General features: G+C 43.1%; 15 protein-coding genes, 4 long non-coding RNA genes, 2 other non-coding genes and 1 pseudogene across 33 annotated transcripts in view; 8 read left to right on the top strand and 14 right to left on the bottom strand.

Moving 5' to 3' along the window:
• flvcr1 (FLVCR choline and heme transporter 1) overlaps positions 1-7,935 on the top strand; it is a 9,827-nt gene extending 1,892 nt beyond the window's left edge. The window contains exons 3-10 of the mRNA XM_028397013.1: positions 26-166; positions 1,408-1,475; positions 2,635-2,738; positions 3,219-3,329; positions 4,456-4,561; positions 4,679-4,790; positions 5,028-5,095; positions 6,136-7,935. Of these exons, the coding sequence (XP_028252814.1) occupies positions 26-166; positions 1,408-1,475; positions 2,635-2,738; positions 3,219-3,329; positions 4,456-4,561; positions 4,679-4,790; positions 5,028-5,095; positions 6,136-6,222 (797 nt within the window). The 3' untranslated portion in view covers positions 6,223-7,935. The remainder of the gene's footprint in view (positions 1-25; positions 167-1,407; positions 1,476-2,634; positions 2,739-3,218; positions 3,330-4,455; positions 4,562-4,678; positions 4,791-5,027; positions 5,096-6,135) is intronic.
• Positions 7,936-8,408: 473 nt separating this feature from the next.
• LOC114428906 (uncharacterized) lies at positions 8,409-11,987 on the top strand. Of its 2 annotated transcripts, none has more exons than XM_028397686.1 (6): positions 8,409-8,516; positions 8,841-9,155; positions 9,232-9,525; positions 9,676-9,774; positions 9,853-9,881; positions 11,369-11,987. In XM_028397686.1, exons 1-6 carry the CDS (start codon positions 8,474-8,476, stop codon positions 11,474-11,476), a joined length of 888 nt encoding a protein of 295 aa, XP_028253487.1. In that variant the 5' UTR covers positions 8,409-8,473; the 3' UTR covers positions 11,477-11,987. The 2 variants fall into 2 exon arrangements, with proteins under 2 accessions (XP_028253487.1, XP_028253485.1); XM_028397684.1 differs by having other exon boundaries at positions 9,232-9,531; positions 11,369-11,986.
• Positions 11,988-14,148: 2,161 nt separating this feature from the next.
• Positions 14,149-63,232, top strand: LOC114428309 (uncharacterized). Of its 3 annotated transcripts, XM_028396608.1 has the most exons (10): positions 53,972-54,050; positions 54,145-54,277; positions 54,602-54,916; positions 54,993-55,292; positions 60,514-60,828; positions 60,905-61,186; positions 61,270-61,398; positions 62,347-62,372; positions 62,572-62,643; positions 62,896-63,232. In XM_028396608.1, the coding sequence occupies exons 2-10, from the start codon at positions 54,235-54,237 to the stop codon at positions 62,992-62,994; spliced, it is 1,581 nt and encodes a 526-aa protein (XP_028252409.1). In that variant the 5' UTR covers positions 53,972-54,050; positions 54,145-54,234; the 3' UTR covers positions 62,995-63,232. The 3 variants fall into 3 exon arrangements, with proteins under 3 accessions (XP_028252410.1, XP_028252408.1, XP_028252409.1); XM_028396609.1 differs by lacking the exons at positions 53,972-54,050; positions 54,145-54,277 and adding an exon at positions 14,149-14,246 and having other exon boundaries at positions 62,575-62,643; XM_028396607.1 differs by lacking the exons at positions 53,972-54,050; positions 54,145-54,277 and adding an exon at positions 14,149-14,246.
• Positions 20,275-20,639, top strand: LOC114428319 (uncharacterized). Its single transcript, XR_003669572.1, has 3 exons — positions 20,275-20,358; positions 20,445-20,470; positions 20,553-20,639. It is a non-coding gene; the product is annotated as an uncharacterized LOC114428319 (long non-coding RNA).
• Positions 25,219-27,779, top strand: LOC114428316 (endochitinase A-like). The gene is made up of 7 exons (XM_028396616.1): positions 25,219-25,445; positions 25,545-25,868; positions 26,146-26,373; positions 26,531-26,608; positions 26,706-26,734; positions 26,895-26,990; positions 27,067-27,779. Exons 1-7 carry the CDS (start codon positions 25,385-25,387, stop codon positions 27,199-27,201), a joined length of 951 nt encoding a protein of 316 aa, XP_028252417.1. The 5' UTR covers positions 25,219-25,384; the 3' UTR covers positions 27,202-27,779.
• LOC114428318 (uncharacterized) lies at positions 30,748-31,112 on the bottom strand. The gene is made up of 3 exons (XR_003669571.1): positions 31,029-31,112; positions 30,917-30,942; positions 30,748-30,834 (listed from the first exon to the last, which is right to left on the bottom strand). It is a non-coding gene; the product is annotated as an uncharacterized LOC114428318 (long non-coding RNA).
• LOC114428317 (uncharacterized) lies at positions 38,056-38,546 on the bottom strand. The gene is made up of 3 exons (XR_003669570.1): positions 38,481-38,546; positions 38,241-38,382; positions 38,056-38,157 (listed from the first exon to the last, which is right to left on the bottom strand). It is a non-coding gene; the product is annotated as an uncharacterized LOC114428317 (long non-coding RNA).
• Positions 41,781-46,039, bottom strand: LOC114428313 (cytochrome P450 2K1-like). Its single transcript, XM_028396614.1, has 9 exons — positions 45,734-46,039; positions 45,485-45,647; positions 45,241-45,390; positions 44,989-45,149; positions 44,672-44,839; positions 43,415-43,556; positions 43,145-43,329; positions 42,785-42,926; positions 41,781-42,706 (listed from the first exon to the last, which is right to left on the bottom strand). Exons 1-9 carry the CDS (start codon positions 45,935-45,937, stop codon positions 42,519-42,521), a joined length of 1,503 nt encoding a protein of 500 aa, XP_028252415.1. The 5' UTR covers positions 45,938-46,039; the 3' UTR covers positions 41,781-42,518.
• Positions 63,233-68,448: 5,216 nt separating the features above from the next.
• Positions 68,449-72,973, bottom strand: LOC114428312 (cytochrome P450 2K4-like). The gene is made up of 9 exons (XM_028396613.1): positions 72,646-72,973; positions 72,390-72,552; positions 72,145-72,294; positions 71,897-72,057; positions 71,554-71,721; positions 69,901-70,042; positions 69,633-69,817; positions 68,926-69,067; positions 68,449-68,847 (listed from the first exon to the last, which is right to left on the bottom strand). The coding sequence occupies exons 1-9, from the start codon at positions 72,847-72,849 to the stop codon at positions 68,660-68,662; spliced, it is 1,503 nt and encodes a 500-aa protein (XP_028252414.1). The 5' UTR covers positions 72,850-72,973; the 3' UTR covers positions 68,449-68,659.
• Positions 72,974-73,603: 630 nt separating this feature from the next.
• LOC114428310 (cytochrome P450 2K4-like) lies at positions 73,604-82,909 on the bottom strand. The gene is made up of 9 exons (XM_028396610.1): positions 82,661-82,909; positions 82,396-82,558; positions 82,165-82,314; positions 81,928-82,088; positions 81,640-81,819; positions 77,674-77,815; positions 77,413-77,597; positions 74,648-74,789; positions 73,604-74,568 (listed from the first exon to the last, which is right to left on the bottom strand). Exons 1-9 carry the CDS (start codon positions 82,862-82,864, stop codon positions 74,381-74,383), a joined length of 1,515 nt encoding a protein of 504 aa, XP_028252411.1. The 5' UTR covers positions 82,865-82,909; the 3' UTR covers positions 73,604-74,380.
• Positions 82,910-84,078: 1,169 nt separating this feature from the next.
• LOC114428311 (cytochrome P450 2K1-like) lies at positions 84,079-86,767 on the bottom strand. Its single transcript, XM_028396612.1, has 9 exons — positions 86,550-86,767; positions 86,285-86,447; positions 86,035-86,184; positions 85,804-85,964; positions 85,522-85,701; positions 85,076-85,217; positions 84,821-85,005; positions 84,459-84,600; positions 84,079-84,380 (listed from the first exon to the last, which is right to left on the bottom strand). Exons 1-9 carry the CDS (start codon positions 86,751-86,753, stop codon positions 84,193-84,195), a joined length of 1,515 nt encoding a protein of 504 aa, XP_028252413.1. The 5' UTR covers positions 86,754-86,767; the 3' UTR covers positions 84,079-84,192.
• Positions 86,768-88,694: 1,927 nt separating this feature from the next.
• LOC114428315 (cytochrome P450 2K4-like) lies at positions 88,695-91,717 on the bottom strand. Its single transcript, XM_028396615.1, has 7 exons — positions 91,492-91,717; positions 91,240-91,400; positions 90,893-91,060; positions 89,669-89,810; positions 89,399-89,583; positions 89,037-89,178; positions 88,695-88,958 (listed from the first exon to the last, which is right to left on the bottom strand). Exons 1-7 carry the CDS (start codon positions 91,565-91,567, stop codon positions 88,771-88,773), a joined length of 1,062 nt encoding a protein of 353 aa, XP_028252416.1. The 5' UTR covers positions 91,568-91,717; the 3' UTR covers positions 88,695-88,770.
• A 2,210-nt stretch (positions 91,718-93,927) lies between these two features.
• Positions 93,928-97,306, bottom strand: LOC114428314 (cytochrome P450 2K4-like; annotated as a pseudogene).
• Positions 97,307-105,684: 8,378 nt separating this feature from the next.
• Positions 105,685-110,440, bottom strand: LOC114428399 (cytochrome P450 2K1-like). Its single transcript, XM_028396759.1, has 9 exons — positions 110,176-110,440; positions 109,933-110,095; positions 109,710-109,859; positions 109,458-109,618; positions 109,180-109,359; positions 107,080-107,221; positions 106,815-106,999; positions 106,125-106,266; positions 105,685-106,044 (listed from the first exon to the last, which is right to left on the bottom strand). Exons 1-9 carry the CDS (start codon positions 110,377-110,379, stop codon positions 105,857-105,859), a joined length of 1,515 nt encoding a protein of 504 aa, XP_028252560.1. The 5' UTR covers positions 110,380-110,440; the 3' UTR covers positions 105,685-105,856.
• On the top strand, positions 110,441-113,438 carry LOC114428401 (uncharacterized). Of its 3 annotated transcripts, XM_028396765.1 has the most exons (8): positions 110,441-110,570; positions 111,520-111,676; positions 111,814-112,124; positions 112,197-112,448; positions 112,565-112,648; positions 112,741-112,827; positions 112,916-112,944; positions 113,064-113,438. In XM_028396765.1, exons 2-8 carry the CDS (start codon positions 111,630-111,632, stop codon positions 113,133-113,135), a joined length of 882 nt encoding a protein of 293 aa, XP_028252566.1. In that variant the 5' UTR covers positions 110,441-110,570; positions 111,520-111,629; the 3' UTR covers positions 113,136-113,438. The 3 variants fall into 3 exon arrangements, with proteins under 3 accessions (XP_028252566.1, XP_028252567.1, XP_028252564.1); XM_028396766.1 differs by lacking the exon at positions 110,441-110,570 and having other exon boundaries at positions 111,281-111,676; positions 111,817-112,124; XM_028396763.1 differs by lacking the exon at positions 110,441-110,570 and having other exon boundaries at positions 111,281-111,676.
• A 129-nt stretch (positions 113,439-113,567) lies between these two features.
• Positions 113,568-116,858, top strand: LOC114428400 (uncharacterized). 5 transcript variants are annotated; one of them, XR_003669579.1, is made up of 9 exons: positions 113,568-113,729; positions 113,817-114,116; positions 114,192-114,443; positions 114,519-114,587; positions 114,673-114,768; positions 114,843-115,043; positions 115,212-115,259; positions 115,474-115,536; positions 115,910-115,934. XR_003669579.1 is itself a non-coding variant. In XM_028396761.1 (9 exons), the coding sequence occupies exons 1-9, from the start codon at positions 113,669-113,671 to the stop codon at positions 116,048-116,050; spliced, it is 1,053 nt and encodes a 350-aa protein (XP_028252562.1). In that variant the 5' UTR covers positions 113,568-113,668; the 3' UTR covers positions 116,051-116,858. The 5 variants fall into 5 exon arrangements, 3 of the variants coding, with proteins under 3 accessions (XP_028252562.1, XP_028252561.1, XP_028252563.1); XM_028396761.1 differs by having other exon boundaries at positions 114,843-114,871; positions 115,916-116,858; XM_028396760.1 differs by having other exon boundaries at positions 114,843-114,871; positions 115,910-116,858.
• Positions 116,859-117,036: 178 nt separating this feature from the next.
• vash2 (vasohibin 2) lies at positions 117,037-140,114 on the top strand. Of its 3 annotated transcripts, none has more exons than XM_028397737.1 (9): positions 117,037-117,207; positions 118,057-118,485; positions 123,668-123,756; positions 124,193-124,249; positions 124,382-124,456; positions 130,495-130,732; positions 130,806-130,949; positions 134,591-134,709; positions 136,586-140,114. In XM_028397737.1, exons 2-9 carry the CDS (start codon positions 118,165-118,167, stop codon positions 136,653-136,655), a joined length of 1,113 nt encoding a protein of 370 aa, XP_028253538.1. In that variant the 5' UTR covers positions 117,037-117,207; positions 118,057-118,164; the 3' UTR covers positions 136,656-140,114. The 3 variants fall into 3 exon arrangements, with proteins under 3 accessions (XP_028253538.1, XP_028253540.1, XP_028253539.1); XM_028397738.1 differs by lacking the exon at positions 117,037-117,207 and adding an exon at positions 117,307-117,722; XM_028397739.1 differs by lacking the exon at positions 136,586-140,114 and having other exon boundaries at positions 134,591-134,713.
• Positions 125,176-125,244, bottom strand: trnat-ugu (transfer RNA threonine (anticodon UGU)). The gene has a single exon. It is a non-coding gene; the product is annotated as a tRNA-Thr (tRNA).
• LOC114428932 (uncharacterized) lies at positions 136,591-164,324 on the bottom strand. The gene is made up of 3 exons (XR_003669621.1): positions 164,180-164,324; positions 136,806-136,883; positions 136,591-136,731 (listed from the first exon to the last, which is right to left on the bottom strand). It is a non-coding gene; the product is annotated as an uncharacterized LOC114428932 (long non-coding RNA).
• A 791-nt stretch (positions 164,325-165,115) lies between these two features.
• Positions 165,116-170,218, bottom strand: angel2 (angel homolog 2 (Drosophila)). Of its 2 annotated transcripts, none has more exons than XM_028398171.1 (9): positions 170,020-170,218; positions 167,957-168,753; positions 167,620-167,831; positions 167,450-167,519; positions 166,901-167,331; positions 166,688-166,823; positions 166,510-166,582; positions 166,259-166,389; positions 165,116-166,011 (listed from the first exon to the last, which is right to left on the bottom strand). In XM_028398171.1, the coding sequence occupies exons 2-9, from the start codon at positions 168,744-168,746 to the stop codon at positions 165,851-165,853; spliced, it is 2,004 nt and encodes a 667-aa protein (XP_028253972.1). In that variant the 5' UTR covers positions 168,747-168,753; positions 170,020-170,218; the 3' UTR covers positions 165,116-165,850. The 2 variants fall into 2 exon arrangements, with proteins under 2 accessions (XP_028253972.1, XP_028253971.1); XM_028398170.1 differs by lacking the exon at positions 170,020-170,218 and adding an exon at positions 169,147-169,293.
• Positions 170,219-172,028: 1,810 nt separating this feature from the next.
• galnt14 (UDP-N-acetyl-alpha-D-galactosamine:polypeptide N-acetylgalactosaminyltransferase 14 (GalNAc-T14)) lies at positions 172,029-283,298 on the bottom strand. Its single transcript, XM_028397789.1, has 15 exons — positions 282,857-283,298; positions 261,024-261,193; positions 209,923-210,021; positions 200,692-200,759; positions 199,608-199,673; positions 194,740-194,861; positions 190,611-190,698; positions 189,698-189,782; positions 185,848-185,951; positions 184,014-184,140; positions 180,575-180,667; positions 180,382-180,465; positions 179,486-179,630; positions 175,925-176,044; positions 172,029-172,475 (listed from the first exon to the last, which is right to left on the bottom strand). The coding sequence occupies exons 1-15, from the start codon at positions 283,013-283,015 to the stop codon at positions 172,317-172,319; spliced, it is 1,689 nt and encodes a 562-aa protein (XP_028253590.1). The 5' UTR covers positions 283,016-283,298; the 3' UTR covers positions 172,029-172,316.
• trnac-gca (transfer RNA cysteine (anticodon GCA)) lies at positions 192,686-192,757 on the bottom strand. The gene has a single exon. It is a non-coding gene; the product is annotated as a tRNA-Cys (tRNA).
• Positions 283,299-285,351: the final 2,053 nt, after the last annotated feature.

Raw genomic sequence — 285,351 nt, 5'->3', positions numbered from 1 at the left:
ATCTTGTTTCTGGTTTTGTCCACAGTCGTTAAAGACCGGCCTCCTCTTCCTCCCAGTCAAGCCCAGGCCGTCCTTCCAGACTCTCCACCTGAGGACTACTCCTACAAACAGTCCATCATCAACCTGATCAAGAATAAAGCCTTCGTCCTGCTGCTCGTCACCTATGGTGAGTGTGGCACGCCTCATTTAGCTGTGAGAGAAAATGATCATCTATCTTCCAGATTACCATCAGTACTAGGATAAGAGGTCAAAGGTCAGCTGTCAATGACCTTGAAGAGTAGAAAAATGACCGATAAATGTTGTGAAACCACCAGTCAGTCACTGCTGCTGTGACCCGAGCTGCACCACCAGCAACAGGACGGACAGAGGTCCCTGGTTGTCTCCCAAGACCTGGTACCACTGCAGGGGGAGGAGCCAGAGGGCGGTCCAGTCGACCTCACCCCCTCCTGCACCTCAGGAGGGATGGTCTGTCAGGATCTGTTAAACCCAGCAGCAGAAGCCGCTCAAACCCGGGGCTGTGTTCGGTTAGCCGTGCAGAGGGCTCGCCTCGTGTCTCCAGTGTGACTCTTTGTCACATGTGACGTCTGTCACGCTGTCTGACAGCCAGGAAGCAAGAATCCAAAGATGGCATAGAGTTCAAATATAACATAAATTAACAAAAAAAGTCTCAATCCCTGAGTTGTATCTAAAGAAACATTTTTACCTTTAACATGGTGAAGAGTGTGATGCAAGAACAAGTATGAGTGACAGTTCAGAGTTCAGTAGTTTGATGGAGACAGGCAGGAATGACTTCCTGTGTCTCTCAGTGGTGCATCGTGGGAGTCGGAGTCTGTTGCTGAACGAGCTCCTGTAGCTGGTCAGCACAGTGTGGAGCGGGTGAGAGGGACAGTCCAGTATGGTCTTTATTTTGGACCACGTCCTCCTCTGACACACCTCAGTCAGAGAGTCCAGGTCCTCTCCCACAACATGGCCGCCCTTCCTGATGGTTCTGTTGAGTCTGTTGATGTCCCTCACCCTCAGACTGCTGCCCCAGCAGACACCAGCACACATGATGGCTCCACAGACTCAGAGGACATCCTCAGCATCGTCCTGCAGATGTTGAAGGACCTCAGCTGCCTCAGAGAGCAGAGGCCGCTCTGACCCTTCCTGTACACAGTGTCCACGCTCCTGCATCAGACCAGTACACCCCTAAGTACTTGTAGTCCTCCACCACCCCCACACTGACCCCCTTTGATGCTGTTAAGTGACAGTGAACAGACAAACTGAGCTGGACATTCAGTGGATTTCCCACAATAATAATATTAACAATGATAACAATCATGTGCAGTAAGTACAGAAACATCAGGCTTGAAGAAGTGTGATTCTAAGCTTATTGTGTAACTGCTGCCTCTGTGTGTGTCTGTGCAGGTATAATGACCGGCTCCTTCTACTCTGTGTCAACACTTCTCAACCAGATGATCATGGCCTGCTATGAGGTACACCTAAAACTTACTGTGTGACCCTCAGTAAGCTAACATGCTAAATGTTGTGCTGTGTGTGAGTTAGCCTGTCGATGTGTTCGCCTGCGCCTCACAGGCTGAACGCTGCAGCGTGCTGACCGCATGTTCAGTGGCTTTGGAGCAGCAGTTAATAAAAGTAGATGACTGTTGTTGTTGTTGTTATGTTGCCACAGCTGCAGTTTTAATGTTGTATTGAAGAACAAAGGCTGCTCTTCATCACTGTTCTTCCAGTCACAACACACAGAGAAGGTCAAACAACAACATCCTCAGAGCGGGAAAACAATCCACTCAGACATCTTTGACTGTTAAATGTAGATAAATGGATGCAAACCTGTCAGAGGAGAGAGGGAGGGAGAGAGAGGCAGAGAGGGAGAGAGAGAGAGAGAGAGAGGGAGGGAGGGAGGGAGAGAGAGAGAGAGAGAGAGAGAGGGGGGGAACAGGGAAACTTCTGATGGCTTTGATGAGACGTGAGTTTATTGTCTGTGGCTCCGAGTTCATTAGCTGCTTTCACGCATGCCTGCTGCCCACCATAACACTGTCAGTACACACACACACAGACACACACACACACACACACAAGCAGCACAAACAAAAGCTCAGTCCGTGTAAAACACTTCTGTCTCTCTAAGATACTTTTCACACTGACCGACAGAAAGGCTGATGTTCATTCTGCTTCTGCCTAGCAACACACACACACACACACACACACACACATGCACACACACACACACACACACATGCACACACACTCTTATCAGATGACTTAACAGTAGTTGTAAATTCCTGTCCACCACCCCTCGCCTCTATCTCCCATATTTGCATATGTGCAGAACATGTGACTCCACCTGTGAGGACACACCTGAGGAGACACTAACAGCTTAATGCTGTCCTCCCTCCTCCCCCTCTCTCCTCCCTCCTCTCTCCTTTCCTCCTCCCTCCTCTCTCCTCCCCCCTCTCTCCTCCCTCATCTCTCCTCTCTCCTCCCTCCTACCTCCTCTCTCCTTTCCTCCTCTCTCCTCCCTCCTCCCCCCTCTCTCCTCTCTCCTACCCCCTCTTTCCTCCCTCCTCCCTCCTCCCTCCTCCCTCCTCTCTCCTCCTCCCTCCTCCCCCCTCTCTCCTTCCCTCCCCTCATCAGAACCAGGAGCTGAATGCTGGGAGAATTGGTCTGACTCTGGTGGTTGCTGGAATGGTCGGCTCCATCCTCTGTGGCCTGTGGCTGGACCACACGAAGACATACAAGTATGACACACACACACACACACACACACACTTGATTTCAGTCTGTAATTGTTATATCTGCTAACTGTCTCATGTGTTATGTGGACTCACATGAACAACTGCAAGTGCTACAATCATATAAAAATGCAATATCACAAACTAAACAACAATAAATCACAGAATATGAGATTTTAATAAAAGTGTCTTTTCTGTGTCAGTTAAACCAAACAGATGCCTTTATTCTCTCTTAGTCATGTGCTTGTTTCTGACAGGAAATACAGTATAATATGGTGTCTGTCATTGATCTGTTTTTAAGCATTGAATTAGTCAGAAAAAGGCAACAATCCCTTCATGAAGCAGCCAACGGTGGACTGAACTAAGGGGACTGTGATTAAAAGCAGACATAAAACCCTGATGTTTAGGTTGAAGTATATTCATTATCTATTTGGCCTGTTTGGTAGAAATCAAAGCTGATATTCTGATCAGTGCCTTCTTTTACAGGATGACCACTCTGATCGTGTACAGCCTGTCGTTTCTGGGCATGGTGGTCTTCACCTTCACTCTGGACCTGGACAACATCTACCTGGTCTTCCTCACCGCTGGAGCCCTGGGGTACGGTCGCTGTGGACATGTAGCACAGATCTTCTGACCTAGAAGGCCGTGGGTGGGGTAGTCACATGATGACGCTTACATCAGAGGCTCCATAAAGACCACTGAGCCCTCCCTCACACTTTACTGTCCATTAAAGCCTCTGATCTCTGACAGTAAAGAAGCACGTGTGTCTGGAAATGATCAGTGAAGTGCTCGACAGGCCTTTGACTTCATGGATAAGGGACAACGTGCTGCCGATGTTGCATCACCATCAACTCGCTTCATACACAGCTGATTACTAATGAGATAAAAAACAATGTAACAATTTATAAAAAATGAATTTATCCTATAATATTGATCAGTATTATTACACAGTTAATCAATATTTTGCATTTATAGCAGGTAGGAGGCGCTCTTCCCTATTATTTATCACAGCGTCCATAGCAACCATCTGTTCCTCAGAAATATCAGAACACAAGATTCGACCAATCAGAAAGGAGTATGTGCAAGTTGCTGAAGGGGATCAATTACTTTTTTTTTGGTGGATTTTTTCTGCGATCAGAACAGTATCCGTAGCAACAGTCTTGCCCAATCACAATGGAGTATTCATCACTGAAAGGGTTACATTTCCTCCATAGCAATCAGAATCACATCCATAGCAACCGCTTGTTCTTCAAACAATAACAGACATCAGGTCGCTGTGATTGGCCAATCAGAATAGAGTATTTATTACTGAAGAAATTGTGGACGTGATCCTCCACAGAGATCGCAACAGCCCTCATGGTAACAGTCTGTTGTACATAGCAACAGTCGGAGGGATAATGTGCCACAAGCTGCTGCTTAAAGGTCAAGACGTTCACAGACGTATCGTTTTCTACAGAGAGAGACAGGGAGTCTGATGTTGATCATAATAACATTTGACTTGGTGGTAAAATCATAAAATGACGTTTGAACAGACTGAAGGCCGACGTGACCTCCAGGCTGCTCTTTTTATTTTGACGACTCGGTTCGTTGTTTCGGGTTCAAACACAGCAGCAGCCTGTTCACACATCAATAGACTCAGAGTGTAGATCTCAGAAATACAGATCTACACTGTAAAAGGCTTTTTTTTTATGAAATGGATGTTGTTTTGTCTCCATGACAACAGGTTCTTCATGACGGGTTACCTCCCTCTGGGCTTTGAGTTCGGGGTGGAGATCACCTACCCCGAGTCTGAGGGGACGTCCTCAGGACTGCTGAATGCGTTCGCTCAGGTACTGTGAGCTTCTAGAGCTGTCATCACACCTGGAGGTCAAACTGTCCATGTCCACAGGACTGCAGAGACTTTGTCAAACTCTCACTTTTATCTGTGTGTGTGTGTGTTTTCGCAGATTTTTGGGATCATTTTCACTCTGATACAGGGAAAACTGACGACAGACTACAAACCACTGGCTGGAAACCTGTTTCTGTGCGCCTGGATGTTCCTGGGAATCCTTCTCACTGGTAACACCAGTGTGTGTGTGTGTGTGTGTGTGTGTGTGTGTGTGTGTGTGTGTGTGTGTGTGTGTGTGTGTGTGTGTGTGTGTGTGTGTGTGTGTGTGTGTGTGTGTGTGTGTGTGTGTGTGTGTGTGTGTGTGTGTGTGTGTGTGTGTGTGTGTGTGTGTGTGTGTGTGTGTGTGTGTGTGCGCGCGCGTGTGCGCTCAAACAAAGTCCTGACGTGTTTCTCTCCTCATGTTTCAGCCTTAATAAAGTCAGAACTGAAGAGACACAATGTGAACGTGGCAGCAGACGGCAAGCACCTGTCGACGGTGAGTACTCACAGCGAGGTTTACCGTGATGACAGAGAGACTGTGGAAAGACGCTCAGTAGCGCCCCCAACAGCCCTCCTCACAGTGACGGCTAACGTCTTTGTAGCGACATGCTGTCTTTGCACTCCGGATGATGAAAGACTGTGATTTCAGCCTGAGGAGAGGAAATGTTCTGTAGCTGTCATAGCGCCACCTACTGGGAACAGGAAGTCAGCTTTATGATGCGTTATGCATGTGGTTTGAAAGTTATGACACAGCTATCGGCTACATTTAGCATGTATTAGCACATATATAGCATTAAAACAGTAGAAAGGGGATGGCTGGACCCAGGCGAGTCTCTGAGGGGGCTTCATCCACCCTTCATCCACCCTTCATCCACCCTTCATCCACCCTTCATCCTGCTCTAATAAGACTGTAACTGCTCTTTGTGGCTCCATCAGAGCTGGAGGGAAAGAAAACCACCCCCCCACCCGTCCCCTCTGTTTTCTTTGCTCCTGTGGAGTTGCCCTTTAACCACGTCAGCGCTCAGACTGAGCGTCCTCGGCGCCCTCATGCTGACAGATTCTTGAACCTTCCTCTGCTCTCCCATGTCAGTTTGGAGCTTAAGCTGCTGTTCCTGACATTTCTCTGTACAAACAGACAAATCCTCTCCTGTTTAGTATAACCTGGCCGTCAGCTGATCGCCTCTAATGAGCTCTGATGATGCGGCCTGTCTGATTGTTTTCTTTGTGAAGAACCCTTCAGACCTGCCAGGCCATTAAATCAGCCTCAAGACTCTTCAGTCGGTCTGTAAGCCCCCTTCCCACCGAGTCAGAGCTCAGCCTGTTGCTGAGGAGAGCAGGAACACGTAAAGGAGGTTTAAGAACAGATAAAATGAGTTTAAGCTCATATGATGCATTCAAGGACAATTAGAAAGTTCTGAATTGAGATGCTTCTTCCTGTTTTACTGTTTCTGGTGTAATTGTGATGCAGCCGTCTCCGTTCGGGTGAAACATCTCGTGCATAAATCCTCTGAAGCATAACGACCTTCTCTCCTGCAGCTTCCGACTGACTGCCCCCCGGACCAGAAAACCAACGGAGTCAAGCTGGCGCCCTCCGTCAGCTTCTCCCGAGAAACCTCGCTGTGACCCATGCTGCCCCCATGTGGACGAAAGGTGCACCTGATTCTTTTTTTTTTTAATGATCTCCTCAGTAACTCTGATCCAGTTCAGGCACAATCTGCAGCAGGTTGAGGGGGGACCCTGTGAGGGTCTCTGTAACATCTGCAGACAGGAAACAGACCTTTTGAGGAAAAGTATGCACACAAAGACAGACGGAAGAAGCTCGGCTGCACTTCATTCGCATTTCTGTGGACTTAATAGGAACAAGCTCGCCCTGGAACCACAAACGGAGCCGGTGAAGACAGACGTCTGTTGTCTGCTGCCGCCGCCCTCCGTTTCCTGAGTTTACTTGAATTATCCTTCGATGCTCGAGGCTGCGGCACACTGTAAATACTGTTGGTGTTTTTATTTCATGTCTGAGACTCGACGCGAATGGGCGAAGGAAATTATTTTTCTAGAAGGCTGCGTGCATGTCAGCTGAGCCCAGAGCCAGCTGCAGCTCAGTTAGCATGACTAGCTGTGGAGAGCATCATCATAATAATCACACAAATATTGTACTGTAGATGTCCTTCACTCACAGGGCCACAGTTAAAAGGTCCCTACAGGTGCCCATAATTTAAAATTATGAGTATAATCTCAGAATCCTGGTCCTAATCCTGTTCAGTGCTAAAATGATCCACAGATTATTGTTTGCTGCTTCTTTGTTGGTTTTGCTGGGATGTATTATCAGCACAAACAAACAAACACAAAGGATAGCAGTGTACTGAAAATGGCTGCAGTTCATCTAGAGGGCGCCGATGAGACAGGCCTCAATAAAACAGTGATTCACACCCGTTTGAAGAGAACGAAGCACAAACTATTTTAGTTATGGCTAAAATAATTAGCATTAAACAGGGATGAAGTATTTTGGCTACAAGTTAGCATCTCACGTGTTTCAACAGCGCCCCGTATGAAACAGGAAGTTCACTGAGACATTAGGGTGTGCTGACTCTTTAATGAAGCACTTAGTACAAACGTCTTTGTGTGTCCGACTTGTTACAGCAGAAACTGCTGCGGTGTTTTCCCACACAGTCCACTGTGCACAAGAAGAAACACATGCGCACAAACACTGTGTTTACAGATGGTGAGAGTCTGAGAGTCACAGCTGCCGTCAGGGAGAGGCCAGACGGCGCCATCTTGTGGCAGTTTAAAAACAAACAGGACGAGCACAAAAGAATCATTTTATTTATTTATTTCAGCTTTTTGTTTTTCACCAGATGAATGATGCTGTTTCATCACAGCAGTGTTTAAAATGTTTTAACTGTAACTGTAGATGAAGTTCTACGTTAAAGGATCATTCCAGGGTTTTTTAAACCCGTTCCCAAACTTTGCAAACATTTTTTTGACCGAATCCAAACACACTTCATGTCAGCTAAAGTTAGTTTTCTCCACATGCTGTAAAATAGGTTGTAACAGCAGCAGAATGAGCTGAATAAGAAGATCTTTCACTTTTAACATCGTGGCAAATATTCAAATGTTTATTTATTTTCCAATAGTTCACTTTAGTATGTTGATTTTATTTTTTATTTTTTTGTCTAACTTTTGTAAGGACGGTTTTTACAGAGCACCGACATCTCATTAATGTAACTTAATTTTTATTTAGAGTATTTATTTACCTGTCGATAGCAAGTGAGACATTTTTTTTTCATGTTTGGAAAAAACTGATGATTTGAAAATAAACATGTCTCATGTCATATTTCACACCGTCTCCGTGCTGTTGCCAACTTTCTTCCAAACCGCCAAAATAAAAGTCCTGAAATCAGGAAAGGCTTTAATTTTGACATCAGCCCTGTTTGAGGATATAATTAACAATGAACAGATGCTAACAATAAAATGCTAATGTTAGCATGGTTGGTATGGTTTTTACACATTTCTGTGGAAAATGCCCACAGCAGGTTATTTTTAAAGTAGGGAACTAGTTTTTGCTGCGGATGAACACACATTTGATGATGATGATGATGATGATGATGGAGACTGATGCATGGGGCACATCAGCTGGCAGGATTTACTGCAGCTGACAGCTGTGTGTTCAGCTAAGGAAGTTCAACACTACAAGTGTGTAAACGGTACCTTCACCACTTACTGTGTGTTATTTTAATACATCCATGATCGTGACGATTCCTTTGTTGTGAAATCTGCTCTTACACAGTTTTTAGACAGAAACTTTAAGAGGAAGTTTCATAACGTCGACAGTTCTGTACCAGAGAAGCCGCGTCTGTTTCAGCAGGACCGCCGGAGAATGTCTTCACTCATCATCCTCGTCTTTCTGCTTCAGTTTGCAGGTAATCGCTCCGATTCTCCTTTCTGTTCGTGTTTGTCTTTGGTCCTGAACATGTTCTGTAATGTAAACATTCAAAAAGCAGCCATGGATACATAATGTGTTCATTAAACGTGCACGAACACAAACAGCACAGTGGGGGCATGGACACCCTGCAGAGGTCACCGGTCTTCTACATTATATATAAATATTTATTTATGAGAAGAGTAGTGGGATGACTGGGGGGCGGGGCTAAAGTGCTCTCTGTCTCTATAGGCCTCACAGTCACAGTTAATGAGATGAACTTCGTGTGTGTGTGCAGTGTTCAGAGTCCTTTTCTCTGCTGCAGGTGTCAGTGGGGAGCGTGTGTTTCTCTACTTCAGACCTGGACAGGACGCCACATTGCCCTGTGACAGGGTATCCCCAGAAGAAACACAATGCTCCCACATTTCCTGGTATCACCAAAGTGATCAGACTAAGGCTGTATTTGAGGGTAACCAGGGAAAGGTTTGCCAGACCTCAGCTCGAGCTGCCAGGCTGCGTCTGGTCACTGGATGCTCTCTGATCATCAACAACATCACTGCTGAGGACGTTGGTCGTTACGGCTGTCTGTCTGAGAACACTGCTGATGATGACTCATATGTGTTTCTAAGTGTTTTGACCAGTGAGTACTTTTCCATCTTCAGCAGATGCTCCACATGTTTGTCTTCTTAACAGCCGTTTCTTTTGTTTTCTGTCAGTTTCATCATCTGCAGCAGACGCTGATGCTCAGACGGACGACCGCATCACACTGACCTGCTCTCTGCTCAGATACCTGCAGGTGCCTCTCTGTCCAGAGAACAGCCTCCAGTGGGTGAACGAGACAGGAGCTGTTCTGTCTGGTGAAGGTGTCGGGTATGAGCTCAATGGAAAGAAGGGCTGTGGTTCTTCTCTGACTGTGACACGTCAGAGCGGCCAGAACAGAAGACACACCTGCCGCTTTGTTGAGAGAGGCAGCGTGAAGATAGATGCTGAGTACACAGCTGTCTTTACAGGTACAGGTACGTCAAAGGCTGATGGAACTAGAAGGCAGTGAAGCCGATGAGGAAGTGTTAGAAACTGCAGTTCTCTCTGACGCCTCTGGGGGGGGGCTGCCTCCAATAATCCTTATATGCTCCACACACCTCTCCACCTGTTCTCCACAGATGGGTCTCTGAGCTACGTCATGTTGGCTCTTCGGATTGCAGGACTGATTCTGATGATGGTCGCCACTGTCGCCGCCGTCATGATCATCAGAGACAGAAGTGAGACCTAACAGATCAGCAGCACGCATCAGAAATATAAATGACTTCATCCCCTTTTTCTCTTTTTTTCTCCTGCAGGAAACAAAAAGCAGCTCGAGGACTCCAACGTGAGTTAAAAAAATAAATGTAAAAACATTTGCTCCATGCTGCAGAGGGTTTGTCCCTAATGGCTGTTAACAGTTAAACGCAGGAGCTGATTGGATGGACCACCTGTCAGTCATCTTCTATCACAAGCTGGCCTCAGTCAGGATCATTAAAATCTAGCTGGTAGCACCTGACTGTTTGAATGAGGACTTCTTGTATTTAAGTTGCTTCATGAGCTATCAGGGGGGTCTCACAGTTAGGTTCAACCCTCCATCCATTTTCAACCACTTATCCAGGGCCAGGTTGCGGGAGCAGCAGTCTAAGCAGGGACACCCAGACTTCCCTCTCACAGGACACTTTTATTTGTGTCACTCACCGGCTTGTATTTGCGATCTCCTTCTTTCGGTCACTACCCAAAGCTTGTGACCATATGTAGGGGTAGATTGAAGTGTAAATCGAATCCTTCTTCACCACGACAGTCCGGTACAGCGACCGCATTACTGCAGAAGCTGCACCGATCCACCTGTCAATCTCCCGCTCCATGTTTTCCTCACTCGTGAACGAGACCCTGAGATACAAACTGCTCCACTTGGGGCAGGAGTTCTCCTCCCGCCCAGAGAGGACAAGCCATGTTTTTCCGGTCGAGAACCATGGCCTCAGATTTGGAGGTGCTGATTCTCATCCCAGCCACTTCACACTCAGCTGCAAACCATCCCAGTGCACACTGGAGGTGTGAGATCTGCAAAAAGCAGAGATGAGATCCTGTGGTTCCCAATCCAGACCCCCTCCGGCCCCTCGCTGTGCCTAGGCCTAGAAACCGGTGACAAAGGGCAGCCCTGCCGGAGTCCAACATGCACCGGGAAAAGGTCTGACTTACTGCCGGCAATGCCAACCAAACTCCTGCTCCGGTCATACAGTGACCTGACAGCCCTCAAAAGAGGGCCTTGGACCCCGTACTCCCAGAGCACGTCCCACAAAATGCCATGAGGGAAACGGTCGAACACCTCCAAATCCACAAAACAACCAGCCAGGCTCGATAGGAGTCCTTCTTCAGCTTGATGACGTCCAAACGTCAAACGTTCCCAACAGACCTGCACAATATGTTTAGGCCTGCCAGGTCTGTCCAGCTTCCTCCTCCGCCAATGGATCCAATTCACCACCAGATGGGGATCAGTTGACAGTGACCACAGGTGTTCATTATGGACAGACTGTGCCCAGTAGAGAAGTCCAATAACAAAACACCACTCGGGATCAAATCAGGGAGGCCGTTCCTCCCAATAACGCCTGTTACAGTCGTTGCCCACGTGGACATTGTAGTCCCACAACCCTTTCATAACAATAAACACATTTCATGAGGAACACCTGCAACAAGCTTCTCTGCCATTTTTAGCATGTCAGCATGCACTAAACTTCAGTCCTGTTAGGTGTCTGGTTCAGAATGAAGTGTTCAGTATGTCTGTTGTGTACGCTGCTTCTTTGAAGCTTTATCTTGTTATGTTGTGTTTCACAGGTTCATACTGGTACTATCAGCGCCGCCAACACTGTCACCACCTCCAACGCCGCCTCCACGGAGATCTATGAGAACGTGAATCCTTCTGCTGCTCCGATGCTGAACTGAACTGCAGGAGGAAGAAACTTGTTTTTAACTGCTGTGTTATGATATATCAGGAGGCAGGAACCACCTCCATCTTTAAGACCAGACAAAAAACCTTTCTCTCCTCTCTGTCCTCTCTCCCTCTTCTCCTCTCTCTCTCTCCTTCATCCTCTCTGTACTGTCTCCCTCTTCTTCTCCTCCTCTACCTGGCTGACTGTCAGCAGGAATGTTCTCCTTATGAGTCGGGTCCTGCTCAAGGTTTCTTCCTGTTAAAGGGAGTTTGTCCTGATACTGTTGCTCTGAAGGGGGTTCAGGCTCTGGGTCTCTGAAGAGCTTTGAGACAATTCTGATTGTAAAATGTGCTAAATTAATTAAACAGAATTGACTAAGAAAATGGAGGAAGTAGTTTGTCAGAATTGCTGTTTCATTGTGTGTTTCATAGTGCAGGAGGTTGTGTAATGATGGTTTGACAACAAGCTGTTACGATATATTTCCAGTTAGGAGGTGGTTACTGTTACATATTGATTAAAAAAAACATCTACTCTTGAGGGATCATGTTTGTATTAAGTACGTGTCATAATACAATCATAACATCTTAAAAAACATAAGTTGTTGCTTTTGTGTTTGTGCAGATATAAATAACCCTGAAAGCTGCACTTCCTGTCTTTGTTCTTATATCACAGTAATGTTGACATGTTTTTTTTACCGAGTCAGACGTTCTCACAGAACTCTCAGTACCATCCATCAGACGTCTCTCCAGCTGACACATGAAACAACCAAAACTGCAGTTCTTCAAATGTCCACTTGGAGGGGGGGGGGGGGGGGGGGGGGGGGGGGTTCCAATCAGTGTTAATTTTGGCAGCAATTTCGGATTTAGTTTTTATTTTAGTCTTGTGACTAAAATGTCATTTGATTTTAGTCACGTTTTAGTCATCAACATTTTTAAAGTTTTAGTCTAGTTTTAGTCGACTAAATATCAAATAATTTTAGTCGACTAAATCTGCCGTGGATTTAGTCGACTAAAATTCTATGATATATATTTTTCATGAAATATTTAAGGTTTGATTGTGCAATAAAAACAGGCACAGCTATAACTTGTGTTATTTGAAACAAACATCTCTTTATTTAATTGCTATGACCTTTTCACAAAAGCAGCAGTGAACAGTGAGCTGCTCTCCCTGAATACACTGTTCAGTCATGACCTTCTTCATGAATCCTCCATAACTACAGCAAAACACTTCAGTGACAACTTAGAAACAGTCGCATGCTGTAAAACCATCAGCAGCGGTGTCTTCATTTATAGATTTTGTCACGTGTATCTTTGAACGGAAGTTAAGATGACTCGTCTGCAAATGTCGCTTCAGGTTTATTGTTTTTACCGCTGATAGTCGCTCCGCACGGTTTGAACCGTCTTGATTGTCTTGAAATTAAACGTGTCCGTGTGTCTGTTCTCCTGTTTTGTGTGACCATGCATGAGGACGCCTTCTTCCAGCATCGCGGCGCAACGTCCTTACACAGAGAGATCACTTCTGATTGGCTCTCTGCCGCCGTCTCCTGATTCGTCCCTCCCTTTCCACAAACAAAATTTGCTCTGATTGGATCTCGTCTCCATCAATAATTTCGTCTCGTTTTTATTCGTTGACGAAAGTGTCAGTACATTTCGTCTTCGTTTTTGGCACCGTGCGTTAGTTTTTATTTAGTTATCGTCTCGTTTTTATCAGCAAAAAAAGGTCGTTAACGAAAACTATGACGAAAATGATTCGTCAACAAAATTAACACTGGTTCCAATGTTAGGTCAGTACCCTCAGACCTCCACCTTAACCTCAGAACAACAGAGGTCAGTAGATTCCTTCAGGCTCCAGAACTGAATAGAACTCCTGGACTGTGCATACATGTAAAAGAAGCACTGATATGGACACTTCATGGTGACTTTGTGTCTCAGCCTCAGAGGTCAACATGTTACTCAAACCTTTATCTACCTTTATCTATCAGACCTGACACAAAGCCCTGCCACAGACTGGCCAGCTGTGCAGGGTCTAACCCCGCCTGCACAATATTTAGTGTCTGTCCAAACACTTTGACTTCTTTTACTTACTTTTGGTGATTTTCTATTTGAATGGAATATCAGGGTTCTAGCTTTGATTTAGGTGTATTTACTGATGCTGTCTGGTCAGTTTGGGGCGTCTGAGTTAAATTAAAGTCAGTTCTGACAACATTTGTCCATTTAAATCCAAATTATTCTAAAGTTCCTCATTTCTGAGTGGGCGCCCCACTCAGCCACAATATGACTTATTTTTAGTTACACCGCCCGTCAGAGTGATCACGTCATCTGGACTGTCACACACACAGTCACACACACAGTCACACACATTCATTCTGTGATTCTGCGTGGGAGAAAGTCCTTCTGACCATTAGCTTAGCATTAGCAAGATGTCAGATTTGAACACTTCCTGTCTTGTGTTGCACCATCAACTCGACAGAATGGAAACATTTTGTTTCTTCACCTTTAAACAAGAAAAACAAAGTCTAGAGGAAATTCTTTGAAATGTCGACTCTGACACAACAGAGGTTTGTGAAACGAGTTTCTTTGGACTGCAGCTCTTGTGTGAAGTGAAGTGATGAAACTCAGAGCTTGTTGTGTGAAGGCGGTCATGTATGACCACAAAGAGGAAGTGGGGGCATCGTCTGACTGATCAGTGAAGCCTGACAGCTGACAGAAAGTGACAGAGTGAGGCGGAGTGGGACAGAATGGCTGTGCTGGGACAGATCCTGAAGTTTGTGCTTCTGTTCGAAGGTAAAACTCTGTTTGGTTTTTACAGGACTTTACAGGAGATGAAGGTTTGAACCAGTCAAACATGACTGATGCTGTGAAGGTGAAGAAGGTCATTTCTGGGTGTTACAGATTGAAACAGGTCATTTTTCTGTCGGTGGATTATGTTGAAAACATCTGGCTTCATGTTAGCAGTGTTAGCACATCACTGTAGTTTATTAGAACACACAAACCTCACATCCCACTGTAACACAATGTAAAGTGTGAAAATGCTTTAGCTTAGCATATGGACATACAGCAGCCTAAAACTGACTCAGTTAGCGGAGGCTAAATGCTAACTGCTAACATTTTAGGATTACTGACATGATTACACTGACATAAACCAGCTTTGACTGTAAGCTTTATTTCTGTTTTTATTTGTTTTGAATGTACAGACTGATGACTGGGGGGCGGGGCTAAAGTGCTCTCTGTCTCTATAGGCCTCACAGTCACAGTTAATGAGATGAACTTCGTGTGTGTGTGCAGTGTTCAGAGTCCTTTTCTCTGCTGCAGGTGTCAGTGGGGAGCGTCTGCTTTACTTCAGACCTGGACAGGACACCATATTGCCCTGTGACAGGGCATCCCCAGAAGAAACACAATGCTCCCACATTTCCTGGTATCACAACAGTGTTCAGATTAAGTCTGTATTTGAGGTTAACCAGGGAAAGGTTAGCCAGAACTCAACTCGAGCTGCCAGGCTGCGTCTGGTCACTGGATGCTCTCTGATCATCAACAACATCACTGCTGAGGACGCTGGTCGTTACGGCTGTCGGTCTGGGAACACTGCTGATGATGACTCTGTTGTGTTTCTGAGTGTTTTGACCAGTGAGTACTTTTCCATCTTCAGCAGATGCTCCACATGTTTGTCTTCTTAACAGCCGTTTTCTGTCAGTTTCATCATCTGCAGCAGACGCTGATGCTCAGACGGACGACCGCATCACACTGACCTGCTCTCTGCTCAGATACCTGATGCCTCTCTGTCCAGAGAACAGCCTCCAGTGGGTGAACGAGACAGGAGCTGTTCTGTCTGGTGAAGGTGTCGGGTATGAGCTCAATGGACAGAAGGGCTGTGGTTCTTCTCTGACTGTGACACGTCAGAGCGGCCAGAACAGAACATACACCTGCCGCTTTGTTGAGAGAGGCAGCGTGAAGATAGATGCTGAGTACACAGCTGTCTTTACATGTAGGGTCATAAAATGAAGCAGCTCTCTTGGAGTCAGATAACAACCCATCAGATATCTTTAAAATGTTTTCTTCTGACCTCAGTTCCCCGTCAGAGTGAGACCTTCATCATCGTTGGTGCAGTGGGCGGGGCGTTGCTGGTGGTGCTGGTCGTCATCACAGCCGTCCTCCTCCTCAAATACAGGAAGAGAGCCAAAACACCGAACACAGACGGTAATTACTTCCATTCAGAGTTCAGCTGCCTCACGGAACACCAACAAACAAGGCCTGATACTCATTCTGACCACTAGAGGCTGATATCAGGACACATTCTGAGATGACTGTCAGAAAGACGAGGGTCTGAAATTAATGTCTGAGGAATGAATTTTGGCATGATCTGAATTCTAATTAATCTCTCTATTCCAGCCAGAATTATGAGATTTCTTCTCAAAATTCTGAAGAAATAAAAAGTTAAAATTCTAACTTTAATCTCCTAAATCTGAAAGAAAATGTCAAGTTTGAAATGAGATGAGACAATAACAGAATTCTAATTCTAAACGTCAAAATTACCATGACGACAGCCACGCGGTGTGACGACCCCTGTGGTCTGTCACTGTTCTGCTAGTGCCACATATAAAGGGGTGCTGTTAAAGGTAGGGTAGGAGGTTTTAAAAACTCAGTGAGAGTCAGCCAGATTTAAAGTAAAGCCACGCCCCTTTCTCTCGGAGCTCACCCCGAAGCCACGCCTCCAATCACATGGACGCCATCACCTGAAGACGAGCTGCGGTCTGTGACTTCGGCCATCATGCACGTACCTCTCTGGTGCACAGAGCAGGAAGAGAGTGACAACCAGCCAATACTCCTACAGGGTCCACCCGGAGGATTGATGATGTTTTTATGTTTTATAGCTTCAGATGATTCATATTCTTCGTTTTAATGAGAAACTGCCGAACTAATCGGTTGCTATCGGATTGTAAAGAGAAGTTACACTAATTTAACAAAAAGTGCATCAGAAGGAAATCTCCTACCAGACCTTTAAAGCAGAGCTGTTGCTATGGTTACCTCTATATGATTAACCCAGCACAGTATCAGTGTTTTTAAAATGTCATCCTGAAGGGCTATAAATCAATTTCTTGCTCACAGAATTGTACTGATATGTTCAAATTGATCCTTTTTTTTCAGGTGCTCAAAAACAATCCCACCATGTAGTAAGTATTTTTTAACATATACATCATTTACTAATTTATAATCAATAAAACACCACAGGAATACTCAAAGAGTAAAGCCAATTCTGAAATTGATTGATTTATTTGTTACATGGATATAAATTGAATCTGCGCTCTCTGCTGCCACCGCTGGCAGGCAGCTGAACTGCAGCGTTACTGAGCACTGTGTTTGCACTCAGGAGGAGCCGGAGGGGGGTCTGACCTACGTCACTGTTGACCACAACAACAAAAACACCTCCCCTGAGGAGAAAGTAAGCCACGCCTCTTAATCCACTGATATAATCCAGGCTGTAATTTATCATCTGTCTGTTATAATGTTGTATTTCTACCCTTAGCTTCTCTCGTGTTTCCTGTTTTATTTTGGCAGTTCTCCTGTGACTTCCTGTCGTCGTGTTTTTTTCCCGCCTGTCTGTCTGCTTGCTCCGCCCTGATTGACTCCACCAGTTTTTTTTGTCAGCTCCACCTCTAGCTCATACTAACGTGTGGTTGATTGTGTGTACTGCAGGTTGAAGAGAAGGAGAGGGTGACCTACTCCACCCTCAGAGCTCCAGGGGAGGCGGAGGCAGACGATGACCCTGCTAACGTTTACAGCTTCATCAGATGAACACACTTTAAATAAATCAGAGGAAGCGCCGTGAACGTCAGCCGGGTATTTTTGTCTTTTCTGTGGTCGGAGCGTCGTGTCATTAAGCTTCAGCAGCACGCTGACGTCCAGCAGGAGGTGGAGGTGCTGAGCTCATCCATGATGGAAAAACATGATTCATGCGTCTGTTTTCTTTCCTTCAAACACTCACACTTAAACTGCCATTATTGATTATGTGTATATATAAAGCTCAAAATTGAACTGTTTCCTGGGTGCTCTGGCCCTGCTGGCTGCTGATTGGTCCGTTCAGATTCTGCAGCCGGAGTCCTCTGTGGTCTGCCTGTTCCTCGGTTCAGCTTGTTTTCAGTTGCCTTCTCTTTACTCTTTATTTGTACTTTGGCTTTTTATTTATTAAACTTGACTTTTGTTTGGAGTTCGCCTTTTTGTCTGCATTTGGGTCTTTTTGACAATCACTCAACAATTCTCCTCCGTTCATGGAGGAGTTAGCGCCCTCTGGGTCATGAACAGGAAGTGGACAGACTCTTCTGACACTGCTCTGCTTTGGACTGATGTTATTGATCTATGGCTCCCCCTGCTGGACAAAGTCTTTGTTACAACAATCAATAAAATGCTGATGAACTAATAATAACAGAAAAATATCAACACATCATGGTCAATGTATACAACACTGCAGCAGAGCTCTTGTCTCCACTTTACACCACAAATATCTGCTTATTAATATAAACCATCAGCTGTGAGGCCTCTCGTCTTATTGATGGAGGCGTACAGGTGGGCGGGGTCCACAGAGGCTTCAGCGGAGCTGACAGGTGTAGATCAGGTTTAAAGAAACAAGTAAAACATCACATCACTGACAGTTTGAGGAAGATGAGAAGATGCTGTGAGAGCTGTGGGGTCCTCTTCCTCAGAGTTATTTGTTAAGAGCTGAAGAGGAAGTGTTTCCGTGAGAATGTGGCTGCAGCAGAGCTACTGAAGAACGTGAGGTTTAGTGACGAAACCACCACGTCTGAGCGGACTGAGCGCCACACATGCAGTTCCTCTTGATTCTGTTTTTTAATAAATGTTAAAAAGATGAAATTCACAGGTTGAGTTCTAATCAGCCAATCATGTCACTGCTGCCATGCAGCCCTCCTCCATCCTCTGCAGTAGATAGAATCTGATGTTAACGTCATCTTCACACCTCCAGAGCTTCCAGAACTTCCCTCTCTGCTGCTGCCACAAAGATGCAGAGAGGAACCAGTGGGTGTGAAACCTCGTATCTGATGAAATGACCTGAGGACACTGCAGCTGAAACCACATTCTCACCAAACTAACTTCCTGCTCACTTCTTAAAATATCTGACTCTGAGGAGGAAGAGCAGCAGCTCTCAGAGCACTGCAGCATCACCGTGTTCCTCCACCTGTCTGTCACATGATGTTTCATCCATGTTTCAACCTGATTATTGGATTAAGATCTTTTTAAATGTGGTATGTTTCCTGTGCTTGTCCTGGATCAGCAGGTCAGCCCCTCATGATGAGGTCATTGTCAGTTTGGAGGATGTGGTGAATCTTTTCACAGAGAGGAGGAGGAGCTGCTGACAGGAAGCGGATATTTGTCTATATGAGGTCCGAGCAGAGACCGTGAGAGTCAGAGAGCGTCAGAGCAAGAGGAAGAAGAACGATGGCTGCATTCAGATGGACTGAGATGTCTCTGTTTGTGATGATGATGCTGCCATTTACAGGTAAGAACACATGGAATGTAAAAGAAACGATCAAACATCTGGACTGTACTGATTATTGATACTGTACTTTGTCTAAGTTTATTTTTATTTTCTCAACAGAAACTCGACAAACCGTCACTGTCAGAGAGCAGCAGGACGTCACTTTACCTTGTAGAGACAGAAAAGATTTGAATGATCAGTGTCACAGTATTACCTGGCTGTTCAATAAACTAGGAACAGCAGTAACACTGTGGGAACATGGGAAGATTCACAAAGACTCTGCAGATAAATCAGACAGACTGACACTGACAGCAGACTGTTCTCTGGTTATAAAGAAGGTCAGAGCTGAGGATGCTGGTCGTTACGCCTGCAGACAGTTTAACACATCAGGACATGAAGTGGGTCAGGGCTCTCTGATTAATCTGTCTGTCTCTCACAGTGAGTATTCACATCATCATGTTCAGTTTGATCTGTCTCATTAGAACACAGTGAAACATGAATTATAGCTGCAGTGAGGAAGCTGAATGTAAAACCACTGAGACAGTTACATCATGTTGCTCTGTGTCGACACATGGAGGGAGTGAATGTGTAACACAGCACGTCTGACTGATCGATGATCAATAATAATGTGATGACATCATCAGGAAGCTGTATCTGATTCAGTGTATTCAACCATGACCATTTATTGTTACACGTTCACGTTTTTTTTGGAAGGTGCAAAACCACCTCCACCGCCTCCACCACCAACAACAATAACCACGACAACGGCTGCAACATCAAAACCTCCACCACCGGCAACAACAGTGAGACAAACAACAACAACCATGATGATGACAACGAGAACAGCAGCAACAACTGACTCAAGCCTGGAACCACCTGAAGAATCTAATCCAGGTATGTAAACAACACAACAACAAAGTAAGAACAGCAACATATAAATGTAAATAGGAAATATTTCATGTAGAAACAAACTCATGAACATTAACTCATAAACAACAAATAGAGCTCTATCTATCTATCTATCTATCTATCTATCTATCTATCTATCTATCTATCTATCTACATAACATAATGTACAAGCAGTTCCTCCACCTCCTCAACACCACCACCATCTCTATTCCCATCTCCTCTCCTCTTCTTCTTCTTCTCCTGTCCTCTCCCCTCATCAGGCCGATGTATGATCCATTGTTTCATGGTACTAACTGTACGTCCAGTTTTCCTGGTAGTTCAAGACAGTTTTGATTGTAAGAGGTTCTATATGAATAAAGTTGAATTCCTATCGGTCAGTGTAGACTGAGCTGCATCGTGTCGTTCTCTGTTCAGGTGGGCTGAGGTTGGTCTTGGGTCTTGTGGGTGTAGCAGCGCTCTCAGCCGCCGTTGTGTCCGTCAACATGTGGATCAGAAGAAAAGGTGACGACACTTACAGACTAAAACCAGACGCTCTGATGAATGTTCTCCATGAAGGCTGAAGCTGAACTCCTCTTTTGTCTTTTCAGGTCACAGAGCTGATCGTGGCCGCACTGTGAGTTTAACACAACGAAACACAAACACACACACTGACGCAGTGAAGAGCTGTGAAGGTCTGATGTTTTGTGTTTCCACAGGCGCACAGTGATGGAGATGATGTGGTGGTGACCTATGAAAACCTTTCAGCTTCTGTTAGAATCCACACACCAACACATCAGAGGTGAAGATGTTTCTGAGCTGCAGCTGGACTCCAGCTCAGAGAACTCCAGAAACCATCGACACAGTGAACTAAAGTGTGACGACATGTGACGTCACCGCCTGCTCCAATCCCATAAACCCTTATGTGTCATATAAAGGCCTTACTGTTATTTACATATGCACAGACCTGTTTTATTTTGTATTGCTGAGAGTAATAAAGTTTGTAAATAAACATTCACTCAGACTCAGTCACACTTTGAGCTTTATGACTCTCTGCTGTACCAACAGTGCACACAGGGGGTGCTGTATGAGAGTGTCAGATGTTGTTAGTGTGTTCTGCTGCCCCCCAGTGGTCAAACTAAAGTGTTACAACGGTTTGACTTCAGAAAGTAAACAGCAGAGAGCAGCCATGATGTTTCCTGCTGTCTTTATGACTCTTTGCAGACATGTTTAGCCTACATACCACACCATGAGGCAGTAGGTGAGGACAGTCTTAATAGTGGCCTGATAGAAGGACACCAGCAGTTTCCTGTTCATGTTGTTCCTCTGGAGCACTCTGAGTGTAGCCTCTGTGACCATGACAGGTCCTCAGAGATGTGAACACCCAGGAGTTTGAAGTTTTGACTTGCTCCACACAGACACCATTTATACAGAGGGGGCGGATCCATGTCCCTCCTCCCCCGGGGTTTGAGGCAGGCGGTTTAGCTCATCAGCCAGTGCCATCCTTAAACACAGAGCTGTCAGCATCATGTGCAGTGCAGATATAGGACCCAGTGCAGATATATGAGACCAGCGCTGGAGCAGAGGACCAACCAGGGTCGGGACTGGAGACCAGAGGCGAAGGACCACCGGCATCGGGACTGGAGACCAGAGGTGACAGACCACCGGCGTAGGGCCCACCAGGACCGGAGCAGAGGCTCGGGAGCGGTGGACCACTAAGGTCAGGACTGGAACTCGGGGGCGGAACCCCACCAGGAATCAGACAGGAAACTGGGGACGGAGTCCCACTAGGATTAGGAGAGGAGACTGGGGACAGAACCCCACCAGGGTCGGAACTAGAGTCAGGAGACGAAAGCCCTCCAGGGCCAAAACTGGAACCCAGAACTGAGGACCCTACAGTGTCAGGCCCAGTCACTATGGTTAAAGGTCCTTCTGGGTCAGAACGGGAAACCAATTCTGCAGGGTCAGGGCTGGAACCCGGAGCCAGAGATTCTCCAGTGACTGAGCTGGTCACTAGAGCTGAGGGTCTATCTGGGTCAGGACTGGAACCCAGAACAGAAGACCCTCCATAGTCCAAACAGGCCTCCCCCAAAGTCTCAGTCTGTGTTATTTTGGTCCCAACAGATATTAAATCCTCTGACATGGCTGATAATCCATTAGGAGCAACACAGGCAGGCCCTGGAACAGGTGGTGTAGTCTGGGGCGTGTCCTCCGGAGACAAAAGGGATGACGTCATCTGGAGCCCGCCCTCTGATGGAGCGGGGAGGAGCAACACCTGGAGTCCGCCCTCTGACGGCAGCGAGAAACCTGCCTCCCTGGGTGGAACAGAGCCCTCAGCCAATGCAGGAACACCCAGGGAGAGATGAGCTGGTGGAGGCGACGTCAGCAATCCACCAGCCGGAGCAGGAACAGGCGAGGAGGGAGCAGCTGGAGAGATAGCAGGGGCTGAGCGAACGGCCCAGGTGGGGAGCGCCGGAACCACCGGAGGGGGGAACTCGTCCATCTCCTGGAACACAGGGTGGTAGGTCGACAGCATCCTCGGCTCTGTGTCCAGGACCTCCTCCATCTCAGCCCGCAGCTCCTGCATCTCCCCGTGGAGGTCCCCTAAGTGCAACAGCAGGGACATTCGGTAGGCACACCACTGCCGAATCTCCCTTTCATCTGAAGGGGGAGATGGCATGTGGTCCACCCAGTTCACTGCATCCTGGAGGTTTACCATGTGCTCATTTAAGGCCTCCTAATCGAAAAAAAAAAGCTCAATAGAGTCATCTGCTGCCTCAAATAAGTCTGCTGGGTCCATAACTGGTCAGTTCATTCTGTCATGTGCAGTGCAGATATAGGACCCAAATGCAGAGAAAAGTAAGTTAAACAAAGGTGAGCTTTAATGAAAGCCAAAAAACAGTCCAGAGCACAAGAATAACTAAACTAAACTAAGTCCTGAACAACTAAAAGTACAAGACCAAAAACCAACAAACCAAGGAGATCTAATCCAGGGGAGGACGGAGGACGACAGGATGGAAGAAAACCAGGAAGACGAAGAGCACGGCACGGGGAGTGACAAACAATGAACTGACGAAGACAAAGGGGAGCACGAGACTTAAATATGGGCTGAGACGAGACACAGGTGAGAACAATCAGGGAGGAGGAAGAAACTAGGAGGACACTAGAGGAGGAGAGAAGGAAGGACCGAGGATCAGAGAACAGGAGGGAGGAGGAACAGAAGGGAAGACAGGAGGAGAAAGAGGAAGAAGAGCACACACAGGAAGAACAGAGAAGAAATAAACTGATAACCTATAACTAAATAACAAAATAAACAATATGAAAACAGGACAAGGATCAAACCCAGGATCATGACAGTCAGTCCTGACCCTGCAGTTCTTTAAGTGCTGTAGCCTTTGCCAGACCCTCTGAGGATTATTGTGTGTCAGCTGGTCCTGGATTGTCTGTAGGCCTCCTTTGCTTTACACCTCTCTTCATTCAGGCCGTCATTCAAAGGAAACTACAGGTGGGACAGCAGACCAACAGGCTCAGAAGTGCAGGACTGGAAATATATCTTTTAGTTGTTTGCCCACCAGAGGGCAGCAAAACACACTAAAAACAGACTGAAGACTCTCAGAGCTGGTGTGATGACAGTGAGCAGGAAGTGGGCGTCAGAGACACACAGAGAGATTTACTGTGAAACAGCTGAGCTCTGATCGGAGGTTTAATGTCAGATGTCATTACTACTACTACATTACTACTGAGACCAGAATTACTGGGGTCCTATGGAGCTTAAACATGTAAAGAACGAGGAGTTAACACAATAATTCTGACATTTATCAGCATGTTTGGAATAAATGAGGTGAAAACAGTAGATGTAGTTCAAGTTTTTAATTTTTGCAGTTTTAAAATCTATAATCTATAATTTATCATCTATATTACAGGTTTGTGTCTCTCCTCTCTCTCTCTCTCTCTCTCTCCTTCATCCTCTCTGTCCTGTCTACCTCTTCTCCTCCTCCTCCTCTACCCTGCAGACCATCACCCCTGTTTTGGGGTCCTCTTCTAAAGTCTTTGTTCAGGGGTCAGACTCTGGGTCTCTGTAAAGGAGCTCCTGTCACCATCAGTCCTAATCTGAACTGACCAATCAGCAGCTGTTAGCATGATGCTAACATGTCATTGTCAAAATGACCTCAGCTGTAACAGAGATTAAACGACAGTTTGCTGGTTTCAGTTAAGTTCTGATATTTAATCAATACTGTGTAAATGAGTCAAACATGAAAAAAATCTGATGTTTAGTCCAGAAGCAGGTGAAAATAATGATTTTATCTCCGTTCATGGAGGAGTTAGCGCCCTCTGGGTCATGAACAGGAAGTGGACAGACTCTTCTGACACTGCTCTACTTTGGACTGATGTTATTGATCTATGGCTCCCCCTGCTGGACATAGTGGATAGTCTTTGTTACAACAATCAATAAAATGCTGATGAACTAATCATAACAGAAAAATATCAACACATCATGGTCAATGTATACAACACTGCAGCAGAGCTCTTGTCTCCACTTTACAAATATCTGCTTATTAATATAAACCATCAGCTGTGAGGCCTCTCGTCTTATTGAGGGAGGCGTACAGGTGGGCGGGGTCCACAGAGGCTGCAGCGGAGCTGACAGGTGTAGATCAGGTTTAAAGAAACAAGTAAAACATCACATCACTGACAGTTTGAGGAAGATGAGAAGATGCTGTGAGAGCTGTGGGGTCCTCTTCCTCAGAGTTATTTGTTAAGAGCTGAAGAGGAAGTGTTTCCGTGAGAATGTGGCTGCAGCAGAGCTACTGAAGAACGTGAGGTTTAGTGACGAAACCACCACGTCTGAGCGGACTGAGCGCCACACATGCAGTTCCTCTTGATTCTGTTTTTTAATAAATGTTAAAAAGATGAAATTCACAGGTTGAGTTCTAATCAGCCAATCATGTCACTGCTGCCATGCAGCCCTCCTCCATCCTCTGCAGTAGATAGAATCTGATGTTAACGTCATCTTCACACCTCCAGAGCTCTGCTGCTGCCACAAAGATGCAGAGAGGAACCAGAGGGTGTGAAACCTCGTATCTGATGAAATGACCTGAAGACACTGCAGCTGAAACCACATTCTCACCAAACTAACTTCCTGCTCACTTCTTAATTATCTGACTCTGAGGAGGAAGAGCAGCAGCTCTCAGAGCACTGCAGCATCACTGTGTTCCTCCACCTGTCTGTCACATGATGTTTCATCCATGTTTCAACCTGATTATTGGATTAAGATCTTTTTAAATGTGGTATGTTTCCTGTGCTTGTCCTGGATCAGCAGGTCAGCCCCTCATGATGAGGTCATTGTCAGTTTGGAGGATGTGGTGAATCTTTTTCTGTTCTCTCTATAAAAGGTGAGACAGACAGAGCAGATGTGATCTGGCCTCTTAAAAACCACAACACGGCACAGAGAGGAGGAGGAGCTGCTGACAGGAAGCGGATATTTGTCTATATGAGGTCCGAGCAGAGACCGTGAGAGTCAGAGAGCGTCAGAGCAAGAGGAAGAAGAACGATGGCTGCATTCAGATGGACTGAGATGTCTCTGTTTGTGATGATGATGCTGCCATTTACAGGTAAGAACACATGGAATGTAAAAGAAACGATCAAACATCTGGACTGTACTGATTATTGATACTGTACTTTGTCTAAGTTTATTTTTATTTTCTCATCAGAAACTCGACAAACCGTCACTGTCAGAGAGCAGCAGGACGTCACTTTACCTTGTAGAGACAGAAAAGATTTGAATGATCAGTGTCACAATATTACCTGGCTGTTCAATAAACTAGGAACAGGCCCAGCAGTAACACTGTGGGAACATGGGAAGATTCACAAAGACTCTGCAGATAAATCAGACAGACTGACACTGACAGCAGACTGTTCTCTGGTTATAAAGAAGGTCAGAGCTGAGGATGCTGGTCTTTACGCCTGCAGACAGTTTAACACATCAGGACATGAAGTGGGTCAGGGCTCTCTGATTAATCTGTCTGTCTCTCACAGTGAGTATTCACATCATCATGTTCAGTTTGATCTGTCTCATTAGAACACAGTGAAACATGAATTATAGCTGCAGTGAGGAAGCTGAATGTAAAACCACTGAGACAGTTACATCATGTTGCTCTGTGTCGACACATGGAGGGAGTGAATGTGTAACACAGCACGTCTGACTGATCGATGATCAATAATAATGTGATGACATCATCAGGAAGCTGTATCTGATTCAGTGTATTCAACCATGACCATTTATTGTTACACGTTCACGTTTTTTTTTGGAAGGTACAAAACCACCTCCACCGCCTCCACCACCACCACCACCAACAACAACAACAACAATAACCACGACAACGGCTGCAACATCAAAACCTCCACCACCGGCAACAACAGTGAGACAAACAACAACAACCATGATGATGACAACGAGAACAGCAGCAACAACAACACAAACAATGTCAGCATCAGCAACAACTGACTCAAGCCTGGAACCACCTGAAAAATCTAATCCAGGTATGTAAACAACACAACAACAAAGTAAACAATCATCATTTGTCACATGTGCTCAGTGAGTCTCACGTCTCCGTCAGATCAGACAAACACAGTTTATGCTGCAGACTTCGTATTTCTATGATAAATGAATGTTTTGATCTTCGGTCGGGTAAAACAGCCCTGATCATCACAGCTGTTGGTTTGGCAGCGCTCGTCATAGCTGCTGTGGCCGTCATCATGTGGAGGAGAGCCAAAGGTCAGAACATTTACTTTGATGTTTTTATAAATAAAGTTTTATTCAATCCAGATGTTCAGTGCAGAATCCTACATTTGATTTTATTTGAACTTTTCAGGGACCAGAACACGGAGTGGAGACGATGTTGTGAGTGTTTATTGATTCATTACTTTAACAGATCGTCTGATATGAGCTGCTTTAAGTCGGCTGTGTGCAGGAGCTGAGCTTTAACCCTGCAGAGGCCGGTCAGAACAGGCCGACTCTAAACTCACACTCGTCCTTGTTCCTCTGGCTGTCCTCGCTGCAGGCCGGAGCTGCAGATGCTGAAGCTGCAGATGCTGAAGCTGCAGATGCTGTTTACTACGCCTCCATCAGCCACGCCACCGACAGCAGCTCGGCCCGGGTAAGCCGCCTCATCACATCCAGCACGTGCTACGACACACTGAGCATCATGTGTTTGTGTGTCTGTCGTCTCCCAGCTTCCTGAACGTGACGCCGTGATCTACAGCACCGTCCAGGCCCCCGTCAGCTCCGCTGCAGCCTCTGTGGACCCCGCCCACCTGTACGCCTCCGTGAATAAGACGAGAGGCCTCACAGCTGATGGTTTATATTAATAAGCAGATATTTGTAGTGTGAACTGGAGACAAGAGCTCTGCTGCAGTGTTGTATACATTGACCATGATGTGTTGATATATTTCTGTTATTATTAGTTCATCAGCATTTTATTGATTGTTGTAAAAAAGACTTTGTCCAGCAGGGGGAGCCATAGATCAATAACATCAGTCCAAAGCAGAGCAGTGTCAGAAGAGTCTGTCCACTTCCTGTTCATGACCCAGAGGGCGCTAACTCCTCCATGAACGGAGATAAAATCATTATTTTCACCTGCTTCTGGACTAAACATCAGATTTTTTCATGTTTGACTCATTTACACAGTATTGATTAAATATCAGAACTTAACTGAAACCAGCAAACTGTCGTTTAATCTCTGTTACAGCTGAGGTCATTTTGACAATAACATGTTAGCATCATGCTAACAGCTGCTGATTGGTCAGTTCAGATTAGGACTGATGGTGACAGGAGCTCCTTTACAGAGACCCAGAGTCTGACCCCTGAACAAAGACTTTAGAAGAGGACCCGGATCAAAACAGGGGTGATGGTCTGCAGGGTAGAGGAGGAGGAGGAGAAGAGGTAGACAGGACAGAGAGGATGAAGGAGAGAGAGAGAGAGAGAGAGAGAGGAGAGACACAAACCTGTAATATAGATTATAAATTATAGATTATAGATTTTAAAACTGTAAAAATCAAAAACTGGGACTACATCTACTGTTTTCACCTCATTTATTCCAAACATGCTGATAAATGTCAGAATTATTGTGTTAACTCCTCGTTCTTTACATGTTTAAGCTCCATAGGACCCCAGTAATTCTGGTCTCAGTAGTAATGTAGTAGTAGTAATGACATCTGACATTAAACCTCCGATCAGAGCTCAGCTGTTTCACAGTAAATCTCTCTGTGTGTCTCTGACGCCCACTTCCTGCTCACTGTCATCACACCAGCTCTGAGAGTCTTCAGTCTGTTTTTAGTGTTTTGCTGCCCTCTGGTGGGCAAACAACTAAAAGATGTATTTCCAGTCCTGCACTTCTGAGCCTGTTGGTCTGCTGTCCCACCTGTGGTTTCCTTTGAATGACGGCCTGAATGAAGAGAGGTGTAAAGCAAAGGAGGCCTACAGACAATCCAGGACCAGCTGACACACAATAATCCTCAGAGGGTCTGGCAAAGGCTACAGCACTTAAAGAACTGCAGGGTCAGGACTGACTGTCATGATCCTGGGTTTTGATCTTTGTCCTGTTTTCATATTGTTTATTTTGTTATTTAGTTATAGGTTATCAGTTTATTTCTTCTCTGTTCTTCCTGTGTGTGCTCTTCTTCCTCTTTCTCCTCCTGTCTTCCCTTCTGTTCCTCCTCCCTCCTGTTCTCTGATCCTCGGTCCTTCCCTCTCTCCTCCTCTAGTCTCCTCCTAGTTTCTTCCTCCTCCCTGATTGTTCTCACCTGTGTCTCGTCTCAGCCCATATTTAAGTCTCGTGCTCCCCTTTGTCTTCGTCAGTTCATTGTTTGTCACTCCCCGTGCCGTGCTCTTCGTCTTCCTGGTTTTCTTCCGTCCTGTCGTCCTCCGTCCTCCCCTGGATTAGATCTCCTTGGTTTGTTGGTTTTTGGTCTTGTACTTTTTAGTTGTTCAGGACTTAGTTTAGTTTAGTTATTCTTGTGATCTGGACTGTTTTTTGGCTTTCATTAAAGCTCACCTTTGTTTAACTTACTTTTCTCTGCATTTGGGTCCTATATCTGCACTGCACATGACAGAATGAACTGACCAGTTATGGACCCAGCAGACTTTTTTGAGGCAGCAGATGACTCTATTGAGCTTTTTTTTTCGATTGGGAGGCCTTAAATGAGCACATGGTAAACCTCCAGGATGCAGTGAACTGGGTGGACCACATGCCATCTCCCCCTTCAGATGAAAGGGAGATTCGGCAGTGGTGTGCCTACCGAATGTCCCTGCTGTTGCACTTAGGGGACCTCCACGGGGAGATGCAGGAGCTGCGGGCTGAGATGGAGGAGGTCCTGGACACAGAGCCGAGGATGCTCTCGACCTACCACCCTGTGTTCCAGGAGATGGACGAGTTCCCCCCCTCCGGGTGTCTCCGGCGCTCCCAGCCTGGGCCGTTCGCTCAGCCCCTGCTATCTCTCCAGCTGCTCCCTCCTCGCCTGTTCCTGCTCCAGCTGGTGCGTTGCTGACGTCGCCTCCACCAGCTCATCTCTCCCTGGGTGTTCCTGCATTGGCTGAGGGCTCCGTTCCACCCAGGGAGGCAGGTTTCTCGCTGCCGTCAGAGGGCGGACTCTAGATGTTGCTCCTCCCCGCTCCGTCAGAGGGCGGACTCCAGACGACGTCGCTCCTCCCCGTTCCAGTTTTGGCCCTGGTGGGCTTCCATCTCCTGTTTCGAGTTTTGGCCCTGGAGGGCTTTCGTCTCCTGACTCTAGTTCCGTCCCCAGTCTCCTGTCCTAATCCTAGTGGGTCCCCGTCCCCAGTTTCCTGTCTGAGTCCTGGTGGGGTTCCGACCCCGAGTTCCAGTCCTGAGCCTGGTGGGGTTCCACCCCCGGCTTCCTGTCCTGAACTTAGTGGTCCACCGCTCCTGAGCCTCTGTTCCGGTCCTGATGGGCCTCCTCTTTTGAGTCCTCGCCCAGACCCTGTTGGCCCCTACGCCTGTGGTCCTTCGCCTCTGGTCCTTCGCCTCTGGTCCCCAGTCCCGACGCCTCTGGTCCTTCGCCTCTGGTCCCCAGTCCCGACGCCGGTGGTCCTTCGCCTCTGGTTCCCAGTCCCGACCCCGGTGGGTCTCCAGATGGAGGGTGTCTGCATTTGGGTCCTATATCTGCACTGCACATGATGCTGACAGCTCTGTGTTTAAGGATGGCACTGGCTGACGAGCTAAACCGCCTGCCTCAAACCCCGGGGGGAGGAGGGACATGGATCCGCCCCCTCTGTATAAATGGTGTCTGTGTGGAGCAAGTCAATGCTTCAAACTCCTGGGTGTTCACATCTCTGAGGACCTGTCATGGTCACAGAGGCTACACTCAGAGTGCTCCAGAGGAACAACACTAACAGGAAACTGCTGGTGTCCTTCTATCAGGCCACTATTAAGACTGTCCTCACCTACTGCCTCATGGTGTGGTATGTAGGCTAAACATGTCTGCAAAGAGTCATAAAGACAGCAGGAAACATCATGGCTGCTCTCTGCTGTTTACTTTCTGAAGTCAAACCGTTGTAACACTTTAGTTTGACCACTGGGGGGCAGCAGAACACACTAAGAACATCTGACACTCTCATAAAGCACCCCCTGTGTGCACTGTTGGTACAGCAGAGAGTCATAAAGCTCAAAGTGTGACTGAGTCTGAGTGAATGTTGATTTACAAACTTTATTACTCTCAGCAATACAAAATAAAACAGGTCTGTGCATATGTAAATAACAGTAAGGCCTTTATATGACACATAAGGGTTTATGGGATTGGAGCAGGCGGTGACATCACATGTCGTCACACTTTAGTTCACTGTGTCGATGGTTTCTGGAGTTCTCTGAGCTGGAGTCCAGCTGCAGCTCAGAAACATCTTCACCTCTGATGTGTTGGTGTGTGGATTCTAACAGAAGCTGAAAGGTTTTCATAGGTCACCACCACATCATCTCCATCACTGTGCGCCTGTGGAAACACAAAACATCAGACCTTCACAGCTCTTCACTGCGTCAGTGTGTGTGTTTGTGTTTCGTTGTGTTAAACTCACAGTGCGGCCACGATCAGCTCTGTGACCTGAAAAGACAAAAGAGGAGTTCAGCTTCAGCCTTCATGGAGAACATTCATCAGAGCGTCTGGTTTTAGTCTGCAAGTGTCGTCACCTTTTCTTCTGATCCACATGTTGACGGACACAACGGCGGCTGAGAGCGCTGCTACACCCACAAGACCCAAGACCAACCTCAGCCCACCTGAACAGAGAACGACACGATGCAGCTCAGTCTACACTGACCCATAGGAATTCAACTTTATTCATATAGAACCTCTTACAATCAAAACTGTCTTGAACTACCAGGAAAACTGGACGTACAGTTAGTACCATGAAACAATGGATCATACATCGGCCTGATGAGGGGAGAGGACAGGAGAAGAAGAAGAAGAGGAGAGGAGATGGGAATAGAGATGGTGGTGGTGTTGAGGAGGTGGAGGAACTGGTTGTACATTATGTTATGTAGAGAGATAGATAGATAGATAGATAGATAGATAGATAGATAGATAGATAGATAGATAGATAGATAGATAGATAGATAGACAGGGCGGTCGGTCGGTCGGTCAGTCGGTCATACCTGACATACCTGGATTAGATTCTTCAGGTGTTTCCAGGCTTGAGTCAGTTGTTGCTGATGCTGCTGCTGTTCTCGTTGTCATCATCATGGTTGTTTGTCTCACTGTTGTTGCCCGAGGTGGAGGTGGACGTAGAGGTGGTGGTTTTATACCTTCCCAAAAAAAACGTGACCGTGTAACAATAAATGGTCATGGTTGAATACACTGAATCAGATACAGCTTCCTGATGATGTCATCACATTATTATTGATCATCGATCAGTCAGACGTGCTGTGTTACACATTCACTCCCTCCATGTGTCGACACAGAGCAACATGATGTAACTGTCTCAGTGGTTTTACATTCAGCTTCCTCACTGCAGCTATAATTCATGTTTCACTGTGTTCTAATGAGACAGATCAAACTGAACATGATGATGTGAATACTCACTGTGAGAGACAGACAGATTAATCGGAGAGTCCTGACCCATTTCATGTCCTGATGTGTTAAACTGTCTGCAGGTGTAAAGACCAGCATCCTCAGCTCTGACCTTCTTTATAACCAGAGAACAGTCTGCTGTCAGTGTCAGTCTGTCTGATTTATCTGCAGAGTCTTTGTGAATCTTCCCATGTTCCCACAGTGTTACTGCTGTCTTTTTTCCTGGTTCATCGAACAGCCAGGTAATACTGTGACACTGATCATTCAAATCTTTTCTGTCTCTACAAGGTAAAGTGACGTCCTGCTGCTCTCTGACAGTGACGGTTTGTCGAGTTTCTGATGAGGAAATAAAAATAAACTTAGACAAAGTACAGTATCAATAATCAGTACAGTCCAGATGTTTGATCGTTTCTTTTACATTCCATGTGTTCTTACCTGTAAATGGCAGCATCATCATCACAAACAGAGACATCTCAGTCCATCTGAATGCAGCCATCGTTCTTCTTCCTCTTGCTCTGACGCTCTCTGACTCTCACGGTCTCTGCTCGGACCTCATATAGACAAATATCCGCTTCCTGTCAGCAGCACCTCCTCCTCTCTGTGCCCGTGTTGTGGTTTTCAAGAGGCCAGGTCACATCTGCTCTGTCTGTCTCACCTTTTATAGAAAGAACAAAAAAAGATTCACCACATCCTCCAAACTGACAATGACCTCATCATTTTGGTGCCAATGTGATATTAGCTACTGATGGGTGTGAGGTGTGATTAATGCACCACATCTGAATGGACTGAGCCTCACACATCAGCAGGTCCTCTTTTATTTATTCTGTTATTTTCAAGTATTAAACCTGAAATTGCACATGTAATGGATGTTATCCAACATGGAAGAAGGTCTGCAGCGGAGGAGGAGCTGCAGTGCCAACAGCAGCAGAGCTCTGGAGGTGTGAAGATGACGTTAACATCAGATTATATCTACTGAAGACGGTGGAGGAGGGCTGCATGGCAGCAGTGACATGATTGGCTGACAGAATGAGGAACGCCCTCAGAGAGCTGACGTGGTGACAGACGGCAGGAAGTGAGCGTCAGAGACACACCAAGAGATTTATTATTAAACAGCTGAGCTCTGATTGGATGTTTAATGTCAGACGTCATTTTATTTGAACATCATGTGACCTTGTTTCTTCCTGTTGTTCCTGACAGTGAGTTTAGTTTTTGAAGTCAAACTGATGAACATGTAACACTTTACTTTGACCACACGGGGGCAGCAGAACACACTAAAAACACATCAGGCACTCAGCATCAGCATTTGAGCCTTCTACAATGAACCTGCAGGGGGCAGGTTGGGGCAGTATTTTATGTTATATATTCCAATCTTGCTATAATATTATTTTGTCTTTTTAATTTTATTTTGTTTCTTTAATCTTACTTTAATATTTGTGTTCATGTATTTGCATCATTGTGTATTCTTTATTGTGATGTATAGTTTTTCATTTGACCTTTATCTAAATGTATGTTATCATTATGTTTTATTTCTCTTTTCTTTTTTATTTTAAATCATAATTAATTTTTCTTATTTTTCTGCGTATTTCACCTGATAATGGGATCAATAGGTAATGATTATCTATCATTTTATTTTATTTCCGTGTTGTATTTTCAATCTCGGAAGTTGTGCGTATTAATGCAGTGACGTCACTGCGCTGTCAATTAGCGGCAGCTGCGCTCTCTTTTTCTCGGGAGTTGCGCGCTGTTCGCGGCGTTTTGAAGTGGACCCGGAAGCGTCTCTCATGTTCACCGAAGACTCACGGACATTGTCTAGCTGGCGGGACCAAGTGTTGGTTTTCATGAGCTTCATGTTCATCTTTGCGGGTTTTTACTCAAGCTCAGGGGAGGACATCAGAAGCCGGAGCTCCGCGGTGCGTGGGGAGTTCGGACACGGCGGAGTGTGTTGGTCCAAACTCCAGAAGGAAGCTAGGTCAGTGATGTTCTGCTAGCTAGCTACGTTAGCCGCTAATGCTAATTATTGTTGTTTAATTGTTTTTAGGGGTGTTTAGGCTAATTCTAGCCTTGTGCTGTAAATGTTGGCTTGTTTTTGAGTTTTGTTCTGTTATATAATGCCACGTTTTACTTAATTAAGCTGCCAAATTAACCTGTGTGGAGCTACTGAATCAGGTTTTGTGGTTATGGCTTAAAATCTGTTTGTTAATGAACAAACTTCAAACTAAAGCAACAACACTGAAGGTCTGATTCACTAGTTACAAAGGATAAAGAAGGTCACATTGCTAAATGACTGATCCTGTTTATATATATTTCAATCATGAGAGACTCAGCGAACTGAATGAGAAAGAATTTATTTATACAATAATTGTAAATGTGCATTGGCGTCCTAGACCCAGTCGTGAGGACCACATCCGAAAGGGGGGAAAGCTCGAGCGGAGAGGCCGCTGATCAGAAGACCCCCCCCCCCCCCCCCCCCGGCCGGGTGGTCTAGACCTGGTGGTGGTGTAGAAGCAGGAGAGCAGGAGAGGGGAGACCTTGAACTGCATGGATCGGGAGGTGCTTGGGGTGGAGGAGGGTTGCCGGATTCGATCAGGAGACAGCTGGAGAAGAGACAGAGGCTTTTAAATTTCTTGCTACGCTATGATTGGGCAGGAGAGGGACGGATCGACAGCTGATTGGTGAGGGAGGTACCTCTTATTGTTTAAAAGCAGTTTTAGGTAAATCGTCCACACACTGAAACACCTATTCCAGTTTATGACTCTTTATTTTTATTTGTAATAATATAAAAATAATGTGCACCCTCAAATAGACTAAATAATACATTACTATACTGAGACAGGTCAAAGGCATGCTACAATATGGTACATAGGTGAAAAAATATACTTATGAAGCAGTTTTCAATTTGTGGAACCACTGACAGGATCAATAGCAGACCAGACTGACCCCTAATAACAGTCTATGGGGCTAAAACCAAGTGGTAAAAGTATGAATCTTTACTCTTGGTGTCACCTGACTCCTTGTGCTGTTGTGATCAACAACTAAAGGTTGCAGATCAGTCAATCATGATGATTTTTTTCAGTTTAGAACAGCTTCAATCTGAGATGCTCACATTTCAGGTGGTTCCACAACATTTCAGTTGAAATGAGGTCAGAGCTTGAACATTCAGAACATTAACTGTTTTTCTTTAATCATTCTTTTGTAAACATCTTGTTTGTCTGTTGTTGTCTTGCTTCCTGACCCACTGTGTGTTGAGCTGACAGACGGATGTCCAACATATTCCAGATATGATGTGAGTAATCATCCTGGTTCAGATGCAGCAACACAGGTCCAAACTGTCCACTGAATGTAGCTCTCAGCGTAAGTTCAATCATGAAGACTCTATTCCTCATCATTCACCTCTTATCTCTATCCCCTTCCCTCTTCGCCATCCTAGCACTCTCCTTCACTGCACTGCACTCTGTCTAGTGACCTCCCACATAGTCAGGTGTTTAATAGATGGCACCTCCCTCACCAATCAGCTGTCGATCTGTCCCTCTCCTGCCCAATCATAACGTAGCAAGAGATTTAAAAGTCTCTGTCTCTTCTCCAGCTGTCTCCCGATCGAATCCGGCAACCCTCCTCCACCCCAAGCACCTCCCCATCCTCGCAGTTCAAGGTCTCCCCTCTCCTGCTCTCCTGCTTCTACACCACCACCAGGTCTAGACCCGGGGGGTCTTCGGATCAGCGGCCTCTCCGCTCGAGCTTTCCCCCCTTTCGGACGTGGTCCTCACGACGGGGTCTAGGACGCCAATGCACATTCACAATTATTGTATTAATAAATTCTTTCTCATTCAGTTTGCTGAGTCTCTCATGATTGAAATATTTTCCCTGTAGCCCTCTGGTTTGTCTACATGATCTCTACCAGACCACAGACAGGCAGCAGTGTTCTTTTAGGAGTGCAACATTAATGTAGAGAGAGGCCTTTAGCTGCTTAGAGGTCACTGTGTATCCCTTTGTGACCTCAGATGAAACAGATGGATTCTAATCTAACCCCTTAAATAAACAGATAATCCTCCAGGTTCACGTACGTTTGCCACTCACAGGTGTAATATTGGATCATTTTCCTAAATCCTGTTTGATTAGCTTCTCTTCTGGTTCATTTTTATGCAGAATATAGAAAGTCTAGTAATGCATCCAAATAAAAGAGCTGTATATTCAGATTGTTACTAATTTATTTAAACCAAAGTTACAAAGGCTTTTCTTACATCTTAAGTTTTGTTTTTCTGCATCGGAGAGTTTGAATTTAATTTCATCCAGATGCTGTGTGTGATTTCTGTAGATATTAGAAGCTTGAGATTTGACTTGGACTTGTTTTTGTTTGATCTACAAAGAAGCAAATCAACAAACGGTAAGACAGAAATATTATTATTTTACTCTTGGGTTGTTCTCAGCTGCCGCACTGATCCTTTTATTTCCAACTTCTTTTTCTCTCTCTCGTATTTGTATTTTAAAAATGTGAATTAAATGTATCAAAATATCTTTTGCCATTAATCCATCAAACCAAAATTTGTCACAAAGCAGAAATTATCATTTGGATCTGCACCAGGTGAGGTGTGGGTGTTAACATGGCCACAGTGCCTTAACTGTGTCAGCTGTAACCAAAAACTGTCGCATTTGTTCGTCTTCATGCGCAGCCTTACCTGCACTAAATTTAACCCCATTGTAGTTCATATCATCAGTGTTTTTAAAGGTCTGAGATAAATGTTGATTGTTAAGGAGTAACCAGGGCTTGTTGCATAAAGCAGGTTCAGTGGAAACTGAGTATGTATTAGCCTGAGTTCCTAAAAATTGAAACTGAGTTTGTTGAACCTCCTTAATGAAATGGGTCCCTGATCTCCTTTGTTTTTATCTCATACCCACTGTGCCCGTTTCTGACTTCCTGTCTTTCCCTCTGTTTGTCTGCAGACACCTTAAAACATACACAAACCCTGTACAGCTATCTTTGTGAGCACTTTCATTGACACAATGCATTTTTAACCTTATATCCCTACAGGGATTAATAAGGTTATACTTAAACTTTTTCTATTTAGATTGACCTGAACCTTGGCTGAGTGCCTGAACCTCAAGTAGCCACTGACAGGATCTAAAAGTGAGGGCCAGGCAAAATGTCCTCACTCAAGTTGTTTAAAATTCAAATAGTTTCCCATTGATAGCTGGACTCGACCCACCCTGTCTCTCTTACAGTTCCTCCCTCTTTTTTGCACACATCCTTTCTCACATCCACAGTGACTCAATCATACATCGACACATTGATCAGCTTTGATTAGTGTTGATACAATAACATGTTTTCCTTGTAGAAAAGACAAAGTTTTATTTATTTTTTTTATTTTTACATGGCTGGCGTGCCATTCGTTTGCTCTTTAATTCTTTTTCGAGAAACTTCATTTGGAAATTTACTTTGAAGACCGAGCATCGTTTGGAAATTTATTTTGAAGACCGAGCATCATTTGGAGATTTTCTGCCTTCATCCATCCAGTGTGGCCACCAACCACCGTCAGTCAAATGCCTATTGGATGAAGATCAAAGATGTTTTGAAGTTAAGAACCTTTTTTATTCTACGTGATTGGGTCATCACACATTGATACACATCAATTTGAATCAGTATTGATGTAATATCATGTTTTTCTCCTAGAGGAAATCTACAGTCTAAACTGTATGTTTAGGCCCCTTAGCCAGTGTTGTATGATTGAGGAGCCCTATGAATGTAAATCGCATAACATGATCAGGACCCTTTATTTTCACTTTGGATAACACAGTAGTGCACAGGCTCTATCCCTGGTGTGTCTCTTAGTTTCTATCTTTGTATGTCTGTGACCAGTAAGGAGCAGAAGATGTATTTGTGTCACAATTTCAGGTTTATTTTTGAGATATTGATCAAACTGTTACATTTGCATGAGTGAGCGTGAGGTTGAGTTATAAACTGGTTTAACCACTAGCTATACCAGCAACGGAATGTCAAGTGGGAAGAAACTAAGCAGACAATCACTTACTTTAAGTTTCCACTAAAATTACATAACAGCATGATTTAGACTTTTCATGCTTCTTCCTCACATCTGATTGTGATGTCTCTGGTGGTATTGTGAGGATCTGCAGTAGGCAGGATGTTGGCCAGTCACTGTGTCTCATGAATGACGGCGTCAGTGAAGGGTAGATTCTTCCTGTCAGCAACCCGCACCTGCCGATCTCCGATTACACTCCTCAGCTCTACTTGTACTTGGTCTGGAGGTGAAACAGGATGACTTTAAATCACAATTTAATGACTAATGAAATTCATCCTGGGGTGGATCACTTGGCCTCATCACCTTGGATCTTTGGATACCTGGCCATAAACAGAAGGCCCCATCTCAGTGTAGTTGCAGTTGTTTCAGTGCCAGCAGCAAACAGGTTCATGACTGTTATCAGAAGGTTAGTGTCGTTGAAGTGACTGTTGGTAATCCCAGATTCCTGAACAGAAACACATTTTAAGGCATTTGTATGCCACTGTGTGTCTCCACATAAGTATCTTGTACTGCTCACTGTTTGTTGTAGCCATGGGGCTACACCTTCAGTTCTTCAGTTCTTTCTTGTTTCTGGGGACTCTGGCTTTTAGTTTTAAATAACCTTAAAGGGTGTTAACCCTTCATACTTCATCTCAGGAGTTATATGGTCCAATGGTGATTTGTGGAAAGAAACAAGGGTTTTTGCATTGGCTACACTGAGAGACTTTAGAAAGGGGAAGAGGGCATGTGAGGACAAAACCATTGATGAATGTCAAAACCTCAGTGACGTTCTCAAGAACTTTCAACTTGTTGCAGGAGAAGCTTTTGATACCAGACAACCACTGAACTATGCAGTTTCTAATATCTGCTCCATGGTTTAAGGCAGCAGATTTGAATATGATGATCCAGAGTTTACTTCCATGATAGATCAAAAAAACGCTCAGTCAACTTGCAGGTTCAGCTTCAATACAGGCATGTTTACAGTGTTAAGTTTGTTATTAAACCTTCAAAGTACACTGATCATTAATTAACTATTGTGAACTTGATGAGACAGTATCTGTTTATTTTAATCATAAATGTGTAAACTTTAACAGGTGTACAACATGTTCCCAAGGCTCTTGAAGTTGATCGCTAACATGAGAGAACTCTGTCAACAAAACCAGAAGGTATGGACCTGATACTATTTATCAAGAGTAAAGTTATTGTGAGTCACGTGACCGTTGCAAGGAATGCAGTATTTTCTCACCACAGCTCTGCAGTTCCACTCTAAAATGTTTATATTTTTACCGCATATCTGAACTTTTGGTCGAAGTTCTTACTAGATAAACAATGATAACAGCATCATCGAAAAAACAATCTGCCAAACAAGCTCAGGAGCAGACAAATAATCGTTCTGTTTACAGTGAGGAACTCTCTGAGCTAGTTAAGCTAACCCCAAGTTTGTGGATGATGCGGTGGCCCAACTTTCAGCTAAAATACAGGCCAGGCAAGATGTTAGTCATTCAGCATATCAAGTCAGAATGTACATACTTTCCCGTTTAAAGTTTTATTCTTCAATGATTCCTCTTGCTTATTATCATTGGATTATTGGGGAAAAACCTCATTCTCTCAGATTTAAATTCATATGGAATGGGAAAGAGACCACATTTGAAATCCTTCAGTGAGATAAGACACAGGGTGGATTGACTCTGCTATGCTTTTCGTCTTTTGGGCTTAGACCTTCATCTGTGGTTCAACTCTGATGCCTCTGTCTCCTGGAAATTACATGAGAATAATTTTAACATACCACCTACAGCACCTGCGGGAGAAACCGTAAGGGGCCGGTGCATAGAGAATCGGGTGGTGGTTGAAGGTGGGGGCCTCTGCAACCTGATCACTGGACACAGAGACTGGCTCTGGGGACAAGGAATGTCACCTCGCTGGGGGGGAAGGAGCCTAAACTTGTGTGTGAGGCTGAGTGGTACTGACTAGATATAGTCTGGCTTGCCTCCACCACAGCTTGGACTCGAGTCGAACTCCTTGAGAGTGGTTGGACTCTTCTTCTTTCTGAAGTTTAAAAGATTTAAGATACTTATGTGGAGACACACAGTGACTGCATGTTTTTAAGTAAAGAAGATGGGTTGGTCAAGGTGCAGCACATTGGCTGGGAAGAAACTGGAAGGCTCACCAAAACAAAGTAAAGCATTACTGTTGGAGTTGGTACTTTAGACTCTCTCACTCTGTGTGAAGGGGCATGTGATAGATTCAAAGCAGTTATTGTCATATGCACAGTAAGGAAATTGGTTTCCTTGGATAAATGAAATTCTTAATTTGCTGCTCACACTGAATGCCATAAAGGTTTGAGAGAGACAAAAAATAATAAAATAATTTACAAAAGAGGAATTTGAAGAGCAAATAAGTACAGTATAGAAATATAACCTATGGAAGTAAGTGGAGCTACATACATATAAGTGTGCATGTGTGCTACACTTATATGTAAGTGTACCACGTGGTGACGCAGCTGACAGTGAGCCACAAAGAGACCAAACCCCACCACTTCCAACGGGCCCCATTAATTGACTTTTATCTACCTAATTCCATATAGAGACTTCTAAATATAAAGCAGAGCCAGTGACCCCTAAATGAACATCAGCAAAACAAAGTTGGGGAGCGGACTGTGGATTGTTTAGGGGTTTGCACATTGGTATGGATGCTTCCTTTAAAGGGTTACCATGCTTGACTGGCAGGATTTAAATCTCTTTCCTTATATTTGAGGCGACATTGACATTGAAGCTAGAGTAAAGTTTAGGTGTAGCTGTATCGTATCAGTGAATTATTTGTACCTTGCCACAGACTAGTGTGGATTTAGGAAAAACATTTCTGAATCTTTTCAATTACCAAACACAACACAGAACCCTGTTACAGGATGGCTTAACTACAGCATTTGTACTTTTACAAATCATTCACAAACCAGTTATCCTTCTCTCTCTAACACCACTGCCCTTTTATTAAACCAAGATGTCATGTGAAGGGATGTAATTTTTAATAAAGACAAAGTCAAATTTTGTGGGGCCAGTCTGGACCTTGTCTTCCTATGATTGGGCCACTGTTTTGTTTTGTACAACAATTAAAACCCCTGAGCTGAACTCTCATCAACAACAGTCTGAGTGGGAGCCATGGACGTTTGCTGTTATTTGTTCTGCACAAAATAAATCATTTGTGTTAGTATGATGTGGTTTTATTCAGTGGAGTGTTGTGGGTAGTTTAAATATATATTAAAAATGAAAAATCTTACATTTACATAAAAGATCTATGTTTTGGACATCGGGGTGTGGGCCAGATAGAACGTTGCAGCAGGCCGGATTTGGCCCGCGGGCCTTTGAGTTTAATGGCATCTTTATGGGACCTTATTTCCTAGTTTTCTTTAATCTTGTATAATTGTTGCAGAGCCAATGACCCTCAAATGAACATCATCAAAAACAAACCCGAGCAGGTGGCTGTGGATTGTTCGGTTTGCACACACGGTACAAATGCTCCCTTTAAGAGTTTACCAAGGATAACCAGCTGGAAGGAAGGCCCCTTCTCTAATCAACACAGTGATTGTGGTTTTGTTAGAAAGTAGGATCCACCAACTTCACAAAATGACGTACTCTATAAATGTCTCTGCTCTAGTAGCAACACCATGATCTTGATGTACAAAGTGTTTTTTTTAATGTGTCAATATTGTTAGATTTACAGGATCGTGAGTACTTCTACTGTTGTGGATCCTAGCAGAAGGGATCACCAACTCGTCAGTGAACGACACTGGTCAGTGAGTATCTTGAGGTACTTGCTGACTTGATGACTGACACTGTCAATGACTCAATAGGAGATGTATTTGTGCAGCATCTTAAGGTTTATTGTGTAGATATTGATCAACATGTTACATCTGCATGAGAGAGGATGAGGTTGATTTTCAAGGTGCAACAGCTATACAGAAAAAAGGTCTAGAGACAGAAAACCTGCACACAAATTCACTTAATGTGGCACAAACATGTGAGTGCTGGGCTCCAGCAACTGTATAAGTTTGAAATGTGCTATCAAGAACCTGTGGGAAGCAACCATTGATAGTAAAAACTGTGGACAGAGCTTCTGTGACGTCACCCGTTTGTTTCTGTTGTCTGTTTTGAGGCTCGGTGGAAGGTTCTGGGACACGCTGACCGCCACCATGTTGGCAGCATCACGTCCGCCAAAACTCCGAATATGGACAAAGAGTGGGAGCACGAGCAGAGTTTAGGAGGGCGGGCAATTGTGGAAGCAGGAAACTCGCGCTGTGATACAGCAACCGTCGGGATTTTATGTTGAGAACAGTGGGTTATCTCTGCTATTCTTGTGTCTGACTCCTGTCTTCTCAATCTGGTTGGCACATACTTATGCAGTTCAGCTGCATCTTTACTGTTTATAGGCGGGGCAGATCAAATGTTGCATGAGTCTTTGTGAAACAGGTTGGTGCAGCAGGCTAAAGAAATGTCAGTTTTAGGAAACTAAAGAAGTAGCTAACTTGATTTGACACTAGATCATCATAACATAGGGATATGCTGTTATATGCTACAGGGGAAGGGCTTTTTGAAGAATGTGTTTTCTTCACATTCTGGAAACAGCACACAGTTTATGAGGTGAAGGAACAAGGGTAAGGCCCATACGTGGAGTCAGATCTAACTCTTCCTCTGTAACCCCCGGTGCAGGAGTGAAACGAAAGCGCTGTAGGAGGGTGGAAAAGAAGATGAACAGCTCCATCCTGGCCAGACTCTCTCCAGGACAAATCCTTTGACCTGCGAGAGACACATTAAGAAAACATTAAGGTGTGCTGTCACTACATGTAACCTAATGTAATGGCTGAACATGCAAACCTGCAGAAAAAGGCATGAAGGCGTCTCGCTTGACGAACTTGTTGTCTTTGTCCAGGAAGTGAGCAGGATGAAAGGTGTGCGGCTTCTCCCACTCACTGGCATCATGTAGGACGGACGTTAAGAGAGGATACACCGTGGTTCCCTGCAGAGATTACAGTACAGATTCAGAGAGGGTGGGAAGTCATGGAAAGTAAACGTATGTAATAATCCAGTGCCTCTTAAATACTTTAAGTTTAGGTAGTGCAAATGCATGAAAAGAAGATTCCTTCACAGGTAACAGAAAAACTGCAGCTTTTTAAGTAGTCACTTGAGGCTGACCTCCAGAATTAGTCAAATTTGGTTTCCCATATGTGTTCTAACCTTTTTGATGAAATGACCCTGAAAAGTGATGTCTCTGGTGGTTCTGTGAGGAACTGCAATAGGCAGGATGCTGGCCAGTCGCTGTGTCTCATGAATGACGGCGTCAGTGAAGGGTAGATTCTTCCTGTCAGCAACCCGCACCTGCCGATCTCCGATTACATTCCTCAGCTCTACTTGTACTTGGTCTGGAGATGAAATAGGATGACTTTAAATCACAATTTAATTATGATAATCAAATTCATCCTGGGGTGGATCACTTGGCCTCATCACCTTGGATCTTTGGATACCTGGCCATAAACAGAAGGCCCCATCTCAGTGTGGTTGCAGTTGTTTCAGTGCCAGCAGCAAACAGGTTCATGACTGTTATCAGAAGGTTAGTGTCGTTGAAGTGACTGTTGGTAATCCCAGATTCCTGAACAGAGAAATAGCAGATACAAATATTATCTCGTGGGTGGTTAAATTCTCCTACAGCTTAGTCGGATGTGGGCATAATTTAACCCTTAAGGTGTTGGTGTAGAATGTATCAGAATCAGAAATACTTCATTAATCCCAGGGGGAAATTGCTTACATTCCAGGTGCCCCATGCATACCCAGAAACTACCCAGAGATATAAAATAAGGTAAAATGCCATGTAATGTCACCATGTGACAAAGCTGTCCACCACAGTCCTGTACTCAGACTCATCACCCTTGCTGATACACCCAACTATAGCTGAGTCATCAGGAAACTTCTGGAGGTGACATGACCTGAAGAAGTCAAAAAACATGACCAGGTGGGTGTAGACACGATTCAGAAGGTAGATGATGGCATCCTCAACTCCCAGCTGGGGCTGGTAAGCAAACTGGAGAGGGTCCAGGTGAGGCCTAACAGTAGGCCAGAGCTGTTCCAGAATGAGTCTTTCCAAGGTTTTCATGATGTGTGACGTAAGAGCCAGTGGTCGGTAAGCCGAAGAACCGACACTATGCAGGACGTTTTCCACAGCACAGGGACCCTCTGGAGACTCAGGCTCATTGAAACACTCCACAGAGCTGGGCAGCACATTCTTTAGAGGACCCGAGGGCTAACGCCATCAGGTCGTGCAGCCAACTGTTGTTAAATAGACTTGAAATGACTTGAAGTTTACAACTTTGGAATTGACTTGGCACTCGCTTGTCTTGACTCGGGACTTGACTTGGAGCTGAGAATAAAGACTTAAGACTTACTTGTGACTTGAAAAACAGTGACTTGGTCGCACCTGTCTAAGTTACTGTCACAGACACTCTTAGCACAAACATGTAGATGGAGAGCTAGAGTTTGTAGCTGTGAGGAGACTTGGACAGAACAGGGGTCATGCCAGCAGCGTTTGGCATTTGTGTTGCTAAGAGCTCACATGTGGTGGTGAAAGAAATATACAGTGCAATATTTGAGATATTTGTGACACTTCTACAGAAACACGCAGTACTTTTAAGAGCTATGCAAAGCTTTATACTAACAATATTTTGGATATATGTGTAGATAGCATTTGTGCATGTAGATACAGTTCCATACCTGGCGCACCAGAAAGGCATCCACCAGGCCTCTGCACATCTGTGGATTGAGCGTCTCCTTCAAATGACTGAAGAATTCCAGGTTTTTTTTCTTAGTGGCTAAAGCCATGTCGTGAAATTTCTTCCCGTTTGCAATCCATTGGCATAACCATGGGAAGAGATTATATATCTGTCAACAATTATAGACATATTATTAAAAATGACACAGACAGTGTGAAATCTACAGCATGTCATGTGGTGGGGTGGGGGGGGGGGGTCATGAGGTGACATTTCTTTTGTAGTTTAGGGCGGTAGCTTTACAAAAATATAAAATCATACCTGTAATGAATTGGAGCCCACAAGTTGATTGGTTCTGTGAACTCGATCTACCAAGGATGTGAACTCTGGATCATCATATTCAAATCTGCTGCCATAAACCATGGAGCAGATGATATTAGAGACTACATAGTTCAGTGGTTGTGTTGGTTCAAAAGCTTCTCCTATGAGACAAACAGACAAGCATCAAGCAATGTTGTCCTTTAATTTACTTTACTAATGGCTACTACTAATGACAATTTTAGTTAAGTTTACCTTTAAATGCATTTATAAGTTCCACAAGGTGTTGGCTTTCATCAGTGATTTTGTCCTCACATGCCCTTTTCCCCATTCCAAAGTCTCTGAGATTAGTCAATACAAAACGCCTTGTTTCTTTCCATAAATCACCATTGGACCATACGATCCCTGAGATAAAGTATGAAGGGTTAACATATTACAGAGAATAAATACAAAATAAATACATAAAACAGTTAAATCATTCTTAATGTTCTGTCCTTACCATGTCCTTGGCTAAATTCATTCATGATTTGCATTGGTTCTCTCTCTCCAAAGTCTTCATCATGGGTAACAAGTGCCTCCTTCACCGTCTTGTATCCTGCCAGGACCACCACTTTTTTGGGTCCAAAGTAGACCGTGAACACTGATCCATATTTCTTGAAAAACTAATGACAGCCAAACACACATCTGAAAAATAACTGTGAACATCCAACAAACTACACTAAAGAAACTACTTCAGTATCTTCCCCACCTCCATTAGTGTGTTGTGGGGTCTCTGCAGGTCCAGCTGCAGCAGGTTTCCCAGCAGAGGCAGTGGTGTGGGTCCTGGAGGCTCCTTCCTGCCATCTGAACTGAAGCTGGAGGTCAAGAGGAGATAGATGAGCAGCAGGACTGCCAGAGTCCCCAGAAAGGAGACAAAACTGAAGGACTGAAGGAAAACATCTACGAGCCCCATAACTACAACAAAGAGTGAGCAGTACAAGATACTTATGTGGAGACACACAGTGACTGCATGTTTTTAAGTGAAGTGGTTGGTCGTGGAAAATAAGGTGCAGCACATTGCCTGGGAAGATACTGAAAGGCTCAGCAAAACAAAGTAAATCATTAGTGTTGGAGTTGGTACATTGTACTCTGTCAACAGCCCTTGATTTTGCCTTCATCCCCCCTGGAAATTAACCATACAAAGTTGAAAAGACTATACAAGATACTTTGCCCAAAACCTGAAGGTGAAAATTATGATATTCTTCCTGGGAATGGATGGAACATTTAGTGCTATTGTTTTTTAAGCTTTTTAAGTTTTTTACCCAGACCCACCCACATAGGTCTGTAACCACATATAAACCATGTTTCCCCACCAAACAGTTAGAACTGATGAAGCTGCTTGGATGAGCAGCGAAACGTCTTCTAGAAAACTCTACAAGTCCAGACGCCTTGCTTCAATCTTCTCTATGAAAAAATTGAGACTTCAAAATGGGGGTTTACAAACCAATGGGTGACATCACGATAGCTACATCCATCCTATGGTCCAGAGAGAGTGAATACAACTGTGGTTCACAAAATTGTAGACTTGGTTTTCTACTAGTGTAAAAAAATCTGAAGCCATTGTATACATGTGTGCTCAGGCCCTAATTAACACCACACACATTGGCTGCAGTGGTTGCAGCTCTCTTCTTCTTCTGCACAGGCATTATGGTAGGGAAACATTTGTCAGGTTTTTGTTAAGGGGCCACAGGAAGTAAGAAGTTTGGCATAGGTGGGTGTGTAACATGTTATTATTTCCTCTATTGTGATTCCACTTGGCAGTGAGTTATCACTATTTTTGGATTATTCTACTGCTTGTATTATTTCTCTATGGGACAGTGTGATTTGGCGCCATCTAGAGCCTGTGCAGACTTCACAAGGGACACCCCACTCAGTTTTATATTTCAGTGTGCTTTTCATTGCAGAGCTTTGTATCACTCTGGCTATATATAATAACACTTAAGAGAGTACACACCTGCTACAGCTGCCTTGATCCCCATGCAGAAATCCCTGCACAGTCTGACCAGCATGTTCTTTACTCGGCTTCTCCTTAATGTTATTTTGACATGTATAACATGTTCTAGCATAGGTTTGTGACAGACTTGGGATGACCCTATTTGCTCAGAGCCCTCAAGGGCCTCCTGCGTCCTTTCATCTCTCCTTAGTAATGTTTTTAATTATATTATGAAGTTGAATGTGCTGATGTATAGATGTTTCAAGTCTGACCTTCTTGATGAAGTAACCCTGAAAACTGATGTCTCTCGTTGTTCTGTGAGGAGCTGCAAATGGGCCAATGCTGGCTAATCTCTGCGTCTCGTCGATAACAGCGTCAGTGAAAGGCAGACATCTCCTGTCATCAACCTGCCTTCTCACCTTGGATTCTTGGGTATTTGGCCATAAACAGAAGTCCCCATCTCAGTGTGCTTGATGTTGTATTAGTGCTAGCACCAAACAGATTCGTGACTGTTGTCAGAAGATTTTTATTTCTGCATGCCGACATAAAAGCAAGTGCAAGTGTTAAGGCTGTTCCATACTCCACGAGGACAGAGAACGGGTGGTAAGAGTAAAAAAAAAAAAGTTTGTTTCGGCACGGCGGTACCATACTCCGCGAGACGTGTGCGTGCAGAACTCCTCATACGGCCCTCCTACGCAGCGCACGTCACACACCAAAGGTTGACAATGCACTTGTATTGCAAATTGTGAGCACAGTCGTGGTTACCTGGCCTAACGAGCTGATAATGTTCAGGGAAGAGGGCGCACAGCTGACAATAGATAGATCAGTGTAGCTGACTGTAGCAGACCTCTGGTCTGTGTTTAACTCTGTGAACGTGCGGATGACTGTCTGTAATAATACATCCCATCTCCCGGTGTTTAATGTGCGCGTCCAGCCACTGTAATGCTGTGATCGATACTGGGATTCATTTTTATCGCCACCTTGTGGACAGACACTCTGCTTTGTGCGCCGTGTTTCTCCTTCCAGGAGCTGTTTGCCAGCTGCTCATCTAAACTGTCCATCGTCGTTGTGCTTCCTCCTTCTGTCTGTGTGTTCTGCACCTGAAGCTTCTCCACATTCATCACGCCCACTAAATTCAATTCAATCACAGCATGGTTGACGCACAGCCGTGAGAGAAAAAGTTCTGCCAGGGCCATGTGTCCGAGAGAGCTGCACAACGAGCAGCCCGAGAGAAAAATGATGTCATTTTGTGGGCGTAACTTCGGCGGGGGGGAGGGAGTTCTCTTTTCTCGTGGAGTATGGATCCAGCTTCCGTCAAGTTTACCCGATTTAAAATCTTGAAGGGAGTTTCAGTTTTCTACAAAGATTCTCTACTGTCTTTGTTAAAGGGTTACTGGAACACGTAGTTTTTTTAAGGACATAGATTAATTGATGGTGTTATGTAAATTCTCCCATACTGTGTCCCCCCAAATTTCTTCCTGTCCCACAGAGGTGAGGTCCCTATCCCATATAGTTTCTACAGGCAGTGGTGCACAAAATAAATGTATAAAGTTTGGAAACCATGCTGCACTTTTGGCTTTTTGGTGCAAACAGTTTGTGCAATGAATGGGTTAGAAGTGCTGTGCCCCAAGGCACACTAGTTACAGTTACACTAAAGTTACAGTAGACGGTATTATTTGGCTGATGATCAGTTGTTTGCCATATCTGCAATGGACATTAGGAGAAGGGTTACAGGCTGGAATCAGTTTCCGATTCTGGAATCAGATCTAAGCGTTTACTTCTGTAGGTAAAATAGGTAACAACCTGTTAAAATCCACCAGAATGCAGGAAATCTACTAATCTACTAACTTAAAAAGATCAGGATCCAACTTTCTGTGCTTTAGACAGATCTCTGTCATTACTTGATGTAGATGTGAAAATCCTGGCCAAAATATTAGCCACACGCCTTGAAATAATTCTTCCCTCCATAATTTCGGAGAAACAAAACGGCTTCATCAAAGGAAGACAGTTATTCTTTAATATTCACACTCTCTTAAATGTTATTTACTCAGAGCACTTTTCTCCTGAAGTGGTTGTCTCGCTCAAAGCTGAGAAAGCATTTGACCGAGTCGATTAGTGTTATCTTTTCTACCTCTTACAGACCTAAAGGACTGAAGGCAAACATCTATGAGCCACTTGGCTACAACAAAGAGTGAGCAGTAGGCTACAAGATACTTATGTGGCTGCACACAGTGACTGCATGATTTTAAGTGAAGAAGATGGGTTGGTCAAAGAGAACAAGGCAGGTGCAGCCCATTGGCTGGGAAGAAACTGGAAGGCTCAAAAACAGAATAAAACAGTACTGTTAGTTGGTTTCCGTCAGCAGCCCTTGTTTTTACCTTCATCCCCCTGTCACTCTGTGTGAAGGGAGTGACAGGGGGTTATCTAAATGTAGGGATTACATATAGAGACTTCTAAATGTAAAGCAGAGTCGATGACCCCATACCCCGATACCAATTTTGACTGGCAAGATTTTAAAGCATGTTCCTTACATTTCAGGAATAGCACAGTTTATGAGGCAACATTGACATTGAAGCCAAAATAAAGTTTTGGTGTAGCTTAAGCAGCAACATATCGGTGAGTTATTTGTACCTTGCCACAGACAAGTGTGGATATAAGTAAACCATTTATGATGTGTTCCAACTAAACAGTGAGGCCAGGCCACAAAAATGTTCATTAATCAATCACTAAACACAACACCAAACCCTGTTACAGGACAGCTTAACATTAACTGTAACTATTTGTATATTATTGTACCCAGTTATCTTCCTCTCTCACAGCTGCCTTTTAGTAAGCTGTTAAAACAAGATGTGATGTGAAGGGACAAGTAATAGTTAACAAAGACACACTCAAATTGAGTGGGTGCAGTCTGGACCTTGTCTTCCTATGAAGGGGCCACTGTTCCTTGAAGGGGGGGTTCTGTCACGACCTGGTGTTTGTTTATGGTTTGGTTTTCCGTGTTTTGGGTTTTTAGTTTAATCCGTGTTTAGTTATTATTTTCCTGTAGTTCTAGTGTTTTGTTTCCCTGGGTTTTTGTTTAGTTCTTGTCTAGTCTTGTCTTGTGCTTCCTGTTTTACTTTGGTAGTCCTGTCCCCCCTGTTCATTGTCTTGAGTTTTGCTTCCTGTGGTTTCCCTCCTTGTTTGATTACCTGCCCTGCCCTCATGTGTGTCACCTGTGTCTCATTGTCTTCCTTGGTCCCTTTGATATAGTCTGTGTCTTCCCCTCTGTCTTTGCTAGTTCGTCTCGTCTATTGTAGGGTTTGTTTCTGTCCTTGTCTTGTCCATGCCATGCCTTGATCCTCGCCTTCCATGCCATGTACTTCTGCCTGACTTCAGGGTGCTCCAGGTAGTTGCTTTGTTCTTATGTTTTTGTTCCTGCCTTTTTACGCCCTGTGCCTGTTTATGTAGTTTTACCACACTAAGTGTGCTTTTTGGTTTTTGTATGGTTTTGCCCTCTTGGCTTTGAATAAAGGAGTTTTTGTTAGTTTTAACCGCTCTGTGCCTCTGCATTTATGTCCTCCCTCCTGATGAACCCTGACAACCAGGCAGGTTTGTTGCCACCGAACTCCCTAAAACATCCTGCTGTGTCCATCTTTGAAACTGTGGCCACCATCCACTTTCCTTTTCGGCTTGAAACACCATTACTGTGGTTTTATTCAGTGGAGTGTTGTGTGTAGTTTAAAGTTATGTGAAGAATGAAAAATCTTACAAAAAAGATTATGTTTTTGACATCGGGGTGCGGGCCAGATAAACGTTGCCACGGGCCTTTGAGGTTAATGGCACCTTAATGGGACTTTATTTCCTGATTTTCTCTAATCTTGTATAATTGCTGCAGAGCCAATGATGCTTAAATGAACATCATCAAAAACAAACCTGAGCAGCTGGCTGGGGGTTGTTCAGTTTGCACACACGGTACAAATGCTCCCTTTAAAAATTTACCAAGCATAACCAGCTGGAAGGAAGGCCCCTTCTCTAATCAACACAGTGATTGTGGTTCTGTTAGAATGTAGGATCCACCAACTTCACAAAATGACGTGCTCTATGAATGTCTGCTCTAGTAGCAACACCATGATCTTGATGTACAAAGTGTTTTTTTTAATATGTCAATATTGTTAGATTTACAGGATTGTGAGTACTTCTACTGTTGTGGATCCTAGCAGAATGGATCACCAACTCGTCAGTGAACGACACTGATCAGTGAGTATCTTGAGGTACTTGCTGACTTGATGACTGACGCTGTCAATGACTCAATAGGAGAAGCATTTGTGCAGCCATTTTAACATGGGAGTCTATGGGAAATAACTCGCTGCAGGAGCCAGTGTGTCTGACTCCTGGCTTCTCAATCTGGTTGGCACATACTTATGCAGTTCAGCTGCATAGTGTATCTTTACTGTTTATAGGCGGGACAGATCAAATGTTGCATGAGTCTTTGTGAAACTAAAGAAGCAGCTAACTTGATTTGACACTACATCATCATAACATAGGAATATGCTGTTATATGCTACAGGGGAAGGGCTTTTTGAAGAATGTGTTTTCTTCACATTCTGGAAACAGCACACAGTTTATGAGGTGAAGGAACAAGGGTAAGGCCCATACGTGGAGTCAGATCTAACTCTTCCTCTGTAACCCCCGGTGCAGGAGTGAAACGAAACTGCTGTAGGAGGGTGGAAAAGAAGATGAACAGCTCCATCCTGGCCAGACTCTCTCCAAGACAAATCCTCTGACCTGCGAGAGACACATTAAGAAAACATTAAGGTGTGCTGTCACTACATGTAACCTAATGTAATGGCTGAACATGCAAACCTGCAGAAAAAGGCATGAAGGCCTCTCGCTTGACGAACTTGTTGTCTTTGTCCAGGAAGTGAGCAGGATGAAAGGTGTGCGGCTTCTCCCACTCACTGGCATCATGTAGGACGGACGTTAAGAGAGGATACACCGTGGTTCCCTGCAGAGATTACAGTACAGTAACTCACCTTTGCCTGAATGTTATAAGAAATATCTCATAGATTAAAAACTTTGTCATTGTACTTAGTACAACAACATTGGGTGCAGATAATACGATACATAAAAATATTGACATGTGTAACAAATTCTAGCATAGGGTTGAGATATTTGCCAGAGGGACAAGTGACAGACTTGGGATGACCCTGTTTGCTCAGAGCTCTCTGCGTCCTTTCATATCTCCTTAGTAATGTTCTTATTCATATTATCAAGTTGAGTTTGCTGATGTATAGATGTTTCAAGTCTGACCTTCTTGATGAAGTAACTCTGAAAACTGATGTCTCTGGTTGTTCTGTGAGGAGCTGCAAATAGGGCAACGCTGGCTCGTGGATAACAGCGTCAGTGAAAGGCAGACATCTCCTGTCATCAACCTGCACCTGTCGATTTCCTATGACAGTTCTCAGCTCCTCCTGGACCTGATCTGGAGATGAGATCAGACACAGAAAAGTAGGGTCAAACCTTGTTGTGGACCTTCTCACCTTGGATTCTTGGGTATTTGGCCATAAACAGAAGTCCCCATCTGAGTGTGCTTGATGATGTATTAGTGCCAGCACCAAACAGATTAGTGACTGTTGTCAGAAGGTTGAAGTTACTGTTGGTAATCTCAGATTCTGCATGTAGACACAAAAGCAAGAGTAAGTGTTAAGGCTGTTCCATACTCCACTAGAACAGAGAACTTGCTCCACGGGTGGTAAGAGTAAAAAAAAAGTTTCGGCACGGAGGTACCATTCTCCGCGAGATGTGTGTGTGTTCTCTGTTCTCGTGGAGTATGGATCCAGTTTAAAACAGTGATTCACACCCGTTTGAAGAGAACGAAGCACAAACTGTATTTTAGTTATGGAAAGTTATGGAATAAAATATGAAACAGGAAGTTCACTTAGACATTAGGGCATGCTGACTCTTTAATGAAGCACTTTCATTCAGCTGTGATGCTGTAATTAGTACAGATGTCTTTGAATTATGTGTCCGACTTGTTACAGCAGAAACTGCTGCGGTGTTTTCCCACACAGTCCACTGTGCACAAGAAGAAACACATGCGCACAAACACTGTGTTTACAGATGGTGAGAGTCTGAGAGTCACAGCTGCCGTCAGGGAGAGGCCAGACTGCGCCATCTTGTGGCAGTTTAAAAGCAAACAGGACGAGCACAAAAGAATCATTTTATTTATTTATTTCCTGCTTTCAGAGTCATTTCAGCTTTTTGTTTTTCACCAGATGAATGATGCTGTTTCATCACAGCAGTGTTTAACATGTTTTAACTGTAACTGTAGATGAAGTTCTACGTTAAAGGATCATTCCAGGGTTTTTTTAACCCCTTCCCAAACTTTGCAAACATTTTTTGACTGAATCCAAACACACTTCACGTCAGCTAAAGTTAGTTTTCTCCACAAGCTGTAAAATAGGTTGTAACAGCAGCAGAATGAGTTGAATAAGAAGATCTTTCACTTTTAACATCGTGGCAAATATTCAAATGTTTATTTATTTTCCAATAGTTCACTTTAGTATGTTGATTTTATTTTATTTTTTTCTGTCTAACTTTTGTAAGGACAGTTTTTACAGAGCACTGACATCTCATTAATGTAACTTAATTTTTTTTAGAGTATTTATTTACCTGTCGATAGCAAGTGAGACATTTTTTTTTCATGTTTGGAAAAAACTGATGATTTGAAAATAAACATGTCTCATGTCATATTTCACACCGTCTCCGTGCTGTTGCCAACTTTCTTCCAAACCGCCAAAATAAAAGTTCTGAATTCAGGAAAGGCTTTTATTTTGACATCAGCCCTGTTTGAGGATATAATAAGCAATGAACAGATGCTAACAATAAAATGCTAATGTTAGCATGGTTGGTATGGTTTTTACACATTTCTGTGGAAAACACCCACAGCAGGTTATTTTTAAAGTAGGGAACTAGTTTTTGCTGCGGATGAACACACATTTGATGATGATGATGATGATGATGATGATGGAGACTGATGCATGGGGCACATCAGCTGGCAGGATTTACTGTAGCTGACAGCTGTGTGTTCAGCTAAGGAAGTTCAACACTACAAGTGTGTAAACGGCACCTTCACCACTTACTGTGTGTTATTTTAATACATCCATGATCGTGACGTTTCCTTTGTTGTGAAATCTGCTCTTACACAGTTTTTAGACAGAAACTTTAAGAGGAAGTTTCATAACGTCGACAGTTCTGTACCAGAGAAGCCGCGTCTGTTTCAGCAGGACCGCCGGAGAATGTCTTCACTCATCATCCTCGTCTTTCTGCTTCAGTTTGCAGGTAATCGCTATGATTCTCCTTTCTGTTCGTGTTTGTCTTTGGTCCTGAACATGTTCTGTAATGTAAACATTCAAAAAGCAGCCATGGATACATAATGTGTTCATTAAACGTGCACGAACACAAACAGCACAGTGGGGGCATGGACACCCTGCAGAGGTCACCGGTCTTCTACATTATATATAAATATTTATGTATGAGAAGAGTAGTGGGATGACTGGGGGGCGGGGCTAAAGTGCTCTCTGTCTCTATAGGCCTCAAAGTCACAGTTAATGAGATCAACTTCGTGTGTGTGTGCAGTGTTCAGAGTCCTTTTCTCTGCTGCAGGTGTCAGTGGGGAGCGTGTGTTTCTCTACTTCAGACCTGGACAGGACGCCATATTGCCCTGTGACAGGGTATCCCCAGAAGAAACACAATGCTCCCACATTTCCTGGTATCACCAAAGTGATCAGACTAAGGCTGTATTTGAGGGTAACCAGGGAAAGGTTTGCCTGACCTCAGCTCGAGCTGCCAGGCTGCGTCTGGTCACTGGATGCTCTCTGATCATCAACAACATCACTGCTGAGGACGTTGGTCGTTACGGCTGTCTGTCTGAGAACACTGCTGATGATGACTCATATGTGTTTCTAAGTGTTTTGACCAGTGAGTACTTTTCCATCTTCAGCAGATGCTCCACATGTTTGTCTTCTTAACAGCCGTTTCTTTTGTTTTCTGTCAGTTTCATCATCTGCAGCAGACGCTGATGCTCAGACGGACGACCGCATCACACTGACCTGCTCTCTGCTCAGATACCTGCAGGTGCCTCTCTGTCCAGAGAACAGCCTCCAGTGGGTGAACGAGACAGGAGCTGTTCTGTCTGGTGAAGGTGTCGGGTATGAGCTCAATGGAAAGAAGGGCTGTGGTTCTTCTCTGACTGTGACACGTCAGAGCGGCCAGAACAGAAGATACACCTGCCGCTTTGTTGAGAGAGGCAGCGTGAAGATAGATGCTGAGTACACAGCTGTCTCTACAGGTACAGGTACGTCAAAGGCTGATGGAACTAGAAGGCAGTGAAGCCGATGAGGAAGTGTTAGAAACTGCAGTTCTCTCTGACGCCTCTGGGGGGGGGGGGGCTGCCTCCAATAATCCTTATATGCTCCACACACCTCTCCACCTGTTCTCCACAGATGGGTCTCTGAGCTACGTCATGTTGGCTCTTCGGATTGCAGGATTGATTCTGATGATGGTCGCCGCTGTCGCCGCCGTCATGATCATCAGAGACAGAAGTGAGACCGAACAGATCAGCAGCACGCATCTGAAATATAAATGACTTCATCCCCTTTTTCTCTTTTTTTCTCCTGCAGGAAACAAAAAGCAGCTCGAGGACTCCAACGTGAGTTAAAAAAATAAATGTAAAAACATTTGCTCCATGCTGCAGAGGGTTTGTCCCTAATGGCTGTTAACAGTTAAACGCAGGAGCTGATTGGATGGACCACCTGTCAGTCATCTTCTATCACAAGCTGGCCTCAGTCAGGATCATTAAAATCTAGCTGGTAGCACCTGACTGTTTGAATGAGGACTTCTTGTATTTAAGTTGCTTCATGAGCTATCAGGGGGGTCTCACAGTTAGGTTCAACCCTCCATCCATTTTTAACCGCTTATCCAGGGCCAGGTTGTGGGAGCAGCAGTCTAAGCAGGGACACCCAGACTTCCCTCTCACAGGACACTTTTATTTGTGTCACTCACCGGCTTGTATTTGCGATCTCCTTCTTTCGGTCACTACCCAAAGCTTGTGACCATATGTAGGGGTAGATTGAAGTGTAAATCGAATCCTTCTTCACCACGACAGTCCGGTACAGCGACCGCATTACTGCAGAAGCTGCACCGATCCACCTGTCAATCTCCCGCTCCATGTTTTCCTCACTCGTGAACGAGACCCTGAGATACAAACTGCTCCACTTGGGGCAGGAGTTCTCCTCCCGCCCAGAGAGGACAAGCCATGTTTTTCCGGTCGAGAACCATGGCCTCAGATTTGGAGGTGCTGATTCTCATCCCAGCCACTTCACACTCAGCTGCAAACCATCCCAGTGCACACTGGAGGTGTGAGATCTGCAAAAAGCAGAGATGAGATCCTGTGGTTCCCAATCCAGACCCCCTCCGGCCCCTCGCTGTGCCTAGGCCTAGAAACCGGTGACAAAGGGCAGCCCTGCCGGAGTCCAACATGCACCGGGAAAAGGTCTGACTTACTGCCGGCAATGCCAACCAAACTCCTGCTCCGGTCATACAGTGACCTGACAGCCCTCAAAAGAGGGCCTTGGACCCCGTACTCCCAGAGCACGTCCCACAAAATGCCACGAGGGAAACGGTCGAACACCTACAAATCCACAAAACAACCAGCCAGGCTCGATAGGAGTCCTTCTTCAGCTTGATGACGTCCAAACGTCAAACGTTCCCAACAGACCTGCACAATATGTTTAGGCCTGCCAGGTCTGTCCAGCTTCCTCCTCCGCCAATGGATCCAATTCACCACCAGATGGGGATCAGTTGACAGTGACCACAGGTGTTCATTATGGACAGACTGTGCCCAGTAGAGAAGTCCAATAACAAAACACCACTCGGGATCAAATCAGGGAGGCCGTTCCTCCCAATAACGCCTGTTACAGTCGTTGCCCACGTGGACATTGTAGTCCCACAACCCTTTCATAACAATAAACACATTTCATGAGGAACACCTGCAACAAGCTTCTCTGCCATTTTTAGCATGTCAGCATGCACTAAACTTCAGTCCTGTTAGGTGTCTGGTTCAGAATGAAGTGTTCAGTATGTCTGTTGTGTACGCTGCTTCTTTGAAGCTTTATCTTGTTATGTTGTGTTTCACAGGTTCATACTGGTACTATCAGCGCCGCCAACACTGTCACCACCTCCAACGCCCCCTCCACGGAGATCTATGAGAACGTGAATCCTTCTGCTGCTCCGATGCTGAACTGAACTGCAGGAGGAAGAAACTTGTTTTTAACTGCTGTGTTATGATATATCAGGAGGCAGGAACCACCTCCATCTTTAAGACCAGACAAAAAACCTTTCTCTCCTCTCTGTCCTCTCTCCCTCTTCTCCTCTCTCTCTCTCCTTCATCCTCTCTGTCCTGTCTCCCTCTTCTTCTCCTCCTCTACCTGGCTGACTGTCAGCAGGAATGTTCTCCTTATGAGTCGGGTCCTGCTCAAGGTTTCTTCCTGTTAAAGGGAGTTTGTCCTGATACTGTTGCTCTGAAGGGGGTTCAGGCTCTGGGTCTCTGAAGAGCTTTGAGACAATTCTGATTGTAAAATGTGCTAAATTAATTAAACAGAATTGACTAAGAAAATGGAGGAAGTAGTTTGTCAGAATTGCTGTTTCATTGTGTGTTTCATAGTGCAGGAGGTTGTGTAATGATGGTTTGACAACAAGCTGTTACGATATATTTCCAGTTAGGAGGCGGTTACTGTTACATATTGATTAAAAAAACACATCTACTCTTGAGGGATCATGTTTGTATTAAGTACGTGTCATAATACAATCATAACATCTTAAAAAACATAAGTTGTTGCTTTTGTGTTTGTGCAGATATAAATAACCCTGAAAGCTGCACTTCCTGTCTTTGTTCTTATATCACAGTAATGTTGACATGTTTTTTTTACCGAGTCAGACGTTCTCACAGAACCCTCAGTACCATCCATCAGACGTCTCTCCAGCTGACACATGAAACAACCAAAACTGCAGTTCTTCAAATGTCCACTTGGAGGGGGTTCCAATCAGTGTTAATTTTGGCAGCAATTTCGGATTTAGTTTTTATTTTAGTCTTGTGACTAAAATGTCATTTGATTTTAGTCACGTTTTAGTCATCAACATTTTTAAAGTTTTAGTCTAGTTTTAGTCGACTAAATATCAAATAATTTTAGTCGACTAAATCTGCCGTGGATTTAGTCGACTAAAATTCTATGATATATATTTTTCATGAAATATTTAAGGTTTGATTGTGCAATAAAAACAGGCACAGCTTTAACTTGTGTTATTTGAAACAAACATCTCTTTATTTAATTGCTATGACCTTTTCACAAAAGAACCAGTGAACAGTGAGCTGCTCTCCCTGAACACACTGTTCAGTCATGACCTTCTTCATGAATACTCCATAACTACAGCAAAACACTTCAGTGACAACTTAGAAACAGGTCGCATGCTGTAAAACCATCAGCAGCGGTGTCTTCATTTATAGATTTTGTCACGTGTATCTTTGAACGGAAGTTAAGATGACTCGTCTGCAAATGTCGCTTCAGGTTTATTGTTTTTACCGCTGATAGTCGCTCCGCACGGTTTGAACCGTCTTGATTGTCTTGAAATTAAACGTGTCCGTGTGTCTGTTCTCCTGTTTTGTGTGACCATGCATGAGGACGCCTTCTTCCAGCATCGCGGCGCAACGTCCTTACACAGAGAGATCACTTCTGATTGGCTCTCTGCCGCCGTCTCCTGATTCGTCCCTCCCTTTCCACAAACAAAATTTGCTCTGATTGGATCTCGTCTCCATCAATAATTTCGTCTCGTTTTTATTCGTTGACGAAAGTGTCAATCCATTTCGTCTTCATTTTTGGCACCGTGCGTTAGTTTTTATTTAGTTATCGTCTCGTTTTTATCAGCAAAAAAAGGTCGTTAACGAAAACTATGACGAAAATGATTCGTCAACAAAATTAACACTGGTTCCAATGTTAGGTCAGTACCCTCAGACCTCCACCTTAACCTCAGAACAACAGAGGTCAGTAGATTCCTTCAGGCTCCAGAACTGAATAGAACTCCTGGACTGTGCATACATGTAAAAGAAGCACTGATATGGACACTTCATGGTGACTTTGTTTCTCAGCCTCAGAGGTCAACATGTTACTCAAACCTTTATCTACCTTTATCTATCAGACCTGACACAAAGCCCTGCCACAGACTGGCCAGCTGTGCAGGGTCTAACCCCGCCTGCACAATATTTAGTGTCTGTCCAAACACTTTGACTTCTTTTACTTACTTTTGGTGATTTTCTATTTGAATGGAATATCAGGGTTCTAGCTTTGATTTAGGTGTATTTACTGATGCTGTCTGGTCTGTTTGGGGCGTCTGAGTTAAATTAAAGTCAGTTCTGACAACATTTGTCCATTTAAATCCAAATTATTCTAAAGTTCCTCATTTCTGAGTGGGCGCCCCACTCAGCCACAATATGACTTATTTTTAGTTACACCGCCCGTCAGAGTGATCACGTCATCTGGACTGTCACACACACAGTCACACACATTCATTCTGTGATTCTGCGTGGGAGAAAGTCCTTCCGTCCATTAGCTTAGCATTAGCATGCTAAGATGTCCGATTTGAACACTTCCTGTCTTGTGTCGCACCATCAACTCGACAGAATGGAAACATTTTGTTTCTTCACCTTTAAACAAGAAAAACAAAGTCTAGAGGAAATTCTTTGAAATGTCGACTCTGACACAACAGAGGTTTGTGAAACGAGTTTCTTTGGACTGCGGCTCTTGTGTGAAGTGAAGTGATGAAACTCAGAGCTTGTCGTGTGAAGGCGGTCATGTATGACCACAAAGAGGAAGTGGGGGCATCGTCTGACTGATCAGTGAAGCCTGACAGCTGACAGAAAGTGACAGAGTGAGGCGGAGTGGGACAGAATGGCTGTGCTGGGACTGATCCTGAAGTTTGTGCTTCTGTTCGAAGGTAAAACTCTGTTTGGTTTTTACAGGATTTTACAGGAGATGAAGGTTTGAACCAGTCAAACGTGACTGATGCTGTGAAGGTGAAGAAGATCATTTCTGGGTGTTACAGATTGAAACAGGTCATTTTTCTGTCGGTGGATTATGTTGAAAACATCTGGCTTCATGTCAGCAGTGTTAGCACATCACTGTAGTTTATTAGAACACACAAACCTCACATCCCACTGTAACACAATGTAAAGTGTGAAAATGCTTTAGCTTAGCATACGGACATACAGTAGCCTAAAACTGACTCAGTTAGCGGAGGCTAAATGCTTTAGCTGCTAACATTTTAGGATTACTGACATGTTTACACGGACACAAACCAGCTTTGACTGTAAGCTTTATTTCTGTTTTTGTTTGTTTTGAATATACAGACTGATGACTGGGGGGCGGGGCTAAAGTGCTCTCTGTCTCTATAGGCCTCACAGTCACAGTTAATGAGATGAACTTCGTGTGTGTGTGCAGTGTTCAGAAACCTTTTCTCTGCTGCAGGTGTCAGTGGGGAGGATGTGTTTCTCTACTTCAGATCTGGACAGGACGCCATATTGCCCTGTGACAGGGTATCCCCAGAAGAAACACAATGCTCCCACATATACTGGTATCACGACAGTGATCAGACTAAGACTGTATTTGAGGTTAACCAGGGAAAGGTTAGCCAGAACTCAACTCGAGCTGCCAGGCTGCGTCTGGTCACTGGATGCTCTCTGATCATCAACAACATCACTGCTGAGGACGCTGGTCGTTACGGCTGTCAGTCTGAGAACACCGCTAATGATGACTCTTTTGTGTATCTAAGTGTTTTGACCAGTGAGTACTTTTCCATCTTCAGCAGATGCTCCACATGTTCGTCTTCTTAACAGCCATTTCTTTTGTTTTCTGTCAGTTTCATCATCTGCAGCAGACGCTGATGCTCAGACGGACGACCGCATCACACTGACCTGCTCTCTGCTCAGATACCTGCAGGTGCCTCTCTGTCCAGAGAACAGCCTCCAGTGGGTGAACGAGACAGGAGCTGTTCTGTCTGGTGAAGGTGTCGGGTATGAGCTCAATGGACAGAAGGACTGTGGTTCTTCTCTGACTGTGACACGTCAGAGCGGCCAGAACAGAAGATACACCTGCCGCTTTGTTGAGAGAGGCAGCATGAAGATAGATGCTGAGTACACATGTAGGGTCATAAAATGAAGCAGCTCTCTTGGAGTCAGATAACAACCCATCAGATATCTTTAAAATGTTTTCTTCTGACCTCAGTTCCCCGTCAGAGTGAGACCTTCATCATCGTTGGTGCAGTGGGCGGGGCGTTGCTGGTGGTGCTGGTCGTCATCACAGCCGTCCTCCTCCTCAAATACAGGAAGAGAGCCCAAACACCAAACACAGACGGTAATTACTTCCATTCAGAGTTCAGCTGCCTCATGGAACACCAACAAACAAGGCCTGATACTCATTCTGACCACTAGAGGCTGATATCAGGACACATTCTGAGATGACTGTCAGAAAGACGAGGGTCTGAAATTAATGTCTGAGGAATGAATTTTGGCATGATCTGAATTCTAATTAATCTCTCTATTCCAGCCAGAATTATGAGATTTCTTCTCAAAATTCTGAAGAAATAAAAAGTTAAAATTCTAACTTTAATCTCCTAAATCTGAAAGAAAATGTCAAGTTTGAAATGAGATGAGACAATAACAGAATTCTAATTCTAAACGTCAAAATTACCATGACGACAGCCACGCGGTGTGACGACCCCTGTGGTCTGTCACTGTTCTGTTAGTGCCACATATAAAGGAGTGCTGTTAAAGGTAGGGTAGGAGGTTTTAAAACTCAGTGAGAGTCAGCCAGATTTAAAGTAAAGCCACGCCCCTTTCTCTCGGAGCTCACCCTGAAGCCACGCCTCCAATCACATGGACGCCATCACCTGAAGACGAGCTGCGGTCTGTGACTTCGGCCATCATGCACGTACCTCTCTGGTGCACAGAGCAGGAAGAGAGTGACAACCAGCCAATACTCCTACAGGGTCCACCCGGAGGATTGGCTGATGTTTTTATGTTTTATAGCTTCAGATGATTCATATTCTTTGGTTTAATGAGAAACTGCCGAACTAATCGGTTGCTATCGGATTGTAAAGAGAAGTTACACTAATTTAACAAAAAGTGCATCAGAATGAAATCTCCTACCCGACCTTTAAAGCAGAGCTGTTGCTATGGTTACCTCTATATGATTAACCCAGCACAGTATCAGTGTTTTTAAAATGTCATCCTGAAGGGCTATAAATCAATTTCTTGATCACAGAATTGCACTGATATGTTCAAATTGATCCTTTTTTTTCAGGCGCTCAAAAACAATCCCACCATGTAGTAAGTATTTTTTTTAACATATACATCATTTACTAATTTATAATCAATAAAACACCACAGGAATACTCAAAGAGTAAAGCCAATTCTGAAATTGATTGATTTATTTGTTACATGGATATAAATTAAATCTGCGCTCTCTGCTGCCACCGCTGGCAGGCAGCTGAACTGCAGCGTTACTGAGCACTGTGTTTGCACTCAGGAGGAGCCGGAGGGGGGTCTGACCTACGTCACTGTCGACCACAACAACAAAAACACCTCCCCTGAGGAGAAAGTAAGCCACGCCTCTTAATCCACTGATATAATCCAGGCTGTAATTTATCATCTGTCTGTTATAATGTTGTATTTCTACCCTTAGCTTCTCTCGTGTTTCCTGTTTTATTTTGGCAGTTCTCCTGTGACTTCCTGTCGTCGTGTTTTTTTCCCGCCTGTCTGTCTGCTTGCTCCGCCCTGATTGACTCCACCAGTTTTTTGTCAGCTCCACCTCTAGCTCATACTAACGTGTGGTTGATTGTGTGTACTGCAGGTTGAAGAGAAGGAGAGGGTGACCTACTCCACCCTCAGAGCTCCAGGGGAGGCGGAGGCAGACGATGACCCTGCTAACGTTTACAGCTTCATCAGATGAACACACTTTAAATAAATCAGAGGAAGCGCCGTGAACGTCAGCCGGGTATTTTTGTCTTCTCTGTGGTCGGAGCGTCGTGTCATTAAGCTTCAGCAGCACGCTGACGTCCAGCAGGAGGTGGAGGTGCTGAGCTCATCCATGATGGAAAAACATGATTCATGCGTCTGTTTTCTTTCCTTCAAACACTCACACTTAAACTGCCATTATTGATTATGTGTATATATAAAGCTGAAAATTGAACTGTTTCCTGGGTGCTCTGGCCCTGCTGGCTGCTGATTGGTCCGTTCAGATTCTGCAGCAGGAGTCCTCTGTGGTCTGCCTGTTCCTCCTCTGTGGTTCAGCTTGTTTTCAGTTGCCTTCTCTTTACTCTTTATTTGTACTTTGGCTTTTTATTTATTAAACTTGACTTTTGTTTGGAGTTCGCCTTTTTGTCTGCATTTGGGTCTTTTTGACAATCACTCAACAATTCTCCTCTGTTCATGGAGGAGTTAGCGCCCTCTGGGTCATGAACAGGAAGTGGACAGACTCTTCTGACACTGCTCTGCTTTGGACTGATGTTATTGATCTATGGCTCCCCCTGATGGACAAAGTCTCTGTTACAACAATCAATAAAATGCTGATGAACTAATAATAACAGAAAAATATCAATACATCATGGTCAATGTATACAACACTGCAGCAGAGCTCTTGTCTCCACTTTACACCACAAATATCTGCTTATTAATATAAACCATCAGCTGTGAGGCCTCTCGTCTTATTGATGGAGGCGTACAGGTGGGCGGGGTCCACAGAGGCTGCAGCGGAGCTGACAGGTGTAGATCAGGTTTAAAGAAACAAGTAAAACATCACATCACTGACAGTTTGAGGAAGATGAGAAGATGCTGTGAGAGCTGTGGGGTCCTCTTCCTCAGAGTTATTTGTTAAGAGCTGAAGAGGAAGTGTTTCCGTGAGAATGTGGCTGCAGCAGAGCTGCTGAAGAACGTGAGGTTTAGTGACGAAACCACCACGTCTGAGCGGACTGAGCGCCACACATGCAGTTCCTCTTGATTCTGTCAGAGAGTGTCAGAGCAAGAGGAAGAAGAACGATGGCTGCATTCAGATGGACTGAGATGTCTCTGTTTGTGATGATGATGCTGCCATTTACAGGTAAGAACACATGGAATGTAAAAGAAACGATCAAACATCTGGACTGTACTGATTATTGATACTGTACTTTGTCTACGTTTATTTTTATTTTCTCATCAGAAACTCGAGAAACCGTCACTGTCAGAGAGCAGCAGGACGTCACTTTACCTTGTAGAGACAGAAAAGATTTGAATGATCAGTGTCACAGTATTACCTGGCTGTTCACGAAAACACGAACAAAGGGAATATTTACACTGTGGGAACATGGGAAGATTCAGTCTGCAGATAAATCAGACAGACTGACACTGACAGCAGACTGTTCTCTGGTTATAAAGAAGGTCAGAGCTGAGGATGCTGGTCTTTACGCCTGCAGACAGTTTAACACATCAGGACATAAAGTGGGTCAGGACTCTCTGATTGATCTGTCTGTCTCTCACAGTGAGTATTCACATCATCATGTTCAGTTTGATCTGTCTCATTAGAACACAGTGAAACATGAATTATAGCTGCAGTGAGGAAGCTGAATGTAAAACCACTGAGACAGTTACATCATGTTGCTCTGTGTCGACACATGGAGGGAGTGAATGTGTAACACAGCACGTCTGACTGATCGATGATCAATAATAATGTGATGACATCATCAGGAAGCTGTATCTGATTCAGTGTATTCAACCATGACCATTTATTGTTACACGTTCACGTTTTTTTTGGGAAGGTACAAAACCACCTCCACCGCCTCCACCACCACCACCAACAACAACAACAATAACCATGACAACGGCTGCAACATCAAAACCTCCACCACCGGCAACAACAGTGAGACAAACAACAACAACCATGATGATGATGAGAACAGCACCACCTGCCTCAACAACAACACAAACAATGGCAGCATCAGCAACAACTGACTCAAGCCTGGAACCACCTGAAGAATCTAATCCAGGTATGTAAACAACACAACAACAACATAAGAACAGCAACATATAAATGTAAATAGGAAATATTTCATGTAGAAACAAACTCATGAACATTAACTCATAAACAACAAATAGAGCTCTATCTATCTATCTATCTATCTATCTATCTATCTATCTATCTATCTATCTATCTATCTATCTATCTATCTATCTATCTATCTATCTATCTATCTATCTATCTATCTATCTATCTATCTATCTATCTACACCACCACCATCTCTATTCCCATCTCCTCTCCTCTTCTTCTTCTTCTCCTGTCCTCTCCCCTCATCAGGCCGATGTATGATCCATTGTTTCATGGTACTAACTGTACGTCCAGTTTTCCTGGTAGTTCAAGACAGTTTTGATTGTAAGAGGTTCTATATGAATAAAGTTGAATTCCTATGGGTCAGTGTAGACTGAGCTGCATCGTGTCGTTCTCTGTTCAGGTGGGCTGAGGTTGGTCTTGGGTCTTGTGGGTGTAGCAGCGCTCTCAGCCGCCGTTGTGTCCGTCAACATGTGGATCAGAAGAAAAGGTGACGACACTTGCAGACTAAAACCAGACGCTCTGATGAATGTTCTCCATGAAGGCTGAAGCTGAACTCCTCTTTTGTCTTTTCAGGTCACAGAGCTGATCGTGGCCGCACTGTGAGTTTAACACAACGAAACACAAACACACACACTGACGCAGTGAAGAGCTGTGAAGGTCTGATGTTTTGTGTTTCCACAGGCGCACAGTGATGGAGATGATGTGGTGGTGACCTATGAAAACCTTTCAGCTTCTGTTAGAATCCACACACCAACACATCAGAGGTGAAGATGTTTCTGAGCTGCAGCTGGACTCCAGCTCAGAGAACTCCAGAAACCATCGACACAGTGAACTAAAGTGTGACGACATGTGACGTCACCGCCTGCTCCAATCCCATAAACCCTTATGTGTCATATAAAGGCCTTACTGTTATTTACATATGCACAGACCTGTTTTATTTTGTATTGCTGAGAGTAATAAAGTTTATAAATCAACATTCACTCAGACTCAGTCACACTTTGAGCTTTATGACTCTCTGCTGTACCAACAGTGCACACAGGGGGTGCTGTATGAGAGTGTCAGATGTTGTTAGTGTGTTCTGCTGCCCCCCAGTGGTCAAACTAAGGTGTCACAACGGTTTGACTTCAGAAAGTAAACAGCAGAGAGCAGCCATGATGTTTCCTGCTGTCTTTATGACTCTTTGCAGACATGTTTAGCCTACATACCACACCATGAGGCAGTAGGTGAGGACAGTCTTAATAGTGGCCTGATAGAAGGACACCAGCAGTTTCCTGTTCATGTTGTTCCTCTGGAGCACTCTGAGTGTAGCCTCTGTGACCATGACAGGTCCTCAGAGATGTGAACACCCAGGAGTTTGAAGTATTGACTTGCTCCACACAGACACCATTTATACAGAGGGGGCGGATCCATGTCCCTCCTCCCCCGGGGTTTTTAAACACAGAGCTGTCAGTCCTGACCCTGCAGTTCTTTAAGTGCTGTAGCCTTTGCCAGACCCTCTAAGGATTATTGTGTGTCAGTCAGTCAAAAACACTCTAGCGGTCAGAATGAATGAAAGACCCCGAACATGGGGAACATGTCACAGTTATATCTGCATCAGCCTACCCCCTCCTAATCAAGTCACACCCTCTTCTAGCTGGTCACAGACCCACTGTCTCCTGGTTATACTTTGACGTTTTAAGTTGGCTTCCTGGAGTGTGAGATGTTAATTCACATCTTAATGATATTTTCCTGGAGTCCCGTAGGTCACAGAGCCATTTGTCTCCTGATCGCACCTTGAGGTTGACCTCCTGTAGTGTGGGATACAGTTCAGGGGTTTGGATACAGCATCCGCTGACCTCCTGTAGTGTGGGATACAGCTGAGGGATTTGGATACAGTATCTCCTCCTGGAGTCTGTTGTGTGTTGGAAGGGCCTGGCCATCAACATGGAATGGCAAAAGGCAGGGGAACTGTCACATTGGTGAGAAACAAGACGTGGGGTGGTGCAGGGAAGTGAGCTCAAAGATTAAGGGAGGCTGTGCTATACAGGGAGAGGCACAGATGTTTCAGGGAATTAACAACAAGGGTTAAAGATTAAAGTAACAACAAATATTTAGGATAGACTGCATACAGAGATCAAAATTTCCATCACAGTCAGCTGATCCTGGATTGTCTGTAGGCCTCCTTTGCTTTACACCTCTCTTCATTCAGGCCGTCATTCAAAGGAAACTACAGGTGGGGCAGCAGACCAACAGGCTCAGAAGTGCAGGACTGGAAATACACTTTTAGTTGTTTGCCCACCAGAGGGCAGCAAAACACACTAAAAACAGACTGAAGACTCTCAGAGCTGGTGTGATGACAGTGAGCAGGAAGTGAGCGTCAGAGACACACAGAGAGATTTACTGTGAAACAGCTGAGCTCAGATTATATCTACTGAAGACAGTGGAGGAGGGCTGCATGACAGCATGATTGGCTGAAAGAATGAGGAACGCCCTCAGACAGCTAAGTTCTGATATTTAATCAATACTGTGTAAATGAGTCAAACATGAAAAAATCTGATGTTTAGTCCAGAAGCAGGTGAAAATAATGATTTTATCTCCGTTCATGGAGGAGTTAGCGCCCTCTGGGTCATGAACAGGAAGTGGACAGACTCTTCTGACACTGCTCTGCTTTGGACTGATGTTATTGATCTATGGCTCCCCCTGCTGGACAAAGTCTTTGTTACAACAATCAATAATTCTCACATCCACAGTGACTCAATCATACATCGACACATCGATCAGCTTTGATTAGTGTTGATACAATAACATGTTTTCCTCATAGAAAAGACAAAGTTTTATTTATTTTTTTTATTTTTACATGGCTGGCGTGCCATTCGTTTGCTCTTTAATTATTTTTCGAGAAACTTCATTTGGGAATTTATTTTGAAGACCGAGCGTGATTTGGAGATTTTCTGCCTTCATCCATCCAGTGTGGCCACCAACCACCGTCAGTCAAATGCCTATTGGATGAAGATCAAAGATGTTTTGAAGTTAAGAACCTTTTTTATTCTACGTGATTGGGTCATCACACATTGATACACATCAATTTGAATCAGTATTGATGTAATATCATGTTTTTCTCCTAGAGGAAATCTACAGTCTAAACTGTATGTTTAGGCCCCTTAGCCAGTGTTGTATGATTGAGGAGCCCTATGAATGTAAATCGCATAACATGATAAAAAAAAAAAAAAAAAAATGATCAGGACCCTTTATTTTCACTTTGGATAACACAGTGGTGCACAGGCTGGTGTGTCTCTTAGTTTCTATCTTTGTATGTCTGTGACCAGTAAGGAGCAGAAGATGTATTTGTGTCACAATTTCAGGTTTATTTTTGAGATATTTATCAAACTGTTACATTTGCATGAGTGAGCGTGAGGTTGAGTTATAAACTGGTTTAACCACTAGCTATACCAGCAACAGAATGTCAAGTGGGAAGAAACTAAGTAGACAATCACTTACTTTAAGTTGCCACTAAAATTACATAACAGCATGATTTAGACTTTTCATGCTTCTTCTTCACATTTGGGAAACTGCACACAGTTTATGAGGTGAAGGAACAAGGGTGATGGCCATACGTGGAGTCAGATCTAACTCTTCCTCTGTAACCCCCGGTGCAGGAGTGAAACGAAAGTGCTGCAGGAGGGTGGAAAAGAAGATGAACAGCTCCATCCTGGCCAGACTCTCTCCAAGACAAATCCTTTGACCTGCGAGAGAAACATTTAGAAAACATTAAGGTGTGCTGTCACTACATGTAACCTAATGTGATGGCTGAACATGCAAACCTGCAGAAAAAGGCATGAAGGCGTCTCGCTTGACGAACTTGTTGTCTTTGTCCAGGAAGTGAGCAGGATGAAAGGTGTGTGGCTTCTCCCACTCACTGGCATCATGTAGGACGGACGTTAAGAGAGGATACACCGTGGTTCCCTGCAGAGATTACAGTACAGATTCAGAGAGGGCAGGGAGTCATAAAAAGTAGACGTATGTAATATTCCAGTGCTTCTTAAATACTTTAAGTTTAGGTAGTGCAAATGCACCAAAAGAAGGTTCCTTCAGAAGTAACCGAAAAACTGCAGCTTTAAGGGGTGGAAGGGTTCACTAAATCCACAGTTCAGTTCGTACCACGGTTCTGAGGTCACGGTTTTCGGTCCGGTTCGGTTTATATTGTTGAGGTTTTTTCTACTTTTAATACTCTGGAAATACCAAATGGGCAAAAAATACAGCCTATGTATTCAACATTCAACGTATTTAAGAATCAGTTCAGTGTTTCCCCCATCATTATATCAGGTCAAGTCAATTTAATTTCTTTTTAATTTCTATATAGCACCAGATCATAACAGAAGCCATTTAAGAAATATAGAACAGGTCTACACCTTGTTCTTTTGTTAAACAAACTAAACAGCTCATGTTATTTATCTTATTTGTACAGCTTTCTAACTAGTCACTTGAGGCTGACCCCCAGAATTAATTATTTTCCCATATGTGTTCTAACCTTTTTGATGAAATGACCCTGAAAAGTGATGTCTCTGGTGGTTCTGTGAGGAACTGCAGCAGGCAGGATGCTGGCCAGTCGCTGTGTCTCATGAATGACGGCGTCAGTGAAGGGTAGATTCTTCCTGTCAGCAACCCGCACCTGCCGATCTCCGATTACGTTGCTCAGCTCTACTTGTACTTGGTCTGGAGATGAAATAGGATGACTTTAAATCACAATTTAATGACTAAGCAAATTCATCCTGGGGTGGATCACTTGGCCTCATCACCTTGGATCTTTGGATACCTGGCCATAAACAGAAGGCCCCATCTCAGTGTAGTTGCAGTTGTTTCAGTGCCAGCAGCAAACAGGTTCATGACTGTTATCAGAAGGTTAGTGTCGTTGAAGTGTCTGTTGGTAATCCCAGATTCCTGAGCAGAAACAAATTTTAAGGCATTTGTATGCAGTCACTGTGTGTCTCCACATAAGTATCTTGTACTGCTCACTGTTTGTTGTAGCCATGGGGCTCGTATATGTTTACCTTCAGTTCTTCAGTTCTTTCTTGTTTCTGGGGACTCTGGCTTTTAGTTTTAAATAACCTTAAAGGATCGAGTCCTCTGTTAACCCTTCATACTTCATCTCAGGAGTTATATGGTCCAATGGTGATTTGTGGAAAGAAACAAGGGTTTTTGCATTGGCTACACTGAGAGACTTTAGAATGGGGAAGAGGGCATGTGAGGACAAAACCATTGATGAATGTCAAAACCTCAGTGACGTTCTCAAGAACTTTCAACTTGTTGCAGGAGAAGCTTTTGATACCAGACAACCACTGAACTATGCAGTTTCTAATATCTGCTCCATGGTTTAAGGCAGCAGATTTGAATATGATGATCCAGAGTTTATGTCCATGATAGATCAAATAAACAGTCAGTCAACTTGGGACAGAGGGAGGTTAGGGACCTCCTTCTGTCGGAGTGGCCAGTGCCTGTCGCGGTGGATATCCCTGGATCCGTTGGTGGACACCAGAAGTCAGGGATGCTGTCAAGCTGAAGAAGGAGTTCTAGCGGGGTGGCTTAGTGGAACTCAAGCTAATGGGTATCGGCAGTCCAAGCCTAGGGTAGTTGCCGGTAGAGCCGGCTTAATAGTGTCGAAGACACTGGAGAAATCAAAAAACATGACCCTCCCAGTGCTTGCTGGCTTGTCCAGGTGGGTGTAGACATGGTTCAGAAGGTGGATGATGGCATCTTTAACTCCCAGCTGGGGCTGATGACTGGAGAAGGTCCAGGTGAGGCCTAACTATAGGCTGGAGCTGTTCCAGAATGAGTCTCTCCAAGGTCTTCATGATGTGTGACATAAGTGCCAGTGGTCGGTAAGCCGAAGAACCGACACTATGCAGGACGTTTTCCACAGCGCAGGGACCCTCTGGAGACTCAGGCTCATGGTTAAGACCCGGTGAAACACTCCATAGAGCTGGGCAGCACAGTCCCGAGGACTAACGCTATCAGGTCATGCAGCCTAATGTTATTAAATAGACTTGAAATTTAAAGTTTAGAACTTGGAAATTGACTTGGGATTGGGGTCGAGAACAAAGACTTAAGACTTACTTGTGACTTGCAAAACAGTGACTTGGTCGCACCTGTCTAAGTTACTGTCACAGACACTCTTAGCACAAACATGTGGATGGAGAGCTAGAGGTTGTAGCTGTGAGGAGACTTGGACAGAACAGGGGTCATGCCAGCAGTATTTGGCATTTGTGTTGCAAAGACCTCACATGTGGTGGTGAAAGAAATATACAGTGCAATATTTGAGATATTTGTGACACTTCTACAGAAACATGCAGTACTTTAAAGCGCTATGCAAAGCTTTTATACACAACAAATATATAACAAATTTTTGGATATATGTGTAGCTAGCATTTGTGCATGTAGATACAGTTCCATACCTGGCGCACCAGAAAGGCATCCACCAGGCCTCTGCACATCTGTGGGTTGAGCGTCTCTTTCAAATGACTGAAGAATTCCAGGTTTTTTTTCTTGGTGGCTAAAGCCATGTTGTGAAATTTCTTCCTGTTTGCAATCCATTGGCATAACCATGGGAAGAGATTATATATCTGTCAACAATTATATACATATTATTAAAAATGACACAGAGTGGGAAATCTATAGCATGTCCAGCTGCCCTGGTTGACTGAGAATATTCATCAAAATAGTGGGGGAAAAAGTTTTTCATGAGGTGACATTTCTTTTGTAGTTTAGGGCAGGGTTTACCGACATATAAAATCATACCTGTATTGAAATGGAGCCCATAAGTTGATTGTTTCTGTTAACTCGATCTACCAAGGATGTGAACTCTGGATCATCATATTCAAATCTGCTGCCATAAACCATGGAGCAGATGATATTAGAGACCGCATAATTCAGTGGTTGTGTTGTGTCAAAAGCTTCTCCTATGAGACAGACAAGCATCAAGTAGTTTTGTCCTTTATTTTACTTTACTAATGGCTACGACTAATGACGATTTTAGTTAAGTTTACCTTTAAATGCATTTATAAGTTCCATGAGGTGTTGGCTTTCATCAGTGATTTTGTCCTCACATGCCCTTTTCCCCATTCCAAAGTCTCTGAGATTAGTCAATACAAAAAGCCTTGTTTCTTTCCACAAATCACCATTGGACCATACGATCCCTGAGATGAAGTATGAAGGGTTAACATATTACAGAGAATAAATACAAAACAAATACAATGAAACAGTTAAATCATTCTTAATGTTCTGTCCTTACCATGTCCTTGGCTAAATTCATTCATGATTTGCATTGGTTCTCTTTCTCCAAAGTCTTCATCACGGGTAACAAGTGCCTCCTTCACTGTCTTGTATCCTGCCAGGACCACCACTTTTTTGGGTCCAAAGTAGACCGTGAACACTGATCCATATTTCTTGGAAAACTATTGACAGCCAAACACACATCTGAACAATAACTATCTGCGGAGAACATCCAACAAACTACACTAAAGAAACTACTTCAGTGTCTTTCCCACCTTCATTAGTGTGTTGTGGGGTCTCTGCAGGTCCAGCTGCAGCAGGTTTCCCAGCAGAGGCAGTGGTGTGGGTCCTGGAGGCTCCTTCCTGCCATCTGAACTGAAGCTGGAGGTCAAGAGGAGATAGATGAGCAGCAGGACTGCCAGAGTCCCCAGAAAGGAGACAAAACTGAAGGACTGAAGGAAAACATCTACGAGCCCCATGTCTGAACAAAACAGTGAGCAGTACAAGAAACTTATGTGGAGACACACAGTGACTGCATGTTTTTAAGTGCAGAACAGTGGTTGGTCGAGGAAAATAAGGTGCAGCACATTGCCTGGGAAGATACTGAATGGCTCAACAAAACAAAGTAAATCATTAGTGTTTGAGTTGGTACTTTGGACTCTGTCAACAGCCCTTGATTTTGCATTCATCCTACTTGGAATTTAGCCATACAAAGTTGAAACGACTATACAAGATACTTTGCCCAAAACCTTATTTTGATATTTTGATTATGATATTTAAAGTGTGCACTAATCAATTAATTTCAACTGGCTGTGGATTGTTCAGTGGTTTGTACACATAAGATAATCCTTTATTAGTCCCCCACAAAAAATGTGTTACAGCAGGTAAACTAGAAGCACACATTGTAAATCAAATAGCACAAATAGATAAATATTAATGAATACAAAATCAATGAATGCTTGTCCTGTTAACAGAATAAAGTGACTTCAGTACTGAATTGTTATTGTACGTTATGCTCAGGTATGGTGACAATGACAATTTACATTATGTACATAAGAGCTGAAACACGTATTGTACTGTATAACAGAGCCAAGGTATTGCACAGCAGGTAGAATAGTTAGTGTCAGTGAAAGAGTAGTTTTAACTGTAAGTGTGTGTATGTATGTAGCCAGAGGTACCAGGATGAGATCCTCAGACCCATTGTGAGACCATATGCTGGTTCAGTGGGCCCTGGTTTCTTTCTGATGCATGACAATGCAAGTCCTCATGTGACTGAAGTGTATCAGCATTTCTTGCATGATGAAGGCATTGATGCTATGGACTGGCCTGCCCGTTCCCTAGACCTGAATCCAATCTGGGACATCACGTCTCATTCCATCCACCAACACCATGTTGCACCACAGACTGTCCAGGAGCTGACTGATGCTGTAATCCAGGTCTAGGTGGAGATTCCTCAGAAGAACATCCGCCCCTTCCTCAGGGGCATGCCCAGGCGTTGTAGGGAGGTTATACATGCACATGCACTACTGAGCCTAATCGAAGAACTTCTGTAGATGCCAGTTGGGTGAGAGGTGATTGAATTCTACAGTCTAGAGTGTTAAATGGAAGGGAGCGAGAACATTTTCTTTGTGGAGCTCCCATGTGACATTTGACCACGTCAGAAACACAGCTCTGTGTCCTCACAAACTGTGGTCTATTGGTCAAGTAGTAGTTTTACTGTTGTGGATCACCAACTGCTCAGTAAACAACACTGACCAGTTGGTACACTGTTTTGCAAAAAGGCAATATTGGGGAGATGTATTTGTGTAGCATCTTTTATTGTGCAGATGTTGATTAAAATGTTGCAGCTACAACTGAGTAAGTGTGTGGTTAACATGTAAGATAATGCCCCAGCTGTGTAGCTATGTAGGCAAATAAGATCCAGTACCAGGACAGTAAAGCAGCTGATCAATTCATTAGCACTTAAAACCATGAAAATTTCAAATATGCTCTTTAAACAAGTATTCTTCCTCACAAACAGGATACAGCACAAAGTTTATGAGCTGAGGGTTCAAGAATGAGGCTGATGGCTGGAGTCAGATCTAACTCTTCCTCTGTAACCCCCGGTGCAGGAGAGAAACGAAAGTGCTGTAGGAGGGTGGAGAAGAAGATGAACAGCTCCATCATGGATAGACTCTCTCCGAGACAAATCCTGCGACCTGCAAGAGAGTACAAAAATAACTTTAGGTGTCCTATGACAGCAAATGTAACCTTACATAGATGGCTAAAATTACAAACCTGCAGAAAATGGTATGAAGGCACTTCGCTTGAGAAACTTGTTGTCTTTGTCCAGGAAGTGAGCAGGATGAAAGGTGTGCGGCTTCTCCCACTCAGTGGCATCATGTAGGATGGACGTTAAGAGAGGATACACCGTGGTTCCCTGCAGAGATTACAATAATACAGCAATTCACCTTTGCCTGAATGTTACAAGAAATATCTCATAGATTACAAACTTTATTGTCATTGTACTTAGTACAACAACATTGGGTGCAGATAATAACGATACATAAAAATAAACAGAGAAAGATTCAAAGTTTGTGGATTTTGTGGAATTTAGTGCAGTCGTGGCTTTTTGCACAGAACCTGTTAATCGGTTTGTTCTGGCTTTGATTGACCTAAAGTTTTAAAACTTATTTTGTCCTGAGCAGTACGGAGAGATCGAGGTTTGCCTGTTAGTGGGGAATTATGGTGTGGCTAAGTGTAGCTCCCTTGCTGGTCCAGATGAAGGCTACAGACCATCCTCTGTAGACCTGTTGGCTATATGGGCAAACTATGACTGTCCCATGGTGTGGAAAGGCAAGGCAGGATGTGACCCCTTCTCTTAAAGCACTTCATGATAAGACATCAAGGCTGCTGATGGTCTTTTAGGCAGGGGGACAGCAGCTTAGGACTTGAGAGCAGGGTGGGATGGCTGGTTGAAGATGGCTGGTTTTTGTGGGTTCACTGCCCTCAGCACGTGCCTCACCTCATACCCCTCCTTCATTAGGTTGTGGCTGCTGTGGGCTAATGGATGTGCAGTGGCTGCTTTACAGCAGGGAGAATTATCCTGCTGAAAGAAGGCAGGTGGTTGGTGTTTAAACACCATCAACATAAATGACACAACCCAAGGTTTCCCAGCAGGACACTGCATCTGCTCACTTGCTTCTGGCTTGTTGTTTCACCTGTCTTGTGTGCACTGCTATTCCAAATATGGTCATATCTGGCTCCAACATGTCAAGATGGTGACCAGGAAGTAAGAAAATCGAGGCTTCAATATGGGGGTTTACAAACCAATGGGTGACATCACGATGGCTACATCCATCCTATAGTCCAGAGAGAGTGAATACAACTGTGGTTCACAAAATTGTAGAATTGGTTTTCTACTAGTGTAAAAAATCTGAAGCCAGTGTATACATGTGTGTGCTCAGGCCCTAATTAACACCACACACATTGTCTGTGTTCCAGATCTCTGTTAATAAATAGAGTGAAGTTGCCTCCTACTTGTTACACAACACTGAAGAGAGTACACCCCTGCAACAGCTGCCTTGATCTCAATGTAGAAATCCCAGCACAGGCCATAGCCTCTGTCTGGCTAGCATGTTCTTTTCTTGGCTTCTCCTTACTGTTATTTTGACATGTATAACAAATTCTAGCATGCTACAGGGCTCTAGACTAACTTTTTGCACTGGTTGCACTGGTGCGCCTTTTTTTCTTAGGTGCACCAGCACAAAATTTAGGTGCACCGCATCACACTCATATATTTTTGTACGCATCAGTACCTTTTGTACATATGAACAGGCTTAATAATCACATATCATCCTAAAATGAATTTGGACCTTGTATAATGAACACAGGTAAATAAAAAGTAAATAAAAATGAATATTTTAATAGTACTCATTCAAATTATGGACAAACTAGCCAACAAGTCTGCCTGTCAGAAATCCATGATGAAGATTCAAAGTTACAGCACTCTTCAGTTCCCTGTTTGCTTTCTCTCTGTATTCTGGCTGTCGCTCCTCACTTATCTATCTGGCAATTGGCAATGGCCATTATTTATTTAATAGTTGTTATTGAGATATATATTTAGTTTTCTTCAACATGTTTCTAATGTAGCTACAGTATCTCTTCTCTCATCTTCCTCACCTCTCTTCCTCTCTTTCTAAAGCTGAGCTCCAGCTGACAGACTCTTCATTCTGTCTGTTACAGTTTAGCTGTATGCAGATATCATCCTGGCAGACAATGCTCCACTATAGCAGGTTAATGATACTTTATAAATGGGTGTTCTTCATGTAACCATGTTCTATAACTGCTTAAACCAGCTGACTGCTGTCAGTCAGAGTGACTCAGCCTTCATGGATGAACCACACAGGTCAGATAACACTGTCCTCAGACCTGTTGTTCAGTCTGTTATGATGCTACGAGCACGTCACGCCCCCTCCCTGAACATTACCGGCTCGTTATCGTCACTCATTCAGGTAAACAGCAAATTAGCAAAACCTGCATAGTAGCAACAAATCCTTCTCCTCCGCACATGTTCACCTGAACTGCAGATTCTGCTGTTCAGCGAAACGTCTTTAAACCCTGTCTGTCTGTGTCTGTCTGTGTGTGCACGCTGCAGTGTGAGTGACTCTCTCGGCTGACTGCAGCAGACACGTTTTCAAAGATACACACACACACACACGCAGGGTCCCGCCCTTCACCGTCTCTGATTGGTTTAGACCACGATATGAGCCTGATGTGTGTCTGTTGTTGGACCTCCCTCTAACAGCTGGTCGTACCGGTGCGCCCTCTGATATTTTTTGGTTGCACCATTAAGAAATTAGGTCGCATGTGCGACCAAATTGGTCGCACTCTAGAACCCTGTGCTAGCTAGGTTTGAGATATATTTGCCAGAGGGACAAGTGACAGACTTGGGATGACCCTGTTTGCTCAGAGCCCTCTGCGTCCTTTCATATCTCCTTAGTAATGTTCTTATTCATATTATGAAGTTGAGTTTGCTGATGTATAGATGTTTCAAGTCTGACCTTCTTGATGAAGTAACCCTGAAAACTGATGTCTCTGGTTGTTCTGTGAGGAGCTGCAAATGGGACAACGCTGGCTAATCTCTGCGTCTCGTGGATAACAGCGTCAGTGAAAGGCAGACATCTCCTGTCATCAACCTGCACCTGTCGATCCCCTATGACAGTTCTCAACTCCTCCTGGACCTGATCTGGAGATGAGATCAGACACAGAGCAAACTTCAGTCTATGAAAAGGAGGGTCAAACCTTGTTGTGGACCTTCTCACCTTGGATTCTTGGGTATTTGGCCATAAACAGAAGTCCCCATCTCAGTGTGCTTGATGTTGTATTAGTGCCAGCACCAAACAGATTAGTGACTGTTGTCAGAAGATTTTTAGTGTTGAAGTTACTGTTGGTAATCCCAGATTTCTGCATGCAGACACAAAAGCAAGCACAAGTGTTAGTCAAGTTAACCTGATTTAAAATCTTGAACGGAGTTTCAGGCTTACAAGGATTCTCTGCTGTCGTTGTTAAAGGATTACTGGAACACGTTTATTTAAGGACATAGAAAGTTGATGGTGTCATGTAGATTCTCCCATACTGTATCCCCAAATTTCTTCCTGTCCCACAGAGGCAAGGTCACTATCCCATATAGTTTCTACAAGCAGTGGTGCACGAAATAAATGTATAAAGTTTGGAAACCATGCTGCATGTTTGGCTTTTTGGTGCCATCAAACCATCATCATCAAAGAGGTCTTTGAAACTCCCTTATTCCTCCACAGTAGAAAAGAAAAAAGGCTTTTTCCAATACAGAGAGAAAATATTGAATATTGAGGAGAGTGCCTGTGCCATCTACATTAGCATTATTTATTACAGTGTGGCAAGTTGAAAACAAAGACCCTATGTGTTTTAGCTTCTTTAGCTGGTATGTTATATAATATATAAAATATATATATTTTTATCAATTTATGTATGAGTATACCAGGTCTTTAAGCCTGTAGGGCTGAGAAAAATTCTCCTCAATTAATTTCCAGGAGACAGAGGCCTCAGAGTTGAAACATACAGACAAAGGTCTAACTGTTTGCTACGTTACCAGTTCTGTTAGGGTATGGGATGTTCATTATCAATAACATTCAGTAAACTCCAGATATCACTGACCGTCTTCTCTTTACAAATATCAGCTGATTCTGGTTTACCTTGATAGTTTTTAGGCGTCAGGCAATGCACATATAGACAGGGTTCCTACACAGTATAGAAAAGTATGGAAAAGTATGGAATTTGATTTTACAGTTTTCCAGGTCTGAAAAAGTATGGAAAAGGGAAATTAGGGTATGGAGAAATATTTGTGATTCCAGACCTTTGTTGCTACATTATAAAATGCAGCTCAACTTTTCATAGAACGATGGAATTCGTTAAATTTTGCCAAGGAAATGTGCTGCAATTCGATACGGTGTTCTGTTTTCTGTTGTCAATTGTGAGGTAAAGCAGCAAGTTGAGAGGAGCTAGTAGAGATGAACGTTATGCAAATGAGGAGCGCCGTTCACATGTCGCAGTCAAGCAAACTTTTTTGAAAGAGTTTAGCTCCTTTGAGGGTTTTGTTGTTGTTGCTGACATGTTAAACAATTTATCATTTCAAGTACCCAGACGTCGCGATCCAATTTCACTTCATTGGTATGAAAATTATTATTAGTTTATGGTAAGCTATATAATTAGTCTTAGTTCGTCTCTTGTGTCGTATGTGTGTATCCCTGTCTGCGCGTATTGGGGCAAACTTCGCTGTGCGAGATACAGAGACCAGAGAAGTGTAAACCCAGAGGTGTAGAGACGGGGGTTCGCAAACACTGCTCTAGGTGACATTAAATTGATGTTTGATTCAACTTAACAAAAAAAAGTTGGGAGGAAGCTATTGATTTCTTAAAGTTACAGTAGACGGATCAGATCTGATTCCAGAATCGGAAACTAAGCATTTACTTCTGTAGGTAAAATAGGTAACAACATGTTAAAATCCACCAGAATGCAGGAAATGGTATCTACTAAATTAAAAAGATAAGGATCCAACTTTCTGTGCTTTATACAGATCTCATCATTACGTAATGTAGATGTGAAAATCCTGGCCAAAATATTAGCATGCCTTGAAATAATTCTTCCTTCCATGGTTTGGATTGGTGTTATCTTTTTGAAGTAGTGCGGAAGTTCGGCTTTGGGACTCGTTTTCTATCGTGGATTTAATTGTTATATCACTCCCCACAGGCTAGCATCATCACAAATGGCATGACCTCTTATTTTACTCTGTCACGTAGGACGTGACAAGGTTGCTTTTGTCCCCTTAACGTTTTTGCACTGGTCATAGAACCTCTTTCAATAGCCTTACAGCAGGGGTGTCCAAACTACAGCAAACATTTCCTATGGCCCGCCGCTTCTATTTTAAAATGGGTTTTTTACTCATTGTGTAATGTTTGCACGATTCACTGATGTTCTAAACTTCTACAACTTTCCGCATACATCCTGCTAATAAGCATCCCTCTCTGCAGCACTGGGGAGCTCCAGGAGTGCAGGAGAGTGGGGTGCCCAGCCAGGAGCACTCCCCGAGCAGCAGGAAGCGATGGACAGGTAGAGGGACTCGCATTGCTCCCTGCTGCACAGGGAGGGTGCCTGCTGGCTGGGCACCCCACTTTTCTGCGCTCTTGGAGGTCCCCAGTGCTGCAAAGAGGGACGCTTATTGCTACCTGATACCCAGGAAGGGTGCTCCCTGGCCGGGCAGCCTGCTCCCATGCACCCCTGTCCATGAATTCTAATAATACTACTACAACTAATTTGTGGCCATGAATAAGTATTTTGTGCACACATTTAAAATATTTCGTGGCCACAATTGATTTATTGTTTGACCATGTCACCAGGGGTGCTCTGCTTCAATGTGTCAGTGAATGCTGTGTCTGACACCAGCCTGTGTGTGCCTTTTTACCGGCGGCTGGATCAAAGCAACTCTCCAGAAATGCGATCATTTGTAAACCATGAATTAGTTTGTCTTGTGTGAGCAGACTGTTATAAACTGTGATGTTTTATTGGAGCAGCAGAGCAGTCCGTCTTTGCTTGTTAACGTTCTCTGTTGTTAAACTGCCAGCTGTACAGTTTATGAGACGCGGGACTTCTCTCAAACTGACTCCGTAATTCAGTATGGATGCAGACAGAGGCAGCAGCTAATGACGTCACCAAAACAATAACGCAGGCATTTGATGAAGAGGCTCCATATGAGGACTCTAGTAAACGGTGGACAGAGCTGACAGCAGCAGCTCCGTTTGTCCTTAGATATGATTCCCAATAAAGTTTGATCATTTGTTCTAAATCACATTGAACTTTAAGAGTTACTTAAGTCTCAATACTGTATTTACTGTTTAACCTTAGGAGGCACACTTCAGTCTGTTTAAATGACTGTTGAATAATACTTTACAGAACTACGTTAGTCTTCTTTTAACCTATTTGAAATAAAACTTTATTTTGTTCTGTAATTGTTATTTAAATTTTTATGTTTATTGAAAACTAATACTGAGTGCACGTTATCAGAGTTGTTGTTTGCCTTTAAAATCTACTGATTTAGTGTCGATTTAAAAACAAATTGTGATAAAATCGTGATTGTGATTTTATCATTAAAGAATCGTGATATAAAATTTTTGCCATATCGCCCACCCCTACATTAAACAAGACCCGCTCGAGATCAGCACTGAATGACTACCAGCTAGTCTACCTGACATTTTACTGATGTCTACTGCTGCTCCTAAACCAGACCTGCCATATATGATCAGATCTCACCTTCACAGTAGTCAATAACTTGCCTGTTGCTCAATTATCACAACTACACAGTTTCTGAATGTTTATTTTTGTTTGCTGTGTAAGATGTAATATATTACATAACAGCATAGACATAAAGCTTATTATTTATGTCAATAGGCAAAATGATTGTTCGACATAACAATAATATTGATCATCAATTCAACTAAGCTTTATACTATACTATTAGCCTACAGTCAATAAACTATACTTTATTGACTATTTAATCCAAACGTTCACAGTCATGAAGGATGCAGATCCTGAATTGGGACAGCTTATGTCTGAATTTCTGAATAAGTAACATCTTGCTTCGAAATTCTGAAATCTAGGCCACCATGGCCTGTATATTAGCTGAAAGTTGAGCCACCACATCATCTACAAACTTGGGGTTAGCTTCCCTAATGGTGTCCATAATATAAATGCCATACCTCCTGGTTTTGTTGACAGATCAGAAAGGCATCCACCAGGCCTCTGCTCATCTGTGGATTGAGGGTCTCTTTCAAATGACTGAAGAATTCCAGGTTTTGTTCGTTATTTGCAGAAAACAAGTTACAGAGTTCTCTCCTGTATGCGATCCACTTCAAGAGCCTTGGGAACATGTTGTACACCTGTTAAAGGTTACACATTCATGATAAAAACAATATAGTCTTACTAAGTTCACAATAGTTAATTATCAGTGTACTGGTTTAAATACAAACTTAACACTGTAAACATGCCTGTATTGAAGGTGAACCTGCAAGTTGACTGATTCTGTTTATTCGATCTACCATGGAAGTGAACTCTGGATCATCATATTCAAATCTGCTGCCGTAAACCATGGAGCAGATTATATTAGAGACTGCATAGTTCAGTGGTTGTGTTGTATCAAAAGCCTTTCCTGCAACAAGAAACAAACATCACATTTTATTTCCAACAGTTTTCTATCAATTTAAAACACGAACAGTTAATTTTACCTTTAAAGTTCTTAAGAACATCGATGAGGTTTTGACATTCATCAATGATTTTGTCCTCACATGCCCTCTTCCCCATTCCAAAGTCTCTCAGTGTAGCCAATGCAAAAAGCCTTGTTTCTTTCCACAAATCACCATTGGACCATATAACTCCTGAGATGAAATATAAAGGGTTAACAGAGGAGTCATCCCTTTAAGGTTATTAAAACTAACAAGGAAATTTGATCATCTAACCGTGTCCTTCATTAAACTCTTGCATAATTTGCGTTGGATCTCTCTCTCCAAAGTCTGCATCACGGGTAACAAGTGCCTCCTTCACCGTCTTGTATCCTGCCAGGACCACCACTTTTTTAGGTCCAAAGTAGACCGTGAACACTGATCCATATTTCTTGGAAAACTAATGACAGAAAATATTTTCTTGGTTTACAGAGAAAAATAACTGTCTGCAGAGAATATCCAACAAACTACACTAAAGAAACTACTTCAGTATCTTCCCCACCTCCATTAGTGTATCATGGGGTCTCTGCAGGTCCAGCTGCAGCAAGTTTCCCAGCAGAGGCAGTGGTGTGGGTCCTGGAGGCTCCTTCCTGCCATCTGAACTGAAGCTGGAGGTCAAGAGGAGATAGATGAGCAGCAGGACTGCCAGAGTCCCCAGAAAGGAGACAAAACTGAAGGACTGAAGGAGAACATCTACGAACCCCATGGCTACAACAAACAGTGAGCAGTACAAGATACTTATGTGGAGACACACAGTGACTGCATGTTTTTATGTAAAGAAGATGGGTTGGTCAATGTGAACATATCAGTGAGTTATTTGTACCTTGCCACAGACTAGTGTGTATTTAAGTAAACCATTTCTGATGTGCTTCTGAACAGTGAGGCCAAGCCACAAAAATGTTTATTAATCAATCACTAAACACAACACCAAACCCTGTTACAGGATGGCTTAACATTAACTGTAACTATTTGTATATTATTTTACGCAGTTACCGTCCTTACTCTATAAATATCTCTAGTAGCAACACCATTATCTTGATGTACAAAGTGTTTTTTTAATGTGTCAATATTTTTACATTTACAGAATTGTGAGTACTTCTACTGTTGTGGATCCTAGCAGAGGGGATCACCAACTCACCAGTGAATGACACTGTATCAGTGAGTATCTTGAGGTACTTGTTGACTTCATGACTGAATAGGAGAAGTATTTGTGCAGCATCTTCAGGTTTATTGTGTAGATATTGATCAACATGGTACATCTGCATGAGAGAGGATGAGATTGACTTTCACATGTCTGGCAGTTGCAGCAACGTCCAAGCTGCCTGATATAAAATTGTTTTTGTAAGCATGATTTTATGAAACACAAACACACAGTTTGTGACAGCAACTCTGTGGTGATTTTGGCTTTAAACATATTTTCTCATGAGCCAGGGGCCACTTGTAGGATTTTATGTTGAACAGTAGATTTTCTCTGCTATTCTTGTGTCTGACTTCTGGCTTCTCAATCTGGTTTGCACATATTTAGACAGCTCATCTGCATAGTGTATCTTTACTGTTTATAGGCATATACACTACCGTTCAAAAGTTTGGGGTCACTTGGAAATGTCTTTATTTAAAAAACAGACATACAGTCTAGACATTGTAAATGTGGTAAATGAGTATTTTAGTTAGAAAAGGGTGATTTTTAATGGAATATATACAAAGGTATACAGAGGCCCTTTTCCAGCAACCATCACTCCTGTGTTCTAATGGTACATTGTGTTAGCTAATCGTGTTAAAAAGGCTAATTGATGATTAGAAAACTCCTGTGAAATGTTAGCACAGATGAACTGTTATGCTGATCGGAAAAGCTATAGAACTGGCCTGGTGACCCCAAACTTTTGAACCGTAGTGTATATGTACATGTGTTTGTCCATCACTGATAAAATGTTGCATGAGTCTTTGAAAAAGGTTGGTGCAGCAGGCAAAAGAAATTCCAGTGTTAGGAAACTAAAGAAGCAGCTAACTTGATTTGACACTACAAATGTGTTTTCTTCACATTCTATGAACAGCACACAGTTTATGAGGTGAAGGAACAAGGGTAATGCCCATACATGGAGTCAGATCTAACTCTTCCTCTGTAACCCCCGGTGCAGGAGTGAAACGAAAGTGCTGCAGGAGGGTGGAAAAGAAGATGAACAGCTCCATCCTGGCCAGACTCTCTCCAAGACAAATCCTCTGACCTGCGAGAGACACATTAAGAAAACATTAAGGTGTGCTGTCACTACATGTAACCTAATGTGATGGCTGAACATGCAAACCTGCAGAAAATGGCATGAAGGCGTCTCGCTTGACGAACTTGTTGTCTTTGTCCAGGAAGTGAGCAGGATGAAATGTGTGCGGCTTCTCCCACTCACTGGCATCATGTAGGACGGACGTTAAGAGAGGATACACCGTGGTTCCCTGCAGAGATTACAATACAGATTCAGAGAGGGCGGGAAGTCATATGAAAAGTGGACGTATGTAATAATCCAGTGCCTTTTAAATACTTTAAGTTTAGGTAGTGCAAATGCACCAAAAGAAGATTCCTTCACAAGTAACCGAAAAACTGCAGCTTTCTAAGTAGTCACTTGAGGCTGACCTCCAGAATTAGTCAAATTTGGTTTCCCATATGTGCTCTAACCTTTTTGATGAAATGTCCCTGAAAAGTGATGTCTCTGGTGGTTCTGTGGGGAGCTGCAATTGGAGCAATGCTGGCCAGTCGCTGTGTCTCATGAATGACGGCGTCAGTGAAGGGTAGAGTCTTCCTGTCAGCAACCCGCACCTGCCGATCTCCGATTACACTCATCAGCTCCTCCTGGACCTGGTCTGAAAAAATAAAAAAAAAATTATTAAGTTACTACTTTGTTACTTTTTAAATTCAAAGTCATCTTCTCACCTTGGATCTTTGGATACTTGGCCATAAACAGAAGGCCCCATCTCAGTGTGGTTGCAGTTGTATCAGTGCCAGCACTAAACAGGTTCATGACTGTTATCAGAAGGTTGTTAGTGTTGAAATGATTTTTGGTAATCCCAGATTCCTGAACATAGACATAGCAGAAACAAATCCCAAAGGGCGTCAGATTGGTTGACATCAAAAACATAAATGTGATCTAATATCCCCACAAATTCATTGTGGGTTATTTTAACCACTGTTCAGCTGACAAATCACTTCTTTAGTATGTCAACTGTTATGCGTTATACATTTAAACCTTTCCAAGAATTAATATTCCTTAACACATCTGGAAACAGCTGGTTCAGCTTCAAACAGAGAGTATAATGGGGTAACATCCAGCTTATTAAACCGTACATACTTTCACTCTTGATAAATAATCAGTTCCGTACCTCGTGGTTTTGTTGACAGACCAGAAAGGCATCCACCAGGCCTCTGCTCATCTGTGGATTGAGGGTCTCTTTCAAATGACTGAAGAAGGCCAAGTTTTGTTTCTTATTGGCAAAAACCAACTTGTGGAATTCCTTCCTGTTGGCAATCCACTGGCAGAACCATGGGAACAGGTTGTACACCTGTCAATGATACATGTGTGATTAAAAATAACAAAGACAAACAAAGTTGGGTTTATTTTGGAAAGTTTTAGTCAGCAGCCTCAAATAAATATGAAATGAAACCTGCACAGAGATGGAGCCCACAAGGTGATTATTTCTGATTCCTCGATGTACCATAGAAGTTAACTCTGGATCATCATATTCAATTCTGCTGCCGTACACCATGGAGCAAATGACATTAAAAGCTGCATAGTTCAATGGTTTTGTTGTATCAAAAGGTTTTCCTGTGAGATAAACAAAACATGAGTGGATGATAACATTTTATATTACTGAACCAATCTGTTGAAATCCTACCGGCAAATGTATTTAAAAGTTCCACAAGGTGTTGACTTTCATCAATGATTTTGTCCTCACATGCCCTCTTCCCCATCCCAAAGTTTCTCAGGTTAGTCAGTGCAAAGTGTCTCATTTCTCTCCATGAGTCACCATTGGACCATATAATTCCTGAGATGAAGAATGATGAATGTGAAGATAACAAACATACTGCAAGTACAAAAACTCAAAGAAATGTATTTTACTAAAACTTTCTTTGGTCTGTCATTACCGTGTCCTTGGCTGAATTCATGCATAATTTGCATTGGATCTCTCTCTCCAAAGTCTTCATCACGAGTAACAAGTGCCTCCTTCACCGTCTTGTATCCTGCCAGGACCACCACTTTTTTAGGTCCAAAGTAGACCGTGAACACAGATCCATATTTCTTGGAAAACTAATGACATAAAATATTTTCTTGGTTTACACAGAAAAATAACTGTCTGCAGAGAATATCCAACAAACTACCCTGAAGAAACTACTTCAGTATCTTCCTAACCTCCACCAGTGTGTTGTAGGGTCTCTGCAGGTCCAGCTGCAGCAGGTTTCCCAGCAGAGGCAGTGGTGTGGGTCCTGGAGGCTCCTTCCTGCCATCTGTACTGAATTTGAAGGTCAAGAGGAGATAGATGAGCAGCAGGACTGCCAGAGTCCCCAGAAAGGAGACAGAACTGAAGGACTGAAGGAAAACATTTACAAGGCCCATGGCTGCGCAAAACAGTGAGCAGTCCAAGATACTTATGTGGAGACACACAGTGACTGCATGTTTTTAAGTAAAGATGGGTTGGTCAAGGTGCAGCACATTGGCTGGGAAGAAACTGGAAGGCTCACCAAAACAAAGTAAAGCATTACTGTTGGAGTTGGTACTTTAGACTCTCTCACTCTGTGTGAAGGGGCATGTGATAGATTCAAAGCGTTTATTGTCATATGCACAGTAAGGAAATTGGTTTCCTTGTACAATGAAATTCTTACTTTGCTGCTCACACTGAATGCCATAAAGGTTTGAGAGAAAAAAATTATAAAATAATTTACAAAAGAGGAATTTGAAGAGCAAATAAGTACAGTATAAAAATATTACCTATGGAAGTAAGTGGAGCTACATACATATAAGTGTGCATGTGTGCTACACTTATATGTAAGTGTACCACGCGGTGACGCAGCTGACAGTGAGCCACAAAGAGACCAAACCCCACCACTTCCAACAGGCCAGATTAATTGACTTTTATCTACCTAAATCCATATAGAGACTTCTAAATATAAAGCAGAGCCGTAGTGACGTTCAGTACTAAATGAACATCAGCAAAACAAAGTTGGGGAGCGGACTGTGGATTGTTTAGGGGTTTGCACATATGGTATGGATGCTTCCTTTAAAGGGTTGCCATGCTCTCTTTCCTTATATTTGAGGCGACATTGACATTGAAGCTAGAGTAAAGTTTAGGTGTAGCTGTATCGTATCAGTGAATTATTTGTACCTTGCCACAGACTGTGGATTTAGGAAAAACATTTCTGAAACATTTCAATTACCAAACACAACATAGAACCCTGTTACAGGATGGCTTAACTACAGCATTTGTACTTTTACAAATCATTCACAAACCAGTTATCCTTCTCTCTCTAACACCACTGCCCTTTTATTAAACCAAGATGTGATGTGAAGGGATGTAATTTTTAATAAAGACAAACTCAAATTTTGTGGGGCCAGTCTGGACCTTGTCTTCCTATGATTGGGCCACTTTTTGTTTTGTAAAACAATTAAAACCCCTGAGCTGAACTCTCATCAACAACAGTCTGAGTGGGAGCCATGGACGTTTGCTGTTATTTGTTCTGCACAAAATAAATCATTTGTGTTAGTATGATGTGGTTTTCTTCAGTGGAGTGTTGTGGGTAGTTAATATATATTAAAAATGAAAAATCTTACATTTACAAAAAAGATATATGTTTTGGACATCGGGGTGTGGGCCAGATAGAACATTGCAGCAGGCCGGATTTGGCCTGCGGGCCTTTGAGTTTAATGGCATCTTTATGGGACCTTATTTCCTAGTTTTCTTTAATCTTGTATAATTGCTGCAGAGCCAATGACCCTCAAATGAACATCATCAAAAACAAACCCGAGCAGGTGGCTGTGGATTGTTCGGTTTGCACACACGGTACAAATGCTCCCTTTAAAAGTTTACCAAGGATAACCAGCTGGAAGGAAGGCCCCTTCTCTAATCAACACAGTGATTGTGGTTCTGTTAGAATGTAGGATCCACCAACTTCACAAAATGACGTACTCTATAAATGTCTCTGCTCTAGTAGCAACACCATGATCTTGATGTACAAAGTGTTTTTTTAATGTGTCAATATTGTTAGATTTACAGGATTGTGAGTACTTCTACTGTTGTGGATCCTAGCAGAAGGCATCACCAACTCGTCAGTGAACGACACTGATCAGTGAGTATCTTGAGGTACTTGCTCACTTGATGACTGACACTGTCAATGACTCAATAGGAGAAGCATTTGTACAGCGTCTTTAGGTTTATTGTATAGATATCGATCAACGTTACATCTGGATGAGAGAGAATGAGTGATCTGTGTGAAACAGGTTGGTGCAGCAGGCAAAAGAAATTCCAGTGTTAGGAAACTAACGAAGCAGCTAACTTGATTTGACACGACATCATCATAACATAGGAATATGCTGTTATATGCTACAGGGGAAGGGCTTTTTGAAGAATGTGTTTTCTTCACATTCTTGAAACAGCACGCAGTTTATGAGGTGAAGGAACATGGAGAAGGCCCATACATGGAGTCAGATCTAACTCTTCCTCTGTAACCCCCGGTGCAGGAGTGAAACGAAAGTGCTGCAGGAGGGTGGAAAAGAAGAGGAACAGCTCCATCCTGGCCAGACTCTCTCCAGGACAAATCCTTTGACCTGCGGGAGACACATTAAGAAAACATTAAGGTGTGCTGTCACTACATGTAACCTAATGTAATGGCTGAACATGCAAACCTGCAGAAAAAGGCATGAAGGCATCTCGCTTGACGAACTTGTTGTCTTTGTCCAGGAAGTGAGCAGGGTGAAAGGTGTGCGGCTTCTCCCACTCACTGGCATCATGTAGGACGGACGTTAAGAGAGGATACACCGTGGTTCCCTGCAGACATTACAGTACAGATTCAGAGAGGGCGGGAAGTCATATGGAAAGTAGACATCTGTAATAATCCAGTGCCTCTTAAATACTTTAAGTTTAGGTAGTGCAAATGCATGAAAAGAAGATTCCTTCACAGGTAACTGAAAAACTGCAGCTTTTTAAGTAGTCACTTGAGGCTGACCTCCAGAATTAGTCAAATTTGGTTTCCCATCTGTGTTCTAACCTTTTTGATGAAATGTCCCTGAAAAGTGATGTCTCTGGTGGTTCTGTGAGGAGCTGCAACAGGCAGGACGTTGCCCAGTCGCTGTGTCTCATGAATGACGGCGTCAGTGAAGGGTAGATTCTTCCTGTCAGCAACCCGCACCTGCCGATCTCCGATTACACTCCTCAGCTCTACTTGTACTTGGTCTGGAGATGAAATAGGATGACTTTAAATCACAATGTAATGATGATAATCTAATTCATTCTGGGGTGGATTTCTTGGCCTCATCACCTTGGATCTTTGGATACCTGGCCATAAACAGAAGGCCCCATCTCAGTGTGGTTGCAGTTGTTTCAGTGCCAGCAGCAAACAGGTTCATGACTGTTATCAGAAGGTTAGTGTCGTTGAAGTGACTGTTGGTAATCCCAGATTCCTGAACAGAGAAATATTATCTCTGTAATATATAACAAATATTATCTTGTAAGTGATTAGATTCTCCTACAGCCTAGTCAGATGTGGGCATAATTTAACCCTTAAGGTGTTGGTGTAGAATGTGTCAGAATCAGAAATACTTCATTAATCCCAGGGGGAAATTGCTTACATTCCAGGTGCCCCATGCATACCCAGAAAGAGTTTAGACAGAGATATAAAATAAGGTAAAATGCCAAGTAATGTCACCATGTGACAAAGCTGTCCACCACAGACCTGTACTCAGACTCATCACTCTTGCTGATACAACCAACTATGGCAGAGTCATCAGGAAACTTCTGGAGGTGACATGACTGTCTGGTAGCTGAAGTCAAAGGTGTAGAGCGTGAAGAGGTGCTGCTGACCACTGTGTCTCACACACACAGCTGCATACGCATGTACTGTGGTCCACCAGTTAGATAGTCCACAATCCATTACACAAGGGGGGGATCTACTTGCATCGCTGTCAGTTTCTCACCCAGAAGAGCCAGCTTAATAGTGTTGAAGGCACTGGAGAAGTCAAAAAACATGACCAGGTGGGTGTAGACACAATTCAGATACCAGGTGGGGCTGGTAGGCAAACTGGAGAGGGTCCAGGTGAGGCCTAACAGTAGGCCACAGCTGTTCCAGAATGAGTCTCTCCAAGGTCTTCCTGATGTGTGATGTAAGTGCTAGTTGTCGGTAAGCCGAAGAACCGGCACTATGCAGGACGTTTTCCACAGCACAGGGACTCAGGAGACTCAGGCTCAGGCTCAGTGAAACACTCCACAGAGCTGGGCAGCACATTTATTGAGGACACGAGGGCTAACGCCATCAGGTCGTGCAGCCAACTGTTATTAAATAGACTTGAAATGACTTGAAGTTTACAACTTTGTAAAGACCTCACATGTGGTGGTGAAAGAAATATACAGTGCAATATTTGAGATATTTGTGACACTTTTTTAACAGAAACCTGCAGTACTTTAAAGCACTATGCAAAGCTTTTATACTAACAATATTTGGATATATGTGTAGCTAGCATTTGTGCATGTAGATACAGTTCCATACCTGGCGCACCAGAAAGGCATCCACCAGGCCTCTGCACATCTGTGGATTGAGCGTCTCTTTCAAATGACTGAAGAATTCCAGGTTTTGTTTCTTGGTGGCTAAAGCCATGTCGTGAAATTTCTTCCTGTTTGCAATCCATTGGCATAACCATGGGAAGAGATTATATATCTGTCAACAATTATAGACATATTATTAAAAATGACACAGAGAGTGGGAAATCTATAGCATGTCCAGCTGCCCTGGTTGACTGAGAATATCCGTCAAAATAGTGGGGGAAAAAGTTTTTCGTGAGGCGACATTTCTTTTGTAGTTTGGGGCAGTAGCTTTACCAAAATATAAAATCATACCTGTATTGAAATGGAGCCCATAATTTGATTGTTTCTGTTAACTCGATCTACCAAGGATGTGAACTCTGGATCATCATATTCAAATCTGCGGCCATAAACCATGGAGCAGATGATATTAGAGACTGCATTGTATAGTGGTTGTGTTGTATCAAAAGCTTCTCCTATGAGACAAACAGACAAGCATCAAGTAATGCTGTCCTTTATTTTACTTTACTAATGGCTACTACTAATGACAATTTTAGTTAAGTTTACCTTTAAATGCATTTATAAGTTCCATGAGGTGTTGACTTTCATCAGTGGTTTTGTCCTCACATGCCCTTTTCCCCATTCCAAAGTCTCTGAGATTAGTCAATACAAAAAGCCTTGTTTCTTTCCACAAATCACCATTGGACCATACGATCCCTGAGATGAAGTATGAAGGGTTAACATATTACAGAGAATAAATACAAAACAAATACAATGAAACAGTTAAATCATTCTTAATGTTCTGTCCTTACCATGTCCTTGGCTACATTCGTTCATGATTTGAATTGGTTCTCTTTCTCCAAAGTCTTCATCATGGGTAACAAGTGCCTCCTTCACCGTCTTGTATCCTGCCAGGACCACCACTTTTTTGGGTCCAAAGAAGACCGTGAACACTGATCCATATTTCTTGGAAAACTAATGACAGCCAAACACACATCTGAACAATAACTGTCTGCAGAGAACATCCAACCAACTACACTAAAGAACTACTTCAGTGTCTTTCCCACCTCCATTAGTGTGTTGTAGGGTCTCTGCAGGTCCAGCTGCAGCAGGTTTCCTAGCAAAGGCAGTGGTGTGGGTCCTGGAGGCTCCTTCCTGCCATCTGAACTGAAGCTGGAGGTCAAGAGGAGATAGATGAGCAGCAGGACTGCCAGAGTCCCCAGAAAGGAGACAGAACTGAAGGACTGAAGGAAAACATCTACGAGCCCCATGGCTGAACAAAACTGAGCAGTACAAGATACTTATGTGGAGACACACAGTGACTGTGTGTTTTTAAGTGAAGAAGATGGGTTGGTCAATGTGAACAAGGCAAGCGCAGCCTATTGGCTGGGAAGAAAGTGGGAAGGCCCAGCACTTAAAAAAGAGATTATCATTAAATAAACTGTAGTCATTGGTACTTTATCCCAGCTTATTCTGTCTGTGGGGAGATGTAATAAAAACACACTGTGTGTGTGCTGGTAAATAGAGGGACAGATGTCAATACACATGACAAACTTTTGGTCTTTGTCTAGGAAGTGAGCAGGATCAGGGGGTGTGGGGCTTCTCCCACTCACTGGCGTGAGTCAGTTCTCTTTGTGTTCATTGACACATTTTTAAAGCATGGCTGTGGTAAGGGAGGTGTCCAGCAGTGATTTGTAGATGTTGGTAATGACCAGAAAAACAGGAAGGTGAAGACAAATGTCCACCAAGCCTTTCACACAGACTGTCATCTCTTAGTTTTCTGGATGTTTTGTGTCTATCTGACTCTACATTAGGTGATGAGCTAGCATCCAGTTGAAGCTGCCAGATGTTGAGCCAGGTCCTTGCTGGACTTTTTCTAGTTTCTCAAAGAAGAAACTCAGAAGGTTTGCATCAGACTTTGGCCTTCATTTCTGTCCCCCATTGTCAGCTGGGATAGACTCCTGCCCCCTGTAACCTTGTAGTGCATGGTGAAGGCGTCTCGCTTGACGAACTTGTTGTCCTTGTCCAGGAAGTGAGCAGGATGAAAGGTGTGCGGCTTCTCCCACTCACTGGCATCATGCAGGACGGACATTAAGAGAGGATACACCGTGGTTCCCTGCAGAGATTACAGCACACAAACGAACCTTTACTTACATGGGAAAGGAGGAGTTAGAATTGTTTTAAGAATCATTACCCAGTAAAGGTTGAGGCAGTTAATGGGTGATGTAGTATATTTTATGATACCTGTATTGAAGAGGAGTTGAATGTTTCTGTTAACTCGATCTACCATGGACGTGAACTCTGGATCATCATATTCAAACCTGCTGCCATACACCATGGAGCAGATGATATTAGAGACTGCATAGTTTAGTGCTTGTGTTGTATCAAAAGCTTCTCCTGAGACAAGAAAACAGAGGAATCGTCGGGTGTTAATCACATTTTAGAGGTTAGCTTTAAATTAGCATCATTTTAAATTGAAGCTAAATAAACTGCCTGTAACTTTAAATGTCTTAAAAACATCAATAAGGTGTTGGCTTTCATCAGTGATTGTATCCTCACATGCTCTCTTCAACATCCCAAAGTCTCTGAGGTTAGTCAAGGCAAAGTGCCGGGTTTCTTTCCACAAATTACCATTGGACCATAAAACCCCTGCAGTAAAGTCAGACAGATTTACTCAATGATGTATACATCAATATGCTGGACTTGATGTGGGGCCTGATTTCAGATGTTACTTGGAACACTAAGAACTTGATTGAAAAATAGATTTTTTCTTTAATCAATGGAATGTTGTAAATTTGATGCACAGTGGCAAAATACATCTTCAGGAAGGTCTGAAAGAATCCTAAGTTGAGAGGGGACCTTCTACTGGGGATATGAACAGGGCATCAGTAACTGGTCAGTGGACTGCACTGCTAAGTTGGTACCTTCATCCTGATTCCGTCTACTCGATGACTGACTGTCTTTTGTGAAGGAAGGCAGTAAGGAGCAGGAGATGTAATTGTGTCACAATTTCAGGTTTATTTACATACATTTACATTGATCAAACTGTTACATCTGCATGATTGAGCATGAGGTTGAGTTATAAACTGGTTAAACCGCTAGATATACAGTATAGACAACAGAATTTCCTGTGGGAGGAAAACTAAGACAATCATTTACTTTAATTTGGCACTAAAAAACAATACCAGCATGATTTAGACTTTTCTTCCTCACATTTGGGAAACAGCACACAGTTTGTGAGGTGAAGGTCCAACAGTGAAGCCGATAGCTGGAGTCAGATCTAACTCTTCCTCTGAAACTCCCGGTGCAGGAGTGATACGAAAGTGCTGCAGGATGGTGGAGAAGAAGATGAACAGCTCCATCCTGGCCAGACTCTCACCAAGACAAATCCCGCGACCTGCAAGAGAAACATTACGAAATTATTTTCGTATTTAGTATGTATGAACACAACAGTGATGGCTGAGCTCACACACCTGCAGAAAATGGTATGAAGGCACTTCACTTGAGAAACTTGTTGTCTTTCTTCTCAATTCTGACCTTCTTGATGAAGTAACCCTGAAAAGTGATGTCTCGGGTGGTTCTGTGTGGACCTGCAGTGGAGAGAACATTGGCTAATCTCTGTGTCTCATGGATAACAGCATCAGTGAAAGGCAGACATCTCCTGTCATCAACCTGCACCTGTTGATCCCCTATGACAGTTCTCAGCTCCTCCTGGACCTGATCTGAAGATGAGACCAGACACAGAGCAAAATGTAGTCTATGAAAAGGAGGGTCAAACCTTGTTGTGGATGTCTTAACCTTCTCACCTTGGATTGTTGGGTATTTGGCCATAAACAGAAGGCCCCATTTCAGTGTGGTTGCAGTTGTATCAGTGCCAGCAGCAAACAGGTTTATGACTGTTATCAGAAGGTTTTTAGTGTTGAAATGATTTTTGCTAATCCCAGATTCCTGCATGTAAACACAAAAGAGCAAGAGTGATCCTGGGCCCAGATTTCAGAATTACTTTATTTATTTATTTATCCCCGAGGGGAAATTCTTGAATTTGAAATTTGATCTGTCTTCAGCGTGACATCTGGTCCCACGGGAAGGGTTTGGGAAGCGTAGTGTTTTGAGCGATGCCTGTCAGATTGTACCCAAATCTCCAAAAGCTCCCCCGAGATTCAGTCAGAACATCATGTAGTAATCTGCTTGTTTACCTGATGGTTAATGTCTTCTCTACATGTATCAGGCTGGGTTACAGAGCATGCTACTGAAACCTCTTCGTCCACATACATACAAGCCTAGCTCCGCCCCTTTCACTCTGAAAACAATTGCGTCTCTCTTGTGCCTTTTCCTTTCTGATGTTGTCTTTGTGCTGTTTCTCTGCTTCTTGCAAAATGAATCTTTCCTCCTCTGGTTGTGGTCATGGCATTTTGTTTTGATTCTCTCTCTCTCTTCTTCTCTCTTACTCTTTTCTACATGTTTGTGACACAGCACAAAGATGCGATAGATAGATGCGATGTGTATTTTTGTGTGTTGGGTCCTTGCTGGGATGCTTCTGACGCACGTCTGGTGGGACCACACACATTGAATAGAATGTCTGGTGGGACCCTGGCTTTAGTAAAGCTTATCTGATTTAAAATCTTGAAGAAAGTTTGAGTCTTCTTACAAGTATTCTCTACAGTCTTTGTCAAAGAATTACTTAAACCATTCCAGGAACCAGAAATACAGCAAGGAAAAATGTTTTTCTGGACTTTTTACATGTCAATACTACGTCTGCAATAGTAGCTAGGGCCTAATACATGTAAACATGTAATATGTTTAAACCTTTTCAAAAATTAATATTTCTTAACACATGTGGAAACAGCACTTTTGTCAACTGGTTCAGCTTCACACAGAGTATAACAAGGAAATACTTAGCTCAAACCATACACTCTTGATAAATAATCAATTCTATACCTCCTGGTTTTGTTGACAGATCAGAAAGGAATCCACCAGGCCTCTGCTCATCTGTGGATTGAGGGTCTCTTTCAAATGACTGAAGAATTCCAGGTTTTATTTCTTATTTGCAGCAAACAAGTTACAGAGTTCTCTCCTGTTTGCGATCCACTTCAAGAGCCTTGGGAACATGTTGTACACCTGTTTACACATATATGATAAAAATAAAAAATATAGTTTATTATAGTTGATTAAATAAAAGTGATCGGGTTTCATTAAGTAAAGTTCGAATAGTTAATTCATTAATCAGAAGGTTTGAATTCATATAAACTTAACACTGTAAACATGCCTGAATTGAAGGTGAACCTGCAAGTTGACTGTTTCTGTTTATTCGATCTACCATGGACATGAACTCTGGATCATCATATTCAAATCTGCTGCCGTAAACCATGGAGCAGATGATATTAGAGACTGCATAGTTCAGTGGTTGTCTGGTATCAAAAGCTTCTCCTGCAACAAGGAACAAACAAGTTTTTGACATTTCCAAGTTTTCTATTAATTTTAAAACATGAGCAGTTAAGGTTAATTTTACCTTTAAAGTTCTTAAGAACATCAATGAGGCGCTGACATTCATCAATGATTTTGTCCTCACATGCCCTCTTCCCCATTCCAAAGTCTCTGAGGGTAGCCAATGCAAAAAGCCTTGTTTCTTTCCACAAATCACCATTGGACCATAAAATCCCTGTAATAAAGTATAAAGGGTTTTAACAAAGGAATCTTTGTAGGTGATTTAAAACATAAATAGGGAAGCAATTTCCCTTAATAAAGTATTTGTGATTCTGATCATCATTTTTAATCTCTTTACCGTGTCCCTCCATAAGATCTTGCATAATTTGCATTGAATCTCTCTCTCCAAACTCTGCATCATGGTTAACAAGTGCCTCCTTCACTGTCTTGTATCCTGCCAGGACCACCACTTTTTGTGGGCCCAGATAGACAGTGAACACTGATCCATATTTCTTGGAAAACTAATGATAGAAAATATTTTCTTTGTTTACACACATAAGAAAAAGAACTGTCTGCAGAGAACATCCAACAAACTACACTAAAGAAACTACTTCAGTATCTTCCTCACCTCCATTAGTGTGTTGTAGGGTCTCTGCAAGTCCAGCTGCAGCAGGTTTCCCAGCAGAGGCAGTGGTGTGGGTCCTGGAGGCTCCTTCCTGCCATCTGAACTGAAGCTGGAGGTCAAGAGGAGATAGATGAGCAGCAGGACTGCCAGAGTCCCCAGAAAGGAGACAGAACTGAAGGACTGAAGGAAAACATCTACGAGCCCCATGGCTACAACAAAAAAGTGAGCAGTACAAGATACTTATGTGGAGACACACAGTGACTGCATGTTTTTAAGTAAAGAAGAGTGGTTGGTAGTGGAAAATAAGGTGCAGCACATTGCCTGGGAAGATACTGGAAGGCTTAACAAAACAAAGTAAATCATTAGTGTTGGAGTTGGTACATTGTACTCTGTCAACAGCCCTTGATTTTGCCTTTATCCCCCTTGGAATTTAGCCATACAAGGTTGAAAAGACTATACAAGATACTTTGCCCAACACCTGAAGGTGAAAATTATGATATTTAAAGTGTGCACTAATCAATTAATTTCAACTGGCTGTGGATTGTTCAGTGGTTTGTACACATAAGATAATCCTTTATTAGTCCCCCACAAAAAAAGTGTTACAGCAGGTAAACTAGAAGTACACATTATAAATCAAATAGCACAAATAGATAAATATTAATGAATACAAAATGAATGAATGCTTGTCCTGTTAACAGAATAAAGTGACTTCAGTACTGAATTGTTATTGTACGTCATGCTCAGGTATGGTGACAATGACAATTTACATTATGTACATAAGAGCTGAAAAAGTTATTGTACTGTATAACAGAGCCAAGGTATTGCACAGCAGGTAGACTAGTTTTAACTTTAAGTGTGTGTATGAACAGCCCATCATGTGCTAGCCAGAGGTACCCTGACTGCCATTCGGTACCGGGATGAGATCCTCAGACCCGTTGTGAGACCATATGCTGGTGCAGTAGGCCCTGGGTTCCTTCTGATGCATGACAATGCAAGGCCTCATGTGGCTGAAGTGTGTCAGCAGTTCTTGCATGATGAAGGCATTGATGCTATGGACTGACCTGCCCTCAAGTAGTCCAGTATCCATGAAGTGAGGTGGTGGTCCACCCGTCCGCACCAGTTTGTGCCCCAGGAGAGTAAGAATAGAACAGGCTTAAGAGAAAAAAAGGGGGGATTATAACAATAAATATATAAATACAATAATGATTAAAATAAAATAATAATAATACAAATAATAATACAATTTTTTTTTCTTGATCGATCTTGAAGTCTCAAATGTCTAAGCATTGAGTAAAGAGAGCTGATACCTCACGGTGTTAACGAAACTCTCTGCACTCATTTGCATACGGGTCAGTTGCTCAGGTGAACCCCATACAAACTGACTGGCTTGAGTATTTGACAATAATGGGGTCAAACAGCTCTAAAACAAAACAAGAGAAAGTAACCCTCAATAGGGAATCAAAATATATGCAGACTAAGGGTGAAACTTTTTGCCGAGGTGGGGAGAGAAAGGAGGCCCTTTCATGGACCGCCACCTTATTGTGGTGGAGGGGTTTGAGTGCCCAGATGATCCTAGGAGCTATGTTTGCTGGGGGCTTAATGCCCCCAGCAGGGTCTCTCAAGGCAAACAGGTCCTGGCTGATGGGCCAGACTAAGAGCGGTCCAAAAACCCCTTATGAAGAAAAGACAAACAAGGACCGTGACGTCGCCCGGTATGGCACAGCCAGGGCCCACCTTGGAGCCAAGCCCGGGGTTGGGGCTCGAATGCGAGCGCCTGGTGGCTGGGCCTTTCCCCACAGGGCCCGGCCGGTCTTAGCCTGAAGGAGCGACGTGGGCCCACCACCAGTGGGAGGGACCGTAAGGGGCCGGTGCATAGTGGATTGGGTGGCCACTGCACACAGAAACTGGTTCTGGGGTCATGGAATGTCACCTCGTTGGGGGGGAAGGAGCCTGAGCTTGTGCGGGAGGCCGTCGGGCTCGCCTCCACGCACAGCTCGGGTTCTGGAACCCAACTCCTTGAGAGGGGTTGGACTCTCTTCTATTCTGGAGTTGCCCATGGTGAGAGGCGGCGGGCTGGTGTGGGCTTGCTCATAGCCCCACAGCTTAGCTGCCATGTGTTGGAGTTTTCCCCAGTATGTGAGAGGGTGGCGTCCCTTCGCCTTCGGGTTGGGGAGAGGTCTCTCACTGTGGTTTGAGAGGCGTGATTGGGAGGAACAGCCTTCCTGATCTGAACCCGAGTGGTGTCTTGTTATTGGACTTCTGTGCTGGGCATGGTTTGTCCATAACGAACACCATGTTCGAGCACAAGGTTGTCCATCGGTGCACCAGGACACCCTAGGCCGGAGGTCAATGATCGATTTTGTAATCATGTCATTTGCTCTTCGACCTTGTGTTTTGGACACTCGGGTGAAGAGAGGGGCTGAGCTGTCAACTGATCACTACCTGGTGGTGAGTTGGATCCATTGGCGGGGGATGAGGCTGGACAGGCCCGGCACAACAGCACACTGAGGATTCACCATACATACAGCACTTAAAGACAGCATTCTTGAATGGCCTTTCTTTGCCTGTGAGTAACTTCATCCGAAAAAACTTAGTTGGGTGGAGGACTGCGACACTGACAATCATTAAAGAAAATGCCATGCATGCAGAAGATGTACTGAAACAAGACTTAAAGTAAAAGAAAAAACTGGTGACTGAAACATATGTCCTCATTGATAATGATCAGGATGATTCTAATGCATGTGATGTTTATTTCCAAGGTAATATGAGAAGAGGAGGGCAGCGCGGAGGGAGCAGGAGATGGAGGAATGGAGACAGATGATACAAAACATATCCTTGAACTGCACCATCTAGACGTGCTGTTTTCTCAGGAACAGCAGCCATTGATTACGGTTGTTATTGACGGTAGATATGTCGAGTTTGCGATTCAGGTGCCACCGTATCTGTACTAAATCATTCTGTGCCACATGCCAGGGACAAAAAGTCTTCAGACTGGTTGTTTGTGAAGTCTGCTGGTGGGCAGCTAAGCAAAGAGTTTTTTATCAGTACCAGTCAAGGTTACAGACCCAGTGTCTGGAATCAGTACGAAGTGTTCCTTTGCGCTGGACGACTGATGTCCTATTAACCTTCTGGGTAGAGGTTTAATGTCAACACTAGGAATTGCAGTAGTCCCCACACCAACAGGCATGAAAGCGGTCCGCATTATGAAAACTGAAATTATTATTACAGTTTGGATTTGAAGGTCACTGGACCAGGGGCGGATGCTGATGAATTGTTTAAACTCACTAAAGCAGTGGCTAATCCTACCGCCACTATTCAGCAAGCCACTGACATGCATTGCACAATGTACTATAAGTACACACATGGGTCAGACAGCCGGTATGAACACAAGTTCTTTAAGACCGCTTCTGCGAAGATCAGAATTACTAACATTTATTTCGATCAGAGAGGATTTGTTGGAGCAGCTTGTAAGCTTCAAGTTGAGGAGCAGGCCTTATTTAGACAACACAGAGGCCCCCACATCTCACTCTCTCTCACTTTGTAAGCAAAGCAGAACAATCTGGAATTGATTGGAATCCTGTCCAGTGGAAGATGGGTGTGTGTGTACAGTCAGAGATTTAACTGGTGCACGACGGCAGTGAAAGCTGTGCACCTCAGTGAGAGGTCACAGTGCTGAGGCTTGTCCCTGCTCTCCTCTGAGGACAGTGCTTTAACAGTAGTACCAGACACATTATGGTCCACTGGACCTGCAGATGTCGGCACTATGAAGGACGCGGAGCCTGTAAAAATAATCCCAAAGAGCTCCTACAGGCCTTTTCAAAGACAATATCCTATTAAGCCAGAGGCCACAGAGGGAATCAGGCCCACTATAAAGGCCTTACTCGAATCTGGTGTTGGAGAATGTGCTGATTCACCATGTAATACACCCCTGTTTCCTGTTAAGAAAGCAGCTCCATCCACCGGCTGGAGGATGGTTCAAGATTTGCAAGCTGTAAACCAGGCTGTAATTCCCAGGGCCCCTTTCGTGCCTGATCCACACACTTTGTTGAATGATGTACGACCTGTTATTGACTTAGCAAACGTCTTTTTCTCTGTCCCTGTGCATCCAGACGCACACAAGACGTACACGTACACATGAATACCTCAAGGTTATTGTGAGAGTCCCACTATATTCTCACAAGCAATGTCAACGAACCTTGCCAATTTCCACCTCCCTCGGGGAGTCAGATACTGTTGTATGTTGATGATATACTTGTTTGCTCAAAGACAGAGAAACAGTGCAAAAAGGACATGCTGGCCCTCCTGTGTTATCTTGCGGCCCAGGGCCACAAGGCCAGTAAGAACAAACTGCAGCTTTGGAAGAGACAGGTTAAATATTTGGGTTAATTTATCTGGGGAGGGCCGCACGCTGGATGAGAGCAGAAAGCAGGCCATCCTCGCAGCACCCAGACCTGTCACAAAAAGACAAATGATGTCTTTCTTGGGCATGATTCATTTCTGTAGGAGCAGGTCTCCAGACTATGCTCAGGTTGTAAATCCACTGACCACATTGTCATGGAACACAGTAGCTGAGCAGGCCTTCACCAGAGTTAAACAGCTACTTATGGGGTCATCTGTTTTAGGTCTGCCTGACTATAGCAAACCATTCACACAGACAGTGGACTGCAGAAACGGGTTCATGACCTCAGTGTTAACACAACCATGTGGGGATAAGCATGAACCCATTGCTTATTACTCCTCTGGACCCGGTTGCACGTGCCATGCCAATCTGTCTACAGGCTGTAACTGCTGCCTCGATGGCAGTGCAGGCATCTGCGTCTGTTGTACTTTACAATCAATTAACACTTAAGGTTCCTCATGCAGTCTCTGTGTTGTTGCTACAAAACAAAATAACTCATATGTCTCCTGCCTGAGAGTTGTCTTGCATGGCTGTGCTTTGTTCCCAGCCCCACATCACCACTGAACGCTGCACGGCACTTAATCCATCCACACTTTTACCTACAGCTGAGGATGGTGAACCTCACAATGGTATTGCAGAGGTTGAAAAGACTGTGTTGCCACGATCAGACCAGAGAGACACACCTTTTTTAGACGCTGACATTATCATGTACGTTGATGGTTCCAGCAAGAAAAACTTGGATGGCACAAATCCACGGGTTACGCTGTGGTCACAATAGACAGGGTTTTGAAATCAGCTGCATTACCACACCACTACTCCGCCCAGGCGGCTGAACTCGTTGCTCTGACAGAAGCATGCAAGTTAAGAGCAAACAAAGTTATTAATTTGTACACTGACAGTCAGTATGCATTTTCTTGTATCCACACATTTGCAAACCAGTGGAAAAACAGAGGAATGGTTACATCCACTGGAAAAGGAATCGTGCATTTAAAACTTATTCCTGATCTTTTGGATTCTGTACAGCTTCCCAGAAAGATTGCAATTTGTAAATGTGCGGCACAGACTCGGTGTGGCTGGGCAACCGCAAAGCAGATGATGAGGCAAAACGTGCTGCCACATGTGACATACTACTTGGACCGGAGGCTGGCAGGGACTGTATAGATCATTTGGACCATGACATTCTCTGTAGCATGCAATCCTCTGCTTCAGAACATGAAAAGAACCTTTGGAAAAAACAGGGTGCCACCCTGCACCCAGATGGCGTCTGGAAAGGTCCACAGGATAAACCTGTTTCACCTAAATCACTCTATAGATACGCTGCTCTTTTGAGTCATGGGTTGGATCATGCCTCAACAGGAGGGATGGTATCTATAGTTACCAAAGCGTTAACTGTGCAGATGTGTGTATCTGTGCAAAACACAATCCACAGGGAAATGAAAGACCTAAGAGAGGAACATTCCCTGAACTGCAGTACCCTTTTCAGCACATATGTATGGACTTTATTGAGCTGAACCAATGTGAAGGGAAGAAATACTGCTTAGTGATTGTGGATGTGTTAACGAGATGGGTTGAAATCTTCCCCACAAGGACGCCTGACGCACTAACTGTGGCCAAAGCATTGACAAAAGAAATTATTCCACGCTTTGGTATACCTGAAAGAGTCTTTTGTGACAATGGTACACATTTTACGAATCAGGTAATTAAGAATCTGGCCAGTGTTTTTGGGATGCATGTCAAACATCACTGTTCTGATCACCCACAGTCAGCAGGGCTGGTGGAAAGAACTAATGGCACTATCAAAACAAAACTGAAGAAAATGATGTCTGAGATGGGGTGGAATTGGATGAAATGCCTCCCCCTAGTGGCTTTAAGCGTGCATATACTGCCAAGCAGTAAAGGCCTGTCACCTTTTGAGAAGCTGTATGGCCAGCCTTATTACATACATCCATTAAGGCCTTTTGCATAAATAACATCCGCAAAGGAGAATACTGCAGACTATATGGCAGCCATGTTGTGTGAAAAAGATATGACCTTTTCTGTCTCCTCTCTCCCACTGCTCCTTCCTGCAGGAATAAAAACACTTGAGTGAACTTCAGCTTTATCTTTTGTGTATTTCTAACAATGTGTCAGGCCCTAATTAACACCACACACACTGGCTGCAGTGGTTGCAGCTCTCTTCTTCTTCTGCAGTTTTTTCATTGTGCCACAGTTATTATGGTAGGGAAACAGTTGTCAGGTTTTTGTTAAGGGGCCACAGGAAGAAGTTTGGCATAGGTGGGTGTGTAACATGTTATTATTTCCTCTATCTATTGTGATTCCACTTGGCAGTGAGTTATCACTATTTTTGGCTTATTCTACTGCTTGGATTGTTTCTCTATGGGACAGTGTGATTTGGCGCCATCTAGAGCCTGTGCAGACTTCACAAGGAACACCCCACTCTGTCAGTTTTATATTTCAGTGTGCTTTTCATTGCAGAGCTTTGTATCACTCTGGCTATATATAATAACACTGAAGAGAGTACACACCTGCTACAGCTGCCTGGATCTCGATGCAGAAATCCCTGCACAGTCTGACCAGCATCTTCTTTACTCGGCTTCTCCTTACTGTTATTTTGACATGTATAACATGTTCTAGCATAGGGTTGAGATATATTTGCCAGACGGACAAGTGACAGACTTGGGATGACCCTGTTTGCTCAGAGCCCTCATGAGCCCTCTGCGTCCTTTCATCTCTCCTTAGTAATGTTTGTATTCATATTAAGAAGTTGAATGTGCTGATGTATAGATGTTTCAAGTCTGACCTGCACAACGGGCGGTCCGAGAAAAATGACGTCATTTTGTGGGCGTTGTCACCAATAACTCCAGACAGCCATTCACACTGGTGACTGTTACCATTCTATATACTCCTACATACCCGGGCATAATTGGCTCGTTAACAATGTCTGTATATCTTTGCTATTGTTACTTTTAATGTCGCATCTTCACAGCTCATCACCGGACAGTTTGAAGTATCAGGCACATTGGAACACAGTAGATTGTGGTGTGTTAAAAAACTCAGTAAAGTCTTCCCTTCTAGTTTAGTGGGCGGGCCGTATGAGGAGTTCTGCACACACGCGTCTCGCGGAGTATGGTACCTCAGTGCGGAAAAGACCTTTTTTTTGTATCTCTTACCACCCATGGAGTGCGTTCTCCGCTCTTTGTCTCGCGGAGTATGGAACAGCCTAAAGTCAAGTTTACCCGATTTAAAATCTTGAAGGGAGTTTCAGTTTTCTACAAAGATTCTCTACTGTCTTTGTTAAAGGGTTACTGGAACACCTTGGTTATTTAAGGACATAGAATATATTAATTGATGGTGTTATGTAAATTCTCCCATACTGTGTCCCCCCAAATTTCTTCCTGTCCCACAGAGGTGAGGTCCCTATCCCATATAATTTCTACAGGCAGTGGTGCACAAAATAAATGTATAAAGACAATATTGCCCCCTGTCCCCTTTACTTTTTGCACTGGCCATAGAACTAAAGGACTGAAGGCAAACATCTATGAGCCCCGTGGCTACAACAAAGAGTGAGCAGTAGGCTACGAGATACTTATGTGGCGGCACACAGTGACTGCATGATTTTAAGTGAAGAAGATGGGTTGGTCAATAGGAGCAAGGCAGGCGCAGCCTATTGGCTGGGAAGAAAGAGGGAAGGTCCAGCACATAAAAAGAGAAAATCAATCAATAAACTGTAGGCATTGGTACTTTATCCCAGCTTATTCTGTCTGTGGGGAGATGTAATAAAAACACACTGTGTGTGTGCTGGTAAATGGAGAGACAGTTATGTCAATACACATGACAATCAGTGATGGCTGAGCTCAGCAACCTGCAGAAAATGGCATGAAGGCATCTCACATGACAAACTTTTGGTCTTTGTCCAGGAAGTGAGCAGGATCAGGGGGTGTGGGGCTTCTCCCACTCACTGGCGCGAGTCAGTTCTCTTTGTGTTCATTGACATGTTTTTAAAGCATGGCTGTGGTACGGGAGGTGTCCAGCAGTGATTTGTAGATGTGTGTAATGACAAGGAAAACAGGAAGTAACCTTGTAGTGTCGGGCAGAGTGGGCTGAAAGATAATGGATGGATATATGGACACCGGATGAAAATGTGAATCTGCACAAGATGGGAGGGAGAAGGGGAGAAAGTGAGGAGGGACCACACACCCTGAACGCCTGTACCCCCTTGGAGAGAGAACAGCTTTGAACTGTTGTCTAGATAACTGATGTTATTCTTTTTTTAAGGGCGGGCGGGGGAGAGCAATAATTAGTCAAAGATACATTGGTGCAGAAATGTCAGGTTTATTGTGGAGAGATTGATCAAAACATCTGTGAGACTGACATAGAATATAGGCTGTGCAGCTATAGAAGGTTCTCTGCAAAGAAACTAATGCAGAAATCCAGTAGTAAAGTAGTAAAAAAAACACATTTTAAAGAAAACAATACATCACATGTTACATTCGGGAAACGGCACACAGTTTATGAGGTGAAGGTCCAAGGGTGAAGCCAGTCCCAGGGGTCAGATCTAACTCTTCCTCTGTAACCCCCGGTGCAGGAGTGAACCGAAAGTGCTGCAGGAGGGTGGAGAAGAAGATGAACAGCTCCATCCTGGCCAGACTCTCTCCGAGACAAATCCTGCGACCTGCAAGAGACACATTATGAAATGATTTTGATTTCCTATCACTATGTATGAACACAACAGTGATAGCTGAGCTCACACACCTGCAGAAAAAGGCATGAAGGCCTCTCGCTTGACGAACTTGTTGTCTTTGTCCAGGAAGTGAGCAGGATGAAAGGTGTGCGGCTTCTCCCACTCACTGGCATCATGCAGGACGGACGTTAAGAGAGGATACACTGTGGTTCCCTGCAGAGTGTTGATGAAGATTCTCAGTCATCCAGGTCATCATACGTAGAGAAGATTGAAGCAAGGCGTCTGGACTTGTAGAGTTTTCTAGAAGACGTTTCGCTGCTCATCCATTGCTCATTTTACCCAGACCCACCCACATAGGTCTGTAACCACATATAAACCATGTTTCCCCACCAAACAGTTAGAACTGATGAAGCTGCTTGGATGAGCAGCGAAACGTCTTCTAGAAAACTCTACAAGTCCAGACGCCTTGCTTCAATCTTCCCTACAGAGATTACAGCACACAATTGAACCTCTAGTTGCACGGTAAACAAGTATATTTTTTATTGCTTATGTTTATGAATTGTTTTAAGAATCATTACCCAGTAAAGGTTGAGGGTAAAGTGTCACTGATTCAATACAGAAGCATGTGCTTTTGTTCATAATTAACCAAGACGATATTCATGACTTCAGTTGTCAGAAACTCTTAAACTGTCACAGTCCATCTCTTTAATCCTGTTTGCCCTGCATCAAGTCAGGTTTGGTCTTACAGACTGTGTTCTGACCTTCTTGATGAAATGACCCTGAAAAGTGATGTCTCTGGAGGTTCTGTGTGGAACTGCTGTGGGCAGGATGCTGGCCAGTCGCTGTGTCTCATGGATGACGGCATCTGTAAAGGGCAGTTTTTTCCTGTCATCAACCTGCACCTGCCGGTCTCCTATGACACTCTTCAGCTCCTCCTGGACCTGGTCTGGGGATGAAAGAGAGCATGGAGCCCCGTGAAGTCTATTATGATGGTGCTCGTTGTTTTGTGTATTTTGACATCCTCACCTTGTATCTTTGGATATTTGGCCATAAGCAGAAGCCCCCATCTCAGTGTGGTTGATGTTGTGTCAGTGCCGGCAGCAAACAGATTCATGACTGTTGACAGAAGGTTAGTGCTGTTGAAGTTGCTGTCTGTAATCCCAGATTCCTGCATTCACACAGAACAAAGAGCATATTTAACAAATCTGACCCCACAGATTGGTAGGATGCTTGCTGATTACATTTTTCATGTGTGCATTTTAGCGGAGCTTGCTTTTAGAGAACGACTGAAAGCTTTGAAAATTTAATAAGGCACCGTTTACACTGGAGAAAGTCAATCCAGCTAGAGTTGGATTGAATCCACACAGCCTTTAAGCTGGATACATTCAGACCTATTTTCAAATCTGGCTATCAAACAGGCGTGTCTGCGCTCAATCCAGCTTAATCCGAATTGTTTGTTGTCCTCCGAACCGCTAGTGGGGGCTCGTAATATACAGAGCCCAGTTAGGCAGCAGTAGGACCATATGTGCGCATGCTTTTTTGTCCCGTCTCGCTCGTTTTTGTTTTTTTTGTATTTAGTTTTTTTTTCGGTTCATAAAGCAGGTTATTCCTTTGTAGCCCTGTGGAAAATAAACTCGGGGCAAAGCTGTAGTAGTTCAACGGTTGTTTACATACGGCTTTTGTACACGACCCGGACACTGTCCCTGTGAACCGGAAGTATCACGTCGCTAGCTGGATTCCCTAGCCGCATTTGCATTCAGACCTGAGCCAGATGTAAGCCAATCCAGCTAGATCCACCTCTGACACCCCGTTCACACTGGGGAAATAAATCTGGCTAAAGTGGGATTAGGGCCGCATCCAGATGTATCCTGTATCCAGGTTTTTTCTGAGTGTGAACACCTCGAATCCGGCTGTATCCTACGAGAGGTGGATCTAGCTGGATTGGCTCAAATGTGGCTCAGGTGTGAACGCAAATATGGCTAGCGAATCCGGCTAGCGTCGTGATACCTCCGGTTAGCGACACGCTACGTCCGGTTAGCGATGTGCTACTTCCGGTTCACGGGGCGCGACACGGGACAAAAAACCGTGCGGTCCTATTGCGGCCTGAACGGACTCAGTATATTACGAGGTGCCACCTAGTGTTTGGAGGACCGCAAACAAGCCGGATTAAGCCGGATTCAGTGCGGACACGCTTGTGTGATAGCCAGATTTGAAAATAGGTCTGAACGTATCCAGCTTAAAGACTATCCAGATACAATCCTACTCTAGCTGGAATGACTTTCTCCAGTGTGAACGGGGCCTGAGAGGTCTATACGGATATATTCGGATTTGCGTTGTTCAGACTCAGAAAAAAACTATCCAGATATAATAAGATATGGCCCAAATCACGGATTGATTTCCCCAGTGTGAACGGGGCTGGTGGAACTGCTGCAGCAGCAGATTGAGACAAGATAAGACTGTTTTCAGGGGTTTACCAGTCAGAACTCACTGGAGCCATAGGTGGTGTTGGAGGAACTTTCTGGACACATGAAGGCCTGGGCAGCCCTGTTTGTCCTGTTGCTACCATGACCCAGATGTGTTTAGTGAAATAGAAAATGTGTGGATCAGATCAGAATGTGAATCTTTTAGACCCTGTTCTCACTGGGGAAATCAATCCGGCTAGAGTGGAATTCGGGGACAGTAAAAACGCATGACGCATGCACACACGTGGTCATACTGAGGCGCCACCTAGCGGTTTGGAGGACTGCAAACAAGCCAGATTACGCTGATTGAGTGCGGACACGCGTGTGTGATAGCCAGATTTGAAATTAGGTCTGAACATATCCAGCTTAAAGACTATCCAGATACAATCCTACTGTAGCAGGATTAACTTTCTCCAGTGTGACCGGGGCCTTAGTGTAGTGCTGACTTGGAGAGGCAGCAGTTAAATGTGGTGGTTTGTCCTGGTTTGTCAATTGCTCTCTGCAAACACTGACTGTGCCCTAGGTCAGATAGCTCTCTGATGCCAACAGAAACAGTTCTATCCATTTTCAGCTTTTCTATGGGCAGAATACGGGTTTTGTGACTGTTAGTGTATGCATGTGATTACACTAACTAATGAAACTCCCTGTGCTGGATGATACAAACCTCCAGATTTTGCTGGCGAACCAGAAAGGCATCCACAAACCCCCTGCTCATCTGTGGATTCAGGGTCTCTTTCAGACGGCTGAAGAGGTCCATGTTTTGCTTCTTGTTGGCTGCAGTTAATTCGAAGACTTCCCTCCTGATAGAAGTCCATTGGAAGAGCCATGGAAATAGGTTGTACATCTGCCAAAGGTTTTATATATATGGGGTCAAAATAACACAGAGAAGTGCAGCTGCAGCAGTTAATCAGTTAATGGGTGGTGTAGTATTTATGAAGATACCTGTATTAAGGAGGAGCCAACGAGTTGAATGTTTCTGTTAACTCGATCTACCATGGACGTGAACTCTGGATCATCATATTCAAACCTGCTGCCGTACACCATGGAGCAGATGATGTTAGAGACTGCATAGTTTAGAGCTTGTGTTGTATCAAAGGCTTCTCCTGAGACAAGAAAATGCAGGAATCGTCACATTTTAGAGGTTAGCTTTAAATTAGCATCATTTTAAATTGAAACTAAATAAACTGCCTGTACCTTTAAATGTCTTAAAAACTTCAATAAGGTGTTGGCCTTCATCTGTGATTTTATCCTCACATGCTCTCTTCCCCATCCCAAAGTCTCTGAGATTAGTCAAGGCAAAGCGCCGGGTTTCTTTCCACAAATTACCATTGGACCATAAAACCCCTGCAGTAAAGTCAGACAGATTACATATAATTGCAAAACAAACAGAATGATGTTTGCACTTTTCTGTCCTTACCGTGCCCTTCATTAAAATCTTTCATAACTTTCACTGGATCTCTCTCTCCAAAGTCTTCATCATGAGTAACAAGTGCCTCCTTCACCGTCTTGTATCCTGCCAGGACCACCACTTTTTTAGGTCCAAAGTAGACCGTGAACACTGATCCATATTTCTTGGAAAACTAATGACAGCCAAACACACATCAGAAACAGAACTGTCTGCAGAGAACATCCAACAAAACTATGTCAGCATCTTCCTCACCTTCAGCAGTGTGTTGTAGGGTCTCTGCAGGTCCAGCTGCAGCAGGTTTCCCAGCAGGGGCAGCGGTGTGGGTCCTGGAGGCTCCTTCCTGCCATCTGAACTGACGCTGGAGGTGGAGAGGAGATAGATGAGCAGCAGGACTGCCAGAGCCCCCAACAAGGAGACAGAACTGAAGGACTGGAGGAGAACATCTACGAGCCCCATGGCTACAACAAACAGTGAGGCTTCCTGTTGGCCGTACTGAGGGAGGAAGGCTGTAATAAATAGTGGGACGTTCAATGAAAAACTAGTAGATTATTACCAGTGTGAACTTGAACTTTGATGCCAGTCACCGGCCTCTTTCACACAGCCTGGCATCACCTTTGTCCCACCTAGCTATTGTGTGTGTGTGAAAGGTAAATATGGACTGAGGGTGTTTCTGACTCACTTTGCTTGATGTGTGTCCTTTAGGTTATGGTGAAAGTGTTTGAAAGTTTGTTCTGTTTAATTGAAGCAAAGAAAGAGACTTAACTGCATTTAAATATCATGAATATATGTGGTTTCACAACAGAAACGACACTCTGAGAAGTGTCTGTGTGTGAGAGGTGAAATGAAACCTGATGATTTTATTTGAAGATAAAGTTAACACACCGAACCCTTTCACAATAGGACTGTAAAAGTTTTAGAGTTAGAGGTGAAAGTTTTCCTCGTGCCAATGTTGCCAAGATTTTATAACAGTGATACCATCTCTGTAATTTTCCATATCTAGGTATCGTCAAGCATCTCTACTTGTCCAGCATTGACAGTCAGTGCTCAAAATATAAAGACCCTGTCTCTCCTTCAGATACAGCATCAAATACATAATGCAGTCCATCTCATCTACTCTTTCTTGTAAAGATCTTTTTATGCTTCCACTGCCGTAATCTGGTTTATAATAAATGCCAGATATCACTCCTTATCACTTCCTGTAGGTGTCAGCATGTTTCTGTGGCTATTTCTGAGGCCTTCTTATCCAGGTTATCTAAATGTGTTTAAAGGTAAGCTGATGTTTACAGAATTGTGTCACCTGATACTACAGTTATAAGTCAAAGTACCAGTTGGGCTCACCTTCAAACCAACACAAACCCTGACCTTGACACTGATCCTTAGTCCAGACTCAGTCTGAGGATGGGTGAAGGTTGCTGCTGTGTTGTGGAGAATCTCTGCAGCACTGAGGCCACATGTTGGCTCCTAGTTTCCTCTGAAGGACTTAGAGAAACGAACATTTCTTAATGTTCATGTTTTCAGTGCAAACACCTCTTGTTACAGAGGAGTTAGTGATCTGTATACACAAAAATAACTTGTTGGAAAATGTGTCACTGACAGGAAGTGAAACACGCCGCTCTTAAAGGAAGTAGATTCTGTTAAACACAGCTGTACGGACGCAGCTCACAACTACAAATGGAGAAAAACAGACTCATAACAGCTGAACTCGGATGGATTCAAATGTCCACGTTACTGCTGCTGGTGCTTCAGCTCCAAGGTAAGGTTCCATGCAGCACACAGGCACACCACAGAAATTCTAAATCATAATTTGACATGTGACTTCAGCTGATTCTAAATGTACTCTCACACCAACTGCATAAACGTGAGCTTGTATGCCTGTATATGTCTGTACAGCAGCAGTGACTGGACATTACCCCCCCTACTTGTCAAAGATGGAGATGGCGTCACTTTGCCATGTGTGACAGAAGATCAGGACGGCTGTGAAAGTTTGTCCTGGATTTTCAGTAGTCCATCGCAGTCAGCAGCCGCAGACGTCATGGTGAAGAGTGGACAGCGTGATGAAGAGACGTCTGGCAGACGGAGTCTCACAGCCAACTGTTCTCTGGTTATAAAGAACGTCACAGCTGAGGATGACGGCCTGTACACCTGCAGGAACGAGTCACAGCACGATGACGACGTCCGCTCTCATCTGTTTGTTGTCAGCAGTAAGTTACATCACACGGGCTGAATGGATTTTTCATTGATACGAAACGAACATTTCAATGTTCTGTCCACAGTGAGGGAGCACAGGACCGGTGATGTGGTGACATTAAACTGCACCGTGCCCACACATGACTGGTGCAGACATGAAGTGAGGTGGGTGCACGACCGCCGTGACAAAGATAGAACTCCACAGCAGCGCTGCTCAGCTTCCACCGAGCTTCCTGCCTCTTATCTCAAACAGAAGTACACGTGTGAGGTCACCGATGTTCACACTAAAAGAGTGCATCTGTTGGAATTCAGGCGTCCATCTTCAGGACAAAAACCAGGTGAGAAACCAGAGGGGGACCTGTTTCCTTCCTGGTAGAGTTGTGTCCACACTCCTGATGTTACATTCACTGTACAGTGTGAACATGACTTTTTTTTATTGTTTACTTTTGTGTAGTTGGGTACAGATCAGAAACGTCAGCTGACAGCAGCCCAAACTCAAGGAGCAACGCAGTGGTGCCTACATCAACACCACCACTAGGTGGCGACTCTTTTACACTGAATTTTGTGTCTGGTGTTTGAAACAGGAAGCAGCATCAAACATGATTTGAATATTTTGATTCTGACTTTCAGTTGGCTGGAGGATTATTTATGTGTCTCTGGGGTTAATGACACTCATAGTGTGTGTTGTGGCTGTCCACATATGGACCAGGGTTAAAGGTGAGAGCACCCACTGATATTTTTCACAGTGTAAAGCGGCCATTTCTAATAAATCTGTGGACACTAATCAATGTATTTGTCCTTTCAGGCAACAAAGCAGAGATGAATGACAACACTGTGAGTTGGTGAACCAAAATGAGTTTGTCTGTTGTTCTTCATACTAAATTCTGAGTTCTGAGTCTTTGTTCCCATGTGGATTTTGAATCATGCATTTGTTGGGTCGGTGGTTTTCACAGGGGCCTAATGAAGATGCTGAAGATGATGGTCCAACGACTTATGAAAACACTGGAGACTCTTCTGTTCACTGATCAACAACGTATACGTTACGTCTTCTTGTGTAAACAGCTAAATGAATGTTCAGCAGAAGGACCCACAGAGTCCACTAACAGAGGAGGAACAGCAGCAGTGACCTTCATTGTGGACTCATTTTTGCCTTTTTTAATTATTAGTTAGTTAGTTTTCAGTTGCTATTTGTGAGATTCGGAAGAAGATCTGGCATCTTATATGCATTTTGTGTGTATGCGTTAGCAGATTAACCCTGGAGTTCCTCATGGGTCAATATTGGGTCCTCTTCTGTTAAAGCAAAACAATATAATGTGATATAAGAATAATTCTGTTTGTATAATTCTGTGATTGGTCGTCTCACGTTTATTCCAATATAATAATAATAATAACAAACAGCAGCAGTTCTTCTTTTTCACTAGCATAAATTAAGACACAGGCGCAAACTGAGCAGTTACAATGAGGAAGCTACAGATGACAGCATCCTGATCACAGGAAGCAGTTTGTTCATTTCTGTTGGTGACTAACACAGAGACAAGAACAAGAAAAGTCAGGCACGATGGCTGAGAGCAGCTGGCTTCAGTTTTCTGTATTTCTCTGCGTCGCTCTTCAGGTTACAGGTGAGGATAAAACACAATGAAATGTCCCGCTTCTGTTAGATTACATGAATCTCAGCCCATCACACGGCGTGGTGTTTATCTCCACAGTGACCGCACAGTTCTCACCCAGACTTGTTGTCAGAGAAGGAGAGGAGGTCGCTCTGCCGTGTGGGGTCGGTGATGGAGGGTGTGGCAGCATTGACTGGCTCTTCAGTCGTTCCGCTGCAGGAGCCGTGCTGTTAGTTCAACAAGGTCAAATTCCTCTAGGTGCAGACAGGCTGAGGGTTGCAGCTCACTGCTCTCTGGTTATAAAGGCGGTCGGAGCTGAGGATGATGGGTTCTACACCTGCAGAGGGTACAGATCGTCCTACACCTCTGACGCTCATGTCAACCTGTTTGTTATTAACAGTAAGTATCATGATGTTTTCTTGGCTGGATCCTGTTAGAATAATAAACTACAACATGTTTTATCTTCTCACCCAGTGCGTGAGGATGAAGACAGTGAGCAGGTGACATTATCCTGCTCTGTGCTGAGGTATCAGTGCCAACACACACTGAAGTGGACATATGAGGACGTGGACGAAGATAAAGTAAAGACATCAACAGCTAACTGCTTTGCCACTGTGAGATTTCCTGTTCATCTGAAGCAGGCTTACAGCGATGCATTCAAGTGTGAAGTCACAGATACGTACACTGAGAAAGTGTCCCTGTTTGCCTTCAGGCCTCAGGCCTCAGGTCAGAACCCAGGTAAATGATTGCTGATGCTCCTCACCAGTCACTGCAGATAGTTGATTCTCTCTCTTTGTCCAGGTGAGGATGCCACACCAACGATCAACAGAACTGTGCCTGCCATCCACGAAACTCCGACAACACTGATGCGTATGGAGGCTCACATGTCTCTTCTTACAGCTGCACTGTGATCACTCTGCAGCTGAGGGGTCTGTTCTTCTGTTTTCATGTCCAGGGTGGTGGTGGTGGTGGTTATACGTGGTGGCGGCTGTGGGTTCAGCAGCTCTCATAATAACTGTGGTGGTGTTCGTCAAGGTGAAGAGATCTAAAGGTGAGAAGGAGGTTAAAGGATGTCCTGGAGGTTTTGCTGCAGAAGCTAAAATAGACTTTTTTTAATCTTTTCAGGGAACAAAATGCAAACGGAGGAAGAGGCGGTGAGTTCTCTTATGTCAAAGAAACGATCATCTTTCACTGTCCTCGGCAGCTGCTGGGTGTTTCAGAAAACACAAACCGCTCCTTTAAATAACACAACAAGACACAGCTGGATTCTTACTCATAACATCACATGACTTCCTCAGAGAGTGACAGTGACGCGGACAACAACAGGTCTGGTGGCTGTATATAACAAACCATCATTAGTTAGCTAACCTGCTTCTTACTAAGGTTTTAAAACAGAACAGTCGATCACATGAAGGTCCGCATGTGTTGGTTCATCGATGACACACTGGCTGTTGCGACACACATTCTACTAACTGTGCTCATGTGTTTTCACAGGGACAGATCCTAAACTCTGTGCTGACTCCAGAAACCGGCAGGAACCCGGTGAGGTCACACTGCATTAAGAGTACATCACACTTACTGTCACTGTCATCAAAAATAAAACTGAGTGAAAAAAGGAGGAAGGAGACGGCGCAGCTGTCGTCAGGGTGCAGGAAATAAAACAGGAAGCTCTGTTAGCCAGATTTGTGCTCTAGGGCCCACAGTTTGAGAAACACTGTATGTCGTATTTCTGAGCGGTCTTGTCTTCATTGTGTAGGCCGATACTGAAGACGCTGTTTACTACGCCTCCATCCGCTACACCAAGAAGACCGACACCGTGGTAAGCTGTTTGACTGGCTGTGATGTCATAGTAACGCAATAGTGGAGTCCTGTTGACCACAGGAAGTGGAACTGTTCTACAGCTGCACTGAGGATGTGATGACATGTTACGATTGCCCTGTTACTGCGGGTGACCTCACACTACTACACTCATTGTGTATGAACAGTCCGTAGAAGATGTGGCCTGAACCATCAGGCCACATTTGAACAGATCTAAGACTGTGCGGTCACGCTGACCAGTTTTCAATAACAGAAATACAACAAAGGTTATAAATCTTATGAATCCAGCTTTATAGGTTAAAAGCTTTAGGACGTCCGTGTCACATTTATCTGTTTGGTGTGTGATTCATGGAGCTTATGGTGTTGTCCCTTAGGAACAGGTTAATGACGATGATGATGGTGGAGCTGAAGGTGATGCGGTGATCTACAGTGCTGTGAAAACGTCCTCCGCTCCTGCTGGAGTCTCTGCTGATCTCTGTGATCTCTACGCCACCATCCACAAACAAAAGAGATAGGAAACCAGCTTTAAAATGTTGTAATATTGTGTATTTTGTGTATATATTGTGTATTATTGTACAGTCCTACAGAAGGGACTGAAATTCCCAGGTTTCATTGTTAGGAATTTGTTGTCCACAAGGGGGCGTAGTAGGAAAAGTTATAAGTTGTATAATGTGGAAGCAAGTCCTCATGGTGCACGCTTGTGACACATACACAGGTACTTTGTAGCATCCGGTAATGAATGGGTGATGTTTTATTGTTGGTTTGTTTCATATTTGTTTTATTTATTTTAAATTGCGACAGTACACTTTTACTGCTGAGGTGGCACTCATATCCTTTAACATTCATTGTTTTTTAAATATTTTTGGAGTTAAAATAATAATTAAATAAAACCTTTACTACTGTAACAATCCATTTGTCCAGAAGGGGGAGTTATACGTCAAACTACTACTGCAATATGCATATTTACAGTGAATAAGTAAGTTTATTATATTAATAAGTAAATTAAAAATGACACTGAAGTTGCTTAATAGTTGAAAAATTATAATTTTTTGGAAAAAAAACTTGAAAACATTGTCAGCAGAGATTCATGTGCTATTCAGATCCAGACGTTTGTTGTTTGTTTACTGAAATGATTTTCCCTCATGTAGCTAGAATAACACAGCCACCATCACTTAGAACAACCACTGGGTTTTTAATTAATTTGTTGTAATAATTAACTCTGTGTAATTTAATTAATATTTAATTAATCATAATACAGTTAAGAACTGCTGAAATTGTTAATCACCTTTAAAATAAATCAACAGTTGCAACCGGGGGAGAAAATCCCATTTGTTGCAGATCTGTCACTTGTTGACCCCTTCGTCCATCAAAATTAGCCAATCAGCGAGGACCGTCAGTTCCAAATATGGCAGCGAATACTCTACAGCCCGCCCCTCTTTGTTAGCTCGACCAATGAGAAGCCGCCGAGCGCTGCTGCCTGCCTGTGATTCGGTGGAGCGAACACAAGAGAAGAGGAGGCAGCTGCTGGCGGAGCCGCTTCTGTCCTCGCTCATTTAATCATGTGAGGGATTAAAAGAAGCCGTTTTTATCGCCATGGAGGCTCGTTTCGTGGAGGAGCGGCTGATACCGAGGCGCCCTGCAGCCTGCTGACGGGAAGGAATGCAGAGAAGAGGTAATTTTCCCGGACTGTGTTGGTGGGAGGCAACGGCAACCCCCGCAGTGCTGCTAGGAGAGTCCGGCTAACACAACTTCCGCTCGAGACTGTCAAAATAAAAGAGCTCATTGGCAACGGGGAGCAGTTTGTTGAAATATCTGGCGACAGAACTCTTAGTAAACACAGTAGAGATACTAGACAGGAAAATGATTCTTTTCTGAGTATGTGGTAAAGATTTCAAGCAGTATACTTTATTTTATAAAGAATCGACAAAAGGTGCTACTTTTATTTTGAAGCGGAACACGCTGTAGTTCCAACCTGACGGCTGTTAGCTCCTGCTAGCTTGACAGGGAGAGGACGGGGTGAAGTTACAAAGCCTCGGACCAAAACAAGACTTTACAGCCTGCGGTGGACAACACCGCCTTGTTATGAATGGAACCCACCTCGGCTCCGCGAGTGTTTTTCGGTCCAAATGCCTTTTAAACCGGAAGATCCGTCGTTTTTCTGAATCCGCAGCTCCGGTCGAAAACACGGTACGGTTAGAATATTTAAATATTTTAATATTTGCAGCCAACGCTCATATATCGATATGAACTTGTGTCTGTTCTTCGGATTTGTGAGTTTTTAATACATTTTATTTGCTCTAGTTTGTGTTTGTGCTCATTGGAAAACAAGCTAGCATGTGTCAGAAGCCTTTAGCTGTTAATTTTTTTAACCCTGAGTCTTCAGGTGGACTGTTGTCATGACTGATTGATTTAGTTTGTGATGTTAATTAATTATGTTAATTATGATCTACTTTAAAAAGTCTAAGAAGGTGTTAAGAAGCAAAATAATCTCTGACAAAGTTTGTATGTTATTCCCTGACAGGTTAGCCTGTACTGTCCAATGCTGACAACCAAGAAGAAGCTTTAGTAGCTGGAGGAGGATTGCCCTTCCTAACTTTCCTTCCTCCTCCTCCTGGCCCTCCTGGGATCAATGACCGGGCCCAACTCCCCAAGCCGGACCGGCACCTCCCCAGCCAAGCTGAGCAGGCACGGCCGGTCCAAGAGCACCAGCTCGCATTGCCTTCTGCGCTGCAGCACCCAGGAGGAATCCTCTGCGTCTCCTCCTAATAACAGCGCCCGTTCCCCGGGGGAGGAAGAGGAGAAGGATGGCGGGGTTCTGTTCTACATCAACCGGACAGGTTTCCCCATCGAGGCCGCCACCTGGGAGAGGATGTGGTCCCATGTGGCCGCTGTGCACCCCGAGGGCCAGGAGATGGTGGACAGGATACGGAACGCAGCATACCTTCCCAAGGTAAGTGACAGTGACCGGTACATGCCTCAGTACTGACAGAACTTTTAGCTTGTACCTATTAAATATGTGACATGTGTGTAATCTCTCTCTGATTCTCTCTCTTGACCGGTAATCTTATTAGTTGGTCGATGTAAACATATTAAACGTTCCTGTGTTTCATCCACGGCGCCCTGTGGGCTTCCATGTGGCTGCGTACGACTTAGTGGAGACAGTCCTGTTGTTCAAAAAGCTGGGGTGGATGAGTGTGTGAGAGCAGCTCGGGTTTCCTGCTCCAGCCTCTTGCTGTTTGACTGATCTGTTTTCTTTGCATTGTTAAATCTTGTCAGTAATCACAAATCTTTGGTCGGTGCATAAACATAACATAATGTTTGTGTAATTATAAGCTTGACATTCTCTTTTCTCTCCTGCTCCAATGTGAAGTGTGTGTGTCTGCATGCCTTCGGTGTTAACCTGTTTTCACACTTTCTTTCCTGAGAACACACTCTCAGGTGCCGATACATCACATCGCCATGGCAACAAGTGTGTTAAATTGGAGCGCCACACCTGCCAGATCTACTTTTTGTATTTGTCACTGTGTGTGTGTGTGTGTGTGTGTGTGTGTGTGTGTGTGTGTGTGTGTGTGTGTGTGTGTCGGCTGTAAGTTGGTCTATTCTGATGTTTTCACAGGTCAAACAAAAAGTAATCAATAAATCTATCAACAAAGAAAACAATATAAAACCCAGCTGCAGACCTGCAGTCGCTGGGTGTCACTTCTTTGTCAGTGGTAGTATTGGTTGTAATAGCAGCATCTTTAGTTGCTCTGCTCGTAATATTCATCTGTGTGAAGCCGTTGAGGCCCCTCAGCCCAGATTGTCTTCATAGTTTTCCCGTCAGTGATTTGGATGAAAGCTTGTTGTGTTTCAGGCTGAGGAGGAGGAGGAGGAGTTGTTTAGCTACTAATTGACCATGTGGTCATTAGTGACCCGGTTGGCTGGCAGCAGCAAACGTCCATACTCTGAACAGAAGGACGGCAGGAGGACATACGTCAACACACACGCACGCACACACCAGCATGTCATGGGTGTGGATTCACTGGTTGCTGCTGTGGTTTGTGGTTTGACTCCGGTCATTCTCTATGCAGACACCATATGGAGTTCTGTTGTTATGTTTGCATTGCTAGGGCGCTGGTCTGGATAGCGTGCTAGCAACTGAAGAGTCGGTTTGTGCACGCTGCTGCGTTGTTGGTATGCAACCCGACCCTGCTGTTTGTGGGTGTGTGTGTGTGTCCATAAACTGTAGAAGCGGGTGGTTACCACAGATACAGCGGCTGATACGCTGACCCAGAGGGGTTAACTGTACCTTTAGGCTGGGAAGGAGGACAGGGAGAGGCAGTGTGAAGACAGAATGTGTAATTAACATGTATTTATTAGAATTTAATGAGTTAATAGATGTATTACAGCCGCTGTGTGTCACATGGAAATGAGCAGCAATTATACAGATGAGACAAACGCTAAGAGAAACCTGTGAGCAGAATAAACACAGAGCTCCTTTAACTTTACCAGGGTCTGTGCTGCTGTCAGTGACCAGACTCCATATCTCTGTTCTCTGTGGCCTTGTCAGCAGAACAGAAGTCTTGGCACAGACACCAAATAATCCCTCTAATACAATCTGGGCATGGGATAATCTCTGGATGCCAACTGGACTACCTAAAGGGTTTTTAATGGAAAACAAAACTCCTGTGAGCAAAGACCTCTGCTGCAAAAGAAAAAACAAAAAACCCTATGTACCTATTCTGTATGATAATTATTAACCCCCGAGTCCCAGTTGTCAGTGGGGGTTCACTGTTCCCTGCAGAATAAAAAGACCTGCACCTCTGTGAAAACAGCACAGTCATGGCAACGAGGTGAGAGAACTCAAACGTGGTGTGTTGGTGTGCCACATGAACAGAACACAACGGGTTAAAACTATTGAACCATGAGTCCAATATCAGGCATAAACTAAATATAACCACACAGGTAGCGTCAGCAGAGAGGTGGGAGCTTCCATAATTGTTCCATAATCCCTTCTAGTCCCATTGTTCCGCAGTGAAACTGTTCAGTCTTTGACAATAGGATTTTATTTTGGAGGGCATTAACGGATTAGACTTGAATTGCACATTTTTAGTTTTTTGGTTGCAACAGTAGAATCAGGTCATTGATGTGCAATAACATCACAACTGTGAGATGGCCCAACATTATGATGCATTTTGTGTATGATGACAGATTAATCCAGTGCTGGAATTTAAAGGTCTTGTTGTGGATTGGAAGCTGGTTTGTATGAACAGATTAGACAGATGTTCTCTGAGGTTCAAACCGTCGCAGTAATCGTCAGGGAGGTGTTGTTGGTGTGTGTGCAGCCCCGAAGTCTTCAGACAACTCTTTGCTGACTTTGCACACACACACACACACACATTCCTGGGGATGTCCTGCTCTAAAGATATCAGGACATATGATCCATTTCTCCCTCCATCCGTCTTGCTTAGTCGTGTTTAATCTTTAATGCACTTAGAGCAGAAGTGCCTGTCACCTCTGTGGTGAACTTCACACACACACACACACACACTATACCTCAATGATATGGTGAGAGCTGTGATAAAATAACCTTTTCCTTCACTAAGTGGTGTTTTTACAACAGCTATTTTTATTCATGGTGCAGTGATTCCTCTTCTTCTTTACGTCTCATTTTTCTTCTACTGCCCATCCCCCGTTTCCTTTATAACAAAAGAACAAAACAAAATAAAACATAACAGCCGCTGTAGAATAATATCTCTTGCGTCTCCTGTGTGAGACGTGTTAGTCCTCAGGATCCTGCAGATACAGGTTAACACCTGTGGATGTGAAGGAGCCTGCATGCTGTGTGGAGGGAGGATGGAGACATGAGGCAGCAGCGAGGGACAGAAAGGGTCTGACAAAACTGTAAGGAAGCAAGAAAGGAAGGGTGGAGACGTAAGAAGGAAAGGAGAAGATTACAGAGGAGCGGGGTATGAGGGGAAAACAGGAAAGGAGGGAGAGACGGATTAATTACCCATCTTAACCGGGGCTGTGGACTGATGCTCTCCCAGCTGCTCTTAAAGGAAATGGGGCAGCGCAGCATGCTGTGACACTGTGCTGCTGTAACAGTATAATCCAGTTTACATACAACACTTATCTACACAACGTCCTTCATATAGTGGCTGTGAGGTCATGGATCTGTGTTCTGGTCGTACAGCACACAGCGGCTCTGCACTGGAAGGGATCTTTGTATGAGGAGAGAGGACGATAAAGGAGAGATGACACTCTCATCTCACTCCTGACCCAGCAGAAAGCAGCTTTACTCTGTGTGTGTGTGTGTGTGTGTGTGTGAGGATTTTACTACATAACAGATTATGTGGCAGTAAAACCTGCTATTTACTGGTCTTGGCTGGCTCGCAGACTGGTTTATAGACTGAGTGACTGTTGGAGGGCTGATAACTAGAGGAGTTGGTGACTGATTGTTTTACTCACTCTGTGAGTTACTGACTGACAGGCCAGGCGGTGGGCCTGTCGTTTGCTTTCAGGCTGATTCACTCTTTGTCTCATTAGCTCATATCACCCTGTGTCTTACATGAACAGATAGCCACTGCATTAAAGGTCGGGTAGGAGATTTCACTCTGATGCACTTTTTGTTAAATTAGTGTAACTTCTCTTTACAATCCGATAGCAACCGATTAGTTCGGCAGTTTCTCATTAAAGCGAAGAATACGAATCATCTGTGGAAGCTATAAAACACTAAAAACTAGGGATGTCCCGATCAGGTTTTTTTGCCCTCGAGTCTGAGTCATTTGATTTTGAGTATCTGCCGATACCGAGTCCCGATCCGATACTTTCAGGACTCTCTATAAAGGCACTCGTTGCAGCAAAACGTGTGTGTGTGTGGCCACACTGGGAGATTTCACACGCAGCACATCAAGGTCTCGAACCCAGGACCTGTCGCACCAAAAGCAACTGTCATACCCCTGCGCAGAAAGCGTTAACTTTGACAGCCCTGATAAATATATATCCGAGATGATCGGATCGGGACATCCGTACTAAAAACATCAGCCAATCCTCCGGGTGGACCCTGCGCGGAGCATTGGCTGGTTGTCACTCTCTTCCTGAGAGGTACGTGCATGATGGCCGAAGTCACAGACCGCAGCTTGTCTTCAGGTCTTCTTCACAGAAGAAGATGTTAATAACATTTACTTTTGGTTGAATGGCACAGATGTGACAGCTGTGATCAGTTTTTTGCTGTTTTGCTTTCTTTCGCAGTAATGAAACCTACGACATTGAATCCTGTACGTGTTTCCCTGTGCCACCATGTTGTTTTGTTGCCTTCCTCTCTTTGTGCTGTAAATAAAGAGTGAGGCAGAACACCACAGGAAATGATAGGGCTCGTGCTGTGGTTCACCCTTCCTACACACACACAAGCCGCCTGTGTGTCAGAGGAAGTCCTGGTTTGTGTTTCCGTCTGACTCACCCTGCTGCTGCTGCGGTTGCGTCCTTTGGTGAATCCACATCTGTGACCGCTGTTTCCTCTTTGAAAGGGTTATTGTTGAGGTGATTTCATGTTTGACCTTCTGCACCTTGTGGGTGTGTGTTGGCATTGTGGTTTAAGGTGGTGCACACCTCAGAACCTCAGAACAGAAAGTTAGGCTGCTCTCTAACTCTAACCAACCAACATGAGTGTTTACACTGCTCGTGTGTTATCGAAATGTCTGTTTTTCTGGATAACAGATCTTCATTTCTGAAATGATCTAAATAAATAAACATTTCATCAATACTTTCACTGTTTTCTTGTTCAAGTGTTGGACTATATCGTATGAGAGGAACTTCACACAAGCAGCCGGGTTTGAGGCTTTTCCACCAGCAGCCATGTTGTTCTGGTAGCTGGAGAAAAGCCTCCAGGCAGATCCAGTGATATCTGCTGGTTTGGAAAGAATGACTTGTATCATTGCTGCTCAAACTCAGGTCTGCAGCTTCATATTTATGCTCTTTAATGTGAGACTAATCGATTAGCAGTGTGGAACATCAGTGAGCGTCAGCACTCAGCTGCAGTGAGTCACGGGACACTGGGAGCGCACACTTCTGGTGGAAAGTGTTTTTTTTTTTGCCTCTAAATGTTCCCACGTGTTGGAAATAGTAAAAGTCTCTGTCTGTCTCTCTTTTAGCATCCTGTTCCCTCAATTCCGACCTTCAAACCGTCCATGTCGGTCCCAGACTGGCTGGTGGCCGTCCAGAACTACATGAAGGCTCTGCAGTATCCTTTGCACACAAACACTTGCTGTTGTTGTCGTGATAAGATCCACACGGGGTCTCATCAGTTTGTAACACTTCAGACTTCAAATGACTGAAACGCTGGAAAAACATAAATTTTAAAACTTCCAGACCTGACAAAGTCGTACGAATTAGCTATGACGCTATTGATGATGGTTTAGTACCAGCTTACTCCAGCATAGCGACGTTCAGATTGTTCTCCTTATTATTATTAGCTTGATGTAAACGGACATTTTAACATGGACGTCCACTGGGACTGACTCATTTTTAGAGCCGGTCCCCAGAGGCCACGGGGGGAACTGCAGTTTTTGCCACATGAGCACTGGTGTAGTTTATTGGCTGTGGAGGTGACTGCTCCGTCAAAAAGGACACAAATAAAGGTGAAAACCGTTCTAAGGATCCTTTAACATTGTTATCAGATACAACCACACAGGAACCCAGTTCTTCGAAATCAAGAAGAGCCGTCCTCTGTGCGGGTAAGAACCTGTTAGATTATTATTTACAAACAGTATTTTAGCGATTGTGCCGATTTATTCTGTTTAATGTTTTTCTTCCTCTCATGCTTCCCCCTGCTTTCTCCCTCGTCTTCCTCTTCCTCCCCCCTCCAGGTTGATGGAGACTGCAAGAGAGATGATCAGGGAGTCTTTGCCGATCAAATGCCTGGAGGCTGTCATCCTGGGAATGTATCCTTTCACACGCAGAGGCCAAAAGGTTGTTCTGTTATCTGTGAGTGAAATCAATAAGACAGCGCTCAAATGTCCTCATGCCCCCTCACCCTCCCCTCACCACTGCCATCTTCACCCTTTCTAGCTCTTGCCGTGTTGCTTGGCAACAAGCCTGTTTCAAAGTTTAACCCCCTTCCGTACCCACTCACAAGCTTAGTATCATCCAGCGGAGCTTACATTAAAGCAGCAGCGTGTGTTTTCTCAGTGGTTGCTCTTCGGCGTTGTGTCTTCATGCAGAGTCACTCTGGCTTCTGGCTTCTTTGATCAGTATTTTGCAAAATAAAAATACATATATTTAATTAGTGCTAGGATGTAAAGCCATGTCCCCGCAATATCTGATGTGAAGGATCTTGTGGAGGACTTCTCTGTCTGTCTGTGAATGGATGGTCCAGTTTTGTATGTTCTAGTTTCAGTGGCTTTTCTCCAGGGCTGTCTGGGTGGCAGCTGACAGTGACTTTAATTGAGACTGGCTTTAGTCTGCAGATGAAAGGAGCGAGAGAAGGGAGGAGGAAATGGAGAGAGTGACAAGACCTCTGGAAGAAAATAAGAGAGAGAGGAGACACGAAAGCCAGAGGGTGTGAGGGGAAAAACTGCTGTGTGTGCCCTTTAAACAACCTTGTATGTACCAGGGACAGTTCGGGTGAGGACATCCATACACCGGTATCTAAAAAGAACCAGGCCCCAGCGAGAATTGAACTCGCGACCCCTGGTTTACAAGACCAGTGCTCTAACCACTGCGCCAAGGCTAGCGCCCATGTGTCGACGTTGATGCCACAAATCGCGCCACAAATCGCGCCGAGAGCGCCGGTTCGAATCCCGCTAGGTGCGTTAATATTTTGCACTGAAATTACGCGAAACATATCGGTCGTTGTATGACATTTTACCGAGGTGACGTTATAATTAAAAACAAAGCGAAAGGAGAGTGATGCACACCGTTTGTATGTGACAAATTTCACGTGTCATTTGCTGTAATAGTCCAATTGCACATGCATGCATTGAATGGGATAAATGCAATCTGCTCGCTGTTTAGCTAATATGGAAAGAGCTTGAGAGGAACAGGATTGCATACAATAATTGTATCCTTAGTAACAAGCTGTAATGTTTTAATCTGCATTTTTCTTAGCATCCTTTTTTGTATACCGACCTTGTCTGCAATATAAGGCTCATCAATGGCTCCAGACTCTTGATTAACCCCCACAAACCCAAATATATAAGAACAATGGAAAAAAACCTTTTAGGTGTTATTACCATTTCAGTAACTTTTTGGGGGGAATATTGCTCACATTGAGCACATGTAAAGGACCAGTAGGAGTTTATTTGCAGTCTTTACTGCTAATAAAGCCTCTTAATATTAGTCTAAATTCATATTTGGATAAACATCATTTTTTATCAAAGTATTTTGTGAAATTAAATGGTATTTACAAACACTGAAATCAGACTGTATTTACAAATCCTGTAAAAACCGAACAAAAGCTTTTGTAATGTTTATAGCCTCATTTAATTGTGATAAAGGCAGATTCACAGTTTTAAGAATCCACACATTCCAGAGGTCAAACAATACTGTCTGGCAGACCTGTTGTTCAATCTACTATCATTCTATGAAGCTGTACATGCCCAACTACCTGAACATTATCATTAACTGAATTACACAGAGGGGGAAACTGATACCAAAAGAATGTGTTTGTTTACACTATATACACACTGATATACACTGCAGCAAAGATGCTGCGCTGGTGGCAGGATGCTGCAGTGAAGCAGATGCCGGGCTGGCCTCAAGATTCAGAGAAGAGATGGGGGTCTGTCTCCCCCAAACACCAGCTGCCTTTTAAACCTGGCCATGCTGCTGTATTGGCTGGCACGGTAAAGCTGTGCAGGTTGTCCCCTGCAGCCATGGTCAAGAGAGCTTCTCTCTGAGGTGTGGATGGCTTTGGAGACTCAATGGCTTGCTGAAGCACCTCGGTCTCCCGAGCCCGACTCTGCTTGTTGTACCTGAAAAAAACAACAACAACAAAACAGTAGTTTTACAGAAGCAATATATTCCACAAATACAGCTGACATGGTTCACATACTTCATGATTTACTCACCGTCATGCCAGCATTGCTGTGTTCACCTCAGGCAGCTGGATGGTGGTCTCAGCCATCACACAGGCTTTGTTGGCAACACACTGGTGTATGCTGATGAAGAGTCTCAGTCATCCAGGTCATAATCATAGAGATGATTGAAGCAAGGCAAGGACTTGTAGAGTTTTCTTGAATGGAGTCGAACAGGTCTGGCTGCCCTTGGGACCCGATGAAACACCTGGAAAATTAAGGCAGTGTGAAATATAGCAGTAAAAGATAAGTGTACATGCTAGTTTGAAAAATAATGACCAGATATTACAGTAGCTGTCTTATAATTCACAATTATAAAGCCTGCAGTGAGTGGAGGTGCTGTGGCAGATGTACCAGTGAGTGGAGGAGCATCCAGCAAGGGGACAGTGCCGTCCTCAAACTCCTCTGGCTCCAGCAAAGCGTAGCCTGTCTGGTCATATAGATACTCCACCCCATAAGCTCTCCTGAAAATCATACACACAAACACATCAAATCATATGTCATGTACTAATATATGCACTAAACCTAAATACAAATGAGTTTTTCCATTAGGAAACTGTACCAGTGTATTTCCTTGGTGGTGTGTAGTCCACCAGCTTCAGGATCCATGTCTGTCAGTAACTAGTCCTAAAAGAACAACAATAGAAGAACAAGGAGGAGAAGCATAATGTTTATCAGAACACTAAGAGAGAGTTCCTCACTTTAACACAAAACAATAATTTAATTATAACAACTACATGATCATAGGATATTGAAAACCAATACAGTGATGCTATGACACAGTAATACTACACTACACTGCAGTAATAAAAGTCCATTGAAAGTTACGCTAACTGAAGACAAAGAGAGAGCTAACTAAAGCTAACAATAACAAGAGGCTTGTCTGTAGCTGATTAGCCGATGCTAACGCTGTAAATGGAAATGTTTGCTAAAACACACTAAATGTAGCGTTCTCCCAGTCAAATGCTTTATAGGTGTAAACAACACAGAGGCCAGTCTATGATCAATTATTCCATCTGAGCCGTCGGTAACTGTGAATTTATCCTAGCCAGTAGAGCACCGGCTAGGTACGTTCATACATACATTGCTACACAAACGTAGCGCTTTACAATCACATACCAGCATGTACACAACGACACTCACTCACCGACACGTCGGAATCTCCGGTAGAAATTAATCTTGCAGACGGTTACTGGGGTAAATTATCCTGATAGCCGTCCACGGCGACGTAGCTCGGTAAAAGGCAATGACGAAGCCATAGCAACAGCGTCGTGACCGGGCCACATCCGCCTCAAGCAGTGGTCCGAGCTGTGATTGGCCGGCTCGTTGCCAGGGGCGGGGGCTGGCGAATCGTGGTAGAGGGCAGCTCTGTCATTGGTCAATTCGTGGTCAATTCGTGGTAGCACTCGGCCTCGTGGTTGGCCGTCGGCGGAGGTAGGCGGGAGCTGGCGAATCGTGGTAGAGGGCGGCTCCGTCATTGGTCAATTCGTGGTAGATTCGTGGTAGCACTCGGCCTCGCGATTGGCTGTAGGAGGAGGCGGCTTGCTCGACACACGGGCGGCCGGAGGCGCCATGAGGCCTCACCTGTTGGCAAAGGTCGTTGACCTGTGTTGTAAATGGAAATGGAGGGAGTGGACACGCCCTCTGAGTTTACTGGTAGCTGTTAGGACAACAAGGGACCAGCCTAACCAGTTACTAATGACTTGATGTTGACATGATGCAAAGTGAAACACAGCAGGGACAAAAAAGACAGAGGAGGATCGAAGCTGGGGAGTGTGTGTGTGTGTGTGTGTGTGTGTGTGTGTGTGTGTGTGTGTGTGTGTGTGTGTGTGTGTGTGTGTGTGTGTGTGTGTGTGTGTGTGTGTGTGTGTGTGTGTGTGTGTGTGTGTGCGCCTTTGGTCTGTCCTCTGCTTCCACCGTGATCAGAATACACTCCAGGATATTCAGAGTTTATCTTGGGTCAGCATGTGTGTCTGATGTGTCTCGTTGTATTAACCATCACTGACTTGTGTTTTACAGAATCAGGCAAGGGCTCAAAACTCAAACAACTTTTCAGAATAAAACACAACACAGCGGATTATGTAACACATAAACACCGCACTGTCCAGCCTGCTGCTGCTGAATACAGCCTGCAGTTTGTTTTATGGTCTTAGGAAAACGCATGACTCCAGACAGCGTAAATAAAGTGGATTTTCTGCTTGTTTCCAGGGTTTTCTTATCTGCAATCACAATTGCTTTAAAATTAGGCAAGGAAGAGAAACCTGGAAGTGTTGGTGAGAGAGAGAGAATTATAAGGTCCTCTAGGCTGGATCTGCATTCAGTTCACAGACGAGGCTCAGTTACCGCTCAGAACAGAACATAAGAACATACAGATGTAGGAATGATGGACATCTTCCCATCCATCATCCTGTAAAAAATCCTTCTCAGCTTAGAAGTTCATGACTTGTTTGGCATCGTTTTTCCAGCTATTTGCAGAGAGAATCACTCTGTTCTTGTAGAGCTAACTGCAGGCGTCCACCACAAACACACACACACACACACACACACTGAATGTTGTGTAGGTGAATATTTCAGTAACACAACAGTGTCAAAGCTTCTGGGCTGATGAGGTGATAAATGATATGGCCAATCACAGGTGTGTGTGTGTCTGTGTGTGTGTCTGTGTGTGTGTGCGTGTCTGTGTGTGCCTATGTGTGTGTCTGTGTGTGTGTGTCTGTGTTTGTCTGTGTCTGTGTGTGTGCGTGCGTGCCTGTGTGTGTCTGTGTGTGCCTGTGTGTGTGTGTGTCTGTGTTTGTCTGTGTCTGTCTGTGTGTGTGTGTCTGTGTTTGTGTTTGTGTGTGTGTCTGTGTGTGTGTGTCTGTGTCTGTCTGTGTGTGTGTCTGTGTGTGTGTGCGTGTCTGTGTGTGTGTGTGTGTGTGTGCCTGTGTGTGTGTGTGTGTGTGTCTGTGTGTGTGTGCCTGTGTGTGTGTCTGTGTGTGTGCCTGTGTGCGTGTCTGTGTGTGCCTGTGTGTGTGTCTGTGTGTCTGTGTGTGTGTGTGTGTGTGCCTGTGTGTGTGTCTGTCTGTGTGCGTGTGTGTGCGTGCCTGTGTGTGTCTGTGTGTGCCTGTGTGTGTGTGTCTGTGTGCCTGTGCCTGTGTGTGTCTGTGTGCCTGTGTGTGTGTCTGTGTCTGTGTGTGTCTGTGTGTCTGTGTGTGTGTGTGTGTCTGTGTGTGTGTGTCTGTGTGCGTGTGTGTGTGCGTGCCTGTGTGCGTGCCTGTGTGCGTGTGTGTGTGCGTGCCTGTGTGTGTGTGTGTGTGCCTGTGTGTGTGTGTGTGTGTCTGTGTGTGCGTGTCTGTGTGTGTGTGTGTGTGTGTCTGTGCCTGTGTCTGTGTCTGTGTGTGTGTCTGTGCCTGTGTGTGTGTGTGTGTGTGTGGACAGATGGCTACAGTTGAATCACAGTTGGTGTCTGCAGCATGAGAGCAGGCTAAATATAGAACTCATTCAACATGATCAGATAATTTACAGGTTGATGTGAACTGAATGGAAAAAGTTGGAAACAAGAACATTAGAAGGAGGAAGTGAATGTTCAGCAGCGCACATGGTCAGCTCCTCCTGAGTGTATGCAGACAGAATCTGATCATCTCTTTGTTTTTCTTATTAAATATGAGGAAAACACAACAGTGAAGACAGACTCAGTCAGACAGGCGGCGCACACACACACACACACACACACACACTCTCTGTCTTGTGCAGTTTGTTTTTCTCGTGGCATTTTCATAGGATCGGCCTTCTGAGTCAGACTGAATCTAATCTCACATGACTTGAGCTGCTGTGCTGCTTCCACTGGGACACACTGAGCACTCAGGTGTTTGTTTTTAGTTCATATGTAAACACTGAAACTTCCTTCCTTGACTCCTGCTGACCAGCTACCTGACCAACGGGCTGACCTCTCTGGAGCGCTTCCCCATCAGCTTTAAGACTCAATTTTCGGGTCACTGCTTCCACCATGTCGTCCTGGGCGTCTACTGCAACGGCCGCTATGGATCGCTGGGCATGAGCCGCCGCCAGGACCTGATGGACAAACCGCTGACGCACCGCACGCTGGGAGAGCTGGTGGCCGAGTTCGAGAACTCCTACAAGAGATACCAGCACACTCTGAAGAAGGTGAGAGAGGACATGAAGTGGTGGTGTAGGGAAGGGCAGGATAAACTCTAAGACACGTTCTCTGCCCTCCCAGGTGAAGATCGGCCTGTACGTGCCTCATGACCCCCACGTTTTCCAGCCAGTCGAGTGGAAACATTTGGTGCTGAACGCGGCCCGACTGGGCGCTCAGGAGATGAGGAAGGAGCTGGAGAAACATGGCCGCGACATGAGGATGAAGGTAGAGCTCAGCAAGTTTAACAAATGAACTTTAATGATTGGCTGTTTGGAGCGGCAATAAGCCCCAGTGCATTCTGGGTGTTGAAGTGTATGCTGCTACAGCCCTTTAGTTCCAATTAAAAAATATGTTCACATTTCTGCACTGCAGCCATCAGCCATCTTTACAGATGTTTTATTAAAACACAAGTGCCTTTAATGTTTAGACATTTAAAGCAACAAACATGGAGTTTTTCAGCCTCCAAGAAAGTGAAGCTGATCTCTGAGGAGACGAGAAAAGAAAAGAGAGCAAGAGCTCAAAACCAGGTTTAGTGTCGGTGAGAGCTCTGCAGGACCACCCAGGAATTAAACATCAGGAGTTATTCTTCCATAAAATTCCATTTTTAATCCTTTCAGGTGTAACAATGAACGTGACAGTCCCGTCGATGTCTGCCAGAGTGTAACAGCGTGTTCACCCTAACCCAAACAGAAAACACAGTCACAACTTTAACAACTTGGAGGGTTGATAACGGATCAATAGAGACCATACATTAGAATCTGCTAGCTGTAAACAGGTAGTTTATGTGTGGCTGTACTTGTGTGGTCGTGTCGGTTCCTGAAGATTCCCCAGGAAACAAATCTGGAATGTGTTGTCTGGGATTCAGTCCCAGTCTATAACATGTCCCATTAATAAAATACAACAATAATCCTCATTAAACTGTAGCTACTTCATGCTTATTGATATAAAGGAGGGTTTATCTGCTGTGTGACCACGGCTGCAGCACCTGGACTGGAAGCACCACGGAGCCTTTATCAGGTCAGCTGAAGTCATGCTGGAAGTACAGCGTCCTTCCAGGGTCCACTGTCCCTGATCTGCTTTACGTTAACTAGGTCTAAACAAACACAGACAGCCCGAACACTTTAATTTGTTCTTTGATAAATTTAAGGTCTGAACTCATTGGTGACATTTTACAGACAAACTTTAAGGTGCTTTAAGATGGTTAACTTATACATCCAGTTGTATTCACCTGTTCTTTAGCAGAATAACAACATTATGAGTTTTTAATGTCGAGAAAAACGTAGCGCTGTCCGCAGCGGTCAGTGGTGGCCGCTCATCTGCCTGTTCAAAATACTGCAGCACGGGATAATCCGACAGTAACTGCTGAGAGTGCGCGTACATCATTAAATATTGTTGTCATTAGATTTTGGCAGACATCCACAGGACTCTCACGTTTATTGTTACTTCTGAAACGACCAAAAAATTAATTTTATGGAAGGAGACATCCCGATGTTTACTTCCTGGTTCGTAAAAACGGGTCCTGCAGAGACACGCCCACTTTACAGCTGCATCACACACGAGGCCGCAACGCGTCGCTAAAATGAGGTAATATTGTGATTAAACTGAAGAAATACACATTTACATTGATGGATGTTTACGTGTTTAAACTGTTATTGATGTCTGTTTTCATTGTGTTTGCGCTGACGCGCTAAAAGCTCCTCAAAGCGCACAGCCGCGTTGATATGACGTGTTTTAGGCTTTAGACGTGTTGATAATCTACTGTTGTGACGATCAGAGAGAACTGTTGTGTTGTTGTGTTGTTGAGTTGTGTGGGTTCGCGATGTTTTATTGACTTCTGACGTTAGTGGCTGTGATTAGCAGCAGGTTAGCAGGCGGCGTGTGTCTTCCGGGTTCTCTGTGGGTGGGTGTGTGTGTGTGTGTGTGTACGCGCATGCGCGGGCCGAGAGCGTCAGAGCTAATAAACTAAGCTTGTTGTAGCAGAAAATAGCGTTCATCAGCCTGTAGGGGGACCCCGCGAGCATTTTCTCCCATAACTCCATAGTGTTGCTTTAAATGGATTATCTTAAAAAGTAAACAAATTAATTTATGAGCCTTCTGGAGAGATCAGATCAGATCAAGTGACCAATATAAACATCAGATTGGATATAAATAAAGAGACACACACACTGACACTGGTCAAGCAGAATTTATGAAAATGTTTTTTCAATATTTGTGCTTAAATCTGAGTAAATATTCAACCACTTCTTATTTTCTCATGTATTTTTATGAATCATCCTCGGGTGTCTGGTCATCATCATCATCCTCGTTTGTTCCTCATCTTAAATCTTAGTGTTCAGGCAGTTGAACTACTGTAAGGGCTGGAAATTCACCTTTATGGAATTTTTCCACAGAGTCAGAGATGGATGATGTTTCCATCGGGCTGAACATGGAATGCACACTGTCAAGAATTATTTAGGGCATGATGGGGAAGGAAGGAATGTGTGTGTGAGGAAGGGAGGCAGAGAAGTGGGTTGTTGGAGGTTAAATGTTTTATGAGCCCTGTTGTTGTGTCGTTCGTGTTTATGGATTTATGTCTTGTTTCTGCATATTTCTGCAGCGTGTATAATTCTGTGAAGGTCAGATGTGTGTGTGTGTGTGTGTGTGTGACGGTGTTACTGCACCATATATGGCCTGTGCTGTATGTCAGCAGGATATGTAGGTCAGTGAGTGTGCAGCTGTCATCATACACATGAAACACACACACAGGCGGCGTCTGAGGCTTCGTGTGACTTTAGTGTAATTATAGTGTGTTTTTTCTGTCTTTGCAAGTTTGAGCTTCAAAAATGAGACGGTGAGAGCATTTTTGGAGGATGAGGCTGTATCGTGTGGTTTTCTGTCTGAGGGGTAGGAGGTCAGCCTTAGGTCTGTCGGGGTTAATATCCTTGGAACAGACACTCACAGGTATACAGGGAACAATTCATTTGAAAACAAAACTTTATTGTTTTGGTTAGTTTTTTAACTTTATTTTCAGCACAGCCTTTGTTTTTGCTTATCGTTGGCAGGAACGGACATTTAGAGGAGCTGGATTGAGCCCTCCTGAAACAGCCTGGTGGTTTATGCTATGGCCTAAAAACAAACCTTAGCTGGTTCCTGGTCATCTGCTCCTCCGGTGGTCACTTACCAAGAGCTCCGGCCATTGTTGTGGATCTCTCTCTCTCTGTCTGTCAACATGTAGGGCCCAAGGTTTCTGATGCACTCAGTCCTTTTACATGGATTCAACGTTAGACAAATAGTTGAATAGTTAGGTTGAGCTGAGCAGGCTGAAGGTCATGTGAGGAAAGAAAGACTCTCACTCATGTATCTATCAGAAGCACATGACGAGTGTGACCAGCTGTGGAGTATGAGCCACTTCCTGGCCCTCGCTTCTTCCAGGAAAACTTACCATCCTGTTGTTTTCTGCTCCCACTGAGAACTTAATGATAGCTTCAAGTCGCAGTTTAACGTGCTGAGAAGGAGCTTTAAACCGTGCCGTCTGCACGCTTCTTCTGACACGGCACTTATTCTAGTTAGAAAAACAAACACGTCTCACATAAGTGTTTTTCTGCTGCCACCATCCATCACGGCTGCACTGTGGCTATCATGCTAGCACAGCTTCTGCACAGTTAGGTGCCAGAAGGAGCTCAGTGCACATACTGCTGTGCTGAACCACAGATTAGGACGTCCAAAGAGTCACTTGGACTGTGTTCTGTTCTGACTTTCTCTGAGTTTGAAACCAAAACATTGAGCTAGAAGAGGCTGCAAAGATGCAGAGCTGCAGAAAACAGTGTTTGAAGCAGAAGTAAATGTGGAGACACGGCGACATTGACTTGTTGTTCCCTTTTTGTTAGATCCTAAAATCATCCAGCGCCCAGTCACCAATCAAGGAGCGGAGCCGAGGGAAGTCCCTGTCGCCACGGCGACGGCAGAGCAGTCCTCAGCGACGCTTCACACACCGCAGAGACAAATCGTAAGTGTGTTTTTTTTTTGTTGTTGCTTTGCCGCCTCAGGGAAGGAAATGTGCAGCAGATGATGTCGTGCCTGTGTGTTACCTCCCTCCTCCTCCTCCTCTCTGCGTGCCTGTCAGGTCAAGGAGAGTTTAATTGATGTGTGTGTCACTTTAAAACATGGTGGCAACAACCGATTGTGTGTGTGTGTTGGACAGCTCAGCATAATGCAGAAACAGCACTGTAGCCACTCAAAGGCGCTAATCTCACCCTACAGCTGACAGTGTGTGTGTCTGTGTGTGTGTGTGCTGGCGACAGCAAAGCATTATCACCCGGCAGACAAGTCCTTGTTCTGTTCAGCTGACACGAGGCGCTGTCATTGTGGTGTGTGTGTGTGTGTGTGTGGCCTGTCAGCAGGAAATGGAGCCTCAGATGCTCCCTGTCAAATTCTGATCCGTATCAGATACAGAACAGAACATTTGACCAAAGTCATTTGAAAAATCTGCCTCTTTAAGCTGCCTCGCTCTTATTAATTTAATCATTGACTCATTTTTTTAAACTCTCCTAGTTTGCAACAGAAGCAACTAGTAAGACAAAATACTGGATGAGACCATGGGGGTCACTCCAAGGCACTAGCTGGGAAGCTTCGACACACACACACACACACAGAAGATGCTGAGTGTGTTTGTGCGCGCCGTCAGCTGTGTGGCGAGTTGTAACACAATCTGACTCGGGCGACAGCTGCAGCCCAGCCCAGCTGCCGAGTCACCACAAACACACACAGCACCAGGATTAGTCACATTCCTGCTGTTGCCACTCGACGTGGCTCCGCGCTGACCTTTCATATGACGAGCTTCAGCCAATAATCAGTCTGATAAACGAATATCACAGTTGATTATAGATATTATTAAGTTAAGCTTTCTTAGGCGTTGGTCTGTTTATTAACATAAACTTTATTAATCCTGTAGGGAAGTTAAGTTGGATTAGCAGCATAAATCATACAACAATAAATACAGGAAAACATCTTATACACACACACAGCAGCAGACTAATGAACATAAATACAGATATTTTGGCAGAATAGATTAAAATAGTGGAGCACACAGTCAGTCCAGGGTCCAGGTCTCTGAAGCTGAGCACATTAACACTGAGCTGAGGTCAGATGTGTGAGCGTCTGCCTGGTTTTCCTTCAGGCTTCAATTACTTAAATTGTCTCAGAGCCCGTTTATCGGCGCAGAGAGCTGCATGTTTCCACTTCAGACCGAAGTGATACTTAAAAAGCTATTACTGCTATCAGCACAGCTCTTAACAATATGTTCCCACTTCAGACCAGCGCAGACAGCACAATAATCTGCTGCTGCTGGAGCAGCTGAGAGCAGCACCGCCTGCTGTACACACACCCTCCACAATCTGCTGCACAGAAGTGGAGCAGTGTGTGAAAAGGAGCAATTAGCAGGACAGAGGAGTGGGGTTTAAATTCATGATGGGAGAAGAAGGAAAGTGAGAAATAAAGGAAGAGAGGAGGGCGGAGGAAACAACAGGCGGGGGATTACAGGTGAAGGTTCTGTGCCTCTTTAGACCAAAACCAGAGGAGAGTTTTTCTGTTTCACACTTAGACTGTAGCTCCCGACACCAACGTCAGCACTGCAGTGTTTAAACCCTGACACAGTGAACACGTCCCCACAAACTGTCTCCCAGTGTGTGACATCATCTAAGCTGAGACAGAGAATAATCAGTGGCTGCAGGCCTCCTGCAGGCCGCGCAGTCTGAAGACAGTCGTCCTCCTTCAGCTCTGCTGCACAGCGTTAAAGCTGCTGTCAGAGTGAAGGAGCGCCTCCACAGCCTGCCTCTCTGTGTGCCGCAGCACCATTCAGCCTGTCTATCTGCCGTCTTTTCCAGGCCCGCCTCGGTGGAGAGGAAACCTCCGGAGCTCAGCACGCTTAACGACGGCTACCAGATCCGCATCTGATCCCCTCCTTCACCTGCAGGACCTCCACGTCCACCCGGACGTCCACCCGGCCGCTCTCCACCTGCCGCCAGCATTTCTAACAGAGAAGACATGAGAACATGTAAGACTGATTCAGAGTGGCTGCTGCTTTAATCCACGTCACATCCTCACCCTTTGAAACAGACTCCTCAGTTTCATCCAACTTCAGGAACTGGACGTTGTTGGAGTCCGTCCTGCAGCTCGATTACCCTGTAGAATGTCAGCAGATGTGTTTAGTTGGAGATGGAAGTGGAACACACCTGCTTCAGAAACTAAAACTCCTGACAGAGCTCACACATGCAGAATGAGGAGGAGGAGGTCCGATCAAGCATGTGTGGGAATCAAAGGAAAGAAGACGAGCAGCGATAAAGGAGGATGAGGAGCTGAGAGGATGATCATCACAGCACTGCGGCAAATCCCCTCTGCCTCTCATCCCTCCTCCTTCCTCAGCCGACATACAACAGAGGAAGAGCAGTGTTTTACTGATACTTGATATCCAGATGAACAAGCAGCAGAGTTTCTGTCGGTATTTATTCAGCAGCTCGACTTTATTATCTAAATGAGAGACAGAAAACCGGACACGTCCCCAGCCTCATTTGTTCTTGTGAAGACAGAATACTTTGACCTCTTTCCTACCCTGCCACATGTCCCTCCACATGTTCTACTTCAGAAGAGACATGTGGTCTCTCCAGTGAGTCTAACCTGAAGCCTCCACCTAATTTCAAATCCGGCTGTCGCACACACACGTGTCCGCACCCAACCAGTTAACCTGGCATCTTTGTTATCCTCCAAACCACTAGGTGGCGCATCGTACAATTTAGACCCTGTTCAGGCTGCGGTATGACAGCGTGTGCGCATGCCTCAGTCTAGATCCACCCAGACCAGGGGTCGGCAACCTTCAGCATTAACAGAGCCCTTTGGGCCGGTTTCCAACTGAACAGAGCGCTCGGAGCCACAAACCCCTAACGACTAATCTACACCTATCTGACCACTAAGCTGAAGGTGATATTAATGTATGTATAATATAGATAATATTTATCTGAACAAAAGTCGACAGGAATCTTTCCATGTAGGCTGTCCGCTGTCACAGGTGCTGCGTACAGGACGTGACCGTGACGCAAAATATTAAAGTTTTATTTTAATATTACAAGAGCGTCTCAATCTCCAAAGAAAAAACTTTTACTTTGATAAAAACTAAATCAATCAAATAAATGTAAATTAAACGGCCATTATTTATTCAAAAATGAGCCACAACAGAGGGATGAAAGAGCCTCGCTCGGCTCCGGAGCCGCAGGCTGCCGACCCCTGACCTGGTGGATCCAGCCAGATTGAAATCAATCGGGATTTAACTGAATTTGCGCTGTGCAGACTGAAGATAACTGTGAACACGTGTGAACATGGTCACCTCTAGCTGCAGTCTCATTCTTTGAGTCATGACCGCGGGTACCTTCACCTTCATCACTGCTGATGCCAGCAGCCTGTCCCTCCACTCATGAACCAGCCAAAGAAAGAGGTGAACGTATCGAGTGCTACACAAGAACAAAATGAATGTAGTAAACAGGACTCAGAACAGACAGGCCGAGGGTCAGGACACCGTTAAACATATGAAGATATATAAATGCCTTTTATCTTGATGCCCCATAAACAGCAGGAGGACAGAAGTACAAACAGCAGAGCCACACAAACGTCCTCCGAGCAGCTCGGCGAATCGCTGCTCGCTCTGTGAAGCCAAGTGACCTATCAGAGTCCACTCAGTACTGTAAGCACCGCCTCACGCTCACCTGCGTGAAATATCAAAAGGATCGTCCACAAAGTCCAGGACTGTCCTGTCGAGGCCTTCAACCAATCACAGCTCAGAGGCTTGAATCGCATCACACACGTCCAGAACAGAAGGGAACCACATATCAGAGCCAGAAGAACCCATCACCTGTTCACCTGTCGTCCTGAATGTTTTCATGTCGCATCCTGTCAGCAGCTCACAGACCCAGTTTAACCAACAACTTTCATATGATTCAAAAAGAAGACGGATTAAACACAGAGCCGGCTGCTGCTGCAGAGGATCTGAAACAGCTGTACAGTTTAGAACACTTCATTCATGTCAATCAGCAGCAGCAGAAAGTCAGACGTACAGACGGACTCGTGTGAATGTTTCATGAAGTTCCTTCCATCACAAACATGCGAGCGCTCCATCCCAGCTTTTTGTTTCTACAATGAGCTATGCACAGCAAAACAACAACAACAACAACAGGAGTCCTGGTCTTCCACAGGCTGGAGGGGGGGAGGTGTGTGTGTGTGTGTGTGGCTGCATCAACACAACACAACACTGTCCATCATCCTTCAGACAAGTCGCCAAGTATTAAAAAAAACCCACCAAAGGTCCCTCCAGCCTGAGCCACGATCACAGATTCAAGGTGCTGAGAGAGCAGAGTATTTTTATCGGACAGCCGACGGTCAGACCAGCTCGTATTCGTACTGAAGAAGTTCGTCAGCGCACACAGGAAGCACAAAGCGGCTCGGAGTCTGTGAGGACACACAAACGATGCATTTTCTTACAGAGACAGCCAAATATTTTCAGACTGTATTTATGGATCCTCCTGGATGCACAAAGGACAAAAGAGACTAAGATAAACCCAACAGCAGAGACACACTACCTGACTGCCAGCGTGGCAGCGGCTCTGTTCTGATGTGGCTTCACTTTATCTCGCTGAATGTGTGTCTTTGTGTTTCTGGTTTGATTGTTCTCTATGATTTTGAATGAAAGCAGCAGCTGTGCTGACACACCTCAGTCTGCAGCCTGAGCGGAGGAACAACCAGTTTAAAAAGAGCCAAGTCAAATGTTAAAAAACACTTATGCAGCCCCGTAGGGGGCGCTGCTGCACCTCCTTCCTTTGATAACCACTGACAGCAGCCAGCCCACCATCAGAGCTTCACACCCAGACTACAGTTACCACAGGTTGCTGCTTCCAGTGCCTCGGCGGTGTGTTCAGTCACACAGGAAGCTCTTCAGTCTGAGCTCATGTCTTTGCTGTGTGTGTGTGTGTGTGTGTGTGTGTGTGTGTGTGTGTGTGTGTGTGTGTGTTGCCCGTCCGAGCCACGCACACTCTGCCTGCTTTGTGTTCCTGTCTGAAAATCCTCCTGACGTCTTTGTTTCCTGTTTCTGAACGAGTGTTTTTTTTTTTCTTGTCTTGAACATAAAGATCTGACAGTCAGCCTTCTGTAACAGTGTTCAGCATCCAAGTGTCATCAGAACACACTGATGGGAGCCAGTGGATCAACTGTTACACACACACAGAGTTACTATTGTTTGTACTGAGTGCTGTTCAGACTTCCTGCGTAAAAACAGTTTTGTATTCTGTGGAATATTCAAAGAAAATGTGAGCCCTGTTATTATCATATCATGTAGCAGCATGTTTCCTTTTAATAAATAATCTATGTTTTTAACTGTCTTCTTTCATTGGTGAGTAAGATAATCCTTTATTAGTATTAGTAGAAGCATATAAGCAAATATTGTATTTTTAAAAATCCTTTGCTAAAATGCTGAGCAGTCGTTGTGACACAGTCTGTCCAGCAGAGTGTGCTGCTGAGCCATATAACACTAACTTTACCAGACAGCGAAACAAAAGCTGCTTTTGGTATGAAAATCCAAATTTACCAAAAAAAAAATCCTTTAAAACTGGAGCACATATTTCACTGGATTATTGTTAATGAAGGTCTTTTCTATCTCAACAGTGAGTTTCATGAACATATCCTGCAGGATTGTGGAGGAATGGAAGGTTGAAGTGTTACTAAAATCCAAATTCTTTTAAGAAATTGTGCATTTTTAAAAATTCACCATAAATACCCCTTCAAAGCTGCAGCAGATATTTTAATGGATTATTGTTAATGAAGGTCTTTTCTATCTCCACAATGAGTTTCATGAAAATATCCTGCAGGATTGTGGAGGAATGGAAGGTTGAATTGGCACTAAAATCCAAATTTTTAAAGAAATTTTGCATTTTTAAAAATTCACCATAAATACTCCTTCAAAACTGGAGCACACATTTCACTGGATTATTGTTACAGAGGGTGTTCTCTATCTCTACAGTGAGTTTCATGAAAATATCCTGCAGGATTGTGGAGGAATGGAAGGTTGAATTGGCACTAAAATCCGAATATTTGAGAAATTTTGTATTCTTAAAAATTCACTATAAATAATCCTTCAAAACTGGAGCACTCATTTCACTGGATTATTGTTACAGAGGGTGTTCTCTATCTCCATGGTGAGTTTCATGAAAATATCCTGCAGGATTGTGGAGGAATGGAAGGTTGAATTGGCACTAAAATCCAAATTTTTAAACAAATTTTGCATTTTTAAAAATTCACCATAAATAATCCTTCAAAGCTGCAGCAGATATTTCACTGGATTATTCTTACAGAGGGTGTTCTCTATCTCCATGGTGAGTTTCATGAAAATATCCTGCAGGATTGTGGAGGAATGGAAGGTTGAATTGGCACTAAAATCCAAATTTTTAAAGAAATTCTGCATTTTTAAAAATTCACTATAAACAATCCTTTAAAACTGGAGCACATATTTCAATGGATTATTGTTAATGTAGGTCTTTTCTATCTCCATTGTGAGTTTCATGAAAATATCCTGCAGGATTGTGGAGGAATGGAAGGTTGAATTGGCACTAAAATCCAAATTTTTAAAGAAATTTTGCATTTTTAAAAATTCACTATAAATAATCCTTTAAAACTAGAGCACATATTTCACTGGATTATTGTTAATGAAGGTCTTTTCTATCTCCACAGTCAGTTTCATGAAAATATCCTGCAGGATTGTGGAGGAATGGAAGGTTGAATTGGCACTAAAATCCAAATTTTTAAAGAAATTTAGCATTTTTAAAAATTCACTATAAATAATCCTTCAAAACTGGAGCACATATTTCACTGGATTATCGTTAATGAAGGTCTTTTCTATCTCCATAGTCAGTTTGATGAAAATATCCTGCACGATTGTGGAGGAATGGAAGGTTGAATTGGCACTAAAATCCAAATTTTTAAAGAACTTTTGCATTTTTAAAAATTCACCATAAATACTCCTTCAAAGCTGCAGCACATATTTCACTGGATTATCGTTAATGAAGGTCTTTTCTATCTCCATAGTCAGTTTGATGAAAATATCCTGCAGGATTGTGGAGGAATGGAAGGTTGAATTGGCACTAAAATCCACATTTTTAAAGAAATTTTGCATTTTTAAAAATTCACTATAAATAATCCTTTAAAACTGGAGCACTCATTTCACTGGATTATTGTTAATGAAGGTCTTTTCTATCTCCATGGTGAGTTTCATGAAAATATCCTGCAGGATTGTGGAGGAATGGAAGGTTGAATTGGCACTAAATCCAAATTTTTAAAGAAATTTTGCATTTTTAAAAATTCACTATAAATAATCCTTTAAAACTAGAGCACATATTTCACTGGATTATTGTTAATGAAGGTCGTTTCTATCTCCACAGTGAGTTTCATGAAAATATCCTACAGGATTGTGGAGGAATGGAAGGTTGAATTGGCACTAAAATCCGAATATTTGAGAAATTTTGTATTCTTAAAAATTCACTATAAATAATCCTTCAAAACTAGAGCACTCATTTCACTGGATTATTGTTAATGTAGGTCTTTTCTATCTCCATGGTGAGTTTCATGAAAATATCCTGCAGGATTGTGGAGGAATGGAAGGTTGAATTGGCACTAAAATCCAAATTTTTGAAGAAATGTTGCATTTTTAAAAATTCACTATAAATAATCCTTCAAAGCTGCAGCAGATATTTCACTGGATTATTGTTAATGAAGGTCTTTTCTATCTCCATAGTCAGTTTGATGAAAATATCCTGCAGGATTGTGGAGGAATGGAAGGTTGAATTGGCACTAAAATCCACATTTTTAAAGAAATTTTGCATTTTTAAAAATTCACTATAAATAATCCTTTAAAACTGGAGCACTCATTTCACTGGATTATTGTTAATGAAGGTCTTTTCTATCTCCATGGTGAGTTTCATGAAAATATCCTGCAGGATTGTGGAGGAATGGAAGGTTGAATTGGCACTAAATCCAAATTTTTAAAGAAATTTTGCATTTTTAAAAATTCACTATAAATAATCCTTTAAAACTAGAGCACATATTTCACTGGATTATTGTTAATGAAGGTCTTTTCTATCTCCACAGTCAGTTTCATGAAAATATCCTGCAGGATTGTGGAGGAATGGAAGGTTGAATTGGCACTAAAATCCACATTTTTAAAGAAATTTTGCATTTTTAAAAATTCACTATAAATAATCCTTCAAAACTGGAGCACTCATTTCACTGGATTATTGTTAATGAAGGTCTTTTCTATCTCCATGGTGAGTTTCATGAAAATATCCTGCAGGATTGTGGAGGAATGGAAGGTTGAATTGGCACTAAATCCAAATTTTTAAAGAAATTCTGCATTTTTAAAAATTCACTATAAACAATCCTTTAAAACTGGAGCACATATTTCAATGGATTATTGTTAATGTAGGTCTTTTCTATCTCCACAGTCAGTTTCATGAAAATATCCTGCAGGATTGTGGAGGAATGGAAGGTTGAATTGGCACTAAAATCCAAATTTTTAAAGAAATTTTGCATTTTTAAAAATTCACTATAAATAATCCTTTAAAACTGGAGCACATATTTCACTGGATTATTGTTAATGAAGGTCTTTTCTATCTCCACAGTCAGTTTCATGAAAATATCCTGCAGGATTGTGGAGGAATGGAAGGTTGAATTGGCACTAAAATCCAAATTTTTAAAGAAATTTAGCATTTTTAAAAAGTCACTATAAATAATCCTTCAAAACTGGAGCACATACTTCACTGGATTATCGTTAATGAAGGTCTTTTCTATCTCCATAGTCAGTTTGATGAAAATATCCTGCAGGATTGTGGAGGAATGGAAGGTTGAATTGGCACTAAAATCCATATTTTTAAAGAACTTTTGCATTTTTAAAAATTCACCATAAATACTCCTTCAAAGCTGCAGCACATATTTCACTGGATTATCGTTAATGAAGGTCTTTTCTATCTCCATAGTCAGTTTGATGAAAATATCCTGCAGGATTGTGGAGGAATGGAAGGTTGAATTGGCACTAAAATCCACATTTTTAAAGAAATTTTGCATTTTTAAAAATTCACTATAAATAATCCTTTAAAACTGGAGCACATATTTCACTGGATTATTGTTAATGAAGGTCTTCTCTATCTCCATGGTGAGTTTCATGAAAATATCCTGCAGGATTGTGGAGGAATGGAAGGTTGAATTGGCACTAAAATCCAAATTTTTGAAGAAATGTTGCATTTTTAAAAATTCACTATAAATAATCCTTCAAAACTGGACCACATATTTCACTGGATTATTGTTAATGAAGGTCTTTTCTATCTCCACAGTGAGTTTCATGAAAATATCCTGCAGGATTGTGGAGAAATGGAAGGTTGAATTGGCACTAAAATCCGAATATTTGAGAAATTTTGTATTCTTAAAAATTCACTATAAATAATCCTTCAAAACTGGAGCACTCATTTCACTGGATTATTGTTAATGTAGGTCTTTTCTATCTCCATAGTCAGTTTGATGAAAATATCCTGCAGGATTGTGGAGGAATGGAAGGTTGAATTGGCACTAAAATCCACATTTTTAAAGAAATTTTGCATTTTTAAAAATTCACTATAAATAATCCTTTAAAACTGGAGCACATATTTCACTGGATTATTGTTAATGAAGGTCTTCTCTATCTCCATGGTGAGTTTCATGAAAATATCCTGCAGGATTGTGGAGGAATGGAAGGTTGAATTGGCACTAAAATCCAAATTTTTAAAGAAATTCTGCATTTTTAAAAATTCACTATAAACAATCCTTTAAAACTGGAGCACATATTTCAATGGATTATTGTTAATGTAGGTCTTTTCTATCTCCACAGTCAGTTTCATGAAAATATCCTGCAGGATTGTGGAGGAATGGAAGGTTGAATTGGCACTAAAATCCAAATTTTTAAAGAAATTTTGCATTTTTAAAAATTCACTATAAATAATCCTTTAAAACTGGAGCACATATTTCACTGGATTATTGTTAATGAAGGTCTTTTCTATCTCCACAGTCAGTTTCATGAAAATATCCTGCAGGATTGTGGAGGAATGGAAGGTTGAATTGGCACTAAAATCCAAATTTTTAAAGAAATTTAGCATTTTTAAAAATTCACTACAAATAATCCTTCAAAACTGGAGCACATATTTCACTGGATTATCGTTAATGAAGGTCTTTTCTATCTCCATAGTCAGTTTGATGAAAATATCCTGCAGGATTGTGGAGGAATGGAAGGTTGAATTGGCACTAAAATCCATATTTTTAAAGAACTTTTGCATTTTTAAAAATTCACCATAAATACTCCTTCAAAGCTGCAGCACATATTTCACTGGATTATCGTTAATGAAGGTCTTTTCTATCTCCATAGTCAGTTTGATGAAAATATCCTGCAGGATTGTGGAGGAATGGAAGGTTGAATTGGCACTAAAATCCACATTTTTAAAGAAATTTTGCATTTTTAAAAATTCACTATAAATAATCCTTTAAAACTGGAGCACATATTTCACTGGATTATTGTTAATGAAGGTCTTCTCTATCTCCATGGTGAGTTTCATGAAAATATCCTGCAGGATTGTGGAGGAATGGAAGGTTGAATTGGCACTAAAATCCAAATTTTTGAAGAAATGTTGCATTTTTAAAAATTCACTATAAATAATCCTTCAAAACTGGACCACATATTTCACTGGATTATTGTTAATGAAGGTCTTTTCTATCTCCACAGTGAGTTTCATGAAAATATCCTGCAGGATTGTGGAGGAATGGAAGGTTGAATTGGCACTAAAATCCGAATATTTGAGAAATTTTGTATTCTTAAAAATTCACTATAAATAATCCTTCAAAACTGGAGCACTCATTTCACTGGATTATTGTTACAGAGGGTGTTCTCTATCTCTACAGTGAGTTTCATGAAAATATCCTGCAGGATTGTGGAGGAATGGAAGGTTGAATTGGCACTAAAATCCAAATTTTTAAACAAATTTTGCATTTTTATAAATTCACCATAAATAATCCTTCAAAGCTGCAGCAGATATTTCACTGGATTATTCTTACAGAGGGTGTTCTCTATCTCCACAGTCAGTTTCATGAAAATATCCTGCAGGATTGTGGAGGAATGGAAGGTTGAATTGGCACTAAAATCCAAATTTTTAAAGAAATTTTGCATTTTTAAAAATTCACTATAAACAATCCTTTAAAACTGGAGCACATATTTCAATGGATTATTGTTAATGTAGGTCTTTTCTATCTCCACAGTCAGTTTCATGAAAATATCCTGCAGGATTGTGGAGGAATGGAAGGTTGAATTGGCACTAAAATCCACATTTTTAAAGAAATTTTGCATTTTTAAAAATTCACTATAAATAATCCTTTAAAACTGGAGCACATATTTCACTGGATTATTGTTAATGAAGGTCTTCTCTATCTCCATGGTGAGTTTCATGAAAATATCCTGCCGGATTGTGGAGGAATGGAAGGTTGAATAGGCACTAAAATCGGAATATTTGAGAAATTTTGTATTCTTAAAAATTCACTATAAATAATCCTTCAAAACTGGAGCACTCATTTCACTGGATTATTGTTACAGAGGGTGTTCTCTATCTCTACAGTGAGTTTCATGAAAATATCCTGCAGGATTGTGGAGGAATGGAAGGTTGAATTGGCACTAAAATCCAAATTTTTAAAGAAATTTTGCATTTTTAAAAATTCACTATAAATAATCCTTTAAAACTGGAGCACATATTTCACTGGATTATTGTTAATGAAGGTCTTTTCTATCTCCAAAGTGAGTTTCATGAAAATATCCTGCAGGATTGTGGAGGAATGGAAGGTTGAATTGGCACTAAAATCCAAATTGTTAAAGAAATTTTGCATTTTTAAAAATTCACTATAAATAATCCTTTAAAACTGGAGCACATATTTCACTGGATTATCGTTAATGAAGGTCTTTTCTATCTCCATAGTCAGTTTGATGAAAATATCCTGCAGGATTGTGGAGGAATGGAAGGTTGAATTGGCACTAAAATCCGAATATTTGAGAAATTTTGTATTCTTAAAAATTCACTATAAATAATCCTTCAAAACTGGAGCACTCATTTCACTGGATTATTGTTAATGTAGGTCTTTTCTATCTCCATGGTGAGTTTCATGAAAATATCCTGCAGGATTGTGGAGGAATGGAAGGTTGAATTGGCACTAAAATCCAAATTTTTAAAGAAATTTTGCATTTTTAAAAATTCACTATAAATAATCCTTTAAAACTGGAGCACATATTTCACTGGATTATTGTTAATGAAGGTCTTTTCTATCTCCACAGTCAGTTTCATGAAAATATCCTGCAGGATTGTGGAGGAATGGAAGGTTGAATTGGCACTAAAATCCAAATTTTTAAAGAAATTTAGCATTTTTAAAAATTCACTATAAATAATCCTTCAAAACTGGAGCACATATTTCACTGGATTATCGTTAATGAAGGTCTTTTCTATCTCCATAGTCAGTTTGATGAAAATATCCTGCAGGATTGTGGAGGAATGGAAGGTTGAATTGGCACTAAAATCCATATTTTTAAAGAACTTTTGCATTTTTAAAAATTCACCATAAATACTCCTTCAAAGCTGCAGCACATATTTCACTGGATTATCGTTAATGAAGGTCTTTTCTATCTCCATAGTCAGTTTGATGAAAATATCCTGCAGGATTGTGGAGGAATGGAAGGTTGAATTGGCACTAAAATCCACATTTTTAAAGAAATTTTGCATTTTTAAAAATTCACTATAAATAATCCTTTAAAACTGGAGCACATATTTCACTGGATTATTGTTACAGAGGGTGTTCTCTATCTCTACAGTGAGTTTCATGAAAATATCCTGCAGGATTGTGGAGGAATGGAAGGTTGAATTGGCACTAAAATCCAAATTTTTAAAGAAATTTTGCATTTTTAAAAATTCACTATAAATAATCCTTTAAAACTGGAGCACATATTTCACTGGATTATTGTTAATGAAGGTCTTTTCTATCTCCAAAGTGAGTTTCATGAAAATATCCTGCAGGATTGTGGAGGAATGGAAGGTTGAATTGGCACTAAAATCCAAATTGTTAAAGAAATTTTGCATTTTTAAAAATTCACTATAAATAATCCTTTAAAACTGGAGCACATATTTCACTGGATTATTGTTAATGAAGGTCTTTTCTATCTCCATAGTCAGTTTGATGAAAATATCCTGCAGGATTGTGGAGGAATGGAAGGTTGAATTGGCACTAAAATCCGAATATTTGAGAAATTTTGTATTCTTAAAAATTCACTATAAATAATCCTTCAAAACTGGAGCACTCATTTCACTGGATTATTGTTAATGTAGGTCTTTTCTATCTCCATGGTGAGTTTCATGAAAATATCCTGCAGGATTGTGGAGGAATGGAAGGTTGAATTGGCACTAAAATCCAAATTTTTAAAGAAATTTTGCATTTTTAAAAATTCACTATAAATAATCCTTTAAAACTGGAGCACATATTTCACTGGATTATTGTTAATGAAGGTCTTTTCTATCTCCACAGTCAGTTTCATGAAAATATCCTGCAGGATTGTGGAGGAATGGAAGGTTGAATTGGCACTAAAATCCAAATTTTTAAAGAAATTTAGCATTTTTAAAAATTCACTATAAATAATCCTTCAAAACTGGAGCACATATTTCACTGGATTATCGTTAATGAAGGTCTTTTCTATCTCAATAGTCAGTTTGATGAAAATATCCTGCAGGATTGTGGAGGAATGGAAGGTTGAATTGGCACTAAAATCCATATTTTTAAAGAACTTTTGCATTTTTAAAAATTCACCATAAATACTCCTTCAAAGCTGCAGCACATATTTCACTGGATTATCGTTAATGAAGGTCTTTTCTATCTCCATAGTCAGTTTGATGAAAATATCCTGCAGGATTGTGGAGGAATGGAAGGTTGAATTGGCACTAAAATCCACATTTTTAAAGAAATTTTGCATTTTTAAAAATTCACTATAAATAATCCTTTAAAACTGGAGCACATATTTCACTGGATTATTGTTAATGAAGGTCTTCTCTATCTCCATGGTGAGTTTCATGAAAATATCCTGCAGGATTGTGGAGGAATGGAAGGTTGAATTGGCACTAAAATCCAAATTTTTGAAGAAATGTTGCATTTTTAAAAATTCACTATAAATAATCCTTCAAAACTGGACCCACATATTTCACTGGATTATTGTTAATGTAGGTCTTTTCTATCTCCACAGTGAGTTTCATGAAAATATCCTGCAGGATTGTGGAGGAATGGAAGGTTGAATTGGCACTAAAATCCGACATTTTAAGAAATTTTGTATTCTTAAAATTCACTATAAATAATCCATTCAAAACTGGAGCACATATTTCACTGGATTATCGTTAATGAAGGTCTTTTCTATCTCCACAGTGAGTTTCATGAAAATATCCTGCAGGATTGTGGAGGAATGGAAGGTTGAATTGGTACTAAAATCCAAATTTTTAAAGAAATTTTGCATTTTTAAAAATTCACTATAAATAATCCTTTAAAACTGGAGCACATATTTCACTGGATTATTGTTAATGAAGGTCTTCTCTATCTCCATAGTCAGTTTGCATGAAAATATCCTGCAGGATTGTGGAGGAATGGAAGGTTGAATTGGCACTAAAATCCGAATATTTGAGAAATTTTGTATTCTTAAAAATTCACTATAAATAATCCTTCAAAACTGGAGCACTCATTTCACTGGATTATTGTTACAGAGGGTGTTCTCTATCTCTACAGTGAGTTTCATGAAAATATCCTGCAGGATTGTGGAGGAATGGAAGGTTGAATTGGCACTAAAATCCAAATTTTTAAACAAATTTTGCATTTTTATAAATTCACCATAAATAATCCTTCAAAGCTGCAGCAGATATTTCACTGGATTATTCTTACAGAGGGTGTTCTCTATCTCCACAGTCAGTTTCATGAAAATATCCTGCAGGATTGTGGAGGAATGGAAGGTTGAATTGGCACTAAAATCCAAATTTTTAAAGAAATTTGCATTTTTAAAAATTCACTATAAACAATCCTTTAAAACTGGAGCACATATTTCAATGGATTATTGTTAATGTAGGTCTTTTCTATCTCCACAGTCAGTTTCATGAAAATATCCTGCAGGATTGTGGAGGAATGGAAGGTTGAATTGGCACTAAAATCCACATTTTTAAAGAAATTTTGCATTTTTAAAAATTCACTATAAATAATCCATTAAAACTGGAGCACATATTTCACTGGATTATTGTTAATGAAGGTCTTTTCTATCTCCAAAGTGAGTTTCATGAAAATATCCTGCAGGATTGTGGAGGAATGGAAGGTTGAATTGGCACTAAAATCCAAATTGTTAAAGAAATTTTGCATTTTTAAAAATTCACTATAAATAATCCTTTAAAACTGGAGCACATATTTCACTGGATTATCGTTAATGAAGGTCTTTTCTATCTCCATAGTCAGTTTGATGAAAATATCCTGCAGGATTGTGGAGGAATGGAAGGTTGAATTGGCACTAAAATCCGAATATTTGAGAAATTTTGTATTCTTAAAAATTCACTATAAATAATCCTTCAAAACTGGAGCACTCATTTCACTGGATTATTGTTAATGTAGGTCTTTTCTATCTCCATGGTGAGTTTCATGAAAATATCCTGCAGGATTGTGGAGGAATGGAAGGTTGAATTGGCACTAAAATCCAAATTTTAAAGAAATTTTGCATTTTTAAAAATTCACTATAAATAATCCTTAAAACTGGAGCACATATTTCACTGGATTATTGTTAATGAAGGTCTTTTCTATCTCCACAGTCAGTTTCATGAAAATATCCTGCAGGATTGTGGAGGAATGGAAGGTTGAATTGGCACTAAAATCCAAATTTTTAAAGAAATTTAGCATTTTTAAAAATTCACTATAAATAATCCTTCAAAACTGGAGCACATATTTCACTGGATTATCGTTAATGAAGGTCTTTTCTATCTCCATAGTCAGTTTGATGAAAATATCCTGCAGGATTGTGGAGGAATGGAAGGTTGAATTGGCACTAAAATCCATATTTTTAAAGAACTTTTGCATTTTTAAAAATTCACTATAAATACTCCTTCAAAACTGGAGCACATATTTCACTGGATTATTGTTAATGAAGGTCTTTTCTATCTCCATAGTCAGTTTCATGAAAATATCCTGCAGGATTGTGGAGGAATGGAAGGTTGAATTGGCACTAAAATCCAAATTTTTAAAGAAATTTTGCATTTTTAAAAATTCACTATAAATAATCCTTAAAACTGGAGCACATATTTCACTGGATTATTGTTAATGAAGGTCTTTTCTATCTCCAAAGTGAGTTTCATGAAAATATCCTGCAGGATTGTGGAGGAATGGAAGGTTGAATTGGCACTAAAATCCAAATTTTTAAAGAAATTCTGCATTTTTAAAAATTCACTATAAACAATCCTTTAAAACTGGAGCACATATTTCACTGGATTATTGTTAATGTAGGTCTTTTCTATCTCCACAGTCAGTTTCATGAAAATATCCTGCAGGATTGTGGAGGAATGGAAGGTTGAATTGGCACTAAAATCCACATTTTTAAAGAAATTTTGCATTTTTAAAAATTCACTATAAATAATCCTTAAAACTGGAGCACATATTTCACTGGATTATTGTTAATGAAGGTCTTTTCTATCTCCAAAGTGAGTTTCATGAAAATATCCTGCAGGATTGTGGAGGAATGGAAGGTTGAATTGGCACTAAATCCAAATTTTTAAAGAAATTTTGCATTTTTAAAAATTCACTATAAATAATCCTTTAAAACTGGAGCACATATTTCACTGGATTATCGTTAATGAAGGTCTTTCTATCTCCATAGTCAGTTTGATGAAAATATCCTGCAGGATTGTGGAGGAATGGAAGGTTGAATTGGCACTAAAATCCGAATATTTGAGAAATTTTGTATTCTTAAAAATTCACTATAAATAATCCTTCAAAACTGGAGCACTCATTTCACTGGATTATTGTTACAGAGGGTGTTCTCTATCTCTACAGTGAGTTTCATGAAAATATCCTGCAGGATTGTGGAGGAATGGAAGGTTGAATTGGCACTAAAATCCAAATTTTTAAAGAAATTTTGCATTTTTAAAATTCACTATAAATAATCCTTTAAAACTGGAGCACATATTTCACTGGATTATCGTTAATGAAGGTCTTTTCTATCTCCACAGTCAGTTTCATGAAAATATCCTGCAGGATTGTGGAGAAATGGAAGGTTGAATTGGCACTAAAATCCAAATTTTTGAAGAAATTTTGCATTTTTAAAAATTCACTATAAACAATCCATTAAAACTGGAGCACATATTTCACTGGATTATTGTTAATGAAGGTCTTTTCTATCTCCACAGTCAGTTTCATGAAAATATCCTGCAGGATTGTGGAGGAATGGAAGGTTGAATTGGCACTAAAATCCACATTTTTAAAGAAATTTTGCATTTTTAAAAATTCACTATAAATAATCCATTAAAACTGGAGCACATATTTCACTGGATTATTGTTAATGAAGGTCGTTTCTATCTCCAAAGTGAGTTTCATGAAAATATCCTGCAGGATTGTGGAGGAATGGAAGGTTGAATTGGCACTAAAATCCGAATATTTGAGAAATTTTGTATTCTTAAAAATTCACTATAAATAATCCTTCAAAACTGGAGCACTCATTTCACTGGATTATTGTTACAGAGGGTGTTCTCTATCTCTACAGTGAGTTTCATGAAAATATCCTGCAGGATTGTGGAGGAATGGAAGGTTGAATTGGCACTAAAATCCAAATTTTTAAAGAAATTTTGCATTTTTAAAAATTCACTATAAATAATCCATTAAAACTGGAGCACATATTTCACTGGATTATTGTTAATGAAGGGTCTTTCTATCTCCAAAGTGAGTTTCATGAAAATATCCTGCAGGATTGTGGAGGAATGGAAGGTTGAATTGGCACTAAAATCCAAATTTTTAAAGAAATTCTGCATTTTTAAAAATTCACTATAAACAATCCTTTAAAACTGGAGCACATATTTCACTGGATTATTGTTAATGAAGGTCTTTTCTATCTCCACAGTGAGTTTCATGAAAATATTCTGCAGGATTGTGGAGGAATGGAAGGTTGAATTGGCACTAAAATCGGAATATTTGAGAAATTTTGTATTCTTAAAAATTCACTATAAATAATCCTTTAAAACTGGAGCACATATTTCACTGGATTATCGTTAATGAAGGTCTTTTCTATCTCCATAGTCAGTTTGATGAAAATATCCTGCAGGATTGTGGAGGAATGGAAGGTTGAATTGGCACTAAAATCCGAATATTTGAGAAATTTTGTATTCTTAAAAATTCACTATAAATAATCCTTCAAAACTGGAGCACTCATTTCACTGGATTATTGTTACAGAGGGTGTTCTCTATCTCTACAGTGAGTTTCATGAAAATATCCTGCAGGATTGTGGAGGAATGGAAGGTTGAATTGGCACTAAAATCCAAATTTTTAAAGAAATTTTGCATTTTTAAAAATTCACTATAAATAATCCTTAAAACTGGAGCACATATTTCACTGGATTATTCGTTAATGAAGGTCTTTCTATCTCCACAGTCAGTTTCATGAAAATATCCTGCAGGATTGTGGAGAAATGGAAGGTTGAATTGGCACTAAAATCCAAATTTTTGAAGAAATTTTGCATTTTTAAAAATTCACTATAAACAATCCATTAAAACTGGAGCACATATTTCACTGGATTATTGTTAATGAAGGTCTTTTCTATCTCCACAGTCAGTTTCATGAAAATATCCTGCAGGATTGTGGAGGAATGGAAGGTTGAATTGGCACTAAAATCCACATTTTTAAAGAAATTTTGCATTTTTAAAAATTCACTATAAATAATCCATTAAAACTGGAGCACATATTTCACTGGATTATTGTTAATGAAGGTCGTTTCTATCTCCAAAGTGAGTTTCATGAAAATATCCTGCAGGATTGTGGAGGAATGGAAGGTTGAATTGGCACTAAAATCCGAATATTTGAGAAATTTTGTATTCTTAAAAATTCACTATAAATAATCCTTCAAAACTGGAGCACTCATTTCACTGGATTATTGTTACAGAGGGTGTTCTCTATCTCTACAGTGAGTTTCATGAAAATATCCTGCAGGATTGTGGAGGAATGGAAGGTTGAATTGGCACTAAAATCCAAATTTTTAAAGAAATTTTGCATTTTTAAAAATTCACTATAAATAATCCATTAAAACTGGAGCACATATTTCACTGGATTATTGTTAATGAAGGTCTTTTCTATCTCCAAGTGAGTTTCATGAAAATATCCTGCAGGATTGTGGAGGAATGGAAGGTTGAATTGGCACTAAAATCCAAATTTTTAAAGAAATTCTGCATTTTTAAAAATTCACTATAAACAATCCTTTAAAACTGGAGCACATATTTCACTGGATTATTGTTAATGAAGGTCTTTTCTATCTCCATAGTCAGTTTCATGAAAATATCCTGCAGGATTGTGGAGGAATGGAAGGTTGAATTGGCACTAAAATCCAAATTTTTAAACAAATTTTGCATTTTTATAAATTCACCATAAATAATCCTTCAAAGCTGCAGCAGATATTTCACTGGATTATTCTTACAGAGGGTGTTCTCTATCTCCATGGTGAGTTTCATGAAAATATCCTGCAGGATTGTGGAGGAATGGAAGGTTGAATTGGCACTAAAATCCAAATTTTTAAAGAAATTCTGCATTTTTAAAAATTCACTATAAACAATCCTTTAAAACTGGAGCACATATTTCAATGGATTATTGTTAATGTAGGTCTTTTCTATCTCCACAGTCAGTTTCATGAAAATATCCTGCAGGATTGTGGAGGAATGGAAGGTTGAATTGGCACTAAAATCCACATTTTTAAAGAAATTTTGCATTTTTAAAAATTCACTATAAATAATCCATTAAAACTGGAGCACATATTTCACTGGATTATTGTTAATGAAGGTCTTTTCTATCTCCAAAGTGAGTTTCATGAAAACATCCTGCAGGATTGTGGAGGAATGGAAGGTTGAATTGGCACTAAAATCCGAATATTTGAGAAATTTTGTATTCTTAAAAATTCACTATAAATAATCCTTCAAAACTGGAGCACTCATTTCACTGGATTATTGTTACAGAGGGTGTTCTCTATCTCTACAGTGAGTTTCATGAAAATATCCTGCAGGATTGTGGAGGAATGGAAGGTTGAATTGGCACTAAAATCCAAATTTTTAAAGAAATTTTGCATTTTTAAAAATTCACTATAAATAATCCTTTAAAACCGGAGCACATATTTCACTGGATTATCGTTAATGAAGGTCTTTTCTATCTCCATAGTCAGTTTGATGAAAATATCCTGCAGGATTGTGGAGGAATGGAAGGTTGAATTGGCACTAAAATCCGAATATTTGAGAAATTTTGTATTCTTAAAAATTCACTATAAATAATCCTTCAAAACTGGAGCACTCATTTCACTGGATTATTGTTACAGAGGGTGTTCTCTATCTCTACAGTGAGTTTCATGAAAATATCCTGCAGGATTGTGGAGGAATGGAAGGTTGAATTGGCACTAAAATCCAAATTTTTAAAGAAATTTTGCATTTTTAAAAATTCACTATAAATAATCCATTAAAACTGGAGCACATATTTCACTGGATTATTGTTAATGAAGGTCTTTTCTATCTCCAAAGTGAGTTTCATGAAAATATCCTGCAGGATTGTGGAGGAATGGAAGGTTGAATTGGCACTAAAATCCAAATTTTTAAAGAAATTCTGCATTTTTAAAAATTCACTATAAACAATCCTTTAAAACTGGAGCACATATTTCAATGGATTATTGTTAATGTAGGTCTTTTCTATCTCCACAGTCAGTTTCATGAAAATATCCTGCAGGATTGTGGAGGAATGGAAGGTTGAATTGGCACTAAAATCCACATTTTTAAAGAAATTTTGCATTTTTAAAAATTCACTATAAATAATCCATTAAAACTGGAGCACATATTTCACTGGATTATTGTTAATGAAGGTCTTTTCTATCTCCAAGTGAGTTTCATGAAAATATCCTGCAGGATTGTGGAGGAATGGAAGGTTGAATTGGCACTAAAATCCAAATTTTTAAAGAAATTTTGCATTTTTAAAAATTCACTATAAATAATCCTTTAAAACTGGAGCACATATTTCACTGGATTATTGTTAATGAAGGTCTTTTCTATCTCCATAGTCAGTTTCATGAAAATATCCTGCAGGATTGTGGAGGAATGGAAGGTTGAATTGGCACTAAAATCCAAATTTTTAAAGAAATTTTGCATTTTTAAAAATTCACTATAAATAATCCTTTAAAACTGGAGCACATATTTCACTGGATTATCGTTAATGAAGGTCTTTTCTATCTCCACAGTCAGTTTCATGAAAATATCCTGCAGGATTGTGGAGAAATGGAAGGTTGAATTGGCACTAAAATCCAAATTTTTGAAGAAATTTTGCATTTTTAAAAATTCACTATAAACAATCCATTAAAACTGGAGCACATATTTCACTGGATTATTGTTAATGAAGGTCTTTTCTATCTCCACAGTCAGTTTCATGAAAATATCCTGCAGGATTGTGGAGGAATGGAAGGTTGAATTGGCACTAAAATCCACATTTTTAAAGAAATTTTGCATTTTTAAAAATTCACTATAAATAATCCATTAAAACTGGAGCACATATTTCACTGGATTATTGTTAATGAAGGTCGTTTCTATCTCCAAAGTGAGTTTCATGAAAATATCCTGCAGGATTGTGGAGGAATGGAAGGTTGAATTGGCACTAAAATCCGAATATTTGAGAAATTTTGTATTCTTAAAAATTCACTATAAATAATCCTTCAAAACTGGAGCACTCATTTCACTGGATTATTGTTACAGAGGGTGTTCTCTATCTCTACAGTGAGTTTCATGAAAATATCCTGCAGGATTGTGGAGGAATGGAAGGTTGAATTGGCACTAAAATCCAAATTTTTAAAGAAATTTTGCATTTTTAAAAATTCACTATAAATAATCCATTAAAACTGGAGCACATATTTCACTGGATTATTGTTAATGAAGGTCTTTTCTATCTCCAAAGTGAGTTTCATGAAAATATCCTGCAGGATTGTGGAGGAATGGAAGGTTGAATTGGCACTAAAATCCAAATTTTTAAAGAAATTCTGCATTTTTAAAAATTCACTATAAACAATCCTTTAAAACTGGAGCACATATTTCACTGGATTATTGTTAATGAAGGTCTTTTCTATCTCCACAGTGAGTTTCATGAAAATATTCTGCAGGATTGTGGAGGAATGGAAGGTTGAATTGGCACTAAAATCGGAATATTTGAGAAATTTTGTATTCTTAAAAATTCACTATAAATAATCCTTCAAAACTGGAGCACTCATTTCACTGGATTATTGTTACAGAGGGTGTTCTCTATCTCTACAGTGAGTTTCATGAAAATATCCTGCAGGATTGTGGAGGAATGGAAGGTTGAATTGGCACTAAAATCCACATTTTTAAACAAATTTTGCATTTTTATAAATTCACCATAAATAATCCTTCAAAGCTGCAGCAGATATTTCACTGGATTATTCTTACAGAGGGTGTTCTCTATCTCCATGGTGAGTTTCATGAAAATATCCTGCAGGATTGTGGAGGAATGGAAGGTTGAATTGGCACTAAAATCCAAATTTTTAAAGAAATTCTGCATTTTTAAAAATTCACTATAAACAATCCTTTAAAACTGGAGCACATATTTCAATGGATTATTGTTAATGTAGGTCTTTTCTATCTCCACAGTCAGTTTCATGAAAATATCCTGCAGGATTGTGGAGGAATGGAAGGTTGAATCGGCACTAAAATCCACATTTTTAAAGAAATTTTGCATTTTTAAAAATTCACTATAAATAATCCATTAAAACTGGAGCACATATTTCACTGGATTATTGTTAATGAAGGTCTTTTCTATCTCCAAAGTGAGTTTCATGAAAATATCCTGCAGGATTGTGGAGGAATGGAAGGTTGAATTGGCACTAAAATCCAAATTTTTAAAGAAATTTTGCATTTTTAAAAATTCACTATAAATAATCCTTTAAAACTGGAGCACATATTTCACTGGATTATCGTTAATGAAGGTCTTTTCTATCTCCATAGTCAGTTTGATGAAAATATCCTGCAGGATTGTGGAGGAATGGAAGGTTGAATTGGCACTAAAATCCGAATATTTGAGAAATTTTGTATTCTTAAAAATTCACTATAAATAATCCTTCAAAACTGGAGCACTCATTTCACTGGATTATTGTTACAGAGGGTGTTCTCTATCTCTACAGTGAGTTTCATGAAAATATCCTGCAGGATTGTGGAGGAATGGAAGGTTGAATTGGCACTAAAATCCAAATTTTTAAACAAATTTTGCATTTTATAAATTCACCATAAATAATCCTTCAAAGCTGCAGCAGATATTTCACTGGATTATTCTTACAGAGGGTGTTCTCTATCTCCATGGTGAGTTTCATGAAAATATCCTGCAGGATTGTGGAGGAATGGAAGGTTGAATTGGCACTAAAATCCACATTTTTAAAGAAATTCTGCATTTTTAAAAATTCACTATAAACAATCCTTTAAAACTGGAGCACATATTTCAATGGATTATTGTTAATGTAGGTCTTTTCTATCTCCACAGTCAGTTTCATGAAAATATCCTGCAGGATTGTGGAGGAATTGAAGGTTGAATTGGCACTAAAATCCAAATTTTTAAAGAAATTTTGCATTTTTAAAAATTCACTATAAATAATCCTTTAAAACTGGAGCACATATTTCACTGGATTATTGTTAATGAAGGTCTTTTCTATCTCCACAGTCAGTTTCATGAAAATATCCTGCAGGATTGTGGAGGAATGGAAGGTTGAATTGGCACTAAAATCCAAATATTTGAAGAAATTTTGCATTTTTAAAAATTCACTATAAATAATCCTTCAAAACTGGAGCACATATTTCACTGGATTATTGTTAATGAAGGTCTTTTCTATCTCCACAGTGAGTTTCATGAAAATATCCTGCAGGATTGTGGAGGAATGGAAGGTTGAATTGGCACTAAAATCCAAATTTTTAAAGAAATTTTGCATTTTTAAAAATTCACTATAAATAATCCTTTAAAACTGGAGCACATATTTCACTGGATTATCGTTAATGAAGGTCTTTTCTATCTCCATAGTCAGTTTGATGAAAATATCCTGCAGGATTGTGGAGGAATGGAAGGTTGAATTGGCACTAAAATCCGAATATTTGAGAAATTTTGTATTCTTAAAAATTCACTATAAATAATCCTTCAAAACTGGAGCACTCATTTCACTGGATTATTGTTACAGAGGGTGTTCTCTATCTCTACAGTGAGTTTCATGAAAATATCCTGCAGGACTGTGGAGGAATGGAAGGTTGAATTGGCACTAAAATCCAAATTTTTAAACAAATTTTGCATTTTTATAAATTCACCATAAATAATCCTTCAAAGCTGCAGCAGATATTTCACTGGATTATTCTTACAGAGGGTGTTCTCTATCTCCATGGTGAGTTTCATGAAAATATCCTGCAGGATTGTGGAGGAATGGAAGGTTGAATTGGCACTAAAATCCACATTTTTAAAGAAATTCTGCATTTTTAAAAATTCACTATAAACAATCCTTTAAAACTGGAGCACATATTTCAATGGATTATTGTTAATGTAGGTCTTTTCTATCTCCACAGTCAGTTTCATGAAAATATCCTGCAGGATTGTGGAGGAATGGAAGGTTGAATTGGCACTAAAATCCACATTTTTAAAGAAATTTTGCATTTTTAAAAATTCACTATAAATAATCCTTTAAAACCGGAGCACATATTTCACTGGATTATCGTTAATGAAGGTCTTTTCTATCTCCACAGTGAGTTTCATGAAAATATCCTGCAGGATTGTGGAGGAATGGAAGGTTGAATTGGCACTAAAATCGGAATATTTGAGAAATTTTGTATTCTTAAAAATTCACTATAAATAATCCTTCAAAACTGGAGCACTCATTTCACTGGATTATTGTTACAGAGGGTGTTCTCTATCTCTACAGTGAGTTTCATGAAAATATCCTGCAGGATTGTGGAGGAATGGAAGGTTGAATTGGCACTAAAATCCAAATTTTTAAACAAATTTTGCATTTTTATAAATTCACCATAAATAATCCTTCAAAGCTGCAGCAGATATTTCACTGGATTATTCTTACAGAGGGTGTTCTCTATCTCCATGGTGAGTTTCATGAAAATATCCTGCTGGATTGTGGAGGAATGGAAGGTTGAATTGGCACTAAAATCCAAATTTTTAAAGAAATTCTGCATTTTTAAAAATTCACTATAAACAATCCTTTAAAACTGGAGCACATATTTCAATGGATTATTGTTAATGTAGGTCTTTTCTATCTCCACAGTCAGTTTCATGAAAATATCCTGCAGGATTGTGGAGGAATGGAAGGTTGAATTGGCACTAAAATCCACATTTTTAAAGAAATTTTGCATTTTTAAAAATTCACTATAAATAATCCATTAAAACTGGAGCACATATTTCACTGGATTATTGTTAATGAAGGTCTTTTCTATCTCCAAAGTGAGTTTCATGAAAATATCCTGCAGGATTGTGGAGGAATGGAAGGTTGAATTGGCACTAAAATCCAAATTTTTAAAGAAATTTTGCATTTTTAAAAATTCACTATAAATAATCCTTTAAAACTGGAGCACATATTTCACTGGATTATCGTTAATGAAGGTCTTTTCTATCTCCATAGTCAGTTTGATGAAAATATCCTGCAGGATTGTGGAGGAATGGAAGGTTGAATTGGCACTAAAATCCGAATATTTGAGAAATTTTGTATTCTTAAAAATTCACTATAAATAATCCTTCAAAACTGGAGCACTCATTTCACTGGATTATTGTTACAGAGGGTGTTCTCTATCTCTACAGTGAGTTTCATGAAAATATCCTGCAGGATTGTGGAGGAATGGAAGGTTGAATTGGCACTAAAATCCAAATTTTTAAACAAATTTTGCATTTTTATAAATTCACCATAAATAATCCTTCAAAGCTGCAGCAGATATTTCACTGGATTATTCTTACAGAGGGTGTTCTCTATCTCCATGGTGAGTTTCATGAAAATATCCTGCAGGATTGTGGAGGAATGGAAGGTTGAATTGGCACTAAAATCCACATTTTTAAAGAAATTCTGCATTTTTAAAAATTCACTATAAACAATCCTTTAAAACTGGAGCACATATTTCAATGGATTATTGTTAATGTAGGTCTTTTCTATCTCCACAGTCAGTTTCATGAAAATATCCTGCAGGATTGTGGAGGAATGGAAGGTTGAATTGGCACTAAAATCCACATTTTTAAAGAAATTTTGCATTTTTAAAAATTCACTATAAATAATCCATTAAAACTGGAGCACATATTTCACTGGATTATTGTTAATGAAGGTCTTTTCTATCTCCAAAGTGAGTTTCATGAAAATATCCTGCAGGATTGTGGAGGAATGGAAGGTTGAATTGGTACTAAAATCCAAATTTTTAAAGAAATTCTGCATTTTTAAAAATTCACTATAAACAATCCTTTAAAACTGGAGCACATATTTCAATGGATTATTGTTAATGTAGGTCTTTTCTATCTCCACAGTGAGTTTCATGAAAATATCCTGCAGGATTGTGGAGGAATGGAAGGTTGAATTGGCACTAAAATCGGAATATTTGAGAAATTTTGTATTCTTAAAAATTCACTATAAATAATCCTTCAAAACTGGAGCACTCATTTCACTGGATTATTGTTACAGAGGGTGTTCTCTATCTCTACAGTGAGTTTCATGAAAATATCCTGCAGGATTGTGGAGGAATGGAAGGTTGAATTGGCACTAAAATCCAAATTTTTAAACAAATTTTGCATTTTTATAAATTCACCATAAATAATCCTTCAAAGCTGCAGCAGATATTTCACTGGATTATTCTTACAGAGGGTGTTCTCTATCTCCATGGTGAGTTTCATGAAAATATCCTGCAGGATTGTGGAGGAATGGAAGGTTGAATTGGCACTAAAATCCAAATTTTTAAAGAAATTTTGCATTTTTAAAAATTCACTATAAATAATCCTTTAAAACTGGAGCACATATTTCACTGGATTATTGTTAATGAAGGTCTTTTCTATCTCCACAGTCAGTTTCATGAAAATATCCTGCAGGATTGTGGAGGAATGGAAGGTTGAATTGGCACTAAAATCCAAATTTTTAAAGAATTTTAGCATTTTTAAAAATTCACTATAAATAATCCTTCAAAACTGGAGCACATATTTCACTGGATTATCGTTAATGAAGGTCTTTTCTATCTCCATAGTCAGTTTGATGAAAATATCCTGCAGGATTGTGGAGGAATGGAAGGTTGAATTGGCACTAAAATCCAAATTTTTAAAGAAATTTTGCATTTTTAAAAATTCACTATAAATAATCCTTTAAAACTGGAGCACATATTTCACTGGATTATTGTTAATGTAGGTCTTTTCTATCTCCACAGTCAGTTTCATGAAAATATCCTGCAGGATTGTGGAGGAATGGAAGGTTGAATTGGCACTAAAATCCAAATTTTTAAAGAAATTTTGCATTTTTAAAAATTCACTATAAATAATCCTTTAAAACTGGAGCACATATTTCACTGGATTATTGTTAATGAAGGTCTTTTCTATCTCCACAGTCAGTTTCATGAAAATATCCTGCAGGATTGTGGAGGAATAGAAAGGTTGAATTGGCACTAAAATCCAAATTTTTAAAGAATTTTAGCATTTTTAAAAATTCACTATAAATACTCCTTCAAAACTGGAGCACATATTTCACTGGATTATCGTTAATGAAGGTCTTTTCTATCTCCGTAGTCAGTTTGATGAAAATATCCTGCAGGATTGTGGAGGAATGGAAGGTTGAATTGGCACTAAAATCCACATTTCTAAAGAAATTTTGCATTTTTAAAAATTCACCATAAATACTCCTTCAAAGCTGCAGCACATATTTCACTGGATTATTGTTACAGAGGGTCTTCTCTATCTCCATGATGAGTTTCATGAAAATATCCTGCAGGATTGTGGAGGAATGGAAGGTTGAATTGGCACTAAAATCCAAATTTTTGAAGATCAGATCTTAGCTGTTGAAAGGTGAAGAGGCTGAAGTCAACATATTCTAATGTGAAGAGCTGTTTCACATCCACAACCTGGTCCTCACAACAAAGTGTGTGTGTGTGTGTGTGTGTGTGTGTGTGTGTGTGTGCTGTTACATCATATTAAGCCTCTGACACACAGTGAGGTGAGCCTCCCTGACTTCCAGTCCCTAAACTGCTGCATAGATGAGAAATGAAGGATTATTGCTATAAATCTGCTGCCTGCCAAACACACACACACACACACACACACTGCAGCCTGATAAAATAATCTGCTTACATTCCACTGCAGAAATCTGTCTGTGTGTGTGTGTGTGTACAGGCCTGTCATCTACAGAAGAATAGCTGCAGCATCCTCAAGTGTCTCCTCATTGTGTTCGAGCTGAACTCTTCCTCTGCAGCTTCCTCATTAACATTCACAGACTTCTCCTGCTGAACACTCAGCTCTGTGTCTGACTCTTAGGCAGTAAGAACAGCTGACAATAATAAAAATAAAACATGACAAAATCCTCAACCAATCAAAACACAGACTCCGTCTGACACCGGATGTCTGAGCCTGATGTTTGTTCAGGGACTAAAGCCTGGGTATTTATGTTCATACAGTGTCAGCAACTAGAAAGAAAAAGAACAGCTGCTCTGTTATATTGAGTCAGAGCTCCACCTGCTGGACAAACTGTGTCACAACAGCACGTGTAAAAAACAGTGAAAGCATCATTTTCTGCATCATGCTCCAATAAAAACCAACAAAAATCCAACAATACTGACGAATCTGTGACCAACACTGACAACAACCAGCTCCACCAGCCGGAGCTCCACCAGCCGGAGCTCCACCAGCCGGAGCTGTCACAGTCAACAGTCAGACGCTGAAGGTTCTTTCTGTCGTTTAACAACACACCAAGCAGGAAGTCGTTGCAGCCGCGTGTTAGAATCAGTCCCAGACATTAACACCTTGTTGCATCTTTACACTTCTCTCCGCCACGGTCACACAAAAACATATGAGGAACGGGGCAAACACACACATGTGATGTGCAGCAAAACAGAAGAATTAAACTCACCGGGTCCAGCTGAACGAGTCCTCGCGCTGTGATCCACTCAGCGCGACCTCGTGCAGGTGTGTCGGGTCAACTGGCGCCCGTGACGTGGGCGTGTCCCCGCAGGAGGAAGGAAGTAAACATCAGGAGCTTTTTTTATAAAAAAAGTTTCAGGAGAAACAGTGAACGTGACAGTTCTGTCGATGTCCGCCAGGATGGAACAGACCAGGAAAATAAATATATATTGTACGTCACCTAATACGTCACCTGACTTATAAATATAATGGTTATTTAAAGAATGCAGCATGACCGGCTGCGTTTGCTTTATTAATGTTTCACCATAAAACCTTTAATGAGCTATAAATAAATATAATAAATTATAACCGCTAACAACGGAGTTTGTTCCGCCGACTTCCTGGTCGCCAGAATGACCATATTTGGAACTAGAGGGCGGAGCTGGGAACCCGCGAGGGCGGAAGCAGCTAAACACGCGAACATACGGGGCTTGCTGCTAACACTGTTAGCTTCCTTAATACGCGCTGAACTTCATAGCAGCCAGTTTAAACCCCTTCATGTCTGCATTTGTCTGATATTTCAGAACCTTTCATTGATAATAATCCTACACACACTTAAAAATGTAACAAAATATTCACGATTTAACAAAAGAAAGTTAAGAAAGACCTTTGCGTCTCACATCAACCAGCAGTTCACACTCTGCTGCCACCTACAGGCCAAACCTCCAAGTGCAGGTTCCTCTGATCAGAGCAGATGGCAGATATGAAGCGTTCAGTGTTTTAATGTTACAGCCACACAGCGGGACTCTGAGCGGTGATAACAGTGCAGACATGTGGGACTGTGTGAGGACGCTGCAGAGGTTTGAGACACGGCCCCTCATGAGGAGACATCTGCAGCCTGAGACCCAGCCGAGCGGCTCGCTGCAGAACACAAACAGCCAACACGTAAAAATACAAACTTTTTATTTACAAACTGTAAACTGAGGCGCCTCTTCAAAAAACCTGAAGAATACATCCAGTCCTTATTTATTTTATGTACAAGTTTGAAATTAAGTCCAACAGATCCGCCCTTAGAACTGAGGACATCCTGTTTCACCTTTATCACAAAATTATTTCATCAAGTAAGACTCCACCGCAGCAGCATGAAGGCCGGAGACAGAAGCTGAGCTCTGGTGTTCTGAATTCTCAAAAACTCTGACTTTAAACTTCACATTATTATGAATAAAATCAGAATTCTTTGAGTCTGATTTATGAATAAAGTGGATAAAGAGTTAGAGAAGAGAATCTTTGTTAAAAACCTTATTAAACCTTAGAGCTCAGGTTTTCTGCAGCAGCCCAGAGCCCGGTCTGGTAGCAGCTCTGGTGTTCATTTAAAAATCAGATAGAAAATCCCTCCATAGATTCATTTCCTGAAAGAAAACAATAACCTGTAAAACTGTAAACATGGACGTCAGCTGTGTGTTAAGTCCGTCAAATGAAGAATCAATGAAACTTTAGTGAAGAAGACGACCAGGACGAGCAGCCAGTGATCGGCTGTCATGACGACGAGACATCGGCAACATTAAACTGATGGTTTTAACTTGAAGTGATGCTCCAGAAACACTGGATGAGTCCTGTTTCTCCTCCATGTTTTCTCCCTGAGCTCCCTGACCTCTGATCGGCCGTCGTCATGATGAGCCGGTCAGAGCAGACAGCGGAAGAAGGCGAGGAGAGGCAGGTGGTCGGATGAGTGGTGCTGATTGGGCAGCCCCTTGACTTCCTCCAGCTCTGCCTGGCCGACCAATGACAGCCTGCTCAGCAGCTGGAGGCCCCGCCCACCAGGAAGTGAGGGTGTGGTGGAACCTTTCAGAGGAGAACAGAAAAATCCAGAGTGTTCAGAGTGTGTGAGTGTGTGTGTGTGTGTGATTGTGTGTGTGTCAGTGTGTGTGTGTGATTGTGTGTGTGTCAGTGTGTGTGACTGTGTGTGTGTCAGTGTGTGTGTGTGTGTGACTGTGTGTGTGTGATTGTGTGTGTGTGTGTCAGTGTGTGTGATTGTGAGTGTGTGTGTGTGTGTGTGTGTGATTGTGTGAGTGTGTGTGTGTGTCAGTACCAGGACTGTACAGGATGTAGTCCACTGTCATGGCCGTGCGGGAGTGACAGGTGGTGATCTCAGGTCTCCCATCAGGCATCAGCTGGTGTCGATAAGACGACTGCAGCTTCAGGCTGTGCTCGAGTCGTGTTCTGCAGAGAAACACACACACACAGACAGATACACAGACAGACACAGACACACACAGACACACACACAGGGTTACAGAGTGCTGGAACTGCTGCTCAGAGAATGGAGGCTGGGGGACAGACCTGCTAAAAGCAGCAGCAGCAGCTTCAGCGGCGACGTCCTCCACAGTCAGATTAGAGATCGCTCCTTCAACAGCTGACAGACAGACACACAGACATGATGAGGATCAGCTGAACCTTTCCTCTGATAAAACATGATTACTGCTTCAGTGCTTGTGCAGCGGGGTGTCTGTCAGAGCACCTGTGGGGCTGCTGGGAGACAGCTCCGCTGTGGGTTTGTTGTCATACTGGCACTGACGGTTGATGCCCAAACGGGGAGACCAGATCGGAGACATGAGGAGCCGCTGACCCCTAGGGACACTCTCCTGACCCGACACCTGCACACAAGATAAAACAGTCACCGTCCCCGTCCCCGTCTGACCGTTGGACTACGAGGAGTCAGTCTGTGTCTCACCATGCTGATCTGCATTCCTCTGTAGTCCAGGCAGCCTTTAGTCAGGAAGCTGTAGAGCGGACTCTGCGGTGTGGAGTTGAAGTCTCCACACAGCACCACCGGGCAGGTGGAGCCGCCCGGCAGGCTGGACAGCCGGCTGATCTCAGCCAGCAGGATGGCCAGCTGGGCCAGTTTGATGTCTCCTCGCCGCGGGTTGTAGAGAAGGTGAGTGTTGGCGACGCAGATAAAGGAGGAGGGGTCTGATTGGCCGACTGAGTCTTTGGGTTGCAGCAGCAGGACCAATCCCACGTTGTCCCGGTCAAGGAGGGCGTCACCGGGCCGGAAGAACTCCACCGGATTGGAGGAGACGAGGGAGAAGCGAGAGTTTTTGAAGACGACAGCACAACCGTCTGGTTTCTTCCCCGTCCGCTTCTTATACTCACAATGGTAACCTAACACACACACACACACACACACACACACACACACACACACACACACACATTAAGTCTAAAACTCAAACTGGTCCTCACAAAGATACAAACACACACACAGGAACAGAATCAGTACCCAGTGACTGTAGTGCTGGTTTCATCTGGTTTTGGTAGTGATCTGCTTGGACCTCCTGAAGACACATGATCTATACAAAGAGAGTTTTCATTCACTTCTGTTCATTTCTCATCTATGTGAGTGAAAGTTACAGGTTTCCTCAAACTAAACACACTGTTCAAACTCCTCACGTCTGCGTTGTGCAGCTGGATCTCTTTCAGCAGGTGGGGCAGCCGGTAGTCCCAGGACAGGATGGCGGGGTCACAGTGTTGGTACAGGTAGGCGTTGTCCTGCAGCAGCTCCTGGGACAGGACGTTGTAGGACATCACTGAAAAGTCAAACACTGTGCTGACCCCTGGTGGCCGGGGTTCGGTACAGCAGGCCTCCCAGTGTCTCTGAAGAGCTGAGGAGAGGGGAGGAAGATTTACATTGACCCTGAATGGACTGAAGCGAGACCAGGTGCAGGATCAGACTGTATCTGAATCTGTGATGTTTTCTTAAAACACAACATTAAATGATGAAACTCACGTCTGACAGGCTGTGGGACTCCAGGCGGAGGAAGCTGTCTGTGAGCTCCAGTTGCCTGACCCGGGTTTGGGGGGCGAGTGGTGCTCTGAGGCTGTGAAGTGATCCTCGTCCAGGGCCCTGGAACACCTCCTTCATGTCTTATCTGATCTGCTGGCCCTCTGTTGTCCCTCTGAGGTCCCCTGAGCTCCTCGGCAGACCTCTCTTTGAACCAGGGGTTGGGTCTGTGGGCTGGATCCTGCTCAGGTCTGCCTGGATCTCTACGTCCTTCCCACTGATGTCCACCTCTCCTTTGATCCTCTCTACTCCGCTGTCTGTCTTTAGTCCGCTCTCCGTCTTTATCTCGACTTCCATCTTTGAATCGGTGGTTCAAACGATCCTTCCCAGGATCCGGGTGTTGCCTCCTAGCCCCTCCATCCTTGGCCATGCCTCCTTCTGCTCCTCTTCTGTGTCCTTCACTGCTCCCCTTCTCCTCTAAGCTCTTCCTTCGTTTGTACGGAGGCTCTTTGTCTCTGTCAGGACACTCCATCATGAGGCCTACGGACGCATGGAACGAGCGCCAACTGCCAAAGCTACCAGGGTTCAGAGACAGCGGCGTCCGAGAAGCAAAGGTGTGACGGGCTGACGGGCGGAGTCGAGGAGGCCAGGGTGGAAATCCCTGCACAGACCACCATGGATGAGGAACAGACATCAATCTGGGACGATAAGAGGAGGAAGAGCTACTCCTGAGGGAGGCCCGGGGGAGAGGGGGGAGGGAGGAGCTGAAGGAAGAGCTCAGCCAGCGAAGGAACATGGAGTGACTGGAGGGAGAGATGGAAGCAGATCAACATGTAGCACAAACACCAGAATTCTCCGGGTGTAGCTCCTCAGTTTCTGCGCCACAATAAACTTTTTGTGTGTCTTGCATCGTTGGTTCTGAGGACTTTAAGTTGTATCTGCTATTTGAATGACCACATATGAAACCAAACATCTAAACTGAACAGCCTGGAGTTTATATATATATAAACATATATAATTACAAAATACTGAATGTCAATGACACTTTATATGTGTGTTAAATCCTGTAAGAAACATGTCAGCGCTGCGTTCACGGTTCGCTCAGTGAACTGACGTTAGCCGTTTTTAGCATTTAGCTTTGTACACTCAGCAGTTTTTTTGTTATAACGCGCAGTAAGTCGCTGATTTTAACTTACTTCTCTCCATGGAGGGAAGAGACGCTGCTTATGTTTTCAACTAAAAGAAAACATTTAACTAACTTCCAGTAAACATCATCTAAGTTTTAACTGAAGTCTCATTTCAACCAAAACCCCAAACAAACTGCGGTCTAAGGCCTCAGAATATGACGTAGCACCTACGTATAAAATACGCGCGGACAGCAGTGCTGCCTTCACGTACTTTAATGTGAGTTTGTGTCTCTCTGGTCAGTTTAAGCCTACGTAAGTCGCCGGATATGAAAAGCAGTAATACTTTGTATTATTAAGAAGGATATTACAGGGGTAAAGACATGCTAACAGCATGCTAACAGCTACGTTACACACGTATAGTTCATGTTATAATTAGGCTACAATGAATTACATCAGCCTAAAACTACTTCGTTTATCAATGTTCCGAACCGGACAAAGTGTCACACGATCCTTATTTAACCTCGGTTTCAGCAGGTGGATCTATTTTGTTAACTATTGTGTCATTTAACGTGTCTTTATTCATTTTACTATGAGTATTCAATGTAGTTTAGAAAATTCCGATGACATTCAAATGCATCACATGGGCACTTGTAGTCTTTCTCCTTCCTATGCCACCATCGAATCACATGATGCGAACCCCGGAACGGACTACAGGCCGCTCGGTCCGGTCAGAAAAGTAGTCCGGCTGGAAACGTACCTCACAATCATTACATACACTTTCTTTTTTAATCGAGTGTGTCCCGAATTATCACGATTTATTCGCAGCGATGATCGATAAACCTGAAACCGTGACACAAACTCAACACAGCTGCGTTTTGTGTACGTTGAGCTGAAGGTGTTCAGAAAGAACGTCGGGCGAAACGAAGAGGTCATTGTACTTACGTAAAATCGAGCCTTCTCTCGAAAGCGAGGTGAAAAGAGCGGCGTGAAAAGGACGAAACGTCAGCTGCTGCTCTGACACACGGTGCCGGTAGAGACGCGGACAGTCAGCGGCGGACTCATGGGTGAACATCCGCTGTGAGGTTGCAGGAGTCCGGGGGGTCGGAGAGGAGAAGGGACTCGGTACACACTGTCTCCTACATCACCCCTCGCTCTCTCTCTCTCTGTGTGTGTGTGTGTTGATGACTATTTGCATAAAAACAGCAACAACAAAAACAACTAATTTTAATCCTAATAAATCTCAGCTGAGCACATTTTAAAATATATATATAAATGGAAGAAACCGGTCATTAGTATTTTTATGGTCATAATGAGAATAATTGATCTGTTTTATTGAGCTCTCCGCCTCAAACCTGATTCTAAATCCTGATTAAAGGACAACAACAGCAACAAAACACTCGGACAGCAGTGGGAACGGTGGTGTGCAGTAAAAGAAACACACATAATAATAACATTTAACATTTTAAAGGCTTTTTTTGTGACACTAAATGAGATCCATGTCAGTAAACTATTTATATGTGATGGATCCACTGTGTAACATGAGCTAATGTTAGTTAGCTTGACTGCTAACACATTCCTTGAGTTACATCATGAAGTAACCAATACCAGAGCTGCACATGTGGCTAAGCTAAAGCTAACAAAATACTGTCTGAGTGGATGAGCGTTAGCCTCTATTGTGTAGTTGTGTCTAGTTGTGTGTGTGTGTGTGTTGGAGCACAGTCTCTTCAATGAAATAGAAGCAGCCATTATAAAACCTTTATTCAGGAGTCAAACAGGATATCAAAACGATGCAGCTGAAGAAACACGTACAGAGGTTGTTGGTCAGTTCTAACATCAGTTGTTGTTTCGACCCTTTTGGAAGTTTGAAATGAAAAACCGAAGAAGGCCGTCACATGACCGCAAGGTCACAGTTCACCAGTGACAAAAATACCGCCCTCCGGTATGTGACCAACAAAAGGCCGGTTATTTTTAACCGTCCCCTCAGATTCTGGACACACACACACACACACACGCGACAAGTTTGTGTAGAAAAAAGTCTCACATGCTGAGCAGCACGTCGCAGCGGGCGATCAGCACGTCGCAGCTGCTTTGTTGAGGCATCAGAAATCTGCTGATCCACCGGAGGTGCGGATGCGATGGCGTGTGCTGCATTCATGCTGATGTCATCAGTACGTACACCTGTAGCCCTTTTCTGTCTCACAGGTTCTCAGTGTGTCATTATGAAGCAGGCCGCATGTTTTCTACACGAATGACGGACTGACACCTCAGAGGAAGTGCCTCAGTGGCGGGAAAAGACGTCATGTGACCGCTTCATATTGAATCTATTATAAACCACAGAAGTGTTGAGGCTTGAGTGTTGAGGGTGGATATTTCTGAACAGGCCTGAAAGCTGAGCAGCGGGGCTGAAGTATCAACACAACTAATCGGATTGGTAAAAATGTTTTTGCACTGCAGGAACAGGCCGATTTAACGGAGGCTGTATATTCACTGCTGGAACGTGCAGGAACTCCTACAAGCGGTGTGGACTGGGCTCCGTGCTAAATAGTTTCTTTTCCATTGCAGGAACTGCCATTCATCTGCAGGAACTAATGGGCTGGGTGTTTCCACTGGGTTTAAGGGGGAGAAAAACGTACAAACTACAAGTAGGTACTGTACCTCTTAGTGGGCGGGGCTTAACAGTGATGGAAAAACAGTTTTCCACAGCAGGAACTAACCGGCAGCTTTGGGGCCGCCTGCACCTTCCAGGTTAGGAAAACACTCAGGGTTCCTGTAGTTCCTTTGGTTAAAACCTCAGACTGTGTGTGTGTCTGTGATTGTGCCTGGTGTCCAGATCTGTGCTGATTGTGTGAGGATTGTGTGCTGCTTGTTGTGCGTTCAGAATGAATCTCCTGCAGTGGAAACAGGCAGTTGTGCTTGGTTTCATTCATTGGTAAAGACACAACTCTCTGATGTTTGTTTTGGGGGTTTTAAGGTGCACTTGGTTTGACTGTCAATCACACATGTTAATGAGCCTCAGTGCAGCTCGTAAAGAATCATTCATCATCATCATCATCATCATCATCATCATCATCATCATCATCAGATGAAGAGCCAGCTCCTCCACGCAGCACCATGAAATGATTGCTCATGCATGTGCAGTCTGTCCGAGCAGCGCCGCGTCGGCTCGGGTCTGCGTTGAGGCCGAGGATGGGGGTGGGGGGACGTGAGAGGACAGGTTTTGAGGTTTAAAGGTCACCGGGTCAGGAGAAGGGGACTTCCCATCTCTGTGTGTACGCGCTCAGTTCGCAGGGACTGATGACCAGCATCCGGGAAGAGTCCATCCCGTCCAGAGCCATCTCCGAGTCCAGACAGAACCGTGAGACCAGGTGCTCCAGGTGAGTCCCAGACTTCTGCCACCGCTGCAGAGGAAACACACAAATATCATTTCGATTATTTTTTAACCAACACTGGGGCCTCATGATGCTCATAACGGCCCGAGGTCAGGTCCCATCAGAGGATGCTGTGAATGCAGGGACCTGGACCTGTTCTGTCACACTCTGCGGTTGTGTTGCTGATGTCACAGCTCAGCGGTTCCTCAAGTAGTTCAGAGGGTGCACAGCAAGAGGGGAAGATTCAGACATTTATGAACTCAGGTAGAAGGAGGAAATTTAAAACAACTACTACTAGCTTTAGGATCCTTGAAGCGGGTGTAGGAGGCGTTCCAGGCCAGATCTCACTTCAGAGGGGAGGAGGTGGATGATGAACACCAGAGGACCCACGATCGAACCGGTTCAGCACCAGTTGATATCTTAGCTCTGGTAGGATTCACCTCACAAATGGTGCCGATCATGTCATGGATCTGGTCTTGGTCTAACAAGAGAAGGGTCATCCAGGCTTATCCAGGAGAAGGACCCCCCTCCAGCACTCAGCTTAGATGTGTCACTTCTGTCATTTATACACTGAGGGTGTGTATACATGGTGTCACCACTAGATGGAGCTCTCTCCTGACTATTTGTTACGATCCTGCAGCGTTTGACCAAACAGAAGCTTTCTGAGTGTGTGTGTGTGTGTGTGTGTGCATTATTCATAGCTGGGAAACAAAGCTGCAGATATGATCAGACATGAAAAGAGGCTTTTATCTGCTAGTGGGTCTGAAACCCGTCATCAGAGAGAGAGAGAGGGAGGGAGATTGACGGATAAAGGGAGAAAAAGTGATGCAAAGAAGAGCAAAACAGAAACAGTGTGTGTGTGTGTGTGTGTGTAATCTGTGTGATATCTGTATCTGTGTCTTTGTGTGTCTGTAATTTGGGATTTCAGCGTGTTTGTGTGTTTGTTTCTTTTGAGGCTGCAGCAGCCATATTGTATTTGCTGAGCCCGTGAAGTGTATCGCTGTCATGTATCTGGATCTTGTAAGGCCTAATGACACACACACACACACACACACACGCACACACACACAGCCTTTGTTCTGTAGCATTGCATTGTGGGTCTGCGGCGGCGTTGTGGAGATGACACCCCCTCACAGAGCAGCGACGGGCTGCAGAGTGTTTTAATTGGAAAAAAGAAGGAGGGATAATTAAAAGTAAATCAATTAGTATTCAGCTCGTCACTGGCTGCTGCAGCGCTGCTGACATCCTGTCGTTTGCACCGGTCCTCCTCCTCCTCCTCCTCCTCCTCGCATCACTCTCTCTCCTCAGTACTGTACATTTATTAAAAAAACTTTCCTTCAGAGCGGACATGGAGCTTTTCCCAGCATGCTTTGGGGGTCAGGCTCGGGTCAGGCGGATGAACTCTCCGTCCCCTCTGAGACTTTTGGCAGAATGAAAATTTCCTGCCGTTGTCTCGGCTTGAATCCAGGCTCCCTGGTCCACAGAGTGACACACAGGAACCTCAGAGGCGCCGCAGTCTGTTTGCTCCGACGCGCTCCGTGCCGCCATGTTTGTTGACCCTCCTGTCCGTTCACACCACCCGCTGTGATGTGAGCAGAGTTCAGCCGGTGTTATGTGTTCCTGGGCCAACTGACACATCGCCATATCTGTCACAGCCGCCATCTTGAAAGACTTAACTGTCATGCTGGCAGAAGCTTTATGTGAGTGGACAGGATGAGGCTGAGGCATGTGGACCTGTGTGTGTGTGTGAGGGGTGTGAGTCAAAGTGCAGCAGGTGTAAGGAGTGGAAGTGTTTTTGACTTGAAGGCCATTTCATGGAAGACATGTGACAGGAAGTGTATGTTCCCACATGTCTAGTAGTGACTGTAATAATAATACATGTGAATCAAAGTGCTGGTGACATATTTAATGAAGGTGTGTGTGTGTGTGTGAACAGAGGTGTGTGTGTGTCTGATGGAAGTGTGTGTCACATGCAGACACATGACCTGGTGCCGTGCTGTAAACACTGCAGACGTCTTCAGGACAGACGGAGGTTCTCTGAACTCGTTCTGTGAAAATGACAGCGGCTCATTCACACACACGTCTGCCTCGTGTTGAAGAGTCTGTTTTCACCTCCACTTCCACTCTGCTGTGGTCTGTTCAGTGGGGTCCCCCCTCTCTCTCTCTCTCTCTCTGTGTTTTTCTGTCTGTCTCGGTGTCTCTCGTCCCCCCTCTCTCTCTCTCTCTCTCTCTCTCTCTCTCTCTCCGTCTCTCTACCAGTCAGCTCTGGGCTCTAATTAGCTATCATCGCTCTGCTTCTCTCTTCTGACACACACACAGAAGCAGACACACACACACACACACTTAAATGTGACATGTAAGAGTGTGCGTGTGTGTGTGTGTGTGTTGGTACAAAGGTTTACTAGTTTCTGTTACATGACAGAGATGCGCCTCAGTGGCTTTGTGAAAACACACAAACACACACACACACCAGTGTCTGTGTGTGTGTGTGTGAGTGTGAGTGAGCGGTTTAATTTCAGTCTGATATATATAACAGGCTGAGCTGAGTCTCCTCCGGCTGTATACCACCTGTCTGTCTGAGTGTGTGCTGGTTATGTACGGCTCTCTGTTTTACTAACCTCAGCTCTTTTCGCCTCTTCTCTTCACTTTTTTATTCCTTCCTTCTCTCCTGTTATTTCCCTCTTTGACAGTTCATGTCCACCCTCCTTCTAACCTTCCATCTGTCTTGTCCTTGTTATTCTGTGTGCCTTCCTTCCTTCCTTGTATCCTTCCTTCCTCTCTTCCTTCATCCTTTCTTTTTCCGGTTTCACCTCCCATCTTTGCTCTGCGTTGTGTTTCTGTCCCTCTTGGTCTCTGGCCTCTTCATCTTCACACTGATGATGACTCCCAGGTCACTGTAATAAGTGAGGCCCTCACTGTTGTGCTGTCAGTTTCCATGTCTGGTCACATGTTCAGTACAGTTTCAGTTTCAGGCTGGAAGAATTTAGATGAATGCCAACATGTTCGTCTGTGCGCTCGGAGCAGTTGCTGAGGTGTAATGAGCTAATCTGCTGCTCGCCCCCTCCCTCTCCTTTTTCGTCTGTCTTGCTTCACCTCTCCACCTGTGCCTCCCTGACTCTCTCACCCCTCCTCTCTCTCTCCCTCTCTCTCAGGTGATTTATTGGTTGTCAGGTTGTTCTCAGCTGCAGGGGCTTCTGGGACGCCGTCAAGGTGCCCAGCGGTCAGGTGATGACAAGTGTGAGTGTGTGTGTCTGTTAGGAGTGTTTCTGCTTGTACAAAAAAGTGTCGGGCATCTGCCCCCTGCAGTGTGTGTGTGAAACAATCAACTTTAGACAAATTTAGCTTTAGATTAATGAACATTTAGATGAATTTATTAGCCATAAGATGTACAGGAGTGGCTCGCCTGCAGCTACACACCACCTGTCTGCCTGATCTGTGTGTGTGTGTGTGTGTGTGTGTGTGTGTGTGTGCGTGCAGACCTGCTTGCCGTCCGCCATGTTGCAGGGCAGCAGGAGGACCTGTGAAGCGGGGAAGGTGGTGGACAGTGACAGGCAGTGCTGCTGCTGACGGATCTGCTGCCCGTGTGTGTACACCCACTCCTGCAGGAAGACAAAACAAACAGTTCATCTTTTTTTTTTTTTAATCAAACACTGTTTGTCAGCCGGCTTTTTGAAATGTGACATTTTCGAGTGCTGCTCTGTGGCTTGAGTTTTGTTTCTGATAAGCAGTCGTGAAGATAAAGAAGTAATTCGGGGCAGAAGCAGCCAGGAGGCGAACACTATCCAGGAACACTTAGGTTCAGTGATAAGAGAGTAAAAACACACCATGTGGTCAAAAGTATGTAGACACCTCAACACTGTGGGACTGATGAGCATCAGGATTTCCAGCAGCACAGATTCACTCCCAGCATGCAGCAACCAAACAGAGCTGAGAGATCATGTGGTGTCAAAGAGCACCTCTCACAAGTGAGTCCAGCCCCATAGACCCCACTGTGAAGGTGTGAGCTGTGAAAACAGACGATTATCTGCTTTTATCTGTTTGTACACCGTTTACGAGGGATGTCCCGATCAGGTTTCTTTGCCCTCGAGTCTGAGTCATTTAATTTTGAGTATCTGCTGATACCGAGTCCCGATCCGGTCCTAGCAAAACGTGTGTGTGTGTCCAGACCGCCATGCTAGGAGATTTCACACACGCAGCGGCTCATCGAAATCTCGAACCAGGACCTCTGGTGCCAAAAGCGACTGTCATACCCCTACACTACAGGACACAGAGCCACCCTGCACAGAAGGCGTCAACTTTGAGAGTCCTAATAAATATATATCCGAGTCCTGATCGGGAGGTAATGTCCGATTCCGATCGAGTCTGAAATCACGTAATCGGGCCTGATTTCCGATCACGTGATCGGATCGGGACATCCCTACTGTTTACTGTTGAATCTGTTGAGTCACGCAACAGCTCTTCAGTTTTTCAGATGTGTTTGACGATGTGATTTCGGGGAAAACACTGATTTTTTTCCTCAACAAGCTTTTTGACCTCAGCGACTTATTGATGAAGATTCTCAGTCATCCAGGTCATAATTCGCCACCGGCTATGATGGAGCAGCTTCATCAGATCTCATCACAGAACTGATGAAGCTGCTTGGATGAGCAGCCAAAACTCTACAAGTCCAGACGCCTTGCTTCAATCTTCTGTACGAACCTCAGTCACTTCAACATCCTGTGATGTCACGTGCACATGCTCTACATTTTCCTTTGGAAATGAGAATTTTATACAACAGACCAGTTAAATGACAGGTGCAGACTTAGATTTTCTGTTTCCATGACTGCCCACACACCCTGCCTGCATCTGGATTAACCAGGAGGTTAGGGAGACTCAGAGACATGTGGCGACGGCTTTGTATAAAAGTGTGTCTATATTTATCTATACTATTCTACAACTAGTTTTGACAGGATAAAATACTCCTAGAACAAACTATACACACACACACACACACACAGACATCCGCAGGCAGCAAAAACCAAGGATTGGTCAAGGTTCAAAGTAACAGCGTCCTGATGTGATAGTGATCATGTAGCAGTAAGACGTGTATGGAAAGAAAATAAGAGCTGAGAGGAAACACACACACACACACACAGACACACACACACACAGGTGGGTCAGACAAGTGGGTCAGGGTTATTATAGGAAGGCTCATGGTAAATTCTGCCTGTCAGGTGTGTGTGTGTGTGTGTGTGTGTGTGTGTTTTAAGGCCTCGGGAAGGTCGCAGCAGAGTGAAACTCATCTGAAATCACACACAGTATAACAGTAATGACCACGGTCACATGACTACTGTGATGTCTTATCTTGAATATCTCCTGGCTGTGGGGTGTATTTCAGCGTATGATTGATTTATTGAACTGCAGCAGAGAGAGTGACGCTGGAGGTTAATTGGTCCTGTAGCTCCATATATCCTCTCTCTGTTGGAGACATTCAGTGTTAATAAAAGCAGCAAACTCAGGCTGACGTGTCTGTTTATCACGGCTGGATTGGTGCTAACGTCTGAACGTTTCCAGGTCTGTTCGTTACATTTTTTGCCACTGGCTGCAGGGTAACACACTCGGCGGCTGTGCAGCTAAACATGAAGCAGGTCAGCGCTGAAACTGCCCGCTCAGCAGAAGTGCTCCCTGGATGAATCAAAGGTTAACAGCAGCTCTGTGAACAGACCTGCGAGCTTCGTCTGTTACCCTGCGTTTCATGCACACACTCACTGCTCATCTTCACGCTTCTTACATTTGGAGCAAACAGTGGTCGGAGTGACGGTTCTGATGATTCTCCTTATCCTCTTACAGCTGTCCGTCCTCCCGTTAATCCAGCTGTGTGCACTTGAGTCCTAGATGACTGACACTGGAAACGTTCTGGTCTAAAACGGGGCTTAAAGAAAATCTCAATCTTAACAACTTCCTGCTTTTGCTTTTGAAACTGGACCAAACGGGCCGTTCTGTGTGAACTCTGTGGACACTCATCATGTAAAGACACATCTTTTCCTTTTAGGCGGATTTCTTCTGTTAATTAGCCTGGTGCTGGATATTTGCTCACTCCAGGGACAAAAATGTTTTTTCACTCTTCAAACTGAAGAGTAAAAAAAAAAAGAAGAATTAAATTCTTAAAGTTCAGAAACATTCCCACCTGAGAGCGGCCGGTGCAAACCAGACCTCTGAACAGGAACAAAACCATCAGGGCTCTCTCTCTCTCTACAGCAGCTGATAAGAGCGAGCTTCTCAGGCGCACTCACACTTCTCCCCGGGAGCCAAGGAGGGGATTTGAACCAGGGACCTTCCAGCCACAAGCAGGCCTCTGCAGCCTTCAGGCGCTTCGGCTGCTGATGTGTTCGCTCTGCAGCGCGGCAGCTTGTTAGAGTGAATCACAGCCTCCACACTCACTCTAAACACGGAATAATGAGAATCCTACGGGTATTAATTATAGCTGTGAGAACACACAGACACACACACACACAGACACACACACACAGACACACACACAGACACACAGACACATAGACTCACACACACACAGGGGCTGGGCTGTGGTGTGTTTCTGTGCTAAGCAAAAAGTGTGCAGTGTGAGTGCAGGTCAGACACAGAGAGGAGTAAAAAATAACTGGTCCAACACACACGTGTACCAACTTACTGCTGGAATCCTTCTTCAGCTCACACACACACACACACACACACACACACACACACACACAGCCTAATGATTCTCTCATATACACTTATTTACATCTGTCAATGACAAATGAGTGTGACAAACACACACTGGAAGATTTTTCATGTTGTTACAGCAGCTTTCAAATTAACTCCGGTCTGGACATCGTGCATAAAAAAGGAAAGGACGGCCGCAGTGGTGCATGCTGGGAACCAGTGACTGCTGCATGGCTTGTGTGCATAAGAACCCGGTGACCTCCACAGTAAACATGCTGCTCACAGAGTGAAGCCTGAAAACTCCCACAGTAAACACTGTTTCTTCAGCCATGTTGCTCTCAGAGTGAAGCCTGTCTCACCTGGTTGATGGCAGGGACTCCTTCTGTTCCGATGCAGGGAGCCAACGTGAGGACCGGCATCTCCTGGCCCTCCAGCCTGCGAGACTCCAGACAGTTCTGCCTCTGTCGGATCACCCCGGACTTTGAGTCTGAGTCGTCCGGGACCCTGATGAAGGGGGAAAATTTTTTTTTTTATTAAGCTGCTTAATAAACACAAATGAGCTTTTTTTACAGAATAAAGTTTTGAATGAATCTGAAAATTGAGATGAGACAGCAGACCTCAGTCACCTCCAGCATTGTCTCATTAACTACATCAAGATGATATCAGTTAATGTGACGTGTGCGACACGCTGCACCTTCATGCGCTCTGCTGAAGGCTGTGATTCTCTAAACTCATTACTTCAGAAAGTTTCTTCCTCTTTGATAAACTTTCCTTCTTGTTAAATTCTCGGCTGCAATAAAAACTCGGGCTTAAGCCCTGCAGCATTAATTCAATCTGCTATCTCTGTCTGTTTTAATAACCCGTTAAAGGTTATTCCGCGTTTTAAGGGTCAGGTCCATCTTCCCCGGAGACCAAGCCTGTTAATTCCATTCTGGGGGATTAACACCAGCCACCACTGGATAAATGGGTGTTTAACTGTGTGTGTGTGAGAGAGGGAGGGAGCGTTTAAATGAGTGTTTATGTGTCTTCGAGGTGTTTGTGTTTCATATGAAAGAGCCACTCACAGAGCTGAAGGTAGGGCACTCAGTGTGAGGACCCCTGGGAGCCAATCAGGACACACAGGGACAGCGAGTGAGGCATTGAAAGGGACATTGTTGTGCTGCATGTGTGCGAGTGGTCAGAGGTTTGAAACCAGGAAGTAAACAGTGTGACACACACACTTCAGATGAGCGTTAACACACGCACACACACTTACTTGAGCTCTGGGTAGACATTGTCCAAGTACCACTTGAAGGATTTACACTTCAGTTTCTTGCGAAGTTCCACTCTCCCTCGGACACTGGTGACACCAAACAAAAAGAACAGAGCACACAGATAAACAGCCAATCAGATCGCCTGAACCTGGAGGGCTGCACAGCAGATTATATCAAGAGAGTGTGTGTTCTTACTCTCCGTAGGATTTGCCTCGTGCTGCTGGGCGAGCGGAGTAGTAAAAGAGACGGAAGTCGTCCATCCAGACCTCAGCGGTGCGCCGAGTGTTCCTGCCGCCGCACAAACACAAACACACATCAGGACTTCAGGGGGTGAAGGGGTTTTAGTGTCAGGATGACAAATGACTTTCATATTTTAAATCGCTCATACATTAAGACTGCGATCACCTCTCCCATTACAGTCAACAGGCACATGGACTCAGTGTGATTGGGGCGGAGAGGAAGACCATGTGACACAGATACAGGAAGTGACAGCTCAGTGCAGCGGCCTGCAGTGTTCCTAGTCCTCTTCGGTCTATACATGTTATTCAGCAGTATAAATGATTAATTGATCTTTGTTGATTATTGTGATTGACAGACGGTCCGTCCAATCAGCTGCTGAGTATTCTTCACACAGCGCCTGATCTTTACCGTTTCCTTGGAGGACTTCCAGGGACAGCTAAGAAACAGGTTTTCATAGCACGCCGGTCCAGCTCTGTTCAGCTCGCTGCACTTTATTCACCCACACACACTCACCTCCATTTACTCTCATTCTCTCCCTCCTCTCTGTCTCTCTGTAGTAATTAGCTATTAGCTGAGTTTCTGTGAGCTGTGAACGATCTCATTGAAATGACAGAAACCCTCCATTACAGGCATTACACACACTGGCAGTGGCAGTTTAATGAAAGGGGAAGAGAGAGAGGATATGAGACGCTGGTAGGCGTACAAACATAAATATGTGTCACACACAGACTCACAATTACCACCTCACACACACACACACACAAGGTTGCAGCAGCGGACTCGGCGAGGGAGGAAGCAGCATAATCTTTGTAATCGAAATATTAAGCAGCCATGTTTTTATTTGGCATATTCATAATCCAGACTGCCTGCAGCTAAATTAAACAGCTGAGCGACACACGAGCAGACAACAGCAGCTTTGTTTGGGAGAACGCCGTTGATCACAAACATCAGGCCATCGTGATGCGAATAAAAGTCATCATCTTCCACACAGAACAGATGTTGCCTCGGTAACGGCCAACAGGGAGCAAAATGAGCGACTAAACAGCCGGGCTGAAAAAAAAGGCGCCTGAGTGCTGGTGTGGATTATCTGGTTGACACAAAACAATAAGTTTATATGAGCCGTTTGGCCGAGGCACCGCTCCAAAGTGCCGTTCAGCCGCAGGAGCGCTGGTTTTTTTGGCATCTTTAGTGCCTCGAGCTGCCCGTTGAGCCACAAAGGGAACTCAACTCCCAACCCCGGCAGCGTTAATGCCTTGCTCACACGCTGAGAGTTTAACGATTAACGGAATAACCCGCCTGATAAATCATCAGTCTGTTGCACTCAGTGGATCCCAGGAGTTATTTTGTGATGAAGGGCTGCAATTTAGTTTTTGGTAGGCGCACTCTGGCAGTCTCAGTTTGTCACTGACAGTGTTTCCCAGAATGCCTTTCAATGCATACCTTGACAGGAATATTGGCCTTTTAGAAGATACGGAAAGACAGAAAGAAATCCAAGGCTCCGAACGTAAATTATAATGTGACACCTGTTAGAAGTAGTCCCCCGTATTTGCGGGGTCGAGCATCCCGTGCACTGATGGTGTGTTACAATCAGCAAATTCGCTTTTCAGTATGTTTATCTACCTGAGTGTGGGAAGGACTTGATTGAACGCTGTAAGCAGACTAGAAGTTAAAATCTGCCGTGGATTTAGTCGACTAAAATTCTATGATATATAGTTGTCATTAATAAGGCTTGAAGTGCAATAACAACAGGCGCAGCGTTAGCTTTTGTTATTTGAAACAAACACCTCTTTCTTTAATTGCTATGACCTTTTCACAAAAGAACCAATGAACTGTGAGCTGCTCTCCCTGAATACACTGTTCAGTCATGACCTTCTTCATGAATCCTCCATAACTACAGCAAAACACTTTAGTTGTCATGTTTATCTTTGAACGGATGTTGAGATGACTCGTCTGCAAATGTCGCTTGTTTGTTGTGTTTTTACCGCTGATCGTCACGGTTTGCAAACTGTCCTGTTTGTCTTGACAAATGTGTCCATGTGTCTGTTCTTCTCCCGTTTCTCTGTTACTGTTCATGGGTACGCCTCCTTCCATCATCACGTTACATCGAATGTGTGTGTGAGGTCCTTACGGCTGAGATTAGAGATTACAGAGAGATCACTTCTGATTGGCTCTCTGCTGCTGTTTTTCTGATTCGTCCCTCCCTTCCACAAAGAAAATTCGGTCTTCTCCATCAACAATTTCGTAGAAAGTGTCAATACATTTCGTCTTCGTTTTTGGCATCATGTGTTAGTTATATTTAGTAATCGTCTCATTTGTATCAGCAAAAAAAGGTTGTTAACAAAAACTAGGACGAAAATGATTCGTCAACAAAATTAGCACTGATTTGTAGCAAATATAGCTAGCTGGCTAAGCTTAGGTAGCTTGTTTGCTAATGCTATAGCTAGCAAAGCACAGTTTGAGTAGACAATCGTGATTCATCCATCATCATCATAAATGATCAAATGATGACATCATTTAACATCAGATCTAACATGGGGTTAACAGCTAACACGCTAATATGTTACATAACTTAGTGTCAGGTAAAGTCCACGCTGTTGGAAATGTTTACATCATGGATCATGTCAGCTGAGGATCTTAATATGGGAAACCAGCCGATGATTATATCCAAGGTTTTTCCAGACATTAGCAAGCAGGCGACCGAAGCTCTGTTACAAGCTACATCCCAGAGTTGGGATGAATTACATGACACAGATTGTGTGGCGGCTACCTGTCAAGCTAGCATCACTGAGTTAAGCAGCTAGCATGACCCCTTAGATTTTTGAGGTCTGTAGGTCCGTTACAGGCCAGAAGGTTCAGGAAGTTTTTTACACACGAATCAGAAATTAGAAGCCACGTCTCTGTTTATCTTGTGACTTTGAATTTGTTCTATATAACACTATAAGGAATACTGCAGGCCGTGATGTCGACTGCGTCCCTGACTCTGTAGTCTGAATGGATTCTGAATCCGTATTGTGGCCTTGATTAATCTGTTTAAACACGATCAATTCACATGCATTCTGAGCACATTAGTCCTGTTAATGGATTATTGGAGTGCCTGTAAACATTGTTGTGTTTGAACTGTTTGAAAGGGGGCACAGAACAGAATGCAGCTTATGCTAATAGGATAATATTGTCCTCGCAGCTCAAAGGCTCCCAGGCAGCTGTAAATCCACTTTAACAATGATGTGCGCAGCGTTCAGCGGCACACAGCTCAGAGTGGGAACGCTGCGCGTATGGATGCAGTCAACAGAGGAGGGTGGGCGGATTTTTAGTCATGCAGGCAGGTGAGCAGACACTGAGGGATTATATGAATTTACAGGTGATTAGTTAATTCAGAAGTGAAGTCAGGACTCACTTGATGTAAGTGTTGGCGTTTCCCTCAGGAAAGACGTACGGGTGTTTCTTCCTGAAGACGTGACCCACTCTGCTGCAGGGCAGGATCTCCAGACTGCCCCCACACTGCCACACCCGGAACGAGATCTCTGCACACACACACACACACATACCACAAAAACACAGACCTCTGAATATCCTGCATGTTTTCACTTCTGTTTCTCTCATTTCTGCAGGCTCAGTCACACCAAACCAACGTCAAGGATGCTGCCAAACACACACCACAAATGCTACAGCCAAAAGTAGGTGGACACCGTGTGCAGCTGGTCTGTTTGTAGTTGTCAAGTTGAAAATCCTAATGTTGCAGTTCACTGGATCTGCAGCTGATGATTGCTTGCATTATTGATTGGTTGTCCACTCATTGTTGCAGCTTACACCTGATAATGAGGACTCAGTTTGTGTTTGTGTTGGCACAAAAAAAGTTTAAAGAACTGATCTTTACAGGTTGGTGTGGAAGAACTGGTCTGTCCCGACCTCATCACTCTTCATCAGACTTTATAAATGCTTAATGAGCTGGAGAGGGAGCCAGAACCACGGAGACCAGCAGACACAGATGGTGGATTCGTGGGTGTCCACATACTTTTGGTCGTATAGTGTATGTTCTCTGTATGTGACTCTTCTCAGCAGCAGGTGTCAGTCATCTTAACTTAACTTGCACCAACCTCTGAATACAAATCTGTACTGGAGGTTCAGACGCAGTTTTTTTTTCGCTTGCTTTTGTCAGTTTTGTTGCTCTTCTCAAGCTCTGATTGGCTAAACTGAACTGCCAGCCACTCACTCGGCATCATGGGTAAATTTACACGTTCTCCTTCTCTCTCTGTGTGTGTTTGCAGCTTTGTGGTTTCTATCCTGCACATAATGACTAAGTGGGCCAAATCTTCCCTGAATATTTGATGATGGACTCCGACAGGTTTGTGTGAGAATCTGCCTGATACTTTATGCACAGTGTGCATCTGTGCGACCTCCTTACAACAGTCTTATGTGAGTATAGCAATGCACATAAAAGACCACCACTGTGTGTGTGTGTCTGTGTGAGTGCAGTGTGTGTCAGCAGACAGAAAGAAAGAGTTTTCAAAGAAGGAGAAGCAGAAAACTTCACAAAGTTGTAAAGTGACAGAGGGCGAGAGACTGAGAGTGAGAGCGCGAGAGGGAGGAAGAGAAAATTAGAGCCCAGGCCGGGATTGATGAGGAGGAAGATGGATGGAAGTAAAGATGAAACACCAGAGAGTACAAAGGAGAACAAGGAAGTCAGCAAGATACCGAGATACTGACACAGAGCCTGGGAGACTGACAGAAACATGACAGAGAGCAAATGAGTGTGTGTGAGTCTGTGTGTGAGTCTGTGTGTGTGAGTCTGTGTGTGTGTGTGTGTGTCTCAGACAGGAAAACAGGCTAACTGCCTTCCATTGATCTCAGAAAGCTGCAGCACAGCAATCAGGAAACTCACACACACACACACACACACACTCACGCACACACACACACACACACACACACACTCACGCACACACACACACACACACACACACACACACACAGGTAGCAGCAGGAGGACCAGATGTTGCTGCTGGATGAATGTCAGAGCTTAAAGACGAAAGCTTCACCTTCCTTCAGCTGATATTAACAGAATTTTAAATTCATCACAGTTAGCTCACATTGATCCACGCAGATTAATTATAGTGTTTTAAAAAAAGAGGACTTTGCTTTAAGTAAATAATATACATAGTAAGTAAATATCTGTAATAAAATCCTCAGATCACCATCGTTTTGTCAGCGCTTCAATCAGGACGACTCACCAAAGTTCTCCCCGCCCCAGATGTCCATGGCGGTGTCGTATTTGCCAAGGTGATTGAACCAGGACCTGTCGATGACAAAGAGCCCGCCGGCGATGATGGGAGTCCTGCCAAAAGAACATAGACACACAGTGTCATCATCTAAATCCTCATTGTACGAAACCACTAACTGTAAATAGAGGTGGACGATACGATAGCTCCCCCAAAACTCATAAAAACGTTTTGTGTGTGTGTTTTTTATCTAGTTCCAAGATGGTGTCTTTTTCCCAGCATGCACCTGTAAGCAAGAGAACGGTATTCTGGCCTCACTTTGGTACAGTGGGCAGAGCCAGACCTGTGTTGTCCAGCTGTATATACAGTCTGTGTTTGGAGCAGGAACACTGGTTTGTCCATTAAAAGTCAGAATACATTGATTTATTAATCATGGACAAGTCATCAGCTGCAGATCCAGCAGACTGCAGCTTTAATAGTTCCAACTTTACAGGCAGCCCATGTGTGCTAAACCTGCATATGGTGTCCATTTACTTTGGGTCACATGGTGTATAATCCCTCCCTGGTCGCCCACTACACGCTTTTATATTTGGTACCTGAATCATCTCTACTGGCTCATCTCGGAGCCTCTTCTAGATGTCAAAGTTTTGCCCTCATCTCAGGCAGTAAGCTGATTTCCGCTGCCTCTCTTTGAGATGATGGCCTTTCAGTTATTACCCAGAGTTCATGACCAGGGGTGAGAGCAGGAGCACAGACCCAGTGGTGAACGGAGAGCTTTATCTCATGACTCAGCTCCGTCTTTATCACCGAAGCACAGGCACTGTTCCATTCTCTGTTGCGTTGCCCTGACATGCTTCCACCTGAGACACTTCCAGCAGCATCATGTTGTTGTTTAACACATAACTCTGTCTCTACTCTGCTGTGTCTGACACCTGCGCTTCAAAATCCAAACATTTATCAGAACCCAGATCCAGACGTTAGAAGCTTCTGTTTCCTTTCTCTGTGTTTTCCTGAATAGAAGCAAGCCACACACACACACACACACACACACAGACACACACACTAACCACACAAATACAGCCTGAATCATGATCTGGACGATGTGACAAGTGAATAGCTGAAGGCCAGCACGCGTCATCAAATAGCCTTCTGTTTATCAACAATTATCCTGCCGTCACTGGCTGCAAATAGCACTCTGTGTGTGTGTCTGTGTGTGAGTGTGTGTGTGTGTGTAGGAGGAAATGCATAAAGGCGTCTTTCAAGCTAAATTTGCCCTTGTGTGCTTAAAGGAATGTAACTGTGTGTGCGCATGAATGTGAGAGTGAATACAGTGTGGAAATTAAAAGCATAAAATAACTTGGCAAATAAATGGTTGGTGCATGTTTGTGTGTGTGTGTGTGTGTGACCAGTTTTAAGGCTGCACAGCTGTTATAATTCGACTGGATTTTAAGAGTTTAAAGTACAGAAACAACAATAACGCGTGACTCAGGATAAAAATCAGCTCTCCATCGTGTCGCCTGATCCGATGACACCACTCTGAAAGATCTGTGGTTTTATAAGGAGGAAGAAAGACACTGTGGACAATTTATCTGCTGTAAAGCTGCAACGAGTCGATGAATGGAAGCTTAGAGCTGTAGATTGATTAACCACGGATAATCAATTAACAATGCAAACAGCTGTAGATCTAGCAGGCTGCACCTTTACAGCTAAAAAACAGAGTAATGGTGCACACAGTGTCCGTTTACTTTTGGTCACACAATGCACATGTGATGGTTAAAGTTAATCATCACAGCGGTCCTCACAAGTTTACATATATACGTGGCTGCAGACGAACGGACGCGGTGACATGGCTCAGACAGAGGCCGTGTGCTGACACACAGGTAGAGACACAACGTCACAACAGACACGGTCCACATCACACACACACATCACTACCCATCCATCTGTGAGAGCTTAACTCTAAAAAACACACGCACCAAGTCACAAGTTGGCACAGCGGTAAATCTGGGTTCCTGCCACCAATCTGACTTATGAAGGAGGACCCGTGCCAGAGTGTATTATTTATAACTGCGTGTGTGTTGTTCGCTCCACTCTCCACACAGCAGATGATTTGTCAGAGTTGTGGGAACTTTCCGTACTGGAAGTTTTATTTTTTCTCTCCTGCAGAGGTCACTGCAGCAATAATAGGTCAGAACAAGGCGATCCATTTGGGCCTGATTGCTGCAGAGAGGACCTGCGTCATTTGTCATTTTAGCAGCGGTGGGCCACCTCAGCACTGCAATTAACCAGCAGCACCAGGGAAAGTGTGATTTTGTAGATGCAGCCATTATCTTTCCAGCCTGACTCTCTGTTTCACAGGCTTTGTTGTAGTAGTATGTGATTATAGGTTTGTTCTGGTATATTTGTATACTATGGACTCATGGTAACCCACATACACTGATGGCTACACAGAAAACACAAGTTAACGCTTCTGATCTCTCACAACAAGGCAACAGGGAGAAATATAAAGATGCCATATGTCACTTCCTGCAGTTTAAGCTGTTTACATAGCTACGCACCGCCTTATGATCATGTGACTTATTGCACTGGCTTCCTGTGAGTCAAAGGATACATTTCAAAACTTTACTCCTGGTCTACAAAGCACTGAATGGTCTTGGACCAAAATACATCCTGGACTTATTGGTTCCCTATGAACCATCCAGACCCCTGAGATCATCAGGGACAGGCCTGCTGTGTGGACCCAGGGTCAGGACCAATCAGAGTGAAGCAGGATTCAGTTATTCTGCCCCTCACCTGTGGAGCAGCCTTCCTGAACACCTGAGTTCTGCTCAGACAGTCACTTTATTTAAGTCAGGCCTGAAAACACATTTGTTTACTGCAGCGTTCTCCTAAATTCTTGACTGCTGTCCTAACTGCACTCTTCTCATTTAATCGTCCTGATTTTATTTGATGTTTTTTATGATTGTAAGTTCCTTCTTAATTTAATGTTTTAAAAGGTTTTTATTCTGTGATTTCATCTTATGTAAAGCACTCTGAACTGCCTTGTGTATGAATGGTGCTATATAAATAAAGCTTGCCTTGCCATGCCATGTAAAATCCTCTGGTAGGATTTTACACAATGGTGGACAAAAAAATGCCTCCTAACTCACAGTTAATCCACATACAGGCAAAGATGTGGCTGAAAACAAAAGACAAAAAGAAACTTTGTGCATCTGAATGGACAGAAATATGGTTTCTATTCCCCGCAGAGGCTGCTGAGAACTTGTTTGGGCTGTACAGATCAGGCACACCACACACACACACACATACACACACACACACGGACTGCATTTAGCAGCAATTAAAACTCTCCACTCAAGCTTGAAAACGGGATGTGAAGATGGAGGTTAAACACCCACGTCAAACAGTTTCTGACACATTTTTACATATTTATTTATCCATTAAACTTCGAGCTTCATCTGTATTTGATCAGTAGTTGGAAGAGGAGAATGTTTATATATTATAAACCTTCAGATTCTTTCCTAATTTTATCCGTCTGCTTTTTGTTTTGTTGGATAAAGTTTCCATTACACACCTCTTCATATGTTTTTGCTCCTTCTTTCCTCTCGTCTTGTTTATGCAGCACTTTTCTACCTACGGTACTCGAAGCGATTTCACATTCACCCTTTTTACGCACACAGACCAGACTGGGAGCAACTCGTGGTTAAGTGTCCCAAGGTCACATCGGCATGCAGACTGGGGCCAGGAATCAAACCACCGACCTCAGAGTCAGTGGACGACCTGAGCCACAGGCTGCACGTGCTCGTGGATGTGGGCGCATCATTTGTTTCGGCATCGTTCTGTTAAATTTTTGGTACATTACTTGATCGGCTGGGTCGGGTCTGTCCGACGAGCTCTCTGCTCAGACGACAGCTGCTCCCACTTAAAATGGAGACTCCAATCAAACCCTGAGAGATAAAGAGAGAAAGAAAAACAGGAAGCAGTGATGAGAATCTGTTTCCGTTTGAAACATGTCTTATAACCAACTTTCTTCTGTTCTGCTAGCTAAAAATGGCGACTGCAGAAGCTTCCTTGTGTTTGATGTCATGTTTATGAAACCATGTATTTGACCTAACCAAACCTGACTAATGTCTAACCTCCAGCCACGCATAAAAACAAAACTTATTATTCATGGCTGGACAGCCAGGGAAAACAAAACCGTGTCAGGGGCACTTCCGACTCCTCGGCGAAGGTCTACCCTCTGTCCAGACCCTCCTTCAATGCATCCATCATTGATGCATGAATCCCTTTTTTTCTTAATTTGTTTTGGTTTATTGACAACATTCAGACTTTATGAAGCTTTTTATCAGGAATTATTTTGGAAGCACAAACCTCTAGAGCCCATAGAACTAATGCAACCTGCTGTTCATGGAGTATTTAAAACCCAAACACTGAAAATAAAATACAGTTGTACAGTTGTTATGTCAGGGATTGATGCAGCATACAACACAAAAACATGGCGTCTTTGGTTTGTGGCCGTTTTAAAGCAGAAACATGACAAGTCAGCAGGTGTCTGAGTGGAGATCTGGGGGATAATGGCAAAAAAGAAGAAAACATAGCCAAAACATTTTAAAGAGTATTTAAAAAAAGGATCCACTGAGGACTTCAGAGGAGGGGGGTATGGGTTCATGAACTCATCATGGAGGCAAACATTACAGTTTCACTCTGTCATCAAAAAAAAAACAACCTGAAGGCGTCTCAGAGCCGTTTTTATTTCTCTGGCTGTGTTTCCATACCTCCACGGAGATCAGCTGAGGCTGCCACGTAAGCAAAAGTGTCCATGTTGATGATGTCAATAACCGGGCTGACCACACGGGTGGGGTCCTGGACACACACACAAACACACAAACACAATGATGTCAGGTTTTTACAGCAGAGGCAAAGGCAGACAATGAGAAGGTGAATGAGTTCCTGCATGTGGATCATCTAATTTCCAATAAATGAGATTTTTCAGTCCAGTGTGTGTTCATCTGTGTGTGAAACTGTACACTCCAAGGTCATTATACGGCACTACACTAAAAGGAATTTCACTCGGCAGCAATCATGCACACAGCGCATTCAGTGAGGTGAGAGTGGCCGCTGCCTCTGTGCCTGTTCTATTCACTGTCCTGGCATTAATGACTGTGGAGGAGAAGCAGAACAACACACAGGTAAAAGATTTTAACTGGACTCCACTTCAATCGGATCCTCTCTGCTCTTCTAGTGTCAGACTTCCGGCTTCTAGATCTAGTTGGTGCTGACTGACTTGACAATAACTAAGCACCAAACTGGAGTGGGCACATATTTTTTCACAGAGCACAGGAGGAGGGTTGTTTCTCATCTAAAACGTCTGGTGGGACTTCACGCATCGAGCAGTGTGGCAGCGATAAACAGAAGGCGTTTCAAATGTGCCTGGTTGGACTCACACAAGTTTCTCCTCTTTATAACCTCTTCATACATAAATATAGATAAAAGAGTTACAACATAAAAATGAATGCTGATCAACAATATACGAACTTAACACCGACAGAAAAACCACATATTATTCCATTAAGTGGAAATGGGGAAATAGGAAATATAAAGAAAACGGCCCTCAGCCCTGTGTGATCACCCATGAGGCCATCAGACTCCATGATGCCGCTCAGTTATTGCCTCCTTAACCCTTAAACAGAGTCCTAAATCCTTTTAAAGTGAGAGCCGGCAAAAAGCCTGCACTTGATTCCCCTCATATTTTTACCTTGATGGCCCCGTTCGCTCTTTACAAGGATAAAAGTACAAAATCTCTCTCTGTAACACACACACATACACACACTCTCACGCACTGGCAGGCCAGGCTGCCTGTTAAATCATGGAGTGTCCCTCTATTAGTTTGGTCAAACGGCTGGATGCACCTCCAGCCAGTGATATTACAGAGCAGGTGGAGCGGTTCTGGACCATTAGCTGCAGGGTCAGTGCAAGGGGACGCGGGCCGCATCCTGCTGCAGCTCCAGCCACATTACAAAGCACCGCGTCTGCTGTAATAGCTGCTAGGGTAATGACACTGCGCTGCGTTCAGGGTGAGGCATTTGCGACATTACTGTTGTAATTGGATGAGGGTTATTTTCAAATCACTGCAGAGCCGTTTCTTAATTGTTCTGTTTTTTTTTTTCCTGAGCTGATTTGATGACAGGTTTTATAAAGAACTCCATTTGTATTGCATGTGTTCAGTGATCTATGATGCAACATACAGACCCTTCCACAGACAATTCTTCCCAAAAAAAGGGAATTGGGAATAGGCCTGATTTTAACAAATTATTCTGGTTACACATAAAACAGATATCCTGTAAGTTCAGCAGGGGTCAAATCGTTGAAAAGACACGTGTGTACAGAGCTATGTGCCCTCCGGTGGACATATGAGAAAGTGCATGCAATAGCTTTCTGGCTAGAATGTGGTTCGTGTAACCTGACAGGTCCGACAGAAAGACACATTTTTATAGAACGCTTTTTAATTCCATCGCATGCTAACTTCAACCAATCAAATCAGAAAACAACCAAAGAGGACACACAACAAGCTGTTAGCAAGTAGCAGCTAGTGTGTCTGCAGAGGGTGTTTGACACTTGTGTTTACTCCCAGTGTGCTAGAGAAGTGGATCTTTTCCTAACCCTAAGCAAAGATGCTCCATACACAACAATAACACATTATGCAAATGAGATGAAATTGGACACACGTCCTGTCTCCTTATTGGACGGGTCGGAACATCACTGAAAGTAAATATAAATGTATTAATCAGAATCAGCCAGAGTCAGAATTCCTTTATTTATCCCCAAGGGGAAATTCTTTAAAATCACATTTAGGGGGCATCCGGATTTGAACCGGAGACCTCTTGATCTGCAGTCAAATGCTCTACCACTGAGCTATACCCCCATATAACATGCCACATAAAATACATTCAGCAGGAAGCTAGGATGTTAGCTGTCGAACCTGCCACGGTGTGCTGCTGATACTCAGACTCAAAGTGAATTGATCGGTCTGAAACATACAATGACGGCATCAGAATATTTGATGACGTGCATCATGTGACAAATGGCTCCAATAATCAGGGCGATAGAATCACTCACATTCACTCCTCTCATTGGAATCAATAGACTCAGGACTCTGCTAAAACACACACACACACAAAAGAAACACAAACCTCAGTGCCCTGAGTGAGTGGAAACAAAAACAAACAGTTTGCTTTAAATAAACAAACGCACAATAAGCCATGAGAAGCAGCAGAAAGTCTTCTGAGAGTTTGAACTTTCATCTCTCTAAATCAATGAGACTTTTATGTTGAAGGATTTTTTTTTTGGCCGTCTGAAGTTTTGCCTGCGTGTGTGTTTACCTGGATCAATACCTCATACATCGAAATCTAAATATAGGGCTATGAGAACGACTGGACAGACAGTGACAGATGAAGCCAGTGCGTGGAAACACACACACAGACCGTGAGTATGAATATGGATGATGTTATAGCAGCAGAATCTCTGGTAGATTTACTTATTGATCGCTGCTCCACAGACTGAGATCAAAGGTCTTTAATATCAGCAAAAGATGAATTGGAGGATCTGAAGGCAGGTGTGGAAACATTAGGAGCTAGGAGGAGGAGAGGAAAGGAGGGACACAGGAGGAGGAGAGGAAAGGAGGGACACAGGAGGAGGAGAGGAAAGGAGGGACACAGGAGGAGGTGAGGAAAGGAGGGACACAGGAGGAGGACGAGAGGAAAGGAGGGACACAGGAGGAGGAGGAGAGGAAAGGAGGGACACAGGAGGAGGAGAGGAAAGGAGGGACACAGGAGGAGGAGAGGAAAGGAGGGACACAGGAGGAGGAGGAGAGGAGAGGAGGGACACAGGAGGAGGAGGAGAGGAGAGGAGGGACACAGGAGGAGGAGAGGAAAGGAGGGACACAGGAGGAGGAGAGGAAAGGAGGGACACAGGAGGAGGAGAGGAAAGGAGGGACACAGGAGGAGGAGAGGAAAGGAGGGACACAGGAGGAGGAGAGGAGAGGAGGGACACAGGAGGAGGAGGTGGTTAAAGTAGAGAAAAAAGCAAAATGGTCGGAGCAGAGGAAGGTGAAGAGGGAAGAGACGAGGAATGTGACAGGCAATCAGAGGAAGAAGTGAGGAGGATAAGAGGCAGACAGAGGTGTCAGAAAAGGTTAGAGGAGGAAAAAGGGTGGATGAACAAGTGACAGAGGAAGAGGAGGAAGAGGAGGAAGAGGAGATACAAACAGAGGAGGGCAAGTCGGTGAAGGAGAGAGTGCAGCACTTATTTCTTAATGAGAGGCAATCAGACTGACAGCTATTTTCTCTCATGGCGCGATTTAACCTCGGCCACTGGAGTCACACACACAGACACACACACACAAACACATACATGTACACACAGAGACACACAGAGACACACACACGTACACAGAGACACACACACACACACATGTACACAGAGACACACACACAAACACATACATGTACACACACAGACACACAGAGACACACACACACACGTACACAGAGACACACACACACACACACACATGTACACACACAGACACACACATACACAGAGACACACAAACACACGTACACAGAGACACACACACGTACACAGAGACACACACACACACACACATGTACACACAGACACACACACACACACATGTACACACAGACACACACACACACACATGTACACAGAGACACACACACGTACACAGAGACACACACACAAACACATACATGTACACACACAGACACACAGAGACACACACACACACACAGACACACACATGTACACACACACTCTCCTCTTCACGACATGTAAAGGCGGGCCGACTGTGGACTGGGACTAAAACGTGTCTTTGTTGTGTACCTGCTTGATCCTCTGCAGGAGGGGGGGCAGCCAGTCTTTGTTGACCTCACAGTGGCTGTCCAGGAAGGTGAGGACTCGAGCCCTCGCAGCATCAGCGCCCCGCACTCTGGACCGGATCAGACCTGACGCACAAACACAAAATATGTTTTCTTCATATTCACACACATGAACAGCTGCGAGTATTCACATCTACTAACAAACTAACTTGACGGCTAACCAACCGGACATTGTAGCAGTGGACAAACGTAGATGTAGCAAGTGATGGCAACATACGGAAGAAGGAACATGAGAAGCTGGAGAAATACCAAGGGCTTAAAGAGGAGCGACAAAAGATAGGGATGTCCCGATCCGATCACGCGATCGGAAATCGGGCCCGATTACGTGATTTCAGACTCGATCGGAATCGGACATTACCTCCCGATTAGGACTCGGATATATATTTATTAGGGCTGTCAAAGTTAACGCCCTCTATGCAGGGTGGCTCTGTGTCTTGTAGCGCAGGGAAATCTCCCAGTGTGGCCACACACCCAGGTTTTGCCGCAACGACTGCCTTTATAGAAAGTATCGGATCGGGACTCGGTATCAGCAGATACTCAAAATCAAATGACTCAGACTCAGACTCGAGGGCAAAAAAACCTGATCGGGACATCCCTAACAAAAGATGTGGAAGGTAAAGGTAACCCTCGGGGCTGTGACCCCCGAACTGGGCGAGTGGCTTTAACAGATCCCAGGAACAACATCAGAACTCTCAGTCCAGAAGAGCGCAGTGCTAGGAACAGGTAAGGCACTGCGAAGAACCCTCAAACTCCCAGGCCTCTGGGAGAGGACCCGAGATTGAGGAAGACTCACACACACCACCCATAAGGGTGAGAAGGGATTCACATACACATTTAACACTCAAACACAGCACAACACTTTATGAAGTTGTGGGAATGGAACTCTGGACCTGGGCAGAAATAGGGCCTTGCTCTATTTATCCCTCTCCCTCTCTCTCTCTCTCCCTCTCTCTCCCTCGCAGTCAATCAGCGGAGGGGAAAATCGATGCGGGGCTCTTAGAGGCCCTGTCAGACATGGACACAACCTTTTAACAGGCGCATCACACTCTGCATGTGTGTGTGTGTGTGTTCCAGAGAGAAAGGGAGAGAAATGTGAGGAGGGTTGTGTGTGTGTCGGGCTGATAGTCGTTGTGTTTTAGTGAGAAAGCGACAGACTGTGTGTGTTTGTGTGTAAATGAGCCTGTTAGGGAGGTCTCCCTGATGGGGGCCAGTGTTCTCTTCCATTTGCACTAAATGGTCTAATCAATACTCCCTGACATGGAGACACAGCGTGTGTGAGTGTGTGTGCGTGCCTCTGTACACATGTGCGGGGATGAGTGTGCAGTATTGTGACTTTTGTGCGTGGGGTCCATTGTGAGTGTGTGTGTGTGTGTGTCGGTGACATTGTACGAGAGGCCGTGAAGTTTCACGCGGCGCCGTTAGGCCGAGACTCAGCCAATTAAAAATCCCATTTCATCCTCAATAAGGCTTTATTTTCTGGATGGATGGACACACACACACACACACACACACACATAAACCGGACCCACATGCAGGAAGGCGTACACACTCAGAGGCAAATGTGTACTAACAGAAGTGGACACCCATTTACTTAGACACACACAGACACACAGTGCAGGGCAGGCTGACTTTGTACAAAGGAGAGTGTTAATCTACATCAATAACTCTTAACAGTCTCCACCTTTCACAGCTGTGTGTGTGTGTGTGTGTGTGTGTGTGATTCATTCAAACTTGTCTGTTCTGACCTCATCGCTCCTCATCACACTTTAAACATGCTTAATGAGCAGCCAGCAACATGGCTGTCCGTATACTTCAGTCCAGATGTGTAGTTCAGTTGGGGATAATGCTGCACGTAGATAAGTATGAATGATAATAATGGAGACTTGTGAGCTGCATGAAGTGGGCTTGATTGGTGTGACTGTTTAGGAAATTGCACAGCCCTCCCACTTCCAGTGCTGTCATCAATATTGTTGGAGTGAGGCATCTAACAGCACGCAGGAGACGTTGGATTCGGGAACACCGAGCGTCGAGTTTCTTCATTTTAAAAATGCAAAAACTGAATTTAAAATTCCAGAAGAGTCTCAGCTGTAATACGTGTATTTAAGGCAGCTTTAAGAGAGAGCAAATACACACAGAGGATACACTCAGTCCGCCCTCGCATCTGAAGCATCCTTTAATTCTAATGTGAGTGCATCATGTGTGTGTGTGTCAGAGAAGACATGCAGTAACAGCCTGGTGTGTTTTTATGGCCATTAAAAAGACAATCAAGTCAGAAGGCCTGAAGCCATAAACTATTAACTAGCTGAACTGATGAACCCTGCATCTGTGTGTGTGAGAGATCAGCATGACTGTGCCATAATGAAATCCTTCGGTGACGGCATGTAGGACAAGTGTTCCTGTTGTTACACAGAGAGAGAGAGAGAGCATGACGATGATAAAATAAAAGCAGCAGAGCGAGGAAGGAGGACAGATAAAATATGAGTGTGAGGAAGAGGAGAACAGCAGGCAGACGTTAGTGAAGAGTTCAGACGGCAGCGGTGTCGGGAGTGGTATGTCTGACAGTGTGCGGTAGGAGGATCATCTGGTGCTGTGATACCAGGTTGTTATGGAGGTCCGGTGTGTCTGCAGTGTGTACGTATGTGAACGTGATGAAGGCGGCTGTAATTAGAGAGCTGTCAGTTGCTCAGACTGTAATTCAAGTTGTTTGAGTAAATCTCAAAAGGAAGAGGTTTCAAAGAGTCAGACCGCTGCAGTGTCAGGACTTTTTTAAAATATCTGTATCAAACCTAGAGAAGGGCTTAATGTTTTTTTCAGATTATATCATCTTCACGAACTGTTGAAACATTCAGCACAGTCACCGACACGGACAGAGCACATGGTTATTCCACAGCATCTACATCTAACAGTCCCTCACTCTCCATACATTCATACACATACATGCTTAGATGTCGTTCATTCACTCTGGGAGCTAAGTGTGTTCACCTGTGTTCACCTGTGTGATGCTCGCCGTCAGAGGCTACAGACAACAATCTGCAGCTAAACATCTTAGACCAACAACACGGAAGCTAAGCTAACAATTTATCACTTCCATCACTCTTTTCTCAGACAACAGCCTCCACTGAAGAGCCTTCGGCAGTGTGTCGCCATGGCAGCACCTGACATTTAATATACTTTAAACAGGAAGTTGATGTAACGTCTGCCTCTGCAGGCTGTAAACATGTTTGTTTCTGCTCGGACATTCTAACATGAAGGTCTGCTGGGACTCACTTTTGAAGCCACCCTCAAGTGGACACTGGAAGATCTGCAGACGTTGGCTGAATGTTAGCCTGCAACCTAAAACTGACCCGACATTTCCGGGACTTTCTAACAGGACTTTGGTTTATATGACCTCACTTGAACCACACCAGGCCTCAGTGAAGTAACTTCATGTGACTGACAGCTGGTTCGTCCAATCACCTGCTGAGTTATTTTTTGACAGACCCCGTCCTTTCCAAACCGTTTCCAAGGACGAGTTTGCTCTGTGGCTCTGTGGTTAATAAACCATCTGGAGAAGCAGGAGAGCTACAGCTGATCAGTATGACTGCATGCCTCCTGCTAAGCTAACATGCTGCTCATGCTACACCTCGTCTCAGAACCACCCTTCGTAAAAACACCACGCAGTGAAACTAACACATCCGAGCAGTTTCCACACACCGTAGTTCATTAAATATTCTAAAATTATTGAGCCTTAGATTTTCTTTGGCTTGTGTTGCTCGGCAACGTCAGGCCAAACAGGAAGGAGTTCACAGAGCTCGACGGGGAGTTTTATGATACTAATAAGGTTTAAAACTGAGAGGCGTAATTAATGAAACTGTCTGTTGAGCAGAGGTATCATTACACAGCTCTCTCTCTCTCCCACCTCACAGACCCTCTCTGCTGTCCTCGAAGCTACTAACACTGGAGCTGGTTGTCACAGAGAAGATGTGCTTCTACAGTCATTAGTGGCGCTATGAGAAATAACGTTCCACACAAGCAGAGAGGGAAACACCGTGCACATACGACAGAGGGAATGTGTCCAGGGGACCCGAAACAGTGACAGGGTTGGCGAAAGACTATTTTTAAATTAACATACAGTAATTCTAGCAAACAAAAAGTGGAACATTGGGTGGCAAAAGGTCCACGGATAACACTAAAAGACCAGAAATCCTCCACAAATAAAATGTTCTGCGCGACACCGACTGTCACTCTGCTGGGTGCTGTGGTGGGATTAGCTCTGAAACGCTCTTGACCCCATCACATTGTCAAGCTGTCATGTTAATTTGTGTACCGCATTCATTTGTATTCTATATTTAAGAGCATGGAGGCAGCACCAAATGGATTATCCAGGAAAATGATGAGCACGTCCGTGACGCACGGCTGTATTAACTATTAAAACCAGGGAACAACATCCGCATTCAGCGTGACTGAAACGTTTACTCAACACCGGCTGTCATTTTTTTATTTTATTTTTTTTTTTCAGGTCAAATTTTAGCTGGTGAATTGGTGGTATGTTTGGTTCGAGAGTGCAGAACACATTTTCTTTTCAGTTTCTTTATGACAGCTGGCCTGTCTGAGCGCCGCTCCTGTCACTTCGATTCACTTCAGGTCATCTCAGCGCTGCAGTTTTCACACGTGACCAGTGATGAATGAATCAATTTCACCTCACTCACTGTCAGCCCCGTCAGCCTGTCAGTCCGTGTGTGTATGTGTTTATTTATGGGAATGTTTAGGCTGAGGGATGAAAAGGCCACATTTGTAATTTTTTGTGTGATGTAACGCCGGGCCGTGCCGTACCTTCTCTCTTGCTGTTGCGCAGACATTTGACTTTGGGCAGTTTGGTGAGAAGCTGACAGTCACTTTCTGAAAAACAAAAAGAGAAATCATGAGTTGACTTCATAATAACAGAGGGGAACACTGCATGCTGTGAAATATATATGTATATCTTGATAATTCTTGTGTGAAAGTCTGCGGGGAAATTAGCAGCTCATTGAAAAACTCCTCAGCAGCAGCAGGGCGACAATTCAAAGCTTTCAGTCTGACAAGTCAGACACTTGTCTTGTTGCTGTTCAGCCGCCTGCGTGCTCCCTGCTGGATTTTTCAGTTGTATTAATATATTATTTTGAATATAACTGCTGCCTGCTCTAATACAAGTTTAAAAAAATACTCTGATGGGAAGTGTCAAAATGACAAGAGGAGAAGAAGAAAGAGAAAAATCTTTTATACATGAATTTAATATGTGAGACAAAATAATGAATGTTCTCACAATATCCAAACTGGATTAAAGTAAAGCAATAAAGAAAAAACAAAGAGAGTCATCATTTCTTTTAGCTATTAAAACACATTTTATTCTGACTGAGTTTCTCTCTGGTGAACAGCATGTCGGGGTTTAGTGGCCCTGAAAGTCTGGAAACCTCCATCAGCACCCTTTGACCCCGAGGAGACGCTGCCCTCCTCTCCACCCGACTACGAAAGTCCATGTGACAAGAGGCCCTCGGACCCGGACTCACTGTTTCTGATGTGAAAGTATTTCTTACTGTTGTAGATGTGCTTATATGAACTCTAAAGTTGTCATTTGTAGACAATGATAAACACACATGGAACAGCCCGTTTGTGTTCACCTGGACTTTGTGTCTCTCTGGGGACAGACTGGACACAGCTGCAGAGGAGTCATTGTTCTCACAGTTTATGGGTCCCGTCTTTGACCCAGAACGAAGGTTTCCTTTCATCTGCACGTTAATTCTGAATCTGTGGACCCAGCTGCTGTGGACACATTCCTCCCTCTGACCTGTTTTGTGGTTCTCATCTCTGTTATCTCTGACCTGGAAGAGACCTGGAATGTGTGTGTCTTTTTGTGTGTGTGTGTCCAGCTGCAGCTCACCATCATCGCTAAAGTCATCCACCAGAATGATCTCGTGGATGAGATGAACCGGAGTTCTGTTCAAAACACTGCAGAGAAACAGAAGAAACACAAGAACACACGTTTTAAGTAAATCCGCCAACAAACGCATAAATACATGTCTAATGTACAGAATGATGACAAGTAAATGCCAGCCTGCGCACACACACACACGTCTCAGGTGCTCATGAATCCATTATGTACACACTGCACGTCGTATGAAACAACATATTGAAAATGTCAGCCCAAATTCCGGTTATGAAAATGTATGACGTGTTGCCCCTAAAAAACGTTTTCATTAAAGAGGAAGATTGAAACATAAAAAATTCATAACTTTTACTGGAAGAAAATGAGAAAATGTGTTTTGTTCTGGGAGGGTCTCTGTTTTATTTCATTATTTCTACTGTTCAATAACCCTCTGTGTTAGTCATCCCCTCTGGAGAGAACTGAGGAGAGAAAAAAGGAAAAAAATGGAACGGAGAAATGAAAGTGAGGAAGAGGATGTGAGGGGGAGGAAGAGGAATGGAAGGCTGAGAAGTGACAAATGACAGGAAGGGGAGAAAAAAAGGAAATAAAAGATGAAGAGAAGGAAGACGGTGGAGCAGGTGATGGAGCAGGAGAGATCTGATGATGACCTCTCCTTTTTTCTGATTAAAGAAGAAGAGAGGAAGGGGAAGAAAAAAGGAGGAAGAAGAAGAAGAAGCATCACAGGTCGCATCCGTTCTCAGCGTATAGTGCCACAAGAACAAATGCCTGTGATGCAAAGCAGAAAACATGAGAAGATAAAATAACAGCAGGTAAGAGGTAAGAGGTAAGAGGCGGGAGGTGAGGAGGGAAAGAAGGTGAGGGGCTGATGAAGACTGAAGAGGAGGAAATGGAGAAGAAAGGGAGGAGAGGTGAAAGTTGGGATGAAGGGGGCTGTGGAGGGAACCAGACCCCATCAGGAGGGGAGTGATGGATGGAAAAGAGAGAGGGGCAATAGGGGGGGGGGGGGAGGGAGACAAATAACCCTGATTGAAACTCTCTCTCTCTCTCTCTGAGGGCTGATCAGCAGAGATGGATGAACGGATTGATGGATGAGCTGGAGGGAAGGAGGAGGTGTAGGAATGGTGCAGGGGCGAGCAAATAAATGAAAGAAGGAGGAAAGGGTGGAATCAAGATGGAGAGATAAGGTGATGAAGGAAGGAAAATGGTGTATTTATATCATTAGCTCACATTAAATCCTCCACTGAATCTACGGATCTATGAATCTATCTACAATATATCTATAACGTCAGGCGGACGGACAGGGATGAATGGACACACAGTTCTTTCTCTTTCCTTCTCCACCTTCTTTTCTCTTTCACAATCTACCCTCTCTCGCTCTCTCGCTCTCTCTCTCACACACACACAGGAGCTCCCCATTCTCTGGTTCACAGGCTACTAGCTATGAGGCTTAACCTCCCCTCAGGCGTGCTGAGGGAGAAGCTATCTTCAGCTCACAGAAAATATTATCACCGCTGACAATACTGCAGTCGGCTGCCACAGAATAGCAGCTCTGTATCTGCGCCGCTCATTTCCAACTATATATATATATATATATATATATATATATGTGTATGTATCAATTTTAGGCGGAAGTTTTTGAATTTTTTTTATTACCTACAGCTGCCATTTCATGTGCATTTCCTCCCATCTGCAGCTTTGTGTGTGTGTCCTCCTGCTGGGAGTTGAACCCCAACGGATGCTAAATGGGTGCTGCTGAATGACAGGCAGGGTGACGGGGTTCACAGGAGACACCCAAACCCAGTGTGTGTGCACTCAGAGCAGAGCGAGGCGATAAAAGCTGCTGGTGCTTCTAGGACGAGGAAAAGTCCAAACCCAGCCTCGCACGTCCACGGGTAATAGACACAACACGCAGGTCCACAGTGTATTAGATTTAAAGCTCTGGAATTAAGAGATGCTGTTTTTCTTTTCCATCTATACCAGGAGGCTGACGGAGGACACATCAAAGCTGGCTTCACCTCTCAGTTGCAGGTGGCTGTCAGTTGGTTTCAAACCTGACAGAACAGTGGAGATGCTTAAACAGCCTGTTTCCATCCACCTCCACCCTCTGTCTTCAGACTTCGTCCTCATGACAAAAAGCTACATTAGTGTGTTAATACATCCGTCAGACATGACGCATGCTAACAGAGCCATTGTGGCGCTCTAGGTGATACTATGGTGACAGGGGTTGGAGAGTTCAAACTTCAGCTTGTGTTACTTATCTTTCTGTCTCCAGTTAGGTGAACATGGAACCACTCAGACAGCACTTATTGTGTAAACCTCTGACGCCTCTTTCTTCTCTGATAAAACCCATCTTCCACCTCTGTGCGCTGTAAACTCTCCATGAAGGCTGCAGATGTCTTTCCTGAACACTAAAAATCTCTATTAAAGGTTCCAGGTCGTCTGGGTGATTTATGGATTTATTTACAGCAGAGAAGTGATGCTTTCAGCGGCTGGGAGGGAGATTTCTTCTGCCCGGCTGGTTATAAAACACCGCGGCGCTTGTGTCCTTCAGGTGACTGTGGTGTTTGTTTTACTCTGCAGAGTTGTTTTTCACTGTTTATGCTGTATGAGACTTTAATCAGGACTAAAAACTTGTTCTCCTTTATTGTCCGTAAAGCTTTCTCCTCTCCTGTTTTTCTCCACCTGACCCCCCCTCCACCTCTCTCTCTGCCTGATTGGTTAGCTGACAGCCGGTTCCTCCATTCTCCACCTGGCTGGAGTGATTCATCACTCTTTTCTCTTTCCATTCATCCACATCCTGCCATCTCTCTCCCGCCTATTTCTCTATCAGGACCTCTGACATCAATTTCTGTTCCTCTTTCCATTTGTTATTAAATGTTTTTCAGGATTAAATCATCACATTTTAAAAACACGCAGCGATAAAATAAAATCTCACAGAAAGGCTTTTTCCAGCAGATCAGTACAGAACTGTTCTTGGAAAGAAATCCTGATTCAGCCGCTCAATACGTTGGGTTCCGTCTGACCACCGGTGATGCATTGTGCCATATATCTGCGTCCACTAAATACTGCCTCATCACTGCTGATCTACAGTGCTCTACATCTACATTTATCAGCCTCGGCCTGGAATCAAAGGGCCACTTTGTTCACATTAAATAAATGGAGCCTGTTAATCTGCAGAGATCTATATCTATATTCACTAATTACTGCCTTTATTTAGTGGATGCTGTATGTGTGAGCTTGTCAGTGTTACTCTAATGACTCATACAAGTTCTCATAAATCTGGTGTAATTACAGCAGATGATGGTGAAGTGTATGTTTTGACATAATAATCATTATAAATGATCATTACAGTGCAAACGGAGGATAGAAATGGAGACGGCTCCTCACAGCAGAAAGCAAAGAGGGTGAATCTGCCTCTTCACTGCCTAATAAATCCTGACTGATCAGCTGAGGTGATCTGGAATCTGTACTGTGCATTTTTAGGACCACTGGGTCAGAAAGCGCTGAGCTGGTGCTGATCTAGATGTGGCATTTCTACACTCAGCAGGCTGAGCCGCTTGGCCGGATGACAGACTGACTGATGGACCAAGTGTTTAATTAGAGGATGGCTGAGGTTTGTTTTATAAGCACTTTCAGATGAACAAACACAAAAAAGAAAAGAGAGAGATCTGCTTCATCAGGACACAGAGTCGTGTTTATCCCTGTTCTGACCTCCTGTTCCTCAGGCAGGTGCTGGCTCAGCTGCACCTCTTTGCCTGTATTTGGATTCAACAGGAGTTAAGGCAGACTCAGATGCTGATCTCTCTGAATATTTTTGTACTTTCTCTATTTTATGGAAAAGACTTTTCAGAGATATTCCCCTTCCCCCTTGCTTTGTATTCTTTTAGAATGGTGACCTTTCTTTTCATATCACAGGCAGAATTTCCTCTGAACTCCATAAAATAATGCTGCAGTATCCGTCTTTCTGGAAACTGACCGTTCTTCATGCACTTTTCTGTTCACCGCCAAACAGCAAAGAAGGCTCTGAAAATCTGCTCCCTCATCACCAACACTGCAGAGCATGAGCATCGACCTTTGACCTATTTTCACCAGACAAAATAAACATTTTGTAAATAGTAATAATAAAACTTTGGGCCCAGCAGCTTACAGTCTATGATCACTCGGGATTTCCTCCGTTCCCGTTGCTGCTGCACTGAGGGCACCATGTTGAATGTGAGGCAAACAGAAGACGACAAACCAACATATGCAGGTGCTCAGTTTCAGTCACCACCGACACACATTCTCTCTCTAAACGTTCATAATGGTGTGAATGCAGCAGAAACATAAATCAATGTTTGCTTGTAAAACAGCAGATTTGCTGCTGCCATGTGCAGATTGTTTGTTGTTGTTTATGTGTCACTGTGCTCTCACACGGAGAGAAAAAAAAATGAACCACAAACAGCAGCTAATTAATGCATGTGCACGAAAACAGCCCACAGACTAGATATCAAAACAAACACCACACTCAGACCTTTAATTAACCCTTTCCTCCAAACAGTCCATCTGCACAGGCGTCACTCTGAAACCAGGTTACAACAAGATAATGAACGGGGATGAAAGCATTAAAGCAGAGATATTTTGATGTTTTCCTGAGCTGCCACCATGTTTGTGATGTAAATCCCTCTAGTAGGATTAGCTGTTTTTTTTTCTGTCATTAATGAGTCAAAAATTCTGAACAGAACAGCTTTGATCTCATAATGTTTGTCTCCTGCTCCTTGGCAAATAACGGAACCTTCACAGCTCAGGAGGCTGTTTTACACAAACACACACACAATGACAAAACAAACTGAAGCCATTCAAACCAAATATATCCCCAGAAGCTTCACGTCTCTCCTCTCCGTCGCTGTCTCGGCCTGCTTATCTCTTGCTCAGCGGAGACAAGAGAAGATGAGATCAATTTTCGGATCAGACCTTGATTAAATATCGACAAGGCCCAGCTCTCCCTCTGAAAGCAACTCTTTGATCGCGAGATGAAAAGCTTTCAAAGTGCCCGTCATTGTCTCAGAAACCAAACTTATTAAAGTTGGGGCCGCATTCCGCCGAGGCCCAAAGCGCTCCAAAATTACACCCCTTTATGAAGTAATTGTAGGCATTCAATATGTTTTTCTGTATTTTCAGAGTCTCCGGAGCAAAGCAAATAGAAGAAAGGAAAACTTATCTCTTATCTGCCTATTCAAGTTGTTTTTTTCAGCCTGAATACTGATGCCTGAAATTAGATTGCGATTTTTTTTTGCTGTCTCTGACTAAATATCTTTCAAAGAAAGTTTCACAAAGCTTAAGAACTTTTCTGCTGTGATCCAATAATAATGAGCCGATAAGCAGATTGATATTTTTCAATCGCCCATTAAGGCTGAAATTAGAGGCTTTTTATACTATATATGTATCTGTGTGTGTGTGTGTGATGTCACTAATTGGTTGTCTTATGATTATTGTGACGGCTCTGGTCTTCACCAGCTTGGCCAGAGTCCAATTAATGTGAGTCTGTTGGGATGAACAGGAAGTTCACATCACGTCACACAAACCGCTTAATTATGCTAATTTGAAGCCCTTATATAATTAAAACAAGCATCCATATTTGATTTTGGATCAGGTTGTCAACATTATCACATTTCTGCTGTAAAGGTGGACATTTGAATAAGGAGGTCTATGGGAGGATAGACTCAGTTTTGTAGCCCTCAAGTGGCCGTTTATGGAACTGCACGTCCACGCTGACTTCAGTTACCAGCAATAGAAATATTGTGTGTACTGTTTGTACGTCTCCAGTCCAGCCCTTTATTTCCTCTGAGTGCTGGTGCTGACTGCTGCCACCTGCTGGCATAAAGAGTAACTTTTTCTAATGCGGGTGCAACTTTTGTGAAACTTTTTCAGCTGTAATTTGTGCTGTTTTTTTTGAAGCCAGGTTGGTGTGTGTCTGTGTCTGAGAGCTGCAGGAAAACACGTCTATAACTCGACCAAGCAGGACCAGAAGGTATCGACACACGCTGAACCTGTTCCAGGACGTGCTGCAGGTTCAGCACTAAAACATAAATATTACTCTAAATGTCACTACCCCTAATATCAGCCTCAATAAAGAAACAATATAGATTCCCGACGTCTGGCCCTGGAGCAACTGTTTAAATGCAAATGACAGCCAGGGGAACATTTTCCCTCCAACAACGAGATTTTTGCCTGGTTTCAACACCACACACACACACACAGGAGCACTGGTCCTGTTGTCAGACTCACGCTCCAATGTACACGTGCAGGAATAGCTTTTAAAATGATCTCACACAACAACATAAAGATAGATAGAGATAAATCTACCTACACTTCCAATATTCTGCAGAGATATAAACAGGAACCAGTGTCTGGCTGAGGGATGGATCGTCAATCTAAGAATTGATTGATTGTCAGCAGTAATGTAAAAACCACATGATGGTCCATTAAATGTCTTTCAGCAAGATGTTGATGATTCAGTCAGCCAGAAGCGAGGCATCTGGACTCGTAGAGTTCTCCTGGAGACGTTTTTTTTTGCTCCTCCGAGCTTGATCAGGTCTAACTGTTTGGTGGGGAAACATGGTTTAAGATGTTTATATTCTGTGGTTTTAATGTCCTCTGTAACTGTGCTATATAAATGAACCTTGCCTTACTGGCTTTCAAAGAACCTTGAAGGGTTTTCTCTTCTGCAAACTATTGATCTGAGTCATGATACATGGTGACTGACAGCTGGCATTTGTCTCTGGCTGGATTAAGTGATTCATTTATTTTTTTCTTTCAGAAGACAAAACCATTGTTTAGGTCTCAGTTACCTTGGTTACAACTCTCGAGAACATGGTTCAGGACTCACAGGCTTTCTCTGATACTAGTCTGGTTGTTGCTCTTCCTACATCACATGCCGATTTCTCTCTAATTGGGCGTATATCTACCGAGATGCGTCCAGAGGCAGTTTATTCTGCATTTGTTGGTGCCTCCCCCTGGAAGTCCAATTCAGATCCACACAGACCAGACTTACTGTGTGTGCGGGATAAAAAAAAAACATCAGGATGGCTGACCAGGCTAAGGTTTGTCTTGACATGTTGCACACTATCAGTTACACATCAGCTGTTCCCATGTACAGTGTACAAAAGAAACTTTTGCCCACAGACTTTTAAAGCGAGACAACAGTTGTCCAACTTTAATGTGTGGGTGGAATAAGAAATAGTACTTTCTAACTGGGAGCCAGTATTGATTGCAAAGCTCTACTGTCTTCAATATTAATTGCATAATGATTCTTACTCTCTGAAGTCAAGCAGCAGTGACGTGCAAACACTACTGCCCCGTTTCTAGCTGAACTAAACATGCAGGAGTCGTCTCTCATGCCACCGTTTATAACACGGGAGCCTTCATCCTTTTCTGGAGGCCTAAATTACCACACACTCCCCCAGACGGCTCCACTGATGCACTAAAAAGAGACTCTGAGATCAGCCTGTGTTCGATGAGCTCACCCTCCCCCAAAATAAGAAACTCGGTGGAAAACTTTGCTTCCATAGCAACCAACCACTACTCTTAAAAAGCATGTGAAGCTTCCAGAAACGTCACCGTTTTTGTGTTGTTGTCAGCTGCAGTGACTCACACAGAAACTGTAAATGCCAAGTGGCCTCTTGCAGCACCTGTAACGTTTGTCAGCGTTGGCAAAGTGTGTCGCTCTCTCGGTTTGTAAAGACGCCAGGTGAAGCACTTCTCTCAAAGTGGCCACTTTTTCTGTGAACCTGCTGATCCTTCCGTCGGCGGCAAAAGAAAAAAAAACAGGAAACGGCTAAAAAGTTCAAGATAAAATCCAAAATGTCAAAAGCCGACTCTTTTTGAAGCAATTACTCCCACTTCACACAGCCATGGAAAGAGGTGAGGTTTGAACTCACCTCTGAAAAAAACACATGCAGCACAACAAAGGTCTTCTAGGAGAGTCGGTCCTGAAGTGCCATAATCCTGATTATGTGACTAATCGGGTCTCACTCTTCTCTGAGGGTGGGTTTGTTCCCCTACATGTCATCTTTGTCCCTGCAGCAAAACAACAAACCCCACAGGGCCCAAATGTCCTCATCATCATGGACTGGAAATATAAAAGACTGCAGACAGGTCAAAACGAAAATAAGGTCAATTAGTCCTCTTTGAGGCACGATCCGTGAAGATTAAATACTTACAGGAACAAATCACCGCAGTTCTTTCTAATTTCCTTTTTTTATTATTTTTTTTTCTTTTAATTTCTGAAGGTTAAAGAAAAATCCCCTCGTCTCTGTAGGTTTAGGGAATGTTACATTATATGTATTATTATGGGTGATGTCTGCCCAGCTTAGCTCCGCTTCCTCTCCACCACTTTGCCTAACTTGGACTAACTGTAGGTTAGCTTATCCCACTGTGCTCTCCAAAAACCTGAGTTTGATGTCACAGATGTCGCAGTTTTTTTTTTTTCAAACAATAAATGCAGTTTCTCCAGTGTCCACTTGAGGGCTGTCCCCAAAAGTGAGTCAATCCCCATAGACCTCCTCCATGTTAACATTTCCAATTTTACAGCACAAATCGACATGTTTACAGTCTGGAACATCAGCCAGCATCACCTGTTTTCCTGGATCATACAGGCACGAACCGGCCTTTAAAACAAAATGTTAAATAAAAACATTATTGAATGTTGTGTGAGATGTGAGAGTGAATATTCTTCTGTGCACAGAAGCTTCAGAGCCCCCTGCCGAGAGTGACTGTTCCAAATGTAAGTAAAAATAAACAGCAGCTAAACTATTTCCAGCTTCAAATCACAACAGACAAACACACACAAACACACAAACCCACACACACACACACACATATATATACCGAGCCAGCCAAAGCCAAAGGGAGCAGAGGGGCCCAGGGAGACAGATTGTCTTTTAATTGGTTGAAAACTGCAGAGCTTTGAGAAGGGCTGAAGGGGAGGACACACACACACACACACACACACTTGCACACAAAACACACAATGTCCTCTGTGATAGTAAGGAGACGTAGCCAGTCTCTGCTGACTGACTGGTATAATGAGCTGAAATCAGGCCAAAACCTGGAGCTGTGTGTGTGTGTGTGTCAGTGTGTGTGTGTGCGTGTGTTTCTGCTGAGTGTATGGCAACCTGCTGATACCATCAAACTAAAAGAAACGATGGTCAGAGACGGAGGGACAGTGTAAATGTGTGTGTGTGGTACCTCTTGATGGTGCGGAGCAGTGTGGATCTGGCCTCATTGTGGAAAGTGATGACGATGGAGGTTGGAGGAAGATCGGAGTCGTAGTGAAGGGTGGTGCACCTGCAGAGACAGAGAACATTTACTCAAAATGACACCTGATTAATGATTAGTCTCGCCTACTGTAGTTTATTACTGTGTACCTCTATATCAGCACTAATATTAACATTCAAAGCCAAAATAAGAACAGTACACACACAGTGCCCCACAGCATCATTTACCCAACACCCACCTGACCAAAACCCACAGCTGTTGTGATGTTTCTAGGGTTATGTAACCACTGTCACTAAAGGTTTGACTGGCTTTATGAACAGTTCCTATAAACCCCATGTTGGAGCTTCTTTTCTCTTTATTTCCCCATATTCTGACACATCCTGACAAAATAAAACACCACAGTTGGTCAATAATACATACACCAGATATGATGCATAGTGAGTTTATTCTAATGGAACATATGGGCATATTGACTGACATCACCCAGTCATTGGCTAGATACAGCTGCAAAAGTCTAATACCCCGTTCACACTGGGGAAATAAATCTGGCTAAAGCGGGATTCGCGCCTATCCAGATGTTTTTTTTCTGAGTGTGAACACCTCGAATCCGGCTGTATCCAGTTTGATTGAGCCGGATTGGCCCAAATGTGGCTCAGGTGTGAACGCAAATGTGGCTCGCGAATCCGGCTAGCAACATGCTACTTCCTGTTAGCGATGTGCTACTTCCGGTTCACGGGGCACGACACGGGACAAAAAAACGGCATGATGCATGCGCACACGCGGTCCTACCGCGGCCTGAACGGACTCTGTATATTACGAGGCGCCACCTAGTGGTTTGGAGGACAGCAAACACGCTGGATGAAGCCGGATTGAGTGCGGACACAAGTGTGTGCTAGCCAGATTTGAAAATAGGTCTGAACGCATCCAGCAGGATGTCTGGGCTCAATCCTACTCTAGCTGGAATGACTTTCTCCAGGGCCTAAGTCAGTGGTAATGAGGACGGTGGACATGCATTCAGGAGGGTTTGACTCCCTGACACCGTCAGCTGTTTTGTTTTTATCCAGTGTTAAGTTTTATAAAAGCAGATCAGATTGAGATCATCACAAATTCACAACAAAGAAATTATACAAGGAAACCATTACTGTTGCACAGTCATCATTTCTGGCTACCATCAGGACGAGTCCCTGTCCCCGAGGGCACATACAGGCAGGGCCGTGGAAATAAGCTCACACATTCCATTTTCAAGGACTGAAATATCGACCCCATGCTACATTTTCCTGGTCCACAGTTCCTTATAATTACATACATAATTTTACAGATAAATGTCTACACCTCCTCTAGGTATTTTTCAAATAGGTAAAGAGGTAAACGTATTCTAAATATATCACACTTAATGTAATATATCCTACTCAAACTGGTTTCAAACAGGCACGCCTCCAAGTTACCAAACTATCCCTTGAAGGCAGAAAGGAACCATACAAAGAAGTATAATAAACTGTCTTGAGTTTGCACCCAACATGTTAAATGAGCCATGATGCTGTGTATTAATGCTGGTTACAGTGATGGCACATGGGAATGCATCACAAACCCCACAAACAGCCACATCCATTGTACAGAGAACATCTAAAAATACACCTTTAATAACACTTCATGTTTAACACCGTTAGACATATGATGTGCATTTATTATGAGATACCACACTGCTTCAGCCTTCAGCACACACAGACACACACACACAGACACACACAGAATAACCAAGTGATCAGACCAGACCTGCTGAAAATGAATTATAGATGACCACCAAGACATTCATTAAAATACAACACACAACAGTGTGTGTGTGTGTGAGCTGCCTTCGCTGGGTCAGCAGCCTTTTCTTCTAAAAGAGCAGAGACACACACATTCACACACACTAGCCCAGTATAATGAGAAGACTGGCCTTTACCTATCAGATTGATGGATTGGTGACATTTTCAAACAGAAACAGTCTGCTTGGTCTGTTCTGGCCTTCATTTTTAAAAAGCTCACCTCTCCTCTGTGTGTGTGTGTGTGGCTAGCTTAATATGTGGTTCTCTGCTCATGATGTGTTTCATTATTTAGTTTATTCAAGGTTGGAACAGTCAATTAAAAACGCAGAGCTGACTTTCCTTACTCCGGTTGAAGCGGCGCAGTCTTGCTGCAGGTGTTATGATCACATGACCAGAAAAGGCATTTTCATATCATACTGCACAAAAAAAAAATGCTGCACATTTTTTTGTAACACAAATACAGACACACGTTTATCAAAACCCAACACATTTTCCAGCATGAAAGGTTGGGAGGCGCCTCTGCTGCTGCATTACTTTGTAGTTTAAAGAGATAAGACATATGTTTTTTTTTCCCACAGAAAAATCACAGAAGACTTATCTGCTTTCCAAGACGACGGCAAAAACATGTTGACTAGCAGAAATTTATCATATCAGAGGACATCAGCTCTGTGAAGTTTGGGCAAATTTGTATGGATACATGACTTTCTCCACCCGCTCATTTAGGTTGCTGCTTCCAGAGACCAGCTCAGTTGGGTGGTAATACTCCCACCCTGCGTCTCATCAAAATGTCCTCGAGCCAGATGTTGAACCTCCTCTTGAGGCTCTCTGTGGGTTAGAACACAAGCTAAACTACTAATTTGTTGTATTAAGGTCTGCATGCAGCATCAGTCAGTGCACACGGGCACCCGGCTGTGAAATAATACTATCAGCACCTCATTAACTCGCAATTTGATTTTTTTTTCTTTTAGTTTGGAGGCACAGTGATTAAGCAGGGAAGCAGTATCTGCAAAGACGATTACAGAATGTACAAAGTTCAGAAACAAGGGTACGATGATTTTCATCATCCTTTACATTCACTATGATTCTATTTTATTTTCTTCGTTTCCCAGCAACATTCTTATTCATCAAACCACAGACTAATGGGAATAAATGACAGTTTTGTTTGTTTTTCTTTAGATCGGTAACTACGTTTCTGAATAATGAGTTCATTTCAAAACTCGTCACACAATTACCTTTTCTGTTTTCGGGTAATTGAAAATGAGCACTGTCTGAGTAAATGGACAACGTGAGGCTTCATGCAGCTTTACAAAGGTTTATCGCCTCCGTTGGGTCACGAGGACACTTCAGAGGGTGAAAACAAATATGGAGGCACCGTCTGCGCTGTAACCTACATGTTTCCTGGAGTCAAATCAGTCACTAATTATGTGAAATTATTATTGTCTTAATGTAATTAAATGTAGGGTGGGAGGTTTTTAAAATTCAGTGAGAGTCAGCCAGATTTAAAGTAAAGCCACGCCCCTTTCTCTCGGAGCTCACCCTGAAGCCACGCCTCCCAATCACATGGACGCGCATCACCTGAAGACGAGCTGCGGTCTGTGACTTCGGCCATCATGCACGTACCTCTCTGGTGCACAGAGCAGGAAGAGAGTGACAACCAGCCAATACTCCTACAGGGTCCACCCGGAGGATTGGCTGATGTTTTTATGTTTTATAGCTTCATATGATTCATATTCTTCGTTTTAATGAGAAACTGCCGAACTAATCGGTTGCTATCGGATTGTAAAGAGAAGTTACACTAATTTAACACAAAGTGTAGTCAGAGTGAAATCTCCTACCTACCTTTAAAACAGGGGAGTTATATAAAAACACTATATAAACACAGCACTGGGAATGTATCATGGGGATTTTTTTAACAAGCCCCCAGAGGCCACAGAGGGGAGCTGCAGTTTTTCACACCCCAAACCCAAGACAGACACAGAAAAACAGAAAGTACAATTAAAGACAACACATGAGGAAAGATTTTACAGTTCACAAGCAGGAAAAATACAACTGCACTGCTGTGAGTCTGGTTTTCTGAGGCTTTCTTTCATGTACAAATAACAAATGAATAAATAAAACGTTTCTTCTGTGAGGCTTTTTAAATTGAAGGCCAGTTCAGACTCTGCATCCCACTCCTGTTTCCATTGTCTCACCCTTTCAATGCACTCTCTGTATGTGTCATATAATATCCCATCATGCCCCTCTCTGCCTCCTCCACCCCTCTATCTACCCGTCTCCATCACTGGTTTTTCCTGCAGTTGATTTATTCAGCAGCTCTAACAGAGAGGAACGATAAGAAGATAAAGACGAGCGGCTTGTGCGTCAGTGTGTGTGTGTGTGTGTGTGTGTGTGTGTTGGTGAAAGAGAGAGAGAGAGACAAATGAGGCCAAAGACGAAGAGACACAATGACAGACAGGCAGAGAGAGAGACGGACAGAGATGTACAGATAACAGTTGTGCTGACAGATGACTGATGTTGGAGCTGATATGAACAAGCTTCCATACTCCCAAAGCGTGTATTTGTGTGTGAGTGTGTGTGTGTGTGTGTGTGTGTGTGTGTGTGTGTGTGTGTGTGTGTGTGCATGTGTGTGTGTGCGTTCACTTCCTAATGCTCAAGAGAGCACACGAGAAAGGAAACAGAAGAAAATATGGGAACAACACAAAAATATGTGGAGCGCGGGGAGACTGGAGGAAGAGGAGTAAATGATGAGAGAGAAGGTGAGGAGGAAGGAAGAGAAGACGAAGAAGAAGAAGAAGAAGAAGAAGGAGAAGAGAAACTAAGGAACTAAGAGGAGGCTTAGACTTAAGGAAAAATAGGGAAAGTAACTAAATGCAGAGCTAAACAGCAGTGGGGGTGAGAAGGACAGGACAGGGAGTCCATGAGGGACGGATGGGAATAAAGGGGAGAGGATGAGACTACAATTCAAGGAGACTGAATTAAAGGAGAAAAACACAAAAGATGGAGGTGAACAGCCACACAGGGAGGCAGGCTGGGGACAGGGAGAGTCCAGGATTTGCGTCCCCCTGACACCGGAAGCGGTTTTGTTTCTACTCTCTATTCCTATGTTATCACAACTGGATTTGGCTAAAAACCTACTGGTCAAGGATAGCCATTAAAAACAGGGTAAGGCAAACAGCTCCCTTCCATGGTTGGTTATATTTCATTGGCTTAAATATCTATGTGTTTCTAGTGAGGACGGGCTGATCTATAAACAATCGGCAGCCGTTTGTAGCCATAGATGAGGCTTGGGACCAAAACCCAAAGGACAATCTAAACAGTGGACAGAGCCAGAGTCGATCAGTGAGGTCTGTCATAGGGTGAAGGTGTCTGGTGTCTGCTTTCTGATGGTGGACGACCCGTTAAAGGGTCAACACTGTTACAGGAGCCGACCACAACTACAAGAGGAAATCAACATCAAACATTCAGTCCAACATTGTCCAACACCTGTTCACCGGATTTAACCACTCAGAGGACGGAAGAAGGAAGAATCCATATGCTCCACAACTGATGGACCAAGTCTGTAAAATCAGGTTATTCTAGCTTTTTTTGTGACTCTACCTTGGGCTATGATGCAAAAGTGAAGCAGTCAAAAACAAAACAGGCAAAAAAAGGGGGAATAGACTAAGAGAAGAAAATGAGGTTACACAGAAAATACTCAGTAGAAGCTGGCATGAAAAGACAGACAGAAAAACAAGGGGAGAGGAGGAAGTGGAGTGTTTACGTTAGATGTCTGTCCAGATGGTGCTAGAATCATTCATATTTGATGAGCAGCCATTTGAGGAGTGGATGCTGTTTGTGTTTGTATGTTGCCTCATCAAAGTTCATCTGGAGGTGGGATAAACACATGAAAGGAGAGGTCAACACACACACACACACACACACACACACACAGTCCTTCTCTGCAGGCGGCAGCGGCTGACCTGTCAAAGTGTGTGTTCGTGCTGCAAAATACTAATGGGCACTGATGTAGCCCTGAGATACTGTCAGAACTGCTCTCTCTCTCTCTCACACACACACACACACACACACCTGCAGCCTCTGATTAACACCTCTGACTCTCCCTGTCTCTCTGTCCTTCACTTGTTCTGCCTCTCGGCCTTTTTTCTTTCCACTCCTGCTCTCTCTCTCTCCGTCCTGCCCTCTGTGTCTCCGTCTTCTCTTGTTTTCTCTGTCTCACTCCTAACTGGCTGAAAGACCTACTGTAAGTCAGGAGTGACTCACAGATCTGTTGTGGAGCTGAAGTCTGCCATAATACAGCTAAATGTTTCTCCTTTATATAAATGCCAGCACAGTCTGACATGTTTGTCACTGAGCCCTCCAACATGAATATGAACCAACATAACGTTATATCAGAATGTGGCAGTAAAGGAAGCTGACGTGACTGGAGGTGATACTGAACACTGATGCTGTTATCTGTTTTGTTTCTTCTATTTTTCTGTGTCTATTTTTCGTGCCTTCTCTTATGTGATGCTGTGATGCTGTGATGTGCTGTGCTTTAAGTACCACTAAGGTAGACAAAGGCAGACCGTTAGCTGTTTAGCATGGTGACATATTTTGGCCTCACTTTGTACAATGGGCGTCGTCCATTTGTGTAACCACCTGATCAGAAGGATTATTGGGTCAAGTTTATGGAAACGTCACAATATGGGTTAAAACATCTTATACACATACAGTAAAGTCACATTTCAGACAGACTTCACCAGCAGCCACAGGGGGGTGTTGCAAAACTCCACTAAATGCTTCCCAGTGAGGACGGGCTGTGGGCTGGATGCTTGGGTTCAGGGTTAAAGGTCGGGTAGGAGATTTCACTCTGATGCACTTTTTGTTAAATTAGTGTAACTTCTCTTTACAATCTGATAGCAACCGATTAGTTCGGCAGTTTGTCATTACAACGAAGAACATGAATCATCTGTGGAAGCTATAAAACATAAAAACATCAGCCAATCCTCCGGGTGGACCCTGTAGGAGTATTGGCTGGTTGTCACTCTCTTCCTGCTCTGTGCACCAGAGAGGTACGTGCATGATGGCCGAAGCCACAGACCGCAGCTCGTCTTCAGGTGATGCGCGTCCATGTGGTTGGAGGCGTGGCTTCGGGGTGAGCTCCGAGAGAAAGGGGCGTGGCTTTACTTTAAATCTGGCTGACTCTCACTGAGCTTTCAACAGCTCCTCCCCTACCTTTAATACAGGTCACAACACACAGTCAGACTGGACTTCACCACAACAGGCAAGCAGTGAGGAAAAGTAAACTTTATATGCAACCCTGGGAAGTGAAAACAGGAGCTTTTCTTTTAGGAGAAAGTTTTCACTGAGAAAGAATCCAATGTGATCTTCTTAATGTGGAGTATAATGTCATTTTGTTTTTACCCAGGCGGCGTGATACAGAACAATGTCAGCTTAATCTGAGCAAAGAAGCAGCGCGCCTGCTGGAGTAAGATATTTGGGTGAGCTGTTCACCTCTGGCCCCTCTTTCTCTCTCATCCCGCTATCTTTGTCTCGCTTCTATTCAGGTGTTCGCAGAGGAGAAGATGGCCTAGTTTTGGCTGGTTAGGCAACAGCCATTTACATATTTATTCACACGGCGGCAATGAATGAGGGAGCGAGGGGTTTCTCTTCAAGAAGAAAAGAAAGAAGAACCATCGAGGGACAGTTGATAATTCCTCATTTCTTCTTTTACTGGAAAATTCCATTAGGAAGATTTCCGAGTCAATGACTCCAATGAATGAACGACTCGAATCATTTCTGTGGATTCAACTCTTTTAATTGAAGCAGGTTCAATCCCCAAAAGTCGTTAGGGCTGCGTGTACTTTGCAAAATAATTATTTTGCTTCCTTCTGCTCCCAAAGTCAAGACGTCAGTCAATTATTTTTCTCTAAAGCGACGGGCCAAGAACACAGGTTTGATCCACTTATAAGGATTTCACCCAACAAACAGCCTCCGGTTCTGTTTCTATGAAAAGATATGAAGAAAAGTCTTACTTCTTGATTTGAAAGCGCGCCATACAAGGACTAAATTTAGGGAAGGAGGGGGCGCTTGTCACACATTCCACCAACTCTGGCGAGGATTCATAACACAACCGAGAATCTTCCAAACTAACCCAACCTCCCACATGATGTGGAGGACGCTGTCAGCCAGGAGCGCCTGATTTGGGTTCACCCAAGAACCACGATAATCCTGATAACTGGTGGAGCAGTTCTCATTGGTGGAGCTGGGATGAGAGAGGCTCAAAAATGACAAAGAAGAACGAGGAAAAAATGATTATTTTAAGAAGTACCGGAGCTCCTCGGGTTCCTTGTTAGAGCTGCAGCGATCCCCGGCGGAGCAGAGAGACGACTGTTTGAAAAACATGAGGCTGAAACTGCTGCACCCCCGTGTGCTGCTTGTATATTCATGCTATGCTGTGTTTATGAGGAGGTATCTGTGCCGGAAACATCAGAATTTAGGTTTGTGTACCTCCTATGTCGGTCTGTGCTGCTGTAACAAAAGACAGTGTGTGTCTTTTTTATCTGTTTAATTGACTTTAAAGTGGTCTCTCTGTGATCTGTTATTTCCTCTTGCACCTCCTGAGGGAAGCAGGGATCTAGTTAGCTGTCTTCTGTTTCTGCTTCATATTGTTATGTGAGTAGACCTCTTTGAAGGATCTGTGCAGACAGACAGCACACATGAGTGGGTTTCTATGTCATGAGACTCGGAAGCCCCAAAAGGATTTTCTTCACTGGGATTTAAGGAGCGGAGATGCCACTGGTGCACCACAGAGCCCGGCCACTGAATCAAATTAAAACATTGAATATTAATATGAGAGGTTTTAATATACTGACTGTACAACTACTCACTTACACCCACTGCGATCAGCATTTAGGGGTACTCACATAAACTGCACTTTTAAAACGTTAGGATGTCTTTCAAGAAGCCTGTGTTGTTTTTAAATGTGAAGCTAAAAGGCTCCTACGTGACCTGGTAACCTCGGTTTCTGTTTGCTTCATGAACTTCAGGTCATCTTTTTTGGCTTTTGGACTTCACCATTCCAGGAAACAGAAGCCAACCTTTGACGGAACAACAACAAGCCTAAGGCCCCGTTCACACTGGAGAAAGTCATTCAGCTAGAGTAGGATTGAGCCCAGACAGCCTTTAAACTGGATGCGTTCAGGCCTATGTTCAAATCTGGCTAGCACACACTTGTGTCCGCACTCAATCCGGCTTCATCCAGCGTGTTTGCGGTCCTCCAAACCACTAGGTGGCGCCTCGTACTATACAGAGTCCGTTCAGGCCACGGTAGGACCGTGTGTGCATGTGTCGTGCGTTTTTTGTCCCGTGTCGTGCCCCGTGAACCGGAAGTAGCATGTCGCTAGCCGGATTCGCTCGCCACATTTGCGTTCACACCTGAGCCACATTTGAGCCAATCCGGCTAGTTCCACCCACAAGAGGTGGATTGAAATCAAACTGGATACAGCCGGATTTGAGGTGTTCACACTCAGAAAAAAACATCTGGATAGGCCCGAATCCTGCTTTAGCCAGATTTTTTCCCCCAGTGTGAACAGGGTTTAAGAGAGGAGGGATAAGCTGAAAGCCAGGAGGGGAGGGACAGAGACCTGGTGACCACGGCTCACCCACTAACCAGAGAGGTTCAAAACCAGATAAATGTAGCAGACCACTTGGAGACCTAGACTAGCTATGACTGAACGGGTTTGGAGTTGGCATCCTAGAGATGTATGTTTACCTCCAGGAAAGACTGGTTGCATAAAAATCCTCAAGAATGCCAAGGATGCTGGAGATCCACCCTTAGGGGCTGAATGTGGGAAGCAGAATCCTGTGCAGCACACAGACACAGAAGGAGAACCCCGGGCACAACACAAACCAGAGCCTTCGGGATGTCACTGCACCTACTTGACTTGTATGTACACGTTAGGCGCTCCTGTATCCTGTTGCTGTTTTTCATGTTACATAAAGTATTAAAATCAGGTGAAGGAAACAGCCGGCTGCTTCTGTCATCCCTGGTACTATCATGCTGCAGAGCTCAGGGTTATGAATGTCACAGAAAATACCATTCAAAGTTGGTAAGAGTCAGTTAAAGAAAGCTGCAGTTAAAGGAATCTCAGAGGGTGATTCTTCAGCTTTTGTCTCTGCTGCTAATGATGATGAGTCCCCTAAAAGAAATCCTGTGGGTGACACAGGTCACAAAGGGGCCCTTCGTTTATGTCCTTATTCACTCCCTCCTTCTTTTTTCCCTTAATCCTTCCTCCTCTCTCTGTCTACATTCATCCGTCTACATTTGATCCCGTCATGTCTGAGCAGAAAGAAACCAGGATCCAAACTAAGACGAGGCTTTGAACAATAAAGATCTGCCACTGAGATACGTTTTCATTCTTTCTCTGTTTCTCTGCTTCCATCGTTGTATCAGCAGAATCAACTTCAGAGACAGAGATTGAGGGGATGAGAGTGGGCGAAGAGAGAGGCAAGAATGAGAAGGAAAGAAAAGGGACAACAGAGCTGCTGTATATCTGTCGGACAAGAGGTAATCGCTGGATGTTTGGTTTGTGTTTTTCTTCAAAGCGTGTCTGATCAAATAATACAGCCTGTTAAATAAATGTGGACGCATCAGGACGAAAGAAATCTGTCGTCCTGTGGAGGTTATACCAGTCATTACAGGTCTCAAACTGTATTCTATTTTATAAATGTTATAATTCACCAGTGTGTCTCTGAGCCAACAAAAAGCAGCAGTTCAGTCTCAGGTCACATCACACTTCAGCCGTCTCCAAACGCAGGAGGTGACAGCTTCAACCTGGCTGATGGAGCCTGACGTGAAGCAGCAGTCTGCCGCTTCTTCTTGTTGTAGCTGTGCACTCCTTCGTGCAGAGGAGTGAAAACATGTGGCGAGACAGAGTCAGACGTTACGCCGTCGTCTGCGGGAAGCAGCGGGTTGTTTACGCTGCGAACACATGCACCCAGCTGCTGCAGACTCACATCTGTCAACAGGTTTCCCTGCACGTTCTCCTTGTGAGTGTTGACATTCGAGAGGAAACGTGAATTAGGATTGAGTCACACTGAGGCTGTGCTGAGAAGCAGAAGTGTAGTTACAAATGAAAGTTAATTCTCACATTCGAGGGGAAACGTCAGATCTTTGTCCTACATCGAGAACTTTTGCTGATTTCAATGTTTCAGCGTGAACTTTAGATATAATTCTGACAAGATGTCTCCATAGGACTGAGTATTATTATTGAAATGGAGCCGATTCCAGACCTCAGATCAGTTGACGTCATGGCGGCCATCTTTAACAGTGCTCCTTCTCCTCCACAGTCCTGCTCACATTACATATCTGTGGGGGAGATACTCTGTTAGCATCCATATGTTCTATAACTGTGTGCGTGTTTGTGTCGGTCCTGACATAGCTGCAACTCCCAAGTCAGTTTGGCTCTCACAGGCAGGAAACCATCACTCACTCCATAGCCTCAGGTCACACACACACTCACACACTCACACACACACAGGGTTAGATGAATGTTTGGAGGCAGGCAGAGCGAGAGGTTTTCCACATGGAGGATTCTGCACAATGGATCTGTGGTCATTCTCCATCACACACACACATACTGTACACACATAAAATGCATGAGCAGGCACACACACTGTACTATCGACGGCAAAATACCACACACACACACACACAGAGTGATGACAGTGTGTGTGGGTTCAGCTGGGTGATGAATGAAGCAATATTTCAGTCTAAACCAGCACCCCTCCACAGATGGTGGTATAGAGAAATGCTTATACATTACACACACACAAGTACACACTCGCTTATATTCTCTCTCTCTCTCTCTCTCTCTCTCTCTCTCTCTCACACACACACACAGTGCTGTGAAAACCCCATCTGTCAGAGTGCGACAAGGTCTGCAGCACAGAAGAATCATCTGTCTTATTACACACACATAGACATTCCTGTATATGCAAACACACAAATGCACATCTATATGCACACATTGAAAACACACACACACACACACTCAGACAGTTACACTCATTAAACTCTGCAGAGGGTGTTGTTTCATTGTATTAGGCGAGAGCCTAGAGGGCAGGAATCTGAGTGCCAGGCAGGCACACACACACAAACACACACACAGACACACACACAGACACACACACAAACACGCACACACAGCTGTCGAGCTTAGCAGTTTGTGTGATGCCAGGTTGCCTGCAGGTCTGGTAGCAAGGGTCTCTGCTGTCCTAGTTGTTTTCCATCCAAACTGCACACACACACACACACACACACACACACACACAGACACACTCATACATACACACACACCCATACATGTTTGTTTCAAATGCTAGGATGTTTCATTAGTAAAAGAATCTCCGGCTAATTAAAAATTGATGAGACGCGCTGAGCAGCAGCACCAACAACAACACGTCATTAATCACAACACGGAGAGTGCTCCCACACCCCAGAAGCCTGAACTTTGACCTTTGTATAACAAAAAACAGATCATTACACAGAAAGAAACAAACAGGAAGTGCATGCCACTAATTAATAAAGTAAATCTGATTAAACTGAGGTCAATTATTTCATTGGAAATAAAAAGATCAAACCTCTGTTTGATCTCTGAACTGAGTTCTGAGAAGAAAGGCGTGCGGAGCCTGTTTGTAGTTTTACGTACAGATGTCGTAATAAGACTGTACTCAGCCACTGTTCAGATCTCTGAGCATGCTGTTAGGGGCTTCTATCAAACCCCCCCCCGGGAGGTTTTTTTCTGTCTCATCTGCACTGTTTGTTCCTCATATACTTTTATCTTCTTGTGTGTGATAAGTCTTTTTTTACAGTAGAAAATCATGGTGTGACTGGTACAATTTAAGAGCCTGTCTAACAGAGTGCGTTTGCAGCTTTTCTTTCAGCGTTCACTGCCATGTTTCTGCAGAAAATCAACAGCAGCTATCCAAATTTTGTTTAGTGTAGCTACACTGACAGGTATGTGTGTGTTAGATTCAGCGCTTTGTGGTCCACTTCCAGGAACCAGCTTCAGATAGATGTGGATTGGCATTCTAAAATTATTGATCAAAATAAAAAGTGTCAGAAATTAAGAAAACACAGAGATGGTTTGGCAAAATATTGTAGGTAATTTCAGTAGTTCAGAGTTTTTACCTTACAAGTTACAACCTGTGGGACATAGGACATATAATAGGACATAAGAGGGCATCTTCTGGTCTGGCAAAGTATATAAAACAGAGAAAGTGCATGTAGTCTTTATGTAGTGCCCCCCGTGCAGCACAGCCTTTAAGGCCCCGTTCACACTGGAGAAAGTTAATCCTGCTAGAGTAGGATTGTATCTGGATAGTCTTTAAGCTGGATACGTTCAGACCTATTTTCAAATCACACACGCGTGTCCGCACTCAATCCAGCTTAATCTGGCTTGTTTGCAGTCCTCCAAACCACTAGGTGGCGCCTCGCAATATACAGAGTCCGTTCAGGCCGTGGTGTGGGCATGCGTCGTGTGTTTTCACTGTCCTTGTGAACGGAAGTATCACATCGCTAACCGGAAGTAGCACGTTGCTAGCTGGATTCGCTAGCTGCATTTGCGTTCAGACCTTTCCCAATCCGGCTAGATCCACCTCCAAGAGGTGGATTGAAATCGAGCTGGATACAGCCGGATTCACGGTGTTCACGCAGAAAAAAACTATCAGGATATTTTCAGATACGGCCCGAATCCTGCTCTAGCCGGATTTATTTCCCCAGTGTGAACGGGGTATAACTTAGCAGCAGTTCAGCCGCTTTAGGGTGCTGGCTAAAGGGCCCCCCAGTCATATTTACATATTTACATAACAGCTTTCCCCTCCAAACACATACGTACATTTCCTCAAATAGAAAATTCAACTCAAACTGAAGGATGAGTTCTGAGAAGAAAATCCAAAATGACAACTCAGAGGGTAGTTTTTGAAGTCCTGTGAGTCAGGTTTAGCCCGCAGGTTGTTAAATTATTTCAAAGGCGAGCGGGTTAATATGACCTTGTTTTTTTGCGTTTGAAACGTGGCAACTGTTCCGCTTCAGTTTACGAGAATAAGGAAGTCACTTTTTAAATAAGAGTAATTATTGACTCAGGGTGCCCTGCCTGGACTGCACTTGCATGCCGTTTTCAGCGCTACGCTGTTTGACATTCAGTCAGTTTTGCATGTTGGTCCTCAGGAGTCCATTAACGATGCTGGTTGAGTGCCTTGCTCAAGGTTACTGCAGGAGAGAAGTGCGGCTGCTGCTCATTTTTTCCTTCCCAGCATGTCATATTCAATAAAGCTGGAGATGCCTTTAAAAAAAAAATCAAGTTATTTTCAAGGAGGTGCGGAGGAAGTGGCTGCGGGGGGTAGAGGGGGATGTGAGGGGGTTCTGAGCTACCTGAGCCACCATGTTTGGAAAAAAAAAAAGTTTCAAGTCAAACTAATTTCGTCTCCCTGGAACTACATCTGCCCCAGTTTGTCAGGAGTGATGACACCTTGTGAAAACCAATTAAAAGACTTCAAATAAAATCCATTTCAAATACTCACGAGTGCCACATTGTAATAATTTAGAAATAATACTTACATTAAATTGTAGTTTAAATTCCACCCTGTAACAGACATTTGTGCCTGAGAGATGTAACTCATTAACATCTTTATCTAAGCTGCAGCCTATGAAGCTCAAAAGCACTTCAGCAGCATGTGTTGACAGAAAGAAGAGTTCAAATTCCCCAGTTCATTCCAGGAAAATAAACTATTATCTGAAACTATCAGCATGCACATCTCTCTCACACACACACACACACACACAGGCATGCACGGCGCAGTGTAAAACAGTGCTTTCTAATATTTCTTGGATCTCCCATCTGTGATTCAGGTCTCGTCTTGTGATGCCTGGAGGCGGAATGTTGCAGGAAGTGATGCTGAAAAAGAGTTGTGTTTCTCCCTCTGGCCATCTCCTCCTTTCATCTGTTTTACACACACACAAACCTGCATTGCTATATTTGTGAGGACAAGCACATCCAGCAGGTGATACACACACACACACACACACACACACACACACACACACACACATATTTAATGCACCATAGGCGTCTTCTAAGTTTTTCACTTTAAATTAGAATTTTCATAAGGATGAATAATTCCTTATAATGAATACAGTTAAAGGTCATGTAAGAACAGAATATCACATATACACATGTCAGGATGTACATACACACACACACACAGACACACACATGGCTAGCTGAGAGTGGAAGTGCTGTGTTGTGATGAGGGTTGCAGGCTGACCAGGCTAAAATTGGAGCATCGCTGACACTGATCTATGGCTAAGTGTGAGGCTCAGTCTGAGAAAAAGAGGATCTAATAAAACCCTTAACCAGAGGCCCGTTCTCCAGACGGGGATTAACGTTTATTAAACTGTTTTTGTTCAGTTCTGTGAAACAGCTGGGGGTTTCAATGTCACAGTAATGTACCTGCCCAACGTTCTCTCTCGTGACCACCTTGATCGTTTATGTTGACGTCAGCTCTTTAGATTGTACAAAAACAAAATCACTAACTCAGTGGACTCACAAAAGGTTTGTGAAACCTATAATGTGCTTATTGTCACTGCAAAGTGAAAACCTCTGGGTCTGAGGCCCTGTCCACACGGAGCCGTATCCACTAAAGTTTTTTCGGCGGGTCAGAGGTGCGAAAACAACAACTTTTAACAAACGGGTCCCAGAGTGGATACGTTTGTTTCCATGTCTCCGTGTGGACGCCCAAAACGCTACTTTCCTGAAACGATGACGACACAGCTCCACCTCTGACAACGACAAATTACGAAGCTTGTTTTTGCTTTTAACAGCAAACTCTTCTGCTCCTCTGCTAAACACAGCGAGCAGCAAGTAAACAACAACTAAGAAGCTTTTAGATCCATGTTGTTCTGTTTACATCGCACAAGATTTGTGTGCGTGTCCTATGTCTTCTTCTCTGTTTTTGGAGTGCTTCTGTAGCGTTACAGCACCACTCACAGGCCTGGCATATGTACTACAGCATTTTCAGTGGTTTGTGCGGAGACAACACCGTCTTTACGGAGAATGTTTTGGAAAACAAACACAACTTCATATCTGTGTGGACAGTATCAAAAACTGCAGCTCCCAACAGCCTCTGAGGGCAAAAGTGGGTAAACAAACCTCCGTGGAAATAAACATGTTTCCAGTGATGAAGGCTTACTTACGTGTAGCTAATGTAAAGTTAGCTTTGCAGGCTGATGTGCATACACACTGTGGTGTCGCCACTGTGTGAAGGACGGATACATTCTGTTGATCCTTGCAGGTTCTTTTAAAGCATTTTCACAACAATTGACTGAATCTCTTGAATGGAGAGAGTGCTCTGAACTCAAAGCTTGTAATTATGGTGTGTGTGTGTGTGTGTGTACATAAACTTGTGCGTGTGTCCGTGCATGTTTGTGCAGGTATTCAAGAGTGTGTCTGTGCACACGCCTGTGGGTTATCTAGAGTCCAGTGCTACTGTGGTCGCAGTGCTTCTTCATTCAGTCACTCACACACACACACACACACACACACACACACACACACACACACACACACACACACACACACACACACACACACACACACACACACACACACTGGTCTTCAGTTCTCTTGCAGCCAGCAGGCAGATGACCTTCTCTTCAAAGTGCTGATGTCCTGTTTCCTCCAAAGCCCTCAACACTTAGCCAGCAGAGCTCTGCGGAGGAGCCGCTGCCACTCCTGCTGTTGCTATGAGACAAATGGGAAACTGTCTGGGGAACAGTTGCTGCTCTTTTCCTTTCTTGAACTGCTGCTGTACTGGAAAATAAAGCTTCTTTGTCCAGACAGAAAGTACAAAGTATGTTGGGAAGAAGAGGTCGTGCAAATGAAGCTTCTCCTAGTTTTTCATGTTTTATAACACTTGATATAGTTGATTAGCCAGTTGTGGTATTATAGTTAAAGTGGAGATCAGGTCTTAAAAACATTTAAGTGATCTGTTTATCAGACCCTGATTTGACCTTTGTCCAATCACGACATTTCTCTGAGCTACTTAACAGTGATTGTTTATTAACACAGACAGGAAGTAGCATGCCTTGTGTCTTTTGGAAGGTCCAGCAGACGAGATGCTCCAAACAGAATCAAAGCGTCAGACTCTCCTGGCGTCACCATGGACTCAGACTTAACCTTCCACGGCCACATCAAATCCATGCCCTCAGCAGCCTTTTACCATCTAAAAAACATCACTGTGTTTAGAGATAAATAGCAGTAGAAGAACTGAAATGACTCATCCACACCTTAATTTCAAGCTTGTTACGTACTGTAACAATCTGCTCAAAACAAGCTGTGTGACATCCTTAGTATGTTCAGAAAGCTGCTGACTAAAACCAGGAAGTACAACCACATTGCTCCACTTCTGAATCTCTACACTGGCTCCATACCAGACTTCGACACATTGCTGTTTGTTTATACATTTCTGAAGTGCTCATTTTTAGAACCTTCTAGGACCCTGTGGATCTGAGATGGCCAAAAAATTCAAACTGAACATGACGTTTCATTTTTATGCCACAAAAACCTGAAATAACATCAGATATGATGTCAGACGGGCCTCGACTGATGATATTAATATCAGCACCTCTTTGTCATTTAGGCAGACTCAGACACTGCCAACATGGCGACCATCAGAGCCTTTAAATCATTTTATATCTTAACCTGTAGGCACTAAGCTGCACATGTGATTAATAACCAAGCAGCAACCTTCGGGGCTTAAAGTTGAAGCCCATGCGGAAGTGTCAAAACTTCACGCCGCAACCACTGGGGGCTGGCTCCAAAAGCGAGTCATTTCCCATAGACTCCCATGTTAAAATGGCCGACTTCACAGCAGAAATGAACATGTTTACAGCCTGGTACAAAAAACCACTCTGGTCTCAGATGATAGGTTCTCTTCTAGTGTCAATTGTAGGGAGGGTGAATTTTTTTACAACTCACTCATTTCAATGGTATTCTGACTTGAAAATTCGCCTAATAATGGGCGTTGCCGCTTGAGTGACAGTTGACGTATCACAACATGAGTTTCCTGCTTCCATGATCGCCTGCCCCCCTAAACCCCGCTCGTGCTCCCCCTTTTTGTCCATATTTGGAGTTTTGGCGGACGTGACGCTGCCAACATGGCGGCGGTCATCAACGTCCTGGAACCTCCCACCGAGCCTCAGAACGGCTCTTCAGAAACAAACGGGTGACGTCACGGAAGCTCTGTCCATAGTTTTTACTGTCAATGTTAATAACCAATGACTCTCTATTGATTGTAGAAATTAAATTGGTGCTTGTGTATAAAGCAAATTTGAAATTTCCGATTGTTTAGTTTTGTTGCTCAAGGTCATCAGAGGAAGGCTGCCGAACTCGTCACCTTCAAGGTTCAGGACAATTTTCAGCAAGCATGCGACCATCTGGTTGCCGTTTTATAGAGCAGTATGAAGTAATTAGACCAAACACACACACACACACACACACAGTTGGTTAGTTAGTTTATCAGAGCTCTCTGCATATTCTGTAATTGGGTGCTGCCAAAACTCTGGAGAAATCTCACACACACACCCAAAGTCATATCCCCAACACACAAGAGGAAATGACACTGAATTCATTCTAACATTAAACCACATCTGAACCAAAAAAAACATGTGATTGTTAGAGCAGACTTATCTCCACAATGTCCACACACACATTCATCAATCTCTCACATGACTCCACCCCAGTGTCATCCAAAGATGGCCTAATCAAATCTGATGGGGGAGAGCAAGTGAGTGACAGAGTGTGTGAGAGTGTTAATATATGTGTGTGTGTGTGAGAGTCTGGGAAGCTCTCCAAAATAGGACGTAGCCCCTTCAATCACCAGCTGTTTACCTCAGATAGCTCCCACTAAATTTGGAGGACCACACACACACACACACACACACGGAGTGACAACTGGAACACAAAAACAATCCTCGCTCTAATAGTCTACATGCCTCATCACTTCTCTGAACACACACATACACTACATCACACACTGAACTGTTGACATGCACTCCAGCTAAAGCACATGATTAACAAACACACAGATAACCCAGGAGAGTCCACACACACACACACACACACACAGCCATGTACCCAAAAACAATGTTTATCCATCAATGCTTTCAGTGAGCCTCAGAGTAGATGTTATAGAATAACAACATGTCAAAACACAGCCGTACGCTGTAGTTACATTTCCAGGTTAATAACAAAAGTTCCCTTAAGATTTAAAGCCATACATAGTGTTATAAACAGTGTACCTATTTTCTGCTGCTCAGCCACCACATAAGCAGAAACTGTAAATGTGCAGCTCCAAACCTGAGGCTGCAAATGATTTATTGAACCAAAAATATATATTTCTAATATGCAAATGTTCCGCTGTGTTGTTAATCTTGATGATAAATGCCCTTTTCCTGTGAAATAATAAATGCTTGCAGCCTTTGGGCGTCCTGCTTTAATTATTTGGATAAAAAAAGCTTTAGTATTTGGTTTCAAAGTTTTGTGCAGCCACTCTGTTAAATAACCCGTCAGTTAGTCATTAAACCACTCAGGCTCTTTTCCAAATTGATCACAAAACAGGAAGAAAACACATTTTCAGCATCATCCATTCTCTGTTGCACAAAAGCAAAACAATGCCATCACTTTGAAGACATGGTAATTTGCAAAATGTTCCTGATAGAGATGCAGAGTACTAAAGCAGCTCCAGTATCTTTGAGCTGGGACTAAAACGATGTGTTTTGGATGTATGCTGCTATTACAGTTAAAAATTAAAATTAAAAATTAAGAAACCTTATTACATGGGGAAATTCCTTAAGGCAGCCCAGCAAAGAGCACCATACACCAGCGGCTATGCACAAGGACACACAACAGTGACTAGGGAGGAGTTGGGATCGAACCACCAACCTTCCGGTTACTGGACAACCCTGCTCTATCACTGAGCCTCTGCTGCCCAAGGTTTAAGGATTTGAGTTTGCCGTAACCAGCCCAAGCATGCTTTGTGGATTTGGAGAGGAGGATTGAAGTTGTGCCTTGGGGTACAGCTGTATGAGGCGCTCCTTGAGTGAGGGGTACTGGATCTGTCCCTCTACAGCAGGAGCCTGGTTCACCTCGCCAGCAGTAAGGCGGACTCCATTAAGGCTGCCATAACCTTTATGAATACAATTTCCTGATGCAGCCAAGGGCCAGAAGAAGCCCGGTTTGAGGATGTCACTGATTTGTGCAGATGATGTTCTCCTGTTGGTTTCATCAAGCTGAGGCCTCCAGCTTTCACTGAAATGGTTTGGAGCTGAGTGTGAAGCAGCAGGGATGAGAATCTGCACCTTTAAACCTCAGTGATGGTACTCAGCTAGAAAAGAGTGGAATGCCGTTTCCGGAATAGGGACAAGTTCAAGCGTCTTGGGGGCCTTGTTCATCAGTGGGGCAGGAGTAGAGCAAGCATCAACAGGTGGATCGATCTGCAGGCATGCAGGCTCTGATGTGGCACGATGATGTGATGTGGGCCAAAAGACAAGGCTCTCCATTTACTGGTGGAGCTACGTTTCTACCCTCACCTATGGCTACGATTTGTGGGGAGTGACCAGACTTGCAGTAAATCATTAGTTTTGGCAAAAGTAAATTCAGGAAATAAAGTAGAAGATAGATTTAAAGGAAATAAAGCAAGCATGGCAATACATTTAGCAGGTAGTTACACTAAGTTAGTGGTGATGTTTGTAGCACCAGCGAAGTGGAACCCTCCATGGATTAAGTCTACTGTTCTGTTACCTATGGACGTTTGAGAGTTCAGCAGTCTTGGTTGATGTTAACTATTTTCCAAAGGTTAACACAGGTTACATCCAAAATATCCTATCATCTATGATATTTAGTACGCTAAAACAGGACCGTATTTTCAGGACTATAGGTCGCACCAGCCAAAAATGCATAATGCAGAAGAAAAAATGTATGTCAGTGTGAAAATAAAAAACATAGTTTAATATACAAGTAATATACACCTGAGTTCAAGTCACATACCTAGCCAAAGGATGAAATAATTGCGACTTATAGTCTGGAAACCAACATTATGTTAAACACAGAGCCGGCACATTGACAGAGACTACCGGTAAAAATGTGAACATTATGAAACAGATGGTTTTCAGTTCAGTGTTTTCTGACATGAGGGATGTACCTCTTAACATCCTTCGCTACTGAAGAAAAGAAGATAATTTTCTCTGCTGCAATTTAAGAAAAAATGGAACAGCATTGTCAAAACATTGTGACAATATTGGTCACGATGCAGCCTCTGAACTAAAACACAGCTTATTAACACACATTCCAGGCTACACCAAGCAACCCGGTTCCAACTGAACTACAGTCTGTTACGTCATGAAGGACAAACATCTTACTGGCATCAGAATTCTCAGATGCAAACTCAAAGAAACGTGCGCTGATTATAAACAGGTGGATTTACAGCCCCAGCTTCTGTCTGTGGTCGTTCCTTACACTATTAAAAAATAGCAGGAACCGGTGAGATGGTCCGTCCACCAGCCAGAGAATCAGTTCATTAGTCAGCCAGTCTGCATCCTCACTGTCACACTAGAAATGGTCGTTCTCTTGTTAAGGAGCATGTTCGTTAGGCATAAAACACACACACAGACACACACAGACACACACACAGTCACAAAAAGAAGCTGCAGTCCCTATGGACCTATTACTGCAACTCTGTGTCATCTATCTGAGCTTAAGTTCTCTATTGTTTGTGACACATCACACACACACACACACCCTCACAGATGCTGAGATACAACTACACACATGCACAGCACACACACACACAAAGAAAACGCTGCGGCACCTGTCAGTGCCTCGAGGGAGCTATATTAGTGTTTAGGAGCAGCCGTTACAGAAGCATACAGGCTAATTAAAACACACCATTTTCTTGACAGGCACAAACACACACACAGTGTGAAGCAGCAGAATTTTAAAGTAACACAAAAAGTAAAGGCTACCACTGCTTATGTCGGCGTGTGTGTGTGTGAATGAGAAAGCGAGAGAGAGGTAAACCAACAAAGACAGCAGTCGGTAGCTGACGGCCACGCCAGGTGGTGGATGTGCCTGTATGCTTAAATCACAACATGTTGATGTGTGTGTGTGTGTGTGTTTGCGTGGGCATGAGTGTGTGTGCACGGCAGATGGTGCGTGACGGCTGTATTGCTCCTAGCAGCACAGCTGTCCGAGGCAATACTGCCTGGACACACACCTCTTCATCAAGTTAAATAACAGCCACACACACACACACACACACACACACTCCCATGCAGCTCCATCCAAACATGCAGATACTTTACATACACCGAAACGATCCATGTTGTGCTGGTCACATCTGTATTTCACACATTTCAGAAGCACATCTGCGACCAGAGGAACCTACATTTGCACACATCTTTTATTCACATTTCAAATGTGTTAACATGCAGTTTGCACTTGTGCCCGATGGCTTTCTCTGAGGGTATGGACAGCCAGAGGGCCCAAAATGGATGAAACGTTCACATGAGCAGCGCTGCAGCATTCAGTTTTATTTAGAACATACAGCACGTCTGAAAGGTTTTTATCAGCCCTTCATCACCTACATAACATAAAAATATGTTGCTGTAGAAATGATCGTGTATATCTGCCACGTGCGCTATGAAAATCCTCAGTGACAAAGGTTTTTCTTCATGTAGTGTAAACTGTAACCGTTAACTGACGATAATAGATGAATATTACAAAACGTCGCCATTTTTATTGTATTGTATTTTTGCATTCTGCTCTGCCACCACGAGCTGTTCACACAGGAACTCACCCATTTTATTTATATTAGGACTTAAAATTTTGCATAATCATTAGTGTGACGCGTTTAATACCGGGCAGCTGCTGAATCACAGCAACAAGCTGTTTTTGTTTTCCCGCAACAACCCTCCCCTCCCCTCTCAGCTCAGGTGCCCGTCATTGCCTGTATCTGCAGTTTAGGCAGACTGTCACCATGGCAACCGCTGCAGCCTCCACCAGAGGACTACAAGTGACGTCACGGGAGCTTCATTCATAGTTATATACTGTGCATGGTCCAGATGTGCCATTATGGACGTCCAGCATAAACATTTCTGGGGCTGAAGGTGTTTGAGAGGAGGCGTTTCCTTTTATACTGCCTCAAAACCTTCACCTTCAAAGCCGTATCTGAATCTTTAGATGATGTATACTTTGCACAAAATAGGCAGAACAACACCTGCAAGACTCCTTTAGATTCTCTGGACCTGAGGGTACAGAAAATATGAATAATTAAACAACTTATGGAAAACACAGAACATGTGCTGTGTCTGCCTGTGCAGCTGAGGTCGTCCTCCAAATATTCACTCATTAACACAGTGAAGATTCTGCACATTTTGTTATTAAAACATGCAGCAAACAGACTTAAACTGATGCAATTACCAGGAGCTGAAGAGAACAAGTAGAAACAGCAAATGTTGCTGAACTAAGGTGAAATAGTGTTGTAATGCACCTCCCGTCGTGAAAATTTAATTTCCATTTAGACATGAATAGAGTCAAAACTAATCTAATTTAATCTGCCCTCTCCTCTTTCCTCCTCCCTGCCACTGCTGCCTCCTCTATTCCTCTCACCTCCTTTTATCTCGCCTCAACTCTTCACCTCTTTCTTCTGCTTTCATCTCTCCCATTTCTTCACCTCCTTCCGTTCCTGTCCTCTCCTTTGCTTTCCTATTTTTACCTCAACTGGGGTTTATTAATGAAGTGGATGTTTTTATATAGAGTTAGAGGGGGAGAGAGAGAAGAGAGAGATGGAGGAAGAGACAGGGAGGGAGTTAGGCAGATAGAGAGAGAGGGAGAGAGGGAGAGGGAGAGGTGGCCGTTGGGTTTTTATAATTGGCTGTCTGTGACTCAGAGAGGGTGAGTACAGTATCCCACTGCCTCCACACACACACACTCAAAGAGATCACATTTCCTCCGCTCGCCTCCCCTAACATGACATGAAACCAGCTTCAGAAGCCTCGGGGCTCTGAACATTTAAATTATCTCCTATCTCTGCGGCTCACTGTGGGCTAAAGATCACAGATTCAGCTCCGCAGCAGCGGCACCGACTGTCATTTCCTTCTGATTCGCCTAATTAGCATCGCTAACGACTTCTCCGTACAATGTCCCTGTTTTAACCTGTGTATTAACCCATGTGAAGAAACTGTATCTGTTAGCAGTACTGATGGAGGAGTGCCATCACCGCTGGCTGTAGGTTTTTAACTGCATGTATTTATGTGTGTGAAACATGTGCTGTGAGAAGTTTATAGTACCCACATTACCTCAGTACATTATAATGCAATGAATGTGCCTTATAAAGCTGTCATGAATGTCAGATCATTAATTTCTTATTAATGCAATAACAGTCGCTATTAAAACAATCTGTAGCCAATATTGTTATCACTCTCTAATTGCACAGGTGTTCAGCTATACTTTAAACACATGTGTGTTGATTGATAGGTTTGTGTCCTAAGGTAGGGCATTATGTAGGAAATTTCGATACCACACTGAGGATGTTGTAGAACCTGTCTCGCTCTGCAGGGAGAGCACAGAACATGACCCCCGTCCTAGAAGGTTAGTCACAATAACCACAAAGGAGACCTCTGGCAAGATCCAAGACATGATAATAACACCATACACTGGCTGAGTGTCTCCTAGGAACGTGTCCATGCAGTTATCCACAACAAACTCCAAACCCCTAGCTGTCAGCTCACTGGGTTCTCAAACTCATCAGAGTCAAGAGACAATCTACAATTTTAAGGTGAATCCTGATAGATTTGAGTCACAATTAACCCTGTTTGAACTGGTGTTCCTCAAGGTTCGATCTTGGGTCCTGTGTTAGAGATTGAGAGATAGAGAAATACTTCATTAATCTAAGCTTCCAGTCACAGGGCAACAGATAAATTACAATAAAATTTACAATGATTTAAAAATGAAATAATTAAATCTACTTCCTACCCTTTGGTCATATCCTCTGAAAATGTACACTCTGCTGATGACATGCAGCTCTACCTCTCCATCAAACCTGATTAAACTCTGTTTACTTCAGCTTAACTTTTAACACCGTTTCCCTCAACAAACATAAAACAACATTTTCCTTGTTGGGACCAAATCCACTTTTTGCCAAACTCAGCAGTTTCAAACTTACAATAACCATCACCACCACAGGCTCCCCTTGTCATCAACAATGTTTTAGGTGACAAGCTGCCATTTCTGGGCTGGATCCTGACTGATTTCTGCAGAGGATTGCAGCCATGGATACGAATTTTTTGGTTCCATCACTACCAACCAGACACCAAAGAACAATCCAAACAGTGCAGGTAGATAATCTGGTATAGGATTTCTGAGACAGCTACGGGAGGAAAGCAAAAAAAAAAAAATCTTCAAGAGCAGGAACACTGCAGACCATAAGTCCACCATCCTCAACATCACCTGATGTACCCTCAGACCGCCACCTCTTCAACAAGATAAAGAAGGAGCTCAGTGGTCGCCAAGTTCCACTAGGAAGGAATAGATGTGCTCAGACACAGCAAGCGAACATCAGTGTAAGTCATCATAGAGAAATCAGGATTGTTCATTTTTGTGTCACTCCGAGTTAATGATCTGGCTACACCTGCAGGTTTGTAGAGAGTAAGCAGCAGAGGAACCTGTGCTGCTCTTTAATGAAACAGCCTGCATACATCAGGCGTGCTCTGCTGAGCAGCTGCTCCTTAATATTCGCAGGGTTTGCACAGAAGTAAAACTGGCTTTTCTTATAATGGACCCTGGACAGAGGAAGGAATGTCTAATCAAAGAAGACACCCTGCTTTTTGTGTGAGTCACTTTAACGAGATGTTTGTGTCACTGTTTCTGATTGTAAGAGCCAGAATGTTCCTCTTTTCTCCTCCATGTTCAGCTGGGAGTGTTATTGATGATGCTGCAGACCACGTTCAGTCTGTCTTGTAATAAAACTATTGTGTCTCCGGGGACTTACTTGTGAAATAAAGGTTAAATAAAAGTAATCAATAAAACAGTGATACAAAACAACCTGAAACTCAGCAGGCAGTAAGAGGGGGGATGTATATCACCATGAGTTACACTTTGGTTTTGTCAGGGTGGAGCTGCTGAAGCTCTGTGGTCAGACAGAAATGTAGAGATACTGTATAGACTTTCTGTTCCAGCTGTGGGTGGAGCACATACTGTGGTCAATCTGATCTATAATAAAACTTGCCAGCCCAAAGTCTGCTTCTTCTGAATGATCCAGGCTGCGTGCACTGAAATCTTCCCTTAGTGAATGATTGGTGTATGTAACAAAGAAAAGAAAAAAGCTTACAAAGCACCAGAAACAGTGTTTTACCCAAATTTATTATCCGGATTCCAACAATTCTCTGCAGAGAAATAGGATAACTCGCCATTCTGTGAAGCTTCTTATTAATAATTTACATTGCAGCCTCTATAATTCTTGACCCAGAGGGGGAAGGAAGAGAAACCAAACAGATGCTAAGACTGATTCACAGGAGACATACTGTCTACTATGAGAAGAGAGAATCTATACGTGGTGAACGCTACGATATTTTAGATAGAGGCCTTGGCAGATTTGCACAAACAACACCCACAGAAATCAGAAAGGGACCGGAAAGATGAACACTTTAAATGAGACGCAACACTACGACAACTTATTAGGCCCATATCATAAAAACTGAACAGAGTGGGAAGGGGGTAATATTCTGAAAGATAGAAAAATAGATTGGATGTTAGATGTTAACGTGGTGAGAAAAACTTACACAGTATGTCAGCTTTGGATTTGGATAAGAGCTTACTTATATCAGTGAGGAGGTACTGGTGATTCTTCCGTGTTTTATACTCGTGGTGTTGTATGTATGACTTTATAATAGTTTTTTTCCACTGAAATTTTTACATTGTAAATGTATTAATTCATCCAAAACAATGTAGTTTTGTGTATTGATTATCCCTTATTTAGACACCACAGTGTCCTTCCAATGGGAAGGAAGATGTTTGGTGGCTTAGTGGCTCCCTCGCGCATAAAGGAAATGTGCATGAGGTTTAATTTTGTGAAACAATACAGAAAAAAATTTAAAAACCAGTTTTGCTATTGAGTTAGCTTATTAAGCTAGCTATTGACCTACTGGAAGATTCTGCAGCACAGCATTTACATCATAATTTTCTCTCAGCAGTAACTGTCATAATCTGCTAGTCGTCTTTGTAAACCACACATCGACACATCACCATAGTAACATCATTCTATTTTTCCAGTAGAAATCACACCATGCCTTGTTCGCTTCCTTCCTCACACAGGCAACAGTTCAGCCGCGGTAGGTTTGTTAAGAATCGGGTCAAAAGTGCATCTCGACCTTCAAACTCTGCTACTACAAAAAAACTTCCCAAACTGGAAACAGCTCTGCACCCAATGAGATGCCATTTACACTTCTCAACGTGTGACATCACATCTTAGCCTTTTTCTTTCTCTTTACACTTTGAGTTGTTCTCACTCTGCTAACCCTTGGTGAATTGATTTCTTTGGTGAGTTGTTGACAAGGAGATGCTATAAATGGATTGCAGCAGGCAGCAGCCTGTTCTGTGGGACTGTTTTTGATGAATTGATTTTCAGATACAGTAGCAGCAGCAGCACCTCATGGTTCACCAGGTGACAGAAGCTGAAAGACTGAAGGAAAAACTCCGAAAAAACATCCCAGAAAAATGTGTCTGCATTATAAAGCTGCATGTTTTATGCCAGGCTGTGTTGACATCCCTGTGTGACACTGTGCTGCTGTTTTATGCGGTTGCTAATAAACACACACGCACTGAAAAATAAAAGAATGCAGAGCTAGCATACAGCTCCTCTACTGACATTCCAACAACACATATACCCCGTTCACACTGGGGAAAAAAATGTGGCTTAAGCAGGATTCGGTCGCATCCAGATCGATCCAGATGTTTTTTCTGAGTGTGAACACCTCGAATCCGGCTGTATCCAGTTTGATTTCAATCCGGCTAGATCCACCCACGAGAGGTGGATCTAGCCGAATTGGCTCAAATGTGGCTCAGGTGTGAACACAAATGTGGCTCGTGAATCCGGCTAGCGACATGCTACTTCCGGTTAGCGATGTGCTACTTCCGGTTCACGGGGCGCGACACGGGACAAAAAACCACACAACGCATGCGCACACGTGGTCCTACCGCGGCGTGTGTATTACGATGCACCACCTAGTGGTTTGGAGGACCGCAAACATGCTGGATGAATCCGGATTGAGTGCGGACACAAGTGTGTGCTAGCCAGATTTGAAAATAGGTCTGAACGCATCCAGCTTAAAGGCTGTCTGGGCTCAATCCTACTCTAGCTGGAATGACTTTCTCCAGTGTGAACGGGGCCATAGAAGCATACACACACACACCATAAAGGTGGATGCGTACAGCTGATCTGAAGACCGTGTTTTGAAGTTCAGTGAAGCAGCCATCTTGGCAGTCCCACAGGTTTTTATTTTAGCGTCCATGGCAAGCGTTTCATTGTTTCGATTCAGTGCCATGTATTGGCTGATCACAGCAGCTGTCACGCTGTATGACAGTGATAAGTTTCTGATGCCGCTAGAATTTTATCTCAGGTTACCTTTGCTTACAAGACGCTGGCAACGTCCGTCATTGAACCTGTCTCAGTGTGACATAAGACCACTGTTTTAGAGCCAGAGTTTCTCCTACCGTGGTCGTCTTTTGTCTGGGACGGCCCATAATTGCACAGTGTATACCAGCAATAAGGCCAGGATTATACTACTGTGGATACGGACATGTGGACAGCTTCTCTTTCAAGTCTGCCTCAGGTCTGCACATGCATTCAGTCTGAAATCTGCTTGCACATGTGGTTGTGTTTGAATTCTTTTAAGACAAACTGTACAGATGATTCAGGTTCACCAGCACATGTACAGGTAGCATGTTTGTAGCTAGTTGTTCCATGGATTAAAAGTCAAACAGAAACTGACCCTCATCCTCTGATAATAAAATCTTCATCAGATGATGAAGGGGATGGGATAAAGTTTTAACGTGGAGCTCTAGGGGGTCTGACTCACTTTTGGCACCACCCTCAAGTGGGCACTTGATAAATTGCAGTTTTGGGCGCCAAATTCATCATCGTCAGAATCTTCACTCAGATAAGCTGCAGTATATGAAGACAACTCAACAAGCACCTAACCAGCAAAATACAAACACCCACTCCTTCGACCTCTGTATATGTCTGTGTTTACCACCTGTCAGCTCTGTCCGTCTACTGCACAGCTGAAACAAACCACTGCCCTGTGGCGAACGCTGTTATTGATCCTCATACTGAAATAAATGGCACACATCTATATTGTATTCAGCCCCTCAGCATTCAGTTTGCCCCCCCGCACATAATAACACACGCCGAGTGGTGAAATAATATCTTCCCGTCCCGAGGACGAAATATTGATCGTGGCACCCCGAGCACAGGGTTTCGATTTACACATTTAGAGTTTGACGGCAACTGTGTCGGCCATTTGGCTGTCGTTAGCGGCGGAATGCTCATAACTTACAGCGTAAATGGCTCAACAGGAAACATAAACCCTGACAGAGGAGAGGGAACTGAGATACATCTGTTGGAGTGTATTTTCACTTAATTAGAATATGTTTACATCCCTCCAGAAGCTCACTTTCACAGCACAACACAACATACTTGTGGGGGACGAGGGTCACTTGGACTTGTGTGGGCAGTTTGTTTTTCCCTGTTTTCAGCTGTGTGGCTGTTGCAGGTGAGCGTACGTGGGAGCTGGTGTGTTTAGGTTTCTAGCTTCAAGCTATCAGACGAGCGCACGTCCCGCATGTTCGTCTGATAGCTGTGTCTGAGAGTTGAGCAACAGAGAAATTTAAGTAATGAATTCCCGGGACGATTGCTCTAATGACATCCATCAAGCCTGAATTCATTATTAGGTGCAGTTTAAATGGTTCTCATTCACACACACAGAACAGAAGACGGCAGTTAACAGTAAAGTAATGAAGAGTTACAGCATAAACTCTTTATAAGCCTCTCATTGCTCATAAATCACTTAGAAACCAATTTCATACCAAAGAAGTACGGAAGAGGAGAGAGAGGATTGAAGAAGAAGAAGAAGAAGAAGAAGACGAAGCAGCAAGCCTGGGTGAGGAGAGGGCAGGAGGGAGGACTGGGGGAGATGTGTTGCAACTAGATGACAAAGATGGCAGATTAAAAGGAGAAAAGCGAGTGAGTCAGGGATTATGTGAGTGTTGCAGCGACAAAGGGAAAGGGAAGATGAGCTTGGAAAAGGACACTCTGTGTGTGTGTGACAGGGCAGTCATCCTTGGGCAAAGCAATCCAAATAAAACTCAGGTTTTTTACATCATAAAATGAGTTTTTTCCACAGGACAGGAGGGTGGTGGTGGTGATGATGATACAGGCACCTGCACTGACAGCTTTGCCCTAAATGTCTAATTGAATTTCAAACTTAATCTCCATTTCATTATTCATCTCCTCCTACCACTGTGATCTTACAGAGAAAGAAGAGTCATTTAAATGGGGGCATATAAAGTGAGAGGTGCCCTCTGTCTGAAATTATGCCTTAAATGACATCTTGTTCAGTACACTAACCAGCCAGTCAGCCAAGCTGGTTAAACAAGTGTTGGCGCTCAGGTGGAAGCAGAGGTGGGAGCTGCAAAGCATGAGCATGAGCGTGTTGTTGAAACTGAGAGAATTGCAGGGCAAAATGTTTAATTCATGAAATGGATTTAGTCGCTTGCAGTTGCAAAAATCCATCCAGGTGGGAGGATGCACAGACTCACAGTCACATTATACACTTTGAATTTTAACGAGCAAACTCACAGCTTCGTTCAGAGCATCGTCTGATTTTAAAGCCAAACAATCAGAGAAGGATAAAACAGCGAAAATGAAAATGAACTGAAGAATTAAGACATATTGCTAACACAACTGCTTCCGTCGTCTCGGGAGCCCTGTTTGTGAGCAGTTTGGAGTTATGCTCTGTGTGAATGAATCTCTCCGACTGCCACATTGCCTCTCTGTATTCCTCTGAGCCTCCAGTTGGCCTGGCTATAGTCCTCCTGTTAATTCAGGGTTAAAAATACAACAAAGACAGAGGGAGATATAGCTGAGCTGGCCAAAAAAAAAAAAAATTCCAGTCACACTTAGAGAGAGAGAGAGACACGGAATCACAGACTGGAAACTGCTTGGAATAGACCTTATATTAATCTGCAGGCAGAGCCAATGGAGAAGCTCCTGGGAGGCTATTAGCTTCAGGACTATTCAGCGCTCCATTTGGATTAGGCTGCACTGGGACGGGGATTAAACGAACTCTGCTGCCACATTACAATTGATCCAGCAAACCTCACTGTACCACTGGGTCACCTTTGCTCCCATTGTTTTTTTGAATGTAGCCCAGAGACACTAAGGTACAAAAGAGATGAAAAAAATGGATTTCTGCCGCTTTAAATTCATGCAGTCATGTCGGCCATTGTTGTGTGTATTTATGAAGTCCTTTCACATGTGGTTGTTGCACCATACTTTTCTTTAGAAGGAGATGATGATGTAAACACAGCAGCCACTGATGAGTCTTACTATGCAGAGTGTCAGCATGAAACAGTGGACCATCAGAGGTCACATCTAACGTGTACTGTAGCCTGATTTTTATTCTAAATGGGAAAATATGAGCAGGAGGGATGGACCAGCTTTGTTTCTAGCTTGAACACAGACAGCCCGGCTACCTTCCAGGATCTCAGGCCACCAAGGAGAGATCATGAAGCTGATCCAGCAGATCAGCAAGCAGGCCAGTTACTGGATCATTTCTATACTAGAAATGAACATCGGAAACTCTGATACTGCTTTCTCTGTTGTTCCACTAGAAGCTACATTACCACACTAGGCCATCCAGAGGCCATCCACCCTCCTAACCAGGAGCTGTCGCCGCTGTTCAAGCTACCGTAGGTCTGGTTGTGTTCGCACTATTGAAAAAATCTCAACGGATTCTTAAAGCTGAGAAACGGCTCTTTTGAGCGCTATTAGATTAATTACGGTAATAACTAAATTGCGTGTGTGCTAGGGGCGGGCGTTTTGTGGAGCGAGGATAGTTGATGTAAAATAGTTTGAGTTTAATGTTTGTAACCTCTTGTTGTCTTGTTGCTGCACATTTATAGTTGTTCTTACAAAGAAATTTGATGAAAATTCAAAGTTTTTTTGTACTTTTCTTGTTATTACACTGTTCTGAGCATTTATAACATAAAAAATGTGCAGGTAGAGGTAAAATAATTAATACAAAGAACATTTTCTGACAGACTCATTTTAAAAAAGAAGACAAACTGTTGTAATTATTGTAGTGAAAGGGTTAAAATAGTTGCTGTCACTACCAGCTAATTTATTCCACACCAACTCAAGCATGTCACCGTCTCTGCTGGGCAAGATGACGTTACACGCTGGGGAATGTGTACATATAACTGTGTGATTATTTTAATCCTGTCCTGTTTGTTGTAGATGGATAATCCGTCAGTGATTCAGTTCTTTATAAAGTTGACTTTCATTTGTTGTGGAAAAATGCTGAAATGTTCTTCTGATGTGAAAAACAGTGCGACCTGCTGTAAGAAAACCTGAGGCGGTAAAACCATTGTGTTGAAGTCTCTGCACTGAGAGATGAAGGACGTCCCTCAATGAGATTACACATCCAGCGCCAAACCCCCCCCCCCCCCCCCCATAATCTACACTAAAGGACATCCTGAGAATTATTAAGGCTTTTTTATTCAGCAGTCACCGATGCATGTGTGCTGACGGAACCATTTTCTTTAAAGTAGTGCGCATTCATTATGGAGGGAGCATTCAGATCTGCTCACACACCAGAGAAGGTTATTTATTCAAGGAGTACAGTAGAGCAGAGCTCGGGACGGACATTTACATTTAGACTATTTGAGTTTTGTTTGTCTTCCCTCAAAGTGTGGCAGCAAATGACCTTAAACCAAAAATAAAAAGCGGTATTTTACATTTCAAGATGGGAGGGCAGCAATAAAAATAGGTTTTAGATGAAGAGATAAAGCAAAAATCAAGTTTCCAGCATCAAGCTGTCTCTTTTATCTGAGCCTCAGCACTCACTCAGCCTATCAGGCCATCTGCCCAGCAGTCAACAGCAGCTCTGTTCATCTACACCCCTTTATCTGCACACAGAGGCAAAGAGAGAATACAGAATGGAAAGTAAAGGGGTGACTGCGAAAGAAAAACAATAAAGTGAATGAGAGAGCAGCCAGGATGAAAAGCAAACGTCACTTGGAATCAAAGCGAACAATCAGAGGCCTGCTCCTCATTTCCTGTACCAGCTGCAGAGGGCTGAATCGGATGGAGGAAGTGAGCATCGTTAACATGGAGAGTCCCATTTCCGCTGCTCTGACAGCCGTGTGGGGGTCCGCCTCGCTTCACTTCGTGCCATCTACACTTGAAAGAACACACCAGTCTGAATGCAGCATGCAGCAAGAAACTTGTCACTGTCATGCTTCATAGCTGTGAGCAGAGAGGCTCTTGGCTGCATGAAAATGTTCTGTAGGTGGGACTGTAAACAAAAAGGTCTCAAAAGAGTTGCATGAAGCAAAGTATTCAACCGCCAGCTGATACAATCATCAAGTACGGCCACCAAGGGCTAACATTGTTGAGATTAACGGATAGGGATGTCCCGATCCGATCACGCGATCGGAAATCGGGCCTGATTACGTGATTTTAGACTCGATCGGAATCAGACATTACCTCCCGATCAGGACTCGGATATATATTTATTAGGGCTGTCAAAGTTAACGCTTTCTGTGCAGGGTGGCTCTGTGTCTTGTAGCGCAGGGGTTCTGGGTTCGAGACCTTGATGTGCTGCGTGTGTGAAATCTCCCAGTGTGGCCACACACGCACACACACACAGGTTTTGCCGCAATGAGTGCCTTTATAGAAAGTATCGGATCGGGACTCTGTATCGGCAGATACTCAAAATCAAATGACTCAGACTCGGACTCGAGGGCAAAAAAGCTGATCGGGACATCCCTATTAACGAAGCAATTTTTAAAATAAATCCTAAAATTAACTAAAATTCACATCTACGTGAAATATCTGCAGAAATCAGCCTGCTAGAGCACAGAGTTAGCGTCAGCCACAGACACCGAGTCAAGCTAGCACCCGATTCCTCAGTCCGACATCAGAAAGCACACAGAACATTCCAAGGCACAAGGACATCAGAGCGAATGGCGTTCATGTCTAATATCAAAATAATTGAGCACACAGTGTGCATAGACGGTTGCCTGATTTGATCCTGGCTCAGTGCTGACCTTCTTCTGGGCCTGAGGACCTTTGCTCCCTGGACACTGAATGAACTATAACAACATACAGTGGGAGTTCTGGGACATCGTGATGCTTGCTCCTCCTTAATCCTCCTGACTAGAGGAGTAGTTGATGAACCGTTTGTCTTGTACTTGTTCATTATCACTTACTGATTTTCATTTCATTTACAGAACCAGTAGGGATTTTTTAACACAATTTTACACTTTGCTTCTTTAAAGGTAGGGTAGGAGATTTTGAAAACTCAGTGAGAGTCAGCCAGATTTGGAAAGTAAACACACGCCCCTTTCTCTCGGAGCTCACCCCGAAGCCACGCCTCCCAACCACATGGGTGCGCATCACCTGAAGACGAGCTGCGGTCTGTGACTTCGGCCAATACTCCGCGCAGGGTCCACCCGGAGGATTGGCTGATGTTTTTAGTGTTTTATAGCTTCAGATGATTCATATTCTTCGTTTTAATACGAAACTGCCGAACTTATTGGTTGCTAAAAATGTTTTCAGACTCCAGATACTGAGAAAAAGCAGAAGTACCTGCTTGAAGCGGCAAAAAAAAACAAGATATCTGAATAATAATAGTTTTAAACTACTGACAGGTATCCCAGTGTTAAAATCTGAGAAGTCAAAGCAGCACGTTCAAACGGTTTGTATTCTCTGAAATTCTCTCAAAATGCTCATACAGCCATGTGAATAATACAGTGAATGGGTGTAATATTTGTATTTAATCATGAATAAAGGTGACATCTTCAGCAGCTAGTTTATCTAATTAGAGCTTTCTAAAAGCTGCCTCTGAATATTTATCAGCATGTCAAGTCTGCAAAAACACTGAATGATTTTTACAGATGCTCTGAACATCATCTGCTTCTCTGAGGATCCAGAAAAAATGGAACTACTAATATTTATTCACAGAAAAAGAAGAATATTTTAGAAGCTCCTAAAAGGCTGAGATTTAATCCAACTGTAACACTGAGCTCTGTTTCTGCCGCTCTCTGTCTTTCTTACTTATCGCACACTTTATTACAGTGGTGAACTTGATTAGAGGGAATTAGTGATGTGCAGCCCTCAGCTAACAGAGGTTGAAGCCTCTGTCACTGCAGGGCGGATCGATGTGCTGTTAGCTCCTGTCAGTGCAGCCCGTTAGCTCGTCTGCACCCACCTGCTTCAAAGACCAGAGGTCATGAGCAGCGATTAATTGTCGATTTAGAAACACATATACTCACATGAATCATAAGGAGGACGATAACCGTGTGTGATAACGGTGCCTCCACACCAATAAAAGGCCAGGAGGAGCCTTTATAGTATTGACTGATTGTTGAAGAATACGCAGCGTTACAATGGCTCCGTTTACACACACACGTTTCTAAAATGAGTTGACAGAGATGAATTCAAAAAGCCACAGTGAACACCTGCTGAACCGTCGGTGCAGCCGTCAGTCTGAATGTCAGCGCTGCTGCTCGGACCCACAGTGCAGACCGGTGTGCGTCTGTCTGCATCCAGCAGGCTGACAGCTATTTTAGGCTGCATCCTGCTCCTCGTCGTATGTGCGTGTTGGAGCTATGTTAGGGGTGTGACAGCATGTCCTCCAGTAAGATGAGAAGCTGTTTTCTCTGGCAGCGGAATGTGACTCAGTCTGTCTGATGTGCACCTACAAGCCTTCTCTCTTTATATTTCATACAGTGTTAAAACTTTGACACAATGTATTTTACACCTGTTCAGCCTAAGAAATCATATCTCACTTGTCTTGTGTACAGGCCTATTTTTTTAAAATAGAAAGTGGATGTTTATAACACATCTCTAGGTTTTAGCTAACAAAAAATGCAAACACAGGCACCATTAGTGAGCATGTAGGCTGAAAACTGAGCAGCATGGTGCTCAAAAACCAAATGACAAGATGAGGTGAGATTTGTAACCACTTGAGGCAACAAGGCTCAAAGATAACTATCAAGATAAAATATATCAGATAAATATTTTTTGGAAATTTTTTTTGCATACACCTTTTAATTAACTTCAGTTCTGATCAACAGTAGTGAAAAAAATCATTTTCCCCCAGGATTTTAACCCTTTAATCACCAATTTCATAAGGGGTGGTGCAAATAAACGGAAAAAACACACAAAAAGGCTCATTTTCACCCCTTATGAAATTGGTGATTAAAGGGTTAAAATCCTGGGGGAAAATGATTTTTTCACTACTGTTGATCAGAACTGAAGTTAATTAAAAGGTCTATGCAAAACAAATTAAAAAAAAATATTTATCTGATATATTTTTAAAACCGTTAAAGTTAGGGGACGTTTTTGTCCCGAACAACATGAAAGGGGGTAAAATTTCATATTAACAAAATTTATGTAAAATTAAGCTTGTTGAGCAAAAATTATTCAATTTGCTGACATATTGACAAAGTTATGGCCAAAATAAACAGAATAATTACTCTCAGAGGACAAAAATGTCCCGAACAGTGCATGAGGGTTAAGTCAACTCTCTGCTGATACTAGACCACTGAGTCTCTACATCTGCAGACAAAAGAGATGGACTGCTTAGACATGATACTAATTTACATTTCACTGTTGTAGTGCTGATAGAAGCCAGAGATTTACTACAGTCTATCCTCCAGGGACCAACAAGTGTCATAAAAAATCATGTCAATTTATCAGTTACAGTCTAACAGTTGTTGAGATACTCGAGACTGGAGAGGCCGCCTCACCAACACACACACACACACACACACACACACACACACACACACGTCTGGATACAGTCAAAATGTGTGCATGGAAAACCTGATGTGATTTCTGCATCTTCACTTTACGCCTGCCTGTTTAGAGGACTTTTTGTACACTGATTATTGCTACAAGGTTTGTTTTTATTCCCTTAAACAACTGGTAATCTCTGATGGATGATAGTAGTAACGAAAATCTGCTCTGCTCTGAAAGCAGCAGCAGCAGCAGCAGCATCTTCCTCCTGATGGGAGGAGGAATCTCTCCTCAGCCTCTCCCCTCTCCTGTCCCTCGCTCTATTAACCCAAACTATTTGCATGGACTGTTTCATTAGTTGGCTGGACAGCAGAGCAGATGAGACCGGAGAGAAGAAGACAACGGACAGGCAGCACACCGCCTCGCAGGATAACGATGCAACAGCTTGAAGAACCCGACAGAATACATTTCCTTTCTCTCTTTTCTACCTTTCTCTCTCGCACACACATCGTCGTGTGATGAGGCTGTCATGATGAGAAATCAGTTGATCCATCTCTCCCTTTCTCTCCTCCCTCCATTAAACTTTGATTACTTCTTCGTTCTGTCTCTCTCTGGCACTCAGCCTCCTTTCAGTCTAATTCAGAAAATTACAGTCCATGAATTTATAGAATAGCGTAATGTGAAGGGAAAGGTATTATGACCTTTTCCTGTCATATTTCTGGGTGATGACCATTTCTATTGACCAACTATTTTTCAATGTAGAAAAAGAAGAACATTGCTAAATGATGCTAATCAGGAAAAATCTAATCAGACAGAATAACACGGTTAGAAAGACAAAAAGAAAAAGTAATTTCTTTCATTTGAACATTGGATATTGATGAAGTGTCAATAAACCAAAATCCCTATATATGACACATATGACACAAATATGATATTTTTACACACAGGCATTACAAAAAGTGGAAAATATGATAGAGATGTTTTAACTATTTTCATTTCTGCGATCCATACAAATCATCTCAATGCACATCAGCAGTAGAAAGCCTGCAGATCAGCCAAATACTCACTGATTCTGTGTCATGTGACTGCTGTGCTGAATGGAGTAACTTTGGATTTATCACTCAAAGGTTACAGATCATCCACTAAAAGTAGTGCATGCTTTCTGGAAGACATTTAGATGATGATTGTGCATATAAATAAATTGTATACAGTCACTGTGAAAAAGAACAGTAGCATCTTTTATTTGTGGGTTGTGTTTAACGGACGGCACAGAGAGCATAAAGTTAAATCAAATCAACACTAATCTGATCTGATTTAATCTAAGCTGCACAGTGATGCAGTTCTATCCCTCCGCTGAGTGTTTTTTTTTCTGTCTTGTAATCCAGACGGACTTCAGTAATTGTGTTAATCACCATGTCCAACCAAATGGGATTAAACGATGCTGCAGTTCTGTCTGGATGGGATTAGTGTTACATAAAAACATCACTAAAGCAATTGTGCACACAGCACATCAGTGGCTGTAATGAGAAATACCAATTTTCATTCATGTGTTATCGTCACTAAATGTTCCTGCAGGGGCTTGAAGCTGGAAGCTGGGGTTCTGTTTACCCTGATAAATCTGCATGAGCAACAACTGTCCAGAACATGAAGGTAAACGTGCTGAGCACTGATCCCTGGTCAGCTCTGTGGGTAATGCTGATCTCGGAGTTTCTGAATGGATCAGAGCGGAGGCGGACTGATACTGTATGTGCCAGAGGCAGTCTGAGCCAGTTCTCCTCCACGCCTGCCAGACTGTCCTGACCTGCCCGCCTCTGGCTGCAAATGATCAGCGTCTGATTGGGTACAGTCGCCATCAGACGGCCCCTCAGAGCTGCTCGGGACTCACATTTCAGCCTCATTTGTTTCAACCTAAAACATTTTTTGGATTATCTTGCAGATGTGCAACACTTATAATACTTTTTATTAGAGATCGACCGATATTGGTTTTTCTATAACCGATGTTTAGTGTTGTTATCGATGTTTAGAGGTCAGGGTCAGCTGATGGCCGATAAGTGCTGCCGATTTTTTTTGGCCGATTTTTAGTGTCGATATCTTGATTTCGCCTTTATTTGCTGCTAAAATGTCACGCTAATAATAAGTGGGTGCACAACACTTTTAAACTTAACACCATCATTTATTGATCACTAACTTGAACCATGTTTCAAAACTGAATTTTGTGTACTGCACAACATTAATATAAAAATGTGTAAAATTATTCACTGATGATAGTTAGTGTCTGACTTTAAATTTATATTTATATAAATATCGGGCCGATATTTGCTATTTTTTAAAATATCGGCATCGGCCAAAATCCATGCCGATATAGTAAAAAATAGCAAATATCGGCCCGATAAATCAGTCGCCCTCTACTTTTTATACTTGATTACTTGGATGTATGTTCTTAAGCCTCAGTGTGCTGAGTTGATTACAAATAATTCATCTTTTTTCATTCAAACCTATCCTATCCTTGCCAGGAACGCGTCAGTAGTGGTTAGAATACCAAGTCCGTAGCTATGCAAAACGTTAGCTAGAAAATGAGGGGAAAATACAACTGCCCAACAAAGAGACAAACGTCCTGCGTGAAAGTCTAAGGCCACATAATCACCACTGTCCACCTCTCCACAGACTGCTTTAGTTTCATGTTTTTGTCTGAACTTTTTTCTGTTGTTTTATTCAAAAGAAAAACACTTTAAACACTTAAAACAACAGCTGGCTGCCTTTTGTTTCGACACCCTTCTGTAGGTGTTAACGTGTGTTTGACAAAGTCTTCATGGCCGGGCGAGCCACTTAAAAGCCAGTCAGTTAAATGTAATGTAATGTGAGGCGATGTTTCACTCGGCTAGAACATCTATATATTTCACCGCGCTCGATTTGAGCTGATGAACGGTCGACCTCCGACGTTAGCGGCCACGATGATCCATCTGCATTCTGGGTATTCCTCAGCTGTCATTATTGATCACTTCAAACCCTGCCAGTCCCTCTCTGTGTTTTCTCCTCCTTTGTGTCTGTTTGTTTATTCAAGCACTTAAAAGTGAAGGTTGCTTTTTTACTTTTTTATGTTTTAGTTTCTTTCAGTGTCTCTTTGTGCAGTAGCCACACATACAGTTAAGATTTCAAAATTTTAGACTTTACGAGAGCTGTAAAAAATATACAAGTGTGGCAAAGACATTTTGGGAAGCTATACAAATGCTGGGAATTTAATAGGTTATTTAACGGTAATCCTGCTTAGGGCAGGCTTGGCTCTGTGTGTGTGTGTGTTTGTGTGTGTGTGTGTGTGTGTGTGGGTGTAAGCCAGGATTTGTATGAGCCTGTTCAGGCTTCTTCACTTCATCATGCTGAACTGGAACATATTGTAGTTGTTTGACAAAAGCGAGGAGGAGGAAACAAATTCAGGCTGAAATTCTGTAATTGTCACAGACCGGCCAACTCAACATCCAGGGAGTGTTTTATGTGTGTGTGTGTGTGAGTGTGTGTGTGTGTGTGTGTGTGGCTGAATAGTGCAGCGGCAGCAAAAGCTCAACAGACTTGGAGAGGACTTGTTTCTGTTTCGCAGGGTGGACAAGTCAAGGTTGAGATCCAAAGATTAGCGGTTTGGACCCTGGGACTGATGGGAACAGAGATTATGTGTCGCCATTATTAACTGTGAGGCTGCAACAAACAAGGTCACTTTATGAAAAACAAAAACTGAACTGAACCAGAAACTTTCAACTATATTCTGTCTGAACATGGTTTGGGCCACAAAGAAACTCAGTGTTGGGCCTCTACCAGAAAAAATGAGCACACCTGGTGGATCCATGTTTCTCTGTGTGTCAGTGCGCAATGCATAATCTGTCTGACCTAGTGTAATGCTAATCAAACTACAAATTAAACCATAGACTTTGTAACTTAATGCCAGATTTAAGTAGGAGGAATTAGACATGAGTAGAAAGCAGAGGCCACCCACAGTCTGCAGAGCTGCCTGGTACCAGACGGGGGCAGCTGGCTTGTTTTGAGCACGGTGCATTCTGGGTGTTGAACTCCCGCCCTGTCACCTGTGTTCATTGTGTTCACTTTCTTGTTCATTTATTAATTATTCATCTAATTATCTTAATTAGCTCTTTTTTTATACTTCAGTCTCTAACACAGTTATTAATTATATCTGTGTAATGTTTAATTGGTCGATCAGCCTGATTTTTTTCCTGCATGCTGCTCAGAAGCCCAGCAGCAGCAGCAGCCAGACACGCTCCTTCTCCGGCTGTGTGTGTGTCTGTGTGTGTGTGTAGGTGGGTTTTTTTACTTGTAATTATCAACAGCTCAGTAGGGGAGGCTGATGATGCGTTTGTGTGCGATTGTGTTGAGGTTTTGTGTGTTGACGGTGAAGAAGAAGAAGCTGTGGGAGGGCTTCTGCGATGAGGTTACATCCAGCTGTTTGAGGGATCATCAGCAGTAACCCTGCACTGCACACGTGAGGAGAACGCACGCTGCTTCTCTTTGTCTATGGTGTATTTGACATAAACAATTACGTGTATCTCTTTTTTGTTGGATTTTGGGTGAAATCAGGAGCCCTCTTTACATCCATGAATTTGGCTAAAAGGACAAACCTACAAACTGGAAAATACATGAGAGTTTCAGAGTGTACACAGCAGAAGAGGAGAGGACGAGACTCAGAGCAGCATGCATCAGAATAAGCTACAATATAATGAATCCATGGACATTTCTCACTCTCACTCGTCTTTCCCTTTTTACTTGTGTGAGGGAAAGGTTGTGCGCCATGCAAAAACTGAGGATTCATACGTTTCACGGTATAACATAGGTATCATAGGTAGGTTTAGGTATTTAAACACATTTTCACATGATGGTCATAAACTTGATGGTAAAAAATCTGATAAAAACCTGCTTTGAGCCGACAGTCCTGCCCTCACTTTTTTTCTCACCGCCTCTAACTTTCGATTTTACAAAATCTCAGCACGCACAGAACACACACACACACACACACACACCTGCAGGGACGAGGCAGTATTGACTGTTCTCTGGGTCCAGCTCAATTTAAATATGGCCTGAAGCAGAAACCAGAGAAGATGGAGGAGGAGGAGGAGGAGGAGGAGGAAGAAGAGTAAAGAAAGGATAACGGAAAAAAAAAGAAGAGGATCAGTACTGCTACTACTCCACGCACACACACACACACACACACACACACACACACACACACACACACACACACACACACAAGGACAAAAAGAAGTGGATGTAACAGCAATCTTGTGAGCACTGGCGGTGACAGGATGGTTGACAGGCACTTACACCAGTTAATCGATGAAGCTGGATCAATATGTGACTGGACCAATCAATGACTGCCACAACCTCTGACACACACACACACTCTCCACTGCTATTACACAGTTTTATTTATAGCCGCATCATAGACGGTATAGAAGTCAGTTATTATTAAGAACCAGGTTAAATGAACGTATTTAATAAAAACTTAAAAAAGAGGTCAGCTGATAACTGATGTGTTCTTGTTTCATAATCAGCACAGTTACTTGTAGCTGTGTGAAATGTGTTAGGATACAGTTTGATCCTCTAGGCAACACATACCGTCCGACAACTGATTTGTGTGCAAAGCTGTGTGTTCTTGCGGCCCCTCCTCCCAGAAGACCAGCTGATTGTAATTCACCTTTCAAAGCTGAAGATGTATCTTTTCATGTATGTTTCACGGGATATCATCATCCGGAGCCTCTATGTGCTTTTATACTCTTCTTTTGTAGCATCCCCTCTTTTCTCCAGCCTGCTTTGTCTGTTTCCACCGTGAGACATGAAACACTAAAACAACACAATGGACTCAGCAATGCAAAACACAACATCAATACCTGCGTGTTGCAGGCGTTGCAGCCTGGACTGCCTCTTTAAGTTTCACTACCCATGCCTGAAGTATAAGAGGACTTAAAAACTCTGCCTTTAATCTGCCTCCTCCCCTTCCTCTACATCTCGCCTGCTCAACTGAAAGTGGATTTAAGAGGTGAAATCAATGAGACATCAGGGCTTCGTCTCAGTCTATTTCAGCGAGCAGCTCTGCCTCATGTTTCGAACACTTCTCACAATGTTCCCTGTAACACCTCATCAACAAATCAAAGAAATACAGGAGAGAAGATGAAGAAAAAAGGACAAGCTCTGCAACACAAACAACAATCAAGCAAATCTGATCAGGTATCAGATCCAGATGTAATGCCGTCTGCTCTGTGATGGTTCCAACATGTCTCGAAAGGCAGAACGGGGCGGTTAGCTGAGGCGCTAGCTATGGTAAAGCCGCTTAGCGTCACTGTCACTCTGCGCCGTTGTAGAGCACCGGGGTGCTTCGCAGCTCAGGTTCCACATCAGCAGATTACCCACAATACACCAAGGGGATTTCCTCGCCTCACAGAGAGCTTTCTGCCATGGTTTGAGCTGTTAGTTAAATTCTGTGTAAACAGCAGGAAGATGAGTGTGTTTTCTGACAGGGAAACTTCCTGGATGAGAGTTCACACTCGAAAAAGGACATAAGATTCTGCACGAGACTCTAGAATCATCACAAGTGTTTTACTGCCCCTAAAAAACATCACTATTATCAAACCAGTCTCAAACTTTTCATGTTCTTTGTTGAGCAAACTGAGAGGAGTTACTTCTCTTTCTCTACATGTATTGATCTTCTGATGGTGTGCTCGCTTTTGGGATGATCCAGTTCCTGTGAAGCGTGTCAGAAAGCGTGCACTACCCCTCTTATCAAACCCCTTCAGTCTTGCCAGGGTTTGAAAGCTCCTCTAACAATCTGACTTCAGCTCTGCTGCCATGTTTCCCACAGAGCGCTTTAAAACTTGACGATTTCTTCCAGGTTTACATGAAAGTACGATGGGAGGATTTTTATACCTGTCTTATTTAGTTCACTCAGACGTGGCTGCAGGAATCTGTGAATGTTTGTGAGGTTGACAGAAGCAGTATGCCGATTTAAACCAAATTCACACTTTGTGTGTCTGCGAGTGCACCAGGAAAATAAAATAACCTTGACGCTAAAGAAAAGCTGAGTGAAAGAGGTCCATTACAGCGTGCATCTGTACAATGTGCCTCTAAAAATACCCAGAATTTAAGATGAGCTGAAAGTGTGTGACATTCATTTGAAGCTTTTATCCAAAGCAGCTTTCATATACCTTATTTATTTTTACCAGCGACCCCTAATAATAGCCTGCTTTCTCCTGTATAAGGTCTGGGGGGTGCTCAGGATCCTGAAGGGGCTGGAGCCTATCCCAACTGTCAATGAGCAAGAAGCGTGGTACACCCTGGGTAGGTCACCACCAACACAAGGGAGAACAAAGCCATTGCACTCCCACCTCTAATTAACCAGAATACCTAGAGAAAACCAACACAGGTATGGGGACAATGTGCACACAGCCCCAGCCGGCCAGCAGAGACCTTCTTTCTATGGGGTGACAGTGCTAATCACTGCTTCACTGCGCTGCAATCCACTAACAATGGTTTACTAATTACACAATACTTCTGAAAACTAATAAGGTCCATATGGCAGGATGATGCCACAATCTCAAAATATTAATGAGTTGGAGGATAACAATTAAAAGTGGACTCATGCAATATCCAAGGACTTTGTGTTGTTGGATGTGAATGTGCAACAAATGAAAGGATTGTGTTAATGCAGTCCTGTGAAGGGGAGGCTGAAGTCCAGCAGCTATGAGACTGAACGAGGCTCCATACACGGCACATACAAGTTATACTAGGGGGAGTAGTATAACAACAACACATACACTATACTATATTGTTTGTAGTTGCCTTGTAGTTGTCGTTTTATGGGCGTTTCCTCACGACATTTCTGGCTCTGACACGGAAAGATGTGCTCCAAAGCAGAGAAACAGCTGTCAGGTAAACAGCAACAGATCTATTTTAATCAAAAACATAAAACTCTGAGATGTGGACAACTGATGCCAGAAAATAAGACTTCGTCTCACCTGGGGAGAAACTGACTCATTTCCGATCGGAACGTCTAGACATCTTTTGCAAATCATCGTATTTATTAGGGATGTCCCGATCCGATCACGTGATCGGAAATCGGGCCCGATTACGTGATTTCAGACTCGATCGGAATCGGATGTTGCCTCCCGATCAGGACAGACTTGCTATTTGCCGCATTTATACAGAATCTTGAAAGTATCGGATCAGGACTCGGTATCAGCAGATACTCAAAATCAAATGACTCGGACTCGAGGGCAAAAAAACCTGATCGGGACATCCCTAGTATTTATGGAGTAAACAACGTCATGCAGTAATTGGCCTTTAAAGTTTTTGGAGGTCACCTGCTTTTTTGTTGTGGTTCATGAGTTTACAGAAAATCTGGGCCTCGTGCTTGTTTCATGTTCCCTCCATCTGCTTTTACAGCAGACTGTGTGATCGTTCATCACTGGAGCAGGTAATCAAATAATCGAGCCTGACGAGGGGAAATAAAATCCAGTGTCAGAGTTCAGAAGATTGCTTTTTGCTTTTTGTGTGTGTGTGTGTGTGTGTGTGTTTTCAGGGCTTGTGATCTGAGAAGGATGAAGAGTGTTAGCGTGGGAGGCAGCAGAGCTAATACAGTGATTAATGTTTAGCTGCATGTTGTGATTCATGGAAATATGACTAAGTGGCGTGTGTGAGTGTGAAAGGACACTGACGCCAGCACGCACACACAGTCGCACTTTGCTGACACAAACACACACACACACACGTAAAGCGTTAGGGAATAACTGCACAATCTAGTTAGTGATAAGTGTTCAAGGATCACTAGGTCAAAGTCTGATCAAGTAATTAGTCACTGACTGAGTGGACCGTTTCAGGGCACTGACGCTGGTTGTGTGCACAATGCCTCCATTTTGGAGCAGCGACCATGAAACACTGGAGCATTATCACGTCTGTGACCCCACAACGTGTGCAGGGCGCTGTGTTGTTCAGCGTTCAGAGGAAAGAAAGGATGATAATTCGAACACTATTTTAATGTCACAGCTTCAAAGTGGTGACATTTACCGCAATTGAAAACCATTTTTCTCACCAACACCTTCTACATCCTCCATCCTAAGCAGACAGTTTGCTTGTGTTTCAGTGCTGCAAGGATGCGTTACTGGCTATGTCATAAATAATATGTATGTACAGCTTACACCATCCACATTAATGACAACTCAGAGAGAACATTGTTGGAGGAATAAACAGTACATAAACAGCCAGATTTAGTTACTGCATTGAACATAGCAGTAAAGTATTATGGGTCTGTGTCCACAGGTACCACTTGGCCCCGTTCACACTGGAGAAAGTCATTCCAGCTAGAGTAGGATTGAGCCCAGACAGCCTTTAAGCTGGATGCGTTCAGACCTATTTTCAAATCTGGCTAGCACACACTCGTGTCCGCACTCAATCCGGCTTCATCCAGCATGTTTGCGGTCCTCCAAACCACTAGGTGGCGCCTCGTAATATACAGAGTCCGTTCACGCCGCGGTAGGACTGCGTGTGCACATGTGTCATGTGGTTTTTTGTCCCGTGTCGCGCCCCGTGAACCGGAAGTAGCACATCGCTAACCGGAAGTAGCATGTCGCTAGCCGGATTCGCTCGCCACATTTGCGTTCACACCTGAGCCACATTTGAGCCAATCAAAAGCCAAAAATGAAATCAAACTGGATACAGCCGGATTCGAGGTGTTCACACTCAGAAAAAAACACATCTGGATTGATCTGGATGCGGCAGAAGCCTGCTTAAGCCACGTTTTTTTCCCCAGTGTGAATGGGGTATGTGGTGAATTTCTCACTTGCTTATTAGTGAATATGAACTTTCAAATGTACTTCATGAAGCTAAACAAAACTTTAGAAATCACAAACTGACACTGGCAATAGCTCTCCAGATGTATATTGGGTGTATGAGATAAACAAAGCAAGAAACCAGGTGTGATAAAAGGCAGCGCTGGTGTCAAAGAAGCGTGGTACACCTGTCTCTGCTGCATTGCTCATTATCCCAGTGAAAGAATAAAAGAAGGGGGGGAGAAAAGCGGCATCAGCTCATTTGCTGAAATAAAATTCACCAACTCAATCAGTGATTCCAGGACAAAAATAAAGGCAAAATTTAAACAGTTAACATAATCTGCTGCGGAGCCCAGATAAGAAGCTCGAGTCTAGCTCCGATCTGCACGCTGTCAGTGAAGCAAAATATATTTTACACTCAGAATGTAAACATGAGGAGAGACACACAGGTACTTCCATGCCCTTTATCTTCTACTGAACAACCCTTTCCTCTGTTTTGGTTTTGTCTGCCATTAAAAACATTTCCTTGCTGCCGTATCAACCCGCTGTGCATTATTGTGTAGACACTTTTCCTCCCTGTACTGTATCAGCCCATTGTCTTGGTGCTTGGATCTAATCCCTGCAGCGAAGCGGCTGTTGGACTTATAGACTGTCTGTCGGAGAGCAGACGGAGGGAGGTTCCCCTGTTCACCGAGATAATAGCAGAGCGCTGAAGTGGAGTGGTTTATACACACACACACACACACACACACACACAGCCTCTCAAGCTCTGCATGTGGCAATTATCTCTCCTCTCAGCAGCTTGTGGCATCTCCCCCATCTCCTCCATCCTCTCCTCCTCATCTTTTCCTTGCCCTAATCTCCTCTTGACTTTTCTTCCTCATTCTCTTCACACTTCCTCGCATCTCTCTCACTATCTTTCCTCAAGCCGTTTGTAGCTCTATTCTCATTTCTCTGCTGTTATGCCTTCACACCTGAGATAGTGACAGAGCTTAACAACCTGGACTACCTGCTTTCCTTGCTAAAATAATCAGAAACAAATTATAAATTGTGTTTTTTCCTTTTAAAAAAAGAGGCTTTGCAATCTTCCATTTTCCAAAACATGGTGGTCTATGATGCATCCATGCTACAACAGAGGTACGGGGAACACAACTACATACAGCAGCTCGGCCTACAGTGTCTGAAGATACAAACGTCCAGTGGAAGCTTTGTCAGAACAACATTTTTTGGTTATGTAGCCTTGAATTCAGAGTTTCCTGGTTCTTTATAAGCAAAATCTGGCAGGTCATACAAAGCACACAAGCTGACTCTGCCAGCTCTAGACATTTTCTGCATGTTTTTATACCTTCACTATCGACTTCATAGCTCAATGAAGGGAATCAGACATTCTGGGCAGAAGATAGTGCAGGGGAAATACAGCATATAGAGGAAGGAGGAATATGTCTTCTGTCTTTTTGTATTTCTTGGAATTTTTTGAAAAAGCAAAGGCTGCTAAAACTAATTTTGGGGTCAGTATCACATGGGCAGCAAGGACACCTCTCCCCATCCACTCCCTTCTAGCCCAGCCACTTCATCCAGCTCTCTTGGGGGAATTCTAAGGTGTTTTTAGGCCAGCTGAGAAATAAGATCCCACCATCATGTCCAGGGTAGCCCCATGGCCTCCTCCTGGTTTGAACTGCTCTGAACACATTAGTGTGAAGGAGCGTTGACTCTAAACCACGCTCCTCCTGGCTCACCAAGCTCCTCACCCTATCTCTAAGGAAGAGACCAGCCACCCTGTGAGCCTTTACCACAACAGACTGAAGTAGGACACCACCCCAATCCACCTGTCAAAGTCCCCCTCCCTTTATCCCCTCACTTGTGAACAGAACCCCAAGATACATAAACTCCTCCATTTGGCAGTAGCTCGTCCCCAATCCTGAGAGAACCTAGCATCTTCAGGTCAAGAGCTCCCCTCTCTAATCTTTAGGTTATCGATGCCCAACTGTGAAAATAACAGACCTGGAGCCTCCTCTCTCCACCTGCGGTGTCATCTCTGCAGTCGCTCAGACTGGGAATCTTTCTTTGTTTTTCTGTTCTGTTTTCAGGGCTCGGTGTAGGGGCACTTTTTTTTTTCATTGCTATAGCTGTACATGCAAACACAAACAATTCACAGTCAAACATCTGCAGACTTCTGAGGTACTATGTCACATTTACTTTCTTACTTTCTTTAGTGCTCTTTCTATAAATTTCTGTCACACCACCTTGTTGAATTCGAGCCAAGCTGCTTTCTCTTGGGGTGAGAGCCAAGGTGTAGGAAGCACCTGCAGTAGAATGTGTTTCTAAGAATACAAACCCTCGGTGGCTTCACTCAAGGATTTCACTGCAGTTTTTCGTTTTTATTTTCAATCCTAACAGAGCATGGGGTGCTATCATCTCCCCCTGCCAAGTGCTTCAGAGAGCCAGAGCTACACACTAACTGAGTTAACAGATAATCACATAACAGCAAACCCCCTCACTCACATTCACACACACACACACACACACACACACACACACACACACACACACACACACACACACACACACACACACACACACACACTCACTATCCTACACAAGATAAATGAACACTATCAACCTCCCTGCTAACAGATTAATGTGTAAGAGTATCCCTGGTTTCCCCTCCTACACACCCCTCTCACTTTTCTCCATCTCTCTCTCGCTCGCTCTCTCTCTCTCTCTCTCTCTCTCTCACACACACACACACACACACACACTTGTCTCAGTCGCCTTATGTCAGCTCAACAGTGAGTTTCCCTCCTCCGGTGGCACAGCAGATGATGCAGGCAATCGACACAATGTGCACTTACGCACATTAGCACACACATATGGACATGCAGAAACATTTTCAACCACACACACACACACACACACTCTCGCTCACACACACGCACATACAAACACTGTAGAAGCAGCAGACACGCCATGACTGAGGCATCATGCGTCTCATCGTGGTGTCAAAACATCGAACACACTGTGATGTGCGCGCCAACAGTTTGTAGCTTCCTCTGTAAGATGCATCCACAGCAGCACCAACCATCCAGGACTTTAGTCATGTTCACAGTAACTGCCAGAACAAACAGTCACCCAATTAACACCCACATGCAGCTTCCTATCGCAGAGCCTGGACCGCCTGCTGACCTATACCCGCATGGCAAACGCTGGCTTAAAGCTCAGCTAGATGTTTGTCTTATGCAGCAAACCACATTTTCTATGGTGTTATAGCTAAAAAACCTAAACTGAAAAATTGTCCCTCAGCTTCTGAAGCAACCAGGTAACCGCACAGAAAGACTGTTTCTGCTGTGATGTCAGTGCTCGGCTTCTACATTGGCTAAATATCTCAGCAGGTGCTCATTGCTCAGCCTGTCTGCTCATAAACACATGTACAGGTCAGTCAAACCAAGGTAAGCAGACAAACGTTCACATCACATGTTGAATGTGAGAAGTAAAAACATGTTGAACTCGCAAACATCAAAACTATTTCTGACTTCCATACATGAAAACAATGCAAGTATGTTCTGTACAAATGAGATTTGTAAGTAAAAAAAAAAAGATCAATCAAAAAAAATTCACACAGGTTTTAATAGGCTTAAAATGTCAAAAACAACACACTGTACACAGTAAACAAAAAGTCACGGCGTAGAAAGAACAGATCAAAGTGTCTGAAAGTGTAATAGCTCAGCAGAAAAGGTGTGTTACTGTGCGTCCCACACAATCTCAGCCCGACTGCACTAAACCTCTGCACGCTTTCCACAAGTGCCTGGAAGTTTTTTTATCTCCTGAAATATATAAGTACGCCGCCGCTGTCAAAAGTGGCGAGCTCCTTATCTTCACCGCTGAGCGTCTTTCCAACAGACGAGGACGGCGCTCCACTAAGAGGATTTCTATTTTGGTTTAATTTAATTTCTTAGCGGACGGACGGATTGTAATTTGGTGGATTCTCTATGAAAACGTGTTTGGTTCCATAATCTAAATTTGTTTTAGTGCAGATAGAGGATTAATTACTAGCTCCAGGAGCTGCTGCTGAATGCCTGCTCAACTGTGTGCATGTGTGTGTGTGTGTGTGTGTGTGTGTGTGTGTACACTACAGGTGTGTACCTGTAATGTAGAGAGCTGATCTGTAGTGTCATGTGAGGTTTGTGATTTGTTTGTTGAAGCCTACAGGCTACTGCGAGTGTGTGTACTGATAAGCTCTCTTTTCATGCAGTACATTGTGTTTGTGTGTGTTAGTAATAGAAATGCCTCTCCGGAGGTCAGGCTGAATAGATCGAAGTTGTGTCTGTACCTGTAGTGTCGCGTGTCTCTCAGGGCCCGGTTGCTGGGGATGCGTTCGCTCTCTCTCTGGTTGAAGGCGTACAGCGTATACGGGTCGTCGCCAGGCTTCCAGCGCCGAGTGCTCAGGTAACTCCGCTCATCAAAACCATCCAGCATGTCCTCCCACTCTGCATCTGAAATCTGTAAATCAATAGATCAAAGGTCAATAAGGTCCAGAGATAATGATTATATTCTGATCTATGAGAAAAGCGAGACTGTTCCTTAGTTTTGTTGCCTGATATGTTCTTTGTAACGGTCACCAGAATGGATGACAAATGACTGTGAGATTGAGTCATAAATGTCACAATCTGAGCGTTGGATTGAGTTTATCTGCTGACGCTGTTTCTGTGTGTGTGTGGTGTGTGTGTTCCACAGCGAGGGTCTGTTTAAAAGCATCAGGAGAGCTTTTAGTGGCCGTTTTACTTAAAGAAGATTCAGAGGGGTTTTTACTTCCTGCTCTTTGGTGTTTAACAAGATGGATGTTGGGCTGGAGGTTTTCATCCTCTTTGCACTTGTCTTGTTTTGTGACTAAACGCAGCACTTTGTCTCTCAGCAGACTTTGTTGTACTCAGCTGTGTGAGCTTTTTGTGTCAGTGCTGCTGACACAGAAGGACATTTTTGGAGGGTTGTTCATGTTCACCAATCAATACTGTGCTGTATATAAGGATGGCTTCACCCATCTGAAGAGCACTTTTAAAGCTCAGTGTGGAGGCTTCATCCATGGCCATCTCAACAATGCCTGGCTCAACCAAAAATATGGGCAAAGAGAGTAGAGACGAGGCAACAGAGGGTGGCTGCTGCCTCTATTGAGATGTCAATCTGAGACAGAACCTACCTGTTGCCCAAGGCCATCACGCTCTTAGTTCTGCACAACGTTAAGCCTTAATATAATTGGGTGAGCAATAAAAAAACTGACCCTGTATATTTAGACTGTCAATAGGGACCAAACACCGTTTTTGTTTTAGACTATAATGTCTGCTGTAAAGTTTGAAGATGGTGGTCTATGTGGATTGACTAACTGTTGGAGCCTGTAGTGGCCCCTTGAGGAACTGTACTTCCTGGTACTTCCTAGCTTTTAATAAACCTTACATTGCAAGGCTTCAAGTTACATGTGGTTTGGACCATGTGGCGTCCAGAGCTAACCTTAGCACACTTGTTAAGGTTAGCTCTGCTTGTTGTTGTTTCAGTACAATGCTACTTGCTAGCTTTAAAGGGTCAGCGGCTTTTATGACGCAACAAAAACCCAACCACAATACTAGGGATGTCCCGATCCGATCACGTGATCGGAAATCGGGCCCGATTACGTGATTTCAGACTCGATCGGAATCGGACATTACCTCCCGATCAGGACTCGGATATATATTTATCAGGGCTGTCAAAGTTAATTGGGACTCGGTATCAGCAGATACTCAAAATCAAATGACTCAGACTCGGACTCGAGGGCAAAAAAACCTGATCGGAACATCCCTACATAATACATTTTTATTTTATGTATAGCACTTTTCAAGATACTCAAAGACACTGACTGGCATGAAACACACGGTTAGGGCTGAAACATTATGTTCTCCATGTTCTTAACCTTCAAAACTACTGGCTTCAGCTCATTTCAGTAATATATGAAAATCACATGCAGAGACTTGAAAAGCAGCCTGAGATGCAGTGGGTGATCCATCTTGCCTTCAGTTTTTTGTCACTTACCACTAAATGGTAATGAACATACATTGAATTCATCTTGACATGTGAGAATCGATGGCCTGTGCTGCTAGAACTGTGCTGCAGTCATGATTTTTTTTGTGGTTTTAAAGTAGAGTTTCAAGGATGTAATGAGCATGTGCGGAAAGTCGTGAAAAGAATACAGACAATTTGGTGTTTTTAAAAGGCAGGGTATCCGAGAACACTGTGGTACAACAAAAATGTAAAAGAAGAAAAATGTAAAGAAAAACAAAATGTTCTGTATCGTAATGAGTTTCTGCATCAGAGGCTTGAAATCAACCTTAAAACTTGTGCTTGGAAAAATAGACACTAACAACATAGGACATAGGGCAGCAATATGGCAACAGTGTGGCACAGAGGAAACTCCCCACTTCTGCCGAAACAAAATACACAAAACATTATAAACTAAGATATGAAATGTTAATGTAGCACATAAATCCTGCTCAGCTGGTAGAGAAACACACGAGGTGGCAACGACTTGAGAAGAATAAAAACAGCTACGGCTGCATTTTGTCTGAGCTTTGCTTTGAGTGTGAGCAGTTTAAAGGAGAGTATATATCATTTATGAGACAGTACAGATGCAGGAAGGAGTGTGTGTGTGTTTGTGTGTGTAAATGTGTGCTAGGTATCGTTTGAGGGGCTGAGGAGTGTGTGTTTCAGTGTGTGTTTCTGTGTATAATGAACAAGAGAGAGAATGCTTTTGAGGGCGAGAGACGTAAAGAGTGTACATTATTATTCTCTCTCTCTTTTGCTGCATCATAAACATAACACAGGAGCTTCAGCGAAAAAAAAAAAAACCCCCTAGAGGCCATATTTCTCCCCAACGACCACACATTCTGCCATATAGAGGAGATGAATGAACACACACACCAGCAGACGAGGTCACAGTGCTGATGGTGTGTGTAACAGAACAACATTTATGGTGAAGCAGCTGTCTGGATGGAGGGATGCGGGAAAACGACTGACACTCTCCGTCTTCTTCTTCTCCTCCTGTTTCCTCTCCTCTCATTATTCAGCCATACAACTTGCTGATGCGACACATTGTCTAAATGGGGCCATTAGAGGGCTGGAAGTCAGTGGAAGTGTGTGTGTGTGTGTGTGTGTGTGTGTGTGTGTGTGTGTGTGTGTGTGTGTGTGTGTGTGTGTGTGCGTTGGCTCTAACAACTAAGCATGAAGAACAAGAGGCAGGAAAGAAGAGGACGAGAGGAAAGGAGAGGAATCAGAGAAAAGTGGAAAAATGGAAGAAAAGAGTAAAGGAAGCGAAAGAAATATGGAACGTGGAAGAGAAAAGAGAATAAAGAGTTGGGGAGGACATGAAGAGAAACTGAAGGACAGGGGAGGAAGTAGAAAAAGAAGCAGGAGAGAGGAGGAAGGGGTACTGGAGGGAGGAAAGGCAGCAGGGGAAGTGAGAGAGGAAGGCAACAGATAAGCAAATAAGAAAATCAGTGTGGATTTTAAAGCCAGACTTATAGGAGCAGCAGACAGTGCAGAGGAATCAGACATAGGCAGGAGGAAGATGAGACAAGGAGAGTGATGCAGCACTGGTACCAGGCAGGGACAGCTGGTGTAGCCACTGTCTGCAGCTGCTAAAAACATTTTACATGAACGCTTTGGGCTGTACACAGAGCTGACACACAAATAGTGACCCCAGGGACACACCTGCTGGGACACACCTGCTGGGACACACCAGGATTAGCAAACACTAGGGATGTCCCGATCAGGTTTTTTTTGCCCTCGAGTCCGAGTCATTTGATTTTGAGTATCTGCCGATACCGAGTCCCGATCCGATACTTTCAAGATTCGCTATAAAGGCGACACTCGTTGCAAAACCTGTGTGTGTGTGTGTGTGTGTCCAGAGCGCCACGCTAGGAGATTTTAGACACGCAGCAGTTCATCGAGACATCGAACCCAGGACCTCTCGCACCAAAAGCAGCTGTCATACCCCTACACTGCAGGACGTAGAGCCACCCTGCACAGAAGGCGTTAACTTTGAGAGCCCTAATAAATATATATCCGAGTCCTGATTGGGAGGCAACGTCCGATTCCGATCGAGTCTGAAATCACGTAATCGGGCCCGATTTCCGATCACGTGATCGGATCGGGACATCCCTAGCAAAAACCTTATAAATAACACACAGAGGATGTTATTCTATAGGCATTTACAGCAAGCGTGTTGTTAAGTTGATAAGATGTGAAACAAACATGGTGACAGAGGTTGACAAAACAGGAAGAGGAGGTGGCAAACATTAGGACAGTAGAAAAGAGTTTGTAGGAGCAAAGACTAAGAACAAAACATTTGGAGGGAAGAGGAGAGTAATAATGACAAAGATAAGGGAGAAAAGACAAAAAAAGGAGGAGAGCAGAAAACGAAGAGGACGAGGAGGAGAGGAGCAGGCAGCAACAAGGGTGGGTGGGCGATTAAGCTTCACACACACACACACACACACACACACACACACACACACACACACACACACACACACACACACACACACACACACACACACACACACACACACACACACACACACACACACACACACCTGCAGCCTTCTCGCCTCTGTAAGATTTGTTTGTGTCTCGTCTCGCTAGGAGCTCAGGAGTGGCTGCGTTCAAGGTCCTCTGGATTCTATCCTATTTACAAGACATGTCCTCTCTTACACACACACACAGCTTGTCTTCCTAATGCACCGTGGCATCCTCTCAATGCCTCTCACTGCTGCTTACATGAACACAGACATTCAATTAACAAACCTGAGGCACGAACCACTGGTCAAACAATGTGTGTGTGTGAGAGAGTGGAGCTGCCAAGGAACCTATTAATTCATCCAGACGAGACAGACTGATACATTTAGAATCATAATGAGAAACCTGAAGCACACACACACACACACACACACACCTCTGGGAGTCACGGTCATTGCATGCTTTCAGTGGACAGAGGCAGCAGAGAGGTAACAGAAGGTAACCTCTTCAAACAAGCCAACATAACCTACTCTTATTACTACAATGCCTGCGGTATTAATAGAAGCACTAAACATGGTGTCCCACCCCTTCACTGGGGCGAGCCATAAGCTCGAGAAAACTGAAAAGGACAGATGCTTTCAAAAGAGTCCTCAGCATGGATGAACCATCAGTCAGTCACAGAGAAAACCAGCTGCTGACGATCTTTAAAAGCTATCAAGTAGCAGTTAGCCAGCATATCTACACACAAATGGATGGATTCGATTGACAATCGTGGACAAAAAGGAACATCTGGTTGTATCGCTGCATGCCTTTCTCTTATGTAAATGCCTTAAAATGTGTTGCTAACGTCACTTCAGTGCTGTGTTTGTAATTAGGTTAAGGCCGGTTTAGACGACACATTCAAGAGGCAAAGCTGTCCCATCTCTTGCCACCATGGTGATGAGTCATGCCACCAAGAATATATCTCTCTACACTCTACAGAGATACACAACCACAGGAGGGCGCACACCTTAACCACCTCAACCACTGCTGTTCTCCTTGATATTGAGAGTGTTAATATTTTCACCTGGCTGTGAGAGTGACTCACAGGCAAGAAACAAAGAGAGACATCAGCCTCTGAACACGGGACAGCTGCTAATGAGGACGTTGCTCTTTGAAGACACGCGCCGGTTTGTGCGCTTGTGCACAACTGTGTGTAACTGGGTTACCACTACGGTGTTTAGAATTTACTGATAAACCACACCAACCTCTTTTGTTTCCATACCCTAAAAAGTGCCCCAGTCAGATGATGAATTACCCATTATGTCCAAGGCATAAATCATGTGCGTGTGTCTTTATTGTCCGCCTGTTCGTGTGCACCACGTGAACACACATAAACACACACACACACATCAGCCCCCACTATTATATTGTGATGTATCACCTCTGTAACCACTGCAACAAAGCAGCACAACAAGTCTGATATCTCCATTATTTCTCCTCCTTCAATTATTGGTTTGCTTTTTCAGAAAGTTGGAATTATGCAGGTAAGAGGAGTATTCTCCTTCAATGCTCGGACTCATGCTGTGAAGCTGGGATTTCGCAGAGCATCAGTGTTTCTTGATTTCTTATACAGACCTATATATAGACTCCTGATTACCCTCTACATAAAAATGTATAACTGGAAGAAGAAGAACAACATGAGAGAGATGCTGGATATGTTTTGGAGGTTTTGGTCACACATAAGAGGCGCAAAATCAAAATGCAGATATAAGACAAACATATGAATATGCAGCACAGGCTTACAGTGAAAAATCCCAGAGATAAGCATCCGGAAGACAGATTACACAGTGTGTAAAAAAATAAAATGGTGAAAGGTGGGATTAGTTGCAGCCCAGATAGGTCACACATCGCACAAAACATCTCAAAGAAAAACAACTTTTTTTTTTATCCTGTTATCTCAAGTTTGCCAATTAATTTCTGTGCCGCAACGAAGTATCAAAGTTCCGTTATCTCCGGGTCACAACTAACTATCTTGTTATCCCGTGAAACTGCAAACTGCCTTGTAATGCTGCGACTTCAGATGTGCAGATCATTGGGGTGGCATCGCCTCCTTATAGTCTGACAACCAAAGCAGCAGAGACGGCAAACGATTGATCACATTCTGCTTTTATCAGAGTGGAACGTACGCAGAGAGTTTAGATAAAACTCCAAAGCTGGCAGATTTTCATATTTTGATGTCTTCAGATAATGAGATTATAAAACCTTTATCTTGGGAAATAGGGTTTGGTATCTATTGGTGATCATATTCAGTTTGTAAAATGTAATCAAGTAGAGAGAGCGACAGACAGCGGTTTCCAAAATGGCATATCGGAAGATATAATATATAAATATCCACAAATTATGGCTGTTTTAAACCAATTTTTTTTAAGATTTGTCTATAGACTGTATTTATGCCCATCGTCTGTTATATGACTCATAAGAATCAGTATGAGAGGCTCCAAACTTTCAGCATCTGGGAGTTTGAAGTCCTGGATAATCCACCAACAGGCAGAGGTGGTGCACAAACATTACCTCAAGTACATTAAAGTCTTAATGTCATTAAGAGGAATGGGTTGTAAATGGGTTGATAGATCTTTCTCTATCTTACTGCAGGTCTTCTGCCTCCAGAGTAGCATGTGGACCTGTAATCCAGCCCTCTGACCTGCCCAGTGTTTACTGTCTAACCTGTCTATCATAATATAAATATAAGTAAAATTGTTTTGTTTTTGTCCCCTGTCTATTTTGTTCTGTCAACTTTTATTTGTGCCATACACAGTTGTACATAGTACAATGTCTATTTAACCTTTATTTTACCAGAACATGTTCCTATTTACAATACAGACCTGGTGATCCACTTCCACTTCCCCACAGCTTATAGACAATGTTATTGTAAAAGGATAGTAAACAAATACATTAGAATCGAATTCGAATCATTGCAAAAAAATGAACTTATCAATAAAATAAAACCTGTTTTTGTACCAGACTGTAAGCCTGAATCTGTATTTGTAGCCCCACCTTTCACTTTAACTTGCAAATGTGTTCTAGGCCCCGTTCACACTGGAGAAAGTCAATCCAGCTAGAGTAGGATTGTATCTGGATAGTCTTTCAACTGGATACATTCAGACCTATTTTCAAATCTGGCTATCACACAAGTGTGTCCGCACTCAATCCGGCTTAATCCGGCTTGTTTGCGGTCTACCATACCACTAGGGGGCGCCTCGTAAAAATACAGAGTCCGTTCCTGCATCGTGTGTTGTTTTTGGTCCTGTGACGCTCCCCGTGAACCGGAAGTAGCACATCGCTAACCAGCAGTATCCCGTCGCTAGCCGGATTCGCTATCTGCATTTGCGTTCACACCTGAGCCACATTTGAGCCAATCTGGTTATATCCACCTCCATGAGGTGGACTGAAATCAAGCTGGATATAGCCAGATTCGCAGTGTTCACACTCAGAAAAAAACTCAGGATATCAGGATATATCCAGATACGGCCCAAATCCCGCTCTAGCTGGATTGATTTCCCCAGTGTGAACGGGGTCTTAGAAGTGAAGGGATAAACCAGTGAGCTAGAATTTCACCCTTTCCTCCGTCTTTGTTACTGTGGTTATTATCATGTTGGAAAAAAGTATCTTCTGCCAAGCTTCCTGAGCCTGGGACTCATCTTTCCCTTCAGTGTGTGTGGTTATCACAGTTGCTGTGGTAATCCTGGCCAGGTCCACACCAAACACACACAACCCCATCTGATCCAAACAAATTTATTTTGGTTTCCTCTGACCAAAGAATGTGCTGCCAGCATTCATCAGGCTGCATTTATGTTTGTTTGGCAAAGTCTAATCCTGAGCAATGTTTTTCTTCTTGGACACCATCAGTGGCTGACTTCATGTGATGTCCTTTACACTGCCTGGTAATTCAAAGTCTGAAGAGTGCCAGTCTCTTTTCAGTGCAAGGTCTGTTGATGTTGGTACAGCTCTTGTACCACATTGGCCCTGCTGCTCCGGTCTTTTTGAAGTCTAACATTCTAAAGCTGCTTCTGAGGACATCCTGCATTTTTATATTAGTGTAACTAGACCCTTCAGATTACCCACTTTGTTCAACAAGAAAAACATATTAAAAAACAACTGCATGTTCCATAAACAGATTCTGACTGCAGCTGACGACCAGAAAACCAAAATAAGAGGGATAAGCTTCTATAACTAAAAACAGAAAAATTAATGAAACACAATTCTGTGTTTTAGTTTGTGCACTGTAGCTGTGCACTGACTAACAAAGACTCAATCTTTTTCTAAACCCGACCAAGAAATTGTGCTCAAACAAAGGCCCCGTTCACACTGGAGAAAGTCATTCCAGCTAGAGTAGGATTGAGCCCAGACAGCCTTTAAGCTGGATGCGTTCAGACCTATTTTCAAATCTGGCTAGCACACACTTGTGTCCGCACTCAATCCGGCTTCATCCAGCGTGTTTGCTGTCCTCCAAACCACTAGGTGGCGCCTCGTAATATACAGAGTCCGTTCACGCCGCGGTAGGACCACATGTGCGCATGCGTCGTGCGTTGTTTTGTCCCGTGTCGCGTCCCGTGAACCGGAAGTAGCATGTCGCTAGCCGGATTCGCTCGCCACATTTGCGTTCACACCTGAGCCACATTTGAGCCAATCTGGCTAGATCCACCTCTTGTGGGTGGATCTAGCCGGATTGAAATCAAACTGGATACAACTGGATTCGAGGTGTTCACACTCAGAAAAAAACACATCTGGATTGATCTGGATGCGGCCGAATCCTGCTTAAGCCACATTTTTTCCCCCAGTGTGAACGGGGTATAAACCAACTAGCAGTGACAGGTTGGCTGTGAGAATGTGAGCAATTCTATACTTGAACACACTGTATAGGGTACCATACATTTTTTTGTCATTCCTAAACCATTTCCCCCATCTTCCTTTCACCTCTTCCCTCTCCTCCTCCCCAGATGTCCTTCTCCCCTCCCGTTCTCCTTTCCTGTCACTTCCTCTCCTCCTCTCTCCTTCCCCTTCATTTATTTTTACCCACTGGTTTTTTTCTGTCCACCTCTCCTCCGGTGTGAAGTGGTTGCTGTTTGTTTGAAGTCAGGGCTTATTGAGCTCAGGTCTGGAGAGAGCGCCGCTACGTCAATACTACACACACACACGCAGAATACACACCCCGAGACAAACACCTTCTCTCTCACTTCAATGCTGTCTCACCCACCAGAGGAGGAAAGAATACACACACACACACACACACACACACACACACACACACACACACACACACACACACACACACACACACACACACACACACACACACACACACACACACACACACACACACACACACACACACACACACACAGCTCAGTCATCAATTAAGGGTGTGTATAGATCTCTCCCTGCAGCAGCGGTGCTTGTTTGGTTTCTACATTGTTTTCTGTTCCAGCTCATACATCTCTGTCTCTGTCCCAAACACACACACACACAGACACACACCAATAGCGTACACATACACACAGCAATCAAAACTCCCAGATACACTTGTGTATTGCTACACAATTAGCCATTTTCAAACGGAGGATGTTTTCTGTGAAACTTTATCTACATTTTTACAACTGCAGGGAAAGTCTGTCATGAAACTGTGTTCCATGAATTGTCATCTTTTCACCTCTGCACAGCTCTTTTCCAGCCTCCATTAGCATTTCAGTCACAGATCAGGAAATTACAAAGGCTGACACGGTGTTATTGTCTCGTTGGATGCAGAAGCATGCCGCTTTTTAATTAATCACTGGTCTAATTTGCCTAATATTCACAGTTCTTGGGGTGTCATGTAAATCAAACACAAATGTTCCCAAGGAACCTTTTAACTCCTGATGAGTTTAGTTCTCAGCAGTTGCAGGAAATAACACACACTTTTAAAAGAGCACACACACATCCATTGCATATTATATCGTAACACAGAGACATCATCAGCACTGCAATGAATCATGGGAACATGTAGCACAGAATCCTAACTGCCCCTGACCTAACTGCTCTGTGTAGTCACGTGACTGCACACAGACATACATTATGGTGGAACCCAGTTACATAATGTATTTTTTAATAAGCATACACAAACACGTACACATGCATCTTAATTTCCTACCGACTAACAATCAACACCTCGTATACACACAGACGAAAACAAACGTTTATCATCATTTAAACCTTAATTTTAACAAATGTCCTCGGAAAATAAACCTAACAAACCACAACCTACCCCCAAACACTGAGCCAGAGTCCAGAAGAAGTGCTGTGAATCTATACAAGCTTCAGGTTGTGGCCGTTCTGTAGCAGAACCTGGCCTCTGACCTCTGACCTCCATGTGTAGGCAGCGAAGCCAAGATGAGGCAGAGTGTCCCCACAGGGATCAAGGAAGGATCACATTGCATATTCATGGTACAGCGAGCCGGGGATAAAAGCATCCACCATAAAGCATAGGGAGGAAGAGGACGAGTGGTGGAGAGAGGAGCCGAGAGAGAGAGAGAGAGAGAGAGAGAGAGAGAGAGAGTATGGTTGTAGGTGTTTACATCTCAAATTTGCCTTGAATTTAAAGCAATTTTATTACATCGCTGCAAGGCTTTCTGTCTCTGTTCAGCCGAGCCCAAAACTGTAAAGAAAAACAACCAAGGCCAATCTGCGTGTGTGTTTCTGTATGCATATGTATGAGGTGACAGATGGGATGTAATTTAAACGTTACCTTGTACAGATGCACAGTTTACCCTCTCCATATGAAAAGCCTCAGTCTAAAAAATTATGCAGGAAACACCACTGGTCACCACTGCTAGTTTCAAACATTAGTCATCAGGGCTGAAAAAAAACAGACCACTATCAGTAGATGATTTAGGACTTTTATATTATAGAGAAATTGATCTTCTTGATGCATAACATAGTGAGAAAATTCAGAAATCTTGCTTGGATCTAAGGTGATATTCTGTTATCCATATGGTATACCTACTTTAATTGTATCTGTGGCGTATCTGAATTCATGATTGGTAGTAGGGGTGGGACGGTTCAGGAAAGAAATCCGAACATTGGACAAAAAAAAAGGAATGTTTCCTTCCTGCTTTACAGAGTTACACCATCTACAATTCAGGTGCTGCTGTTGCCAGAAATTTTCTGTCTCTCTCTCTCTCTCTCTCTAATCCTTACATATATCCCAGTGGACAGCAGTCCGGGAAACCTGTTTATCCAATCACAGCTGTTCAAAATTCCTCACCTTCTCCCACAAAGCCTACCACCACTGGTGAATATAAATGCCCAGGACTCTGTGTCTGAGTTTGTTGTGGTGGAGGATGCTTAGCAAACACTGCAGAGCAAGCAGTCTGGAAGCACAACAATAATTCACCCTCTGCAAAAGCCATGAATAAAAACAAACTTTAGAGAAATGACAAAATATAAAATGTGCTTGTTTTTTGCCTCTTATTTCTCTGTCTCCTCCTCCTCCTCCTCCTCTCACAAACAAGCACAGGCTCACTCTCTCTTTTGTCAGACCGCCCTAATTTCTATTTTTTATTATATATTTTTTTGATATATCCACTAAAATGAAATAAAATATCATGCTGAAGCTGCAGTGACACACACATAAACATGAGGCGTGGTTAGCAAACAGGAGAAGTCATAAAAAGTAATAACAGAAGTCTGTGAAAGCACGGACAATGATCGCACACACGTACACACACAAAGGGATCCGTTATTAAATACCTTGACAGCAGCTGTGTGTGTTGGTAGATGAGGTGTGTGCAGCATTTAGAGCTCTCAATCTAATCCTCTTCTTTATTGGCCCCAAGCAGTAGGGCCAGTCAGGGGAATACACAATAATATGTGTGTGTGTGTGTGTGTGGCTGAGTAATAATGAAATATTTGAGTTTTCAGAGGGGGTTTGAGGAGGAAGAGGAGGAGGAAGATGCTAAAGGAGCGCTCGTTTAAATCCTCCTGTGGTAATATTGCTTTCTTCACTCTCTAGGCGGAGAGGAGATTAACCGCTAATGGAAAGAATATATCGACTATTAGTCCCAGCAACAAACACAACAAACACAACACTGACAACACTGTGATGATGGCAGCAGTAAATACAACAGACAAAAGTCTCCTCCGGGGCAGTGAAGCGGTGGCGTTTGTCCCTGAGTCAGATTAAAAGAGATACTTTGCAGATGAACGGATGCACTTTCTTGACTGTTTATGAAGCAGAAAGGATTTGTTTAAAATGGTGCTGCAGAGACAAAGAGCTGAGAAATTCCCAACTCCAACACCCAGAATACACTGGGGCTGTTGCTGCTCTAAATCTTAATACCCCGTTCACACTGGGGGGAAAAATGTGGCTTAAGCAGGATTCGGCCACATCCTGATCAATCCAGATGTTTTTTTCTGTGTGAACACCTCGAATCCGGCTGTATCCAGTTTGATTTTAATCCGGCTAGATCCACCCATGAGAGGTGGATCTAGCCGGATTGGCTCAAATGTGGCTCAGGTGTGTGGCGAGCGAATCCGGCTAGCGACATGCTACTTCCGGTTTGCGACATGTTACTTACGGTTCACGGGGCGCGATGCGGGACAAAAAAACGCATGCGCACACGCGGTCCGTGAACGGACTCTGTATATTACGAGGCGCCACCTAGTGGTTTGGAGGACCGCAAACATGCTGGATGAAGCCGGATTGAGTGCGGACACAAGTGTGTGCTAGCCAGATTTGAAAATAGGTCTGAACGCATCCAGCTTAAAGGCTGTCTGGGCTCAATCCTGCTCTAGCTGGAATGACTTTCTCCAGTGTGAACGGGCCCATAGACTGTAAAGAAAGATGACAGGGCTGTGTGTCTGCCTATTGTATAAAAAGTGAGGCCAAAATTATTTACTTAATGGAGCTGCAAAGACACCATCTTGGAGTCTTCATAGAGGCGGTCGGCAGTTGAAGCTGCATCATCACCATTCTACCAGCCCACCGTGTCAAGTACACCACATCCCCAACATTTTGCTTAGCTCGATAGCTCTATTGGCTGCTAACCGTGACGTTCCTAAGTTACTCTTAGTTTGCCATCCTTTTACATGGCGGAGGTTGGGTTACGTTGTTTCATCCTGTTTCTTTTGGGATCACAAACCCCCTGTCCATGTCCGCCTGTCATCTAAAAATGTGGCCACTTCAGAAAATATACAAATACTTACGTTATTGTTTCTCTCCTAAGATCAGGAGTTTCTGTGAGATCTTGGGTCTGTGGAATCTTGGAATCATTACTGCACAAAGCAGGCATGTCACCTAGCCAAATTGTCTAATCTCTAAAACCAGTTCAAATTGTCCTGATGTCTGGTCTGAACATCCTCTAATGTGGAATCAGCCTTAAGTTGGAGAACCCCTCCTGTGCTCTGGGTTTCTGCATGTTTCACCTCAGTACTACTGTAGGAGTATTGATACTAGCCTGTGCTAACACAGGCAGTGACAGGAGAAGCTGGCTGCTACTGGCACTGAGCAGAGAAATGACACATCGAGCTCAAATGACTGGCGACAGGGAAAACAGCTTGTACTCTGTCTGCTTTAAACCAGTTCATTTGTTCCCTGTCGAATCACTGTTGTTGTTCCTGTTGTGTGTGTGTCGCCCTGTTCACCATCTCCTTTGTCTCTACATTTTCCCCAATTTTTCTGCCCTTCTCCTCATTTCCATTCACTGCACCATACTCCTCGGTTTCCCCTGTTTCTCTCCTTCCCTCCTCTTTTTTCTCTTCTTCTCTTGACTCTCGGTTTTTTGACTTTGCTCTAAACCCTCTCTCTCCCTCTCTGTTATCTTTCTCCCTTACTCTCTTTATCCTCATTTTACGCCACACTCTCTATAAACTAGATTGATGGCTCAATCCTACATGCATCAAGGTGAGAATTACAATTTTCACACTGCGACACACACACACACACACACACTACTGTGGCAGTAGACAGTTAAGGTCCCATTCACACACAAACACACTTAGATGCTTTCCCCCACTTTCTTGACATTTACAAAACAATCAGATATCTGCCCTCCGAACATTAAATTCTTGAACCAAATCAAGAATTTTTTCTTATCAATATGATATTTTAAAAAAAGCTATAACTGGAATTTTGTTATGATTCATTGACATTAGTATGCTAAGCTTCTATGACGCCATAACCAAACCAGGAATTATCTTTGAGCCTTCCCATGCCTGTGTGTAAGAGACAAACACACACACACACACACACACATTGTATACTTGGATAATTCTGCAGTCAAAGATGCTTGATTATACCGCATCTCCAACTTTATGCTGATTCCTGCTGGGTTTTTTTCTGAATCATTTATAAAGGCGGAAAGGGATGAGGAGGGGGAAAAAATGCAAAACACTCTTTCTGGAGCTTTTGTGAGAAACATGCTTCTTAATGCAGGAACAGCACGGTGACTGCAAATCGGCTGTCTGTGGGTATGATACCTGCGCAACCGTTCATTTAGCTAAAAGCCAGAAAAACCAGTCATTTATTCATCTGTCATTTCCTCCACCAGCACATTAAGACCAACTGTCCAGTAACATTTGACCCCAGATCTTCAGATTGCTGCATGGCTTACCATTAAAATCAGTGAAAATATGATGATAAATATTAGGGATGTCCCGATCAGGTTTTTTTGCCCTCGAGTCCGAGTCTGAGTCATTTGATTTTGAGTATCTGCTGATACCGAGTCCCGATGTGTGTGTGTGTCGCGCTACCGCCACACTGGGAGATTTCATACACGCATCGAAGTCTCGAACCCAGGACCTTTCACGCCAAAAGCAGCTGTCATACCCCTACACTACAGGACACAGAGCCACCCTGCATAGAAGGCATTACCTTTGACAGCCCTGATAAATATATATCCGAGTCCTGATCGGGAGGTAATGTCCGATTCCGATCGAGTCTGAAATCACGTAATCGGGCCCGATTTCCGATCACGTGATCGGATCGGGACATCCCTAATAAATATGAAGGATATTTACTGAAAGCCCACAGTCAACTTCAATCTCATGAAATCTTTGGTTCATATTGTTTCAAGGGCCAAACTGGGGCTACTTTACATAAACTATCTCTGCAAAAATAAACACTTAACACCTAACACAACAGACACTGGCATAGAATTCACTTGTGTCTTTATGTATCTCTGAATCATTGTACTCTGGATGAGAAGAGAGCAAAGTGGCAGGTGACTTTGGTGACTTATCAGCTGCTGTAGCTGTTGAACCACAGTCAAGTTCGTTTACCCTGTTTTACAAACGAGGACTCCTGTGCCAGAGGCCAGTTTAGTTAGCCAACCTGTGGGCACTGAGAGCCTCATATAATACATTATTATTATTATTCCCTCCCTGGGAGCTGGTTATAGCCGCTCTGAAAACTCATTTCCCTCTCCTCTTGTCCATGTGAATACCTCCTGATAGGGAGCAGGAAGGAGAAAGGAACAATAACTGCATTTCATATGACGGGGAAATGAATAATTTCAACTGCGTATGTGCATGCAGTTTTGTGTATGTGTGTAACTGTGTAATGTAGTGTAGTGTAAGGTGTTGTATGTGTGTGTGTGTGTGTGTGTGTGAGCCTGGTGCCATTGTGGAGCGATTGAGCGTTGTGATACACAAGGCGAGCACGGTGATTGGAGCATCGATCTTGTTTCTTTGCGGAACGAAAGAGAAACCGAGACACAAGTCAGAAAAAAAGAGAAAGAATCTGCTGTCGAAAAAGTTAGAATGCGGAAACACACGGTAAGAAAATAAGCCGAAGAAACGACCAAAGAACAAATATTTTAGCTAATAATTTTGCTCATTTCTACTTCAAAGTTAGGTGAATAAATCTGTGTTTAAGTCCAAACCTGGTGCACCGTTCAGCTGATGTAAAAGGTCTTAAAATCTGAGGTGCTGATCTAAGACACAACAAACTAATGCAGTGTGTTTGTGAAGAAAGCACTGACCACTCATAGTTTCATGTCACGTAAGCAATCAGAGCACAATTTTGGAATATCTATGGACAGTACTGCTGTAATGTTTCTATCACTCAAAGCCACTTTGTGGAAAATAAGCAACCTGAAGCTATGCCTCCTAATCACATGGACGTGCATTACGCGTTCACAGAAGGCGAGTGTTGGGTATAAGCATCTGCATCAGTTGCGGCTCATTCACAGGTGAAAAGCACATATCATCAGCATAACAAATATACAACAAATCTGGCAATCATTGCAAGTTAGATTTGCCAAGCGAAAAAGTTAAGATTAAGAAAACTTTGCTTAAAGGTCGGGTGGGAGATTTTGAAAACTCAGTGAGAGTCAGCCAGATTTTAAAGTAAACACACGCCCCTTTCTCTCGGAGCTCACCCCGAAGCCACGCCTCCAAATCACATGGACGCGCATCACCTGAAGACGAGCTGCGGTCTGTGACTTCGGCCATCATGCACGTACCTCTCTGGTGCACAGAGCAGGAAGAGAGTGACAACCAGCCAATACTCCGCGCAGGGTCCACCCGGAGGATTGGCTGATGTTTTTAGCGTTTTATAGCTTCCACAGATGATTCATATTCTTCGTTTTAATGCGAAACTGCCGAACTAATCGGTTGCTATCGGATTGTAAAGAGAAGTTACACTAATTTAACACAAAGTGCATCAGAATGAAATCTCCTACCCGACCTTTAATACTGTTTATATAACAGATATCACATTTGCCCACAAAAATAACAGCAAAAGACCGTGAGAAGCAGTATCCCAGCATTCTGCATGGAAGTAGATTAAAACCTTTTTTGCACAACTATTTTAGCAACATTCTCTTGTCCCTGCAATTTCATCACAAATCTAAAATTAACACAACTTTCATTGCAATTTGTTTGAAAAAGCTGCTGCAAAATCAGGAATTTTAGGCCGCAACAATCTCAAAAAAGGCCCACGAAACCCTGGAGGGACTGTATACTGTAAATCCTGCCTGATATCTGATTGATATTGCCCTGGGACAGTTGACATTCATGTGTTACAAAGAGAGAGAGAGGCATACAGAGAGGCAGTGTCCTTCAGTATTCAACGAACCAACAGATTGTTTCCTCTCATGTTTGGACTTCTGAAGGCAGAAACTTCACAAAGACCCCCTGCCAACCCGCCCGAGGACACGGGCACACTCCAACTATGCTGCTTCAAAGGCTCGCCAAAGGCCCTCTCAGTGTGTGTGGGTGTGTGTCTGTGTGTGAGTGTTGCTGCCTCGGTGCAAGAAATACCATTTTTCTTGTGTGCGCATGCAGATGAGGGTGTGATCCTGCATATAGTAAGCATTTCTGTGTGTGCAAATATTACAGGAGTACCCTTCCTTGTACAGGAAGTAGACTTGCTAGGTAAACAGGAGCGCAAGCTAATCCTGTGTGGAATGGGAATTTTGAATTAGCATTTGAATAGCACATAGTGCCATGAGTACTGCACGAGTCCTGCTGACAAAACTAACACGTACACATCCTCGGTCCCGGCTCACACACTGATAAACCAGGTGTATTAAAAGCTGCAGAGGAAGCAGTAACAAACATGTAAGGATCAATCAAAGATAAACAGGCTTCCTGCTGGTTGTTTTTTTGGAGGGTTTATCCACTGGAGGTTTCATATTTACACGCCACTACACATTCTCACCTGTGAGTTCTCCAACACAGCCACATTTACATGCACATTAATAATGCGATTACAGCATAATTAGGCCAATAATGAGGGTAAGAGCCCATGTAAACAACATCTGATTACAACTACATGAACGTATGAATAACAAGAGCAATGTTTGCCTGTGTCTGGATCAAACAGTGTGTGCAGTAGGCTTATAAAAAAATGTACTTGTTTAGCTTTTGGGTCACAGTTTCTGCTTCATCAGTGTTATTCTTGATAAGCCAGGAACTATAGGCCATTCTGATAGGAGCAGATGATCCCAGAATGATTTCACAGGGTGTGAAAAACTGGAGGACTCACTTGGCAAACCTGTATCTGGCACGAATATATCAGCTGAGGTGTGTTACAGCATGTGTGTGTTCTAACTTGAAATTGAGACAGTGTGTCCTGCCGAATGAGATTCTCTCATTAGCTTGTAGCCTCACAGCTTCCAGACAAGTCTGTACAAGATGTGACAGTGTGTGTGTTTTTGTCCTCCTCCTTTTGATAGGCTAAAGTGGTTGCAGCTGTTTCAACTGAAGTAGTTTAATTACACTTCACGTTTCATATTCGAGGCGTTTTCCAGGTCAACTTACAATGAGAGCAGCAGCAGATTAAGCTTCATTGGCTGAATTATCAACCATTTGCAAACACCTCCTCCTACTTACACTAAAGGGAGCAACAACATTAAGACAAAGCTCTTCTTACAGACTTCTTGATGTCTTAAGAGCTTTTTTGACACATAGTTATTATACAAGTACTGACTGGCTTCTCTGTGCCATCATTCCTCCAAGCTGTAATCATTGTATTATATAAAACAAGTATCAGGGTTGATACTTCTCACATCCTCTCAGAGAATGCAGAGCTGTGCTTCTGTACACCCCTCGCCCAGCTCCTCCACAGTGGTCATTAAACCCTGTATCTTTGAGAGGTTTATTAACAAATCGTCCTCCATCAGTTGTGTTTTCTGTCATCTCCTGTGAGACAGCCCAGCTTCAAAACACATCCAGGAACAGACATCCCTTCACCTAAGCTGGGGACACACTACACAACTTTCCCAATCTAAACAGATTTTGAAAAGACTAGGAGACAGTAACAGACCGATTTCAGCAGGTTTTTATGACGGTGGGGGTCACACACTTACAACTGCTTCTGATGAGGGTTCACAGACTGCAGGATTCATCAAACCAATAAAGACAACTGAATGCAGCAAACATAGCAGCTGGTGCGGGAATTTGCCGTTTGTCAACCACCAAAACCTCAAAGAAAAAGACAAGGGAGGAAGAAGTAAATAAACTGACGACAGTCGGCTCGCTGCTATCTGCTCGGATCAAGTCGTGGAGGAGTCGATCATTGTTTTCACCCCCTCACACACTAGCAGATTTTACCGCTGACTACACATGACAACGTCCCCAACTAGTGCAGACTGGTGCAGACTTTGCCCGACAGGTAATCATGGGTAACATCAGGCAAAAGAATTGTGTAGTGTGTCCCCAGCCTTAGGGTTAAAGTTAGGCATTAACCTTAACAAATCGTCCTAGCCGTCAGTCTGCCAAAACAAACGTGCTGCTGGTATGAAATACATTTCCATTTAAACTGTAAATTCGAAAAATCATGAAAAAACCTGATGGATGACTTGTTTCAGTATGTGCAAAACAATACAGTCACACTTACATGACTATTTCAGATTCTGGGATGAGACTGCATTGAATATTCAGAGCTGCTCTGCTCAGTTCACCGCTGGCCTCATAGTTGCTTCGAAGCCTTAGTCTGCTCTAAAACCACTGACATGTAAGAGAACAGACACACAGGTGGTCTTACAGAACTGTACGTTGACGCTGTGCACTCAGACCTTCCTGAAAGCTTTCACTCAGCACCTGGTGTGAATTTACATTTTAACCATATAAGTGATGCTCATTTTTTTTTGCCACTCCCTCTTCAGTTCTGCTGCAGAAGCCCCTCGATTTAAACTCTTGGACAGAACATGACCTGGATGAACGAGAGCATCCACAGACATATTGATTTTAGATTTTATAGGCAGCATTTCTATATTTGCGTTGTCTCTACATAAACACTTTAACACAGCATGAGGCTGTAAGCAGCTGAATTCAGTCAGGCAGAAAGGTTCATGCATTAATAAAAGCAGTTTTTCCATCAAAAACAGTTGTCTTGTTGACTTGGATGTATTCACCATATTGTTCTATAAAAACATCAGAATGCTTTATTTCATAATATCTCAACAGATTAAACGTCCTAGTCTCACAATATTCCTATGGATATTGCCAGAAAATGCCAGCTGTGTGTATGCGTGTGTGTTGGTAGCTCAATAAAACAAGGTAATAGAGGCAAGATCAATACATTTATCCCACCAGCCACAGTGAACACACTGCAGGTCTTCTGCATAACAGACAGCCTGCAGTGCACGCAGGGTGCAGACGTCAAGCCGAATTATCTTCAAAAGGAAACAAATCTGATAACGAAGAGGATGATGGGTTATTGGATATCGGAGCACTAGAAAGGTAGAATTAAAATTTGAATTTGAACAAGAAAAAAAAAATCTGAGCACCTACTGTGCTTTCAACAATGTCTGTTTGTGTCATTTAAACCAGCCAAGCAACCAAAGCAACACATTGACTGATGTCCGAGTCCAAAGCTGGACAGAGCCAAGCTTTTCTGTGGGCGCCAGCTCCACAAACCCAAAGGTCTCCAGAACTACGACTGTGGATATGAACTGTTTCTGAGACTCAGATGCATTTGATGTGATCATTTGACCTCCCATCCAGGAGGAACGGGTGGTCATTACGGCGAGATACGGAGACCAAAACCACAACAAGAAGACAGCAGAACAACAGAAAGGCATGCGGCCGGCAGAACATGCTAATGTACTATTGACTGTGCCATAATTCATTTTCTTACTTAATTATTTAGGTCTGACTGTCCCCTGATGAATTAGAATAGAACTGATTTATTCATTCCAAGCTGGGAAATTTCACTGGTACAGCAGCAATATAGCGGCACGCAGCACAGATCTCTAAAGGTAAATAAAACTATATTATATATATATATATATATATATATATATATATATATATATATATATATATATATATATATATATATATATATATATAGTATTATTTACAAGACAAACTAGAGATGCAATTGAAGAGCTAACACTTGTGTAAATCTGTCAGTGTAATCTATGACACAAAGATGAGGTATTATAGTCTTATGGCAACTGTCTGAGCCTTTTGGGAAAATGCGCTCCGCTGTCTGTCCAGCACAGGGTGGAGAGGGTGGAGAGGGTTATCAGGGTTATCCATGATGGATCACAGTTTGTTCAGTGTCCTCCGTCTCCACCACTGCTTCAAAAGTCTCCCGTCTGCAGCCAATGACAGAGCCAGCCTTCCTAATCAGTTACTGAAATTATTAAATTAGCAGTACAAGCTGCTGTCTTAATAAAACTAAACTCCACCAGTGATCTGTCTCATACTGACTTTAGTGGCTCAGCCTTATGCTTCGTAGTGATCATGGTGTAGTGCTACAGATGATAGTCAATCATTTTCTCAGTGTTGTTAGCAGACACACTGAAAATAATCTGCAGGATTAATAAAAATGAATATGACAAATGTTAAAAACTTAATGCTGATTTAAAGGAGAAACTTTAGTCTAACAGAAGGTGAAATGTGGCACTTCTGCGTGACATCTACTGACTGCCCGATTGTTTTACAGACAAAGAAACATGTGCATTTAATACTGTCATTGGTGCCAGGTAGTTCTTTAAGTGCATTTTTTTAAAGATGTGCTTGTTTATCAAGTTAAAAATCAAAAATGTGCACTTTTGTCATTTTCTACTAACTGTGTTGTGGATGTAAACATCATAAAACAAACTAATGCCAGTAGAGACTCACGCAGGAGCCGCGGTGTGTGCGTGTTTACTTCACCTGGTTGTGCGCCGCTTCTCCGCCTCCTCCTCCACCTCCTCCTGCTCCTGCACCGAGCTCCGGCAGCCTCCTCCGGCTCAACACCAGCAGGTAAACCAGCGCTCCCAGCCACACCAGCACCGCCACGGCCACCGCCAGCCTCCGACAGAGTCGCTTCATTTTCCGGTCAGGAGGAGCCGGCGGCGCCCGCAGCCCGCCTCCTGTCAGAACTCCATCTTCTCCACACTGAAAACAAAACAACAACAACAACAACAACAACAACAAGAAGCTCGCGAAGCTCCAACTAACACAGCACGAGCCCGCCCGGTGCCGCTCACCGGAACACCGCGACCACTGAGCACGCGCGCTGCGCCTCGCGCCCTCCACTCTCTCTCTCTCTCAGCGGCGGCTCGAGCGCTTCTCTCTGGCACGCCTGACAGCGCGTGTGCTTCTGTGTGCGCGCGAGTAAGTGAGAATCAGTGTGTGTGTGTGTGTGTGTGTGTGTGTGTGTGTGTGTGTGTGTGTGTGTCGCTGAGTGAGTTCTGGACCCTCCTGAAGGTTTCAATGGAAAAGCATGGAGCTCCACCTGCCGACATCCACCACTACTCCACCCAGGTACAGCACAGTAGAACAGAACAGACCGTTCCTGCCTTTAAAACTTGTATTTTAGGATTTTTTTTTACTACTATATCTCATTTGTTTTGGATTTTAAACTGTTGATCAGACAGAAACAAGTCACCTGAGATCTGAAAGGAAACAGCTGAGACACACACACACACATCTGAACTAACATGAGCTGTAAACAAGCACAAAAACACACAAACATGGTCCATAAAGACAAAGACATGGTCCATAAAGACAAAGACATGGTCCATAAAGACAAAGACATGGTCCAGGATCTATGTGGGCAGCCATTGGTTGTTTTTTTAGGTGGTTTCTAACCATTGGATTGTAAATTATTTCTGCCTAATTTTTGTGTTGGGCGACATCAATTTCTTGACATATAAAAGAAAAGATTTTTAAAAACATTTTTTAAAAGACAGGGGAATGAAAGGAGAAAGGAAGTAAAAACAAAGCAACCAGAGCACATCAGTAAAACAATTAAAGAAACATAATAAGTGTTGAGACAAGAAGTATTCCACATTATTACTGTGAGAACATATTTCCATCTGAGAGTTATTAATAAAACATGTGCACACAAATGAAAATGATCCTTTCTTCTGTCACAGGAACCTCAGTAGGAACGTCTTCACTATGTCGGTGCGCCATCTAGTGTCCATAAACCGCAACTGTCAACAAACCACAACTTTACAGACTTGTTTGACTGAAATTAAAATTAATTCTCCACAAACTTGACACTGCATAGAACGCTTCGTCCAAATGATCACCTGAAGAAATAAATAGCTCACTTTTATGCTCATATTGTATGTGAGAATATTTATTTTTTTTTACTTTGCAGCCCTCCAGCTGACCGACTGTCAACAACCACAGCCGCTAGCTAAATGAGTTTTTAAATTAAGCTAGCGCCTGATAAAGTCAACCGCTACCGACTTAGCAACCTTCCACGTGTCCACAGGTTTGTCTCTTTTACTTACGGGTCTGTCGGGTCTCACGGTGTCTCCAAAGACAGAGCTTAGAAAGGGTAAAAATGTCCAAAAACGCTCCTGCCGTGTCTTCTTTACCTGGCGAGCTAATCACCTGAGCTAACGGCTAAAACACCTTAAAACGATCCCGCCTCCCGCCCTCAGCTCAACCAATGAGGAGACAGATTGCTCCGTTGTCATGGAGATGGCTCAGCAATAGCGCCATACTGGTTCACGCTTTTATTATAAACTTTATCTGTATTTCAGGAAGTTTTATAACTAGTGTTGTGATTTTTATTAAATGATAGATTAAGTTATTAAAATTTCATCTTTGACCAAGGTACTCGAATATAAGTTTAAATATGAAGTGAAACACTCAAAATATAAGCAAAACTCTCTGCTTTAATTCAAGGATTTGACAAAACTGTGGCAACCATTCTGGAATTAAATCCATTTAAACACTCACACACACATTTTGTGACTAATGGATAATAATAAAGAATAAGAATAACGATTAGGATCGCTCCTAAGATACTTGGTGTTGCATTCGAAGTCTGGAACCCATGGAGAGGACCACATGCTGAGGTTCTTCCCTTAGGATGCTTTGCCATGCCTGCAAGCTGCAAGCTGCAGCTGCATTTAGCTCTTACATTACATATGATCTTGGATGGTTACTACCACACTTTTGTCAAAACTATTGTACACAGTTAGAGCAGAAAGTCTTGACTTCGCTCTCATCTCGAGTGCTCTACTTAAATATATCAAAACATGTCAACAAATCCTGTGATTAGCTGTGAACTGATCCATATTCCAAATGAAAACAACTACTCAGAGACTACAATGAGCCAGGCCAGCAAAGTTCAACAACCTTCAGTTCACAAAGATCAAATTATAGCTTATAGAGGTTTTAACGGCAAATTTCTTAAGGACCAT

Source organism: Parambassis ranga, chromosome 24 (genome assembly GCF_900634625.1).
Source record: "Parambassis ranga chromosome 24, fParRan2.1, whole genome shotgun sequence".
Lineage (NCBI taxonomy): Eukaryota > Metazoa > Chordata > Actinopteri > Ambassidae > Parambassis > Parambassis ranga.
This window is presented reverse-complemented; position numbering and strand designations above follow the sequence as displayed.

Coding starts and splice junctions, on each gene's coding strand:
- LOC114428906 (XM_028397684.1), top strand. CDS start 8,474: ATGTCTTCACTCATCATCCTCGTCTTTCTGCTTCAGTTTGCAG. Junction 9,532..9,675: donor AGCTGTCTTTACAGGTACAG/GTACGTCAAAGG, acceptor TGTTCTCCACAG/ATGGGTCTCTGAGCTACGTC. Junction 9,882..11,368: donor AGCAGCTCGAGGACTCCAAC/GTGAGTTAAAAA, acceptor TGTGTTTCACAG/GTTCATACTGGTACTATCAG.
- LOC114428309 (XM_028396607.1), top strand. CDS start 14,201: ATGGCTGTGCTGGGACAGATCCTGAAGTTTGTGCTTCTGTTCGAAG. Junction 61,399..62,346: donor CCAAACACCAAACACAGACG/GTAATTACTTCC, acceptor CTTTTTTTTCAG/GCGCTCAAAAACAATCCCAC. Junction 62,373..62,571: donor AAAAACAATCCCACCATGTA/GTAAGTATTTTT, acceptor GTTTGCACTCAG/GAGGAGCCGGAGGGGGGTCT.
- LOC114428316 (XM_028396616.1), top strand. CDS start 25,385: ATGGCTGCATTCAGATGGACTGAGATGTCTCTGTTTGTGATGATGATG. Junction 26,374..26,530: donor ACCTGAAAAATCTAATCCAG/GTATGTAAACAA, acceptor CGGGTAAAACAG/CCCTGATCATCACAGCTGTT. Junction 26,735..26,894: donor CACGGAGTGGAGACGATGTT/GTGAGTGTTTAT, acceptor TCCTCGCTGCAG/GCCGGAGCTGCAGATGCTGA.
- LOC114428313 (XM_028396614.1), bottom strand. CDS start 45,937: ATGGGGCTCGTAGATGTTTTCCTTCAGTCCTTCAGTTTTGTCTCCTTT. Junction 45,150..45,240: donor ACTTATAAATGCATTTAAAG/GTAAACTTAACT, acceptor TTTGTCTCATAG/GAGAAGCTTTTGAACCAACA. Junction 44,840..44,988: donor TGGGCTCCAATTCATTACAG/GTATGATTTTAT, acceptor AATTGTTGACAG/ATATATAATCTCTTCCCATG.
- LOC114428312 (XM_028396613.1), bottom strand. CDS start 72,849: ATGGGGCTCGTAGATGTTTTCCTTCAGTCCTTCAGTTTTGTCTCCTTT. Junction 72,295..72,389: donor TGAATTTAGCCAAGGACATG/GTAAGGACAGAA, acceptor ACTTCATCTCAG/GGATCGTATGGTCCAATGGT. Junction 71,722..71,896: donor TGGGCTCCATTTCAATACAG/GTATGATTTTAT, acceptor AATTGTTGACAG/ATATATAATCTCTTCCCATG.
- LOC114428310 (XM_028396610.1), bottom strand. CDS start 82,864: ATGGGGTTCGTAGATGTTCTCCTTCAGTCCTTCAGTTTTGTCTCCTTT. Junction 82,089..82,164: donor TGTTCTTAAGAACTTTAAAG/GTAAAATTAACT, acceptor TTCTTGTTGCAG/GAAAGGCTTTTGATACAACA. Junction 81,820..81,927: donor CAGGTTCACCTTCAATACAG/GCATGTTTACAG, acceptor AACCTTTAACAG/GTGTACAACATGTTCCCAAG.
- LOC114428311 (XM_028396612.1), bottom strand. CDS start 86,753: ATGGGCCTTGTAAATGTTTTCCTTCAGTCCTTCAGTTCTGTCTCCTTT. Junction 85,965..86,034: donor ACTTTTAAATACATTTGCCG/GTAGGATTTCAA, acceptor TTTATCTCACAG/GAAAACCTTTTGATACAACA. Junction 84,601..84,820: donor AGGGACATTTCATCAAAAAG/GTTAGAGCACAT, acceptor TAATCTCTGCAG/GGAACCACGGTGTATCCTCT.
- LOC114428315 (XM_028396615.1), bottom strand. CDS start 91,567: ATGGGGAAAAGGGCATGTGAGGACAAAACCACTGATGAAAGTCAACAC. Junction 91,061..91,239: donor TGGGCTCCATTTCAATACAG/GTATGATTTTAT, acceptor AATTGTTGACAG/ATATATAATCTCTTCCCATG. Junction 88,959..89,036: donor CTTCATGCCTTTTTCTGCAG/GTTTGCATGTTC, acceptor TGTCTCCCGCAG/GTCAAAGGATTTGTCCTGGA.
- LOC114428399 (XM_028396759.1), bottom strand. CDS start 110,379: ATGGGGCTCGTAGATGTTCTCCTCCAGTCCTTCAGTTCTGTCTCCTTG. Junction 109,619..109,709: donor AGTTTTTAAGACATTTAAAG/GTACAGGCAGTT, acceptor TTCTTGTCTCAG/GAGAAGCCTTTGATACAACA. Junction 107,222..109,179: donor TTCGCCAGCAAAATCTGGAG/GTTTGTATCATC, acceptor GTGTGAATGCAG/GAATCTGGGATTACAGACAG.
- LOC114428401 (XM_028396765.1), top strand. CDS start 111,630: ATGGATTCAAATGTCCACGTTACTGCTGCTGGTGCTTCAGCTCCAAG. Junction 112,649..112,740: donor TACATCAACACCACCACTAG/GTGGCGACTCTT, acceptor TCTGACTTTCAG/TTGGCTGGAGGATTATTTAT. Junction 112,945..113,063: donor CAGAGATGAATGACAACACT/GTGAGTTGGTGA, acceptor TGGTTTTCACAG/GGGCCTAATGAAGATGCTGA.
- LOC114428400 (XM_028396760.1), top strand. CDS start 113,669: ATGGCTGAGAGCAGCTGGCTTCAGTTTTCTGTATTTCTCTGCGTCGCT. Junction 114,117..114,191: donor CAACCTGTTTGTTATTAACA/GTAAGTATCATG, acceptor CTTCTCACCCAG/TGCGTGAGGATGAAGACAGT. Junction 115,537..115,909: donor CCAAGAAGACCGACACCGTG/GTAAGCTGTTTG, acceptor GTTGTCCCTTAG/GAACAGGTTAATGACGATGA.
- vash2 (XM_028397737.1), top strand. CDS start 118,165: ATGACCGGGCCCAACTCCCCAAGCCGGACCGGCACCTCCCCAGCCAAG. Junction 123,757..124,192: donor AACTACATGAAGGCTCTGCA/GTATCCTTTGCA, acceptor CATTGTTATCAG/ATACAACCACACAGGAACCC. Junction 130,733..130,805: donor ACCAGCACACTCTGAAGAAG/GTGAGAGAGGAC, acceptor CTGCCCTCCCAG/GTGAAGATCGGCCTGTACGT.
- angel2 (XM_028398171.1), bottom strand. CDS start 168,746: ATGTTCCTTCGCTGGCTGAGCTCTTCCTTCAGCTCCTCCCTCCCCCCT. Junction 167,832..167,956: donor AGTCCCACAGCCTGTCAGAC/GTGAGTTTCATC, acceptor CCCTCTCCTCAG/CTCTTCAGAGACACTGGGAG. Junction 167,332..167,449: donor ACCAGCACTACAGTCACTGG/GTACTGATTCTG, acceptor TGTGTGTGTTAG/GTTACCATTGTGAGTATAAG.
- galnt14 (XM_028397789.1), bottom strand. CDS start 283,015: ATGAAGCGACTCTGTCGGAGGCTGGCGGTGGCCGTGGCGGTGCTGGTG. Junction 194,862..199,607: donor GCGCAACAGCAAGAGAGAAG/GTACGGCACGGC, acceptor TTTGTGCGTCAG/GTCTGATCCGGTCCAGAGTG. Junction 172,476..175,924: donor ACATGGCGGACGGCAAGCAG/GTCTGCACGCAC, acceptor TTTCCTCTGCAG/CGGTGGCAGAAGTCTGGGAC.